Source organism: Coffea arabica, chromosome 8e (assembly GCF_036785885.1).
Source record: "Coffea arabica cultivar ET-39 chromosome 8e, Coffea Arabica ET-39 HiFi, whole genome shotgun sequence".
Taxonomy (NCBI): Eukaryota; Viridiplantae; Streptophyta; class Magnoliopsida; order Gentianales; family Rubiaceae; genus Coffea; species Coffea arabica.
In genome coordinates, this window is record NC_092324.1 from 133,863 (window position 1) to 336,366 (window position 202,504).

General features: G+C 37.9%; 24 protein-coding genes and 1 long non-coding RNA gene across 56 annotated transcripts; 13 read left to right on the plus strand and 12 right to left on the minus strand.

The window, feature by feature from the left end:
• Positions 1–4,091: 4,091 nt before the first annotated feature.
• Positions 4,092–10,209, plus strand: LOC113702858 (aspartate aminotransferase, chloroplastic-like). The gene is made up of 12 exons (XM_027224014.2): positions 4,092–4,305; positions 4,681–4,777; positions 4,916–4,987; positions 5,773–5,967; positions 6,165–6,203; positions 6,290–6,379; positions 6,490–6,598; positions 6,674–6,783; positions 7,567–7,710; positions 8,566–8,732; positions 9,245–9,509; positions 9,762–10,209. The coding sequence occupies exons 2-12, from the start codon at positions 4,709–4,711 to the stop codon at positions 9,891–9,893; spliced, it is 1,392 nt and encodes a 463-aa protein (XP_027079815.2). The 5' UTR covers positions 4,092–4,305; positions 4,681–4,708; the 3' UTR covers positions 9,894–10,209.
• A 646-nt stretch (positions 10,210–10,855) lies between these two features.
• On the minus strand, positions 10,856–14,970 carry LOC113702859 (probable receptor-like protein kinase At1g80640). Its single transcript, XM_072061318.1, has 10 exons — positions 14,634–14,970; positions 13,863–14,036; positions 13,480–13,730; positions 13,252–13,384; positions 13,098–13,161; positions 12,913–13,009; positions 12,665–12,767; positions 11,923–12,041; positions 11,749–11,838; positions 10,856–11,416 (listed from the first exon to the last, which is right to left on the minus strand). The coding sequence occupies exons 1-10, from the start codon at positions 14,821–14,823 to the stop codon at positions 11,252–11,254; spliced, it is 1,386 nt and encodes a 461-aa protein (XP_071917419.1). The 5' UTR covers positions 14,824–14,970; the 3' UTR covers positions 10,856–11,251.
• Positions 14,971–21,715: 6,745 nt separating this feature from the next.
• Positions 21,716–26,061, minus strand: LOC140012920 (uncharacterized). 6 transcript variants are annotated; one of them, XM_072061490.1, is made up of 5 exons: positions 25,801–26,061; positions 24,123–24,193; positions 23,150–23,258; positions 22,104–22,298; positions 21,716–22,017 (listed from the first exon to the last, which is right to left on the minus strand). In XM_072061490.1, exons 4-5 carry the CDS (start codon positions 22,290–22,292, stop codon positions 21,925–21,927), a joined length of 282 nt encoding a protein of 93 aa, XP_071917591.1. In that variant the 5' UTR covers positions 22,293–22,298; positions 23,150–23,258; positions 24,123–24,193; positions 25,801–26,061; the 3' UTR covers positions 21,716–21,924. The 6 variants fall into 6 exon arrangements, with proteins under 6 accessions (XP_071917591.1, XP_071917592.1, XP_071917590.1 ...); XM_072061491.1 differs by lacking the exon at positions 23,150–23,258 and having other exon boundaries at positions 22,104–22,295; XM_072061489.1 differs by lacking the exon at positions 23,150–23,258 and having other exon boundaries at positions 25,801–26,060.
• A 427-nt stretch (positions 26,062–26,488) lies between these two features.
• LOC140012616 (transmembrane 9 superfamily member 11-like) lies at positions 26,489–29,017 on the minus strand. The gene has a single exon (XM_072060891.1). It carries the CDS (start codon positions 28,710–28,712, stop codon positions 26,721–26,723), a length of 1,992 nt encoding a protein of 663 aa, XP_071916992.1. The 5' UTR covers positions 28,713–29,017; the 3' UTR covers positions 26,489–26,720.
• Positions 29,018–31,311: 2,294 nt separating this feature from the next.
• Positions 31,312–35,973, plus strand: LOC113707490 (uncharacterized). Its single transcript, XM_027229852.2, has 5 exons — positions 31,312–31,922; positions 34,552–34,614; positions 34,750–34,812; positions 34,938–35,006; positions 35,186–35,973. Exons 1-5 carry the CDS (start codon positions 31,572–31,574, stop codon positions 35,501–35,503), a joined length of 864 nt encoding a protein of 287 aa, XP_027085653.2. The 5' UTR covers positions 31,312–31,571; the 3' UTR covers positions 35,504–35,973.
• Positions 35,974–36,823: 850 nt separating this feature from the next.
• On the minus strand, positions 36,824–48,392 carry LOC140013081 (aberrant root formation protein 4-like). 6 transcript variants are annotated; one of them, XM_072062125.1, is made up of 14 exons: positions 48,259–48,392; positions 47,939–48,118; positions 47,604–47,753; positions 46,938–47,010; positions 41,133–41,308; positions 40,990–41,049; positions 40,701–40,851; positions 40,567–40,626; positions 40,180–40,451; positions 40,028–40,099; positions 39,396–39,473; positions 38,967–39,167; positions 38,623–38,674; positions 36,824–37,268 (listed from the first exon to the last, which is right to left on the minus strand). In XM_072062125.1, exons 1-14 carry the CDS (start codon positions 48,349–48,351, stop codon positions 37,069–37,071), a joined length of 1,818 nt encoding a protein of 605 aa, XP_071918226.1. In that variant the 5' UTR covers positions 48,352–48,392; the 3' UTR covers positions 36,824–37,068. The 6 variants fall into 6 exon arrangements, 4 of the variants coding, with proteins under 4 accessions (XP_071918226.1, XP_071918224.1, XP_071918225.1 ...); XM_072062123.1 differs by having other exon boundaries at positions 38,623–38,821; XM_072062124.1 differs by having other exon boundaries at positions 47,604–47,756.
• Positions 41,679–43,415, plus strand: LOC140013082 (uncharacterized). Its single transcript, XM_072062126.1, has 2 exons — positions 41,679–43,039; positions 43,375–43,415. The coding sequence occupies exons 1-2, from the start codon at positions 41,962–41,964 to the stop codon at positions 43,407–43,409; spliced, it is 1,113 nt and encodes a 370-aa protein (XP_071918227.1). The 5' UTR covers positions 41,679–41,961; the 3' UTR covers positions 43,410–43,415.
• A 600-nt stretch (positions 48,393–48,992) lies between the features above and the next one.
• On the plus strand, positions 48,993–58,284 carry LOC140013080 (trafficking protein particle complex II-specific subunit 120 homolog). The gene is made up of 10 exons (XM_072062120.1): positions 48,993–49,409; positions 49,567–49,773; positions 49,917–50,099; positions 50,671–50,780; positions 52,022–52,081; positions 53,056–53,341; positions 54,422–54,717; positions 55,285–56,162; positions 56,536–57,492; positions 57,825–58,284. Exons 1-10 carry the CDS (start codon positions 48,993–48,995, stop codon positions 58,043–58,045), a joined length of 3,615 nt encoding a protein of 1,204 aa, XP_071918221.1. The 3' UTR covers positions 58,046–58,284.
• An 826-nt stretch (positions 58,285–59,110) lies between these two features.
• LOC140004511 (H/ACA ribonucleoprotein complex subunit 3-like protein) lies at positions 59,111–61,153 on the minus strand. Its single transcript, XM_072062127.1, has 4 exons — positions 60,998–61,153; positions 60,724–60,802; positions 59,985–60,027; positions 59,111–59,353 (listed from the first exon to the last, which is right to left on the minus strand). The coding sequence occupies exons 2-4, from the start codon at positions 60,775–60,777 to the stop codon at positions 59,256–59,258; spliced, it is 195 nt and encodes a 64-aa protein (XP_071918228.1). The 5' UTR covers positions 60,778–60,802; positions 60,998–61,153; the 3' UTR covers positions 59,111–59,255.
• Positions 61,154–67,099: 5,946 nt separating this feature from the next.
• LOC140012869 (homeobox protein knotted-1-like 2) lies at positions 67,100–73,541 on the plus strand. Of its 2 annotated transcripts, none has more exons than XM_072061284.1 (6): positions 67,100–68,886; positions 70,778–70,898; positions 71,932–72,125; positions 72,318–72,449; positions 72,782–72,918; positions 73,000–73,541. In XM_072061284.1, exons 1-6 carry the CDS (start codon positions 68,329–68,331, stop codon positions 73,001–73,003), a joined length of 1,146 nt encoding a protein of 381 aa, XP_071917385.1. In that variant the 5' UTR covers positions 67,100–68,328; the 3' UTR covers positions 73,004–73,541. The 2 variants fall into 2 exon arrangements, with proteins under 2 accessions (XP_071917385.1, XP_071917384.1); XM_072061283.1 differs by having other exon boundaries at positions 68,194–68,886; positions 72,991–73,225.
• A 3,436-nt stretch (positions 73,542–76,977) lies between these two features.
• LOC113707365 (uncharacterized) lies at positions 76,978–81,652 on the plus strand. The gene is made up of 9 exons (XM_027229656.2): positions 76,978–77,126; positions 77,285–77,519; positions 77,638–77,803; positions 78,387–78,523; positions 78,753–78,856; positions 78,996–79,091; positions 79,668–79,761; positions 79,889–80,009; positions 80,116–81,652. Exons 1-9 carry the CDS (start codon positions 77,124–77,126, stop codon positions 81,110–81,112), a joined length of 1,953 nt encoding a protein of 650 aa, XP_027085457.2. The 5' UTR covers positions 76,978–77,123; the 3' UTR covers positions 81,113–81,652.
• Positions 81,653–83,192: 1,540 nt separating this feature from the next.
• On the plus strand, positions 83,193–87,681 carry LOC140003663 (hydroxyproline O-arabinosyltransferase 1-like). 2 transcript variants are annotated; one of them, XM_072061227.1, is made up of 8 exons: positions 83,193–83,837; positions 84,680–84,747; positions 84,863–85,064; positions 85,150–85,247; positions 85,318–85,387; positions 86,257–86,328; positions 86,482–86,595; positions 87,372–87,681. In XM_072061227.1, the coding sequence occupies exons 1-8, from the start codon at positions 83,364–83,366 to the stop codon at positions 87,429–87,431; spliced, it is 1,158 nt and encodes a 385-aa protein (XP_071917328.1). In that variant the 5' UTR covers positions 83,193–83,363; the 3' UTR covers positions 87,432–87,681. The 2 variants fall into 2 exon arrangements, with proteins under 2 accessions (XP_071917328.1, XP_071917329.1); XM_072061228.1 differs by lacking the exon at positions 86,257–86,328.
• Positions 87,682–88,402: 721 nt separating this feature from the next.
• Positions 88,403–88,832, minus strand: LOC140012862 (uncharacterized). Its single transcript, XR_011819829.1, has 2 exons — positions 88,695–88,832; positions 88,403–88,590 (listed from the first exon to the last, which is right to left on the minus strand). It is a non-coding gene; the product is annotated as an uncharacterized lncRNA (long non-coding RNA).
• A 380-nt stretch (positions 88,833–89,212) lies between these two features.
• On the minus strand, positions 89,213–103,686 carry LOC113707363 (uncharacterized). 4 transcript variants are annotated; one of them, XM_027229652.2, is made up of 19 exons: positions 103,043–103,686; positions 101,285–101,918; positions 101,107–101,195; positions 100,876–100,974; positions 98,848–99,538; positions 97,624–98,703; positions 97,372–97,498; positions 95,179–96,869; positions 93,993–94,134; positions 93,765–93,885; positions 93,572–93,655; positions 92,669–93,127; positions 92,328–92,423; positions 91,006–91,164; positions 90,745–90,924; positions 90,381–90,494; positions 90,127–90,309; positions 89,974–90,018; positions 89,213–89,572 (listed from the first exon to the last, which is right to left on the minus strand). In XM_027229652.2, exons 1-19 carry the CDS (start codon positions 103,133–103,135, stop codon positions 89,438–89,440), a joined length of 6,222 nt encoding a protein of 2,073 aa, XP_027085453.2. In that variant the 5' UTR covers positions 103,136–103,686; the 3' UTR covers positions 89,213–89,437. The 4 variants fall into 4 exon arrangements, with proteins under 4 accessions (XP_027085453.2, XP_027085454.2, XP_071917327.1 ...); XM_027229653.2 differs by having other exon boundaries at positions 97,372–97,492; positions 103,043–103,327; XM_072061226.1 differs by lacking the exon at positions 103,043–103,686 and having other exon boundaries at positions 101,285–101,405; positions 101,504–101,704.
• A 2,820-nt stretch (positions 103,687–106,506) lies between these two features.
• On the minus strand, positions 106,507–110,742 carry LOC140013118 (flotillin-like protein 4). Its single transcript, XM_072062217.1, has 2 exons — positions 109,553–110,742; positions 106,507–107,473 (listed from the first exon to the last, which is right to left on the minus strand). The coding sequence occupies exons 1-2, from the start codon at positions 110,477–110,479 to the stop codon at positions 106,952–106,954; spliced, it is 1,449 nt and encodes a 482-aa protein (XP_071918318.1). The 5' UTR covers positions 110,480–110,742; the 3' UTR covers positions 106,507–106,951.
• A 2,574-nt stretch (positions 110,743–113,316) lies between these two features.
• Positions 113,317–115,469, minus strand: LOC113706899 (small ribosomal subunit protein uS17). The gene is made up of 5 exons (XM_027228953.2): positions 115,320–115,469; positions 115,041–115,182; positions 113,863–114,007; positions 113,698–113,787; positions 113,317–113,609 (listed from the first exon to the last, which is right to left on the minus strand). Exons 1-5 carry the CDS (start codon positions 115,329–115,331, stop codon positions 113,519–113,521), a joined length of 480 nt encoding a protein of 159 aa, XP_027084754.2. The 5' UTR covers positions 115,332–115,469; the 3' UTR covers positions 113,317–113,518.
• A 1,649-nt stretch (positions 115,470–117,118) lies between these two features.
• On the minus strand, positions 117,119–128,944 carry LOC113702713 (ubiquitin-like domain-containing protein CIP73). Of its 4 annotated transcripts, none has more exons than XM_072062015.1 (13): positions 128,719–128,944; positions 127,580–127,724; positions 127,229–127,346; positions 126,312–126,389; positions 123,301–123,413; positions 122,022–122,093; positions 121,052–121,213; positions 120,320–120,389; positions 120,067–120,242; positions 118,927–119,091; positions 118,704–118,775; positions 118,484–118,613; positions 117,119–118,270 (listed from the first exon to the last, which is right to left on the minus strand). In XM_072062015.1, exons 2-13 carry the CDS (start codon positions 127,706–127,708, stop codon positions 117,411–117,413), a joined length of 2,145 nt encoding a protein of 714 aa, XP_071918116.1. In that variant the 5' UTR covers positions 127,709–127,724; positions 128,719–128,944; the 3' UTR covers positions 117,119–117,410. The 4 variants fall into 4 exon arrangements, with proteins under 4 accessions (XP_071918116.1, XP_071918113.1, XP_071918114.1 ...); XM_072062012.1 differs by having other exon boundaries at positions 127,580–127,730; positions 128,719–128,943; XM_072062013.1 differs by having other exon boundaries at positions 127,580–127,775; positions 128,719–128,943.
• A 7,273-nt stretch (positions 128,945–136,217) lies between these two features.
• On the plus strand, positions 136,218–141,228 carry LOC113704261 (uncharacterized). Its single transcript, XM_027226051.2, has 9 exons — positions 136,218–136,619; positions 136,742–136,962; positions 138,685–138,866; positions 138,989–139,273; positions 139,358–139,416; positions 139,545–139,581; positions 139,715–139,786; positions 140,151–140,475; positions 140,583–141,228. Exons 1-9 carry the CDS (start codon positions 136,475–136,477, stop codon positions 140,958–140,960), a joined length of 1,704 nt encoding a protein of 567 aa, XP_027081852.1. The 5' UTR covers positions 136,218–136,474; the 3' UTR covers positions 140,961–141,228.
• A 5,128-nt stretch (positions 141,229–146,356) lies between these two features.
• Positions 146,357–147,522, plus strand: LOC113703881 (uncharacterized). The gene has a single exon (XM_027225378.2). It carries the CDS (start codon positions 146,571–146,573, stop codon positions 147,216–147,218), a length of 648 nt encoding a protein of 215 aa, XP_027081179.1. The 5' UTR covers positions 146,357–146,570; the 3' UTR covers positions 147,219–147,522.
• Positions 147,523–153,270: 5,748 nt separating this feature from the next.
• LOC113704298 (calcium uptake protein, mitochondrial) lies at positions 153,271–158,105 on the plus strand. Of its 3 annotated transcripts, none has more exons than XM_027226105.2 (7): positions 153,273–153,844; positions 153,946–154,013; positions 155,117–155,340; positions 155,492–155,575; positions 156,108–156,321; positions 156,903–157,199; positions 157,522–158,105. In XM_027226105.2, the coding sequence occupies exons 1-7, from the start codon at positions 153,451–153,453 to the stop codon at positions 157,735–157,737; spliced, it is 1,497 nt and encodes a 498-aa protein (XP_027081906.1). In that variant the 5' UTR covers positions 153,273–153,450; the 3' UTR covers positions 157,738–158,105. The 3 variants fall into 3 exon arrangements, with proteins under 3 accessions (XP_071917797.1, XP_027081906.1, XP_071917798.1); XM_072061697.1 differs by having other exon boundaries at positions 153,709–153,844; positions 153,942–154,013; XM_072061696.1 differs by lacking the exon at positions 155,492–155,575 and having other exon boundaries at positions 153,271–153,844.
• A 1,419-nt stretch (positions 158,106–159,524) lies between these two features.
• Positions 159,525–165,556, plus strand: LOC113703997 (protein PHOX1). Of its 7 annotated transcripts, none has more exons than XM_072061537.1 (5): positions 159,549–159,675; positions 160,043–160,171; positions 160,575–162,673; positions 162,787–163,005; positions 165,132–165,556. In XM_072061537.1, the coding sequence occupies exons 3-4, from the start codon at positions 160,699–160,701 to the stop codon at positions 162,927–162,929; spliced, it is 2,118 nt and encodes a 705-aa protein (XP_071917638.1). In that variant the 5' UTR covers positions 159,549–159,675; positions 160,043–160,171; positions 160,575–160,698; the 3' UTR covers positions 162,930–163,005; positions 165,132–165,556. The 7 variants fall into 7 exon arrangements, with proteins under 7 accessions (XP_071917641.1, XP_071917638.1, XP_071917637.1 ...); XM_072061536.1 differs by adding an exon at positions 164,710–164,869 and having other exon boundaries at positions 159,551–160,171; XM_072061535.1 differs by adding an exon at positions 164,714–164,869 and having other exon boundaries at positions 159,551–160,171.
• A 1,424-nt stretch (positions 165,557–166,980) lies between these two features.
• LOC113704167 (uncharacterized) lies at positions 166,981–172,691 on the plus strand. 4 transcript variants are annotated; one of them, XM_072061518.1, is made up of 8 exons: positions 166,981–167,276; positions 168,229–168,313; positions 168,410–168,478; positions 168,613–168,725; positions 169,201–169,312; positions 169,387–169,530; positions 170,775–170,949; positions 171,568–172,339. In XM_072061518.1, exons 1-8 carry the CDS (start codon positions 167,225–167,227, stop codon positions 171,577–171,579), a joined length of 762 nt encoding a protein of 253 aa, XP_071917619.1. In that variant the 5' UTR covers positions 166,981–167,224; the 3' UTR covers positions 171,580–172,339. The 4 variants fall into 4 exon arrangements, with proteins under 4 accessions (XP_071917619.1, XP_071917620.1, XP_071917618.1 ...); XM_072061517.1 differs by having other exon boundaries at positions 166,983–167,276; positions 168,237–168,313; positions 172,271–172,691; XM_027225881.2 differs by having other exon boundaries at positions 166,986–167,276; positions 172,271–172,691.
• A 962-nt stretch (positions 172,692–173,653) lies between these two features.
• On the minus strand, positions 173,654–182,396 carry LOC113702973 (topless-related protein 1). Of its 2 annotated transcripts, XM_072060577.1 has the most exons (27): positions 182,291–182,396; positions 181,599–181,661; positions 181,280–181,386; positions 180,976–181,155; positions 180,772–180,885; positions 180,528–180,686; positions 180,204–180,312; positions 179,993–180,107; positions 179,841–179,908; positions 179,512–179,662; positions 179,241–179,350; positions 179,076–179,145; positions 178,906–178,982; positions 178,737–178,832; positions 178,556–178,651; positions 178,314–178,441; positions 178,008–178,242; positions 177,727–177,891; positions 177,591–177,653; positions 177,304–177,432; positions 176,354–176,461; positions 175,976–176,155; positions 175,564–175,692; positions 175,388–175,483; positions 174,703–174,891; positions 174,440–174,606; positions 173,654–173,961 (listed from the first exon to the last, which is right to left on the minus strand). In XM_072060577.1, the coding sequence occupies exons 3-27, from the start codon at positions 181,354–181,356 to the stop codon at positions 173,829–173,831; spliced, it is 3,144 nt and encodes a 1,047-aa protein (XP_071916678.1). In that variant the 5' UTR covers positions 181,357–181,386; positions 181,599–181,661; positions 182,291–182,396; the 3' UTR covers positions 173,654–173,828. The 2 variants fall into 2 exon arrangements, with proteins under 2 accessions (XP_071916678.1, XP_027079969.1); XM_027224168.2 differs by lacking the exon at positions 182,291–182,396 and having other exon boundaries at positions 181,599–182,270.
• A 10,776-nt stretch (positions 182,397–193,172) lies between these two features.
• On the minus strand, positions 193,173–195,955 carry LOC113703741 (uncharacterized). The gene is made up of 4 exons (XM_027225217.1): positions 194,658–195,955; positions 193,833–194,484; positions 193,562–193,732; positions 193,173–193,448 (listed from the first exon to the last, which is right to left on the minus strand). Exons 1-4 carry the CDS (start codon positions 195,953–195,955, stop codon positions 193,173–193,175), a joined length of 2,397 nt encoding a protein of 798 aa, XP_027081018.1.
• Positions 195,956–197,779: 1,824 nt separating this feature from the next.
• On the plus strand, positions 197,780–200,732 carry LOC113703347 (FBD-associated F-box protein At4g10400). 2 transcript variants are annotated; one of them, XM_027224683.2, is made up of 4 exons: positions 197,780–198,202; positions 198,803–199,850; positions 199,933–200,079; positions 200,180–200,732. In XM_027224683.2, exons 2-4 carry the CDS (start codon positions 198,822–198,824, stop codon positions 200,498–200,500), a joined length of 1,497 nt encoding a protein of 498 aa, XP_027080484.1. In that variant the 5' UTR covers positions 197,780–198,202; positions 198,803–198,821; the 3' UTR covers positions 200,501–200,732. The 2 variants fall into 2 exon arrangements, with proteins under 2 accessions (XP_027080484.1, XP_071917746.1); XM_072061645.1 differs by having other exon boundaries at positions 198,803–199,814.
• Positions 200,733–202,504: the final 1,772 nt, after the last annotated feature.

Genomic DNA, 202,504 nt, shown 5'->3' on the forward strand with positions numbered 1-202,504 from the left:
TTAGTATGACGTGAAATGCACGTCCTTCCTTCTTATATATATATATATATATATATATATATATATATGTATGTATATGTATATGTGTATACGTATACATGCACAGCAAGATACATATATATACACAGTGGAAGGGCTTGCAGTTAGTTAATTTTAGATCCGAGATACGGATAGGCCATATGCACCCTATACATAATATTCATACGGCCTGTCTTTATTGTTAACATTATTAAGCCATTATTAATGAACTGATCAAAGCCACAGTGAACACGAGGCATGAGAGCAGAGAACATCTGTTCTGTTCTTGTGCTGATGATCATCATCTCATCTGCAGTACGTACTACTTTGTGTATAATGTGCCATGTACAACATACTGCTTGCTTTGTGGCAATGGAATTGGATGTATAGGTTCTGATTGTTGAGCAACAATATACATGTTCCCCGGCCCTTCTCTTTTCGTCCTATATGCAATGTTTTCAGAACCGGACCGGACCGGCCGGTTCGACCGGTTGGACCGCGAACCGGCCATGTCACCGGTCCGGTCTAATGTTAAAGCCGGAAGTTCATGGAGAACCGTTGAAACCCGGACGAACCGGACGAACCGTGCGAACCGTTAAGAACCGTGAACCGGCGGTTTTTTAAATTCTTCAACAAAATATCAAGAATTGTGTAGCTAAGATTCGAACCTGGGTCTCCAAGTTTAAATATGACAATCTTACCGCTAGACTGTACTTAAGTTTGTTGAAAATTCTACTTGACTAAAAAATATATTAAAACATCAAGTTCTTCTCTTATTTTTTTTTTCAATTTTTTCTTCTTAACCATTTTTAACCCAAATATCCACAACAAGATTTTCTCAAGTTTTCACCATTATTATCAGGTTATTATCTTTAGCAGATTGTAAACAAGTTGAAAATTTCAACTTTTCTTGTTTTCCAACATTTTAGTAAGTTTAATTTTTTTCTTTTCAAGGTTTTTTTCTATATTATTGTCTTTAGTTGATTTTTTGCATTTTCTTCTTTTTCCCCTCAATTTTCATATGTTTCCCTCATTTTTGTTTTATTTTTATTCGATTAATTAAGGATGAAATTTTTGCAAAAGTAGTGCACATCCGTGTAGGAATTGGGTAGGAATTACAAATAATAACATTGGGTTGGTAAAAAATATGGTAGTTGGCACATAATTGAAGCTATTGATAATTGAATTTAAAATAATTAATGGTATAGGATCATTGAATTTAATATAACATGTTAATTAGTAATGTTTAGTAGCAATTAATTTTTTATGTGTTTAACTGTATATTTGTTTTTCAAAAATTTTTAGTTTTTTTTAGTTTGAGCAATTAGATTTATATTTTTATAATAAAATTTTAACTTTTTCAGCTTAAGTTGATGAAATTGTGAAGGTGGTGTGGTTGCTTATCATGCCACTGATAAAAGTTTGCTATTCAAATAGTTTGTCTTAACTTGAACTCTTTTATGAATTTTTTTAAGGGTTGTAAAAGAATTTCAATATTTAATTTATTTATTTTTTGTGTTTTTATTTGTGATAATTGGTGCACATTTGGATTGTATCTATTTATGTTTATAATGAATTTATGAAAACTTGTGGTGAATTATGATATTTTAATTATATTTATCATTCCATGTTTTGTGTATAACTTTTAGAAAATTTATTATTATCATAACTTAAATTAAGTTATGTTGGTAAAGTTCAAGTGTAGAATGAAACCTGCTTAGTACTTAACCCTTAAAAAAAAAAAAAAAAAAAAAAAAAAAAAAAAAAAAAAAAAAACAGTGAACCTTTGAACCGGCCGGTTGGACCGGTCGGACCGGTCGAACCGCGAACCGGCCACCTCTCCGGTTCACTGACCGGTCCGAGTTTAAAAACATTGCCTATATGTATATCCGTGGTTCTAAGCATGTTTATGCTTATTTTATACTCTTCTTATTCAAAGCCGCTCACGACTCATTTGGTTAGAAAGTCAAGGAGAGGAAAGTTAATCACACACGCATGGACAGATTAAGGAAAAAGAAAGAATGGAATTAATAATGGATATGAGGAATTTCAGAAAATGACACCATAATCTCTTGTCTTGTCTCTTGCTTCACAGCTAATATGCACGTAGACCATTAGAATTATGACGAAGCAGTCAACTAAAAAGTGGAGTACATAACAATTATATATATATATATATACTAGCAACAAATGTAAAGGTTTTTTTTTGGCTACCTTAAAAAAATTTAACACCGACAGTAATTGTCAAATAAATTAATGATTATCCTAACAATATAATTCAAAAACGAATAACATTATTTTTCTTTATTGTTTATTATTTCTTTGCTCAAGAATAAACAATTAATTGATACTAATATATATATTATGCGAGTAATAAATTTATAAATCATTACTTCAGATAAATGTGTGAGCGTAACAGATTTAAGTATAAATATAAGGTTGAATATTCAAAATCCAATATTATTTATTTTGTGGAAATTATTTCAGTTTTTAGTGAAAATAAAAGACAAAATTCGCATAATACAAAAAAAGAAAAGAAAAAAGTTGAACCTATTTTTGCAGAAAGCATATTAATTACATGCAGCGGTCTCTCATCTCATGCATCCAAACAGGAGATGGGCGAGGTGACAATATCCCGACGTGGGGTGATGAAATTGAAAGGCTCCTCCCCTCACCCCTCCCTTCCTGCAGTTACTTGACGACGACGACGACGCGGTTCAGGAGTCCCTGTCAGAGCGATCCCTACGCTTTGCTCTCAGCATGTGCACTTTGTTGTTTTCTTTTGAATATATGTATGCATGTATATAATATATCGTAACTTTGAAACTTATGCTGCTGTAGCTCTGCAAATTTTTCTATTGGACTAACATGTTTCTTAACAGAGATTGAACTGGCCTAACGCGGTTCCAGTTAGAAATAAGAAAGCTAGAGATGTAGAGGTGTTGATGTGATAAGCAGTAGATTAGGCCCTCCTTTTTCCTTAATTCTCCCGCAGTCCATGGGATTTGTCGCCACTGATCCTGTTCAACTTTTTTATTTTATGTATATATATATATATGTATGTATATGTAATTTTGGGGAATACGATTATGAAGGTGGAGGGAGATGACCAGAATCACGTACGATACCGATATTCAAGCTCGTCATTAGCTGTATATAACACGAAAGTGATGTATCAGATTTGCATGTGCATCCTTCTCATTTTCTTCTTGCCCTTATTGTGGAAGTGGAAATCATTCCCTAAAGCACAGAGGGAATCATTCCCTAAGGAATTGTAGCGGCCCTCCTCAAGAACCATTTTCCTCTATGCGGACCCAAACAAACAAGTAAATAAACACGTAATGTGTGTGTTTGGATGGTCCATTAGTAAAAAAACATGTTTTTAAATCGCACTTTGGAAACATGTTTTTAACTCATCTGCAATTGCATATATATAATACATCGCATTCAACATCGAAAAGTGCTACAGTGGGAATTGATTTCCAACTTTGCAGAATGGCCCGCATCAGCAGAAGGGTTAAACGTCAAAGGATTGAAACAGTACGTGCAAATTCTGGGCATAATAATACAAACCACTTAACAACGAAAAAGGTTTTGTTGGGCCGTCTTGTTACAATGGACAGAGGTCATCTTCTTCGGTCCATCTGATGTAGAGTAGCAGTAAAATATAGAATTCTGGCCCACATAGACATTCATGAGCTGGAAGCCCACCTAGAAATTTCGTAGTAGCGTTAGAAAACACACAGTTGGAATAGATATATCCGGGAGGAGTAGTGGTTGTCCGATCCACATGACGGTCCAATAGAGCACATGAATGGGCAGAATCAGAATGAATGGCCCACCTATAGCTCAATCTATTCTAACTCACAAGAAGCCGAAGGGAGTTAGCGGAATTGGAGTAGTCCAATCTCCAATGGCCCCCCATAGCCAACCAGTGTAGTCAACGTACTACTAACTGATAGGCTGAATAGTACAAGCAGCAGCAGCTGGTTGATGTGGTAAATCAGAAAATTGGCATTATTTATCAGCATCATAAAATAATACTACTGCTACGTACTTAATAGTAATAATAGAGCCCCTACCCCAGAAAACAAAAAAGAAATAAAACTGGTGAAGAAATCAAAAAGATGATGATTGATTAACAGCGGTACAGGTGGCCGGCGCCTCATCCCTGGTTTTCATCGTCGCCTCCCTCCCAGCTGTTTACTACCTTGATCAGCAAGCAGTGCAGCAGCTCTGCAAGAAAGAAAAAGGGTTCTTTTTTTTTTATCCTACGAACAGAAACAGGTCTCCGCCTCATTCCTTAAACTCCATTCATAACTGCTGTGCAGTCGCCAGTCAGCAGTGCTGCTTCCTCAGTCAGTTTTATTAGTAATCTTTATAATACGCTAATAAATAGAGAGTATATTGGACTGCTACGTTAATCTCGCTATTTGTGCACTTACTTGCCTGTTTGGTTCTGTGTTTTTAGATATGACATAACACAAACTAACTGTCTCCTTGAGATTTAAAAAGATTTTTAATAGTGACGCCTCCACTCTGTATAATCAAATCCGTAAAATTTTGAGCTTCCACATTCTCCAATCTATTCCCTCCTCTGTCTCTCTACTTTTTGTTGCTTGTATCGGTGAATTAATATTAATAGTTGGTGTGGGGGATCAGTGATCTAGGATTGGAGGATCATCATCACATGGCGTCAGGAATGCTGTCTCTTACTTGTCCTTCTTCATCTTCCTTATCTTTGCCCCATCAATTTAAGGTAACTCAATTATCCTCCGGTCCTTTTCATTTGAATATCAGCATTTCTTCTTTGTTCGTGGTTGTAATCTTTTGAATATTAGAATGAGGATGCATATGATGGTGCTTGTTTGTCTTTGCCCCCGTTAATCTTAAGCAGGGTGGTGCTGCTGGTAAGCCTAAGCTATTGAATCAAGCTTCTTTCTTTGGCAAGCGTTTCGTCAATGCTAAGGTATTGCTCATATATTTTTCCTCCTCTTCTAAAATTGCAGTATTATTGTCCCGCTTCTTATATCAATCTATCCCATTTCTTCTCGATTTCATTGGGGGCATTCAGTTGTTTCCTTTTCTGGTTCAAAGTTTCCAGCTTTTCTATTACTGCTACTAATGTTTGCTCTCCAATTAACGCATTCCTCCCAATACTCCACTAATGTTCATAAAAAACGTCTTTACTTTCTGCTTCAACTGGGTTTCCCTTGCTGCTGGGCTAATTTATGACTAAATGAGCATGATGTTGACCTGCGGCTTAATTTCACTCCCTAAAGGCCACCAGCCTTGCTCTTACTCAGTTCTTTTTTAGCAATTCACTCATTTGGGATGTCAATGCATTAAACTGAGGCTTTGAAGTCTTTACTACCAAGTTGAGGCATGCATATCAAACTTCTTCACATTTAAATTAACTATTGCACATTGTTACAAACCCACACCAATTTATAAATATTTCTACAGTTTCTCAATAAATTAGTGCCTCACATTCGTCATCTGTTCACATTCGTCATGTTATCGTTTACTTGGTCAGCTGATGTTATGGCCTTCTAAACTACACCACAGCTAGCTAACCAATTTATTCCGCCTCCCACTCCCCCCTTTCTGTGATAACATCCATTCATGGTTTTCCTGTTTAAAATAAATCCTGCTAGCCGATTGTACGATCAGAAGTGGTGGACAAACAGTGAAACCTATGGGATTTGATGTTTTGGGCCTTTGATCTTATTTGTGTTTTAATTTTTCTTGCAGTCTTTCACTCGGACAACCATGGCGGTTGCTCTCAATGTCTCTCGATTTGAGAGCATAACCATGGCTCCTCCTGACCCTATCCTTGGTGTATCTGAAGCATTTAGAGCAGACACAAATGAAATGAAGCTGAACCTTGGTGTAGGAGCCTATCGTACAGAAGATCTTCAACCTTATGTGCTTAATGTTGTGAAGAAGGTGATTTCCTTCTTTCTTTTTGTAGACCAAATGGCACTAGGCTGTACCTTCCCCCCCCCCCCCCCCCTCTTTTGTTCTCACTTGCTTTCCCTCTATTGCAAAAATGATGTATTCTTCCATCTTCGTTTCACCATGGCCTATCTGACATTGTTCTTTTGACATTACACCGGTTAATCAGTATTGAAACTTGCATGCAGGCAGAAAAACTAATGCTAGAGAGGGGAGAAAACAAAGAGGTAACTAATAAAATGAACCAAATATCTGAACTAACACCATCTTATTTTTATGATTTTCTTACCAACTTTTTAACAAAAATTTGTAGTATCTTCCAATCGAAGGTTTGGCTTCATTTAACAAGGTTACAGCTGAGCTGCTGCTTGGAGCCGATAACCCACTGATTCTGCAGCAGAGAGTACATTCATTTTCCTTTTATCTGCTTCTTACCAAAATCGTTTGTCAAAACATCTTTCTGTCCAATGCTCATATGTCACTGTTGGTTCCCTTTTTTTGGGAGTATTCCAGGTTGCTACTGTTCAAGGTCTTTCAGGGACGGGCTCACTTCGACTTGCTGCTGCTCTTATAGAACGATATTTTCCTGGTGCAAAAGTTCTGATATCATCACCATCCTGGGGTGTGTTTTCTAATTTCCCTGAGCTTTTCTAGAACTTCTCTTAGTACATGGAGTGTAAATCAAATGTCTCCACAGGAAATCACAAGAATATCTTCAATGATGCTAGAGTACCTTGGTCAGAATATCGGTATTATGACCCCAGTACTGTTGGCTTGGATTTTGATGGGATGATAGCTGACATAAAGGTTTGTGTAACCCATACACCTAGCTGCCAATAAAACAATTTTCCAAGCCCAATGCTTTCAACGAGTACGCCTCTTATTCGAGAAGGAATGCTTATATTCATCATATAGTTTCTCTGAGACTGTGATAGCCCATTAAACTTGTAGTAGGTTGTACAAAACCTTTTTTGCTGCTCATTATATCAGAGCTTTGCAAAGCATTGTCATTTATGACTATCTTGGCAATGCCTGCTTGAACCTGCTTTTCATTTTTTTTAGGATTGAATGTTCAGCATATATCTCATTGTTTGCCCGTTTGTATCCTTTTTCCTCTTCTTAGGCTTTTAATTTTCAAGAATACTATTGATTGGGTCTGGGCCTGTTCTCATTTGATTTTGATGTTTTCAAAAGTTGATTTTAGAAAAGCTCAAAATCAGAATCCAAAAGGCAGGTCCCTTTTAACTTTGTGATTTGGGATTTTTAAAGTTTTAAAAGTGACAAAAGCTGACTGAAAAAGCAGTTCAGAGGTTGCATTATATCCTTATGATATAGCTGGCAGAACCACAGCACTTACCATAGATAACCCTTAAAAATCTTTTGCTTCCTTCTCCTCATTGATTAGCTGCACTTTTTCCTGAAATACAGAAAGGTGCTGATTTCGCCTTCCAGCAACCACCATTTGATTCCTGCTCTCTCATTTTTATTTCTGAGTGATGAAAAGAAAATGCATGTATTGTATTAGACTTATATCTTTCATTGTCTCGTTTAAAACACTTCAGTCTAAACTATTCGTGTCCTTCTTATCAGGCAGCCCCAGAAGGATCATTTGTGTTGCTTCATGGTTGTGCCCACAATCCAACAGGCATTGATCCAACCCCTGAGCAATGGGAAATCATTGCTGATGTCATTCAGGAGAAAAACCATATTCCCTTTTTCGATGTTGCTTATCAGGTAAATCTTTCTGGTTGCTTGAGACTTTGTGTATTTTACTCTAAGCAAATGTTCAACTTTCATTTTGCTTAGTGTCCGGTGAAAAGTATGCTGAAACATTTGGAGTTTTTTAATTCCATTGACTAAAATTTATACATCTAGGTTTAATCAAACAAGAGAAAATGTAATGCTGGAAAAGGTAGCACATGAATTAAGCCCTCATTGGATTAGGCTCCATTTGTTCAAATATGAATCAGGCTTAAATTTGAGCTTAAAATTCATTGAGCTCAGGTTTTGGGTTTCAGTAGATACTATATTCTCTTATTTCGTGCTTGACTTAAGCATTTTATATTTCTCCTTGTTTTCTGAACTTTGTACTTTTGAGTTTTTTTCCCTTAAATATTTATTGGCAGACCACTATGGTTTGGTTCATTATGTTACAAGGAATCATCATGATTCGTTAAATGCAATTTGGCATATGGCATGCCTACGTATGCAAAATAAATATCTATTGGATCCTGCCTCATGAGTTATTAACCAATATGTGATGTGCTTGATTTCAGCTACAGAATTGACTAATCCAATTAATTAGGTTTGAATTTGATCAAGCTTCTCTGTAATCCAGTGAGAATTAAATTTAGTCAAACTTAAACTGAACGGTTCAAGTAGAGCTTTATTGATTGCTTTCATTGTGCATATATACTAAATGATTGGATGTATATGATCTTTCATAGATCAGTATCACAATGAGGGTTAAGAACTCATGAAATCTATAGAATGCATATTAAAGTTTCCGTGGAAATTATTAACAGGATAATATTTCAGATGACAAATTTTCTTTCGGGGTTAAATTTCAAAATCTGTGTTTGGCTGCAGGGATTTGCAAGTGGTAGCCTTGATGTAGATGCATCATCTGTGCGACTCTTTGCTGCTCGTGGCTTGGAACTTTTAGTTGCTCAGTCATACAGCAAAAACTTGGGTCTTTATGCTGAAAGGATTGGAGCAATCAATATTGTCTGCTCTTCTGCAGATGCAGCAACAAGGTACGTCAACCAAAAAGTCCTTATAGTTTTTCTATTCTGGAATCTGATTAGTTGTTTGCCCTGAAAATTATATTTACTGCACGCATTCAAATTGGGAACTAATGTCTGGTGCATGTATTCTGAGAAGCATTATTATGTTCAAAAGATACTGTAATCAACATAGACACAATTTTAGGAATTCTGGTCCAGGTCTAAATGCATAATAACTACTGGTGTAGTGACTAGTTTTAAGCCGGTAGAAACTATATTGCCATCTTGATTTCCGGCAGAACACTCTTACCCAAGTATAATTTTCCAAGCCTATCCATGCTGTGTACGAGTCCAAACCGTAGTATCTTTATTGTTCTGTCCAATTTAGGTTTATCCTTCAAGATAGGTTTCTGAAGCATGGTGGTTGTAAAAAAGCATTTCCCGGGATTTGAGATCAGTGTACTCCAAATAGGTTTTTTACCCATTGAACTGACAGAATTTGCGGAGACAAGTATACTAGTATTGAGTGATTCTGTTTACAGGGTAAAGAGCCAAATAAAAAGGCTGGCACGACCAATGTACTCAAATCCACCCGTTCATGGGGCCAGGATTGTTGCTAATGTTGTGGGCGATCCGGAGCTCTTCAATGAATGGAAAGAGGAGATGGAAGTAATGGCTGGAAGAATTAAGAGCGTGAGACAGAAACTCTATGACAGCCTCCGTGCAAAGGATAAGAGTGGAAAGGACTGGTCATTCATTCTCAGGCAGATTGGCATGTTTTCCTTCACAGGCTTGAATAAAGCACAGGTATTATCCTTTCTGTTACCTTACACTCGGATGTGGCTTCTGATAGTTTGTTTTCAGGAATAAGCTTGGAAAAAAAAAAATATTCTTCTTGTTGCAGTGCGCGCAAAAGATTTGAATTTTTGCATTTTTTCCCAGTTGACTAAGACTCGAAATATTTCGTTTTACTTTTCAAGTCAGTCATCAATCCTATATGCCCAGATACATTTAAATTTCAGGGTATCATACTGATGCTTTTAACGTCCTTCTAAGCAGAGTGACAACATGACCAACAAGTGGCATGTGTACATGACAAAGGATGGAAGAATATCCTTAGCTGGATTATCTTCAGCCAAATGCGAATATCTTGCAGATGCTATCTTTGATTCGTACCACAATGTTAGCTAGAGAAGATTGGGGAGACATTAGGTGGTGGAGTTCTGAAATTTTTGTTTTTACAGTCGTTGAAGTTCTAAACATAAAGACATGATGCAATAATTCATCATAAATTTTTGTCCGGTGGATCCCTTTCTGGTCCTCTGGAAGAGTGGTACCATTTTCAGATATATACTTTTGGCAAGCAAATGAGCACAAGAGTGATTCAGTGCAGGCACAAGTAAAAAGCTTTCTTGTTGCAGTGTAAATGTGGGTCTTGTTGTAAAAAGCATTACCCGTGGAAGTGTTTGGTCCAATTTAATAATTGTGCGAACAAGATTCCAGCTGAGGTGGGACTATTAACAAAATATGTCCACTTTTTTTTTTTTTTTGTTTTTCGCCCAAGTTTTTACTAACATTGTCGTCTATGCTGTTCTTTTAATGATACATAAGTTTCTGCCACAAAGAAATCATTCTGAAGGAGTTTTTTTTTTTTTTTTTTTTTTTTTTTCTAAAAACCCTTCGGAATGTTAACCCATTTTGCAGCACTTCAAGTGCCACATCCCAGTTGGCTGTGAACTTTTCCTTTTCCCCTTTTTTCTTGGGTTCTGTAAATGGCATTACTGTGGTTCTCCAAACATCTGTTCAATCAGGAAAGAAAGTGCCTTTACAATTGCATTATTATTGCTCTCGTGCTTTATTACGGTTTTCCTTTATTCCGATGATATAATCCTGCAGACCTTTTTTAGTAAGTGGCTTCTCTGTATCTAAAGAAGCCAAGCCAACATGTTTTCTCAAAAAGCAAAATGAAAATTTTCAATCTCTCATCATGTTCACCTCTCTTTCCTGGCATTCCAAAAGATCGAAACCACTTAAACAGTCGCCATCTCAGAATGATTGCATCCCTTGAGAATGAAGCTGGACGAGAGAGAGCTAGACAGCAACTGGGGTGACTCCTCAATCAAACAAACAAACCAAAAAAGGCAAAAAGCAAAGAGGATAACTTTGGTGGCTATCATTTATTGAGTTAAGACGAAACATGCTTAATTTGCATTTCATGTTGTGCAAGTAAAATGAATCTTCAAGTGTGTTTCCCAACTTCATTAAGATCATGTTTTTGATTTTTCGCTATTTACATCGATGTATTCCAACTGTCGTGTTAAAGAAGAAACCACATCTAAGCTGCTTCAATCTGCATCAACGATCAGAATATCCGAGTTTTGGGAAGAAACCTTTGACATAGGGAAGGGGAGCACCCTTTTACCTAAAAACTGAACGAATCATCTACCCCAAGGCGTGCATCGTGTTGGCAGACTTTAAGGAGCACCACCAAGATTTACAGTTGCATTGCATCATAATAGAAGACTGACTGCAAAATATGAAATCACTATTCAGGTAGAATCAATCAACAGAGAGGTCACAGAAGCATGTCGTTCAACTCTGAGCGTCCCGCCAAGCTCCATAGGAACAAGGGGAACAAGGGAATGCAACACATCTGTTATCAGTGGTCGATAGCTTGGTTCAGGCTGCACGCATAGCACAGCGACTGCAGCAACCTGGAAGCATGCGGTGCATTCTTTTCAGAACATAAGCACAGAAAGTTTTCCTAATTTCTATTTGTGTGAAACAAACATCAAAGAGTAGTTCTGATATGCGCTGAAGGCAGCCGATGTTAAAGCTTATATACAAGCCTGAGAAAGCCCCCTAGATCAACATGAAATGTGTACAATTTTACTAAAGTAACAATTGTTCTTGGCACACTAGTCAACCTTGGATATGGCTCTCCCAAGTTTTAGGTTATGCTAAAACGTGTCAGGCATATTAAAATGGCAGAACATGCTCTACTTCCACCAGTACCAAAACAGATGCATCCTTTCCTCCAACTTACCTGGAATAAGTGCTTTATATCCATAGCATTTCTAATCACAGGATCCACGATGTTTGGAAGCTTTGATCTATCTGTCAGCTGAGGCATAGCCTACAATAACACAAACCCTTTGTCATTGGTTTTTGTTTTAAGTAACTTCAGCACATCCATGCCAAAAAAGACATGAAAACATACCCATGTGACTATAGATTGGCATTGAGCTGGTGCCAGCTTCTCCACAGGCTTTCTTCTCAGGAGAAGCTCCAAAAGTACCACTCCAAAAGCATAAACATCACTCTTGTCAGTCAATTTACCTGTATAAGACGCAAAACACTCTTCCTGCTAAAAATTATACCGCAAACTGCAAAGTACACCTAACCTAAGAGCCTCACGTTTAGTTTAAGATGAACCATTTGTGAAGAGAGGTGCTCAGGATTAGATAAACATTCCAGTTCACATAAATTGCTTCTTACATTCTCAAAGCAATTTCACAGCAAGGATGACAACTCAACAGAAGAAATCCCATCAGCAAGATTCATTATGTCAGATCATACCCCCTTGATAAACTACTGGTAAATGAAATGCGATTAGCTTCCACCTTATAAGAATGAAGAACATTAACCGAGAGAAAACCTGAAGCAACTACAGGCTGTTCAATTATGAACCAGATGACAGAGAATCAACAAAATTAGGAAGGATGGCTTGTTTATATTGGGAAGCCTAAACCAAGAAAATGAAAAGCACATACACAGCCAATGTACTAGCGTTATAATTTCCTAAAGATAACTACAATGTAAATTGCTAATTCAACCTAAGGTACTTGAAAACTAATTTACTCCCTAATTTGGTTGTTTCCAGAAATCACACTCCCTGATACTTGGGATAAAATCTACACAAGTCTAAGAGGTAAAAATGTAAAAACTTTCCCATGGCATACCATCTAAGAGGTACTCTGGAGCTACATAGCCCAAGGTTCCAGAAAGCTTGATGTTGTTCTTATTTTGAGCCCCATCAAGAATGGCAAGACCAAAATCAGCTAGCTGAATACAAAGACAAAAAAAGAGACAAGCGTTTTGGTGAATCCCTTGCAGTCTGATTGAGGTGTACAGCAGCAATATTAATAATAACAGAGCAAAAATTTTACAGGACACATCAGAGCCTTCTTGAAATCTATATGAGTGTTACCTTAGCATTGAGATTTGAATCCAGAAGGATATTAGATGATTTCAGATCTCTATGGATCACTGCTGGGTGGCAGTGCTCATGCAAATATTCTAATCCTCTGGTCAAAGAGTTAGCAAATAAATTAGTCTCAGTACTGAAGGACTAAAATTGAAAAATGAGTGGTGTGTGCTGCCTAACAGACCCACCTAGCTACATCAAGGGCAATTTTCATCCTAAGATGCCATGTCAATGCTGATCCACCAGAAGGTCCTGGTTGCATTGAAGCCAAAGAGAACAAATTATTAGGCATAGTTGCAGTGCCTTGGATTCATGGACTATCTAAAACGATAAAATTTCTACCATGTAACTGAGCTTCCAGAGATCCATTCTGCATCAACTCGTAAACTAGAAGCCTTGTTTCACCGTGAATGCTATAACCTATCAAAGAAATTATATTTGGATGCTGAATTTGACCCAACAACTCTACCTCAGTCTGCAAGAGAAAATGATAATTCAACAACTTCAATAAGGGGCTGCGGAGACAATCCAAAAAATAAGGGAGCAGAATAAAGAGAAACAAAGATGCACCTCAAATTCTCTTATGGCATCCTGAGTTCCTCCATCTAACCTCTTCACAGCTGCAAACTGATTATCCTCCAATTGAGCCTTGTATACACATCCAAATCCTCCTTCACCCAAAATGTCACTTTGGCAGAAATTGTTTGTAGCTGTTTCTAGCGCCTTGTAGTCCATTACAGCTACAAACCTTTTTCTGCAGCTAGCTTTCAAGGAATTGTATTTTGCTAAAAAAGAACCAAATGCAAGCCCTTCCAAGCCATCTTCACACGAAACAAACAAGAAACAGAATCTCAGATAGAAACAGCAAGAAACAACTGAAGCAGCATTCAAAGAATCTCCCAAACCGTTGGCTGGATTAAATCAGGCATTACTAATTGCAAAATTAAGAGTACCTGAGCTATGTAAACTGTCGGTCTGAGATTTGCTAGTATGCTTTTTGTGATAAATCCAAAAGAATAACATCAAGAATAGGATTGCCCCAAGTGCAGTGGAAGCCGCAATGAGTGCTATCACCAATTTCCTGTTGGAATCCATCTGGTGGTGCTTTTCGGTTCCCGCTTGGACCCCTGATGATTACAATATCAGTTTATAGAAGAAATCCGAGGTAAAGTTGTGAGCTTTGATGGTGGTGGTGGTGGTGGTGGTAGTAGTAAGAGAAATGGCAAGGAAATACTGAGAATGAAGCCCAGAAGACATATCTAAAACAAGTGATCTAAGACCATCAATCAGAACCAGCAAAGAAACCAGATCAAATAGAGAGTACGAAAGGAGAGAGAGTTGTTGAGGAGTCGGAGTTAGTAAAAGCCCATGGGTAAGTACAAAGCGCTCGCATATGGGGGTCTAATGTAAGATAATATATATATATTATCTTTTCTGGGTATCATCGCATTAAATGCCATGAAAATGATGGCTCTGAGGCATTGAATATTTTAAAATTTGAAAAACTAACACTAGTAGTAACTGTTAACCAGGATGGAAGAGTCAGAGAAACCCAGGCAGCAGTAAGTAGTAGTAACAGCCAAAGTGTCAAAATCATGACATTAAATAACAATGAGGAGAAAGTACATCAAACGTGTGCTTTTCTTCGTAGGCAGTTGTGTGACAGTGAAAGAATAAGAAAACTTGGAATTCACAAAAGAATACAGCTCAAGTAGTAGCAGTACCAGGTCCTGGAGAGGAATGTGGCATAGCAGCATTAATTGGGGAAACGAGGGCAGTTTCCGGTGAAGAAAGAGGAGGGGCTGGTCGAGAATCAACAAGAACGATAACAGTAGCAGATAACTGTAGTAATATCCAAAAGGGTCCATAAAAGGAAAAAGGGCGGATCAGAAAAGCAAGAATCTTTATGTTCATGGTAGAGCTTTTTCATTTTTTTTCCTCCTTGACTGTTAAAAGGACACGGGGGATTATTGCCTCAAAAAGATACAGAGAGAAGATAACCCCACTCCCCCTACCCCATACCTTCGGCCTTTCTCTTTCCCTCTGAAGAAGGCTGCTACGAAGGTTACTGCCTGCAGCAGTCATATGATGTCTTCTTTTGGATCTTCCATTTCTATTTACTGTTTCGGTTTTCCAATGCTTTATTTATTTATTTACTTTTTTTAAAAAAAAAAAAAAAGACACACTTTCAGTAGTGTTAGTATACGGTAATGACTAACCGAGAGGAGAAATGTGAAACCCACGACTGTTGGCACCAATTTTTATTATTTTATTTTCTCAACTAATTAAAAAGATAAAGTTGCTATGCAAAAAAAAAGGAAAATAAAAGAAAATAACTGTAGGATTGGAATAGACGGTAGGGCCTATAATCCTGTCTAACCGCCATGGTAGTCTAGCATAAAACCCAGCCGATTGGCGAGGTCAGGGTAGCCTGGTATAAAGTCCGGCCGATTGACCCATGTAAGAAATGAGACCAATCGATAGTCACGAAACCTATTGGTCGCCCACCTAGAAGGGGTGAAATCTCTAGGCTGAGTACTCAGTAGCCGGTCATTGCATGTACTTGTTATGAGCTGAACTGAAAGGAGTTTTATGAACGGATATTAAATGATTTATGAACTGCTCTGGAAATGATCTATGAACGGAAATGCGATGTTTATGGGATGATTCATGAATGGATATGAAGAGACTTATGAATTGTTACAAAGTGATTTATGACATTGCGATTTCTCATGTACGGGTATCAATAAAGTGCTTTTAAATTCCTTGTCATCTTTTACTACTGATTATTTTATAAATGACGTTACTTTCAAAATTATGGATGTGAATGATTTGCAAACGATTTGGGTTGTACCTATATATATACATGTAACTATAAAACTAAGAGTGCATGATCCAATAGAGGGGTAAATATTACCTACTGAGCCATGTGTCGCTCACCCCACTTCTTAACATTTTTGCAGATTCTGAAGAGTATGAATTGGTTTTCGTAGAAGACCCTGAAGATGACTTTTATTAGTTTTGGATGAAAAGGAGTTGGCAAGCTAGCTACGTCTAGTTGTTAGTTTTATTTACTTTTATATCCGCTGTTTCAATCAGAGAATAAATGTACGAACGTCTTGAACATTTGTAGACTTTCTTTTATACGTGGTTATACCGCACGTTATCTAGTTAAATTATTTAGTACCTTTAAAGTTAAATTAGTTGATGTAGCCTTGTGTTCTTGAGTGAGACTCGGGGGTACGGCGAATGTCATGTGACGGGCACGTGCGGGCTCGGGGCGTGACAAGAAATTAGGCAGGAGGAGGAGGAGACACAAATATACAAAAGGGAGGGGAGGTTACATTATTCTTTCATCCATAATAGTAGTAAGAACGACAGCATAACATAACCCGACGGGCACGGTTTGTTGCAATTTCTGGGAGAATCGGGCTGCTCGCCATTGTCATGTGAGCATGCATTTTTCAGGAAAAAAAAAAAGAAAGAAGGGAAGGCAAAATGATAAAAATATAAACGTAACGAATCCCTGGGGATGGAGTTGGGGTTGGTGATGGATGGGCATCAACAAATTTTACTGCTTCTCGAAGTCCACTTTTACCCCCACACACAGACACAGCACAACGAATAAAAGCGGCAAAGATGACCCTTACGCTTACGCAAAGTTCATTCCCATCCAGATTTCATCTAAGAAGGTGAAAATGGTTGGTTCTTGAATCTTGATTGCTTGCTTGAGCTATGGACTGCTGCTATAAATAATGCATTCACCATCTTATTACGCCTCCAGTACTTTAGTTGGAACGAGCACATGCTTTTATCCGTCCACCCGAGGAAAGATAAAAGCACATGCCTTCGTCTCACACTGCTTATACACTTCTATGTGTCTTACCTGTAGAGCTGTAAACGAACCGAATCGAACCGAATATCTCATGTTTGAGCTCTGTTCGTTAAGCAGTTCGGACAACATTCGTGTTCGTTCGTTAATTTTCGAACTCCAAACCTGTGTTCGTGTTCAGCTCGTTAAGCAAAATTCGTGTTCGAGTTCGAGTTCGAGTTCGTGTTCGACTCGTTTAACATAAATGAGCCGTTCGCGAACATGCTCGAATCCAAATTATTTTAAACCTTAAATATGCCATGCAAATTATTAACCATTCTCAAAAATAATTAAAGTACTAAGTGACTAAATTCTATTATTCATTAACTATATAACTAACATTAACATAAAAATAACAAATAAAACAAAGCAATTTGCCCTCCAAATATAAAAGTCCAGCCATAAAATTAACCCTAAAATTTATCAAATGATAATTATGTCCATGTTCGCGAACGTTCGTTAAAACTCGCGAACATACTTGTGTTCGCCAACGTTCGTTTAGCATGTTCGCGAACGTTCGTTAAAACTCGCGAACATGCTCGTGTTCGCTCGATTATTAATCGAACAAAAAAATGCGTTCGAACTCGGTTCGTTTAAGATTTCGAACGAGCCTTTCACGAACACGAATGAGTCGAAACGAACCGAGCTACCGAACAGCTCGGTTCGTTTAACAGCTCTACTTACCTGCCTCGCAGCTGGTCAGAAGTTTCTTGAAAGGGAGCACTCAGTCTGGATTTCCCAAAAAAAAAAAAAAGAGAAAAAATCTATTACCAATGGTTCCAATTTTTGTCATCATCGAGGGAGTGGTCTACACTCTACAGACGGATATTCGAACGCTAATGTAATATAGATACATATATTTGCTGCTATCTTTGTAGAGCATGTCATCATTGGCTACTAGGATTCCCCCGGATTACCATTACTTATTTATACATAGGCATCGAAGTAGTAATTGGTTGGATACAAAAGCTTAAAATTAAGTAGTAGCATTCCTACATTATAAGTACATTATAAGGGGAAATCGATCAAAATGTGTCTCATATTTTGTAGAATGATTTTTTTCATCCCTCACTTTTAAAAGTATATTTATATGTCTCTTATAAATTCACATTGGTCAAATTAAAATTTACATAATCCGATCTATAGTCCCTTACATAATCCGATCATTTTTTAGGGATAAAAAAATTCATTTTGTGAAAAGTGAGGGACTATGGATCGGATTATGTAAATTTTAATTTGACAAATTTGTCCTTAAAAAATGATCACATGCAAGACACGTGGTAGATTCTGATAAAAAATTAGTCGGAAACCTAGATAGGGATCAAATTTAACCGATGTAAATTTGTAAGGGACGTAGAAGTACACTTTTAAAAGTGAGGGATGAAAAAAAATCATTCTGTAAAATATGAGAGACGTTTTAAACGATTTTCCCACGCCAAAGTGACTGATCAAGAGAGTAGTAAAACTTCAACCCATAAACTTCCATTATTCAAGGGCCTTCGTTGGATTAGAGCATCGCACACGTTAGTGGAACTACCTGCTCCAACTGTTGGAAAATCTTTTCTTTCAAATGCCTCAACCAATCAGAAGCTTTAATTCAATAATGTTGAATTTTGTTGGTGCAAGCTGAATGAGGTATTGAGGTTGACTCAAATGTGAGACCTTGAATTTTTTGGTTCATATATGTTTAGCTACGTACCTAAGTAGTAGTATTAGGTAAACAAGGGAAGGCCATGGAAAATAGCATGTTTTAGTAATAATTAGAAGTAATGTGCAATAAATCCGATGCGAGTAGTACGTTTTGTAGGTTGATTAAGGATTATGTAGCAGAATTAAAAGGGATGCCGAGTAGTAGTAATACAACAGACTACTAATATGCAGTAGCAAAAAGTTTTGGTACGCCCATTAATTGTCATGAGACTTTAGAACAACGGAGGATTGAAACCGAATTAGGTGGGCAGGGCTGGAATGCGTACAAATAAATACCCTGGAAGAATATGCATGTTGTGGGGATGCAAACAAAAAAGTTAGTCAGCCAGTTAGGACTTTGGAGCGCATGCATGCAGAGTCCAAACTGCATTATCCATCCTAATAATTCCTATATATGGATAAGCTAGCTCCCACCCATCAGGTCACAGCTGGGGCTACAAAAGTTTTTCTCCAAAAATAAAAGGATGGTTACACAGACAGCAGCAGTTGCATCATGCATGGTGGTGCTGGAGCTTCTAAGTTCTAACTGAAATTGGAACCGGAAGATAACTGAAATTAGCGCAGTAGGCAGGTAGATTAGATTAGATGGTCTGCCATTTCCCATTTCCCACCACCGTATCCGCTTTGGTTGTTTCTTTTGTGAGATGCATTCAATAATCATCATCATCATTCAGTGGAGGATAAAAAAGAAGTCAGTAGTCATCCTTAGAATCCAAACAAACAGATGCTCTTACCTTAAACAAAACAAATGCTCTACCTTTAAATTGGCATTACTCCAAAATGTCAAACAAAACAAATGCCAAAGTCCCCAGTCTCCAGGACTGATCGCTGATGGTTGATGGTGGGTGGGTTAGCTTTCTTTCATCACGACCAAACCAAACTGTCTGATTACTGATGGTGGGTGGGGGCCTTCAGCATCGGATTGGTTTCTGCAGAATATGTCAAAGAATTTGATGATTTATTTATTAGTCGTAGAGTAGCAGTAGGGATAGGAAAAAAATTCCAGTCGTCGTGTCATACTTTTAACTCGGTTTCAGCTGCTTGTTTTATGGCACATGCCTTCCCCGTCTAGTCTACCCGCCCCTTGCACGGCCGACTTTGATTATCCAGCACCAACTCACCCATGACCCGACCCGACCCAACTCACCCCCAGTACGTTAGTTCAAAAATAAAAAATAATCACCCTCTGATCGACTGGAATAATAAATGTCGTCGTAGATTAGAAACGTCAAACACGCGTAGAAAAGGGCAAGTCTGCGAAAACTCCATTATTGTCACCTCTCTTGCGTGGCCACGTTTACTTTTCATCCATTTATTGACGTACACGTAACAGGGTACACCGCCTTTGCTTTGCGTCCATTATTTATTTGTCAAAGCCCTCCCACCTTTTCCCACGTCATCATTTTCTTCACAGAAATCTTTCCTTCCCGTTTACTCTCTCTCTTTCTCCCCCCTCGCCGGCCGCCTACCTTGTTTCAGAAGAGGCCAGACTATTTCTTCATACCGTCCTCCTTCATTCATACCTTCGTGTAAATAACAGTCGTTCGTCTAGTTATAGTTCTTTCTTTTCTTATTTCATTTTGCTTCTGTTTAAAAAGCTATTATTTGCCTTTTTTTTTTGTTTTCATTTTACATTTTTTTTTTGGCTGGAACTGGGAAAAAAAAAACACCCATGGGAGGTGTAGCAGTTCTTCACCCACAAGACTTGTTCAACCATAATCATCGTAGCCACCAGTTCATTTCTCCGGCTATGAAATCTCACTCTACCCGCCGGAATCTTCATCCGGCTCCTAGTAGATCTTGCAATCGCCGGAAGAGAAGTCCTCAGAAAGGTACCGCCTTGCCTTCGAAGCGAAGTAATCACCCCCGTAACTCCTCCCCTTCCTCCAAGCCCACCGGTAACGGTCCCGTGATTGTGGGTCCCATTAAGATTCTGAAGCGGGGCGAAGCGCTGCCCGTCTCCACGACGCCGCCATCCTTAGATCTGACTCCTCTGCAGCAGCAGCCGCCGCCGTCACCGCCAGTTCAGAAAGCTCCTGCAAATAGTACTACTAAGAAAAAGAAGATGGGCGCCGGAGTTCCTCGCGAGTTAGCCGTCTTGAGTGCCCCCGAGCCTGAATTGAAGCAGATCCAGCGGATCTCGGATTGTTACGCCGGATCCGCGTTTATATCTTCGCCGCCGCCTAGTTCTCTCCCCGTCCCGCCCTTCTTCAGGAAGAAAAATCTCGTCTTGACGGACGATGACAACGCCGCCACTAACAGTAATAGCGATGATGACGCTACAAGCGATTTGCTGAGGCTTCTTAGGCTTGATCTGTCATGAGTTGATTGGTCGGGCCGACACTGAATGCTTGGTTTCAAAAAGAAAAAGAAAGGATTTTGATGAAGAATTTGAAGATGAGGGGATTGTTTGCTCCGATTCGCAGTAACTTCCTTTATTTTTTCAAGGGGAAGGCGAATCACCAAAGCAAATTTATCAAAGTCTTGTCCTCCTCCTCCTCCTCTGTCTCTTTCTCTCTTTCTCTTTTAATTCCCTAATCTAACTTATAGATTAGAGTTTGTCGCCTCGGCCGGAATTGGCATCTAGGTTTTCAAGGTATTTGTATAGCATTTTTACCCAAGTCTTTAGCAAGTTTACCATCTGATCTTTTCGACTCCTGTTGTGCTGTTTAGCAAGTCTTTTAAGGTTGGTTCTTTTTTACTTGTAGATGGGTATGGTATGGTGTTTCATAGGGGCTTGAAATTGAATAGTAGTGTAGTACCGAGTCTCCATTTCCATTGTTTGTACCAGTTGGTAGTTGGTATGCTTGAGCTGGGATGTAGTACGCCACCTTGTTTACATCCGTGCTTATGTAAAAGTTTGTTGGTTATGTATTTGTTTTTTTACCAATTCTATAGTAGAAGAGAGTCCTGTTGTAGTCTTTTACTGGTTGATTTCCTCTCTCCTCTTCTATATATATATATAGTCTATATGCTATACTAGTACTATACATCTTCCAGCACAGGGAGAACGGGTGTTTGGATCTACTAACGTTTCACCACTCTGATCAAGATTTCTAATGCTTGAATGCAACTCACGTTCCTGGGGTTCTATTTGTTCAAATTGCTGGCCTTTCAGAACCAGCCTATAGATAGATAGATGCGCACTGATCGAGTTTTAACTTCATATCTTGTTGAAGCTTGGAACTAGTCAGCAGTGTAATGTCTACCAAAGCTTGCACTAAATTTGGCAAAATCTGAATCTTGGCGATGGCTGCAGTAGTATATATTCCAACAACTTCATTCATCTTTATTTTCTTACATCTGTTATTCTCTGCAACACCCTGAAATCCTACAAGTGTACTGCAATGACAAACTGCCAGTTTTGAGTTACAGCAAATGACACCACTGACACTGGAAAACGTCCAAGTTAAGTGACACTACTGACACCTATTTCATTTTGACACTGAAGTGCTTAGATGGAGAAAACTTTCAACCTCCTTTACTTCTGAACTCCTTTCTGCTGCAACTTTTGACATCCCAAACATCTGATAGCACAAAATATGAGTAAGCACCAATTGCAACACAAGGGCGAAAGAGATTGCATCGCAACAAAGTAAAAGCTAGAATCAACCTTCTGGATGCCTTTCTTAAAACATGCTTTGTGGTCATCGAGTGAAGCATGGATGAAGTCATGAATGTGATCCTTCACGTCTTCAAAGAAGGTGGCATTTTCAGCCCTGTGCTTTCTACATGAAGATGTATGTGAGTCAACAGCTGTAGATACAAGTTGCTCTTCAGGCTGGCTTTTTTCAGATGCCATTAGCTACTGCATGCATTTTAGAACCAAATCAATAAACTTGCACAATTATGCAAAAGCATTTCGATATCGAAAAGCAAAGCAACTAGTAGTCTTTAAAGAGCTGAAGGGAATCCTAACGAATCAGAAAGCCTGCTCAAACATAATAACTCAGGGACAATTAGTTTGCTAAAGATGTTGGGAATATTTCAAATAGCACACAGGAGCAATCATTTGAACCATGGTTGCTCATCCGAGCAGAGTCTTAAATTTCTGCACAGAAGCAAAACTTAATTCTGAAAATAGAAGAAAATCATGACCATCATTGCTTAAAATTTAGCATCTTTCCATATCCTTCAAAGCACCAAACAATAGAACTTCTTTTACTAGTATTACAAGTATTTAATATGTGCTCAAATGAGTAACTATTGTTTCTAGAAACTATGCAGTTTAAAAGGCATTGATCTGCCTAAGATCTAACAATGCCTGTACTAAGAGGTTATTGTACACCTTCAAATAATTATAATTATCCCTTTCTAATGATCGATCACGCACCTTTTCTGTACATTTCAATAAAATTTGATCAATAAATTGAGATTGAGCAAGGTAGAGCTTATTTCATCAAATTCATAAATAACCATTTGGGGCATATGAAGCTTATGAGCTAGCCACTACACCTTGCTACAATTCAAAGGAGACACTATTTCGTTTGCTTTATGCAAACATGTCTTGATGGGCAGCTAAATCTTTACCCAAATATTGCAGCCAAGGAATAATAGAAAAAATGAAAAATATTACCGAATCTTACTCGGCAAACCAAACTAGGAAGCTTTTCCTGAATTACACATTTTAAGGGCCAAACAAATTTAATGGAGATATACCTTAAGATATTTATGTAGGTTAAAACGGTGGGCTATGATGAAGCACATGCTTGGTAGAAGAAAGTGGAAGGTGAGTACTCAGCAAAAGCCAATCCCCAGCATGCAGAATCTACAAAGAGAACATGGATCTTGGACATGTAGTGATGAGGAACTAGGATAGGAAGTTGCAAATTATTACAACCAGCTATTTAGTAGCTTAGGGGTGGAGTGTTTAGATGCGATACCACACACAATTTCTCAGCAGATGAATGACAACTTAACCAAAGTGGTAGAAGAAGAGGGAACCACGGATGCAGTTTTCTCCATGAACCAAAACAAATCCCCAGCTATTGATGGTATGAGCCCACTCTTTTTCCCAAAATTCTGGTACATTATTAAGAATGATATAATTACTGCCATCCAAACTTTCTTCCATTCTGGTCTTATGCTCAAATTTGTGAATCACACCGTGATCACTTTAATTCCTAAAGTGGAAAACCCAACTACATTTAGGCACTACAGACCTACAAGTCTTTGTAAAGTCCTGCAGTAAATCATTTCCAAAATACTCTCCAATAGACTCAAAAAGGTTTTGAATGATTGCATCAGTAGGAATCAGGCTGCTTTTGCTCCTGGTAGGCAGATTATTCATTATTCCTCGTGAATTTTTGCACCATGAAAAAAATAAAAGGCAAGGAAAGGATGGATATTTTGCTCTGAAACTAGATATGTCAGGCATATGACAGGGTGAAATGGAGATTTTCGGAAGAGATAGTGAAGAGGACGGGCTTCTTTGACCAATGGATCAAGTGGATCATGAGTTGCATCTCAATAGTGAAATACTCCTTGAACATCAATGGGGAGCTGAAATGTTTTGTCTCCATATCTCTTTTTCCGATGCTGAGAATGCTTCACTAATTTCCTTAAGAAAGCAGAGGAAGAAAAGAGAATCGCAGCGATAAGAGTATGTCGACAAGGGCCATCAATAACTCACTTGTTTTTTGTAGATGATTCTCTGATATTCAGCAAGGCAGATCCTAAGGAAGCACTTAGTTGAAGGAAATTCTGAGAATGTATGAGAAAGAATCAGGTCAAATGATAAATTCCGAAAAGTCTTCAGTGTTTTTTAGTAAAAGTGTGATACAGAGGACACGGAAGCAGATATATGTTTGTGAAACAGCAAGCAGAAAGGGGTGAGATGGAAATTGGCATCATGGCAGAAAGCAGCAACAAACAAGTGATAGCTCAATGGGCATTAAAAGAGTTTAGCTCAAGAAATAAGCTCATGGACCAAGCAGTGGCTATAAAACTTGCATTATGTAAGGCAAGAGAACAGCAATGGAGGAAGATTCAAGTAGGAATTCCACAGCAACACTTGTTGAAGATGCTTAGAACCAACAGATCCAAGGATATAAGTTTATATTCCCACCTAGAAGACATCAGTAGCTTATGCTCTATGTTTGTGGAATGCTCATTTGTTTTGTCTAGAAATGAAGATAGTGATAGAACTGACCATATTAGCAATTATGCTCTAAGCATATCTAGACAAAACACAATAGTTCATACACAATATTAATAAAATCACTTATTGTTTCAGAGAGGGAAAAAAAAAGGGTAGAGGACATGAGCAATAGTCAACACCTAAGTCCACCATTCGCTCAATAGTTGAACACTATGCTCACTTCATGATAACAAAAGGCCAAAGATGTTAATCATGAGTGTCAATTCAAGAACGAGAGGCAAAAGAGATCCTTTCTGGAATCTTTCTATCAATGTAGAAATCACTAGACAAGCTACAAGGCCATAATTTCACAGTTTAACTAATCAACACAAGATAGCAACTTCCTAATAAGAAAGATGGCAGCAGAAATCTTAAGCGTCACAATTCAACTCATGAACAAAATCATGTCAAATCTCCAGAATCGCTCAGCTCCTGGGGATAACAAACAGCGCCATAAATTCTCATGCTATCTCATAAAAATATTCAAGTTTTAGTAAATTATGCCAAACATTCTGAGGGTGTTGAAATCTAACAAGTTGAACGAGACAACACAACCTCCTCTTACAGAACACGAAAAAGTAATTGCTTTACTAATATTAGACAGTAGCTTAGAAAGAAAACTCTGCTTAATCTATATGAATCACCAATGTTTTTTTCTTTTTTTTTTTTAGGTAATAGTCATCCAATGAACCAACAAAAAATCATAATTTGCACCTACAGAAATAGGAGCTAGCAAGTTTATGAAGACATTGAGTTGGAATTTAGTTAATTGCTAGATTGGAAACCAGATAAAGCATATGGATCATCCCAAAGATATCCTAAGCCCTTGATTTATCAAGTCTATAGGAAGAAAAGTATCACATCTTTGCTAACAGAAAATCCTACTTCACCAACCCATACTCTCCCCATTCAAGCGTTTGGCTTTGAACTAAACCCACTAACTTTCACGGGAAAATAGAGAATTCAAAACCAGAAAAGCACGTAGTAAGGACTAAATACACAAAATAGACAAGTAATATACTAACAGTCGAAGTCATCAGCAAGTCAACTGATTAGCAAATGCAATTGTTAGCTGGATTGCCTTAGAATTTGAAGGGACTAGCGGTTTCTGTGAATACAATCACAAGATAAAGAGCAAAAAAAAAAAGAGGAGGAGAGGTCGTTTGCTTACCGGAAGAGACAGCCGGGACACTAATCCAGAAATAAGAATAAAATAGAAAATGCTGGAGCTGTCGAGCGATTACGGACGATGCGCCCTCTTCACCGCCTTAAGCGTTACAACGGGAACAGGGCCCCTGAAGGAAATTTGCGAGATGAGGTTACCGGGCTTCTAGCGCCGATGCAATGGGCTATGGTGAAAAGATAAAAAGGAATTGTAAAATTATCATCCTTTTTTCTTTCTTTGCCATTGCAGTGTTTGGTAACGGAAGTCAGAATTGAATGTGCATTTCTTTTACACGTTTGGTATAACCATATTGAGATGGCAAAATGGAGTGAAAAAATTATTATGTTGACTTTATTGTCCTAAATAAATATGACATAAAACATTTCTTCTTTTATTTTGTTTATATTTAAATACTCCTAATTTAGCAAGACTGAACATTGAGATATATATGCTTGCCACTTTGATAAAATTGGGATCGAAACAGCTGATAATCAATAATGGTTCATCTTCTTCCTGAAATTGTACATCCAATATCCTATTCCTACTGGTCAGAAAAACTTGAACTGACCTTTGCGAGTTTGCCCAGAACCCTCCTGTCCAACACTTTTTTGAGTGACAGTAACTAGTGAAAAGTAAACATTTTGTTATGCCAAATTCAAGAGCAGAAGCACAAAAGAAAGAAAAGACAGACAAATAACTCAAAGGCTTACGGATGGAAAAAAACATCCAATCCAATGGTTCCAATTTGATGGCAAATAGCAGCAGCAGTGATGAGCACAGCTGCCCAATAAATGACATGTGGTTTTGCATTTTCCGAACCGCATTACACAAAGCGCTTCCCTGCTCTGGAAAGCTAGCTATTGCCTCCCTAACCTAGCGAAATACAAACCGGCATATGGTGAAACGTTGGTTGTGGGCTTAATTGATCAGTCAATCTTCACCGAGGAGAAGAGACGATGCACGAATAAGAAAGAAGAGAGGAAGCCGATGGCCCCAGTTGCAAGCATTACTGCTATGGCCATCAAGAGAGAGTAGCCCAGATACAGAATTGCAGAGACTGGTCCGCTCAGGTTCTTGAGATCGAAAACAAGATAATTTACGGAGTAGAGGAAGATGTAAACTGCAACCGAACCCGATGCAAAGAACGACTTCCACCACCACCTCCAATCCTCCACACAAAGATTCATGTAGGTCAGGACCAAAGAAACTTCTGCACACACCACAACTAACAGGAAAAATACGATGAGCAAAAACCCAAATACATAGTAAACGCGGCCAAGCCAGATGCTGGACATGATAAAGAAGAGCTCGATGAAGAGGGTTCCAAATGGAAGCGTTCCTGCTCCGAAGGCTAGCAGCCAGGAAGGAAATCTTTGAGGCGGAATCTCGCGGGCAATCTGATTGGTTCGAACTGGGTATTCGAGTCTCGGAGATTTGGTGCCGATAAATCCACCCGCCAGTGTCAGGGGAACGGATATGCAGAACCAGAGCAACAACAGGACTGCAAATGTCGAAATTGGGATCGCCCCCGTGCTGTGGCTTCCCCACAAGAGAAAATTCAGGATTGTCAGTATAAGAAAAGCAATTCCGGGGAAGAAACAAGCAACCCTCCACGAAACCGAAAACCACCCAGACAATTCTCCCGACTTAAACGTCTTCAACAGCCAAACAGCCACGTAACCAGCCACAATGCCCAGGAACATGTAAAACAAAAGCATGCCCGTGAGCAGGGCTCCTCGAGAGGCAGGGGACATGAATCCCATCGCAGCAAAGAAGATTGTAACAACTGCCATTCCTAGAATTCGACACCCATCGGCAACCACTACGCATAAAAATTCTGCATTGTCCGGTGCGCGAAAAACATCACCAACAACTAGCTTCCATCCGGATAGTTCCTCGTTCAGCTGCGCCTGAGCCTCCTTGTCAAGCTCTTCGTACCGAGCAAGATCCCTCCGAATGGTTCTCAAAAAAATGACGAGAACTATTCCAGCTAGGAAAGCGATGACCATGAGGGAGTTAAGGATGGAGAACCAATGAACCCTTGCACCTTCCATCTTCAGATATGCATCCCATCTCGACGGCCACCTGATATCGCTCTCGACGAAAGAGACCTCATAGCTGAAAGTAAGCGGCTGAGCTTCCTTCACAGGCATGCTTACTTTGTCCGGTTCGCATTTAATTGGCGAAGGGTACTTAGAGTAGGTGGTTAGATTCTTGAGCAGCTTAGAATCGTGCTGAACGCTGCAGGGCACGACTTCAAATCCCACAACCATGTAACCAGGAGAGTCTGTGGTTAGATTCTGGTCATTGGTGGTGATCAATTCAGCCCCGTCTCCGGTCCCAATCACACCAGCCACGTTATTCTTCTCGTACTTGTGAATCAAAACAGTGAACTTGAGATGGTTAAACACGTAATAATCACCTTGCACCCTAGTACCAACGGGATAACCTGTCCACCTGAGAAAGTAGCCATCTTTAGTCATGTAACGAATCGCAGGAAGGTTATCGAGATTAATGTTGACCTGATACATTTCGTCAATCCTCTCCGTGAGGATCTTGAATTCGTCGCCAGATAAGGGGGCGGATTGACACAAGAAAACATCAGTCTCATTGACGCGCATCTTAAAGCGATAGGGAGAGTTCTCAATCCTGTCTCCCATGAGGAGCTCACCCAGATTCTCGGCGCTGTCCTTGACACCCTCCTTGGGTTTGCAGAAGGGCAAAGAGTAGTAGCCGTAGGGGATTTCTGTCTCAATTGAGGTCAAGGAATTAACTTTCACGGATAACTGGTCGCCCACCATATATTTGTGAGGGAAGCTGCCCGGCAGATAAAAGCCAGCAGCACATTGAAGGAACGCAACAAATACGAGCAGTTGCACCCTTTTGGTGGTATCGTATTGATCCAACAAACCCATCATGCATGTATCACCCGACTTCCGAGGATCTGAAACAAACACTACAACTACTACTACTACTACGAAGATACCCCCCAAAAAAAGAGAAAAGAACTAGATCTTGAAGGGACTGATTTATACAATATCTATCGGATGAGATTTGCAAAATGATCGATTTAGCAGCAGTACATTTCCATTATATGTTTGGCTTCAGGGAAGGATGAAGATGAGAAGGCAAAGAGGAAGAAGGTGAGATCGCCTGGAAATGTGGAGAGCGTGACTGGCATTTGAGGTTGGAGACGAAGAGAACTCCAAAGCAAAAAGAATAAGCAAATAGAGGATGCAACCACTAACTGCGAAAATCACCACCTATTTATACGCTACTCTACTACTCTTGCCGTTTTCCCTTTCATAACTCACAGTTTTTTGTATGAGTGTTTCGATAAATGGACTCTTGCCGTTTTCCGCTTGCACTCTTTCCTCTCCCTGATGTCCCCCATAACTATACTATAAGAGTGTTGGCTCCCGTAATTATTATGTAATGTGATTTTTTCTTTTTGCGTCGTTAAGCAGAAACATAAAAAGAAAAGGAAGTTATTGGCTATTATTGGAGGTGTCTACTAGTATTTACATTTTTAGTGTGAGGGTAAATAAAAAAATTACCAAAAAAAAAAAGTTTACACTACTATATCCCTTCCTCTCTCAATATATATATAGTGAGATTAGGGTTAAATTACACTGGCCACTCCTAAACTGCAATCAAGTAACACTTTGCCCTTGGAATCAAAATATCTGTATGGTTTGCCCCTCTATGGGAAAAATAAAAATAAAAAAAAATCAACCATTCTATTAAGCTTTCCATCTAAAATTTCGATAAAATGCCTTTAAATAATAGATTTGTGGATAATGGTACATTTAAGTGAGGATATGGAATGATTTATTGAATGAAAAAAAAAAAACCATACTAAGGTCACATGATATAAAGATATTCTTTTATAAATATATCACTTTTGTGTAGTTTGATTTTTGAAGTAATTAACCTTTACAGTTAAGTACCATTTCTACCAAGTTATATATATATATATATATATATTAGTTTGGTATTATAATAATATTTTTTTTCCCTATCTTATAAAGGTGCTTCCTAAAGCTGTACGATGCTTATAGCTGAAATGCATAAATCAAAGAAAGTGTGAAATACAATAACATATTTCTTGAATGGCTATATAAAACCTAAAGAAATAGTTCCCTTGGAAAAAAATTAGAGAAATTTATGATGACATGGCATTTAGATTCTTATTGAGTACATAGATAAAATATTTGCAACAAATTTTATTCAAAAGGTTAAGAGATTTAATTGCATCATCAACGATAAACTTGTTGATGTTTAATTTTCTCTCTTTTCTATTACTATGATAAGAAAATGATTTTGAATATATATATATATATTGTCGGCGTATCTATTATTGGTATTTTAAAAATAATGCTGCTAGTAGGCTACGTGGCAAATGTCTATTGGTGACTTTTTATATATTTTGGACCAATGACGAAAAAAAGAAATCAATAATTTATTGTTTATTCGTAAAAGCTGTTCTCAAGGAAAAAAACGACACTAAACATGGAAACCAACTGCCGTTATTTTAATCCGCTGTATTCTTTTTCTTTTGTCAGCACCCAATATATTAGTAGTATTGTAACGTAGTAGTAATTACCATCCAAAAAGCCTGCAAACAAACCCAGAAAGAAAGAAACCAGAGAAGTAGAATTGTCTCGGTCCATCTATTGGTCACCTCCCGACTCCGAAAGCCGAACCATAGCCCCCCACCGCCACATGACATCACTCAGCCCTTTTAGTTCCCTTCTGCGCCAATCAACAACCAAAATTTGCACAAACAACCCATGCCATGCATAATTTGCTTGGAGAATTTTATTTTTTTAAAAAATATATCATAACGTCGTAAATAGCGTAACAAATACTATAATGAAGTCTGTTCTTCAGTATACAACACACGCTTTGCGCTACTACAAGAAGAAGCATGTTTTGATTGCTATATATATATATTAAGAAAAATTTTATGTATACACTACTTATTAGTTATTATATCTTTTTTCACTTCATATAAATTACATCGTCATTATTATTATATAATATACTTTTTCGAGATTCTATAATTACATGTGCATTAGAACTGTAGACTAGATTTTATCTTAATGCTAGTATTAGGAATGTAGTGAAAAATATTGATATATGCACTCCATATTTTATTATTTATACACTTACCATTTATTATATCATATAATTTGATAAATGAAAATTATATAATAAAAATAATAATAATAATACAAGTAACGTTTTCAAATATAGAAATGAAATACTAGCACTAGTAAGTAGTGGTGCTAATTGGGAAAAAAAATGGAAGGTAATAGTAGTAATATTATACTACTGTAATAAACAAATTGCATAACACCTTTCCCGAGAAAAAATCAAAAAAAAAATTGCATAAAAAGACACACACGTAACAGGTAGTAGTAGTAAGTAACAAACACACAATTCATTTCATTCACTTTGCCCGGTTGCCCCCTCTTCCCCTCCCCCTCCCCCTCCCCGCCCCCACCCACACAAAAACAAGCCACAATCCCTTCACTCTCCTAGTAGTCGCAGGAGGAGTATATATATTCTATGCAAACCACGCCCCTCTCCTCATCCCCACATTCTCTCTCGTCTGTCTCCCTCCACCCCCGGCCACCCTCCTCTTCTTCCCTGTCCATGTAATTACTCCGTATCCGCTTTACTTAACTCTTCCTCCTCCTCTCCTGCGTCTCACCACCACTCCGGCATCCACCACCTCAGTCCCTTGGAGCTCGAAGAGTTTAGATTTTAATATGAAGGACGACTGGGTCACCGCTGCGTTATTCGATGACTCCGTCGTGGCCGAGCTTCTTTCTCGTCTCAAGCAATCTTCTTCACCTTCTTCCTCCTCCTTTTCCTGCCAGCCGCCCAAGCCGCTCTGCCTCCCGTTTGGATGGGGCCACCGCCAGCCCAGGTCCAAGCCCACCGCCACCAAGAAGGACTCCACCACCAATACTGCTCCTACTACCACCAGGTGTAGCCCCACCACGCCTCTCTCCTGGAGCGGCGGCGCTGCCTCCCCCAGCGACGGTGCCTATGACGACTGCTCCACCCGCCCCCTGCTCTCCACCTCCTCCTCCTCCTCCGATCCATCCAGATCCAAGGTTTGTATCATCTCCTTCCCTCTCCCTCTCCCTCTCTCTCCTCTGCCTGGATTCTCGTCCGAGTTTCTACGACGGCTCAGGTTTCTGGCCTGCTGGTCCTTTAACTGACCTACCCGCTTATTCCTTCTCGACAAAATATCCGTAATTGGGTCTTTTTTGGGTCATCTTCCTCTCGGACCTATTCGAGCACCGATGACTGTGTGTTTTTTGAGCTGTGTTTTCTGAAACTCTAGCTTTTCCGATCAGTAGCTCCTGTCATTGGGTTTTATTCCATCTCCTTCGTTATTCTGCTGGTACCAGTATTCAATGAGCAACCCCTGGTTCTTTTTTTTAGTTTCCCAGGTTTTGACGTCAGCTTTCCGGGAATGAGCAACCCCTATCTGGGTTAGGATCTGATGTCAGTAGTGGTTTGGGTGGACACTGGACAGGGGGGTGGTGAAAAAATTTTCACCCAGGTCACAGCGGCTGACTAAACTGCCCTTACGGAGTTATGGTTGGTTGGTTGTGTTTTTTTTTTTTTTTTTTTTTTGGGGTGTGGGTGTGGGGAGGTGGTGGGAGTCTGGGAGTTTCTTTATTTATCTTTTCTAGCTTTCAAGAAGCCGAAAGGACATTCCTTTCCCATTTTTCCCGCAATTGAAAGCCCCATTTATTTCGGCTTTTTTTTTTTTCAAAAATTCTGAGAGCCAACAAGGGGCCATTGGAATACGCTTCCTTGTGGGTTTCTTCCCAATACCGCTATGTGGGAGATTAGTAGAGTCTGAGATTGGATTAGGGAGGGACTTTTTTTTTTTTTTTTTTTTAAGGAAGGAGGGAGGGAAGGGTGGAGGGGGTTTGTTGAGTCATGGCGGTTCATCCGAGTATTTAGCGCAATCTCAATCAGCTTATCGGTCTGGGGGTCGTTGTCGATTTCTGTTTCTTTTGCTTTTATTACTATTTGATTTTTTTGGGGGGGGGGGGGGGGGTGGGGGTGGGGGTGTTAAATGAGGAAGGAGGAGGGGTAAAGTTGGTAATTAGCAGCTGAGTTGACGAGAGTGACCACCTTGTTTTTTGACCAATACCCGTGGGGGAGGGCATTTTGGTCAGATTAGGTTGTCATGGCAGAATTTGGACTGGATCTGGGAGTCCGGCGGAGTTCGCGTGTTGGGGGGGGGGGGGGAGGATTTGGTGGTGCGGTCAGTTTTAAGTGGGGGTTTGAGTGATATATATCACACTAGTACGTATTTAAGTAGGGGTAGTGGGTGTAATATATTGGTTGCTGGTATGAATTGGATGGGGACGAAAATGGTCTGGGTCTGGGGGAGGTTAAGATTCCCTCACGTGAGATAGATAACGAGGAGGAGGAGCAGCAGCAGCTTCTGAGCTTGGATTTTCTTTCTTTTATTATTATCAGCTATGAGAAACTGAAAGTGGATCCACACACACTACTCTATTATTGTTGATTCTCCAATCCGCCAATTGCCGGTTTTTTTTTATTTATTTCAATAAAATCCGGTTTGGTGTAAAAACAAAAAACTAGTAGTACCTACTTTCGACCTTTTAATGGTAGTGTATTTTTTTGCCTCTCTCTTTTCCCAGTTGAGTCTAACTTTCTCGGAAGGGGAACGACATTAGAGCATGTGGTGGGAATGAGAAATGGAGGCGTTGATGGCCGGAAGGGGAAGTCGGAGTGGTTTTTTATTTTTATTTTTGGGGGCGGATCGGGCGAGGAAGTTTCTTAAAGCGCAGGAGAGACTAGTGATGAGGGGTCCATTGGTCACAAAGATGAGTAGGAGTTTTCTACAAATGGGAGGTGTGGTGTGTCATCTTATGATGAGTAGTAGTAGTACTAAGTACCTGCTGGACGACGTCGTCCTCCTCCTCCTCCTCCTCTTCTTCTTCTGAGTTCTGCTGACTTGTGCGGTGTACTAAAATTATCTTCCTTTAGTCCCTGGGGGGGAGGGGATGATTGGTGATGACAGGGTCAGGGTGGTCCCCCACTCCGTCACGGCCATATATACATATATATATAATGAGTCTAGATTTTGACGAAGAGCAGACGCTGGCGTCGTCCAAGTACACGATGATATTAATGAAGTTGGTTTTCCATCCACTTGAAAAGAGTAATAACTAATCAGTGGAATGAAAATGAATTCTCCGGGAGGGTGACTTGTGATTAACGGATGTCTGAGAATCTTATCTGGTGTCCAAAAAGTAAACAAAAAAAGAGAGGAGTGAAACAGTCTGTTAAAGCCTGATTCCTAAGCTAATATCTAATAAGATTCTCGGATCTCTCCCCCTCTCCCTCTTTGTGTATTTCACAGTCCCAACTCCATTCCTTATCCATGTAACACAGTAGTCCAACTTTCAACTTTTCTCCCTTTCGGCTTTCCCAGATGTCGACCACCCACACTGTCGGCTCCTCTCTGTTTCTTTTCATTTTGGGATGGATTATTACACACTCTGACTCTGTATGGAGGATTGTTAACATGGGCTGGCTTCCTCCTGACGCTGCTCTGCTTAGCTTTCTTTTGTTAGATATATTCACTTCCTTCTTTTCCAATCCACGGTTGAATCGGTTGGTGATTTTTTTTCCCCACGTACTAATTGAAATGTCTCTGATCATGGTGTATGATATTTGTGTATTTTGCAGGGTGCTTTTGCCATTGACGCCGCCAACGTCTACAGCAACAACAAGAAATCAAAGAAGAAGAGGGTAATAATTCCTTCATTTTTTGGGAACCTCATAATAAGTAACTCCGATTGCATTCCCATCTACGCATCAAAACTACTTCTTTTATACCCTCGTTCATTCATTTTCTAATAGGGAACACTTTTTCCCATTTTTTAGACATTCGCGGAGCTTAAAGAGGAAGAGGATTTGCTATTGAAGGAGAGAGTGACTCTTAAGAGGGTATGTTCCCTTCCCTTACCTCCGTTATTCATGACTGCCTATCCTCCCTCCCTACTATTCTGGAGTTTTTATATGCTTACACTAATTCTACCGTTAGTCTGAACTTCTGTTATTTGTTTTACTAGGAACTGGCATCCTTGCACGTCACACTCGAGGAACAGAAAGCCAGGAGTGAGAACCTGAAGAGATTCAAGGTACGTTCTGCTCTACTTTGCTATGTTCAAGTTCATTTTTTTTTTTTTTTAAAAAAAAAAGTTGATTCTGTTTCGGCCATCCTCAATATTCTGGTGATTTTTAGGAAGATGAAATGCCATCCTACTTTTAGAAAATCTCTCTGGAGAGTTGGGTAATTCTGCATTTGCTGATTTTGCAGATTGACCTAAATCTACAAACGTCAGGTGAGATGTGCGGAACAACAGGGGGTGACGGACAGGTTGTGGATCCTATTAAGTGCAGTGAGATGGAAGTATCAACCGGTGACCACGCTCATCATCCATCCATGCCACGATTTGCAGTGCAGGATGGGTTTGTATCATCAGGTTCCAGCAGAGTAGAAACGGATGTTGATTTGCAGGAGAGTTGCTTTGTCCTACCTGATTTAAATGTGACGCCATCAGAGGAAGAGTTTGGCCCTGAAGTTTTGCATGCAATTCAATTGAAGGAAAAAAGCAAATTTCCTTTTATGTTCTGAAGCAAGGGGGCCATGCTTTTTTACCAGTGGCCGTCTTGATGAATCAAAATATATAGCTGTTTCTGAACTTTGCTGAGGCAAAGGAGGTCCCTTGTAAATTACTCTCTGAGAAAGATCTTCTCGAAGCTGATGAACGAGTGAGGAACAGAAGGTCCCAGTTTATCTTCTCTCTTACCAATTGTAGGAGGAGGCCGCTGATGAGTCATCAGCCCAGAAGGTCACACTGACTAGTTTAGAAATTTAATAGTAGTATGCTTTTAGGTATGTAGAAAATTTTGACATTTTGTAGAGGATTTCTAAGTTTTTTCATTTTTTTTTTCTTTTCCCCGGCGGGACTGACTGGGGAGGGCTGTATTTGGTTTGGTGAAACTCTTGGTGTGGACCAAATGCAGCAGTAGAAATTCTTTTTTTTTTATATAGGTAAAATGGCATGCATATATTACTTGCAGAATATAGTCGAATTTGACAGATTTGTTTGTCTAAAATCTAGTATAGTACCCATGGAATTTTTAACCGACGTCGGAGGAGCATTATTCTTTTTCTTATACTATACAATTAAACCAACCAGCGTGCATGTTCTTTATCCGCTGTTGTCCTGCGAGTCTTGCCTTTTCGTCCAACGAGCGAGGAGCGGGAGGAATTGGTCCACGCTCTAAATTGATGGTCCGGAAAGGATCGGTGCACGTACGGATGCAGCAGTCCCCCACGTACACCCGCAGATGCAGACCGCTCATAATAAATTCTCCTATTCCGTTTTCTCCATTCTTTATGCCATTCCGAGTTGGATTTGGAGCTAAATCAATAGCAGTCTATTCTTTTAGAAAGAAAGATTTGTAGATGAACGGAACCTACCACAGCAGTTTGGTTGGTGATCATAGTTCGAAAACTCGGCCGAGTAGTCACCGTCTCGGCCCTCGCCGATACGGTACTATGATGAAACGAAACCGAAATACTCAACTCGTCGAAACGTCATCGTGAAGGGTTAAAACGATCGAATCACACCGAATCATCCCGAGTCAACTCGAATTTTTATTTTTTTTACTAATTTTTTAATTATTTTTGTTTATCATATTTTTTACAATTTTTAGAATATTAAATATTTCAAAAATTCACGTCTCGCCTAAATCGCAACCTATATGTTAGGACCGATGTGGAACGGTCCAATCCGCGACCGCGACTTTAAACCATGTTGGTGATTGCAAAGCTTGCTTTCAGAAATGAGGACTCTCTCTTAAAGACGGATCTTGGAGTTGGAGACGACTTCTTCGGCACTGAACGTCTACGCTCACAGTTACAAGTGACAATAATGCAAGCCAGACACACATTAGAAGGCCTTTAACTTCGCATTTGAAGGTTTTTGAATGTACTTTTACAAGTGATAATGCAGCAGCACCCAAAAAAGCCCACAAAGAAAGAAAAAAAAAATCCCAAAAAACCAATAATGTCAGCACATTGTTCTCAAAAGCAGGGGGAAGGCATAAAGATTAACCTTAGAGAAGGTGAAAAGGATTGAGCAAAACAGGTTGGTAGGGGGAAGGGGTGGTAATCATGCTCTTCGTGACACACTACGTAAGTTCTTCAACAAGTTCGATACAACGATACAAGACAACCTCAACCGGATTCAAGCCACACAATGCTAGTTCGTCACAGCCACATTGAGCTTCAGCCATCATTCTTGTCACTAAAGTCCGGAGAGGCAGAAGCCATTCACTGTGAGCCTTCACCAAGCTGTCCCTGGAAAGCACCCCGGTATTGTTGCTTTTTCCTGTTTCAGGTATCCTTGCAGTAGTGAGATGAGGAATCAAATTGCAAGAAGTATGCAAACCAAATTCGCCATTCAGAGCACGTCAGCAAAGTTTGGATCCATAAAAGCATGCAGGTATCAAGTAACAAGATAAGAAAGATAGGAACCAAGGGTTCACCAGACTTAAATCACCAACTTACTTCCCGACCCCTCCTTACGAGACCATTCTCGGATCGAAACAAAACGAAATCTGTCACCTTTCATACCAAGAAATGGCAACTAAAGGGGAGTAATTGGGTAGAATAAGAAGCCAGACTTCACAGAGCATAGGGTTAATTACATTTAGCTCCCTTGAGGTCTGTCCATATTACCAAACAAACCACGTGATTATTACATATACCCCCCCCCCCGCCTTGTCAGTAACGGCTTCTAAACTCTTGTTAACTGATGCTACAAAATGACAAAAATGCCCTGCTTAAAAAGATTTCAGAAGCAAATGAAAGATATTAAAAAAGCATTCTTTGGCCAAAAAAACCGAAAATAAATGAAGAAAGAAAGAAAGAAAGATTACTAGAAGATGTTCATGTTTTGTTGTGTTATCAATTGAATATGGGCACTCATGTGAAATTTGATTCTAGGCATTAAAGGGTTCTTTTTCACATCCCTTTTTGAAGCTGGGATGAATTCCACCATAACAGCACAATAGTGGCTTCATTGGATTTTTTTGTTTTTTATTTTTTCCAAGGTGATTGATGCTTGTTCTTGAAATCACCTTCTCAGGTTGTGTTATATCTGACCTGGGCAACATATTTGACTTGTATTAAATGATGAGGTTGGTAGCTTCAGGCAGTGCTGGCTCGTTTGCAAAGCTTTCCTGACAGATTTCATGGCCACTTGGGGTTTTTCGTTTGGAAGGGAAGAATACAGGAAGAAGGGGACAAGGGTTAGGTTAATTACCAACGGACATTTCGGAACATTCAGTTTGAATTTTTGCTGACCAAGTTAATTTTCAGACGGCCAATGCACGTTGACGAACGAGAAGCGGCTAGTTGTTATAAATATTTTTTGAAGGGTTGTTTGGTAATATGGCCAAAACTCAGGGTCTGATATGTAATTTGGCTAAATCACAGGAAGGTAAATGTCATCAACCCCAGACCATATACAGAAATATAATTCTATAAAGAAAAGAAGGAAACCACTAAAATCGACTTCCAAGCATGTCTACAATTTGTATCTCAAATCTTCTGGCACAGCAAACAAAATAAAACAAAGATCTAATAACATGCGGCGGTAAACATCCCATGAAGACAATCTGTACTTAAATTTCCATTATCTTACCCCCAAAAAATAAAAAACTATATATATTAAAAATTACCAGTCGATTCCTTGATCAAAATGAATCTGTAGAGATTGAGAGCAGAAAGAACCTGCATGAAAGAGAAGCAAGAAAAATGTATCTGGTCAGATTTTTGACAAGTGGCATAGAAGTACTTTTGATCATGGACTTTGTGAACTGAGTTTGAAGGCAGCATAATCAACCATAATGTTGATTGGTTAGGTCTGTTCTGCAGTACCTGAAAACTTATTTTGTCACACAGCATCAGGCAAACCCATTAAGCAAAATGGTAGAAGATGAATGTTGATAACTGTCTAGAAGAGAAAATCATCTCTTTTGGACATGTAAAACAGTAGAAGGAAAGGAGGGAGGGAGCGTCTTACTGCATCACTGTGCTCTGGAAGCGATGGAGGCCCTCCCCCTGGAGGCCTCAAAACCAGCTCCACCAATTCAAGGGCACTCGAACTCCAAAAAATAGTGCCTTGAGAGCCTTCGCTTTCTGCTTTTGAGACTTTGCTTGCAGGTGGACTTTTGGTACTTTCTAGGCGCACTTCCTCCCTAACACAGTCCAGAAGCACTGCAATCTTCATCATTCAACAAGAAACATAAAATTGTTGACAGGTGCATATACATACAGGAATGTTTACATGTATTAATTTTAAGAATATGTGTGTGTGTTGATACATGCATGCATGTGTGTCGTGTAATTACAAGTACAGACTAAACAGGAAAATTAGATCCACCAGAATACTTTATAAAGATGAGTTATACTGTTATATTGCGAAAGCACATCTGAATTGTCAAGCACTTACCATGGAAGAAGAGTCGCCATCTTTTATTAATGCCCTTAAAATGTCAAATCTTAGGGAAGTTGGACAATCTGCAAGTAACTAGTAATATGAAGCAACAGATCAAAGATCAGCACGTTAAAACTACAAATTATACATAAACACTCCAGAGCAATGGGCATAAGTTCAAATTTGTGGCAATTGTATACAAGATCATGTAATTGGTGAGAGTCATGGGTGGCAGTATAAGGAGTACGCACAGTTCATGGGGGAGGTGAGCCACATATAGAAGTCAATAAACCTCCCAGTTTGTACTAATTTTGCTAGGCGCATGGAGGGAGGGACTCAGCGATAGGAGGATACTATTGGTGCGTGTAGTCATACTAAACATTGTCTACTGATACCGTTTATGATGGAAATGACATGCTATCAACAACTTCTTTTAAAGATTCATGTAAGGAAAATTTTTTTGGAACTTTTCTATCCCAAATAATTTTTTAAATATTTGCAGTTGAACAAGAAATTTTTATCCTAACCACACAGAACAAAAATCTCTAATTTCTTGGCTTTTCTTGCTGTAGAAAAATTTGGCTCGGGCATAAGATCCAAAGCTTTGCATTGGTACCACAAAAGCAAATAAAGACACAAGAACAAACCTCTTTGAATGCTGCAAAAGCATTCTTCCGTAGGATTACATCTGTTGCATACATAATTACCACTTGAATAGCCTACACTGTGCCTCAACTGTTAGCAAAGAAACACAAAAAGGACAAATAGTACACTGGAACTGTAAACACCAAATAGCTACCTGCAAAGCAGAACAAAGAGTTGGCATATAAGTTGAGTAGTCTTCATTTTCATCATTAGGCATCTGGGATAACTTTGCATGCATAATGCTTAGCAGGAAGTTAATGGCATCCTTCTTCAACTCCAATGGCAGATATAAGCACAATAGTACATGCTTTAACATGCCCACTGCATGCCATCTTTTAATCCGGCTACTTTGAAGTTCGTCCTTGAGTGCCACCAAATCTGCCCCAGCAGCCAAAGCAACCTCATTTGACTTGTAACCCCAAATTACTGTGTGAACATATCCAGAGAGAAATCAACAATGGTAGCATTTATTAACAATCCTAGCAACATAAACTAAAAGATGAGAAGCAAAAGAAAAACTCTATAGACTGCTAGATTGAACCTAAAATTGACGCGCCAAGCCAGATGTCAGAGAAACAACCCACCAAATCATCTCCACCATCTGTAGATTTACAGGTGCATTGAGTGACAAAATGAAGCACCAGATGTAGCAATAAGAGAACCTTAATTCAGTACCTCCCACAGCAAAACCCAAAAGTTTTTCAACATCTGTCCCCATTATCAAACCAAGATATGATAAACCACAACACTGAAGGAAGTGTGACAGCTTTAGCACCAAAGGAGAAGAGTGTGCAAGCCTATATTCAATGCCCATTGAAGCAAGGGCCTGCAAACATTGAGAATGACCATTATGCTATAGAGATGAAAAACTGGATCACCAAGGCCAAATCAAACATATGAAAAGTAGAAAGAAAAACTAAAAACTGCTAGAAACTTTTAAGATGTAACTAAAAGTTGAATCGACCGTGATCTGCAAGACAAATAGGCCCAATAACGCACAGAGTTTCTCATTGTCCTTGCCTTCCTGCCATACACAGTTGTACCATCAAGAAGTAATCAAGACATCGGAATAATCCAAATTATGATGAATTCAAAAGCATCACAGACCAACTCTAGACAAACTGCTTTCATAGAATCAGCAATGCAATTTGCTTTGTGGAAAATATCGCCCAGATCTGCATCCTCATCATCTGAATCTAGTACTATTGCCTTCAAAGCATTAAGAATAACGGGAACTGCAGCTTTTACTTGCTCAAATTGCCTCTTCCTTATTGAAACAAAAACTGACACCCAAAAACAAGTTTATGACCCAAATGAACAAATCATCATAGCGCCAAAAGTATTTCATAGAAAGCAAAGATGTAGTTAAAAAGTAAAAGTCAATTGAATCCAGCGGAAAGATAACAACTTGAGAATTTGAAGCCAGACATGGAAAATAAACATCGCCGAAGTAACTGAAAATCGTCAAGCTGGATCATGTGGCCATGAGACATAGAAAGTTAATTACCTAGAGACAATATTCATTCAGCTTGAAAAACAGGTTAACCAAAGGTCATGCATCAGCAGTCAGAAAAATTTTCCAGATACATAGGTATGTGTCGAAGATATTATCTCCTATGATTATGGGAGATATTATCTTCCATAATTACCTCCCATAATTATGGGATTTTATTGCTTATGATCAATCAAGTTTGATTGCTTATGATCAATCAAGTTTGAATAGATAGGATATGAGTTGATTATGTAATCCCTAAAATCATGGTTCTATTACCTTAAGTGGTGGCAGAACTATGATAGGGTTGTCCTATATATGCCTACCTTGTAAGCATATTTAGTGTGTGGGAAAATAAAGAAAAGGAGAGGTTTTTGTTCATTTTTTCCTTTTCTGTTAAAATTTACATGGTATCAGAGCTCCGGCTCTGTACCAATTCCTGTCATGAACTACCGAGCAGCCATGACTGGATCGACTGCTCACACAAGAGAAGACTCATCCTCGTCTTCAGTAGTTATCCAAACTACAGATTACTCCGCTTCAAATTCTTCTTCCCTACAAATAACCGTTCATAAATTAAATGGTTCCAATTATCTGGAATGGGCTCAATCTGTAAAGCTGGCTATCGATGGCAGAGGTAAACTCGGCCACCTTACTGGAGAAATTCAACAACCAGCTGCTGAAGATCCCAATTTGAAGAGATGGCATTCAGAGAACTCTCTAGTTATCGCTTGGTTGATAAACTCTATGGAACCAGCGATAGGAAAGCCGCACTTATTTCTGCCCACAGCCAAGGATGTGTGGGACGCTGTCCGGGATATGTATTCCGATATAGAGAATTCGTCTCAAATTTTCAATCTCAAGACGAAATTGTGGAAATCAAGACAAGAAGATAGAGATGTTACAACCTATTACAATCAGATGGTAACTTTATGGCAGGAATTGGATCTTTGTTATGAGGATGAATGGGACTGCCGTGCAGACAGTGTTCGATACAAGAAACGGGAGGAGAACGACAGAGTCTATGTCTTCTTGGCTGGACTAAATCAAGAACTCGATGAGGTGCGAGGTCGTATTTTGGGCAGGAAGCCTCTCCCCTCCATTCGTGAAGTATTTTCTGAAGTCAGAAGAGAAGAATCCAGGCGTAAGGTGATGCTGAAGTCATCACCAAAGTCCAAGGCAGAGGATGAAGTTGAGACTTCAGCATTGGTTTCTAAGGGGACAGATTTGGACGGGGATAAAAGAAGGAAGCCTTGGTGTGAACACTGTAAAAAGTCGTGGCACACAAAGGACACATGCTGGAAATTACATGGGAAACCATCGAATTTCAAGAAGAAAAATGGAGGTGATAGCAAGGTGTTGCAGACTGTGAATGAGGATTCTCAAAAGCAACAAACTGACTTTGAGACACCAGCCTTCACAAAGGAACAATTAAGCCAACTGTACAAACTCTTTAAGTCTCCACAATTTTCAGTCACTGAGCCAAAAAGCTTCACTCCTTTCTGTTCTTTTGCTAAAAATGGTAAACCTTTTACTATTGCTCTTTCATGTAAAACATCAAATGCATCTTGTCCACGGGTTATATGGGTTATTGATTCTGGGGCCACTGACCATATGACTAGTGTGTCACAATTATTTTCTACCTACAGTCCATGTGCAGGCAATAAAAGGGTCAAGGTTGCTGACGGATCATTATCCGTCATAGCTGGCATAGGTTCCGTTGTCATCTCTCCTACTCTAACACTTCATAGAGTTCTTCATGTTCCAAAGTTATCATGCAATTTGCTGTCCATAAGTAAATTAACTAGGGATCTCATGTGTCGGATTAATTTTTTCCCCTCTTTTTGTGAGTTTCAGGAACTGACCACGGGGAGGATGATTGGATGTGCTAGAGAAAATGGGGGACTTTACTTCCTTGAAGATGGATCAGATATGACAACACCAATCAAAAACACATGTTACGGGTCTGTCTCTATTACTAGTAATAAAGAGATTATGTTATGGCACTTTAGACTAGGACATCCTAGCTTTTATTACATGAAATACTTATTTCCAGATTTGTTTAAGAATAAAGATTCATCTTTTTTTCAATGTGAAATCTGCGAATTGGCTAAACATCATCGGTCTACATTTTCTATACATCCTTATCAGCCCTCAAAACCGTTTTTTCTATTACATACTGATGTTTGGGGTCCCTCTAGAATTTCAACTTCATCTGAAAAAAAATGGTTTGTTACATTCATCGATGATCACACAAGAGTTTGTTGGGTGTATTTGTTAAGAGAGAAATCAGAGGTTGCAAGTGTGTTTCAAAAATTCTACAGCATGGTTTTGACACAATTTCAAGAAAAAGTCAAAATTGTTCGGAGTGACAATGGAAAAGAATATTTCAATAAAATTTTGGGAAGTTTTTTTCTTGAAAAAGGGATTGTGCATCAAAGCTCCTGCAATGATACCCCACAACAGAATGGGGTAGCTGAAAGAAAAAATAAACATCTTTTAGAAGTGGCGAGGGCATTACTTTTTTCAAGAAATGTTCCTAAATATCTATGGGGCGAAGCAATTTTAACTGCTACATATCTCATAAACAGAATGCCCTCAAGAACCTTGAATTTCCAAACTCCTCTGAATTTTTTCAAAACCATTTATCCCATGTCTCGATTAACATATGAAGTCTCATTAAAGGTGTTTGGGTGCATATCCTTTGTTCACAATCATGAACAAGGTCGAAGTAAGTTAGACCCTCGAGCAAGAAAATGCATTTTTGTTGGATATGCACCCACGCAAAAGGGGTATAAATGCTTTGACCCCATTTCGAAAAAAATGTTTGTAACCATGGATGTAACATTTTTTGAAGATAAACCTTTCTTTGGAGATCCTCTTCAGGGGGGGACTCGGCATGTAGAAGAACTTGTAGAAGATAATGATGTTTTTCGTATTGCAAATCAAATTCCTGATCAAAATTTTGTTGATAGGAGAATTGATTTTTCTGATTTTTTAGAAGAATCTGCAGCACAATTTCCTCAACAAGAATCTTTTCAAGATAATAATTCTAAAACAACAAATGACACTCTTCAATTTGCCCGTCAAAAGGATTTTGAAAAACGTGAAAAAATTGATCAGGGATTAGAAGAGGATCTCTTGTCTTTAGTGCCAATAACAGAGTCGAATTCTCTTAGTGAAAGAGATGGGAATGTAACTGAAAAAACCTTGAAAACCTATGTCCGGAAAAATCATCGAGGAAAAGATAAAGCTCCCCCTTCTCTTCACGACAAGGAATCCGAACCTAGGACAGAATTTAATGTTTTTGAGTCATTAGATAAAGTTTCCTCTGATTCAAAGATTGCTGATTTGGATCTTCCTATTGCACTTCGAAAGGGAGTGCGTTCTTGTACCAAACACCCTATGACTAACTATGTCTCTTATGAAAAGTTATCCCCTACCTTCTTGACATTTACTTCACAACTTTCTTCTGTGGAAATTCCAAAGAATGTACAGGAAGCATTACAAGTTCCAGAGTGGAGAAAGGCTATTGAAGAAGAGATGTATGCTCTTGAGAAGAATCACACATGGGAAGTAACAAATCTGCCACAAGGGAAAAGGACAGTAGGATGTAAATGGGTCTTTACCATCAAGTATAATTCCGATGGGACATTGGAACGGTACAAAGCTCGATTGGTGGCTAAAGGGTTCACTCAAACCTACGGGATCGATTATCTTGAAACTTTTGCTCCAGTGGCAAAATTAAACACTGTTAGGGTGCTTCTCTCAATAGCAGTAAACCTTGATTGGCCGCTCCAACAACTTGATGTCAAGAATGCATTTTTAAATGGTGATCTGGAGGAAGAGGTGTACATGGAGTCTCCCCCTGGATTTGAAGGGAAGTTTCAGTCTAGAGTTTGCAAGCTAAGAAAATCGTTATATGGTCTCAAACAATCTCCTAGGGCCTGGTTTGAAAAATTTACTAGGTCGGTAAAGAATCAAGGCTATACCCAAGCTCAGAGTGATCACACCATGTTTGTTAAACACTCCAAGGACGGGAAGATAGCAGTACTCATTGTGTACGTGGATGATATCATCCTCACAGGAGATGACTTAATTGAGATGGAACGGCTGAAGAAAAGTCTTGCTTCTAGCTTTGAAATCAAAGATTTGGGAACACTACGATATTTCTTAGGGATGGAGGTAGCTCGGTCCAAGAAGGGCATTGTTGTGTCCCAACGCAAGTATGTTTTGGATCTTTTAAAGGAAACAGGGATGAGTGGATGTCGACCTGCAGACACTCCTATGGATCCGAATCACAAGTTAGCAGATATAAAAGATGGAACACCAGTTGATACTGCTCGATACCAAAAGTTAGTAGGCAAGCTAATTTACTTGGCTCACACTCGTCCTGATATAGCTTTTTCAGTGAGTGTTGTGAGCCAGTTTATGCATTCTCCATATGAAGAGCACCTTGATGCAGTATATCGAATTCTGAGGTACTTAAAAAGTACTCCAGGAAAGGGATTGTTCTTTAAAAGAGGAGATCGAAAGACCATTGAAGCTTATACAGATGCTGATTGGGCAGGATCAGTCATTGATAGAAGATCAACCTCGGGATATTGTACCTTTGTATGGGGCAATTTGGTTACTTGGAGAAGTAAGAAACAAAGTGTTGTAGCTCGTAGTAGTGCAGAGGCAGAGTACCGAGCTATGGCTCATGGTGTGTGTGAGATGTTATGGCTGAAGAGAGTTTTAGGGGAGCTGAAAAGACCTATTGAACTTCCAATGAGGCTCTATTGTGATAACCAGGCGGCAATTAGCATAGCTCATAATCCTGTGCAACATGATAGAACCAAACATATTGAGATTGACCGCCACTTCATAAAAGAGAAACTTGAAGGAGGAATTATCTGCATGCCATTCGTTCCATCAGCTCAGCAAATAGCTGACATTCTCACCAAAGGACTCCTCAGACCAAATTTTGAACTTCTTACAAGCAAGTTGGACATGATAAATATATACGCACCAACTTGAGGGGGGGTGTCGAAGATATTATCTCCTATGATTATGGGAGATATTATCTTCCATAATTACCTCCCATAATTATGGGATTTTATTGCTTATGATCAATCAAGTTTGATTGCTTATGATCAATCAAGTTTGAATAGATAGGATATGAGTTGATTATGTAATCCCTAAAATCATGGTTCTATTACCTTAAGTGGTGGCAGAACTATGATAGGGTTGTCCTATATATGCCTACCTTGTAAGCATATTTAGTGTGTGGGAAAATAAAGAAAAGGAGAGGTTTTTGTTCATTTTTTCCTTTTCTGTTAAAATTTACAGTATGAATTAAGAGATCCCAGGAAAAGGCCAGTTATATCATTGATTAGACGGCAATTAGTACAAAAGTCAAGAGCCATAGATGACTTTACCTTTTGGAAAGCCACTTAGTAGAGGAGCGAAATAACTTGGCACCGTGAACGCATCCCTAGGAGAACCTATTGCCTGTGTAATCATAAACGTTCATAAAGAAACTGCAATACAGTATATGCTGATAATTTACAAGCATCAGTGACCAAGTGGAAAAACTCAATACCACTACAAGAGTTCAAATATACTGAAGGCAACATAATCATATTTATAAAATGGGCCATCTTGGATCCCAATGTACATCCAAAAGAATGAAGATTCAATTCAGATAAAGCACTCCTACACTTGGTATTGTTTCCAACAGGAATCTTATTACAGATTTAGCTGGTGTTGCAGAAATGAAACCCTATCAAATGGTAGGCATTTCTGCCTAAGATCTGAGATAGAAATAGCATTCATCCTTAGTAGGTTGATCCAAGTTAATCCGCACATAGGAAAAAAGCACCATTTAGATACTCTATCGTTGTTAATTAGTCTAGACCTTGTCTTCCAATGATCCAATGCCCATAACAATTGGAGACGAATCATATCCAGGCACTTATCTTGTTTAACAGAAAATCTAGAACGATTGAACCAAAAAAACAAAACGAGTGAGTGAGAAAAGAAGGGTGAAACTTATGGGGCTGAGTCGGGCACGGCGAGAGTGTAGGGCATGAATATATACAAACCTCACAGAGAATGGAAAGCATATCGCGAGGACTACACTTGTCAGTAAAACAATCCACAATGGATTGAGCAACCTCCATACACCTTGGAGATACACAGGCGAACCTAGCAGCGGTCTTTGGCAACTCAAATGATAGAGCGTCAATAACAGCCTGCTGCACAATGACACTCCGTTCAATGAATAATAAGTACAAGAACACTGAAGGACAAAAAAAAAGGATAAATAGTACAAACAAAAGATTACATCTTTGCAAAGAATTACAGTTGTTAGAGCTGTACTAGTAACTTTACTCTTTTTTTTCCCTTGGAAAAAATTTGGGAAAGAAATGAAAAGCACCTGGTCCACTGAAGAAGAGGTAATGAAGAGACGAATTTCAGTGAGAATTTGAAAAGAGGCATTCTCCAAGTCTTGGTTTTCTGGTTCCCTGACAACAGAGTCGGAGATGGAGTTGAGGAAAAGAACGAGGTCCGACAAAGATTGCTCGGACTTGCGGAAATCAACGCCGGTTTGAATCAACTGCAGCAGGGGAAATTTTATTTTTTTTTCAAAAAAAGAAGAAGTTGGAAACTGAAAATTAGTAGAAGCAGCAGGAAGGAAGGAAGGAAAGAAGAAAAAGGGCAGAAGAAAAGAAGTGGAGAGTGAAGGAGTAAGCAAGCCTGGGAGCATGAGGAGAGGGACTGGCGAAGACGATCAACGACCGCTGCGGAAGATGTACATGGAGTAGGAAGGTCGGTTGTTTCTGGATCCATGCTGCTGCTGCTTTTTTTTGTCAGGATGGGAGAGGGAGAAGATTTAGAAATGGAGTATCGAGACTTTCAGAAAGAGATCGCCAGGGCGGCGCCGGCGGCTATGGCTATGGCTAATTGCTACTATTGGAGCGGAGCTGGGCGTCCTCCATTCGGGTGAGCGATTTTTTATATAGGTTACGGCGCAGAGGAGCCGATTTTATTGGGCTTTGAGGGCCGGGCCGCCCCCCCGGTCTCCAACAAAATACTATACTAGTAGTAAAAAATGAAAAATGAAATGAAACACCGGTCTCCTTCTCTTCTCCTCCTGGGTCCTGGGTCCTCAGTCCTCGCCTCTGCAACAAAAAATGTTCCATTCCTCCTCCCGGCCGCTGCTGCTATTCTATTTCTAACACAAGGGATCAAAAATTATGGAATGGGCGGAAGGCCGGACCTCTCCTCCCCGGCCTAACACAATTAAGCATCTGACTGACTAACTACTCCACCACCACTAGCAGTAGTAAAAGTACTTAATTGCTACTGAGCAGTGGCCGAGGCAGCATATCACCGACCGCAATCCAAACAACTAAGCCAGGGATTTTCCCTCCCCTCCGAAAAAACAAAAAAAAAAAGAAAGAAAGAAACAATTGTAGTAGTATCTCTCAATGGAGCCGGATGTGAGCATAGAGACTAGCTGCATGATCCGAGTAGCAGTCCTCCCCATCGGACCTATCCCCCCACACCTCTTCCGCCATTACTCCTCCCTCCTCCTCCGCCACCACACCGTCTCCCTCTCCTCTATCAGCTCCTTCTACACCCAGCATCACAAGTCCCCTTTCTCCCACCAGCCCTGGGACTCCCCCTCCGCCTCCCTCCGCTTCAAGTTCATTCTCGCCGGATCCCCTCCCAGCCCTTGGGAGGACTTCCAATCCCACCGCAAGATCCTCGCCGTGATCGGCATCTCTCACTGCCCTTCCTCCCCCGATCTCCACTCCCTTGCCCTTCACTTCGCCTCCGCCTCCAAGCCTTACTCTTCTTCTCTCGTTCACCGCTGCTTCGCCTTCTCACCCGGCGATTCTCAGGTTCCCCATTTCTCACTTACTGCTTTATTCTTCTACTACTACATGCTTCAGATATTTCTACTCTAATGCTAATCACATAACGAACTCCTCTCCGGTTTCCCTGATCAACTTCTCAAAAAAAAAATAATAATAATAATGGATGGACATTGTTTTGCAGCTCGAGGACGAGAGTCACAAGGGGACTAACCTGATTTTGTTCCCCCCTGCCGATCCACAAACTCAGGAACTCCACCTCCTGACTATGATGCAAGATCTTGCTGCTTCCTTGCTCATGGAATTTGAGAAATGGGTTCTTCGAGCCGAATCTGGCGGAACTATTTTGAAGACCCCTTTAGATTCTCAAGCCACTCTTAGCTCTGAGGAGGTTTTTACACTTTTAGGTGTCCTACTGTTGTAGTAGCAGCAGCAGCACACTAGTACTAGTACTAGCTAGCATTTCTTTCATCCGTTTTGCATTCGATTACTGCTACACCTTCCCATGTCTTTACATGATTCTTTAATTTACAGGTGATCAAGGCAAAGAAACGACGACTTGGTCGTGCTCAGAAAACCATTGGAGATTACTGTTTATTGGCTGGTTCACCTGTTGACGCCAATGCTCATTATTCCACTGCCCTGGAACTTGCTAGGTTGACTGGGGATTTTTTCTGGTATGCTGGAGCTATGGAGGGAAGTGTGTGCGCTTTGCTGGTGAGCCTACCAGTCATCTTCTCAAATGCTCATGATGGCTATCACAGTTTGCTGTGCTTCTTTTTCTTGAGAGGAGTTGCTAAAATGTTGGGCTGCTGCACGGGCTTCGAAAATTAACCAAGAAGGACAAGTTTAGGAATGTCATGTTTGTGGTACTTTTTCTTAGTGAAACAGTCGTTTCTCTACCCAAAACCAGAGATTATATTGTGGACACTAACAGTTATAGGAACTGGTTTAGAGAAAAGTCTTGTGGTCATGAGATTGATGATACTGGGAGTCTTAATCCTAAGAGTCTAGTCCTCTTTAATCCAATTCTTCAAGCTAAGAAGGCATTTAAAGTTTTAAGTATTTTTCAGTTACTGTTTTCTGGTCATAAAATGAAATGGATTCAAGTTTAGAGCTCCAAATATGTTGATTGTAAAGGTGATACATGTGCATTAGTTTCTCAACTCAACAAGTTGTAAATTCTTTTAAAAGTGTTTGTGTGTTTTCTGTTGTGTTGCAATAGTTCTTTTCACAAGGTTTTGGTCCACATGAATACAATCTTCTTTCATTTTTTTTCTTTTATTAGATAGACCGAATGGGCCAGAAGGATCCACTTCTAGAGGAGGAAGTGAAATATCGTTACAATAGTGTCATTTTGCACTACAGAAAATCGTTTATCCAAGAAAATGCTCAGAGGTATTTGTCTGTCTTTTTCTTAGTCTCTTGTCAACAATGTAGACAGCTGTTCTTCTCGTTTATCTACTATCACTTTCCTTTTCTTATGGTTTCTTTGACATGACGGTATCTTCTCTTTTTTTTCCCCCTTTAATCTGAGATATATCTTCCGTAAAATAAGGGAAATGAATTATTAGTGGCATCTTAGATGTGTATTATAAATAGAGTGATTATCGCCAAGAATTAATGGGATATGTATGGGATTGGAGACCGGACAATTTGTATTCTAGACCTAAGAGAGGCTACACATGATTCATAGTTGGAATATAATTCCTTCTGCAGCCTTTGTTGCGACTGCATATTTAATTTTAGCCAGTGGATGTATGGATACAGTTGCTTGGATATAAGAACCTCTACGTTAGTGGTTACTGTATCACGAACCAAATGACTAGGGACTAGAGTTGTACCTCATAAAGTTGTTGACCTTCATAAGGTGAGGAAGGAAGATTATATTTTGATTCAGTTTGCTGCCTTTTGAATTCGAATGATTGCCCTCCTTAATGCAAATTCCTGTGCCAACATTATACTGGCTATATGAATGATAAGCTGCTACAATGGGGAACATCAGACTGGGTAGTTTTGTCTTTCTTTGTTGTGTTTGTTTCTTTGGTGAGTGGTTAGGCATTTCCATGGTAGATTAGACCCAGATGTGAGTAGGTACTTATTGATTTTGTGTCGGATTGAATTGGGGTTAAAATTCACAAAACATGAATGACACCTTTTTGGCGAAATTGAGGTTTAATGGTTACATGAATCAATGAGAAATAGAGCGAAAATTGAGGTTTATTTGGCCAATGCAATTTGATGTCATGCAACTTTATGCTGATACTTAAAAATGTTGCTCGTTGTGCGCCTCAGCAAAACCTTACATAAAACACAATCTCTCTGTACTACCACTTTTTTTAGACCTGGACAGTTAGACAAACTCTGAAAAGTTAATCTACCTTAGCTTTTATTTGAGGAAAAGAAAATGTCTTCACAAGTTTCTGCAACGAATCGTGCTGCTGCTATGGTTAGCTCCTGATCTGCATAAAAGCCCACTTTACCTGTGATGTTACTTCAAGATGGGAACATTATGTGCTATGACTTAATCTTGCTTGCTGTCTAGAAGGCCAAAAATGTTATTCTGGAGTCTAATTGCTGTCTGATATCCATATTTTATCTGTATAAGGGAGTCATGATAATAATTTTTCTATATGCAGGGTTTCTCCCTTAAGCTTTGAACTTGAGGCTACACTGAAGCTGGCAAGATTCCTCTGCAGGTAAGTCTTATCAAATTCTAGAGTTTTGTGATAAATACTGGAGTTTCTCATGATTTATGTCATATGCATTCTTTTGGACATAAAAAAACATGAAATGCGTAAGCAGTATCATCTTTCTATGCTGTGTAGGGGAGATAATTACTCCATGATTTTTCTTGCATTTTTCCTTCTTTAGTCTTGAATTTTTTTCTTGAAACTTCAAGATTTGCTTACAAAAGATTGAAAGTGTACAACTCTTCCTTGATTAATCTATTTTCTTCCTACCCTACCAAAATAGCTCCCTGATCCGAGTAGTTAGGCCATCATTAACTACTTCTATTGAATCAGAATAAATATATAAATGGAAAAAATTAACCCATAGGTTTCATTTCCACTTTACAATGCTGTATCTTTGATTCCCTAAGAGGATAAAGGATAAGGTGATTGCTGGATTACTTTGGTAGGCTTGAATTGAGGATTGAGTAGTGAAATGTATTTTGCCCTCATGGCCCTATACTCCCACTTTTTGAATGATCTATTCAGACAATTTGGATATGCTTTTGAAGCTTGTTCACTTTGGGACCAGGGCATCTAGATTATATCCAACTGATATTCCTTGTTTATTTAGGTAGACAGCAAATCCCGTACTCTGTTCCCTGTTCGACATTTATTTGCATTTTGTATATAAGAGGTCAATTGAGTTCTCATATACCTTAACTTTCACCTCATGCTTCCACTCATCGAAAAAAATCCTCATTTTGTATTGATGACCATGACGCCTTTTGAGTCTGATCTTGTGGGCAGTCGTTCATTACTCTGAAACTGAGTCATATGAAGCAAATTTAATTATTGCTTTCTACTTTTTCCCATTGTCAAATTCAGCTACACACGTTAGGACAAGCTCAGTGTTGTCCTATTACGCCAATCAATATTTGGTGATCTCTCTGTCTGAATGAGGTTTCTTATGTAATTTCTCTTTCTTGCTCTTTGAACAGGCAGGAGCTTGCCAAGGATGTGGTGGATTTATTGACAACTGCAGCAGATGGAGGAAAATCTTTGATTGATGCTAGTGACAGACTGATACTGTATGTTGAAATAGCTCGGCTTTTTGGTGCCCTTGGTTATCACCGGAAAGCTGCCTTTTTCTCCAGGCAGGTGGCTCAGTTATATTTGCAGCAGGAAAACAGATTTGCTGCTATTAGTGCCATGCAAGTGTTGGCTATGACAACCAAAGCATACCGTGTTCAAAGTAGAGCATCCATTGAAAACACAAGTTCAAAAGTAAGTTGATAATTTCATTTTATGCTTGCAAACTGATGATGCTTAGATGTTTGAGCAACATCTTGCTTAATATGATGATTCTGGATTATACTTAAGAGTAAATAGGAACTCGGTGAAGGGCTTATGATATAATTGCTAAAACCTTTGCACTATTGATAAATTCCAGCCAGGGTGAATTATGCCTTGGAGAATGACCATAAAAATTGCACTTTTGGGAACTTTGGATCATTCTCTTACTTGAGAACGTGAAAGAAAAACATGTAGACGTTTTTGTTCCTCTTTGATCTTAGCATTGCATCTATGTCTTATATGATGATAAAATTTCCATTGGAAGATCACTAACATATTTGTTAAAGTTGAGAGAGAAAACTACCTGTTTTTTTGTGTGAAAAAATTATGAGAACATGTGGGAAAAACTCTTCAAGATTACTAACTTTAAAATCTAAAAATAACATATTTGATGCAAGCTAAATATTCTGTTGCAGTAGATGGGGATGTCAGCTACTTTGATCATCAAGCTTCTTTAGTTAGTATGCCTGAACGGTTGTGGTGTTTCTCTTCTTAATCTATTTTCTGTAAATCCAACACTTCTCATGTCCCCACTAATGATAGCTAAACTCCTTGTCTGCAATGTGATCACTCTTTGAAACCACTTAAATCTGCATTTATCATATCTATTGCATTTTATGTATGAACACAATAAGATCAATAATTTATTTTTCCCGATCTTCTTCTGGGGCTGATCAGTCCTCTGTCATCTCTTTTCCCATGCCATATTCTTGTTATCTTTCTCCAATGCTCTTTAAGCATCATGCTTTCCCCCTGAGTTCAAAAGGGGAATTTTCCGCAAAGGCCTTTAGGAGTAGTCAAAATGATTCTTCTATTCCCAGAGTAATTGAATTGTTGGACTGAATCAACATGTGATATACAGGACTTTTGAGCTACATGTACATTATTGTCTTTGTGCAGAAATATTGAAAGCAGAATTACAGTCCAGTTAATGTATTTATTAAATCTTCTCAATTGTCAAACGTGATTTCTCACCAAAACATTTGGTTTCCCCTTGTTTGCTTTTTGCAGAATGAAACGAGTCCAGCTCCCCACAATGTAGGGAAAGTACATCAGAATTGGGTAGTATCACTTTTTGAATCTCAATGGAGTACTCTTCAGATGGTTGTATTAAGAGAAATACTTTTATCAGCTGTACGAGCTGGTGATCCTCTTGCAGCATGGAGTGCAGCTGCACGTTTACTCAGATCGTATTATCCTCTTATTACACCAGCTGGTCAAAATGGTCTGGCAAGTGCACTTGCAAGTTCAGCAGAAAGGCTCCCATCTGGTACTCGATGTGCTGACCCTGCCTTACCTTTCATAAGGTATAGCTGCCAGAAACATGTTTCTCTAATTCTGCTATGATGGCCTCCGGTGAGGTCCTGGATTGAAACCTGAGGTCCTGAATATATTGCTTTTTAACCCATAAAGCATATTATGTAGGTAAAAGCTTGGTCTCTCGTTTAATATGCACAAAGCAAAGAGGTCCTGAGTTCCAAAAGGCCTAGCTTAAAGTGTAAAAGCTGTGTATAGAATCAGATGAAGTGAAGTAGGAGAGTATCTTGGCTATTGGACTTGCTTTTAGATCTGTGTATTAAGATCTGATAATTTGTTCCGACTTACATTTTGTTTCGACATTGCCCTATTTGTGTATGCTGTGCCCCTTAAAATCTGTTCTCTCTCCTTAAAATCAATCTATAAATTGGTATTCTTAGTCATGTGAGTGTCTTAGAGCTTAAGAAATGCAGCGTAAAGTTTGGACGTAATTCTTCTTAGACTAGGATCTTTTATCGTCTACAAAAGGATCAATCTTTTGCTTTTGCGTCGTAGTCCTTTTCATCTGTTAAAAGATACACTGAACTTTTTGTGCTTTTCTGCTTGAATTGTTTTAGGTTGCACTCTTTTCCTCTTCATCCTTCACAAATGGACATTGTAAAACGCAATCCTGCAAGGGAGGATTGGTGGGCAGGATCTGCTCCTTCGGGGCCTTTTATTTATACACCGTTTAGCAAAGGAGAACCAAATCAAAGTAGCAAGCAGGAGCTTGTGTGGGTTGTTGGGGAACCCGTGCAGGTGTTTGTCGAATTGGCAAATCCATGTGGTTTTGATGTGGTTGTTGACAGCATATATCTCTCAGTGCATTCCCAAAACTTTGACGCGTTCCCAATCAGTGTCAACCTCCCATCTAATTCATCAAAGGTTATAACTTTATCAGGAATTCCTACTAAAGTTGGTCCAGTGAGTATTCCTGGATGCATTGTTCATTGTTTTGGTGTTATCACTGAACATTTCTTCAAGGATGTGGATAATCTGCTCCTTGGAGCAGCACAAGGACTGGTGCTGTCTGATCCATTTCGCTGCTGTGGCTCTGCCAAGTTGAAAAATGTTGCCTTTCCAGCTGTTTCTGTGGTACCTCCACTTCCATTGCTCATTTCACATGTTGTTGGAGGCGATGGCGCCGTCACTTTATATGAAGGTGAGATTCGTGATGTATGCATTAGTTTGGCAAATGCCGGCACAGTCCCAGTTGAGCAGGCACACATCTCGTTATCTGGAAAAAACCAGGACTCTGTGATATCAATTTCTTATGAAACCTTGCAGTCTTCCCTTCCTTTGAAACCTGGTGCACAAGTTACTATACCGATAACCTTGAAAGCCTGGCAGCTAAGCTCGGTGGATACTGATCCTGCTGTTGGCAAGAATATATCTAGTGGTACTGGAAGGCAAGTGAAGGATAGGAGCAGCCCAATGTTACTCATCCATTATTCAGGTATCCTTCTATCTGTTGGTGATCCTCTATCATAAATTTCAAAGTTATCATGACCCATGTAAAGGAATGCACAAGCAGTTACCTTGAGGAAAATGTAGGGATCGATGGTGATGGAACTGTTGTGTACATAACTGTCTTGCTGAGTAGCTTTTGTAATTTAAAAAAAAAAGTTTAATCACCTTTACCTGTCAAATCATGTATGTCAGTATCTGAATCTCATCCTTGTCCTTGACCTCATAATGGTGCTTCGCTTCAGCCATTATCAGTATGGAAGCTCTTTACCTTTCCCCTCTAGAAACGCAGTCAAACTTTATGTCTCAGCCATTGCATACAAATGTTTTTAGCATTTTTAATTGTCTGTTTCTGTTGTTAGGGCCCCTGACAAATCCTGGAGAGGCACCAGAAGATGCATCTGCTCTGCCCCCTGGTAGACGGTTGGTTATCCCCTTGAACATCTGTGTATTACAGGGCATGTCCTTCATTAAGGCACGTTTGCTGTCTATGGAAATTCCGGCTCATGTTGGTGACAGCCATCCAAAAGTGGTCCAGTTGCAAAGTAACTCTACAAAGGAAGCTACAGGCTCTGAAAGAAAGGCTGATAGTTTCATGAAAATTGACCCTTTCAGGGGAAGTTGGGGGCTCCGCTTCCTTGAATTGGAGTTATCTAATCCGACTGATGTTGTTTTCGAGATTGGTGTCTCAGTCCAGCTGGAGAACTCTAACAGTAATGATAGTTCTCTTGACTCTAGTGGCACTGAATTTGATTATCCTAAAACAAGGATTGACCGGGATTACACTGCTAGAGTTCTAATACCGCTGGAACATTTCAAATTACCTGTTCTTGATGGTGCATTCCTTGTTAAGGACTCCCACGTGAATGGAAGTGCCACTAGCAGAAATTCAAGCTTCTCAGAGAAAAATACCAAGGCTGAACTTAGTGCAACAATCAAAACTTTAATTTCCAGAATCAAGGTCAGATGGCAATCTGGACGGAACAGCTCGGGAGAACTAAATATCAAGGATGCCATGCAGACTGCTCTTCAGTCATCTGTCATGGATGTGCTGTTACCTGATCCACTTACCTTTGGCTTTCGGCTTGCTAAAGATAATGTGGACCACAGAGTCAAACTTGATTCTACTGAGACATGTGATGCGCAACCGCATTCTGCTGTATGTAACAGTACTGTTGTTGCTCATGATATGACTCCAATGGAAGTGTTGGTACGCAACAATACTAAAGAAATGGTTGGAATAAGTCTTAACATTACCTGCAGAGATGTAGCTGGTCAGAACTGCTTTGAGGGCGAGAAGGCAACCGTCTTATGGACAGGTGTTGTTCTGGATCTTCATATTTTATACGTTTGTTACAATTATTGAAATATCTTATCTGGTTTATTTTTAGATGTCATGTGTATTGGGCCTTGTGAATTTCGGTTGAACGACATCAAATTGATAGGTTTTAGTATGTTTTCCCTCGAATTCCAGTGGAATAATGTCAATATGGATATCTTTCACCTTTAGCTTCTTTTTGTTTGATACTGCCTTTGCTGTGCAAACAAGGAAAGCTTCATCTAACATGCCATTAGATGGATGAAACATATTGCTGCTGAGAAAAGTTTTTTTTTTTTTTTTGGGGGGGTTCTGATTCATCTTGTTTGTCAGGTGTTTTGAGCAGCATTAATATGGAGGTTCCGCCACTTCAGGAAGTAAAGCATTCCTTCTCCCTGTATTTCCTGGTCCCTGGTGAATACACTTTGTTAGCTGCTGCTGTGATCGAGGATGCTAATGAAATCCTCAGAGCTCGAGCAAAAAGCAACACACATGACGAGCCAATTTTCTGTCGGGGGGCCCCATTTCATTTGCAAGTTAGTGGAACTGTGTAATATTTGTTTTTTCGGACTTCGCCTCCATAAATTTGAAGCATCTGGGTTACATTATGATCATTGTCATCTCTTTGCATTTTCTTGACTGATGTTGCTTCGTGTCATTATTCATATCCTGTCATGAAGCTTGTTAGGAGCTTAGGATTGTACGATGCTTGTAAAAAATTCATCTCGAGAACGCCACAGATTGCCTTGCGAAGTTGTCCATAGATGGTTTATTCCTGATTTCACGGATCAAATACATCTTTTAGTCAGCAGAGTGACAGACATCTATGGTCTCATACTGAAATAGTGAAATATATGCACGAATCAACCTGGGAGGGATAGCTGGTGGAAATTCATTTTATTTATGTTTTGGTGAATTGACCAATGCCAGGCCAATGAGGCATTGATCTAGTGGCTAATGTTGAGGCTTCCAGGGATTTAAGGTTTTGGATTCAAATCCCTTTGTTCCTCCCACATCTTAAGTTCTATTTCTTTCCTGCTGGAAAAAAAAAATTTAAAAGAATTGATCAATGCCAGCCCCAGTAAAGATATCGAAGAGATGATTGCAGGTATGTTTTTACCTACGATCGAGTCCCTATTACACCTTTTCTTTCGGAGTTTTTGGGTTTGTGGTTGATGAAGGATCGAGTTCACAATTACGATTTACGGCCTCCCCTCTAGGCGCCCACTTTGGTTTTTTAGGAGTTCCTGGATCGGGATACAAGCATTCCTTTTTTCTTTTTTTTGACGCATGTTTGCCTAATTTAGCTACCTAAAGCTAGCCCAACAAAGTACATTTGGGGGCCTCTCAATTGAGCAGAGCTTATCAGAAATGAGCTACTCCAATTGATCACTAATAAGCCAATAGATATTACCATAGAAAATATTCAGGACTTGAAAAGGCTATTAGATCAATAACACATTTGTTGGTTTGGTTGAATAAACTGCAAGAAAGCGACACGATATTAGGAACTATGGTTACTTTAATTACACATTTGTTGAGAACAGATCCCACTCAAAGGTACGAACATCAAGAGAATACAAAGTCATAGATCAATAACGAGTTCAAAGTCTTAAAGATTTAGGCAAACTCAAGACAGTTGCATTGATAACTCATCAATAAGTGTACAATACATCAAGACTAGAACTAGCTACTAATAATAGGTCATACAAGTCTCGTGATGCTACGAGAAAAAGCTCTAGCATCTTGGGAGAACAGAGAACTCTAGTATTTTGGTGGGGGCTTTTGGGTTGGCAGCAAACCAAAACGCTTCTTCAGAAGCACCCTCTGCCTTGAGTATTTATCATCCGGAGAGAAACGAGCTGCATGTTGAAATCAATTAGTTTTTTTTTTTTTTTTTTGGGGCGTGGGGGGGAGAGGAGCTATATTATGCTCCATAGATATTCAAAAAGATCATGGTAGCGCAAAAAAGTAGCATGACGAAACTCATCACAACAAAAGAAACATGTATGCTTCCATGTCGGCATCTAGAGCAAGTACCGAGAGAGAGAGAGGGAGAGAGAGAGAGATTCAATAATCTTCTTTTCCCAGATATATCAATTTGAATAGACAAATTAATGCGAAACAGGTTTAAAGTCAGCAATGCAACAAAAAGAGTATGCATCAAATAGAATCAGCATCCATTTCCATCGATAACACATCGCCACCAAAATCACACATGAAAACAATCAATGCACGACCATTTGATTTAGATGGATACTGCTCAAAACAGAGAATACAATTAACTTCGTTCTCCTAGAATGAAACTATAAAAGATTTGGGGAAAAAATGAGGTCATGCTGCAGACAAACACAGACAGTTTCATCAAGGCATCTCAAATCAATTAAGCTAAGAAAGCAATCTTTTCTGGCTCAGATTTACTAGTACAAAATAAAAAGGCAATTGCAGACATAGGTTAAAGCAACAAAAAAAAAAGTGCTGAAAGCGAATTACCAGGGTGAGCAGATAGTGTGATGGCACCTACGGGAGATTCTTTCTGCACGGAAAGCGGTCAAAGTTAACAAAAGAATAGCAAGAGACAACCGTAGAAATGAAGGAAGGCCCACATTCTTCTAGCTACAGGAAAGCAAAATGGACATGCAGTGGAGCTGGTAGCTTTGCATAAAAGCCAATTAGAAATGGGTTTACAAGGAAGGAAGGATAGAGTCGAGGATAGACGGCAAGCAGACTTGGAAGCTTTGAATGAATGCGCTAAACCATGCATGCAGCAATCGTATTGTATCAAAGAATAAAAAAAGTGTAGGTCGCACGAGGTGGATTACACTAGTACTACTTGGTTACGAGAAGAAAAAAGCAGTTGACCCTTAACCCCCCACAACAGGTCTAAAAGAATCTAGCAATGGGCCGCAGCAGCTCGCTCAACAAGGGAAAACCTTACAACAAATACTAATAAAAATGCATCGGAGCAATAGCCCGGCCGGCCGCCCATGTACATATATCGTTTCATCGGAGTAAGTTTCCCTTCGCAAGACACCCAAATAAATAAACAAATGCTAATAAAAATTCAGCTAAATCTAGTAGTGATGATAACCTAACAACAAATAAAAAGGTGTGATTTCATTAATTCATTCATTCATTCATTCATTCTGAGAGAGAGAGAGAAAGAGAGAGAGAGAGAGAGAGAGAGAGAGAGAGAGAGATGGCGAGAGGACAAAAAAAAAAAAAGAGGAACCTTTGTTGTGTAAACTTTGTCCCCATTTTCATTGATATAGAACTGCAGAAACATCTCGCTATCCCGCGTACGTAAGTACCTGCCCATTCAACAAAAACAAAAAACAAATTACGCAATTCTTAATAACATCGTTCAATTGCTGAGTCCATTAAAAAAAAAAAAAATTTACTCCTCCTAATAAAATAACGTAAACCACAAATTTAGAAAAAAAAAAAAGGAACAGAAAAGAAAATTGAGCGTGAAGAGAGGAGGGGCTACTCTTCCGAGTTTTTACCAGAGAGAGAGAGAGACGGTTGTTCTTTTCAGCACTAGCAGTATCACTCGGTTTAGGGTTTTAAGGAGGATTTTGGATACGTATTGGAGCAGAGACGGGAGAGAAGCATTTTGGATGTAACTGGGGTTTTATTTTAGTAGCACCATTATTGGGCGGGGAGCGGGGGTTACACAATAATGTCGAATTGGGCTTTTACAAATATCATAATTTTCTAAAGCCCACTCTTTCCTTTCAATGAGTTGTTCCTTTTATACCCAATTTCGCTTTTATAAAATGGACTTCTATTCTATTGACTACTTGCAACCAGTCGAAAAAGGAGTCCAAACTCCTTTCTTCTTTTCTTTATCTTTTCATAATTATTATGTCTGAGCCACAATTTTTAATTTAGCCTACTCCGACTTACTGCTCAATTTGATCATTTCATTATTAGTTCCTTTCGCCAGATATTTTTCCCCTAAACCAAACTCCACCAACACCAACCCCCTCTTCTCCTCTTATTGGGCAGTTTCAAAAGATCTTTTCTTAGTTCTATGAAACCTTGCTAGCTAGTAAAGGATTTCCACACCTTCTTGCTTGACATTTCGCTAGTTTTCAATAACAATTAATTTAATGCCTCTTTCATTTTTCAATTTTTTTTTTTGTTTTTGATTTGGTGAAGAAGTAATCAATTTTCGTGCACGTCGTCAATCATAATCGTAATATATCCACCATTTCTCCATCTAACGAGACTTTCTCTATCTAATGAGTTCATAATGGGAATCTGAGCGTTCACGAGATTATGCGGTCGAAACTCGAACTCGAATTCGATGAACTCAATCATTGCGTAACATGTCTACATTATCGCTATTCAATGAGTCCATACTCCATTACAAACAACCGCTGTGCGTAATCCCGAGCCTGAGGTGTCTTAATTTGTTCTCGTGTCGGCCAAAACTAAAAGTTCCTTATTTACCAAAGAATTATATAATTGCTGCTCACAGTCTCGTGCTTGTCGGTCACAACTCCCCCTCAACTTTTTTTTTTTAGTACTTGCTTAGAATGAAAAGATTTGACAGAAAAAAAAAAAAGAGTGACAACAAATGGAATAAAGATGACAAAATTTTTTGTCTAGTTCAAGTAATTAAAAGGTTGAGAATATATATATATATATATAAGAAAGGGTAATATCAACGAGTAATAGCTAGAATGGGATCGAATAACAATCCCCATAATCATATCCAACCGAGAGTAGTTACGTATGTATGTATACCTGCTACAAATATATGGGAAAGAAAGACAAAAGGCAGTGGAATTGTGGTCCATGAATGAAATTGAGAGTGAGAGAGAGAGGATGAGCGTATAATAAGTGCAGCTGTGGTCCATGAAGAAGACGAAGAAGAAGAAGAAAGCCTAATTTTGAGGCCGAAAGGGAAGGAAACTACGTGCAAATTGCAATCCACGGAGAGTGCAAAACAGCCGAGCGTACTTACTGTTGTAGTCTAGTGCGGCGTGCGGGCTGTAAATTCCATCCAATCCGCACCTTCGTCCTTTTTTTCTTTTTTTTACCAATCCACACACACTCACACACACAAAAGTTTACTTTTAAATTTTTTTGAATTAATCTTTCCTACACTGATAATATATACATTATCAACGTTGGAGATGAATGATAACTATGTAAAATTTGAATTTAAAATTTAATTATTGCACACATATCATGAATCAAATGGTGATGATGTATACACCGTCAGTGTATATAAGATTTACTCAATTTTCTTTTTTTTAGATTCGTTCCACTCGCCGAGTTTGAACTAATATTGGATTTTGATCAATTCGGATGAAGAACCACTCAGCTCTTAGCTCGATGACCACCACCAAAGTTGATGGGGTGGGAGGTCAGGAAATCAAACCCAGCCTCCTACCATTGGCCTAAAAAATGTGATCTCTTCCAGACGAGTGCGTACTCGTGGTTCAGTCCCCTACGACTTTCTTCTGACCTCTTCTGGTCCTCTCCTCCCCGTAACATAGAATAATTATAGATCTATCGTATCGACAAAAAAAAAAGGATCAATTCGGATGAAGTTACCTGCGCATAATTTTGCGTACTGTGGACCGGCCGCCTTCCTTGAGCTTAAAGGTTCCATTCTCCGACGGGATGGAGACATTTTTGGCCTGATGAAAAACTGAAGTACTAGTACTATTCACATTTCTGGATGGGTCGGAGACAAATTTTGTAATGCTACAGAATTTGAGGCATTTGGAGGATTTTCTCACTGAAGTTGACTTTGTGCCCTGAACTGCTACTTGTCGATGCTTGACTAGGTTAATTCAGCTTGGTTAATTAGTAGTATCAGGTACCAAAATTGACAACACAAAAATTTCACGGAGTGGTTTTAATTTTTTTTTTTTTTTGTCAACTTCAAGAAACCTGACTATTGACTTTACAAACCTAAGTCCACAGTACACCTCAAAAGCCATGGTAACTAGTGAGGGTACTGAGGAGACTTATAAACCCAACACCTAAACCCCCCCCAAGCGATGTGGGATAGAAACCCCACAGGGTGCCCCGCTGCTAAGACCTAACTAGACCCCAAGCCCCCCGTAACGGAGTTTCTGTCTTTTTTGTCAACTTCAAGAAACCTCACTATTGACTTTACAAACCTAAGTCCACAGTACACCTCAAAAGCCATGGTAAACGGAGTGGTTTTAATTAGTTATAGTAGTATGTGTTATTTAAAGTGTTTTGGTTTCAAGAGCCAGGTCAAAAAATTGATGGGAGAAGCAGTGGTGGAGGAGGAAGCGGAGAAGGGCAATCAAGATTCAAAACGGGTAAGGCTTCGGATTGGTAGTTGGTGGCAATGGTGGGCTTGGGTGGGTGGGTCGGCGTGGAGCAGCCGACGGCAGAGAAGGTGTAAATTAATAAAGCAGTTAGGAGGGGACCATTTACTTACAACAACATTATTTTGATTATTTAAAGACCCATAATAGGTAGGAGAGGGTACCGTTTTTCATATATACCTGGAGTTTATTCTTTTTCCCCTCCTCAGGCCCACGTACGTACACCATTAATTGGCAGTTGGATTATAAATCGTTAAAACCTGCCTCCTCCGCGGTGGTCGAACCGGTCAATTCGATGAATCAGTCATAAGTTTGAATTAAGTTGTTAATTAAAGTAATTAAGTAACAAATTCTTTAAATTAAGTTCTGAATCGAGTTTAATAAACTATGACCAACCCTCCTTGCTAATTAGCCTTGCTCTGAGTATTTCTCCTCCTTGTTTGTAGTTGGTAGGTGGTTATAGTTTTGACTTAGATGAGATACTCAAAATGATCCAAAATTAGTTAAATGAGCGTCGCGTAATTTGTGATGCAAATAACTATATGGGTATTTGAGGGTTGTGCCCTATCAACAATAAATTAGAAAAAAAAAATTAGCAACATTTTCGTCGGCAAAATATAAAATAAAAATACTCACAATTTATAGTGAGTGAATTGGTACAACGTATGTAGTGTGGTGTAGTGTACTACTACTAGCATTCTCAAGGGTAGTATTGTATTTTACATGGTATGGTAGTTTATAAGAAGGATTATTGGATTGAGTTGAAAGTCGCCCGTTCGTTCCCTATCCAGACAGACTCCGGACAGGCAACTGGGGGTGTCCCGGTCCCCACCCCAACACCAGAAATGCTCCTTCGGGCTTAGTCGGTCCCAACGCCGTATTATTATTACTAATAGCAAGCATTTAATATCCTGTTGTGGGTGTTGGCTTGCTTTTGCCTTTTGCCCGCCAATTCCAGTGCCACAACAGCAACAGCACCAGGCGGAGCGGACCACAGAAGTCAACATTCTTAGGTGGTCCTTCCTCCGTCCATCCCCTGCCGTTCCTCCACTTGCTACCACTTCATTGGCTATGTCGCTGCCGCGTGCTTTCAAGGTGGTCCCGCCACCGTATTAAATATCTTTACTACTCACCTTCACACTACTGCCTCTGCGTCTGCCTCTACGGCGCTCTACCTCCGCTTGCCCTCCGCTCTCCGCGTGTGTGCGCGCGCGCGCGCGTGCGTCACTGTCCTCCTCCGCGAGTGGCGGAGAAGGGGGCGACGTTATCCAGTTTCGTTTTGACAAATGTGGTCAACCCATCAGTCGCTAATTTTTTAAAACCCAGGACTTTCTAGATTTTACTGATCCCGATGAAACACGTTACTACTTTGCTTACTACACAAGATGCTTGCCTTTTTTGATGTGATAATTTTTTGAAAACATAAATAAATAGCTAAATAATGGTCAAAACTTATTTGCTTATATCACAAATACATAATTTTTAACACATATTTTTATTTTTTAATTATCTTTTTATCTCACATAAATTATATCATAAAAAAATATTATAGTCATTATTCTAAATCATATTTATTGAGTATACCTTATATACACTGACAGTGCACATATTATTATATTGTTGAATTCATTGTATATGTGCAAAAATTAAATTTTAAATTTAAATTTTGCATAGTTATCATTCATCCAGCGCTGATAGTGTATATATTATCAGTATAAAAAAAATTAATCCTTATTTCAAATATCTAGAAATTGGTCAAAATTCTGGTAAGGTATTAGAATGCTAGGGTTCATTTGGTTTGGTAATTGGTATGGAACGGTACAATAAGTTTGTGAATTTTATCAACTTATTTAACTAATTGACGATTACTCCAAAGGAATTTACATCAAATGTTATTAGAATTGCTATAACACTCCAATGGAACCCAAGTAGACAGAAGAATCAATTTGTAGAGGGCAGCTTGGTTATGAAATAAGTGGGGGGCCAAATGATCATGATAGTGAAAAGCTAAAAGATATACGCAACCTTAGATCACGTCTGAGTTTGGGAAGTTGATCAAAATGATAAGGCGTGCTATATGAAACAAAGGGGAAATAATATATTTGAATGGAGAAATTAGTCAAATTCATTAAAGGAAAAGGACAACATTAGTAAAGTAGCATGTATTGGAAACAACAAAAAAAAAAAAGAATAAAAAATGATTTGAATGGAAAATGAAGTGTTAAAGAAGAAGAAGAAAAAGATTTGAGCTCGATTACTTCTACCTAGTAGTAGTAAATGGATTGTCTTGGTTTGGAAAGAATATACATAATTTTTTAAGCTTCTCTTGAGATTTCTGACTATTTTGTTGGCTTTCCTCTAGATTTTAAAAATTACACTAATCTCTTTTGAGATTTATTATTTTGTAACATCTAGATTCAATCAACAATTAAAAAAATGATATTAGAAAAGAGAGTTCCGCCATTGTTCCTTATCTACTAAATTGTTTAATTAATCTAATACATGCCCAAACATTTTGAAAAATACTAGAATTTAATGTTTATCATCAGAAATTAAATCACATATGATATCAAAAATAGTATATCATTGGATAGATTTTACTTAATGTAAAACCTAAATTGTTCTTTTCAGTCACAAACCCATTATGAAACACGGTCACAACAAATAATCAAAAAAAATTATAACCAACATATTACAAATGGTGAACTTTAATACCATAAAAGTCCCAACAACTAACCTTAATGTATTGACAAAGATATTTATGATATTAAAGTTTGTTCTCTATAAAATTTTGGCTGTAAATTTTTTGATTATTTGTTATTGATTATGTTTGACAATAAGTATGTAACTGAAAAGAGTAATTTGAATATTGTATTAACTGAAAAATATAAAATGATATACTATTTTTTGATGCTATATGTGATTTGATCTCAAATCATAAACAATAAAATGCAGTGCTTTTCCTTAATGTGTGAGTTGATATTAAATTAATTAAATAAATAGATGAGGGCTAATGATAAAATCATATTACCTACTTTCTCCTAACATCTCTTTTTAGTCATTCATTTAATTTAAATATTACAAGATAATTAATATCAAAAGATATTAATGTAAATTTCAAAATTTAGAGAGAGACTAGTGAAATATTCAGAAATCTCAAGGGAGGTTTATGAAATTATCCCTACAAAAATTGGAGGAAGTATCGCTCCAATTTCCAATTTGGCCAATCCCCTTTCGATCATTCATTTTGGTTCATTTGCTAAGCTATTTCCACCAAAAATCAAAATACAGAGAGAGAGAGAGAGAGTCCCTACTCCCTCCACTCACAGAGTCATAGTAACCCAACATCCCCATTCCCCTCCCTCGCTGTTCAGTCTTGACTGTGCTGAGTCTTCTCCTCACGAGTCGTCACCATTTCTTATATATCAAAAAAAAAAAAAAAATTATTTCCGAGGATTCAACGACATAAGAGTAGAACACCCTCAGAAGGCAGAAGCTTTGGGTATACGTCATCTTGATTTTCTTTCTCCGCACATAGGATGCGTATACACTTGGAAGCTTGAAATATCATCTCTTTGTCTCATTCTCTTCTTCTTCCTCTGTATCAAAATTCTCCCTCGCTCCCCCTCTCTCTCTCCATCTCTCTGTTTCTGGGCGTGTACGTCTGCTGCTAACATTTTCTGCAATATTAGGGAGTAGTATTGGCAAGCAGCAGCAGCAGGGAGGCAGGCTGGGGAAGAACTCTCTGACAGAAAGAGAATCGGGGGTCAATTTTACTACTGCTAGTATAACAACTCTCTGCTAGCTCCGGCGACCTCTTCATTTCCTCCTCCTTCACAATACTACGACTACTAACTGGTCCTCCACTAGTGCCACACACACACATATATATACTATAACTACTAGTAGCACTATAATAATACACAGTTACACACTCCTAGCTAGGCAGCTATTGAAGAAGTTGTGGTCGTGTATGATGTAGGAGTATGACTTTTTAATATCCTTGAGTTGCGAAGAAGAAGATTCATTCAATTCACTACCCCACTGGGAGTAGTAGAACCAGTCGAGTCACAAACTAGAGTGTTTGTTAGTGCTAGTGATACAGACGAAAACAGATTACACTTGCCTATTGTACCAATTAATTATAAGTAGTATATACTACTCTATACATAATGATAGAGCACTTTTACTCCTAACTCCTACTGCTACTAGATTAGATTAGGTTAGATTAGACTAGATTAGATTAGATGATAGGGTAGCTAGGAGTATATCTGCAATGATGACAAGGAGGATAAGTAGTGGCCACATGAACATCAGAAATCAGAAATCAGTGGCCACATGAACATGAACTCTCATATTGCTCTGCCGCTCCTACGATTGCAGTTACAGTTACAATTAAAAAGTGAGTAGGATTGTTTGAAGAATTAGCAGTGACAGTAATATATATATATTGTTCAAAAGTGTATTTCGAGAGTTCTTCTCTAATCTAAGTAGCGACCGGAGGAGGACCTGGGATGGCCTTTCCAGACCATCATTTATCACCAGAAATGCTTAATTTACGCCATTTCTCAGACCAGCAGCAGCACTTGCCTCAATCCTCTCCGGAGACAAAGCCCCCTCCCCCACCTCCCACCTGGCTCAACAGCTCTCATTTCACCTCCGCCCCCACGCCACATGACTCCAATTTCCTCAACTTGCACTCCAACTCCGACTCCAATTCCGACTCCATCCTCACCCCCGCCCACCTCCATACTCCTCACACAAACCCCAACCCTACTCCTTCAACTACCACCACCAACACCGCACCCGTCCCAGACTTGACCCACACCACCACCACCCTCAATTGGCAGAATGCAGGCTACAAAGCTCAGATTTTGGGACATCCCCTCTACCAACAGTTGTTGTCTGCCCACATCGCCTGCTTGCGTATTGCCACCCCTGTCGATCAGTTGCCCAGAATTGATGCTCAGCTCGCTCAGTCACAGCAAGTTGTCACCAAATATTCCGCCCTTGGAGGACTTGGACATGCAAATTTAGGACCCGAAGATCACAAGGACCTTGACCAATTCATGGTAACCTCTTTAACCTCCTCCTCCTCCTCCCATGTATATTGTACATATCTGCACATATTTTTTATTTTCTCCTTTTTGTTGGAATTTTTTTCCTCTTTTTTTATTTTTAAAAAAATAATTTGTTATTTTTGTTTGTTTGACCGCTGCTGCTGCTGGAATTCAAAAGATCGCCTCTTGGTAACTATGACAACAAAAACGATAATTTTGTTGTTTCCTTTCTTGGTTTAATCACCGATACATATACTTCTCTAGTGTTTTAACTTATACGTACAGTGTGTTGCCCCCTGTTTCGAAAAAAAGTTAACATTCAGACTCTAGTAGAGCGGAAGACAACAGCAATAATGTGTTTTTCATCCTCGGCGCATCATGAAAGAAAAGTTTTTCCTTGCTAATGCAAAGTGGCTGCTCGATACTTTTCTGTAGTGTGTATCCATCATTTTAAGTGTTGTCTGCTCGGTTCTGATGAAGAAATTCTCCAACTTGAATTAATTTTGACACGGTATTCAGATACTGCTTCTATGTTCCACACGACCGTCCCTTTTCTTTTAATAATAAAAAAAAAAAATCCTTTTGCCCTCTGATTTTGTCGATAAACTACAAAATTGATGATTTTTCTTGTAATCAACTAATACGGGCACACAGGTAGCTGGCATGCAAACTTAGCTTTGCTATTCTTTCTTGACCTGTGGTCAAGTTTCATGTACATGACAGTGTATGTACACCGGCTTAAAACTGTGTTTGTCATAGTTGTCTTGTCTGTGCTTTGCGCACTGGCATAATATATGGATGACCGCTTGGTTCTTGCTCATGCTGCTTCCTGTCCATATAGATATCTGTATGATGTTTACCAGAAAGGGGTTTTCGGAAGCACAGTTCCCTTTTCTATGCAAAGTTGTGGATTACCTGGGTATGACCCAACGCAACCTCATTATCCGATTTCCTTAGTTTCCTTTTATATGCAAATTGGTGTTATTAGCGGATATCACCTGATTTATTGATGATTACAACCTCAATCTGATTTTAATAATTATCCCACCACCATTCTAGAAGATGATGTTTGATTCTTTTGAGGGTGGTGGATCACAGATACTAAGCTTGACGGAGGGAATCATAAATGTTACCTACTTAAAGTGGTTACACCCAATTATCGTCTAAGTTTCTGTACTTTTCTTTGGCACCACTGGAGAAGCTTTCGTTGTCTTGCAAGTTCGGTCACAGCAGTAAATGTTTTGCCAATGGTCAGTATGGCAAGTTGGAAACTACAGGTTCTTCCCTAAGATATGACCGAAATAGCGATCAACTTTTACCTTGGTGATCTAAAAACCTGATATCTCAGTATTTGATTGACTATAAGCTTCGTGTTTTTAGGGCATTAAGAAAATAGAGGCTAAACACAAAATAGTTTCTGATAGAACTGAATGCTGCTGGGGATGTCTATCTTTTTCTATCCTAAAAGAGATGTTGTGGAGTTTTGCCCATCTGATGAGTGCAGCATTATGGAGATACTGGAAACATAGATCCTGTTGAAGTTGGATGCTAAACTTTGGGAGAGCCCCTTCCTTGGCTCATAAGAGCTCATATGTCTACTTGCGATAAATGGAAAGAGTTATTTCTGGACAACCAAATGCAATTGGGCTACAACATAGAACAGAGATTCTTCGTGCAGAATCAACGTGTTTAGTCCTCTTTTTAGTATTTCAATGTATAGCTAATCCCACTGTCATGGCTGCTAACTCCTTTGCAACTTAAATACTGTTAAAGATGAAAAAGATGACCAGAATATGTTTTGGTATGCCCTTTTGTTCTTCAGAGTTGTGGTAAGCAGATACTATTTTCAGTCCAAACAACTTCTGGAATGACTAAACTTTTCTCTCTTCCTGCTATCATGTAGACACACTATGTCCTGTTACTTTGTTCTTTCAAAGAACAACTGCAACAACACGTGCGTATTCATGCAATGGAAGCAGTTATGGCTTGCTGGGAGATCGAACAGTCGCTGCAAAGTTTAACAGGTGAGTGTTGTAACAACCTTCCTTTAATGAGTTTTACTGGAAAATCTCTTTGATATGCTTCAAACTGTTTTTACCATATGTTCTCACATTTTGTCATTCTCTCTTGGCCGAAACATTTGGTCTCATGTGAGACCTGTCTTGTGGGCAGCCTAAATGATTTTTCCAATTCCACAGCTGTACGGCGATCATATAAAACCTTACCATTGTCGTATGGGACTGCTGATGGAGTATTGATCTTTTCTAGATTTTTCATCTTAAACCACTTCTTCTATGATTGTAATGTTTTTTTAGCTTCCTACTTCAATCTTCATTTAATTTTCCTATTTGGATTTTAATGTTGACAACAGTTACTGCATGTATGCTGTACGAATGCATTTTTATTGTGGTGAGGATCAATGAAGAATGAGGTCAAACCTACAATTGATTTACAATTGCTTGGCCTAGAAAATATTGGCAAAATTAATACTTCTTTGAATTCTGACTGAATTTACTGCTAATCATGCTACAATTCTTGACGTGTACCATGGTAGGTGATTAAGTCGAGAATCCCACTGGATCTTTCAATGATACTACATAAATCTTTTGCTACCCCATTACAGTTTCTTTTGTTGAAATTACTTCTGTGATTAATTCTAGGCATTGTTTTGCAATTATAGAGGTTAGCTTTTACAATTAAACTAGTTAACTGCTGTATGATATGATTAGCTTTTTGCATGCAAGGCTAACACCACAAAAAAAAAGACGACAACATTGTCATTGGAAAGACCCCATAACTGGTATCTAATCAGCGTAAAATTTATTAATTATTTTGGTTTTGAACAATACTTCCCAAAGACTTTCCTTGAATTTGAGTTTCTTGAGGGTGACTGTTGACTTGTCTTTTCAACCTGGGATCTCCTTTTACTCACTTTAGTCTGACATTCTTTCATGAGATTAGCTAATTATAGGCTTGCACATGTGCATAATATGTACTGCAATCTCTCCAGGAGCCTGAAATTGCTAAAGCTAATGCTTCTTTTACACGATTATACAGGAGTATCTCCAGGAGAAGGAACAGGTGCAACAATGTCAGATGACGAAGATGACCAGGTGGATAGTGATGGCAACCTGTTTGATGGAAGTTTGGATGGTCCTGATGGCATGGGTTTTGGACCTTTAATCCCCACGGAGAGTGAAAGGTCGTTGATGGAGAGGGTGAGGCAGGAGCTGAAGCATGAACTTAAACAGGTTGTTTACTGAATATCAACCACCAATAGTTTTATTAAAGAATTGGAGTCACAAATGCATGGGTTTCCAATGAAAGGGATGTGTTTTGTACAGTATTGTGAATTATATTGATGTGTCATTGTGGGTGGCATAAAATGTTACCACTTTTGGTTAGCATATTCAAACTTTTCCTTTCTTGCTTCCCCAAAACAGGGTTATAAGGAAAAAATTGTGGACATTAGGGAGGAGATTTTGCGGAAGAGAAGAGCAGGAAAACTCCCTGGTGATACCACTTCTGTTTTAAAAGATTGGTGGCAATCGCATTCCAAGTGGCCATACCCCACGGTAAGTTTAAAAGACAAATTATTGCTGCTGTATTCACTATCTTGTTTCAGAATTTCAAGTGCATGATTCTGTTTGCAAAGAATTAAACTTTTGTATGTAAAGCACTATTACTGTTGAGGTTCGCCTAATTTATCTTCCCTGTAGCTTCCCTTCTACTGAGATCATATGCAGGTGTACCATAGTGATATAACCTTCTTAAAGGGCCCAACTCTTGCCTAATATGCTCAGCCATTCTTGATGAGCACCACTGTAGTTAATGATAATAAGATAAACCTTTCAACTTCAATCTGATGTACCATCCAGAACTTAAGTGTTATTGCCAAATTTTGCAGGAAGAAGATAAGGGAAGACTGGTTCAGGAAACGGGTTTGCAATTAAAGCAGATAAATAACTGGTTCATCAACCAGAGAAAGAGAAATTGGCACAGTAATCCTTCACCTTCTACAGCCTTGAAGAGCAAAAGGAAAAGGTAATCTATGAGTTGTAAAATTTATTCCAATTACAAATTTAAAAGAACTTCCACCTAGATTGAAAAGAAAAGGTATTGCAGGTGAAACAGCAGTGGTCATTACACGTAAAAAGAAAGACATCAGTATAGTCATATGCTCCAAGTGATGGCAATTTGTGCCTCGTCTTCAAATGGTGCATCAAATGTTGGTACTATAGTTCTGTTCTGTAAGGGATGTTTTATAAGTAACATGTGAATACCGGGGGATTTGAAGCTAAATACGTTTCTTGATCCTAATGTTAAACAAGAATCAACTTTGGTGATGAAACGACAATTTTATCTGGGTTGGTTTATCTCAACCTTGATATATAAGCAAGAAGAGGCAATGGTAGACTACATCCCAAATGATAAATACGAGGTTCATTTTGGGAGTGCTTGATCAGAATTTGATGGAACGGCTTATCTGTGCTCTGCTAGCTTCATCTCATTTTTTGTTTTGTTGTATTTGTGTACAGTGTAGGTATATATGATGTGGGTGTATATTTGAATAATCTACTGGCCAGTTGTACAAGATCATGTTAGTGCCCTTCAGCATTTGAGTTTCATAGTGTCAATAAAAAGCTGTACTCCAAAGTTGACCATTATTGCACTTGAAGCTATGCAATCAACACAATGATGTAATAGACAAACCTGTTGAAAGAAAATGTTACAGACAAAATTGAAACAAGATGGTGCTTTAATCTGAACCCAAATCGAGAAACATGCATAGCTGATTAAGTAATGCACAATGATCCAAATATTTATTGTTTGTGAAAACGAAATTTGAAATATCAGCATACAGAGCCTTGGTAAGATGTTAATGATCTGAATCTTGAGCTGCCTGGAAACACGTCAAAGTTATGAAATTAAAACGGCTAGGAGCCAACCTCCGGACCCCTTAAAATAATTCAACCAAAACTTGGCGTGAGGTGGGTGTGGTTGTAGAAGCACTGGTAGTAGGAGTAGTGGAGGTCAGGATCACCTTCCCGGGCGTTGGTGGTGGGTGTGGTAAGTCAAGGCTTCTCCTCATTGGCTCCCCTACATGATCAGAGCTCCTTGATTTCCGAATTTCTTCTCCAAGGTGCTGCTGCTTCCTTGTATTATGAATTGGGGGGGACAATTCAGGAGTACCCCTTGTCCTTCCTGCAGACGTCTCCACATCCAGCTGCTGCAGGCTCTTCAGTACCTCAGCAACTGCTGCAGCCCTGGTTGTTGAGGGGGACCCGGTAATGGTGGGCTGAGGAGCCGTCCTAATCATCATCTGCGGCTGCTGCTTCATCCTTATTTGATCTCCATCTCCGGTTGCTGACCTTGGCGGCGATAATGGTAGTCTTGCGGCAAAGCTCCGCATGGGAAACTCCCCGGTCCCCTCAGAAGATTCATGATCATCGTCCTCAAAATTGAGGGAGTAGCTGAGGGGGTCGTAACTGAAATCAGCGGAAGAATGGCGACGGTGTCGACGCATACAAGACATCAAACTCCTGTACGTTCCTTTGATCTTGACGTCGGGGAGTTCATTGGTTTTGGATCGGATCCATGCGGATGGAGACATCCTTCGGCTGCTGCTGGGACTTGGGAGCACAGATGAAGAGGAGGGCGCATCCAAGGAGTCGGCGCGACGATGGCCATTGAAGCAACACCGCAGGGTGACGGAGGACTTCTTGCGCCTGGCCCTCAGAGAAGAGGTCTCGTGCTCCTCCTCCATAATGGTATATATATTCGGACTACTGCGTGCTAGTATTTGTTCTTTGTGATGGTGGTGACGATTGATTGATTAAAAGTGGAAATGCTGATCAGGAAGGAAGGGGAAAATTAATGAAATCAAATCATCAACGATGGATCGAGGAAATTAATCAACAAATTTACGGTGGTGCATATATATGTTCTTATCTAGAGATGAGAAACTTAATTAAGAAGGTGGGGGTGATGAATTAGATTTAGCTCAGCAGTTTGGTGCAAAGATCAAAAAAAGAGGAGGAGGAGGAGGAGGAGGGAGGGAAATGAAGGGGTGAGATGGAGATGGAGATGGAGATGAATCAGTCTCTCGTTACATGCATGGGAATACTCCATGCATGTCTCCCCAAATGAAAACTGCATTTTCCTTTTTTCAGGTTTTGCTGTGGCCGTTTTGATTTTAGGTGTAAGAAAAGGTCAGGTGGACTTCCGAGAAGCCCGGCGCGGAATTTCAAGTTTTCAACCCAATGATTGGCCGGCCATTGGTGAACTCTCACCCACTTTACTCACACTTGGTTTGACATTTGATCATTAGTTGCCTTCTGTAACTTTACGTGCGCCCTATGGTCCAACTCCCTGATTAGAGCCTTCTCTCTTTTTTTTTTTTTTAATTAAAAAAAAAAACCCTTTTTTTTTCCTTTCTTTCTTTTGCTAGTGAAATGAGAACTTTTGGGAACCCACTGGAACTCGAAAAGTACAATCATGCACTTGTTTTTAGCAAATTTTTTTTTTAAAAAAAAGGAGAGAGATTAGGCTAGAATTACTATAGCAACGAGCAAAAAACAAGAAAAGAAAAAAAGAAAAAACAAGCTTGAAAATTAAAAAAGAATGTGAGTTTTATTTCGTTTTCTTTAATTTTTGACAAGTCCTCCAATTTGATATGTAAATTGAGGAGGAATTATCATAAACTTCAAAGGGAGATTTATGAAATTATCCGTTCTATTTATGCCAGTGTTGGTTAGGAATGGGCGCTAAGTTTAATCATTCCAATACTTATTATTAATAAAAGTAAGAGTTTTTCTAATCACCTAAATATATATATATGCATATTAATAATTATTACTCTCACCTGTATTTATAAATTTTTTCTATTTAATCTTAAGCCTTGTTTGATAACTTAATTCAGCATTTAGATTTAATGGATTCAGATTTTAATAAGTTTAGACGCGTTTGATAACGAAAAATTGAATATTTGGATTAATTAAATGGCATTGAATTTTGTAAGCAAATTTTTCTTTCAAAATAAGTGATAAACTATTCACTTATCACTTAATGTGATATATACTCAAAAATGTATCAGATTTATAATTTAATAATTTAATAACTTAATGGATTCATACTTCATGTTTCAGTTTTCAGACTTTAATTTATCAAACACATCCTTATTTACTCTCCTTTATATTTATTTACTTTCTCTAAAATAATCATACCATCCATAAATCTAATCTATATTAGTTGTGTTTCTAAACGTTGAGTCGGCTTGTCGGACTAATCTAGGTCAAAGTGTGTTTTCCGTTGTCATTTTTTAGAAGAAAAATTGTCAAATCACATTTCACATAATTTGATTCATAATTCCTCACATTTCACAACACGAATCTTTTGTCTTTCACATTTCATAAAATGAAGATTGTCAACCCTTATTGATCATATATATGAATAGTTTTTTCTTGTTTTTAAAAATTCATATATATGTACATTTAATTTCACTATAAGAGTATATAATATATTTTTATTTGATTTCACCATTGTAGGTGAAATTAAATGGAGATATAATGCATGTTATTCGTACTGTTTAGGTGAAATCAAAATGATATATACATGAGTTAAAAAAAAAGCTATTCGTACACATGATTAACGAGGGATGAAAAAATTCATTTTGTGAAAATGTGAGTGATAAAAGAAAATTAATTTTGTGAAATGTGAGAGACTATGAATTGGATTACGTGAAATTTGATTTGACAAATTTATCCCTAAAACATGATCAAGTGCAGGACATGTGCTGGATTCTCGTCAAAAGTTGGTTGGAAACTTAGGTAGGGATCAAATTTGATCAATGTGAATTTATAAGAGACGTAAAATTATACTTTTAAAAATGAGTGACGAAAATAGTTATTTTACAAAATATGAGTTGTGTTTTGAATGATTTTTTCTTTTTTTTTTTTGGTGGTAAATTTCTCCCAAGAAAAGGAAAAAAAAAGGGGGGTAATCGTTTCCAATTCCAAACAATACCATATGTAAGTATTTTTTCTCTATATATTCATTCAGGACAGGACAGCCGCAAAAGTATAAAAGGGCCAAAGACTTAAGACTACTTGCCTCTGGTAGCAAACTCCTATGCTCGCCACTACGGCACAGTAGTACCCTCTACGTGGTACTGCAGGTGGTGGCTATTTCTCAAACTTTCTGGAAGTTCCTCCCGCCGCAACCCATCCTCCGTCACCCCCCCCCCCAAAATGGTGAATTTCATCTCTCTTCTTTCTTCTTCTCCGATATGCCTTTCTAATATTCATTTTCTTCTTCCTTTTTTTTTTGCTTTAATTTTTATTTCTAAATGTTCTATTTTGTGTTTCATTAATTTCTCTTATACTGCTAAATATACCTCTTTTGCTGCCAGGAAGTCGAAACCTCCGGTGGTGGACCCCCAGCTCAATCGGCAGCTCAACCGTCGGGGAACTCGCATTCGCCGTTACTGGATGACTGCTTAAAGCTTCTGAGAGGAGAGAGAGACGAGCAGAGACTAGCTGGTCTGCTCCTTGTCACCAAATTCTGCAACAAACAAGACCACTCCACCATCCTCCAAGTCTACCGCGCCGTCGGCCCTAAATTCCTTCTACGTCTCTTACGCACTGGTATGCCTATTTACTATTGCTACTTTTCAATTGATCCCAACCCCTCTCTCTCTGTCTTTTCCATTTGTTTAGTGTTCAATTGTATTACTCGTACAGTTCTAATTATATGACTAATCAGGTATGGGTAAAGTAGGAGGAGGAGGAGGTGGTGGTGCTGAGAATCGAGACGCCTACTTGCAGCTATCTGTAACAGTTCTTGCCGCCTTCTGCAGAGTTCCTGAAATTGCTGCTTCTCAAGACATGCTTTCCCTTATTCCTTTCTTTCAGGAGATTATTTCTACCGGGTATGCTGTCAAACTCTCTTTCTTTGGCTGATTCCATCGATTGAAAGTTTTGTTACTTCTGGCACATGCTTATTTGGTAATGAGAAGATTGTCCTTTTACCTGCACATGATATAATGTACCTTCTATGTCATGGATGTCTTTTCTCTTATATGAAGATATTCAAGTCTAATTTTCTAGATTAATGATTGTGACTGCTATAGTAGAGCTTGGCAATGTTTTTTAGCCTTTGAGAACTGCTTACCATAAAGGTTTCTTTAAATACCTCTCCAGAGTTCTCCTTGTATATAACCGCTCTTCAAACTAAGCAGGATAGTACCAAGCTTTTTCCAGTCATTCCGATGGCAATTACATGCTGTCTTTTATGATGAATCCTTTGATGCTTGATGACATATAAGTTCAATATCTTTAGAATTGCAATTAATGAAGAAAGCACATGCTAGCAGTTGATTTTGTTCTTTGACCTTTTTTCTCTGAATGTTTTCTGGCATTTTCTGTTTTTAATTCTCTGTAGGACTGGAAGGAGATCTTCATCTGTGTCATATGATAAATTGTAATCTAAAGAATGTGTATTTCCATTTGCAGTTCAGCCTCATCTGTAATTGAGGATTGCTATGAGTTTGTATATCTGGTGGCAAACACACATGAAGACGGTGTAAGGGCCTTATATGATTCTGGAGGCATGCAGCTGCTTGCTTCTCAACTATCCACTCTGCCAGATGGTAAGTGATCTATCTTCTGTTGAACTATTGATCACATTGAATGATAGGCTATCCAGATCACGCGTAGGACCATTCTCATGTCATAGAGTGTGCTTATTAGATGTTACTGCAACTTTAACAATCATATGTTGTAGTTGGTCAACCATATAGTTAGAAGATCATAATCTTGTAAATTTCAGCTGTTTGTTCCACCAACTCGGATGGCTGAAGCTTGACTGATTTCCTGCAGGGTCACCCATTGTGGAACTTGCCATGAGACTTGTTCAGCTCATAATAAGCAGGTTACCTGCTGAGAAAGTTTTCATTGAACATCCATCAGAGCTGGCAATATTGGTAGGCATATGCATGTTTATAAGATGTTGACTTCACTACTGCACTTAACTCTTGCCTAATTTCTCTTTCATCATTAGTGCCTTGATCTTTTATTGCTATGTTGGCAGCAGATTGTTGATTACTTCTAATTATCTTGCAGGTGGTTGGACTAGCACGACTATTTGCTTTGCTACAAACTGCTCTAAAGTTTGAAGCACTTCACCTCTTATCTGCAATCCTCTCCTCTCAATGTTCAGTATGCCACCTGATTTCCCTGCACTCTTTCAATTCAATTAGAATGTTATGGTTTCATACTGACATAATGATTTAGTTAGGTATCAAAATTAATGAAACCAATATGATATCTAGTTCACTTTTAGTTAGTTCTTAGTTATTGTTACAAACATTTACATAGGTCAATGGCATTTTCTAGATGTAAATTGGAAGATTAACAGTTGCCTTCTTGTTGAAACCTGAGAAGATTCCTTCTGCAATATTTACATGGTTTACATGGATAACTTTGCCTATGATGGCACATGAATCTTGTTATTACCAGGATCATAACTTTTCCAGTGAGGCAATCTTATTTTTCTGTGCTAATCATTTTATAACTTGGAAGGAGGACTATTCTTGAATGTCTCTAAATTTTAGCCAATCAACTGTAGGAAAGCCAGAACTCTTGAGATAATTTATGTTGTTGGAGTGCTTGTCCGAAACACTTCCTACCTTGAATCCTGAAATTTTTTTCAAATGTATCTGATGCACTTGGATGGAGTCTTTTTTGTCATATATTGCTTACAATCTGTCTAATACATCCTTTTGCTTGTCACAGGCACCTGTGCGTGGAGCTCTGAATTCTATGGCAAATAGTACCTGGTCAACTGACATGCGTATGGGTATTGTGGCTGTCTTGAATAATCGAGTTGGTATGTTCCATTGCTGTGAATATTTATACATTTATACATGTTAGATTGGAAGAATTCACTACGGTTCATGCTAGCTAGTTGATGACGTTAGTGATTGAAGCTCATCTTTTTCCTGTTAAATCTGCAGCCCCAGCTGAAAAGCTTCAGGCCCTGATCTTGGCTGAGTGCACCATTTCGATTGTGGGCGAGGAATGGCTTATCGGGTCTGTGAAATTACCTGATGTACAAGATCCTATTCCTGTCGACAGGTAAGCAAAAGTTTGTGTCAATGATCTACTGTATGATTACTTTGTTTCCTTAACATCCTTCTTTGCCACGAAGTTGGCATATTTACTGTCTTTTATTCTTTTTCAGGTGTATGCTACTTGTTTTGGGGACTTCCAGGGTTGAAATTGCTGTTCTCCTTAATGAGCTGGCTCGTTTGAGAGATGAAGCCTCCAAAAGTCATTCACTGAATGCTGAGGTCATTCACATGAAACAAAGAAATCTTGCCATTTGCTACTCTTTGGTTGAGAAAGTGATAAAGCTAGTTTCAAAATTTGATGGAGATGAGGACTTACATCCAGATGCCACAATAAGTGATAGCACTTTGACAATGATCATCTCTGGACTTAATGAGACAATCAGTGTTGTTCTCGACTACCTAGAAGATGTCAAGGATCATGGAGAGAACAAAGGAGACGATCTGCTAGCCTCAGTTCGGCTGATTGGGAGCTATCTTGCTGAAACACCTCATGCATGCGGAGAAAAGGTTAAGGCGCTCCTTGGCTATATGCTTTCTATTCAAGGAGAAGATGAGGCTAGCCCCTTTTACTCAATCTGCTTTTTGATTCCTATGCTTTGTCAAATAACAATGAGGACTGATGGATGTAAACTTTTGGCTTCATCTGGAGCATATAGAGCTGTTATTGAGTACCTTATTAGGTTGATTGCCCCAAACAGTTCTACCGTTGAGGATGTTGGTTCTGTATCCTTGGCATGTGATACGATTTTGAATTTTCTTATGAAGAGGGAACAAATCGCGTTTACCTTCAGTGGAGCTAGTTTTATCAAACTTTTGAGTGCATTGTCACATTGGACGGAGGATAGAGGGGACCCCAACAGTCTTATGATGGCTTCAAGCATTTGTGCACTTATACTTGATTCAATATCTGAGGAGACTCTCATACGTCATCCCGACTTCAGCAACGATGACCTAGTTAGTCTTTCGCAGCTGATGAAGAGAAGTTTGGCTATGTGTGGCAAGGGCATGATGTCCGATGAGGAATCTGATCTTTATCAGATAGTTCAAGCATGTTACTTGCGATGGGTTGATCGGTTCCCCCGCATTAAGGAGTTGATTGAGAGATGATGATCCCTTCTTTAAGTGGTTTTTGGTCCATGGATTTCTGTTGGAGTTGAGAACGACAGAAGCCAAGTAACCAGTTGAGACGCGCTCGCCTGCGGGGTGTCTGCTGAGCCTTGAGAATGAGGACGCAAATATTGTTGAAAATGAATCATCAAGCAAGTTTTTGGAACCCACCTCGCAGAGAATACCGCCTGAGGCCTGAGAAGTGCTTGTCATGCCCGACGTCTCTTGCCAAGCAGCGCATTTATACCATTTAATCCTTTCTGCTTTAATACATCTTTCTCTCTCTGTCCAGTATGTTGTACTCATCAAATAGAGCTTTATACTACGTGTGTGTTTGTGTGTCTGGCCAAACTATTACTAGTGCTAGTACTTCTACACCAGGGGCAAGTCATGTGTAGTAGAGACTTGCTGCAGTTGAGGCTCAGGACTGCCAGTCACATATGGCAAACTTGCTGTAGTTGAGGCTTAGGTTTTTTCCCACGGACAAGCTGATGAACATGGAATGGTCCGAAGAGGACAATCTCTCAAAATTTTGATGGATGCTCTCTCTTTTATAAGTTGTTTTGTTTTGGATTATCATATTTCTGTTCCTTTCGGAGGTAGAGGGCTGTTGATTTAACTGGCCAACTACGGACTGCACGTCCCGTGGTGAAGACAAAAGATGAGGGGAAGGGATTACAAAATAATCAATTACTACGGCCTTCTCCAGCCCAACCTGTATTAGACAATCATTACTTTCTGGTTTTGGATATTAGTTGGAGAATGCAGCCATGAGTTGTACCATACATGATGCGCTTGCGAACATAGTAAACAAAAAGGTGATGGTGAATATGTTTTGGATGATTGATGCACTAGTTGGCATTTTTGCTTATTACTGATCAGTACTCATTTTTTTTTTTTTTTCAAAACGATGTTAGTTATATATTGATCATCAACTGAACTTTACAATTGGAGCAAAAGCCCCTCCTTTCTATACAAAAAGTGCTTAACAGCACAGAGGATTGATCCATTCCTCATCATGTAAAATGGCTAAAGCATAGTCGCCAATTCTATTACTAACATGATTAATATTTTTAGTTATAACACAAAAGAAGCACACGTGAAACAGAGCTTTCAAGCTAAGAATATCACCGACTAGAGTATGCAGCTTGCTATTTGATGCACTTCTAGAATGCAGCTTGCTATTTGATGCACTTCTAGAATGGATTTGCTGAAGTAGTTGCTTGTTGCAGCTCTGTATGATGATTTTAGTCCAGTAATCGTACTGAGGGGAAGGGATTACACAGTCCAAAAGGATGCAATTACTACAAACCTTAAATAGCCAAAAAAAAAAAAAGGTACCTGATTTTAGTCCAGTAATCGTACACCCTTAAAATCTCTACGAGAGACAAACCAAAAAATAAGCCAGAGCTTGTGCATCATGTCATGTGGCCAAAAATACCATATACTAATACACATAAAAGTGTCATATGAGGAAACAAATCAGCAAAAGCCAGAAACTTTAGATGACATGAAAGAAAGATTAAAGCAAAATGAGCGGACCAAAGCTGGGCCTTGCTTGGATTGAAGGTTTTCGTCGGAAAATATTATCGTTTTCCGTGATCACATTTCCCTATCACCTTTTTCCCTCACATATATCAAATCGCTACAGTAATTTTTCCATGAAAAATGACGGAAAATGCAATCCAAACACAACCTTAATTTAGGAAAACTCAAACTCCCGTCCCTGTGACTGTGAGGGTCTAACCTTCAACAATAATTTACTAACTCTTTCTCTGCATAGTGATATAGGCAGTAGTCCCCCACTGAAAAACAAAATGTTGAGTAGGTAGGAAGGAACCCACCAGCCGTCACCCAGACGTCCGGCCGCCGCCACTACTACTAGTGGCACTGCTACTAGCTGGTACCGGTTAAGCAGGAGACCTACAAAAATACTTCCCAAAAAAAAAAAAAAAGAAACACTGAAAAAGAAAGTCAAATATGAAACATTTTTTATTTTCCAGGCTGATGCCAGGCCAGTCCAGTCTTGTCCCCCGGACATTCATTTTTCTATTATATTACTCCTAACTAACTCTGCATTGAGGAGGAGGAGTGGAGCAGCCAGTTCCAGTTAGTCTCCACCCACCATTTGACATCTTCCTCCCAGAGTTCCACGTACCAGTGAGCAGTACGGTATTTATTAATCCCCGAAAACAAGAAGAAGAAGAAGAAAAAGCCCACAATAACTAGAGCAGAGCAGGTATTAGCAGAAATGGGGTGTGGGAATTTGTTCTTCACACTAGTCGTCACTTTATCAGCTGCACTCATCACCTACAACATCCTCATTTCGGCCAATGCATCTCTCAACCAGCAATTCCCTGACCCTTCTCATAGTCAATCTTCTTCTTCTTCTTCTTCTGTATCAAGAAAAAATGGGCTCATCAGCAGCACCAAAATCATCTCGGTGGACCCTATCATCCAGATGCCTCACGACAAATATTTATCAGCTAACAACAACAACAACAACAAGAAGAAGAGGCTCTTCCACACCGCTGTTACATCTTCTGACTCCGTCTACAACACCTGGCAGTGCAGGATTATGTACTACTGGTTCAAGAAATTCAGGGATCAACCCGGCTCTGAGATGGGCGGCTTTACCAGGATCTTGCACTCCGGCAAATCCGACCCCTTCATGGATGAGATTCCTACTTTTGTTGCTCAGCCACTCCCTTCCGGAATGGATCAGGTTCTTCTTTCTGCATTTTCTTTTTGCAATTCTTTTTGACTCGTCTTTTGGTGGTTTCTAGTAGTAATTCTTACTTCTTATACGTATCTTGCTGAATTTTTATTTTTTTTTTGGGTGGGCTGTTTTCCTTTGGCTTCGTCTTATTAGAGTTTAAGGTTTGTGTTTATGACTCTAATTGGCAGCTGGAGTGTCGCGGAAGTAAATTTGTGTTTGGAGTTCTGATTAGAATTGTTTTAAAACCAGGGATATCCTACAAGGAGAGAATTGATTTGTAGAAAGTTCTGGTCTTTCCTAGTGTCAGAAAATAAATATTGGATAAGGGAATGGATCCTGTGGAAAATTCTTGATTTTAGCTCAGGCTTATATCAGAAAGTTAATAGCAAGATATTATCTCTTAATATTAAGATCCAGGTGATCTTTTCAGTTGACATTCCAAGCAATCTCTACCTCCTATTTAACTCAATTCACAAGCATTTCTTGGCTTCAATTCTAAGCCCTTCCAACAGCTGACCTGTCGTGGCACCTTAGGAAAAATAAGTCCTCTTGTAGCTGTTACATTGTTCCGTTGATTTCTCATATCCACAACCCATATCTCTGTGACTAATTAGATCCCCAAGAGCTCAAGGTGATTTTTCCCTTCTTTTGGCTTTACTTGTATCAATGTCTTAATTATGCATGCGGTCATCTAATCTTTAAAAATAAAAAAAAAAAATTTTGTTGAAGTTTTTCCAGATTTCCTAGCCAATTTATGATTTAAATGCGTAGTTCAGACTTTTAGCTGGAGCTATGGAGGTTTTAGGAGGTTCTTCCCCCTAACGTGTCATTTCATTGTGCAATTACAGGGGTATATAGTCCTCAACAGACCTTGGGCATTTGTGCAGTGGCTTCAGCAAGCTGACATTAAGGAAGAGTATGGGATTAGATATGCTTTCCTTTCATATTAATGAATTTAGATTGCTGTACATTTTTTTCTGCAATTCAAGAAGTTCCATTTTTTTTATGTGCGAATTTACCTTCTTATGCAGCTATATATTGATGGCAGAGCCAGATCATATCATTGTCAAACCAATTCCAAACTTATCCAGAGATGGCCTGGGAGCGGCATTCCCTTTTTTCTATATTGAACCTAAGAAATACGAGTCTCTACTTCGAAAATTCTTTCCTGATGAAAAAGGACCAATTACTAACATTGATCCAATTGGAAATTCCCCCGTCATAGTTGGGAAGGTGGGTACCTTTTCTCTTACTCATTCAAAAAATTTCCCCCTGTAATCTAATGTGTATGCTTCTAATGTTGAACAAATAATTCTAGGAAGCTCTACAAAAGATAGCTCCAACTTGGATGAACGTGTCCCTAGCAATGAAGAAGGATCCTGAAACAGATAAAGCTTTTGGTTGGGTTCTTGAGATGTAAGCCACGTAGACTGTACTGATTCCATTTCAAACTTTTCTTTTGCTTAGCTTTTTTATGTGTATGCAGGTATGCCTATGCTGTTTCCTCTGCATTACATGACGTCCATAACATTTTGTACAAGGAATTTATGATTCAGGTTGGCATTTTTTAGTTGTCACCCCATGTATTTCTTATGTTTTGAGAGGTTGAGTATGTAAAGCATACTCCTTTTTAGCAAATGATGATGTGGCTACGAGCTTCTGAAGGACGTTCTTATCTTCTCTTTTGCTGGTCATTCACAGTCAATTACTTGTTCTGGGAACATAGGAGAAAAGTACTTGTCGCAGAATTTTCTTGATCAGGGAAATTTGCATCCAATTCCCTACATAATATTAGATGTAGAGAATGGGTTCGAATTCTAGCATTTAAGACCCTGAATTCTTTAAGTTCAGAATTATTATCTGCAATTTGATGCTTTGTTTTCCTATTCCAGGACTTCTGCTTTTACCTTAACTTCTTGTGTCTGATAACATCTTTTCATATATGAAGAATTCCTTTTTTGAGTATCCTACTCTACTTATTCGCTTTTGAAAACTTTGGGTCAACTTTTAGGCAAATCATTTTTGTATTTCCCTTTCTCTTTTCAGGCTTTGTCTGCTGAACCATACCAAATTTCGAACACAAGCACGCATTGCCACAATTGAAACAGCCTAAGATGCTGGAATTGCTTTATGACACTTAAAAAAAAAAAAAATTTCACATTGGAAAGGGTTTTAAGAAGAGTTTTTCTATTTTTTCTTTTCTAATGACTATGCTTTTGTGCATATCAATTGCTGTATCCAGGAGAAACCTGTTAAGGTCATTCCTGATTATCACTTTTGGTGTTTTAAATGGATTTGGACTTGCCTGTATTGATCATCAAAGAGCAGCATCTAACACCTGATGTGTATACCAGACACACCATGAATTAGAAGTTTTGCAATAAGTCATGTATTGAATCATTTCTTTGGTTGTAACTCGTGACAGCCTCCATGGGACACAGAAATAGGCAAGGCATACATCATCCATTATACATATGGATGTGACTATGATCTAAAGGTAACTTGAAATTAAAAGATTTCTGTACATTTTTGGTGATCAATAGTCTATAAAGGTCATTTTCTCAGTTGACTGAAGCAGAACTATTTTGTTCTTCTTCATATTTTGGCGTCTTCAGGTTCTTATATTGGCATTGCTTATTTTGAATTGCAGGGTAAGTTGACATATGGTAAGATAGGAGAGTGGAGATTTGACAAAAGATCTTATGATAACAAATGGCCTCCAAGAAACCTTCCACTCCCTCCACCTGGTGTGCCAGATAGTGTGGTATGTTTTTCATCTCTGTGAATGCTCAATCTTGTCGTGTGGTCACAGTACTTTTGTGTGAAAAGTCTGACCTACCTTTTCGTTCTAATACCTCTTATTTAAACTAAGCACGAAAGAACATGCTTAGAGGGGAAAGGCGACTGCACCAGGCACAATACTGAAAGCAAAAAAGGTTGTCCTTTTAGGTAAATAACACTGACGAAAACCAACTAAATACTTAACTACAGTAGGTATAGTAGTGAATAATACCTTCATGATATGTCAAATACTTGGGACATGCTTCCTAGGAAGCTTTCCCTCTTAGATCATTTAAAATCCAGTAGACCATTCATAGCAATTTCTATAGTTCTGCAACACCTTGAAAACTTCAGACTGCAAACTGCAAAACCACACTCAGAAACCATTAAACTTCTTAACAATTTGTTCCTTGTCATTTATTCTTTTTGGTGGGGTTTGTCATAGATAAACATCTGCCAAGGATCCTTTTCTTAAAGCAGACAAAGTTACTAGATCTTGAGAAGTGACATTTTACTAGGCAGACAATGTCAGACCATTATGGCAATTCAAATCCTTGGATACCTAAACAATTGGGTTGGAGCGTCATGTTGTTGACTGTTATAGTTATCTAGACCAGTAATATTTATTGATCGTGCTGCAACTTTTTCCAATATCCAAGACTGAGCCTCTAAAGTGGGTCTTGGATTACAAGTAAACAGCCTTTACCTTCATGAGTTGAATGATTATGTTGTCATCTACAATTGCTCATGATTTGGCAGGTTACTCTGGTGAAAATGGTGAATGAAGCCACAGCTAACATTCCAAACTGGGGTTCCTAAGCTGTCAAAATGATCAAAGGTCTGGGCCAATGCAGACAGAGCTGTATAAAATTAACGTTAAAGGTACAGACGTTTATACTCCACAAAGAAAGCTACGGCAAGTTTTTGTATTTTCTTTTCTCTTCTGAGAGCCTAAAGTATTGTTGTAAGACTATGTTGCCAACCTTTTGGTTACTCCGGCTGTATATTATGCATCACCAGCTACTCACCGTATAATACATATGGAAATGAAACTGTCTCTTTTGTAAGATATGCAGATCCTATGGAAGCGCTCCCCTGATTTTTATTCGACATATTGTACAAGTCAACCCAAAAACATCATCAGCCTGCCAAATTGTAAATTTTCATTTCCTGTGGCTCTAATTTGAACTTCGGGAAAAGGGGTCTGCAAGGTTAGGGTGATCAATCTTGCACGTAATGGAGCTCTATTAGTTTTTGGTTGTGGCTGATTCTTGACCAACTAGTGGCAATATATGGAAGATGTTAGTCGATTGGCTAAAGAAAGAATCCAATTTATTACAGCTAAACAAATGACCAACAAGATAAAATCATTATACTGCAAATATATCTCTTGGAATATAATCAGGAAAATGTTTTCAAGCCTGGCGGGCAGAAGGGGGTCATGTTCTAACTCAATTTACTTGGAGGAGACTCGTTCAAGTTAGCAATCACTGCAAGAATTCATTGGGATGAACTATACACAAGCAACTAATACAAACCTTATCCGAATTGATATTTAAGGGCATCTTCAAAAGACGTAAAGATCAGGGCCAGATCACAGACATGTGCCCCCCCAACCCCCACAACAACCCAAAAAAAAAAAGAGCCTATTCTTTAGGTGCTGGCAATTTAGTACCAACAAAAGAAGCTGAAATAGTTTCGAATCTTTCCACGTTTCAGATCAGTCTTGGCTGTCTTGGGCAATAGCATGGACCCAGTATTGGCCTAAACAATTCTCTGCGGGGCTGGCCTTCTGAATTTGAAACATGAGATCGAGGATTCTATTATTCAGAGGTTCTTGACTAGAATCTCAAATTCCCGTGACAGTCATCTTGTGTATTACTCTCTCTGATATCTCCTCAACGGTGATCTCAGAAACAATCTTTTCAAAAATCTGACTTTTCAATTGTAATCTTTCTCATCAACGTTAATACTGATACTGAGGAAAAATAACAAGAGACCATGAGGCTGCCCAGATTCTTCTGGCAGAAATTAAACATTTGCTCATATTAGAAGGATTCCCCAATGGAAATGCTACCAAACCTCTCGAGTTGTTGCTCCTTGAGATTTGCCTTCTCAAGGCTGAGATCTTTCCTCAGGAGGAAGCAACTGAGCAAAAATGCCCCGATTTCCACGGAGCAGCAGCAGGATGATGACGATGACCGCCTATGAGCTACTGAACAATCTGATATTTCAACCATATAGCCCAGGATAAAGATCAAACATAAAACAGAATATTTGATGACCCAGAAACAGCACCTTTCATCTATCATTAACCAGTTCTTCCCCAGAAAAGATCTAGTTGGAAAAGATTGGGTAAGCAGCACTTCAATTTTCTTGTTGCTTCCAAATATATATAGTGCTTTTTAAGGCACTTGAGAGTCATCTTGTATTGCAATTACTGCATGATCATGCAAGTTTTCTGGGGAAAATTCAAAAACGAAGGGCTCCAAATATCACACATCATTTCTCACCACTGTTCTGGAAAATATCACACAAATTGAAGTGATTACAAGCGAAAATAATGTCTCTTTATCACCCATTTGTAACCAACAAAGGGATGACCGAGAAAATCAAAATTCCCTTCTTAGATTTGCTGGATAACACCTCTCTGTATCAAGGCAGAGCTTAAAGACATAGGTTTCCATTTTCCCAGATCTCATATCCCAAACATCAACTCCATGGATAGCATTATACAAATTACTCAACAATGCTTATATACAACCATAATCCATGTCGCAATTGTAAATCTTGTTGAAAACGAAAAAATGACATGCACCAGGATTTCAGTTTAGATATCGCCTGCAATTCTTGGAATTACAGTAACATGGAATCTTTTTACCTTCGTCTTCATAGTTAAAATGGTAGTCATACGTCACCTCTTCACCAGGATATATATCTCTTTCAGCAAAGAAGACCACCTATACAGATTTTGTAAATACATTCAGCTCAGAATAAAAAATAGGGGCTACAGACTTATATATGGTCATTACTTAGAGCAAATATTCTATTTTAAATCACTATCTCCCCTAGCTGCTTAACCCAGCATCTGTCAAAGCATCCATGTCCCTTCCAGAAACAAGCAAGCTACATGAACAACACTTGATCAACTAAAATCCATTAACTAAAGTACCATAAATCCTACAATTGGTCCAAAGACTAATTTGGTAAAGTGTAATTTGAGAAACCAGAAATGAGGAAAGAAGAAGGCGAAAAAAATCCTACCGTGCGTTATTCTTTAGTTTAGCTAGCATTGTTCAATTTCTGAAAACTAACTTGCAATTAAAGAAATTAATGAGTGAGACAAATAATGCATGGTTACCTTCTTTTCATTCCTGACAGAAATTACTTTCGCAACGCAATTTGGCTGTCAAGCAGAGAAAAGATCATGATAAAAGTAAGCCAAGTGGATATGATTCACTAGAAGCAGGACAACTAAAAACTTGAAATAGCTATTAAAACTTGAGATACTTGCCAGGCAAGAATGATTCACAAATCGAGCTATCCCACCCTTGCGGGTGGCATCAATTATATGCTCCTTGTCTATCCTGAAGAAATAGCAAGCGCTCTTGTATTGAACATTCTTTCCAGCTTGATACTCGGTTTCTCTTTTGTCAGCCACGTGGAGCCCCACTATCTCACCCACATACTCAACAACCTACAAAAACACAGGTAAGATTTCTCACTCCATGTCACTTTGTGTAAGTATAAAAAGGTTGAGGATCAAACCATGGCACCACGAAAAATAAATCGGGAAGTGTAAAGACCAAGCCCATGTATCCCTGATTTGTACACCACTAGATGCTTCCAACCTCTAGATTGTTTGAAGCGAGCATATTCTTTCTGCAAGTTAATACCAGAATTCCAATTCATAAGTATTTCTACGGCTTTACATTCCTAAAGCCCATATAAAGAGGCAAGTCCAACTCATAATTTTTAATGTACTGATCAACTGTATCTTAGTTCTAGAACTACACCAAATTAGCACCAATATATTATAACAAGATGAGCAATACAAACATCCATAGCAGCAGTAATTAAAATTCCGACAGGCACAACCAATAAAATAGAGTAATACAACAAATGTATATACCCGACAGTCATACTCAATTACTGAGTTGGGAAGCTTTAAAGGCCCACTTATGCATGTTTTCTGTCCATTGATGTGGATCCAAGCATTTAGCTGCTCTTGTGGGACAAGACATCCACTACTACCATCAGAATGGTAGGGAAGATTATGATGAAATCCGTCCCATTTGCGACCCTTGAAACCCTAGCCAATGTAACACATCATTTATAGAGGAAAACATTGGTTCTAACAATGTGATAGTGCTAAATTGTTCAGTCGACCCACCTCTGTTCGAGCACAGGTGGATTCCCTTTCTCCATGATTAGCACTGCTAGTGTGATAACTATCAGAATTAAACTGCTGATACATAGCATGAAGCATGCATCTTCCATAAAATCCAACACTCTGATTATCAATACCTTCAACCTCACTTTGCAGTAGACCCTGACACCAGAAATAACAAAAAACAAATAGCAAGTCACTGTAGAAAAACAATCATCACAGAATTACTAATATACTAAAACTTTGACCACTTGTAATTTTTTTATTTTTAAAGAGTTGCAGTTTAAAAATCACAAGCCTATGACAGAATGCATATATGAGACACATTCAAGAGAGTTTGCAAAAAGACTCAAGTCACATTCTGCAGTGGAGTCTTACTTCAAGTTTAGCGAGCATTTAATTCAGAGCTGCTCAGCACCATCATCAAACAGCAGTTGATTAGAATGTTCAAGGTTACATGGAACAGTTACATGTAAGTCTATTGATCTCCAAAGAAAGAGACGGATGAAGTTACATGTATCCTTAATATTTGCCATCTATAAGGAATGATAGTGCTGCTGAAGGCAGATTACCAGCGTCCAAAGAAAATGAGCTAAAACACAAGTTAAACTTGAAAATCTACAAAAATGAATTATAAGCTAGGTTTCTAATTTAATGCAAATCTCATCCTAATCCTTAAGGATCAGTGCCTTCCTAAACTCCTCATCCTACTTGTTTGATGGAATTCATCCCGCATCAGAAGCTGATAGGGTAAACAGCTGATACACTTCTTTAAGCAATAAACTTTCAACTGGCAGAAAATTCTTGAGATTTTACATTTTCTTGAAATGATGCACTTCAGCCTTATGTGGGATGCCAAAATATAAGCAAATGAAGTTGTTTTTTTTTTTTGGTCTATATTTTCTTTCTTCCAATTTATTGTGGTTTCATGCCTTTTCAGTCCTCAAGTCTTTCAAATTGCTATTTGCTTCAGTTAAACCTTGTAGATTTGGTAATCAAATCCATCAGCATCATAAACAGCTTTGGTGCTATATCAACAGAAACTAAGGAAGGGGACTTGCTTTATCGGATTTGATTAAGTCTGATTGTGACTTCAGTCAAGATGTACAGCTTTATAAGATCAAAATCAAGTAACAGAAGTATGAGAAATATCCTGCCATGAAGCTGAAGCCTTTCCTTTTTTATATATGGAAGAAGATTCTTCCATCATGCTAGGCTACATTTTACCAAGCGTATTAGGAGTAAGTTTCAGGAGCTTGTCTAGCACAGCATCTTTCACAGTGAAAATTGAATACTATAACATTACATGTAGAAACAATAAAAACCTTCTGATGGGCACACCACGGATGAAATTGAACATGACAATTCGCAACCCTGCATTGTATGCAAGAACCACCTGATCGTTGACATATTGAACAAACCTAAAAAAGACAAGGAAAAAAAATTAAGCTAATCCTCATGATTTCAGATAAAAAAAGCCAATAGAAAACTATAACCTTGAGAATAATGTCCTTATCATAAAAGATGTAAGATTTTTGACAAATACTTCAAAACTAAACACTACTCCAATGACAACTATAACCTTTTTGGACTTTTGCTTTCAACTTTTGTTGAGTACAGTAAGTTAACACAAACAAATGGTTTGTAAGCTTCTTAAAGTTCTTACCACATCTTGCTTAGGCCGATAAGCTCCAGACACATCAAAAGCACTCATCGTATCAACATTTGGACAACGTGTACCTGGTGTCCAGAGCCCACAAACCATATGAACCCACTGCTTGACAGTAGAGTCAAGAATTCCAGCTGTAATGCTATTGCATATAGCTGGGGTAATAGCAGAAGAGATGTCAACAGTATCCACATGCTCAGACAGATCGGTGCTTCCTTTAGCCAGAGAAGTAGAGCCAATTTCTGCAGGTCTAATGATGAGAAATGGATCACTCTCATGAACAGATTTTGTCGAAGACAAACGATGAAAGGGACTTTCCAAAGATTTAGAAAAACTAGTGTTTTCAAGATTGGATTCTGTCCCAATGCTCCAAGCTTTCAAGAGGCTCTTCACAATATTACGACTACAAAGTGCTCGAGTCATGGCTCCTCCTCCATATCCACATAGAACACAGACCTAATATCCAATGCATATAGCAGCCAATCTTAACATTTTAACAACAACAAATGCATTCCTCTGTCAAAGTTAAATTTCAAGTAAGACAAAATTATATAAGGCGTTACCAAAGCATTGACCTTATTGTACTTTACATATAACATTTAACTGATAGTTACCCTCATATGGCATCATTATCTTGTGTAAAAAACACAGAAAAACATAGTACAGCACACGTGAAATTTTTCACTTTTGGTCAGAAAAAGAGAATTTTACAACAGCCAAAAAACCAATTTAGTGGGGACAACATCATGAGACAATATTCAGAACAACACAGTTTCCCAGATAAATATATAGAGCGAGATCTCACAAGCTAACAGTCAAAACCTCTCTAATGAAGGAAAATTGGGCCTCACATGAGAAAGAGTACAAGTAACACAAGTTTGCATAATAGAACACCCTTACAATATTTTTACAATTCGTTTTGCATGGCCTACAACACCACTGAGCTTTGGGCACCTTAGAAACACCATAGCAAGCTTGATGTACCTAAATATAGAAGCCACTGGCAGCACTTATAATGGGAAAAGGCAACCAAAAAAATCAAGCGAGTAAAATTGTTAAAATGTTTATAAAGAAGAAAACTTGGATACAACACCTTAATCAAGCAACAACCGCACTCTAATAAGCAATTATTCTTGTCCTTGTTCGAACTTCCACAAACACAGCAGAAAACATCCAAAACCCGGCTAGTTTGGCATTCTTCCATTTTGGCATATCTGTAAAAGCCCATTGTGATTATCCTTGTTATCAATCTTCTACAGCTGTCTACTAAAAAATTGCAGAGCAAAAAATGGATCTCACAGGTAACATGTAGCACTCTTACTTGTTAACATTATGTATTCCACCCACAAACATTCTATCATTACCAGCATTCTCAGCAAGCTTAGACACAAATCTGCTCTTTCTTCTCTGTGAGGATCTTCCATCCTTTGTAATACAAGACTTCACACAGCTGAAATCATTTTCTGTTCAAAGAAAAAGCAAACATGAAAGAAGGAAAATTTGGAGCATTAACAAAGGACTATTCACTGCTTTTTGTTTATTCACTTTTTCTAGAATTTGCTGGAGTTAAAAACACACCCAGTAACAGTGCCATCAAGACTAACCAGAGTAGTAATTATATTGAGATAATACATTCACATTTCTAAAAACAAGAAAATACATCCCTGCATGATCTTTGTTAGATTTGCCAGCGCATCGAAAATTGCACCAAGGCCAAAAAAATGCACAAAAGTCAGTTGGATCAAGCAGGTCCGTACTGAATATGAAGAAGTATACTAAAAGAACCAGTCTCTTTATGTCTCTTCTACAACTGCAATCTTGAATATGCACCCGGGGGGGGGGGGTAGGAAATTGGCATTGATTCACAAAACCATATATTAAAGGCAGTTGATAGTCAACAGAACAACCATTGTCAGTCGCTCTCCTTTGTCCAGCAACCAATATACCAACCATTACATTAAACAAAAAAAAAATGAAGTTTAAACACAATAATTCCATGCTCTAAACTGTCATACAGTTTAACTCTGCCAAAAACAAATCAGATATAAAACCCTTGACTTCAGAGAAAAACCAATACTTCAGAGCTTAGACATATTTGTTAATGTCTTCTCAGCATCTTAGCCATCAAATTGCCAAGTCATTTAATTATTGCTTTAGAAAACAGAGTACAAGAAATAAAGATAAATATGTTTTGGATCCCAGTCATGTAACTTGATTCCATTTATTTCATGTAACATAAGTTTTAAATCATCACTGGTGGGAAATAGTTTAATGAGTTGATAAGTTTAGTGAATAAGATTAACCTTTTTATTCAAACAAGAAGGATCTCAATTAAAAGAAGTACCAAAAAATAAAGAAGAAGAAGAGATAAGAGACATGGCTGACCCTGATACATAAACATGCATTCACCAGAGTAGCATTACAAAAATGCAGAGGAAAATAGTGAATCAAGGTTCCGCGTTAACACCTTAATACACACTGCCGGGAAAGCTAGTGACCGAATATACCTTTAATTGTTAGTTCATAAACACTGCGTTTACGAACTTCTTTAGACTTTCGTCTGATCTGTGTGCTTTGGTTACTCTCTAGAATAGCATGACTTCTGTTTCCATCATGCCTTCTCTTCTTCATAATATGTGATAAGTCATAAGAATCTTTACTGCCTACAGAGTATTCTGTCTCTTTTCCTTCCATCAAATGCTGAGACTTCATCTGAACAGAAACTGCCATTCGAGCTTCATTGTTTCTCTCTTTATCAGCATCACACCTTGCCTTCTCAGATTCCTTGACTGAAATAGAATTTACCTTCTGACTTTCAGCAAAGTGACATCTTCTTGCTGCTTTAAGAACTTTCCTCAGAGACACAATTTTGGCTGATTTTGAGGAATTACCATTAGAAATAATACCATACTTCCCACATACGACAGGCCTTCTCCTACTATGACTAATATTCACTGGCTTATTAGTTTTCGTGCAATCTGATGCAGTAATCTTAGCAGTTATTTCAGAAGCAAAACAAGCAGAATCATGCATGTCATCTTGCTCCATTTGGGTAGCTCCAACAGATCTCAACCTTTTCCTCCCCACTGCTTTAGAGGCTCTAGAACAGTCAGTTTTGGCATTTAAATTTGTCTCTGAATCAGTTTCCTCCACTTCAATGTGATGAATCCAACGCAATTTTTTTTTCCTAGAAATAGTATCAAAAGAAGAGTATGCAGATCTTTTCTGCTTCAAATTTTGGCCCAAAGAACATGGACAACAAGTGAAACATGGCTTATCATCTTGAGGAAGCATCTGAATGTTCTTGAGTGTGCCAGAGCAAAGTCCAGCATCACCAGCAGATTTTGAAGCTCCATTCAGGGCAGTGGACAGGGAAGGAGCAGGAACAGAGGGATATAACCTTCTCCATTTCACTCTTCTTCTCTTCCCCTTCCCAAAGTCCCTGTCATACTTTTGAAGATCACCTTTTGCCTGAACAGCAAAGCTAGTCTTAGCGTGATTTTGCAATTTTCTTACTTTTAACGAATCTGTGAACCCAAGTTCATGAATGCGACTATGAGATGATTTACTAAAACTTGTTTTAGAAGATCTTCTGTTGACCAAGTTGACTTTGGAAGCTAAGCCACAAAATTCAGAACTTCGTTCACTGTCATCATCAGAGGACAAACATCTTTCGATTCCTGAACCTTCATCCATAACAAAATTGTCTGTATCCATACCATCAACAGTGGATGAGTCTTTGTTGTTGACGTCAATAGACACCTGAGTTACAGCAGGAGCAGAACATCCAGAGGACATATTAGACATTTCATGCTCTTTCAGTGCATTTCCTTCCTGGAAACATTTTCTAGAAGTGGCATCATTAACCACCTTCCTAGGGACATCTCTCCATTGGGAGGAGTTACAGTCAACTTTCTTCATATTTTGCACAATAGTTCTGTTTGCACCAAAAGCATTGTCCTTGTCTATATGTGTGCAATTTTCAACTAATTTTGGACCCAAAAGAGGTTCCACCAAATCAACAGCATTTCCTTCTGGTTCTCTAAAATTTCGAAGGGAAGGATTTAAATCATGTCTTCCAGCACTACAGTTTAAGTTACTAGAGCAGCTGAACTTGCTTGGGAAATATCCACAAGGTAACTCCTGATGGCAGTTTCTCACTTCATTTGATGGAGTGCTATTTTGATCACCATGAAGTCTGAAATTCATCCAAAAGACATAAAGTCATTATGCCAAGTTTCTGCAAAACAACAGAATATAGTACAAGAGTATAGTCCTTAAACCAGAATATGCACTTGTCCTCATTTTTATTCATGCACACAAATCTGCACCACATCTTAGTTTTGTGCTCTCCGTTAAATCAAGTCAATGAAACATGTACAAGCATAACAACTTAAAAATCCCAATTGGGCAGAATTCTAAAGCCAAGATGTAAAAATGATTGGAGCATCAATCTCTGTGGCTGAACATTGCAAATATGTATACAAAAGAGAGGTCCTAAGCCTCAGATCTCAAGATTCAGATTTGATGTGCTCAATTTGGATACCACAAATATGCACAACCACGTAAAATTAATGGCCTTGATAGTATAACCAAACCTTGTATTGCAACCTGATTGTTATGTGAGGTATACTTTCACCACTTAAATATATGGTTTCAGCAAGCTACTGTTAAAGTACATGAAAATTTCCAAAAGTCACCTTAAGAAGAATTGCCTTGTAGGCTGCTGATTAGAATTGAGCTGACATTGAGCTTCAGTATCTTTTCCATGGTAATATCGTCCATTTGATATTGCTGGTCCCCAAAAGTTGCACCATTTCTCTGTATCTAAATAGTTCAATTTATTATAAGCACTACATCATATCTAAATACCATGTAAGAAAAAAGGAGAAGAATACAATTTGTACAAGTCACCAGCATTGACTACAGAAAACTAAAAGAAATTCATTAACCTGTAACAGAAGGCAACGTTTCAGTATCCGTAAAGGTCAAATTAGCAGACAGAAGTGCATGCCTTGCAACTTCAGATGTATTTGGCGCATTGGTCAAGTCAAACCTGTTCTTTTGTGTGTCTGATACCGATGAGGGGACAATAATTTGTTGTTTACCACTGAAGTTCCTATAACCTTCTGGTACTGGGATGGTTTTAGAGGTACCAGCTCCAATCTTCTGATGAGAAAACACTGACATAGGATGGAATGCAGTCATCTTCACATTTTCATCGAAAAGATATGGGCATACAGTAATATTGTCTTTGTTCCATAATGGAGTTAAATTTTTCATAGAATTCAAATTTGTGGCAGAAATCCCCACAGAGGCAGCTTGAGAAGACAAAATATTGCCAAAATCCATGGGAGAACTGATGGTTCTCAGGACTTTGGATTTAGCTTTTCCACTGTGGTCAGGGTAACAGACTTGCCCAGTATAATTTAAGGTGTTCCTGGTAATAGGTTCATCAGCAAGATGAAACATGTTAGGGCCCTTATCATGGAAGACTGGATAATTCATACCATCACTGTCACCAACCACTCCACTGAAACTCCACATTCCTTCCTTTGACTTTGTACATGATCCTGTATTTATTTTAGCAGTGCTATGTAGACAATCAATATTGTGGACCACTTTGTCGACTTGTTTGAGTTTTTGACTACCCAGCACATTAGTGCCAAATTCTGTGCCTATTGCCCGACCTCTGAGTAATGGAAAACCAAATTCACCACACTTGGGAGGAGAACATTCAGAATGTGGCTTTGCAAACGTCATGTGGCTGTCATTAGTTGCATCATTAATTGATTTAAAATGATTGTTTTCTTCAAAAGGACTTTTTAAGTTTCCAAATGATTCAGAAGTTACTGAACCCCAAAATGCATCACCTTTAAGATGTTTTATTTTGAAAGCATTTGGAACGCTATAAACTCCAACTGCATGATTAACATTCTCCAACTGGTTCTGCTCTGTTCTTGTGCTGGAAGTTGAAATGATACCAGGCAAGTAATTCTGTTGCCTACAACCCTTTATTGACCCGGAACTGCCTGCGCATAAGAAGATTCAAACATAATTCATTTGGAAAAAGTGACTCAGGTAGAAAAGTAGGGAAAGAGAAGGAAGGGGTAGATGATCAGAATTAATCAATATTAGTAAATATAACATCTGTGAGTAAGAAACTTCCAACGCACTTTTATGTACATGCTGATCCAAGGCCATTGATTCTTGGAGCCGGCAATGGCTTGCAATTCGATGAGATCCAGATGCCGGCATAAATGATCTCACTGAAGTCTGACCCTGTTGAGATGGTTGCCCTAGTCTCAACTCAAAATTTGAAGAACCTGTATATGTATCAACAAGGGAACCAACACTTCTCCCAATTGCAATATCTTTACCAAGGGTTTTCAAGTTCGGCAAACATGGTGGTAGAACAGAATCACCACTCGTATAGATTTGATCTTCATAAGATGATATGGCTGGCCTAACATTGTATGGGCCTCTAACATCAAGATGATTTGGAAATGTAGGACACCCAGATCTTGAGTGCCCCATCATCGGTTCATCTGCAACAAAATGCAAAATGTTCTTTGAGGAGCTACTGGGCCCTTTGGGAAAAAGACTACTACAGTCCTTTGCACTTTGCTGTTTTTCAAAATTGACAAACTCATCAACAACTTTCTGATCAGATTGAGAATTCTTTGGGCATAAAGTAAGGCTCCATGGGTCCATAAACTGCACCGAAGCCTCCACAGAGCTACCTTGGTTACCCTGGTTAGGCTTCACAAACATGCTGGGATGCGTCCAACCATGTTCTGGCGAACCAGCAGTGACTGAAAGTCCAGGAGGCCAGTCCCATCCAAAATGATCTTCTGGAGTCCTAATCTAAAGCAGGAAAAAAAAAATCACCACCCAGTCGTCTCAGTGCTTCAAATACAGGCCAATTAGAAGTCCAGTTTCACTTCCAAAGAAAGAACATAAAACAAGAAAAGTGTGAACAAGTCAATAGAGATTAATTGATGCAAAGTCAATACAGAGATTGTCCTAATTCAGAAGATCAGTGAGTGTGACAGAGTACATTTTCAGGATTGCTATGTTTCTTAAATTCCACAAAGCAAACCAGTAAACTACTATTAGGTACCATGTCAATTGTCAAGTAACTACACTGCCACAACAAAAGACTATCCTACGTCATCAGGTTCCCTCTCTGCAGGATTTAGAAAAGGCTTGATAGAGGATCCTTGCACGCTTGTAGGAATATGGCATTCAGTAGTAATCCATGATTTCCATGCAGATATTTTGCTACTGGTTGTTGTTACATTACTCATCCTCGTGCAAATTCAAAACACAAAACTCAAATATTGTAAGAGGCCAAAATAATCAGGTTGAGAAATAATTCAAATTTAAATCATATCATAACCTTAAAAGGAAGAAGATTGCAGCTTCATTATTCATTTTTTGATTTCAGGACAGAGGCTTTTTTCCAAAAGTTAAAATGTACAAGGTGGATATATTGGATTCTCCATATTGCATAGGCTGAGAACAGAGACATATTTTTAGACATTAAAAATTTAGAAGGTAAAAGCTGTCATCATGCATAAAGGAAAATGCTTACTAAACATAAAAATGATTAACTCTTGCATATTTGGCCAAGATGAAGTGAATGAAATCTTCCTTTTCCTTAAATATTTCACTTTAAAGTTCACATCACCATCATGCCTTTGCATGAAGACATTGCACCAAAGTTTAAAACATTAATGAACTAGGAAATTAAATTTTTAGATTTAGGAAGATTTGGATTGAACAAGCTATGCACTATGCAACCTACTAGTAGCAAGAATATATTAATAGTCTATCAAAATCCATAGTTGAGCAGTTTAATGGGAAAGTGGAGTGATAATTTTCAGACAATTAAAGAACAAAAATAGAAATTCAAATTTCACATGGTATTAAATGGTTGAAACATATTAACAGAGTCACACAATGAAGTAATCAAGTTGCCTCCAATGCTTTTCCCAGTCTCATTCTATGCCTTTTAGTTTCATCCTTCACTAGTTAGGGATGGGGTACCAGGGGCAGGGTGGAATATAGTTCATGATAAGGCAAATCTACAATCCTGTACTTATTCGACATACAAGCACAAGATAAACATACGAAGTCAACAATATGGAATTAGCTTCTAGGATACTATATGGAAACTTTAAATCCTACATTGCCCTTACCCCAAATTTGTGGAAATAGCTCCGACGCCACTGAGATACACTTTCACCACTGTCGAAATGAACAGCATCCCCAGGATTACTGTTAGATAAGCCTGAATGCTGCAAAATGAATCATGCGTGAGTAAATCTCTAAGCACTGCCATGACATCAATAGTGCCTAAACATTTTCCAAAACCATGACCCTTCAATTAACAAAAGTTCGGAGCAAGATAAGCAATCAGAGGTAATTACCTCAGAGAATTTAGCTATAGACATATGCAAACCATGGCATGAGCAGAGAACTCCTAGAAGTCCAGTATTGCTGAGAAGTAAGTGCCCACCTTTTTGCAGTACAATTCAAAAATGCATTACAAATAATGTACATAGAGGCAATAAAGTATTATCAGATTACAAGTTTGTGAGCACTCACTTAGGCCAAGACAGAATACTTTGGGACAACCAGTTAACAGATTAGATGTCAGGCAGGAAACAGAAGAATCGATGCTGGAAGGAACTTTCTGTGATACCCCAAGAGTATCACCAGCATTGGTCTTCCAAACATTGCAAGAGGTTGCATCATTTACATAACTCACTTTCAGAGATGGAGAATTCTTTTGGTTCTCATTATGGTAAAGCTTTCGATGTATACCTGCCGTAGGAAGTTCCAGCTTTTGAAGACTTGGATAATTACCCTGGAAAACGTCATTGACACCACAGCTTTCACTCACCCTATCCATTGGTGAAACAACCCAACCCAGGTTCACAACAGCTTCTGCTCTCTGGCTGTCCCGATTTTGGGCCAGAAGTCCAGAAGATATATGAGAAATTGCATTCCCAGCTGCACTGCCTCCGGCATTACTTCTACGAATTGGCACTTCATTACGAATATCGCATGGAGGGACAGAAAGGAGAGACAAAAATGAACTACCCAGTTCCGTGTGGTCCAAACTGCAAGAACTTGAATTTGAAGTCCAAGGGTTCACAGCAGCTGGTGCTAGTGTGTGGATGGTTGAAGTTGGTTTTGCTCGGACAGACGAATCAAGATGAAAGCTTCCATTCAGAATCTATAAAAGATGGAATAAGAAAAACATGAACAAAGGTCTTGGTACCACAAAAACACTAGCAACATGCAAAACGAGGAAAAACATATAGTTTTAAAGTGGTACCATGTAATTTGGCTACATAATCAAGGCCCAGCCTCATGCAAAACAAGGAAAAACATATAGTTTTAAAGCGGTACAATGTAATTTGGCTACGTAATCAAGGCCCAGCCTTTGTCACAAAAGTAACTAGACAAAAATAATACCTATTTTCCAAGTTTCTTATGATTATAAATAGACAGCATAAACCATAATCCGCACCACTCCAACGATTTAAGAAAGCTAGATGGTTGCTTCCAATTCTAAGAATGAAGTCACTGTCCAATTTCCACTCAACTCTATTTCCAAGCAATAAAGTCCAAATTTTGATGCTCATGACAAGCGTGTTTCCCCATCTATAACTGCATTAGTTTTGTTTTTAATAATGCATGGTATTAAAACTATAGTAGAGAAGGACTATTAGTTGTATGAATAGAAAAGCATAGAACACATGCTTCCATGTCTTGGTTAATTTTGAGTGGTTAAGTTAATCACAATACTTGGACTTGGGTATGCGCATAGAAAGCTAGAAAGATTGATCTTTTACTAACATATATCTTAACTTGAATGAAATAGTTTAAAAGAAAGGAGAATCACAAGCCTAACGTTTCAGGTTTTTTATGTAATGTTTTCTAATTTCTACAAACATTTTCCCCTCACACTTCGGTTATGCATGGACAATTATAGCGTAATAAGATTAACATCCTGGATATGTCCCGAGTAAGTGTTTGATAACTAAGAAACACAAACACAAAATGCTATCACAAGCAAATTATAAGCATAATTGTCCATGCATCTAAATGCACCTAAAGTTGACCGGCAGAAAAATCATAAGCATAATGCATAACACAAACACAGACCTAATAGGGGAAAAAAAATCTACTACCACAAGCAAAATAAAATAGTTATCCATTGACATATTGCCAACTTATACGTAGAAAGCATGGGCAGAAAACAAGCAAGAACATGGAATAAACCAAAAACCCAAAACGAAAAAGAACTTTCTTTTTTTCGTTTCTCAAACCAAAGAAAGAAGAGGGAAAAAATACCTGATTGTGAGGAGGAAGAGGAGGATCCTGTGACGAGGAGGAGGATGGGCACAGGGAACCGCATTGGGTCTGCCATGACCAAGAGTTCTCCATACACTCCTCCCTACAATATATACTATCAATCAATAGCCCCTCAACCAAAGCCCATACCTTTTTCCATCCCAAATAGTAACTTCATACACTACTACTGAATTAAACTCCCTCTCCCTCTCACACTCGTCTGCTCTGATGGCTGCTGCTTCCACAAATATGGAGGGGCTAATGCCTTTTATGAATCACTACTCCACTAACAATTAGACTAATTTACTCGTTTACTACTAGTAAAAATTACCTCATCTCCACAAAGGGGGGAAAAATAAGGAACGAAAAAAAAAAAAGGAAAACAAAAGAAAGAAGAAAAAGTGTGAATGAGCGTGTGGGAATGGGTGTGTCGCGTTGGGCAGGGTGATCAGATGGGAAGTGAGCGGCCTCACCTACCGCTACTGACACCCTTCTCCTACCATTAGACACAATAGGGACCGTTGGATGGTCTAGTTCAATGCCTGAAAGTCCAGTCCACGGGGATTGCTGGGCCGTTGGATTAAATGGTTTATGGAAAAGTGCTGCTCCCCTCTCTCACTTATCACTTGAGAGTTGAGATGCAGAGAGTGGACTGTGCAGCCAGTGGGCATAAGGGCAGGTGATCATAATGGCGGGAAAGTGCCTCCCAGCTTTTATATATATATATATATGTGTGTGTATATATATATGTATATATACATATTAAATTAAAAGTTTCATATGTATAGGCTACAAACTATAATATTATTCTCTAATTAACTATATATTATTGAGAATAATATATATATATATATATTGGTAAGGATAATACCACCATGGTTTAGGGCACACTTGCTTGTCCTGTAATGCTTACTTGTCTATGTGATTTGGGTGTGTCAGTCTATTTTTGGGTTAAATGGATGGCTCGACTGCGATTGTAAACGAGTCGAGTATTCGTTGAGAATATGATTTTTATGTAATTTTTAACCCTTTCAAGCTTGAATTTCAACAAAAATTATGAATGATTAAGCTATCAAATCAAATTCAATATCTGTAATACATATTTGGTTTGTTATGGCTCGAATACTATTTACTAATGTTTTATTAAATTTATTTGTTAATAAGTTATATAAAAATTATACGTTTATTACTTGATACTATACATGTATCAGTGATAAATTAATATTAATAAATAAAAATAAATAAATTTTTTGAGCTCCAAGAATCAAATTCAAGTTTATTAAATATTAAATCGAACCAAATCCCGGGTTAAAATTTTTAAATCATATAAAATTTGAGTTTGAATACGGAAGTTTGAATCGAACCCGACAATTTAAACTTTCAATTCGATTTGACTCATTTACAACTTTAACCCCAACCATTTCACAATGACAACAATAAATAATGATGGGAAGTTCCGCTTAATTAGAAGAGACTTAAGCTCCATTCATTATTCATTTACAACTAAGGGTCCTTAGTTTTAAGTTCAAGTTCGTTTTACCTTATAGTGACATCTTGCTAATAGCGACACAAAGTATATTGTCGGCATTGATTAAATAACAACCAAATTAAAAACTCAATGAATACCTTATAATCGGATTAGAGTCTAGTACTTTTTACGGTCCCGATTGAACCCATTAAATGAGCTCAATTTTAACCATTCATTTCAAATTTAATATATTTTGAAATAAATGGTTCAAATCAAACCAAGCTAATGTAATTTGATCGGACATACAATCGCACAAACCCCTTAAAAACTGACAGGTAGAAGTCATAATGAATATCTTATAATCAAATTGGAGTCTAGTACTTTTTACCGTCATATGGATCATTAGATGAGCTCAATTTGAATCATTCATTTCAAATTTTAATATAACTTGAAATAAATGGTCCACATCAAAACAAGCTAATGTGATTCGATCCAACCTACAATCGCACCAACTCGTTGTCCCTCATCTAACCTTGTATGATAGAACTCTAACTCCTAAACCTAAAAAAGACTTCACTAGATAGCCTAAAGTTAAGTAGTTGCATAAACTATCACGACTACAAAACCTGTCAAAATCCAAAATCATGTTGGAAGATATCAGTGTCAATTGAGTTTCACCCAACCTAGTTTCGATGACTCGGATGGGATGGATTGAAATTGAATTTGTGAGATTAGTTATGGGAAATTGAAGCTGGTTATTAGGCATTGAATCATAGACTGCTAGTCTGCTAATTCTACCCTTCCCACCTTCCAAACTGTTAAATTTAAGATATTCTACCATTCCCATCATTCAATTGTCAAATTTAAAATTCAAACTCTCAATCTAATCATAGAGAAAATTCTAAGAATCTTTTTCCAACTACTGGACCAACCTCAGTGAGTTGAAAAACAAAACATATAAAATCTCAAACAATACAAATTATGAATTGAAAGAGTTTTTATATATTTCTATAGCTTTTAAGAATAATATATATGATGCTATTACAATCCTGTTTAACAATGTCGGGTTTGTTTGGAATTGGACCACAAGATTTAAAAAGAAAACACCAACAAAGAAAAAAAATCAACCTCGATGACTAAAATGGCAACGAATCGAGTCGAGTCGAATCAAGACTCAACTTAATTTTATCAAACTCGAATTCGACAAGCTCTCAATGTAAAATTTCAGCTGGAGCTCGATTCAAATTCGAGTCAAGTCGAGTTAAACTTGAGTCTAAAAAAATAAAAATAATAATTTTATTTTTAAAAAATAAATAAAATAATAATTTTTAAATAATAAAAATATTAGGAATATTTATACAATTTCACTATTAAAATAAAAAATTATATATATAATCGAGTCGACTCGAGAGTTTTCGAGTTCGAGTTCAACTTGATCAGTTCGAACTTGGTATTGACTAAGTTCAAGTTGATCTGCTCACAAGTGGCTCGATTAGTGTGCAAATCTATCGATGATTACCACCACCCTCCGCTATCGTTGGTAACCTCCCACTATTGCCACCCACACCATCCCATCCTATTTCTTCCCCTTTCCTCCTTCGCCATCTCTTTCTCCTCCCTCTCTCATTTTCTTCTTTTCCCACATTTTTCTTCTTTTTCCTTCCTCTTCCTTCAATCACCATCCACTCTACCACACCCTTCCCCTTCCCCTTCTCTCTCACTCACCACTCCCTCTGATCTGATCTCAAAGGAAGGGGCAAGCGAGAAGGGAGAGGGGAAAAAGAGGGGTGGCAAGGTAGTTGGTGGTTGGGAAGAAGATGGGGACGGAAAAGAAGGGAAAGGTGGGGGAAGAAAAGGAGGAAGAGGTCGTAAAAGAGGAAGGAGGGTGAAAAATGAAGAAAAGAAAAGGATGAGAAAGGTGGGAATTTGAAGATGATGGCTAAATGCGAAACTAACTCGCAGCACAAACTTAGTGACTCATTAATGCTCAATCATATTGAAATAAAAACCCAAACGGCAGAAAAATTTTAAGATGCTTCAAGCGGAGCAATTCTGCACACATACGGCAGAAAAGAAAATTTTACAACGGTTGCATACAAGTTACAATTCTCCGCACTTGAGTACAAACTAGAAAGGACAATTCTTTACATAACATTAACAAATATAGCACTCTTGGAACATATATGGGAATAAACAAAATTCAAGAACTTTTCATCCTGATCATGACTAACCAAGTTCAACATTCCATTGCACGGAAAGGCCAACTTGAATTTGATAGGGATCCATCATCCCGGGAGGGACTAATTCATTTGTGGTTCTCCTCTTTTGATCAGTGACAAGTTCCATTAATTAATTTATATATGCACTCTTCAAATACAAGTGGTCTGTGCTGGTTTGTGCACGTCCATCCTGGAATTATTACATCCTTAATTAATTTGACCTCATTTTGAGTCACGAGGAGTAGGGAAAGTGCCCATCCAAGCTGGCGGTGACATTCCAGTTTGGTCATGGACAGTCTGAAATAATGGTGGCAGCATCTTGTAAACTTGGGCTACTTCTTTCACAGCACTAGTAGTACCATCTCCACCGGCAGCTTCGCAAGTAGCGCTATTGTTGGTCCAAATGCTGATTTTGGGTTGCAATCCCTGAACTGCCTGGGCGTTTATCTTGGCCAACTCTTGGAACACTCCGCCGTTGATCATCAAATAATCCCTTAGAGCTCCATAGTTACCGCCCAGCGAGTCAAGAAGAGTGCGTAGGTATACGCCCTGAGCTTCTGCCAAGGCCTTGAGCCCTTCGGCTTCCTTCTTCTTGGCATGCAAATCTCCCTCGATTTGTTGTTGGCGTGCGTACAAAGCTGCGCTGGCCGTTGCTTTTTCAGCCTCTGCTTGTTTGGTTTTTTCGTACAAGTATGCTTCTGCTACCTTCTGCCTTTGATACAGTTCCGAGTTCGCAGCTTGTACCTTTCATCAATTTAATTTGGCAATAAGTGATTATGGTCGAATGAATATTAATTAGTGAGATGATCTATCGAGTTGTCCCTCTGATATTGCTCATAAACAGGATCCGTTGCAGTCTAGTGAAGGCAAATATATGAAGCATTTTCCTCCACAACGACTGAGTTTCTTCTCCCAACTTCATTCCAATTATGATGGAACTTTACTCCAGCCTTGCCCCCATAATTGTTCAATAGTGGCAAATTTAGATATTCTAACTATTAATTAGAAAATTTCATTTGGCACAATTCTCTCATTAATTAAACGAGGGGAGGGCTTCAAGTATATGAATATGAGAATATCTTACCCTATGAGTAATCACATTATATGATCACTAAGAAAATTATATATAAAGGACTCCTAAAAGCAATCCTTCTCTAAAGAAAAAGGGGAAAAAAACTCCAATGCACATCACAGATCCAAGGTAACACCAAAGGACACAAAATGGACAAATTTTAAGACAGCAGTATTATTCAACTTGCTTTGACACTTTGCTTGCTTAATTCATAGAGTTTACACTAGTATTTTGCTGCAAATAAAGTGTACAAGCAGTGCACTTTAGGAGGTGCCAAAAAATTCTCAACCATGTAACTTTTGAATGGTAGTATTTAAGTCAATCAACTAAACAAGAGTAAGGATCAAATATTAACTTTTCTGCCCTTCTTTTCCATCTTAACATAGATGAAAGGTCTGCTAGCTGGAAGCGTCCTGCACTTCTAATTTGAAAAGATTGAAATGTGGCGGATTAATTTTAAATAAGGGACAATATTAGAAACCTCCCCGAGATTTCTCTTAATATCACCTAACATCCCTAAAGTTTTAAAAATATCACTTACCTCCCTTACTTTTGTTATTTGTGCAACAAAATTTTTAAAAATCCTAAAATACCCTTTTACTTGCTAAATGAAAATATTCCTGAACCAACACCCAGAAAACAATCTCTAGTAATACAAGCACATCATAAAGCTATAGCCCATAAAATTTTAAATTTTAAAAATAAAAAAAGATAGTTGCAAAGCAATACACTTGCACCAATTTAACTCTATATGCTCAAAATCAATTTCTCATGAACTTTATATTTTTTTCTAGCTTATTCTCAACTCGTGCTTGAACTTTTAAATTGTACTCATCATTATAAAAATTAACTCAAAATAAGCAAATAAATCATACTCCACTCTGTCACAATCATAAAAAGTAAAAGATAAACAAAATTCAATTTATTATAATTTACAAATGAAATATTGCATAGTCATCCAAAAAAATGAGTAAGAGAGAATGTTAGAGAAAAAGGAAAGTAAAGAAAGTGACTTTCATTTCTCTTTTTTTTAAAAAAAAAAATTTAATCTCCATTTATTTAATATGTAAATTATGTATCAAGTGAGGGTTAATAATTAGGGGAGGTAAGTGATATTTTTAAAACTTTAGAGGTGCCAAGTGATATTAGGAGAACCCTCAAGGGAGGTTTCTGATATTATCCCTTTAAATAATCAAATTTCAGAGAAGCAAATTGAAGTGTGCTATAGCTATCGATTTGGAGTGTTAATAAAAAAACAAGAAGAATTGCAGTCTAGTGAAAGAAAATAGTACTCCTCCTATGAAAGCAAATATTCCTTTAACAAATTGCTTGATTAATTAATATGCACTTCACTACTAGTATCATTCTATGTAGCGAGTGTTACTAGAACAATGCATGCAGTTTTGAATGTCCCTCAAATACAAACCATATGTAAATTTTGAATAATGGGGGTGGTATTTTAGTCAATCACCAGTACCAAAAAAGTTAGGACGATGTTCTGCCCTTCTTTTCCATCTTAACAATAAAATGAAAGTTCTGTTAGCTGGGAAGGTCCTGCTGCTAATTGGAAAAAAGATTGATAGACTGAAGTCTGCTACACATAGCTGCTACTGGAGTATTAATATGGAGGATTGAAATATTTTCTCTTTAAAAGCATACTGGAACTCATGTGTGAAGGCAATCCAATCCATAAGAAGAGCTTGAAAAGTGCAAAATGCAAACTTAAAGGAGGAAAGACAACTTTTACGTACTTTGGTCTCATATTCAACGCTGGCTTTGCTCAACAGGTCGGCCTTCAGCTTCTCCGTCCGCGTCAACGCATTCATGGTCTCCACCTCCTTCTGCAACTCCGCATCCCGAAGAGCCACTGCTTTCGTGGCCTCCACCTCCGCCATCTGCGCCTCCTTGGACCACCAAGCCTTCTTCTTCGCCAGCTCCGCGTTCGCCTCCGCCACCTCTGCCTCCCTTTGGTTCTCAAATACCTTAACCTCCGTCTTCACCCTCACTTCTTCTTTCTTCCCCTCTCCCTGCCTCTGGGTCGAGATGACCTTCGTCTCCGCGTCAATCTTCGCGGCGTTCTGAAGGGTCTGCCCTTCTCGGAGTTTGGAGCCGATCTCCCCCTTCATCTTGGCCTCCGCCACGTCAACCTTGGCCTGGTTGGCGGCTTCCATCTGCGTCTTCTGACCCAAGTAAGAGAAGTACTCGTGTCCGGGGACATCCACCAGCTGCTTCACGTTGGCGTTGTAAATCAGCAGCCCGAACTGGTTGAGCTCCAGCTGAACCTTCTCGAACACTTCTTGCTTGAACTCTTTAGTCCCTCTGAAGATCTCCTCCATGGTCATGGAGGCCGCGAGGACTCGAGTCTCCCCCTCGATGATCCCCTGGACCAGCTCTTTGACGTGGTGGGAGAGCTTGTCGTGGGGGGAGATGAGCTTGGCGTACTTCAGGAGGCTGCCTTCGTCGTCCACGCGGGGGCCGATGGTGAAGACAGCAGGCAGGACGAAAGGGAGCTTCTCGGCGCTCATGGCCTGCACCTCGAACGTGTAGTTCACAGGTGAAATGTCGCAGATGGTGCACGACTGTCCCGGAAGAACCCATGCTTTCTTGGCGATCTTAATGTCGGTGATTCCAACGCCGGTGATCACCAAGTACTCCGACGCCCTCGCAACTCTGTACATTACGATTAGATTATGACTGTAGAGTAACTTCACTACTGATACTTACGGACGGGGTAATGACTAACGAGGGTTAACAGTAAACTTAAAAAGCTGTAATTAATTAATAGTGGACGCAGGAGCTTTGATCTTTTGTAAGTTTATACGAGCTAGCTAGGTGTATCGATGCTGCATATATAGTGCAGAATAGATGCTGCAGAAGCTGCTTATTATCAACTGATGGAATATCTTGGAGTGGATAAGATTAGGAAGACTGGTTCTTCTGAATGTGGGGCTTGAGTTGCTGGGAAATATCTTGGAGTTGGAGAAGGAAGTACCTAAAAATTTAGGAGGTGTTTGTTTAGCATTTCCAACCTGGAATTGTAAACCCAAAATATATGTGGTTTTTTTTTTTTTTCTGGAACACAATATAAATGGTTATGATCAGCTTACACGTCCAGTTTGAAAAAAGATTATTAATTTTCATTTTCTAATGAGATAATTAATCTAAAACAAAAATCATAAGTCAAAAGGTAGAGATGTATCGGTGAAATCATACTAACCCTTTTGTTCTCGTCGAACAGTCTATCTACTGAAAAAACTAAAAGCGGGTATAGCTGTCATAAACTTTGATAATCATTCATGTTCATGCTCAACCCTTTTTTTTTTTTTTTTTTTCGGATATGGTAAATCTACACGTACTCACTCTATCTATACTACTAATTACTAAACGAGGGAGACAGGCCTTAACTTAATCAAGAGGGTTGACTTTCACGGTTTGTTGCCTCAATCAAGGGGGTTGACTTTGACGGTTTGTTCAAGTTATTGGTACAACCTCGTGAATGTTTCGGAACTTGGAACGAACGCAAGGTACCACAAAGAAATTACCATACTTCTTACCTACAATTATTTGTTACGTAGAGTAATTGTGTGCAGCAAGGGGGATTGAGTTCCCACTACAATTATTTATTGCGTTAATCATTGAATCGGACTGAAAGCATGACTGAATCACGGTTCGATCGATTGACACGATCCTGTTTTCAAAAATATTGCTCTTCATCAAGAATTTGGTGGAAGGAGAGTCTCTAAAAATCACTTGCGTGACTGGATATATAATGCAGTTATTAATGGTTACAAAGGGACAATTTGTGAGGTACCTAGGTTTGATAATTCTTCAGATAGGACCATTCAAGTTAATTCTTTCTTGTATACTTAATACATCGATCGAAGGAATTATTGCAAACAACACATCCATTTTATATAATACTTAGTCTAGTAAGGATGAAGATGCGCAAGAGTTGCATGAGAATTTACAATGTAGTTGCGCGTTAGTTTGAAGTTTGAACAAACAACCGTAGAGTTCAGACCAAGTCCAGGCAGAAGCAGAAGTAATGGACCCAAATCAATACTACTGAGAGACAGCACTTGCAACTCCTTAATTAACACCAATTGTTGATCACGTCTTCAACTGACTTAAAAATGCCAGATTATTCAAAGCTAAGATATAATAATAATTTTCAGGGAAATTTTGCTCTTGGTTGAGGTGCATGGATGCTTTCTAAGCTTGTCGTGGACGGCTGGCGCGGGCCTTGATTTACAAGGAGATGTCTTCGGTTGTTCCATGGAGAGAAAGCCAGCTATGTAGATAGGTGTGGACCTTACCCCGTTGTAGCTTCGTTGGCAACAATCACAAAATCCATCCGATACAACCTCATACGCTACAGCCCTAACAACTCGAAGGTATATATATATTTGATTGGGTCGACTAGGCAAGATCATGAGCGAATAGAAAATCGAAAATGTACATACCTGTTCCAGCTAAAATACTTTGGAAGAATTCTACCGCTTCTACTCTTTTTTTTCCGAAACCGAAGAAACTCACACACACACACGCATAATTAGATTAGAAAAACTCGAAAGTTACGCCCATTAAACCTAAGCAGGACCCACAGAAAACCCACGTCCAGCCAATTGGTTATATCGCTTCTACTCGAAGTAGCCTTTTTAGTGCAAGCTGAACCTGAATGTAAAGTTATGGCTTTTGTGCAACTTCGATGGCGATGGGGTCCTGATGCAGTAGGTGAGGTGAGGCCGGCAGCATCTCACTAATTTGGTATCATGCAAATTCCATTGACGTTATTCGCCCTCAGCCAGCTTCAGTAATACACGATCACAATTCCAGGATTTTTTGGTGGCAAGTAATACTTATGATGCGATCGAATCTCGCTATCGAAGTCAAATCCATTCGAATTTTATCCTTCCAAAAAGAAAAAGAATTTGTTCATTATCTGAAATCCTTGTCCTATAATCAAGGGCAAATATGTTCGACATTTCACCCAAAGATCAACGAGGCTGCTTGCTGCATGGCACATCTGACAGGGTCCATTCACCTTTCAGTCAATTTCAGGAAGCACTGAATTTCTCGAAAACTAGCCATATTTATTAATCTTAAAGAGTCTGGTGAAATTCCTAAATGCCTAGTAAATAGAAACCCAATGGCAAACGTACATTCAAGCATTTCAGCCACTTAATCGAGCCTAAATCACACTACTATCATCGAGCAAGTTCCAACCATTTTCAAACTGCTTTCAGTTTGAATGCGCAAATGAAGTCTCAATAGCAACAACGGAATCCATCCTCAAACAATTCGCCGTCCAAACACAGAAACACTCAACAATATTGCGTCAAAACACAGAAAAACTGACAAAAAGTCATTATTGTTGCAGTTAAGGCAACATAGCACAATACTTGGAGACGAATGAAAGCAAATTACCATTCTAGGTTATCTGCAAAATCATCATGCACCATAGCCTCGAAGGTCTAAGACCTTATCAAGCCAGTTGCCAATTGTTCTCACGCCATTTAAAGAAAAATCATTCCAATACCATTTTTATGAATAAGACTGACGATTACTAACCAAGACTAGAAATCCAAAAACTGCACCATGGGAGTATCAAAAATTTAAGCCTTAAAGAGGCAAATTAATACACAAGTTTTAACTAATAACACCAAGTCTTGACAACATCTCTCAAGAACTTTAACATGAGATGGAAAGCACTAAACTCAAAGCCCTGTAAATGCCTTCTTTCCACCCCCGGAGGCGCCTGCCGGAACCACCTTCAGCACATTAAACCTCACAGTTTTTGACAGTGGCCTTCAAGGTAGAGAATGTCGATCATATTAGTAAAATACAAGAAACAAGCAAAACCCATCTGAAAAGGAAATAAAGCCTAGGCCTTCACCTGCACTGGCCAATTATGACATGGTCACCCTCTTTCACACGGAAGCATGGAGATATATGAGCTGGAATGTTCGAGTGTCTCTTCTCATATCTAAAGAACAATAGAGGACCATGCTTATTGTAGCTAATACGGGAGAAGACAATTCATTCTAATGAATAGTCATACCTCTGATACTTCTTCACAAAATGCAGGTAGTTGCGTCTGACAATAATTGTCTTATCCATCTTGGCACTGTGGCAAGTTCCAGCAATTATACGGCCTCTAATAGAAACAGTGCCAGTGAATGGGCACTTCTTGTCAATGTATGTACCTGGAAAAAGTGTTTAAACACACATGATCAACATGTATCTCACTGCAACTCCTCCAACTTAACTCCGAGCAAAACAGTTAATATATTCAAATCCTCTGCATGTGCCACTTACACTTCAATGCAGAAGAAAAACATTGCTCCACAGCATCATTCGAGATTGTCCACAAAATTTCAGTCCATAGTTAATTATTGATACAAAAATCATGAACTGAGATAAGCATCTAATAGACATTAATCTAAGCTTGATATCATTTGGATGATAATCACCATAATAACTTTGTAACCAACGAAGGTAGAAACACAATGTGCAATGATTTTCCAGTTTTTCCATTGGATATGAAAGCTCCAAGATGTTGCAACAAGATGCTAAGTATCCAAATCTCGAAAGAAGAAGAAATAGAGCCTTCGGGCCATATAGAAGATTGTGCCCAAGTAGATTACAAAGCAACAACATGGCCAGCATTGTTAGACTGAGTTCTAGCTCCTTTGCAATCAACTTAGCATATTCATTCACGATATGCAAATCTTTGGGTTGCTATCACCCTTGGACAGATGAACAACCAGTATGCTCGTACAAAATTATGAACAATAATAAAAAAAAGTTCGAAACTTCGTTTACGCTATCAACAGTAAACCTATCCAAAGAAGTTGAAATTCAAATTAATTCATCATATCAGAAGGGCAAGCCATGTAAAATTAAATTCCATTCGGTCAATTAGTCAGAAGTGCCTAAAAAGGACACGATCTAAAATGCAATGACAGTCTGGGTTTTTAAGAACAAAAAACGCTAAGCTGCATGACTATATCTACAAGTGTAGCCTGTGATCGAACCAAAGAACAAAATTATGGATTTGTACTATCACTGATGGCGAAAAGCTTTAAGAAATATATAACGTAGATCTATTTCATTAGAATGAAAAAAATAATACTCGTAATCATCTCCAGGAAAAAAGAATAGCGGTGGGGGTGTCGGTGCCGAAAACAATCGAAGGAAAATCTAAAATGAGAAGAAAGAAAAGAAGGGAAGAGCAACCTTCAATAGCTTCACGAGGAGTCTTGAAGCCAAGACCAATGCTCTTCCAATAGCGATTTCCACCCTTTCCTGGCCTCTTCCCCTTCCCAGTCTTCTTCGAGGAAAGGAACACCTTTGGCTGCTTCAAGAAAGCCTTCTCCGTCTGCAATAACCAATCAGAAGATTCACTAGTCAATTGGTTGATATTTTAAGGAGTTAATGCCTCTCTGCGTGAGTGCCTGACAGAGATAGAGAAAGACATCGCGGCTGAGAAAGCTATCTCCGGCGGAGACAAGATACCTGTTCGGCCATGACTGCGGCTGAGAGCTACACCCTAAAACCCTAGCAGTAGAAACCGCTGTCAGCTGCAGAAACCAAGCTTGGGATATGGTTTGCGATCGGAATATCGGGTGTTCTCCCATATGAATTTATATACTATAACCCTAAAAATATAACCCTAAAAATGATGATGGGAGTGGCCCGCTCCAGCTCCAGCCTAAATTGATTCCTTTAACCCACTCCAGCCCACTAGGCCCCCTCTACGCTTTTCTCCCTTCACAGGAGCCAGCAGCCCAGCCCACTTTCAAAAACTAGTTACAGAATATCCTTGGACCATACAAATTCTACTAATTTAAAGAGGTATTAATTAATCAATAAATTAATAAATTGTTAATTTATCGAATGTGCTCACAAATTCATTTAACCAACTAAAGTTTTATTTTATTTTATAAAAATATGAATTTCTCTATTAATAAAAGGGGCTAAATGTCTACATAAGATAAATTAATCCATATCTACTTCATTTGCAAGTATAATACCTTTTTTTTTTATTAATGTACGTAAGTGATATCATCTTTTTAATTATCAAGAGGTCAAAAAAATTTTAAATTACAAAATGATAGATGTCCACTTCTATTTAATTAAATGCGTACAGAATCATATTATCAAATTAACAATGTTGTGTACGTAAACTAATCCATATCTACTTGATTTGCAAGTATAATTTTTTCTCGTAATGTACATAACTAATATCACTTTTTTATTATCAAGAGGTAAAAAAAAAGGCTTAAAAATACTAAACGATAGATGTCTATTTCCATTTTGTAAAATGCAAACAATGAATCAAATTATCAAATTAACAATATGTTATGTATATAAATGACAAGAAAGTTATCTTATGATAAACAAACACAACAGTTTTCTTAGATATCACATTTTTAAATTATAGCTTCTTGGTGTTCAATAGCGGAAGAAATGGCTAGGCCTCTTTTTATCTTGGAAGAATGGTTATATATGTATGCGTACATATGTATAGGTGTGTGTCTCTATATATATATATATATCTATAGGATGGACTAGGACTCATTTAGCCCACTAGCCCTCCCACCCGTTTTTCCCTTCACAGGAGGCAGATGGTAATCCCATTAACTACTAGTCGTAAAGTAGGGTTTTTTTTATAATTTTTTCCAGCAGTGGAGGGTTTTTTTTTAAAAAAAAAAAAATTGAAAAAGGGTAGGATTTAAGAACCAGAAAAGGGGTAGGGGGATTTGAGCCCAGAAACTCAGCTAATTTCTTGAGATTCAACCTAAGCTACTAGACCACCTAAAGGCCTCCTCAGCAAAAAAGTTGGAATTTGTTTTCCGTGCACTAGAAAAATATAAATAATACCAGTAATTATTTTGTAAATTTTCTGTTTATCTCAAGACATGCAAATTACTAATTGTGCTAGGACACATTTTTTGTTCATGCAGGTTTATAGGGAAGCCTTGTACAACTCAACACTCTGTGCATAGCGGATGCTTAACGCCTCTTAAAATCATCTTACCATTTGATCTTTTTCTTCTTTAATTTCCCAATTTGTTTGCCTTTACCCCCCCCAATTCAGTTCTGACAAAAGTCCGATCATGAAACCCAATTTGCAGGTCCTTTCTAGCATTCCTATTATTGCAAAAGAGTCGTACTAGTGCTAATTACATTAATCTTGCATGTTTTTTTCCAATTACTTGTTCACTTCAGATGTTAAAACAGCTTCAGAGTTCATTCATTTGAAACTAAATTGTGTCAAATGTAAAACAATATCAAGCATGCAGTCATTATGATTGAGATCAAATTATAGTACATTTCACAGCAAATCTAAATTTTTAGTTAGTCAATAGTGCCTGCATTGAAACGCCAATTAAGGACTTTCGGGAACATACATCAGAGAAGAAAATACATCTTCATAATGGAAAAGAACACCTTTGAAAACTGATCCAGCCCAAAAAAAAGTGCTATCTATATACGTATACAGCTGAAAAGTTCATTTGCAGATATTTCATCTTCATCTTCAACCACAAAGGCATAAACCAAGTCCTTTCTGGAATCAAATAATAAAACAATCTTCAACAAAAATCAATCCCGCTTTTGCCGTTTTGGATCTGGCTGCTCAGCAGCCGGAGGGTCTTCCTGCCGACGAGAGGAGGATGCACGATTCCCATTCTCTTCACCCTGTGTCGATGACCCTTGTGTGTTCCTCTCTTCAGTAGTTTGTCCACCTGAAGACGAGTCATTAGAACCAGATCCTCCTCCGTTTTCATATATAATGGGCATAATCTGACGCAATACGTTGGACAGAAAGGTTCCCTCGTCACTTGCTGCTGCTTCTGCTGCATCAGGACGATTGCCATTTTCAGCAGCTCCAACATGCCTGGTAACACCATCCGCATCTCTAACCTGGGAATTACCACTGTCATCCTGTAGATGATCACCAGAAAACACTCCCCTCAGCAACTGTTCAAGTCGACTCATAAACTGGGAAGGATATCCTGGACCCTCCGCCGCTTCACCAACTGAACTACTGTCACCATCTACGCCAACCATATGAACGTTTTCATGCTGAAGTGCTGAATTAGGGATGGATTGGCTTCCCTGGTCAACAGGATGGGTATGAGGTTGATCAGATGCTAGATCACCTCTAGCACCACCTGAAATTCCAGAAGTAACACGCTGAACTCTAGCAAAAATGGGAAGTATCATCCCCATTGTACCACGTGACGGATCAGAAGTTGCTCGTCCACCAGAAGCAGGAACAGCAGCAACTACAGTCCTAATGGGAACTACCCGCACTTCAGGATCTCTAGTAGCAGGGCTTCCAGATCCTCTTCCAGTTCCTTGTTGAGCAGAATTTCCAGTATTAATAGCTGCAGGAACAGTCGATCCATGATTCTGTGCACCATTTGACTCTCTTCGATTTGCACTTGCTGGCACAGCAACTAAACACAAGCAACACAAAAATCGTCACCAAATAATGTAACAGATGGAAAGGCAATCAAGAATCTCTTTAGCCACTAGAGGAAAGCAGATTCTCCATGAGAATATTTAATTCAGATCAAAGAACCCATTCACAAGCCAACAGGGCAAATATTTTGAATGCCATTCAGAAGTTGAATTTCAAGATACAAACAGGACTAGATGTGGCAGAGTACCTGTTCGGATTCTGATATCAATATTCCTTGGAAAGACGCCAGAACCACCAGATCCAGCAGGAATTCCAGAGCTCTGTTGGACAGTTCCACCAGTCCCACCAAACCCTGTTCCCAGTTGAAAAGAAAGTGGCTACATGTAGTTCAAAGAAAAAGCATTAGTATACAACTCAAACATGCTACACAAATGGAAATAAATACATTTGTTGGACTTTATTATCACCTGAACCATTATAGGATTGGGACCACTTGGCGATAAGAACACAGCAGGCCCTGCATTTACGATAGCTTCGGCCTGAGTAAGAGACGGGGGTTATTACCATGGTTGGCAGATAAAACAAAATTATTCCCAAGGTTTTTGAATTTGCCATCTAAAACTACGAGTACGGGAACAGATGTAATTTTATTTCAGCTAATTCCGACATTCACAACGTAGTTAAACATACCGGTGTTTGCCCCATCCGCAACGTCATTGTTGTCCGAGCAAGCTCAAGTAGCACGGCCCCCAAGTTTTGAAGAAGAATTCCCGATCTTAGAGCACTAGATTGAATTCTCACTCGTTCTGAAGCATCAGTCACATTTGCGTGATCCTCCAGCTGTCTTGCAAGTAGCTAAATAAAAAGAAATCAAGAAAACAAGAAGGTTCATTAACCATACTCTTATAACAAGATTGTTAAATATAATCATAACAGTAATGATGTCCTATCATATAGACAAAAGCAGTAAGAAAAAAGAAATCTATCAGTTTATCATGCCTGCCTTCCGCAGTTTTTGGCCGAGACAAACCCTGGAAAGCTAGTGAATCAGCCAGCCAGACCTTTGGGGTTGGTATAAAGAATACTCTTCAACTAACCACACCAATTCTATCTCATAGTTTACATCTAACTTTTATTGGATTATTGTTTCTTTTTGCAATGTCAGAATGGAGAATGGCAACATTCTACCTGAATGCCCCGCATTAGCTAAGACCACAAGCAAGCTTCCACATTAGCAAAAAGTGAAGGCCAGCAAGAAAAGTACAAGCTGAAAACAAGCATAAAGTCAGTTTGTCCAACAAGCTTACAAGAAACATGACAAGTTTGGGCATCCCAGGTTAGTGTATCAAGACCAATTTTTGCCATATCCGGATCCATGTCCCTCTTCTTTTTGTGTTCTTTTCTCGTCCTTTTGGGGCAGCTGTTCTTGCTTATGATCTCCCTGACCGGACCTTTAATGTATTTTATTGCAGATCTGGGGAATGGAAGCAACACTTTCCACACTCAGGGCACCAAGAAAATTTATACGCCCAGGGGCAAGTTAATCTTTCCTTCCACATCTTCTGATCCCCAATGATATTTCTCACTTTACAACCAAAAAAAAGGGACTGAAACTCACCAAAAGAACTTTTATTAAACAAAATTCAGTTAAAGATTTTTTAATCTCAGCTTAAGATAGCAGCATTGTTACTTTTGTCAGAACTGAAACCATATGACTTCTCAAATCCATAAGCTTTATTTGCAGCCTACTTTCTTGTCTCTCACACAACACCATAAGATCAGAATCTCAAGATATTTTCACTAACAAAAGTCATAAAAGCAATCACATACCAATAAGCACTCTTCTACTTGTTCATTGAGAATCTGTCTTGCAGTCAGCATCACATCTGCCAAGGATGCCGGTGTTGGAAGTCCTCTTTGGACAGTAGAAACTGATGCTGCATCTGAATTTTGTCCATCCCTCCCACGAATGCCAACAGCCTGACTTAAGTTGGTCTGTTCTTGAACTGCAAACACCATAAGGGAATCTCTCAGAGAAATGGAGACACAAACTAAGATTTCAAGAGCAGAAAAGCTTCCTGACCATTGGCAACAAATTCCTGCCTCAAACGATTTAAGTTCTGGGACAAAGTTGCTAAAGAATCAGGGATAATCTGCAAGAAAAATCAAACTCAATACAATTGTTAACTAGCCTTGCTACGCAGACTGAGATTGATGCAGGAGCATGTTAGCGTTATATAAGTTCTCGTTCAATATTCTGGTAGGTATGCCTTATTTCTAAGTCTAATAGTAGTTTTAGAAACGCACTCTTCATTAATCCTAGTAATCTAGTCCTGCTATCTAAAGTTTCCTTTAGTTTTCTGTGCCAGAGAGTTTGAAAGAGATGGTGCAGGGGAGCACCAAATTGTAGTATCAGATCCTCAAATAAGTTGCTTGTTTAGGAAGATGTGAATCACATCCAATATTGCTTTCTTAGTTCCTCTGAAAATAAGAACAGGAAGCAGAAGACCAAAAGCTAATCCTCTAATCACCAAAAGAAGAATATTCTCCTGAAGGACAAACTACTAGGATTCTTGACTCTTGTCACTCCCTAAAGCACCCATGTTTTGCAAAATAAGTGCTTCCAGACATGGAGAAAGTTGAGAACAGAAAAAATACCAAGACCATAATCAATATATTGTTAAATTCTTCAAAAAAAAGGTATTAAGAATTCAACATATTACTGTATTGTAATTTGTTCTTGATTCCATGACAATAAGAGAATGCTTCCTGCATGAAAAATATAAGAATGATAATAATAACACAAGAAACTTACAGGCGGCTGGAGGGACTCCACAGAATCAGCAGTTGGAACAGAGAAACTACCAGAATCATTTATTGCTTGTCCCCTTGAATCAGCTTGGTCTGTCTGTGGCCTGCTAGAATTTCTTAGACCACCAAGACTAGGGCCGTTTAGAATCCTTTCTAGTGGATGCTCCTGGAAATCATAGTACGCAAAAAGGAAAAAAAAAGAAAAGAAAAGTTGAGACAAATAAAATTAATACATATTCAGTCATATTTCATGATTATTGAGCTCGAACACCCTTCACACAAAGGCTCCACCTAAAATCTGGAAAATTCTTAAAGAAAAGTCAGGAAGAGCAAAGCAGACATGTCTAAATGGCGAAAAGAAAAGAAAAGAAAAGAAATCTTTTTAGCATGCTTGTTAAATGGCGAAAATTAGAGTGAAAGTTGGTTTCTGCCAAGTCATGTCTAACCAAACATTGAAGAAAGAAAACATAAGATCCTTGCTAGCACTATCAGTTATTTTTCAGTTCAATGGAACAGTACCTTAAGGAAACAATACAGTGCCTAAGGCACAAGAAGTATATAAAGCTGCACATAAAGCATGCAGATTTACACTAAGCAGGTCAACCAAGTATAACTGTAACAAGTGAAGTCATAAGAGCTCTGCTTGTGTAATATCAGCAATTAATGTCATGATTCATGGATATACAACTCCTTTACAAATGTCTAGCAAGTCCAAAGAAAACTCATAACCTGAATGCAAAATCTATGACCCTGCCAAAGCAGGACTCCATGGTTTAAATGCCATTTCATGAATACATCACAAGTTTACTGTCAATTAAAACAGGTAAACAGCCATTCATTGAAGATAAGTCTAAAAACATGAAACTTTATCATTGCCAACAGTAGAATTAGCACGTATTAAATTTGTAGAAATTACAACAAAATGCCCCAAAAGAGTATGCGAGGTTGATAGTGGAAAATCTTCAAAAACTTACATTAAGATCAATCCCTTCACTGCCACTTCCAGCACCTGCTATTCCAAAAGAACCAAGCAGAGCAGAAAAAACCTAGAATATGCAAAGGAAAGATAGTAGAATGAAAAAGGGGGGTAAGAAATAAGTCATTCTGACACCATTTAAGTATAACAGGAGCTTTTAATCTAAGGCCCTGTTTGGCAAACAAGTTTTTCTCCTACAAGTTTTTTAACAACTTTAGCTACAGTAACCTCAAAAAACTCCCCAAAATTTTAAAAATCCACACCTTACAATACCCAAAAACACACAAATCCCTTCTTTCTATTCTTCTTCTTCCTCCCCCAACCTCAACCAACCCACCACCAGAACCACCGCCCGGCAACTCCGGCGGTGCCCCACCAGCCACTATTTTTTTCTTTTCTTTCTCTCCTCCCCTCCCCTCTCCCCGCCACCTTGTTCCGCTTCTCCCTCCCCCTGACAGGTTCCTCCTCAACCGACCACTCAATCTTTTCCTCGGTAAGGTTCAATAATTCCTCATCCGCATCATCATGGAGAACCAAATGCTTACCAGAGATTTCATCGAAAAGTTTGATGCAGCCATGGTACCACGATTGGTCCAACGGCTAGTAAATCCTAATTCTTTCATTGACAACCTCAGGTCGGTAGGATTTCATGGGAGAAGCCAAAGCAGAAGGTGAGGAAGGTCGGATGACTAGTAAGGGTTTCTTTGGTCTGGTTTCCAGAGCTGAAGGAGTGAGCAGGCTGGAGCTGGGGGAGGAGGGTGGCGAGGGGAGGGAAACGGGGGAGAAGGTGGCGGGGAGAGTGGGGAAAGGGGGAGGAGGAGAAGAGGGGAGGGGAGGAGAGGGGAAGAATGTGACGAGAAAGAAGGGAGAAGAGGGGAAGAGGGAAGGAAGGGAGGGAGGTAGGAGGAGAAGGGGAGGACAGGAGAGGGGAGGGAGGGAGAGAGAAAAAAAAAAGAGAGAGAGAAGGCTGACAGCGCCACCGTCGTCGACGCTGGAGAAGAAGAGCAGTGGGGTGGGAGAGAAGGAGAGGAGAAGAAAGAAAAGGAAAAAGAAAGAGAGAGAGAAAGAAATGGAAAAAGAAAAGGGAAAAAAAGGATAGATTCTTTTTTTTGTTAAAAAGGAAAGTTTTATTACAACTCAAAAAGTTTTCCTACAAATTCTACAGTAAGTTACAGTAAAGTTTTAGACAAACACCCAAAAAACTCATTTGCCAAACGGGGCCTAAAATCTATTTTCCAAAAGAAAAGAGTACTAGCGGCCAAAACAGCAACACTCACACGACTTAAATCAGGAAAACTTCCATCTTGTTCAGAGATATTAAAGCTTCCAACTACAACACCAGGACCTCGGCTTCCTTGACTACGCCCACCAGTGGATGCAGGATCAGTAGCTGCAAACATGTTGTGCTTAATCATCAAATTTTTCTGACAAAATTTGCAAAAACAACAGAGGCAGACACAAGGAAGATACTTGACAAAGAATAACCAAACACAATTGGATTAAAGGCAGGTGCATAAAGAGAGGAAAACTATAGAAGAGCAGGAACTAAAAAAGGGGTTTCATGGTACATCCCCCAGCACTTAAATTTTTGAGGAATTAGCACCTATTGAAACAGTCAAGTTCAAATACACGCAATAATAGCCACATCTACCTGTTCACCCATAGATTAAATAGAAGACGCATCCATGCAGCACCTCTAACATGAAATCTTACTTCGACTGGGTCATTGGGTAGACCAAGACCCAAAATGTGGGTCCCAAATGTGTGCCAAGGCCTACAATTCTAATATGTCATTGTCCAACAGTAGACCCAGTCTACTTCATCAAACTCCACTGATTACCTTCCCTTCTTTTCCTAACTACCATCCAACGATTAGATCAACTGAAATGCTAGCTTTGCCTCCACAATGGCTAATCCTGTCTCACCAACTTTATTTACCAGCATGATCCTGTTTACCACTGCTAGGTCTGTGAAGAGCTAGGTATACACAGCCTTACCACCAAGCAAGGAGTCGGTCTCTGTCAACCAACCCCTTGACCTCCAGTGTCACAATGCAAAGTCAAATGGACGTAGAGGGAGTGAGTCTCTCTTTCTTCACTTATTATCCAAATTAGCTCTTCCGACCTTGGCCATGGACTAAGGCGCAAGGCTCACTGCTTCACCAGCAGACAAAAGGTTCTAGACTATCCAATAAAACTAAAGGACATGTTTCAGGACAACTGAAACAGATAGGCACGCTTTGTACCTGCTAGCGAAATAATTTCTCAATTTATCTCATCCATCTGCTATGTTCATAATCAGCTATATAAATCTACAAGAATCTGCCATTATCCCACCAACTCCGTGAAATAATCCTCAAACAATTAGATAGATTTCAGAAATTCCAAACTTCTTGCGTTCTACAGGAATTGATAATCACAAACTCTGAGACCATAATAGTTTTTTTCTTTTTCTCTTTTCCCATTTCCCCTTCAAGAAGTACATCATCAAGACATAGATTAGGTAACAGAATAATAGCATAAATGCTTTTCCACTTTATGCATTGTCGTACTGATTATCAGTTTTTAAAACTAGAGGTAGAGAAGACCACAATAACATAATTTGAAGGTCTAAAAAGGATAATACTGCTCTAGCCATAAGCGAAGACAAGGCCCTATTAGAATGGACAAACATTTACTAGCTCACTGACGCAAGGGGGGGCAGGGAGGGACAGCCGCCGCCCCAAGATTTTATAAATTCTTTTATGTACCTTCTAAAATTTTGAAATTTTCACATATATCCTTGTAAAATTTAGATCTCCCCCCCCCCCACCGGGCGGAAAAAACAAAAAATTTTAGAAATTCCTTTATATGCTCTTAAAACAGTTAATATTTTCACTTCTACCTTTGACCAAGTTAGCTTTGCCCCCTAAGCTTTTTGCAAAAATTGCAAGACAACTACTTTGAAATATACAATTTTACAGTCTAACCCCACCAATGCTAAGTTCCTAGTTCCACCAGTGTACTAGTTGACCACACAGAATATGAACAGGGACCAGTTTAGGGGTTACATGGAATGCCAAATGGTTTCTCAATAGAAAATGAAAAAAAAGTACGTTGAATAACATGAGTGCATTCAGCTTCCAATGACAACTTAAGGGCAACCGATGAGTTCACCATTTCATTGTACACCATTCAAAGGTCAAAGAAATAAGAAACTATAACATGAGTATTTAACCAACAGGAATCCAGTATTACAACATCTTTATTGGTAGAGCTTATGAAGATTATAACCAGAACATCTTCCTCTGTGTCACCATAAACAAACGGCAAAACGAATAAAATACCAGACAAACATATCAACAATAGGCCTTTTAGCATATCAACAGAATACCGAACTTAGCCCTGGATCTAACAGTGTATTACATAACTGAAAGTAAACCACAGCAGTGAGTTTCTCATGAAATCAGTCATAAACAACACTAGTCAACTTTCACATTGATGCCATATATGTCATAGGATTATGCTGCAAACCCTGAACTGCATTCCATATTAGTTTTATTGCAGGATTATTCTGCTACCCATCTCTCACGTAACTATCTACAGAGATAAAGTGGAAATAAGACAGCTATCCCCTAATTTGAACGACAATGTACATATTCTTCTGGACCAACTTACTAAATAACTTACATACCCAGAACAAACACTGAAACTTTTCAAGTTTCAGATAAGTTTCAGAGCCATTGCAAGAAATAACGCCTTACAGTCTGCCTAAGATCAAATGATAACAACCTTGCAGAAGCATCCATTTCTGATATATCACTAAATCAAAGGATGGAGTATGTGCAGGGAAAGGTGAATAGATAATCAAGATCCATAAACATCACCATGACCACAAAGTTTCTTTGCTACTAACTTCAGTCAGTAAACGATTCAATTTCAGGATGTCATTCAGACTCAAATCTCCTAGACAGTAGTAAATTGAACAATTCTTCAGTTGCTTGAAAGCCAAAGATCCGAGTGACTATCATGACTATGAAAGGAACATTCTGATGACTGTAGGTTCTCATTTGAGAAGATTGATTCTCAAAATTAGCACTTCCACAAAATATTGAAAGCAGCAAGGATGGCATGACAATAATATAGTCAGTGCACTGTTTAATATAGAAAAGGCCAAGAAGATCTTGTATTTAGAAAGAAGGTGCATCTTTCCATGCTCCTATATTAACTTCAAACCCAGCTTTTCACACCAGTCATCGAAAGGAATCAGATTCACAATGAAATTTGTCTGCAGATACAATATGTCCTACCTGAATTCGGAGAGCCCTCTGATGATGGAACAACGGGTTGTCTCACAACCAAGTGCAATGTATGTCCATCTTCCACATCTAATAAATATTTAGTCAAGGAACTCAGCTATCCATACAGCAAACTTCTATATCAGACATACCAAAAGCTAGAATTTTTTTCTAGCTGGAAGACACCGCTTGATTATAGCAGGTAGTCTCCAATGTCAAAGGTCAACCAATATTTAATACTCAATGACAGAAGTAGTAAAAATGACAATGATCATAAAAAACACAAACAGGAATACGCACTATTAACTTCCCATTTAATAGAGCTGAGCATACACTGCCATGGTTTTTTTTTTTTTCCTTCCAAGGTAATTATGCAGTCAAACACAAATGAAAACAATATATATGCAGTTTGCTAATTAGTCCTTCATAGGGCCTCTGCAATAACTGAAACAGAAAAAGATTAATTTCAAGCTGTCAAGATCCATCTTTTATCGAATAATTCCCAAGTATGTAAAAGTCTGGAACAGATATTTTGAAACTGTAAGTAATCATTATCAGCATATAGACTTAACAGAGTTTTTATTGCTCGTGGATGTACAAATAAATTCTTCTGAAGACTGGTATTGTTATTTCCACTAAATCTGGTAATCATGAATTGCGATAGGTTATTGGGAGACACAAATGTAGAGAGTAATTTATAATTCATTCTCACATAGCCTATTACTCTTTAACTTTGTTTCATAAGCGAAAAAAAAATGTTAAATCTGGTTATAAGGGTGTAAATTCCCTATAGTTAAGATTCTATTGGACGAAAAGAAAACCACAATAGAACATACAATAGTAAGAAGATGATTGTACCCTGCTATAAGCAACACCAATGGAATTAGAGTAACTAACTAAGAAGCTAATGACATATGGAAAAAGGATACGATAAGCGGAAAGGAGTTGATCATCCTTCAAAACTTTTCCCCGACATATAAGCCGCTGCTGTTCTGACAACACACCAGTAACTACAGCAATTTGTTCCTTCAGTGCAGGGACAGGCACCTGCAACAAGAATTGGAAGATTAAAACTGTTAGAAAAAAGGACTGACACCTGCAATACTTCTTTAATAATGCATAAGCAAGGTAACAGCAAATGATCCAACAATTTATTGGAAATGAGGAAATTAGAACAATATCCAAGCATCAAACTAGGTACAATACTGAGAGGAGGTGCCCTAGAACAATGTGCCGGCAATTATTCACGGGAAGAACAATAGGGATCCAAAAGTACATACACATTTATCCACTCGTAATGTGTAAGTCTGAGAATCCAATGTCTTTATCTTTATCTCAACAGTGGTCTCTGAACAATTTGCCTCATCTTTTCCTGAAACCACCCTGTTGTCATCACCATTGCCGGCCATTCCCTTAAAACTGTCTCTGATCCTTGAAAGTTTAGGATCAAAATTTCAGTTTGTTCCAAAGGCAAGCCTGTAGGATAGCTAAATCATGCAAAGAGAACAAAATCTTGATCCAGAACATCATTTCCATTAATGCAAGCTCATAGGCATGGGTACCATGAAACCATAGCCTACGTATAAGCATGCAGACAGGGAGGGGACATGAAAATGCGAAAATATGTGTAACTTTTTTGCGGTCACACCAAGACCAACAGGTATGACACTTAAACCGTTACTAATAAGTATGGCACCTTTGTTTGTCAAGTTTTTAACATTATTGCATTCAACAAACAATGTGATCACATCCCATAATTATTAGACATCAGTTTTTGTCACGTGCACTTGCAACACATCCCAGCAATAGCAAGAAGTATAGGTTCAGAACCACGATTGGGAATCATCGTGCAGGGTCAAAACCAACCTCGTCTGGAATCACACATCACAATTACACTGGTTACAGGGAATGGTGAAGGAAAAGGGATCAGGATTTCATTGACACTTGGCGTCTTCTTTTGCCCTGAAGCAGAAAGAACATCTACCCAACTGTTCAACCAACCCAACTTCTTTTGCTATTTGACAAGTAATCAAAACACACTAATCTTAGCTAAACAAAGCTCAAATTCGAAGCTCCAAAACCTCAGTGTTGGAACACCGTTACAGCTAATTATCTACATGACCAAGGGATATTAACCCTAAAAAACAAGAAAAAGAAAAGGAAGCCGTCAGGACCCTATGAGGAACAATATCTAGGCCAAAAAATCAATCTTTCTTTTACTACCGAATGAATTGAATAAGCACAAGAGAAACAGAACTAAAGGGGTGGTGTATTGGAGCTGGAACAAGTAGGAATAACCCTAGGATCCTAAGCAAAAGGCAGGCGCTGTATCTATTCTTGAATTCTTGATGATGAGACAAGCGATGCAAGATGAATCATATAAAATAAAACAAACAAAATAACAGAAGACGAACAAAACCTTGTGGATATGGGATCTCCCAGAGAGAGAGAGAGTCTGGGTGGGTGCTGCTGGAGGTTTAAACTGCAGTCAGCAAATGAGCAGCAGCAGAGAAAGAGGAGATGAGGTGTCAAATGCGGATGCGCAGACAAAGCCGGAGAGTCTCCCCTCTCAATACTACAGAGTTCTCAATTCGCTAATGCCCGCAAGTATTTACCTTTTAGAGAGTCTTGGATAATTGTTACACAAAGGGAATTCTAATGCAGATAAGACCGCATGAGTTCCTTCACGTATTTTCCTTGCGAAAATGCCTCGTCTCAAATGAATTATCAATTTTAAAATAATAACTATATACTTCTCATGAAATCAAATAGATAAAATTTGTTAAAATAATAATTTTACCTCCATTACAAGATCATCGATAAAATTTGGTGCCAACCAGAGTTTTAATCACTTTTTACACTGAATCCATGACGTAATCTACATATAGTCATTTTTTAGAGTTAAAAGGTTAATTCCCTTTTATAATCAAACAAATAATCGATCCATATTCATTTTTACTCCTAAAAAGAGTAGGATCAAATCTAATCCATATTTGTTTTTGCCATCTTTTTGATATCTGACCTTTTTATACATAAAAAATGACTACATATAGGTCATGTGGTGATTAATTCAATCTAAAAAAATGGCTAAAAACTTAAGTTAAGATCAAAATTAACTTGAATTTGTAAGTGACGTAAAGTTAACATTTTAGAAGTGAATGATAAAAAAATTCATTTGACAATAAATGAGTGACGCTTTAAATATTTTTCTTTTTTTCCCCTTTTTTCAAACAGCTTGATTTAGCTCTGAGTTGAATTAGCGTATATAATACCCGGTTTGAAAGTTCGTGAAGCTTAATTGATCTTAATAAGACATATATTTGTTTTCTTTTTAATGTTTATTACAGGAAAAACATCCATGTGCTTATCATTTATTTTTATTCAAGTTTGATTTGGCTAAAACTTGCGCCCAATGTTCAACCTAACTTATCTAATCTAAACGAAATTAAATTTGAAGTTATTCACAATAATTGCAAAAACAAAACCAAAAAATTTTGACAATTCAAGAAAATAACATAGGAATTTAAATTTGATTTTCTATGTTAATTTAAGATTGTGCATACAACTTTAAAAGCACACCCAAAGATTCTTTCTTTGATTAATCTTACCGTCCTAGTTCATTATAAAGCAATCGCGTAATATTTTTTCTTTTTTCAGTAATAAATACTACTCTATACATGACAGCGCAGCAGGTTTTTGTTTTTATAGAAAAGGGGGTTAAATGCACGTGGAAAGGAAAGAAAGGAAAAAAGTGCAGGAGGGAACTAATGGCTTCAAATCCTCTGTCCCCAAAGTTGTCTGTGTCCCTAATTTGTACAGCTGCCACGTGTCTCTAATCTTTTGTTAATCCAAACTCAAATAAATCGATAATAATTGATTTACAAGTTTTGTTAATTCAAATTCAAACAAAATAAAGAAAAGTTTTAGTTGATTTCTATGTTTATGATCAATAAGACTCTTTTTTGGTTAAAAATAAAATAAAATAAAAAGTTTTGAGTTATCTGTTTTAATTGATTTTAAGTAAACTTGTCAACCGATTATTATCAAAAGGCTAACTTGAGTAACAAAAGCCTAGAGACACGTGGCAGCTGTACAAATAAGGGACAGAGACTACTTTGGGGACAGAGGATTTGAAGCCGGGAACTAATACTAATCTATATTTGGCGGGTAATGATTTTGCGGTGATTGTACATCGAATAAATAAGAAATAAGTGCTATTCATTTTTTAAATGAAACTTCAATTTAATATCAACTATTCAGTTCGCTCTTTATCTCTTTGATATTAACAAGGCGATAACCCCTATTTATAGAGGGATTTAAAATATAATCAATTGACTTGTAATAAAATGTTCTCGTAAGTTGTTTGTGATAGTTTTACCATTTCGGGAGAAAGTGATAAGATCTTTTCGTGCTAATTTCATCACCTCGAAACAGAGTCTCCAGTGATGGTTCCATCTAGAGAGTGGTAATAATTTTAGCACCTCAAAAGTCTCCAGTAAATTTAGCACTTCAAAAAAGATCATGAAAAGTTTGTCATCATGTGGCGGGGATGAGCTGAACATGATCGACATCAAGATTTGTTAAATTGAAAATTCTCACCTGCCCTCACGCCATATGTGATTACAGATAGTTGGGCCTTTCCGATCTAAAACGTGAAACAACTAAGCCTACGCCCGGAGTTTGTTGGGCACGTTGATTCCGGTTTTGATGGGCCATGGGGCATGCAAATCATCTAAGTTCATATGATTTGCATATTGGCCCAGGTGAACAATGTGCAATGCGGGAACGGTTTTAGTGTCTAATAAATAGTAAGTAGCTTCTGTAATACTATTTTGGAACAATTTGCATAGGTTTTGTACATAAAAAGAAACCTTCCTGTTCAAATAGCGTATTTGTTTTAGATAATATGAACAGTTAAGGGTAATATATTGCTCCCTCCGTCTTATTGAAAGTGTCATACTTTCCTTTTTTGACTGTTCCAAAATATTTGTCATGTTTGACATTTCTAATTACTTTATACTCTAAAATTTCCTTTATGCTATTCATTAATGACATATAAAGACAAATATGATGGGATTGCTTTCTACTTTTTACTTTAATTAGTATATGATTAATGACAAAAGTGAAACAAAAAGAAAAACTTTTTGATGAAGTGTACCATGCATAAAAAGTATAAATCTCCAAACATGACTAAACTTCTTTTTTTTTTTTCAACACAGGGGTGTCCGGGTCAATTCTTACGAGACTCGACTAATTCCCTGCGACCCGGGAGAGGAGGCCCCACTCCACTCCGGATACGATAACTCCAGGCAGACTCGAACCTTGATTGCCCAAGACCGGACAACGTCCCTAAAGAGGAGAGCGTGACCGACTAAACATATGGGACGGAGGGAGGGAGTACATTTTATCACTCAGGAAGGAAAAAAAAAAAAAGGCTCCCAATCCCCAACAATCCAACACCTCCCACCCCCAACCCCCCAAAAAAAAAAAAAGAAAGAAATATTAACCATATTGGTTATTGTGAACAAAATCAATAATCCATGCCACATAGCCGTGTATTATGTAATTCGCCTTCATCTACGCAGAGTCTTAAAGGGGAAAAGGAGGATGACGTTTCTTGTACCCTATTTGATAGTTGGAAAAAACAAAAAAAGGAAGAACTGATTTTCAGCAGGAACCAAAAGGAATTCCTTAAATAGGCCGAAAAATCCGTTGTTACTGTCACTGAAATTGGGGGGGCAGCAGGCCAAGCTACCAGGAATAAGATGTGGCTGCGTTTAGATCAGATCACGACATTTAGTAGTAGTATAAATATAAAACACAGCTCTTCAAGATTCTTACCAATCCTCTCGAGTTTTAAACACATCATCTCATATATTTTTTACCCCCAAAAAGAAAAAAAAAGGAGAGAAAATGCATTGCATTTTATGAGTGATAGATACTATATTGCAGCAGCAGTGGGTGTGGATTAATCAATGCACAGCATCCTGAAGACATACATGTATGATCATCATTTGACAAGTCCCGACAATTTGGAAATCTCTGCCTTGCCTCCCAACGTAATTATTTACGGTATCCCTCCCCCCCAATTAGCCTTTTCTGCATTTATGTTTTCTGCTTCTGCTGATTGATTGATCTTTATTGCTCCTTGTTCCTAAATAATAATAGGACTTTAATTGCGGTGGGTAAAGGCGGCCTCACCATGGTCAAAATGATCGCTGGATTGACAACAACTAAATTTGTTTTCTCCATGCATGCATGGCTGCCTGCATTTAGGAACCGATTTCCACTAATCAAAAACCTCACCATATTCTCTAGTACAGAATTCTCTGATGCACCGTCCGGGCAAAGAGCAGCTGAGTTGTCGATGATCGCTCGATCGCATCATATTCTCTTTCTTAAAAAAAAAAAAAAAATTCTCCAGCTGTACCACCAGGGCGCCCTCTCATTAGTGGAGTGTAAATAAGGTTGTGTTTGGATTATAATTTTTTTTAAAAATTTTGTTTAGAAAATAAACTATAACGAATTAATATATGTATGATAAAAAATTAATTAAAAATATATTTTTAAAAAAAAATGTAGAGATTTTTGGCAAGTAAGGGAAATCTCCACATCCGCCTCACAGGTCAGCCAGCCACCTGCCATATGGCAATTATTAGATGCTACAAGTTACACGGACCTACTTATTACCATTCCTAATTCAGGATTTGCTCCAGGAGTTGGCCGCCTACTTATTCAGGATTTGCGTATATTCCGTGGCGTATAAGTCTTTATCTAACAACAACAATTGATTTGTTTTCTGTAATTTATTTTTTCTTTCTTTAGGGTACAAATGTCGGGTTGGAAAAGCGTATGTCTCAAGTATCGCCCACATCGCTTACACACGTAGCTTCTCCTGCTTTAGTTTACACTTCAACGGACCTTGTGCAGCAGGTACGTTTTCATTTTCATAAATATATTACTATTGTATATGATCAAATTCCGAACAAACGTTTACTACCACTTACATGCGAATACCAACAAGTTTCTATCTTTTTTCACCGACTTCGGATTTTTTTAATATTCTAATCAGGGGTGCTCTGGAACGCTCGATAATATATAATTAAATCATCATACTTAGCTGACCTTATTACGTGAACTTACACATTCATATTTAATGCATACTCCGTATTTAGATTAGGGTTGCAAACGAATCGAACCGCTCGCAAGCGGCTCGAGTCAAACTCGACTCGAACTCGATCAATATCGAGCTACTCGACTTCAAAATATTAAGTTCGTTAGCTCGCGAGCTCGAGTGTATATATATATATATATATTATTTTAAATATATATATTTTTTAAATTTTAAAATTTTAAGTATATATATTTTTTATATTTTTAAATTTTTATAATAAAATTACATATATATCCTTAATATTGTATTATTTATTAAGAAAAAAAATTATTTTATTTATTTTTTAAAAATAAAATAATTATTTTTTATTTTTTTCGAGCTCGAGTTTGAAATTGTCAGCTCGTTGAGCTCGAACTCGAGTTCGAGTTCAATGAAATTATGTCGATACTCGACTCGATTAGGCCAAAGTTCGACTCGACTCGGCTCGTTTGCAGTCCTAATTTAGATATTTTGTCTAAATCAATTTCATTTTTATTAAAAAATTTGACATCTGAGACCCCCTCTTAACTTGTTAGCTGCATCTTCTTTCACGCAGTATAGAGATTACGAAAATCTAATATAGAGGATTCAACGTGTTCTTTGGTACTCGTGAAATAAGTGGATTTTATGTTATGCTACTAAACTATTTGGCAAAAGACTACTTAATTAAGCAAGACAACTAATCTTCCATTGCGATTTTGTCCTTAAAAAAAAGAGACTTTATATGAAATGTATGGAAGAGAAGAAAGGCTATTGGAAGACATGTTTGAAAAATACAATAAAATGTTCTTCTAAATCAAAATGCCTTTCCAGATGGGCTAATAATTGTCTCGACATAATGTGTTGCCCGTATTCATGATAATGACTCGATATCGTATGAGGTTTCACACATATTCAGGGATTTTGTCGATGAAAAGCGACTCCTAAGCCAAAGACGGTGACAGAGACTATTAGGCCAGCCGATCGTCTCGTCCCTTCCCTTCCCTTCCCTTCCTCTTTCTTAAAGGTAGCGACTGAGAGGCTGCCAGATAGCAGACAGGATGATCAATTAGGATCATGAACAATGTCCAGTCCTTATCGGCGTCTTTTTTTTTTTTTAAGATTCAAAAAAAAATTATATATATATCGTATGTGTATAGCACCCGTACTGAACAGAAACAAAAAAAAAGTAACGTGGATGAGTTTCCTTAATTTCTAGGAGAAGGAGCCGCTAAATAAATATTTTAAATCATTTGTTCGGAAATTACCTTCTGTCTCGTATGTGTATATAACTTATACGTGTATTGATGGATTGATAACACAAGTAAATTGATAACGATTGCTTGATCAGTCCAATCAACAAAATTCAAATCTTTCTAATTCCTCTCCTATCAGTAAATTTGTACGCGCAAATTCTGGACGGACGTACTTTTAGGCAAAGACTAGTAGAAGTACTACACTATATTTCAAAACCAACCCAAAAAGATGTACTAGTAGAAGTAGTAATATGTGCTGAAGAACAAGTGCAAAGTATTTTTTTGGTCCCTGCAGTTTATGACTAAATTTTTTTTTTCTTTTTTTGGGCTTTGGTTGTTGCACTTATTTGCATCTTCCAAATTGAGATTCTTGCATGTAAATCTTCTTCTACTTGCAAAACGATGCCGACCATTTCGTCTTTTTCTTTCATTTTCAATCACTCCCAGTCTATTATACACTCAATAATAATCGTGTAGATGAAGAGCGTAAAGGTAATCATTTTGCAGTAGAAAGATGGAAAAGGCAAAAGAAGAAGACATCTTTGCCTGTTTGGTGCCAGGTAAAATTGATGCTATATCCTATTTGTAGCAAGGCAAGAGATTGCTGTCCTATGCGATCAAATTGTGGGTTTAAGTGGTAAGCTAATCATTAACCAAAATCCTTAGTCAAATCCCACTGAAGACTAGAACCTGTTAAAATGGTAGGAGCAGTCAAATCCCATTATTGATTATCCCACACTACAGCTTCGGTCCGTCTGATATTCAATCTTCATTATTAATTGGTGGTTTGGCCTTTACGTGAGAGATTTATCGAAGAGAAAAATGCACACAGTCTACTATGACCCCGTGTACTTCTCCTCCTTGTTTATTTATGTATAGGTCTTAAAGGGGCAATTATGTCACTTCAAGCTTGTTTGGATTATGAGTTTTTGACAACAAAAAAAAATTCTAAAAATGTTCTTTTTTTGAAGCTTAATTTTGTTAGGCATAAGCTTTTTGGAAACCTTTTCTAAAAATATTCCTTTAACATATTTTTTAAATTATTTTTTTATTTCATATATACATAATTATAGTGTGTATTTTGCTATAAAAACTCTCATAGACTCCAATCTACGTAGACTTCTCGTTTGGATTGATATTTTTAAGAGCTTTTGTAAAAAAAATATGCTATAGCAATTTGATGTACCAGAGATAAAATAATAATTAAGAAATATGTACACGAAAAATATTAAATTTTCCTGCAAAAAATTACAATCCAAACGAGTTTAAGTATTATATTTGTAAGGAGAGTGAGTGAGAGAATATATTAACTTTAATTTGAGTTAAGTAATGTATAGTTGTTAGTAAGTGCTTAATAAATTATTAGTAGCGGTCCAAAGTTTCAACAGACAAATAAAACCGCACCACCGGTCTCAGTCTCTACTCTCTTCTGGTCTCTCCCTGCCATCTGTCATGTGTCAATCGTCACCAAACTTGCCACATGTCTTGTGCTTAATTTAATAAATTTCCCGATCTCAACTTTTAACCATTGCCTCTTTTGTCCCATTTTGATTCATTCATGACTAATCCTAACCAGGCACCACACCTTGCTTGATACAGTTAAAATAGTTCAATATCACAGCAGCGTTGAGCAACGTGAGCAGTAGTACATTTTCTTGAGGATTTTGATCTAAAAGATCTATTTCTAACACACACGTACCGTTGATACACGTTGTTGCAGCAGGGACTTACGGAAACATCGCCGTTAAGAAAGCAAAAAGCTATTCATTTGATTACTACTCGCTGCAATGTCATGCCTTAGCATCTCCAGGAGGGGGTCTCAGCTATTCTCCCTTGTCCCCATTTTTCTCTTCCTCTCTTCCGCTTCCGTTTCCTTCTCATCTGGAGAAGATGCTCCACTGTTTCCTACATCCCACAGGATGCCCACTTCAGGTAATAATTCTTTCTGTTAGCAGCATTTCTTTCATAAAAACACACTGTCTTTTTCCTTGTCTATTTTTTCCCCCCAAGATGCTCAATTCATCTGCGATGGGGACTTTTTATTGAAATTTCAGGGGCATTTCTCGAAAGAAATTATGGGGTGGTGGTGTCTTGGAGAGCAAAAAGGTTTCTTGCTGAGAACTCTAGTACTACTACTGGAAGTAGCGGTGACGAAGAGCCTCCCTTGAACTCTTCCCTTGTTTTGGCTGCAAAGAGGACTTACAGAAAAGATCCTCTGGATGACTTCAACAAGTATTCTGGTGGATGGAACATCAGGAATAAACATTACTGGGCTGTAAGTCGCTAAAAATATATGTATCAATTTTTATTAAAATCTCTTCTTCTTCTCTCTCTCTCTTTCTCCCCCCCCCCCCCCCCCCCCCCCCCCCGGCCCTTTTTAAATGGTGGAATTAAAGAAAGCATTTTTTTACAGGGTATTATGGAATTTAATTTAGTTAGGGATCCTCTTCTGTATTCATTCGCCTTCTGGTCTTAATATATGGATGAAAGCTCTGAGATGGTTTCAGGAATTACTTTGGACAGAGTGGTTGGTAAAAATTCCCTGCCTTATTGGAAAGGGAAAAGGTCTCTTGCTACAGAGATAGTAGTAGAGTGTTATCTTTCTTTCTTTTTTTTCCTTTGAAAAAAAGGGTGGCTTTTTCTCCGGTTTTGAATTTTTTTGATGGAAAATGTTTGTTCAGGTGCCTGTTTGGGCGCGGCGTAACTTTAAGCTGAGAAAATGTCCCGTGGGAAATTATGAAATCTAACTTTGAAAGTTGGGGCTAATTTTGTGCGAATCGAGTGATTTACAGTACTTTATGTGGAGCTGGCCAGCACTTCCCCGAGTGGAGTGTAGGTTAAAGTCAAAAAGGTTAACTGAAGGATAAAGATTCTTGACAGAAAGGACGTGTAGATACATTATTGGATCTAGTATGAGCATTATATTATTCTGCTAATCAGCTTTCTAAACCCAACCTGGAATCTGAATAATTGTGGGTCCATTAGAGTGGCAAACGCTCTGCAGCTCCATTTTGGCGCCATATTTCTTCGTATCCTGATGTGCTGGATATGATTACTGCTAATTCCAAAGTTAAAACATTATTATTGTGCTTTTCTGTTGAATGCGACTAACCATAGCCACAAGATTTTAGATACGCTTTCAGGCACTAGCAGAACTCAGAATTGTTCTTGCTTTTCCAATTTCTGCTTTATGAACTGTAGGTTGTAGCATTTTAAATTATCTGCAATGCGGCAAGTTCCTTGGACTGCTTCTTCTTGTATTCTCGTGCACTGGAAGTTTGACTATGACTCAAGTGGCAAATGTTTTGCATTGCAATGATGAAATATTGAGCACCAATGCTGATAGCATTTTAAGTTTGGTCGCAACACCTCCTAGTCAACTTGAACTATTGAAACTCCCAAGATTACCTTCTTGATTAATGTTTTAGTTCTATATCAGGTGATACTCCATTGCGTTTCATAGACTAGCATTACTGTAGGAGGATTGCTATTGAAGGTGCTGCTATTAGTCTAGGAGGATTTGTATTCGACAGTTTGTACTGAACTTAATACAACATTCAGATAATCAACTACCATTTGATGTAAAAAAATGTATTGTAGCGATTTGATGTATGTGAGATAAAAAAATGATTGGAAAATGTGTTCACAGTAAACGTAAAAATTTTTCTGTGGAAGATCACAATCCAAACAACGCATCTTCACCAGATACAAAATATGTGGGGCTGCCAGAATGCAGTCCTTCTAATGATTAAGAAGGGAGAGAAAATTCTGCCCTTCACCTCCTTTGACACCGCAGGTGCATTGTTTTTCATGTAGTGTTGGTTCTACGTGGCAATCCTGTTTTTGCATTTAGCTGTCTTGGAAAATCAAAATTTGCCCTCTTTGCTATCAATTGCTTGTTGTAGATACTCTATCTGCATTTTAAATTTCTTGTCATTAATGTATAAATATTTCTTTCCTCAAGTAAATTTTGACCCAGTCAATTGTTCATGTGCAGTCTGTGGCTTATACAGCTGTTCCTTTTTTTGTTGTTGCGGGAATCTGGTTCCTCGTGTTTGGGCTAAGCTTATTCCTCATGTGTCTCTACTTCTGTTGCTGTAGAAGGGCGCCCTATGGATATTCTCGAGCAGCTTATGCCCTCTCACTGATCTTGCTTATACTCTTTACTGTCGTGGCAATGTAAGAACCACCCCTCTCACATTGACACACTTGCTCGTGCTTGGACATATTTTTCAATCTCTCTATTTTCAGTTCATTGTGATCTTTCATTCGGGAACTGATATGATATTTTGCATTTTCAGTGTAGGATGTATTGTCTTGTATGTTGGCCAGGGAAAATTTCACAGCAGCACATCAAATACTTTGCAATATGTTGTGAATCAGGCTGACACGACTGTGGGGAATCTTAGGAATGTGTCAGGATATCTTTCTGCAGCTAAGCAGGTTCAGGTTGCTCAGGTGCTCCTGCCTGGAAATGTCCAAACCGACATCGATCAGATTCTAACCAAGATAGACTCTTCTGCTAACACCCTTTCTGAGCGAGCAGATAAAAATTCAAAGGATATAAGAGATGCCATAGCTGCGGTGTAAGTCAATAGATTAAAAATATGTGCCTTATCCTGTATGGCCTGGTGTTCCAGATTATAATGCAATGGATAATGCTCATGCAGGAGGTTGGCTCTCATCATTCTCTCAGCTGTTATGCTTCTCATGACATTCCTTGGATTTGGTAAAATTTTGCAATTATCTCAATCCTGATATCAATGTTCTTGTAGAATGTGCCTGTTCCATATTTTCTTTAATCTTCTGATTGCTACTTCTTTTGTACTCACTCGGACTTTTTTCCCATTCTTCCAGTATTTTCGATATTCGGCTTGCAGTTTCTTGTTTACATGTGAGTCCAATAGTTATTGTCAAGTGCAGATCTTGTTTCGTCTCCCCTTGGTTATATGTATAGTCATTCTTCTCGTTCTTGCGATTCATTACCTAATTTTAAAAATACTAATGCCAATTATTCGTTCTTGCAGTCTTGTAATCACTGGATGGATAATGGTCACAGGAACTTTTATATTGTGTGGCATATTTCTTGTTCTCCACAAGTAAGTTTTTAGGAGCATTACTTTGTTTTGTATACTTCTTTTTAACGCTTTCAGTTTCATTCCCGCATCACAGAATATTTTATAAACTCAGGCCATGCTAAAGATGGAATATGGTAAAGTCACTAAGTCCATTTCCTAGAAGCACGCTTGGACACCTGTTCTCCTGGTTGGCTTCTTCTAGCATTACTTTCCTATTTGTGCCTTTTGGATAATTTTAACCGCAGAAAGCTGTAAGGACATTATCGGGGGTGGTATATGAGATGTGCACCTCAGTCTTAGGGTTGATGCCTTTTTTTTAAAAAAAATATAGGACTGGTTTGGCATCTGGTGTGTTAGTCTCATTTTCTTTTTTCTCTCAATGCAGCGTTACCACAGATACCTGTGTGGCAATGAATCAGTGGGTCCAAAACCCAACTGCTCATACGTCTCTAGATGATATTCTTCCTTGCGTGGACAATGCCACTGCACAAGAGACTTTGTCCAGAAGTAAGGAAGTAACTTCTCAATTAGTGGATGTGCTTAACCAGGTCATCACCAATGTTTCCAACATCAATTTCTCCCCCAACTTTGCACCTTTGTACTACAATCAATCTGGGCCACTGTTGCCACTCCTTTGCAATTCTTTTAATCCTGATTTGAGCAATAGGACATGTACTGCTGGCGAGGTGGACTTGGACAATGCGACACAGGTATAGTTATCATAGGATCAGTAACACAACCTCTTTGCTTGTGTATCCAGCTCCCTCCATTCTTTGCTGTAGTCAAGAATATTAACTATTTTAACTCAATGACACAGGTGTGGGGTACCCATGTCTGTCAAGTTTCACCAAATGGCGTTTGTGTGACAACAGGCCGGCTGACTCCATCTCTCTATGGCCAAATGGCTGCTGGTATAAATGTGAGCTTCGGGTTATATCACTACGGCCCTTACCTGGTTAGCCTACAAGACTGCTCTTTCGTGAGACAGACGTTCAGCGACATATACACGACATATTGCCCTGATCTGCAACGGTACAGCAAATGGGTGTACATTGGGCTAGTAATGGTTGCCGTTGCAGTTTTGCTCTCTCTGCTGTTCTGGGTTATATATGGAAGAGAAAGACGGCATCGTGTTTACACCAAAGAGCACATGCCCAAGCCAATTGAAGACTATGAAAGAGATAAACCTACCTAGAGAAAAGGTGGAGTTTGTTTTGTAAGCCAATTTGTTGTGTTGAGCAAATTATCTGTGTGTCAGTGTTTTGAATTTTGAGGTTATGTAAATTAGTTTGGCGATATGTAGAGCTTTTGCTGCTGTTTTGTGCTGTAGGGAGTTTGGCAATTAGCAGGGCTGAACCCATGCACGCAGCCATGTGTTTCAACTCTACTCACTTCCGGTCCCTTGCTCTTCCAGTTCCACTTAACAACATGATATATGATTAGATGCTTCATTTTGAATCAAATTGTCAGATTTCATTTGTTCATGAGTGACTGCGAGATACATTATGGTATTTGATGAATAGAAATGCCAGACCAGAAGAGGAAACGGGGAGTACTTTGGTACAGTATGCGAGTTGCAGGGCTCCAAATCCTGTTTTCCCATGTTAAAACCTTGGAACAAGAAGCTCTGGTAGTCCTAATGAAGTAACTCGTTGATTATTCAATGATTCGATAATTTAACCAAAGAACCAATAAACCGGCCAGTTTTTGACCAATCCAACAGGCACTGAAGGCCTGCTACTCCATAGTTTCAGACCCAGGACCTCCAGCAAAGAATTGTAAAGCTTCCACTATCAGGCCACTGGACTTGTTGATGCTACTATCGAAGTGCCTTTAATTTTTTATAAACTTTCATAATGTCTAAACTTTGATGTTCCCTACTTTCTGCCTTTGGAAAATCTTTTCTTTTTATGTAATACTCCCTTCAAATACTTATTGAAGACTTTAGTTAAGCTAATTACCTACTCTATGTAATTAATAAATGAATTACTGAAGTGATACATTACTATCATGCATTCACAAGACAAAAATTACTCGCATTAAAATATTACATTTAATAGCTTAAATTAACTAAAAAATAAAATTTTACACTTCAAATTTGAGAGGATTGCCAATTAAATTTTTTTTGTACATCTTCCTAAAGTAATTAATAGCTCATTGAAAATTGAGTAAAAATTTGTCAAAATACATTTTTTTAATGTTAATACTTTATATCTTGTATTAAAAATAGTGAAATATTAATATCTAATTTTATTAAAAAAACTATTTTAATGACCCACTAGTTCAACCGCTTACCCGCTGGTTGAATCAGTAGCCCTTCACTTGGTTTAATAACTACGGTTTCATTGGAGCTGCTAAAGAAAAGAAAACCCCTCAGCGGGATCATTGGTGGTGAGACTAATGCAACATGACGCGGTTGCTGGCCAACAACTGCTGCAACTGTTATAGGGATAGGGGTGGGATGGAATCAGCAGAATGTAGAAAGTTGCTAAAACAATCGTTCCTTTTCTTCCTCCTTTCTGTCCCCTCCCTCACCACCACCAAACAGGAAAAAGGAAAAAAAAAAATCCCCTCTTCACAAAATCTAGCGACCAAGAAATCTTTAGTTTAACATAAGCATTTTGTTTATCCTGAATGTTGACATGTTAAATTTAATTAGTTCACAATTGCCACAATCTGCTGGCTGGCCTAGAGCAATACACTAGTGAAAGTGATGCTCATTCCTGGCTGGCCAAGACGATCATCAAGAGCTGAGCAAATACACCTGCTTTGCTTATAAATAGGCTAATGACGTCCACTTTGAATTATCATTGATTAGCATCTTTCTTGTTCTTTTAACAAAAATGTCGACACAAGGATTGAAGGTGTTGACATTCTTTTCTTTTTGAAAAAAAAAAGGAGGAGCATAGAATGAGATTCTTAAGAATCAGAGGCTACAGAAGTCAATAGTAATTGTTAACAAAAGTTAGACAGGGAGCATCTCATTCTTTCAGGTTTGCAGCTTCCAGCCACAGACACATTCCGCTTTGTCAATTTCTTCTGCTACACATTTTCAAACCCCAAATATCAATCATGCGTATCAATATTCATTCATTATGCTGAATTTGTTTTGGGACGAGAGGCTAAGAGGATGATCAGGTTAATTGCGTTCCTAATTAGCATGCAAGTTCGTTCACAAGATGAGGGAATGAATAGTTTAGTTAAATATTATTATACTACTGATTCAACGAAGGGAAGGAGAATTCCAGGAGTCAGCTACGTACTATATATCTGGCTATTTTGTGGTGCCAAAGGCCATTAATCCTCCTAATTAAACATTTATAAGTCGTCATTACCAATAATCTAAGTTGCAGCACTGTACGTGGGTAGCCATGCACGGTAGCTGACAGCAACCGGCCGGCTGTCAAAGATGTCGAGGAGGCAGCTCCTCACATGGGACGGGTCTGGAATCAAATAATGCATTCTGGAGGATCAAATCTAAACAAAGGGCAGGGCTTCCAATTTTTTACAATACAAGACTTTAATTGATTCTTTGAAGTCCAATTAGTTCAGCAACTGCGCTTCATGATAAAAATTTATGCAGTAATTGTGGATAGGATAAAAAAAGAACTTTACTGCGTATTGGGGAAGAAATGTAACAAAAACAACAACAAATTTAGGTGTGTGAGGAGAATGAGTGATTAAATAACTTGTAATTGCACGTATCCACCTCAATATGTACGAAAGAATTATTCGTATCTCTTTTCTCATCTCACAATAGCTGCTTAATTCTTCCCCTTATTTAGCTAGCAAAATGGAGTATTACACACTCGTGCTAAAGGCATATGTGATGTGTGTATAATTCATAATTCTTTTTTTTAAAAAAGAATTAATTTAAAATAAAATTTACATTACTAAAGCAAATTGCAGCATTTTAACCTTCTTTTCCCAAAAAATGATGGTTGTTTTGGCAGTGACAGTAATGCTTATAACTAGACATATATTTCATTAAGATGTGTTTAGATAATTATAGTAAGATACAGTTATCTTAACAATTCATGTGCAGATAGTAAAGTAATAAGTGATTTTCACAAGAACAAATTTTTTTTTTTCTGGAGACGACAACTGTTGTATAACCTATCTATCCTAGACTACCGGGAAGGAGGAGCCTACAGAGACTTTGTATCAGGGGCTAGTAGGTACACAAACCTTACTAGATAAAAGGAGTGCGATGGTATAACCCTTGGATTTTTTTTTTAACTGTAGATGGAATTTGAACCCCTACCTACAGCCCATGCAGGATCTTAAGACCCGTCTCGGTGGCGGCCGCTGAGCTAGTGGCCAAGAAGCACAGTGGTTTCATAAGAACAAATTTGAGAGTATACTACAATAAAGTGGCAAAAATTGTTTACTCCAAACCATCAATTCTCTCTTTGTATGCAATAGTATAGATGTTAATGCAAATTTCAGAAGTGGCAGCTTGAATCACTTGACAACCAATCAAGTGAGTACCTTGCCAAATCGTGGACTGTACTCCATTCCTCAACAAGAAGTCCGACCAAATGAAATAGATAGATATCATTCTGACATAAGATTATTGTTTGCTTTATAGATATCGGTCCAAACTTTAGCTTAGAGCAACCGGCATCCAGAATTCAGCGCGGCTATAATTAGTGGTGTTGGACATTATATATTGTAATTAGCTACGCACAATTTGAGCTTGGCGTTTATAGAATCGTATATGTATATATGTATGTATAGGTTCATTTCTTTTGTACAGATGCGTGCGCAGATCAAAGTCACAAAGATTAGCATTAATTAATTGTGTCGTGGCATCTGAAAAGTATTAATATATTGCACGGTTTGCGGCTCGATGTATGGTGACATTTGATAAGCGTCTGATTTTAGTTCGAGCTTTTTCACAAATATTCATGAATCCTATAATCTCCCCGAATTTTTTATCCCAACATTAGAGTAGTTTTATGAGCCTTTTTAAAAAAAAAAATTTATAAAAAAAAACAAATTTCCTTAATAGATTGTTGAAAATCGTTCATCACCATTTGATTTACATAACTGTCATTAAACATGCACTACAATTACGGATTTGTAATTTAACAGATACAATAAATCTTACAAAACAAACCGTAATTTGGCAAGAAAAAGAAATCCTTCCTAGATTCTTCAACCTAACAAACCATAATTTGGCACTTTTAATTTCGTCTCACAACTGCAATTGGGCCAAGGATTTGACTAAATCGTTCACGTTATCGCTTGATGCATTTGTTAGCAACCACAACTAAGCGCAAGCTTATCTCATCGATGTTATCATAAAGATGCCCTTCAGTGAAAATGAAGTTTACGTTCTAACATATAATATGTAATCTTCTTTGCTTTGCCTTGCAAACTCGATAAAATTCATGTTGTGCCCAGAAGCAAGCGTATTGTTCTTCTATTTGTTGGCTCATCATCCCTACTTCCCGAAGGCCGGGGAGGGAATTTAAAAAAATATTTTTTACAAAAAAAAAAAAAAGAAAAATCTTATCCTGCATCTTGTCTAACTGGAAAAGTTAATGCCTGTTTTTTTTTTGTCAAAATAAATCGGCTCTAGAATTCGGCAAGGTTAGCTAGCAAGCTTCAAGGACCATAATATAATAGCTAGGGAGGGAGATAGAAGAAAGTTTATTCTGTGCTGAATAGTGTCAATGTGTAGTTTAGATTGGTGCAGTACATATGGCGACACAAAGCAGTAGTTTATCATCCCTGCCTAAGGTATGGTATGGTAAATTCATGTTCGGATTGCATTTTTCTGAATTTTTTATAGAAAAAAAATTACTGTAGTAATTTGATATATGTGAAATAAAAAGACGATTTAAATATTGTATTCATAGAAAACGAAGCAAATTTTCTTTCCAAACAAGGCACAAGCGACAAAGATTAGGTCACTATTTTGTTATATACACTAAATTGTGGGGACGTTAGTCATATGGTATAGAAGGTAAAATGTCATGAGGTCTAGGGTTCGAAATTCATGGGAATGAAAAGAATAACGTTGGGAGAGCTTTCCCCTGCAACGGACCCGATCCGCTTCGAACAGGATTAGTCGCAGATCATAAAACGAATGTGAACATTTGTGAGTTATACCTAAAAAAAAGAGAGCAAAATGCAAGAGCCTCAAACAAGTTAAAGTTAAGCACTTAGCAGCAAAGCAATTACGGTAACCACCAAAGCGACAGCTTACCCAAAAAATGAATCCCACCCCACTCCACCCCATGGCCCAATCCAAATTTAGAAGAAAAAAAAAAAGAAATTCTGCAGATTCTATCCACTATTTTACGTGGCAACTTTTACACATGTCGCCCCGTAACAAATTTGTCATCCCAAACGCCTCTCAAATTCGTCGTTTAGCAAAACAACCCACCGAAAATTCATTTCCAGCCCTCCGATCGATATTCCACCCAAAATCCCTAACCCACCCTCTGCTTATTACTAAACCCCATCTTTAACCACTCTAGCTATCTTGTATATTCCCAATACTACCCCCCAACTTGTAATTCATTTACCACAAACCCCAATCCCCTCCCGCTCCCAGTCCCATCCTATAAAGCTTGCCTTTGACAACAGCTAGGTTTGCCAAACTGAGGAGCCTTAGGGCCCTTCCAAGGAAATACAACAAATCTTCCCTCTCTCTCTCCATTTCTTTCCTTTTCCTTTCATTTCCTCTCTCCCTCTAGAGTCAAGGGGAAAAAAAAAAAAGAAAGATAAAAATTGCGGTCTCCCTCTAGAGCGCTGGCAGTCTGGTCTAGTGGTAGACCGGTAGTAGTTCCAAATGCCGACATCTTCTAGAAGGTCCAGCGGGCCGGTGTTGCCTATAGCGTTGGCGTTTCAGCGCTCCGTGTCTCCGTCTGGCCGGTTTTATTCCCCGCCCACCGCCTCCGACATGTCATCCTTTTCTTCATCCACCTCGTCCAGCTTTTGCTCCTCCACTTCATCCAGCTTCTTCCACCGATCGGCGTCTCCCACGCGCGTTAACCTCCACGGACTGGCTCCGATTTCTCCGACGCCGTCGGTACGGATGTCCATCGACAGATCCATCTCGCCTCGCCGGTCCGTGGCGATGTCGTCACCTCGGGACCACCACCACCACCAGGTGGTTCGCAAGCAGAGCAGCTGCAAGAGAACCTGCTTGTGTTCTCCCACCAGCCACCCAGGTTCCTTCAGGTGTAGTTTGCACAAGAACTTAAACAAGGCGCCGCCGCCGCAGCAGCAGTCGCCGTCCTACTCGTTGAAGAATCTGACCATTCAGAGATCGGCGATGAAGAATTCGCTCGTCCGGATCGGGACAGTTGAAGGCGATTTGGTAAAGCGAGCTTTAGCGGCTCTGATTAGGCCTTCGTCGCATCAGATTCGCCGCCGCAGCGATTTCCAGAGAAGGCCGAGCCGGCTCTCAGCCATGTCCAAAGCCGGAGATCCGTAGACACAGGTTGGTCTGACAATTTTTGATATTATCCGATAATTTTTGTCTGCCAGCGTTTTCCGGCGAAGATGTCGGTGCCGATCAAGATAGACGAGAAACCGGCGGTCGTTTTCTGTACTCCGGCGATTCGAAGTACCAAAGGAAACAGATAGTAGCAGAGTTTTGAAACAGGGAGGGGACCCCAAGTGAAAGTGAAATCTATCACTTCCTTGTACATAGTGAATTGCTTGGAGCTCTATGATTGCTAGTATTGCAATTGTTTGGAGGACATTTTCGGACAAAAGATTGAACACATTACATTGAATTGGCCAACTAATGCTAAAATATTACTCTGACAATAACAATAATAATTATAATAATGGGTAAAAAAAAAAGGGCTGGTGAAGTTGTATCGTTCGTCATTTGAACTCAAATCAATTCGTCCGGATGAACTGTGTGTGCGTATGTTGTTGTCCATGAACTGTGCGTTCTCGGCGCCGGGATCTCCGTTCAGTTCACCGTTACGTGTTCATATTTTCCGTTCCGTTCAGCCGTGCAAGGTACGTTCGTTCAGCATTACGTATTTTTTTTTATCTACTCCTATTTTGTACGTACTAGTACTTATTATTTATTTTTGTTATACTAGTACTGCTATGCTGTTTTTGTTGGTTGTGTATTTGACAGGCGTATGGCATCATGAGCTCATCCTAGGTGGGGAACGGACTTCAAAACACTTTTTTGGACTAATAGATAGTAATAGAAGATAACGTCTTGACATTGGATGCTGGCTGGCAATATGAAATTTTGGACCTTGAAACTAGCACTTACCCCACCTAGGGATCGTTGCTTGGAGCTTATTCCTATGGACATTTTTTTAAAAGAAAAAAGGAAAAGAGAAATATAAGTAGAATTTAAAATGAAAAAAAAGGCATATAATTGGTGAAGAAACTTTATATATATATATATATATATATATATATATATATGAATGAGGATAAAATCTCTCTCTTGTTATGAAAAATCATATAAAAAATAATTGAAGTATTTATTGTCAAAGACAAAAATGGTGGAGTGATATTAAATTAATATTCTTTTAGAAAGGGAAAAAAAGACTTGGTATGGTAGGAAGAATGAGGAGCGGAAGGTGGTGAGTGTGGAGCACCCCAGCCTTGGAAAGATGGTCCCAGAAACAGAAGAAGAAGAAGATAGATTTTGGAACCAGGCTGGCCACTTATAGCACATGGCCCAGGTGTTATAGGTTGGGGGACAAGACTTTTTCGTAGCTTTGGGTCGGAAAATTTGTTCTTTCCCTTAATATAATAACGTATGGACCCAGGTTCGATGGCAGCTGGCAAGGTGTGAATCTGGATACTACTACTAATTTTTGTTTTTGTTTTTTTTTTTTTTAAAGTGTAGCAATCAAGTGGAATGGAGCCCAAAAAAAAAAAAGAAACGAAAGGTTTTACTAGTAGCAGTTAATTTGTTGGGGAAGGTGGGAAAATGTTGGGTCTTTATGCAGTGAACTATCTGGCCAAAAGGAAGCGTGGATTGTAGCAGTACAAAGTCAATAAACAGAGAATAATATCCCTCAAGAAATCTGTAACGGAATGGTGAGAGTCATGGCCTTTGTTTGAAATACAAATGCAAATACAATACAAGTAGGCTACCAATTGTTTGGGGGGGGTGGGGTTTGAATTATCTCACAAGTCGCTGATTTCGTGACGCCAAGTTAGGAATCTTTCAAGTTCAACCTCTTATATTTTTGGGTCATTTCATTGCTTAATAAGATGGGTCCCCGTGGACAATGGACTCCCAATCACGAAGCCTCCAAAGTTTGTCAAAATACACTACAAATTTTTTAGTGCCTCTCCACCCACAGGCCACACCCACTTTGAATGCATGATATTGATATATAGAGAATTTTTTTGGTTGCCCAACTTTGAACGCCAGCTCTTTTCCATTTTTCACACTGGCATCATATTACCGTATATACACATTCACCAGTCAATCATAACCATTTTCATACTAATAATTGCTCTGTTTGGATCTCCTATTTTTAGAGTGTTTTTTAAAAATTAGTTTTTCAAATACAATAAAAGTTACAATAAACTACTCTAAAAGATAATCTAAAAATTAGTTTAAATTTTTTTAAAATTTTACCAAATATCTCATAATAAAGTGCCAATAAAAAATAAAAAATCCTAAAAATAGCTAATCCAAACAGACTCTACAACTATAATAGAGCATCAATAGAACTGTTCTTGTGTCTTGGTGTAGACTCTTCTCACCAAAAAAAAAAAAAGGAGGAGGAGGAGGGGGATAAAGAAACAGAGTGCAGATGTAGACCCTGAGAAACTTCAACTTTTCTTATCTTTTGGCGGTTGGGCAGTTGGATATTACCTGTCAATTGGCATCTTTGGTTTTTCAGACCTTTTGGGTCTCTCCCGCGTGGGCCTCTCTCACTCTCACGGGAGAATTTTAATACAGCGTGATAACAACCGGACAGAAGACACAAGAATCATCTATCTAGATTCTAGATGGAGTTGTACACAATGCACACAAACAGATTAAAAAAATATATAGTATATGATTTTGTTTAATTACATAATAGCCCTTGGAATATGTGCCACTTTTTCTATATACGGAGCTTTTTGATTTTGTTTAATTTTTTTTAAGTTTCATTAGAAGCATTGAACACTAATTTTTAAGGTTGGTGCTATATATTACTTCCACATTAATCGTTGCCACTGTCTAAAAAAATGGATACGCAATACTTAAAAAAGATTGTGAAAATGGTGGAAACGAATTCCTAACTCATAAAAAATTCACAAATTTTTAGTAATTTACAAGTAAGAGCATTCACAGAGACTTATACACAAAAATACATATTGCCCTACAAATTTTGTTAATAGTAAAACAGTCAATGTACAGATAGGACTGTAAACAAGTTTAATCAAATCGAATACTTTAGTATTCAAAATTTCTGTTTATTTTAATGAAATTAAAATTATGTTCAAAATTTACTAACTTATTTATTGATCGGAACTCGAGTAACTCTATTTTTTTTTTGCCTATCACTATTAAAATTTTTTTACTAATTGAGCCATGTGCGAGTCGAACTTGAAATTTTTTACCAAACTCAAATGAGTTTTTATTGAATCGAGCTTAATTTGAATATCAAATAGTTGGATTTATCTTTCATTTCTATATAGAAAACCTTTGGAATAAATATCCATTATGCTTCTTTCTTCATAAGTTGCCTTCAAGTATCTTTTTTCCAAAAAAAAAAAAAACTACTATATGTAAATTGGAAAAAAAGTATGGCAACCGGATGACAAGGAGTGACAAATTCTTTAAAGTATGAAAACGGTAACCTTTGAATAATAAAAAAAAAAAGCAACCTCTATTTTTGGAAATTACTTCGTATTGACATGGACCATGTATGTTTAAAGCATCTTAAATAAGGGAGACAAGTGTTATGTTTAAAAATTCGAGAGCATCTACGTGCAATTGTCAAAAATTTCATGGGAGGTATGCGAAATGATCCCCTTAATTGAATCATGAAGTAACGACCATTTCAAAGGTAGTACTGAGTTTCCTCCAAATTGGGGGGTTCAATTTCCCTCCAAATAAGCAGTGAACCGTTGGCTAGCTCGGCTCAGGTCAATGGAAATTGGAACTTCTGAAGCAGGAGAGAAAAGGGTAAGGTGGTTCTCGGGTTCTTTCTTTTATTGGCTGATGACTTATTCTATTATTATTGTTAGGAGAGTAATAAGAAATTTCTTCCACCATGCAAATGGAAGATGTACAAAGTGTTTCCAATTTCCCTTGAAAATTCTCGGTCATGCAACGATCTATGCTCCTAATGCTGGTAGAGAAATTCTTGAAAGTACCTATTATTAACATTCCTCATAGACTTGTTCCTAACTTTATACCAAAGATACACGACCAAGTTGTCTGCCACAAAGTTCCAAGTCTCAAAGGAAATATGTGCGCAGACTTCCTCGCAAAGGAAAGCCTGAAGACAAGAGTAGGAGTCACTTGGATTGAAAGTCCATTACAGAGCTTAAGACGAATTCTAGCAGCTGATATCATGGGAGTTAGCAACCCCCAAACTAGTTTCTGTGTAACAGGCCATGGCCTTCCAAAGCACCCAAAAAAAAAAGCGGTTCAAGTCTCACGTGATCCTATCCATAATTCCATGGACACATTAACAACGTTAGTGAAAATTAAGAAATTATACCGAGTATTTTCTCCCACTATATTCAGCTTATTGTTCCTTCAATTTATTTGGGTAAATTGTGAATTTATAATGTTGCTTAATGGTGATTTGCTTGTTTCGATGCTAGGTCAGGTCAGGTCAATGGAAAAGCAATTACTGGGAGCTGGAGAAGGACTGGAAATGGGAGGAGTTGCAGAATAATCTGCCAGGCAACATACACAATCATCTCCCTGACTGAAGGAGAAATGAATCAGGACACACTCTGCTGGAAACCAGATAACAGAGGAGTCTTCATGACAAGCTCTGCATACGGCTTAGTTTGGGAGAATAAAGAGAGACTGTCACGCCCCTAACCCGCACGCGCCAGTTACGTGATATCCGCTGTATCCTCAAGTCCCGCTCAAGAATACAAGACACCCCATTGCATACGGCTTAGCTTGGGAGAATGAAGAGAAACACCCCATCAACATAGGGTGGAATAAGATTTGGAAGCTGAGAGGACCCTAGTAATGGCAGAACTTAATCTGGAAGATCAGACATAACAGATTGATAACACAGGAGAAAAAGCAAGGACGATCACTCACTACAAATGCAACCTGTCCTATATGCATAGGGGTGTCAATGGATCGGGTTCGAGTCGAAATTGAAAATTTCGGATCTGAATTCGCTTTGTATGTAGTAGACTAACATTCGACCCGCATATCCGACAGGTCTTGATCTCAGAGTTTCGGAATTGGGTCCGGGTCAGATTCGGGTCTAAAAGGTCCAAATTTAAATATTTCAAAATTAAATCCAAAATCAATCACAAATTCAATCTCCAAACTTAAACAAATCAAATTACAAAACTAAATCACAAATAACTCGCAATAGTCAATCTAAAACTAACCACCAATCAATCTACAAAGTCATTATTAAATTGTTAATTTGATAAAAGAATGTATTTAAAAATTTTATATTTTATAACTATTAATATACTGTTCGGATCCGAGTGAAATACGGGTCAAAATTCTATATTTTCGTATCTGACCCTTTTTTTTGTTAGAGTAAACAGGTTTGGATCCAGATTCAGGTATCAAAATTATTTTTCAACCCAAATCCGAAAAAAATTTATCGGATTTGGGTCGGGTCTGGATCAATTACAGTGAACATCAATGTCATAAGTAGCAACAAGAGTTCCCATCCTACATTTTCAGATTTGGATGCAAAGTGCTGATAAAAAAAGTCCATGTTTGAGCCTTTATTTTTTTTACAGAAACAAATGAAATTTGCAAATAACATCAGCATACATTAAATACAGCTCTTAAGCTTTACCACCAACTAAAAAATCTACTGATCAAGCAAAAATCTATTACATAACATGCTACCTTTCTTGAAACTGATTCACCAGAACGCTTCACTATAGTAGTGTTGCATTGAAAATGAAAATTCGTACCTTTATTTCTGCTTTTAATAACCTCACTTCCAAGCTGATGAAGAACAATTTCACTTATCGTCCATTGTCTTCTTCTTTTTCCTTTGTGTTTTTTTTTCTTCTCTATATCTTCCCTTCTAGCTATATGGCTACAAAGTAAGATGTATTTGTTCAATCATTCTTGTCAAATCGGCCCAACCACAAAAATGGCACCAACTTTCTTCTTCTATTGGCGCCATTTCTAATGGGCTTTTAATCACCTAAATAGAAGTTAAATTAATGGGCATTTCATCCCCAAATTAATGTCAGTCATCGTTCCAACTTCAAAGGACAAACTGGTAATTTCGGCACTCATGATGTCAGCAACGGCCCCAATTCTCTGACAGGGGAGCTCAGTGAAATTTTTAAAATCTTGATGGGTGTCAGTGCAAGTGTCAGAAAGCTCAGGGAGGTTTGCAGCGAACCGAACTCAACATTGATTTGACTTCCGCGGGTGCATGCCCCCCCTGCCCGCCGCGCCCAGCCAATGTATAACTAAAATCGCTAAACCAACCAATGCGCACTCCGCCAACTTTGGTGGTTGGGAATTTTTACTGCCACTCGCTTTTGGCAGATAAAAAATGTCGGTTTGGTCTACTCTCCGGCGATCATCTCAACCCTTAATCGACCATCATCGCCGATACATAATCCAATCGCTCCCGAACCGCTACTTCTCCTCCTTACCGCCGCTATTGCCGCCGGCGACAGCATCCCATTTGGGTCGTTGTACTACCAGTAGGCCATTCCTGAGATGGGTCGTCCCTGGAATAATCGCAAGCTCTACCATTGCTCTCGCTCTCTATTCTCGTACTACTAGTAGTCCTCCTGCAAATTTCCCATCTTTATCATTTGCTGATGATGGCTCTGTAAGTGTAAATTCTCCATCCTTATCACTACCAACCCCACCTGATGATTGTGATGCTGATTATGATAATGATGATGGTCGACCCAATCAATCCAAGTTTCTGTTTGGAGGTAACTTCTTTTTCCTACTAGTATTAGAACTAACATCTACTTTTCTATCTGGATTTATAGAAACTTGAACTTTGTTTTTTTTTTTTTTTTGGGGAAGACAGATGCATATAGGAGGAAAGTGTTTTTTAATTATGAGAAGCGCATACGGATGCGAAGTCCTCCTGAGAAGGTAGATATCTTACTGATTGAATTCACAATTACATATATGTTGTTGGTACAATACGGATTCTGTTTTATTCTTCTTGTTAACAGAAGAAACTACTTAGCTTATCCCTATTTGCCATTGGACTTGTTTTGTGTGGAAAATATATGTTATTTGTCTTTAATAAACTGTCACCACAGTTGTTCACAATCTTGAACTACATCATCTCATCTCAAAATATATAGCTCTCCCTGCAGCCAAAATATATAGCTCGAGGACCTAAACCAGATTTAAACTTCAAACTTTTAGCCTTCGAAACAAGAAAAGAAAGGACAAAAGAAAAAAGCTTGCAACTCCATCCATGTACCCTACCCTTTTAGCTCCACATTTGCACGTATTACCTAGTATCTGCGGCAAGTTCTTTAGGTCCTGACTGAAGAAGTGTTTCAGACAAGTTTGGATTACATTTGCTTATTGAAATGAAGAAGGCTGCTTTTTTTTCCCCTCTCTCGAGGCTACTTCCTGCTAAATCTCTCCAGTCACCTTGAACGCCCACAGTTGTTTCCCAAAGTAGTCACCATTGTTAACTCTAGATGTCCATTAATCACTGTCCACTTTGTGAACATTGCTCTGGTGGCTACCATTACCCAAGTTCCAAATAAAAACCTGGGATCACCCAGTATAAAGATGAAAATTTCATGTGTTGTACATGAGAAATTCTCCTGCAGGGAATTTTTTTTCTTTTCAATCCTATGCAATGGGATTGGGGCAATGTACCAACAGAAGCTGAATGCTTTAGCCCATAAAAGTAAAGGAAACTTCTTGTGTCCATGTGTCTAGGTTGACAACCCAAATTGAAGTTGAGGGTGGTTAAGCAATTCTTCCATGTCTTTTGGCCTGTTTTCAATTTTATTCCTTTGTACTTTTGTGTTAGTTGCATGGGGCTTTAGTTTCAATTTCATTCCTAAAGATGTACTGACTTCTAAGTAGAAAATGATGTTAAAAATTCTTTAATTGTCAACTCTTTCTTAGAACAACTGATTTTCCCTTGTTTTAGAGAGCCTTCCATCTTGACTAATGCTTGAAATGGTTATGGACCATTGACAAGAACTTGCTCTCTTTTTCTGAAGGTATTTGAGTACTTTGCTTCTCACTGTGCTGATAATGGAGAAATATTTATGACTCCAGCAGACTTGATGCGAGCAGTTGTTCCTGTTTTTCCTCCATCTGAATCAAACCTTGTACGAGATGGATATCTCCAAGGAGAAAGGACTCCTGGTGAATTGCGTTGTGCCCCTTCACAGTTCTTTATGCTTTTTGATACGGACAATGATGGTCTGATATCTTTTAAGGAGTGAGTTTTGCCTTCTTCCTTGTGAAGACAATTGTTTGACGTCTTGTACCTACAATTTGCTCGCTTGATTCTACCTTTTCTTCCTTCATTGTATGCCCAAGAACTGCAGTTCCCCAGTTGACTGAAGGCAGTTTATATTTTACTGTGACAGGTATATATTCTTTGTCACACTACTCAGCATTCCGGAATCCAGTTTTTCGGTGGCTTTTAAGATGTTTGACCTTGACTGTAATAGGTGGGAAATTCATGCAACTTTTACGCAAGTAGCCAACTCAGTCAATTTGTTTTTTATTTTTCTGTTGGTTTGGAACAAAAATTAGTTTCTTGTTGCTTTGGTTATACATATAGGTTATAGTCTCTGCAGGAACAAAAGGAAAAGACTAGAAATTATAATTTTTTTCATACATATGTTTCTGCTAAATTTTAGGAAAAAGAAAATATCTACTATGAATAGGAGACTGTAAAGAATGCGTCACCTGTAGCTTCTTTGATGGAGTTGCATCAGCGAAAGTGGACTCAAAGGTTGATTAATACCTGGTGTTTGTAGGAATACTGCTTAAATAGGTAGTTCATATGATGCATTTCACTAAAGACTGTTTAATTTTAAACTTTCTACTGAACAAATTCATGCTTCTTTTTACCATTTTCCTTTTCCCCTTCTGGTTCTTTATCTTTGGTTTACTTTGTTTGAAGTACTCTCGGGGGCTCAAAAACCATATGCCTTTTCATCCTTCTGCTTATAATTTAATGCTCATTTCTGATGGTAGGGAAATACACAGAGAGGAATTCAAGAAAGTAATGGCTTTAATGCGAGCTCACAACAGGCAAGGGGCTTTACATAGGGATGGACTTCGAGCAGGGCATAATCTTGGGGGTTCAGTAGAAAACGGAGGCCTAGTGGCATACTTCTTTGGTGAAGATGGGAAGAGGTGCCTTCACCATGATAAATTCGTACAATTTCTGAGAGATCTTCATGATGAAGTATAATTTTCTCTTCCACTTTATCCAGCGTCATTTAGAGAAGAGAATGGATAAAATTATTTTGGGGTTCTCTATTTTGTCTTAGACACCAACTTCAATTTGTCCCTATCATTATTATTATTATTTTAAATTACATAGCCATATACCTATGTTTCTTGTCCCAGTTCCATGCTCTGATTCCACATTCCTGGTTCCAACAAGATTTGTAAATGATATCTTGTGATTAGTTTGCTGGAATAATTGTTTTACTGCTCAGGAATTTTACTGTAAGAAGTAACTTTGGATTTGGATGGATTTTTGGTTGAAGGTGTCATCATTTCTTGATTAATTTGGAATGTGCTGTACTAGGTTTTCTCAGTCGAGGTTCATCTGATGTCTTTATGTTTCTTTACTAATATATTGGCCTTCACTGGGGTATCCAATTGATTGAGAAAGAATGAGTACTAGAAAGTTCACTTTTTGTAATCTCTCTTTTTCTCTCTTAGTTCTATAGAAAGTTTTGTGATTTCAACTGCTGCAAAGTAATTTCGTGCTTGGCCTTGATGCTCAGTTATTTTGCTTAATGAAAATGGTTTTTTCAGATGCTGAAGTTGGAGTTTTCCCACTATGATTACAAGTGCCGAGGGACCATATCCGCCAAAGACTTTGCGTTGTCAATGGTAGCTGCTGCTGATCTGAAGCATTTAGGCAAGTTGCATGATCGTGTTGATGACTTGGACAAAATGCCACATATCAGCAATGTCCGTATTACACTTGAGGAATTCAAGAGTTTTGCAGAGCTTCGTAAAAAGTTGCAGCCATTCTCGCTTGCAATTTTCAGTTTTGGAGAAGTGAATGGTCTCTTGACAAAAGGGGATTTCAAACGAGCTGCTTCTCAAGTAGGATCTCCATATCTTCTAATCATTTTCCAATTGTGAATTAGTATATATTCTCCTGAACTCAGAAATGGTGTTCTCTTCATTTTCCAAAATAATCAATTTTTCTTGTTTTTATGAGCCCTGGAGATATGGTTCCTGTCAGGTTACATTTCTCCATATCCATGTTACAATTCCGCTTTTGCATGCACATATTCTTGTAAATAATCTGCCCTAGCTTGCTCATTGAATCTTCGGGTTTAAAAAGATAACCTTTTAGCGGTAGTTGTGTTGAGATGTTGCTATTGTCGTGTTTTGTTCTGATGAAATCAATCATCTGTTGCAGGTATGTGACGTCTCTCTCACTGACAATGTGATCGAAATAATTTTCCATGTTTTTGATGCAAATCGAGACGGAAGTTTAAGCTCTGACGAGTTCATAAGAGTATTGCAGAAGCGGGAGAAAGACATTGCTCAACCAACAGAAGCAGGGATCTTCAACTTTTTATCTTGTTGTTGGAACTGCAGAAGCAAATACTCCATATCTCGTCTGCTTTCATAATCAACTTCCACTTGATATTCTGACGTTCAGTGCTGTGCATACTGACTGGTTCAGACGACGTGATAAGGCGACAATGATTAGCATTTTGCTGAATGAATATTTTGTAAATCACGGGATTAACCATGCATGGCACCCGTACCGTTTCTAACATGATGCTGTGTGTCATGGCCAGGACTGGGAGTTTTAACTGAAGCATGGATGTGAGATGGTTTATGGGCTTATTATAGTCCATGATTTGGAGTTTTCTTCGTCTTCGCCTTGAAGTTACATGCTGTATGAAGTTATATGCTGTATATAGTGGGAACTCAAATGATTTATTGAGCTAGATTCGTTTCTTTTAGATGCAGTAAATGTATTCCCTTTCATAACTCACAGTTTTTTGTATGAGTGTTTCGATAAATGGACTCTGCGAAGACACTTCAAAAGCCGGCAACTTTTGAAGTGCTCCGCAGCACTTAACTACTAAACCCCCCAAACCCCCCCAAGCGATGTGGGAACTTAACCCCACAGGGTGTCCCGCTGCTAAGAGATAAAGACCCCCCAGACTCCTCGAGACAGGTTTTTCCCCCGCTGCAGTAAATGTATTCGCCTTGAAGGATTGTTTAATTTGAGCTGGAACAATAATGGTAAACGAGTGCTATTACTTGTCTCCGTACTTGATGTGATGCCATGAAATGGTAGTAGTATGCAAAGTCTGCGTATGTAGTCAGACAAAAGAATTCTGCATGCGGGTCTTCCACGGCGGGGTGAATGCGACTGACTACTACTGGCCTATGTGTGAGATTCGCCCGCGGGTCTTCCGTCGAACCAGTCTAGGTCTAGGATGGATGGTATTAAATATTAATACCAGCAGCATACTAGTCAAAGCAAACAAAGCAGCACTGGAGTCTAGAGTAGAAAACAGCATCATCTTAGTGGAACTGGAAGGGCGCCGCCACCTCCTTGTGTCTGCCAGAGGTCCGGACAGGAATGTTCTTTTCTCTCTGGGGCATATCTTCTTTATTACACTAGTGTTCTCAGCAAAGCGGGGGCCCTCCAAGGTATCATGTGTACAAAATTTGACAAATGATTTTGAGACAACTTACAACTACCATACTATGCTACCTCTGGTTTTATGATTCAGCCATTGCCGCCCCCACCCACATTCATGTCTACCTCTGGTTTTATTTTTTGGGTATGTAAATTCTCTTATGTCAATGGAACAAAATTTGAGTCATCTCGGATGGTGTCTAGGTAGCCTCTTTAGGTGTCGAGATCGCGTGTTTAAATCACTTTTTTATTGCTTGTGTATTTTTTGGAGCGGGGTGCACAAGCGTAGGGAGATTAGTCCGACAAAGTTGGAAACTCCCTGTGTTGACAAAAAAAAAAAAAATGGAACAAAAATTGAGCCTGTGATGCACGTGTACTCTTCTAAAGATTTGTAGTCCTTTCTTGATCCCAAAACTCCTTGTTTGGAAAGTAATTTTTCAAAGAAAAATTGTTGCGTTTTTTCGTGAGTACATTTTTCAATCACTTTTTTACCTTATATATATTAAGTCGCTACAGTAATTTTTCTAAAAAAAAATTCAGAAAAATACAATCCAAACGTAATTTAGCTGATAGGTACATTAATCAAATGACAGTGTGAGATTCTTTGTTTTACCATGAAACTCAAAAGTTCACATTGAACGGAGAAAAAGAAAAATAGATTAATAATCTTTTTGTGCATCAAAATCTTCTTTTCTCGTGTAACTAATAGACTAATATACTACTGCCTGCTACCGGTAGTGGTTTCAGGTCCTTAATACGTAGTACTGTTGAAATAGAAACCACCAAGTGGCGCGCAATTCATTATTCATTATTGGTAGGAGGGAGTGGGGACTTTGGCGGTCCGCAGCAGGGCAGGCGGCGGGAAACCTGGCCCGTTGACGTCCCGCTCCCAAACAAAGCCAGGATTGAGTACGAATTCCAATTCATGAAAACCAACAAACACTATACAGGCATATGCACAGTTCTCTGTTCCAATTATTCATGTATTATTATTATTGTTCAGTAATAATTCTTAATAAGCACTCATCATTCATTCATTCTCAGCTGAGCTAATTCACATCATAATAGTACGAACTGAGACTGCTTTCATTTTGCATTTAGAATAATCCCATATTCCATGCATAAACAGAGGCCAAAGTTACAAAACATTCTCTTGACCTTTTCATCATTTCCCCATAAACACCAATTCCACCTTTTTCTTTTGCAAAGCCTTAATCATATTACTACTCTATTTGCCTCCCATTAGTCATCTCATTTCCCTTTGATATAATCACAGATTTAAAAAAGAAGAAAAGGCGGATTATTGCCTCTTTCCTTTTTCCTTTTCTTCTCAATCTCCCCGTTGGCAATTTTGATTAATTTCTTGACTCACCAACAGGGGAGATAATCAGAGGATCTTTAGCAGGTAACTCGTTAGTCTTTTTCCCCCCTCCCCATTCCAATAAATTCCCCTTTCTTTGTGGGTTAATATTTCTTCAAAGTTTCTGTCTTTTTGGGTTCCTTTTGATTTGAAGTTGTAGAAAGACTCTCTGCCTTTAACTGATTTGTGGTTGCCAAAATAGTTACGACGTGGCTTTTGTTTCAAAGGGATTCTATAGCTTTTCATGTTTTGCTTCTGTGTCTTCCGTTTCCATTTTGTAGGCCTTGAGATTAATCAAAAAGCTCTCCTCTTTCTACTTCTTCTTCTGGCCTCCCATTTTGATGGGCTTTATGTGTAATTGACTGAATATTTGTCGTCCATTCTTGATTGACCTTTTCTTATTTAAATTTCTGAGCGTTTATTTTGCTTTCTTTTGGTTTGTATGAAGGTTGGAGATTCTTCCGGGAGTGTTCTTTATTCTACATCTGAAGTGGGATTGAATAAAAAGGTACCAAAAAGTCAGACGAGGTTTTTCAGCATTTTTTTTACTGGGCCGCTGTTGGATTAGGAGAATGGGAAAACCAACCGGGAAGAAGAAAGGTCCTGTGGGCTTAAATCGCAGTGATTCAAATGCTGCTAAGGTTGGCAAAGCTCCAGATCGTACCTCTAAAGCATTTGATGAAGACACAGCTGTCTTCATTAATATGTCCCAAGAATTGAAGGAAGAAGGGAACAAACTTTTTCAGAAACGTGACCATGAGGGAGCTATGTTGAAGTATGAAAAAGCTCTCAAATTGCTCCCCAGAAACCATATTGACGTTGCTTACTTGCGCAGCAACATGGCTGCCTGCTATATGCAAATGGGGCTTGGTGAGTACCCCAGAGCGATAAATGAATGCAATCTTGCACTTGAAGTTGCTCCTAAATATAGTAAAGCTTTGCTGAAGAGGGCTAGGTGTTATGAGGCTTTGAACAGGCTTGATTTGGCCTTAAGGGATGTTAACAATGTTTTGAGTATGGAACCTAATAATCTAACTGCTTTAGAAATTGCTGAGAAGGTGAAGAAGGCAGTTGAGGTAAAGGGGGTCGAGGATAAAGAAATTGTTCTGCCCCCTGAATATGTTGAGCCTCCCCTTCCATCCATATCGAGCAAGAGTACGAAAGAGAAGTTGAAAAAGAAGAAAAGTAATAGATTTGAGAAGAGGAAGGTTTCGGAAGTTGAGCAAAAGAGAGATGAGGAACCTGCAGATAAGAAGGCTGAGGATAAGGTTGTTGTGGAGGAGAAGCTTAGCGTTAAGGAAGAAAAAGTGGCCACCAAGACTGTGAAATTGATTCTCGGAGAGGATATAAGATGGGCCCAGTTACCAGTTAATTGCAATATTAGACTGGTGAGGGATGTTGTTTTGGATCGCTTTCCAAGTCTGCATGCTGTGCTTATCAAGTATAAGGACCAAGAGGGTGACTTGGTTACAATCACCACGACTGAGGAGCTGAGGTTGGCCGAGACATCAGGCGATCTTCAGGGCTTTTTGAGACTATATGTTTCAGAAGTTAGTCCTGAGAAAGAACCATTTTATGGGAGCAATGAAGTTGAAGATTTTAACAGCACCAGCAAATTGTCTACTGTTGCGGAGAATGGGAATTTGGAGAAAGGCTTGGAACTGGACAAAGGTCAAACCTGTGTTGAGGACTGGATTATCCAGTTTGCACGCATATTCAAGAATCATGTTGGGTTTGAGTGTGACTCATACTTGGATCTTCATGAGATAGGGATGAAGTTATACTCAGAAGCTATGGAGGATACGATCACAAGTCAAGATGCACAACAGCTTTTTGAAATTGCTGCACTGAAGTTCCAAGAGATGGCTGCTTTAGCCATGTTTAATTGGGGAAATGTTCACATGTCAAGGGCAAGGAAGCGAGTGTTTTTCAAAGAAGAGGGTGGTTCTAAGGAATCTGCAATGGCAGACATCAAATCCGCTTATGAATGGGCACAAAGGGAATATGTTAAGGCGGGAATGAGGTATGAAGAAGCTCTTAGAATCAAGCCAGACTTCTATGAAGGTCTTCTTGCTCTTGGCCAACAGCGATTTGAACATGCAAAACTCTCATGGTATTATGCTATTGGAAGCAAGGCCGATTTAGAGATGGGAGCCTCTCCACAAGTTTTGGAGCTGTACAACAAGGCTGAGGATAGCATGGAAAGAGGCGTGCAGATGTGGGAAGAGATGGAGGAGGAGCGACTAAATGGCCTCTCGAAATCAGATAAGCATAAAACTGAGCTGCAAAAATTGGGATTAGATGGGTTATTTAAAGACGCATCCCCTGAAGAAGCTGCAGAGCAGGCTGCAAATATGAGATCTCAGATACACCTTCTCTGGGGGACGTTGCTGTACGAACGCTCGGTTGTGGAATTTAAGCTGAGTTTACCGACTTGGGAAGAATGCTTGGAGGTTGCAATTGAAAAGTTTGAACTTGCTGGAGCATCTCCTACAGACATAGCAGTAATGGTGAAGAACCATTGTTCCAATGAGACTGCTCTGGAAGGTAAATTAATTATTCATTGCAATCTCTTCATGATAATGCTTGATGCATCTTTTCTTCCTTGAAATGCATTAAAATGTGATTGTACTAATTAGTTTGCTTTGCTGCAATTCTAGGCTTTGAAGTTGATGAGATAGTACAGGCATGGAATGAGATGTATGATGCTAATAGGTGGCAGTCTGGTGTCTCAACATTCCGGCTAGAACCTCTTTTCCGTCGTCGGGCTCCAAAACTTCATTCTATGCTACAGACTTTTTAAGGTTTCATGTTCGTGATTGGCGATTTTGCATAATACTATTATTTCTTCATTGTCCAATGGCTTGCATACTACGAAGGTAAAGTGATGCTCAGAAATTGGTTTTCTTTCTAGCTGCCTGCTGACTTTCCACAAAGAAAAACTAGCAAATTTGCTGTCTGTCTTTCATTGCTTCTAAGGACATTGGTTTAACAGGGGAAATTTTTCAAGTTTTGTCTAACTATGAGCCTAGTTATTATGGTTTATATTAACTACAAAGCTTTTCTCAACCTTGCCTCCAACTGCCACCCATTAGTGCAGAAACAGATAAGGTGACAATTTCTAGACATTGATGTACAGTTTATTGCCTGACACTCAAATTTATAAATGCACATGACTCGTTCCTTATGGAGATGTTTTCACTATGTTCTTGGAGTTGTCCTTGGTTGATGTTAATTAATCAGTAGTTATCTCAGTGTTTCTTTCAGGCTTAAAAGGAGTCAATAATATAACTAAGAGAACAGCACTTTGGTTAAGATAATTCCAGATTATGCGCAGAAAGATTGATGGAGGGCTGAGAATGACCAGAAACCACTTTTTGCTGTTTGCCTACTAGCTTTATTATGTCCCTTACCTGGGGAAGTATTGATCTTCCAAATTCTAGTTGTTGCATTAAGAACTCGTGGCCTCATTTGTTTGTTATAGTGTTGAATAAAATTGAGAATCAAACTACCTGAATGAAAATGGCAAGTTCTCCTTTTCTCGGTTTATCATATTGGCTTTCGAGCGTCAAACTATCAGATAAAACCTGACTGAAAATGGCAAGTTCTCCTTTTCTTGGTTTATCATGTTGGGCTTTCTCCAGTGTTCTGTTCTGCCCTGGCAAAACAGACTATCCAAAGCTAATGTTGAAGATTGAAAGAGTCATAGTTTCAGAAAATGGACAAGCAAAATCCGAAATTCTAAGCCTGACATGAGTGAAACTGTACGTCACACAGTAAAGCTGCATCCTAAAAGCAAGAATAGGAGGAAAAAAAAGATGAAATTTTAGCTTAGTAGATGGCATGAACATATTGAGGGGAAAGTGAAGTGTTGCTTTATGTTTGGCAAGACTGGCATTAGTGGAAAATTCGATACTCAAAAATGGGGAGAGTTGTGTCCTACAATCATCCAAAATTTTCTATTACAGTTTTTAGTAAATAGTTCTAAGCAACTTAAGATTACAAGGGATAAAAGCATATTCAGCATTCTGAAAGATTAGTATGAAAGTATATGTATTTTCTTTCGACCTGGAAACTGAAACAGCATGAGCTAGTTGTGTGGTGATATGAAAGGGGCTAATCAAGTGTGTGAACACCCCACTAGTACTGTGACTGAAAGGGTTGACGCATGCTTCTTGCTCCTACAGGTGTATAAAAGAGTTAGTTTAGGTAAAGGACATGATTCACAAATATAGAACTTATGACACGAGGATTTGTTACTCTCTAGTGTACAACAGTTTACAGTCCAATCAGGATTTGATCTAAAATTGGGCTCAGTGCAAGGAAACTAGTGGTAACCACTGCATGTGGAAGAAGCCCTGCGTTGTTTTTGTTAAGAGGTTTTTATGTAACTATTTATTCTGGTCATCTTACCAATCCTATCAGCTTTGGTCTTAGGGAGACATCAGAGCCTTTTATGTCCAGTTGCATACGTCATAAAATTCTAATTGTATGCTCATTTATGGTGCAATGATGACATGCTTGTTGATCTTCTTGTTTAAAGATTCCTGTTTGAGATTTTGGCTTTTCTTGGTGTCACGGAGGCAGGCAAAGGAGTGTTGGACATGTGTCTGAGAGTAGTAGAGCTGGTGTCTAATGAGAGTGGAGAGCTATCTTCTGAGTGTCCTGGTCCTTTACCAATTGAAACTGATCTTAGGCATCTTCAGTTTTTCCTGTCCCAACTTTTCTGGACAATAGGGCTATGTAAGCTTAAGCCTTTTGCTTTTTCAATTGGATTTGTCAGTAATACTACTTCCAGAATCAAGATTCGGGCTTGTTCTTTTGCAGTGTAATCACTAAAAGATAAGAAAATAAATGATCTTCGAATCAGTGCAAAAATGGTGTCACATGCTTGTTTGGTAAAAGCTTACAATCATGATTTGCTCAAGAGTATATCATTGTGTGTTTGTAGCATTGCCCTGGTTTTGGTAATCATGAATTTACATGTTTTTCCACATTCTTGCAGGTTGCTGGATTCTTGACGACTTGCTTTTTGATTTGCTTCTGGAAGCCAACACAAAAAAAAAAAAAAAAGAAAAAAAGTTCACCATTGAGTGATGATTTTGCAAACTAGGTAGCTTTCACGGGATACAAAAAAATTTCTTCAATCTTTCACAAAAATTTTTTTCCCCCTTGAGCGAAATTTGGGGAGTAGTCTCGGTTTCTTAAAAGGTCAGTTGTAGACAAATATGTCTCGAGTGTATACTTGCTTATATTCATCATGTTGTAAAAGTCTTGCGGGGATAGCCTGCAGTAGTGTGATCTTGTTTGTTTTATTTTGATACATACCACAGCTCATTCTAGCTTTTTTGCTAAAAGAGACGAGAATATTTATTATTGTGTTGCTTCTCCTCAGCGGAAATGGTTGGAATACGAATATTATTATTATAATTATTGTTTTTTTTTATATATAGTTTTTCCTGTAGTCCCTCGGTGACAACAAATTTCTGGGCACTGATTTTTGTCATTTATTTGGATCAGACAGCAAGGTACAGTAAAACAGACACTAGTTTATCTCAGCACTACTCTGATTTTTGTAACATTCTCCCCTGAGGTTCGGTGACAACAAAATTTTTGGGCACAGATTCCAATGAGAGAAAATTTATTACTACTATATGTTTTTTCATCTTATCCACTTTAGGGTCTGTATCTATTCTATTATATTAGTGTCCAAATTGTAGCCTCGTGATCTATATATATATATATATATTTGTCACGTTAGTGTCTATATCTATTATATTAGTGTCTACATTATAAAATATATATATATATATATATATATATATATATATATTGGCTTCAGGTAGGATTGCAAGAAGTCTCTGTCCAAAATTCACTTCTTTGCCCCTCATGGGAAGCGTCACCTCCAATCTCACCCCTAAAAAAAAAGGATAGAAGAAATCAAAAGGAGGAGTTTTTTTTTTTTTCTAAATTGAAAAATAATACACATTTTCTAAACTCAATAATATTATTGAGTTCACTCAGGGTAATTAAATTAATATAAAAATGTATCTCAAGTTTCAACATATTTGACCATTTAGCTTCGGTATAGTCTTGTATGCATAAATAGTATATATGCGGAGTAGTACATAAAGATGTAAACTAAAATTCAATTTGAGATTAGGTGGTATGCATCCACTGTTACTAGCGTATACACTGTATATACAAGATTAATCGCCTCCCTTTTAATCACTTGTGCATAATTGGTAAACAAAATATTGACAGAGTTTGATATGTGCATTACTTATGTAATGTAATGTTTCTATTTTCATACTATAATGTAATCGTAAAATTGTGAGTTTGCTTAGGTCCAAAGGGATCCAGACATGATATATATATTCTCTCTTGAGGGACCACGGGCAGGAACGGTTGCCGTTCCTAGCGATTTTGTGCATTTTGCACACCGTGTAATTTTATTTGCACATAACATAATTTTGTTTGCACAACGTGTAACTTTAAAACAAATTTTTATGGCCCCACACATATTGTTAAAAAAGAGGTACAAGAAGTGATCTGGATCGTACATTTTTTTTGAATCAAATCTTAGCCGTGAATAGCTCAGAAACGGTTCTTCTGATGACCGCTCCCGCCCCTCATCCAGACAAAAGAAGGGAACAAGTTTTTTTTTTTTTTTATTTAAAACGGAGGAATATTTTCGGATAGAAAACACAAAAATATGATTGATGCGGTCCCAGTCACGCTCCCAGATCCTATGGCGAGGAACGGGAAGTGCAGCAAGAAAGGATGCACCGGAGATTAGCTAACCAGAACCCTCTAGAGAATAATAATAAATAAATAATATTCCAGTCTCCAGTCCAGCAGCAGTAAGAGAAAGAGAGGCGTGGGAGAATAATCCACTGACTAGTGACTCTGCCACGCAGCATTTTCTGTTCCCGACACGCTGCTCTTCAGCTATCTCTACCCATTCGCCTTTTTGCTTTTTTGTTTTCCCCTTTTCGTTTCTGTTATTAGAGCTGCGAACTGATTGGAACCAATTTGTTACTGATTTGGGAATAAATAAAATAGATTAGAAGAGTAAGATTACTAGATTGAGTAGGAATGGAGAGAATCAGGAGAGCATCGCATGCTGGTTCTTGGTACACCGATAATCGTAAGTCTTCCCTCCAGTTTCTGACGGCATCTGATATCCCATTCCGCTCAAGTTTCAATTTTTATTTATTACTATAGCTTCATAGTTATAAAGATTTGTTTTTTATTTGTTTTTGTTGTTTTATTAGTAGGAATCATGTTTGGGCTCGTTAGTGCCTTTACTAATTTTGCTACCTCTTCAATGAATTCTTCTTGATATGCTGCTACCTGTTCGTGCTAATTTTTCCCCAAAACCTCTGGACTTGGGGTGGCAAATTTGCCTTGTTTGCAGTTCCTATAAACTGGGCTGCATTGAATTCTTTAGTTGTTGTGCTACTTCTCTGCTCTGTCTGATTACGACTTGTATATTTGCTTGTGGGAAATTGAGGAAACTGGTTTTACTGTGCTTAAACAGGTAAGCTCCTGATTGTGCCCTGCCCAACAATTTTGGGATAAAACAGTGTGTTTTTATTTATTTTTATTTTTAAAGGATAGAAATTAGTGCCGAGTATCTGTTTGTTGGTGCGTGTTGGTCTCGCTCAAGTTGGAGGATGAAGGGATGTGTGGTAGCAGTTTGGGATTATGGGGAGCTACTATATTGGCTGAGGATTGCGTGTCATCACTCTTTCTCCAACCTCTTGCCTGTTCGTTGATATTGTGTGATGGTCAATTGATTTGCTGGTTTCTTGGAAAAAAGCCTGGAGTTGGCCATTCTGCATCTATATTATCCGAGATTGATTTTTGATCGCTTCACTCAATGCTGCCTGATATCCTGTGCTTTTGTTTATCTTTCTTAGTGCCTATGCATATCTTGTCTGTGATGATTGATGGCGATGATGCATTTGTGTAAACTAGGCTTAGCCTATTGAGTTTCCTTGTGACCTGTAAAGTGTTTTTTTCCTTTTACAGATGGCCATGCTATTATTGTGCATTCCAGTGGCAAGTTTAACACTTTGCTATGTTTTCTCTGTCAGCAACACAGTTAGCTGGGGAGCTTGATGGGTGGCTCAAAGCAGCTGGATTGACGAAGTCTTCTGATGTACGAGGTGTGATTGCACCGTAAGTCATTCATGAACCCCATTAAAAGCTAACCTCCACTAGCCATGTCACCTGTACCAGTGACACTATTAATCTTAACTGCATGAAATCCACCAGTCATGCAGGTTATTCATATTCTGGTCGCGCAGCAGCCTTTGCATTTGGTAACATTGACCCTGAGAAAATGTGCGTTATTTCTCCCTTATCTACATTCTCTGTCTGTTCATTTCCAGTAAACTGGAGATCCATCGGTACGTCTTTCCACGTAAATATGCTGTTCGATCAGGTGAACTTTTTAATCAGGCCTTTACGTTTTGCAGTTCTCGCGTGTTTCTTCTTGGTCCATCTCACCACTATTATACTCCAAGATGTGCTCTTTCAAGGGCCACTGTTTACAAAACACCAGTAGGTGACTTACCCATTGATCTTGAAGGTATTTTCATCTACATCTCATGGTCCACACTTTTTGTCTTTCTAGAGATATCTGCAGTATGAGCAGTGTGAACTTTCTAGGTAACATATAAGTCAAATGTTGGACTTCCTTTTTGTTCCAATAGCGAATATGCATGAAAGATTCTGCAAGGACTCCATGTGACAAAAACCAAATTACATGTTAATTTTTGGGCTTTAACTTCACTTTATTAAGTTGCCTCAGGCAGTAAGAGAATCTATGCATCTATTGTGTGCATGTATGTGATATTTAAAAGAAAAGGACAAATAATTGTAGGAACTTGGCATGAAAACAGATCTCAAACCATGGTCAACTCCGTGTGGGATAGATCAAACTTGCACCGAAAGACACCTGGTTGGCATTGTTAGTGGGGCATAATATTGAAGCCTATTTGTCTGTTGCAATGTTTTTCATAATTACTTTTTCTGAAAATAACTAAAGTAAGGTTTTCTACCAGTCATTGAAGAGCTGAAAGCTACTGGGAAATTTGAAATGATGGATCTTCGAGTTGACGAAGCAGAGCACAGCATGGAAATGCACCTGCCATATCTTGCTAAAGTATTTGAAGGGTAGGATTGTAGTGGATTAGTTCAATAATAGTTTAATCTCTGTAGAGGACAATTTATTGAGGATGTCAATGCAGATACTCAGTCAAGATTGTGCCCATTTTGGTTGGTGCTCTTAGTGCTGAAAATGAAGCTATTTATGGACAGTTGCTAGCAAAATATGTAGATGATCCTAGTAATTTCTTCTCTGTGTCTTCAGATTTTTGCCATTGGGGTTCACGGTATGTTCTATATACCAGTTTTCGTTACATCTATCATCCTTAAGCAATTCTGCTCTAAGTGCACAAGCAGTAGTGTTGTTTGTTAAGATTTTGACACTGTGTTCGTCCTTTTGGTTGTGTTTTGAATGGCAATCATGCATTATATCTGCTTGCTGGATAGCCCTCATATAATCATTAAATTTCTTCTTGGAAGAGAGATTTCCCATTGATGCCCTTCCTCCTAATGCAGACCACTTATTTTACAGACTTCAGTTTGCACACTAAGGCCTTGTTTGATAATCCAATTCAGCACTTACACTTAATGGATTCAGATCTTAACATATTCAGACCGTTTGATAACCAAAAATTGAACATCTGAATTAATTAAGTAACACTGAATTTTCTAGGCAAAACTTGCTCCCAAAATTAAGTGATAAGTTATTCACTTATCACTGAATGTGATATGCACTTAAATGTATTAAATTTAGTACTTAACAATTCAATAATTTAATAAATTCAGACTTCAGTTTTATCAAAAGCACCCTAAGTGCTACTTAAGTTGGGATGAAAGGACTTTATCAGCTAATAATGTGGAACAGGTGCTGGTTTTCTTTGCTCTGATTGGAAAATATGATTGTATATGGCTCTAGAGAAATAGTCAGGATGAGGAAAACAAATTATCTTTGGGTGGGTAGCCTAGGGAAAAATGGAAGGGAAACTTGAAGTGAAAAAACTATGAGCTAAAATGATCTAGTAATAGTAGGCATGGAAGAGAGGTGAAGTCTTCAAGGATCTGTTTATTTCTCCATATGCATTGAAATGTACTAGTGTAAAGAAACTTGTATCCCACAAAGAATGGAGATACTAGACCATGGAGCCTGTATTTAGTTGATCTAGATATGTCAAAAGGTATTCGTTGGTGGTTACCAATTATACTTGGAAAATTTGAATAAGAGGTTTTGCTTCGGCATTGTGATCAAAACTTTTAGTGGCTTCAAATCTTTGCACGTTTCCATGGATAAGAAAATCAAACTGAAAGTCTAAAGCTTGTATATCACAAGGTTGAACACCGGAAGTCTAAGGGTTTGCTGCAAGGGAGGTCCAGTTTTTGTTTCTCAATGAAGATTTAGCTTAAAAAATGGAAAAATTCTTATTTCCTAATGAATCAGCTGGGGATTGTGAAGTAGGAAGTTGTTGTTTCTGTTTGTTTTCATGTTTTCTATTTGACTACTAAAAATGTGGTTTTCCATTGTTCTTATTGTCAGGTTCAACTACATGCATTATGACAAGAAACATGGAGCAATATACAGGTCTATTGAAGCATTGGATAGAATGGGCATGGATATCATAGAAACAGGAGACCCAGATGCATTTAAAGAGTATCTGTTGGAGACTGACAACACAATATGCGGGCGACATCCAATTAGTGTTTTTCTCCATGTAAAGTCCTCACCTTTCTGATCTGATGAGTTTTCTCAAAAAGAATTTTTTTTTTCAAAACTATATTTATATTACTGGTAGAAATTGTCAAAGATGAGTTTGGAAGAAAAGCTTCAAGCTACTAAATTATATGTATAACATACACTGGATATTATGGTGATGCTTTTGGAAATCCTAGACCTACTCCACTTGAAAAATTTGGGAAGTGGGGGTGCTAAACTAGATTGGAAAATTGGGGACACTGTATAAAGCTTATGCACTTTTAGTTTTAGACTTCTTTTTGGTCGTTTGGCATATAGTGAGGAAAGCAATTTGTTTGAGCTGGAAGAAGTGGCGGATTGTTAAATGTGCAGTAGTTTGTTTTGTGAATTTAAACCTTTTCCTAAACTTGAATGTGTGGTTAGCCGTATGGAAATTCAAACAAAACATGCATGCACCATGAGAAGATGTAATAACGTGGACGCGCTTGGCATATAGTAGAATAAGGTTACAACTAGCTTCGTGTGGGTTTTCTTCTTTCCCTTTTTCTTTCCGGATATCCTTTTTATAGTCTTTCTTCTTCATTCATGATATGGAAGTGGGTAGCTTACATTTTCTTGTATGTTGATTCTGCTGCAGGAGGTTGTATAAACTTCACATACTTTGAGGCCCCTAAATGTTTTGGCAGGAGAAAATTGGAATAAATCACATGTTTCTCCATTTACCTGGAACTGTTAATAACTGCTCACTGCATGTTGATCTGCTAAGATATATGGTTGAACCTAAGTTTTGAGATTAGCTGGCAAATGCCAGGCACAATTCAGAAAGGGATGAACTGTTGGCCAAGGTTGTCTGGGGCCAACCAGCCTAGTTAAGATATATTTTTGGAGTAAGCAAAAATCGATATTGATAAAAAATATTTTCAATGACTTGTATGAATTCATGACCTCTCTAGGTTAATGCAAGAAAAACTAATTTTTGTGGCATTCTTTGATTATCGTTTTGTGAAATTATGAAAAGGAGTGGTACTTCTTTTCTTTAAAGTTTTCTTCTTTTGATTGGTCGACTTATGATGCCGAATGTCGACGTAAATGTGAAAAGCATATGCATTCTGTAAGTAGACCTGGGCATGTGATTGAACCTCTTGTGTGTAATTGTGTCGGCATAGATATTCCTTCTTACTTTTAATATCTTTCTATCCAATGTATTTACGTTACTCATATGCTTCTTTGTTAGTAATTCAGTTGTTCCTCAACTTTCTTCAATTACTTTGCATGCTCATTCTTCAGTTTTTTAATTAATCTAATGAAATTTTTGTGGTTGTGCATTCTGAATTGACTAGATGGCGAAGAACTGCTCAACAAAGATAAAGATCAAATTTCTTCGTTATGAACAATCGAGTCAGTGCAAATCGACGAGAGACAGCAGTGTAAGTTATGCATCTGCTGCAGCAAGAGTAGACGCCTGAGTGTGTGAATATCAATGCCACATTTCGATAGTTAAGATCTAAGCGCAGAAAAATGCATTAGCATCAGGACAATGCCATATTGATGAGATTAGCCGATTGCGGGCTGCATCTGTTAAATCAGCCCCTAGCAGAGGACTAACCATCATGTAAACTCGGGGACCATCTAAGTCCTGTTGACAAACACTGGCTTCCATTTTTTTTTTCTCCTAATTGCCTTGATGACTCAAATCTTTGTTGCATTACAATTTCCACGTCTTCACGTGAAACTGGAATAAGTAAGGATCATTTTTGCTGATGGTGTGGGATAAGACACAGATTACTTATTTACTGTGGTATAAAATTAAGGCCCTCAATCATTCTGGGCTCCAATTCCAGGTCCTGGTCAAATTCGTTTGCTCTCTTCATTCCACTCAATAAAGAAAAAAGGAATTTGATTGAATTGACCGCTTGTTGGCTTTGCTTCACAAAGAAGACGTAACAACTATCAGGCATGATTGTAAGGGAGATGGATGCAACTAGCTTACATAGAGTTAAACGTGCAAACAAGCGTTCATCATCTATCAGCATCCACATATTCCTCGATGGTTACAGAAAAGGTTCAAGTCTGCGAGAGAAATTGTTTATTTAGGATACGGGACACAAACGGTTGCAGGTGCAACCGTTTGTGCCGGTTGTCCTCATTTTACACTGTGCGTAACATTGATTAAACACGATGTAACTTTTTTTTCACATGATGTATTTTCAGAACAGATAGTGGTGGGCCCATACTTGGCGCGGAAATCGAGTTACATGGTGTAATCTCAGCCGCACAAAATTTTGAGGCCAAATCTTGGCCCTTAACCGTGCAGGGACGGTCATACTGATGACCGTCCCTGCCCCAAATCCGTTTATTGTTGAGGGATGCAGAACTTTCTTAAATAACATAACTAGTGCATTTGATAAAATTGGAATCCGAAAACTTAAATTTGAAGTTTGATTCTATTAAGTTATTGAATTGGTAAGTAATATATCAGATATATTTAAGTGCGTATCACATTAATTGATAAGTGAATAACTCATTATTTATTTTTAGAACAAGTTTTGTCTAGAAAATTCAATACCACTTAATTAATTTATATGTTCAATTTTTTGTTATCAAATATATATAAACATGTTAAGATCTGAATTCATTAAGTTTAAGTGTTGAATCGAGTTATCAAACAGGACCCAAGACTAACAACAAGATGGTGAAACAAGCTGCTCATTCTACCCGTCGGATAACAAACAAAACGAACAAATATTATTCAGCCAAATAGGTATCTACTATCACTTAATATTGAGCTACATAATTGGAGTTCCCGCAAACATCAAAACTTCTGAAAAAAAACATCGTTTAAAAGTATCCACTGGATCCAACCTATGATCATTCTATTACTAATTTGCAGATACATTGTCAACTGAATGAAGTCCATGTCCTTTTAGGTTCAGGAGGGTCAATGACGACAACTCCACCATCTGTTAGTCCCAGTGCAAATTGGTTTGGCTTTTGTGGATGAGCGGCAACAACAGTTGGATGCACACAACAACTGCATCCACAAATTAGATTGGAGAAGTATTAAGTTGTTGTACAATATTGAGACTTGAAGGTGGAGACTTTTAGCACCACATGCACAGGAATTTAAATGCATTGTCATATTCATGTCATTTGATGAATACAAAATATATGCAAACTACGTAAAGGAATCATGAAAACTCGGTTTACAGGATTCCTAGGATGATTAAAGTGATAGATGCAGCCATGTCTTGGATATCTAATTACACCATGCACTATTGCAGCTTTCTTGAGCATTCACATGGTAACTGGTGCTAGCGATGAATTGAATTAGTATTCATTAAAGCAATGAAAATTGATAGATGGCAAAGTTAGCTTAACCTGTAAACTCTGACAAACTTAAAGCAGTGAATACTTGAGATTTGAGCAATGAGCAAAAGAAGTAATGCAGTCAAAGTAATCTCAATGAGAAAGCTGTGATCTAGTTAGTTGTTCAATTCAGCTATAGGTACCTGAGCGTAGGTGGAAGGTAAACAGAGGGATCAAGCTCAAATCTTGGACTGAGGTCGGAAGCTGCCAGTATCATAACAATTCCATCTCTCATGACCACATATACAAGCTGGTCATCACATGACAGTGTTGCATATGAAATCCGTGCACAAAAATCACCAATCATCCACTGTAGCATATAATGAGAAATCATATTAACAAGTTAAAACAAGAAAAGAATCATTAGTATTTAATTTTTCCACTTGGCAGGGGGAGGGTGAAATGCCTGGTTCACACGTCGCAGACTTGTTGTTTCGTAGATTGCAAGTTGTGTCTCATGGACAGCAAGAAAGTGTTTTTGATCCTGGTGAAATTGGACAGCAGTCTCTGAAGTTTTTGATGGCGACCACCCATTAGAAATCTGCAGTGATGTGCTTTGTTTTTTCTCCCATGTATTAAAATCCCATACAATGATCTGGAAGAACAAGGTAAGGATACGCAAATATGAGTTGATGTGTAAAGGAACTTTGCAGAACAATTGCTTCGGGAAATTATCATCAATGAGAGGTAGATTACAGCTTTAAAGAAGTGAGCAGACTAAGGTACTCAGTTTATTATCCTCATGCCAGCCTATCCTACCTTTTGATTCTTGACTCAATTGTAATTCTGACACCAGATACCCTGGAAGATACCAGATTTATTTTCAGAAGCAAGGAAGTCTCTTTGCTCTGTTCTTTCAAGTGATCATGTATGAGAGCAGCATTATTTGAGCTAATTACATTGAACACTTCTTAGATGCTTGTGCATCTCAATAGAGGGTTGCTGGCTTAAGAGAATAAAATCCAGATGGATTAATAGGAAAATCTTGAGCTTAAAGGAGTGGATAATTTGTATAAATTGGCTATTAAAGAGATCTATCACATAAATATTTCACAGGATGTGGGGTGACATCTCAGTTATGTCAAACTGACCTGGGTATCTACTCCAGAAGAGACCAGTACTTTCAATGTAGTGGAGAAGGCTAACCCAGTAATCCTTTTAGAGTGTCCATTAAGCTTGTTTATGGCCTGCAAAGGGAAAAACAATTTGACCACATATACTAATTTTCAGTTGAAAAATCTTCCCATGGATGAACTGAATGATATACCTCATTCCGACGCAAATTGTAGATCACTATGGTTGAATCATCCATGCCAATAGCTGCTATGTTGTTATCTGGCGGATAGAAAGCCATACAGGAAGCCGCAGGTGGAGACCGCAGGCAACTTCTCATTCTCTGCAATTATATTTAGAAAAATTCAGACTAAGATGTTGTAATCATTAGAAATGGTGCAATAGCCAATAGCCAATAGCCAAAAGTATACTGGAATTCCTCCAAGGATTTATTTCTGCAAACAATCAAGAATGTGGCATCATTCAAATTTATTTATAGCTGCCATTTAGACCCTAGATTATTGATAAAGAAGCTCTCATATTTTCTCGAGTTATTAGTAATTAGTCTAGAGTTTAAACTACAAAAATCTTGAGCATTTCCTAAAGCAGCTAAGTTCAATGGTTACCTTAAATGTCATTGTGTTGAACAAAGACACCATTTTTCCTGATGCTGATAGGAGATAAGAGTCATTCTTGGATAATGCAAAGCAGGGTGATATCGATTCAAAGTTATTGTCAGCAAGGTCATTGATCATTAGGAATGCTTTCCTTGGTTGCAATGATTGAGGGGCATGATTTGTGGTTGCCTGAAGCAATGAACACATTTCTTAATAAAAGAACATGTAACAGTTGATCTTTGGCAAATTTTATTCCTCACTGTCTTAAGGGTAAGCAAGGGTAGTATCATGACCTCAAAGCAAGCAATTATAATTTCTTGTGGAGTTAAGTAAGAATCAGATAGAGATGCTGAATATAAAGAAGCCATTACGCATCTAATTACCTACCTGGAAGAAGTTAAATTCATTTTCCAACCATCTCCAGAGAAGATGAATGCCATCTGCTGCTAAAGCCAATATTCCATTACATGCATTTGTATATGCTAACCTGCATATCTGCAAGTGTTGTATGGGAAGCTAATCGTTAACTTTTGGGGCTTCGACTCTTCAAGAAGAAAAAGGAAAACAGGAAATGCAAAAATCCTAAATTTAAAGGAATTATACCAAGGGAAAATACTGTGGTGAATAAAACCAAATACACATAATATTTGTGTAGATAATAATTCCCATTTTTACACATTGTCAAATCATACGGGAGCCACAATGCAGCAGTGCTGCATGTTTTGCAGTTGAAATTGACTCAATTCAGTTATATCTCATCATAGCTCCATGTAGTGAATCTGCCAGAGCACAATTCAAAGTCTGAATTGGAAAAGAACAAATTTAAGATTGTACAAAATTTTGACCTTTCAATTATCTGTGGAATAAAAGTAATCAAGGAAGGCAAGATTTTTTTTGATGCACGAACTTCTAAAACTACAAATTTTATGGGACATTGGATGCACCGTTTCAGTTAGCACTAAGGGTGGAGCGGAGCGGAGTAATGCATATTCTGGAATAAGTATTGATTTTGAATGACACTCGCAAAACTTCTTTCTGATTTTGCCATGTCATAATGATTACAGAAGGCATTGCCCAGTATGGCACTCTTGAACCTGAGAATGTTAACCAATTGTCAACATGGAAACCATGCCAATCCTGTCATGAAGTTTGTAAAATTTGAGACAGGAAGATTCAGAAGCAAAGACAGAACCAGAAGTAGAAGCCTAAAGAAAGAGTTATTTAGAAATTAAAGAAAACCAATCAATCTTATATCAAATCATGATGGTGAGGCTGTTCATGCTATTTCTTATTCTAGACAATTCTTCAAGGAAGACTAGTACATGACATAAACATACCTTGTTTGTCTTGACTTCAGAAGGAAGCCTCAAGGATTTGCAGAATGAAACTTGAAGAATTTTTGAACATTTTTGACTGTTCAGGGCCTTACTCAGCTCCAAAGGTACTTGAGGTTTCATTTTTGCTTCCTGTTGCAAATCATTCAACTCTTGTTATCAGCTTGGGTGGAGTACTTAATTCTATCATATGCTAGGTGCTTCGCAAAAGAAAGATAAATTTGAGTTTCCTTCATCAGAAGACTTGATGCAGAATGAACATTTAAAGAAACATTCACAGGCGTACACACCATTGGGACGCTTTTATCCTGAACTGTAACTCCTGGAGAAGTTGGACTGGGCCCAATGCCGAGCTGCACAGTATTACAACCAATAAGCAGAATGTACTTTTCTTGCAAAATGTAGAAACAAATTTTAATTTCTGACCTTTTGCAATGATTCAGATAGATACCCAGTAGAATCAAAAGATTTAAACTTTGATTTCTGGAGCAATTGACAGCCAACATCATTTGCCAAGATTTTGATCTTATTTTCGTCAGCAAAAGTGGCCAGGAGACTGCCTTGCTTGTTGAAGCAAACATAAGGGGTTTCCTTAAAAATAGAGAAGCAGCCAGAAAAGTAAATCAAAGCTCCTACATATCAATGATATCTGAAAAATAAAAACACAATTAACTACATAAGACTCCAAACATGAATAAAGCTCATACTGGTAACCCTCCATCTGCATCGACAACGTTTAAAACTTGAGCATTGTCCATGTCCCAAACTTTGATTAGGTGTTCATCACCTGCCACCAAAAACTGGTTTCTGCTTGTGCTGAATTGGACTACACCGGCCGAAGGTTTGCTGAGTCCATGGTAGAACCTAGTTATATAACCTTCAGTCTCGTTCCATTCTACCATGAATGATTCTCCATCCTTATTTGTCCCACATGAAAAGAGCCTGAGACGGTTTCAAAAATACAGTCAGGTGAACAATTTGACTAAAAACAGTGTATGGTTCAAGGAGGTTACCTTTTACCATCAGCACCATAAGCCATTCTCATGCAAGAATTACCAGGTGCATCATATGCTACTCTTGCTCCCATATTTTCAAATAACCATGCTTTAATCTCACCATTTGTTGATGTGGAAAGTAGGAGCTGTTGCATGTTAAGCAACACAAAATTAACTAAATCAACAGAAAAGATAAGTAAAATTTGATAACAAAGGGAGAAATAAAGCGAGTCTTGACATTATAAGGTGGAACCCCATACATGGATATCCTCTTTGACATGGGGGCATATTGAGTAAACCGGAGCACTATGGCCTTCAAATGTATAGTGTTTGGATCCACTCTTAGTATCCCATACCTTGAATTAACAATCATAACCAATTTGTTATAAATCATGCATGGTACAATTTTAACAATTAACTACTTATGGAGAGTATATCTACCCGAATGGACATGTCATCCCCACAGGTTATGACAAGAAGTTGATGATGAGGCAAAGAGAATGCGAGATCATTTACAGCACCCACATGAGCATCAATCTGGCAAGTCAAAGTCATTATCAGAAGCCAAATTACATTAAAGCTTTTAGCTGAATATATAAGAGACATCTACCTCCAGTTGTTTCTCAGCGTAATTAGCATTAACATGATAGGAATACAACTGCACGATGTTTTTGGAGTACGCAACACCTGTTTATGGAGTCATTCAAATTCAGGAATTCAATAGAACACTGGACTCAAAATGGGCAGATATAGAAATTAGTTCCTATCCTGTCCACTTACCAAAGACTGATCCATCTGGGCTCCATAATACACGATTAACTGACATATGTGGATCTTTATCTAGATCATTCTAGTGATGAAAGAACAAGATTCCGGATCAGAATCTTAAGCTCACACCAAAATGAATGATAATATGTGCAAATAATGATCTTAGGGTCATTTTACCAGTAACAACATTGAGATGGCCTCTCTGTTCCAAATCATAAACGCATTTCCAAACAACTTTACTTCAGAAGAGATATCCCACACTTCCACATCCCCAATACAATTTCCAACTGGGAAACAAAGCAGTACATATAAGTTCTGGTGGAACAGATGCATCAGAGCAGAGAAAACACTTTCAATAATAAAAGTTTATATGTACGAATGAACCTAATAGAGTAGAATCTTTAGCAGGATGAAAGTCCATGCTAAAAGTTTATATGTACGAATGAACCTAATAGAGTAGAATCTTTAGCAGGATGAAAGTCCATGCTGCTTGGGGAGGAATTCATGTCCATGCAACGCTCAACAGTATTGGGGAAGTCAGCAGGAAGCCTAAATTTTAAATGTTGCCTTTGCATGGGAATACTTCTCTGTGGCACCATCTGTATTAGCGCAAATACAAAAAAGGAAAAAAATCGTGATGACTAAATGTATAATGATAGCAAAGATGGCAAAGAAAGTATATCATATTCCAAGTTCTCGAAAGTTTGATGGAAGGAGGTGTCCAGCAATATTTATTGATGACAATGATAGCCAGAATACTCTAAAAAAATTAATCACCTTATGTAGCAACGTGCTGCGACTTATTTGGGATGCATTACCAGAACCTTTAACACCTTCCATTGTCACTGAGAGAAGATAACAATTGTCAAGCAGAAAATTGTCTAAGTATCTGGAACCAATTAAACTGAGACAATGAACGTAAAGCATACCTGGGTTTGTATGATGTCCAAGGCTGTGAGTTCCCACATATATTCTAGATTCAGATGGGCAAACAATGGACTTTCCAGATAATGTTGTTAGTGATGCTGACAGCGCTTGAGAGGGCTGAAAGGGGAAAAAACAGACCATAACACATGAAGCTTACAAGAAGTGACCACAGAATATGATGAATGCAATTTCAGTCTTCAAATGGAGAGTTACCAATGGGTTTTGCCCCTTGGGTTCACCAGAACACTTATGGTCAAAAAAGAGGGTTTGAATTTGAGGTTCTGACTGAGGATACGTACATTGTATATGCTGCCAGTTCAAGCTGTATGTTTAAATGAAATTGCATCATTCAATAAATCAAAGCACATAAAAGAATTGAATAGATATTTCAAAATACTGAAAACAGAATCAATTCAGATGTGCTTTTCGAAAACTGGACACGGTAAATAACTGCTAACACAAAAGAAGGGCATAGAAAGCAAAACCACAAATGCAACAGCCAAGTATCAAAGGAACACCGAACAAGAAGGTGATCACCTCTGGTTGATTAGGCGGCGAAGTCTTGAATTCTCAATTTGGGGACTCTCTAGCTTTCTGTGAAAATGGGGATTTGCTTCAACAAGAAGTCTAATTTCATCCATTATTTGCCTTCTAGCAGAGATGGCATCCCCATATGAGGAAAGGGAGTGATGGTTCCTGGTGTTTTCAGAGGTGGTTAGTGCTTATCACAGATATTTTACCACAGGCACAAGTCAGAATACCATCAAAATCAAGTCCAAACCTGAAGTCATCCATCGTCAGCAGCAAAGTCATTTCCTTGTACAACTCTGCATTTGATGGGGCGAAGATTTTCAGATCTTTCAAGAGGATGTCTACAGCCAGGGCTACGTCATCCCTGTAAAGCCAATACATGTATTTGTACCAATGACATCAATTATACTCTGCATAAACAGTTTAGACAAAATTTCAGAAATGATGACCATACTTATCCAGCGCCTCAAAGAACTTCTGCTTTCTAATTTCAAAATACATCTTTACTGAATACTGGTTATCTTCGACTGCAGTGAAACCTGATATATATGTCTCTGCTTCATCCCATTTACCATTTATCACCAGCTCTTCTAGATAATTCATATCAAAGAAAAAACCAGTCTCCTGCTCCAGCCTATTCAATGTATATATTTACAAAATAAAGAACTTGAACAGAAATTGAATAGTTGAATTCCGTAATCGTAATGTAATTTAGAAACTGAGATTCGATGCTAAAATTGAAACTCCAGAAAACTCACATGTGAGCAGTTTTCTGGAGTTTTTCTTCATGACAAAACTGTCGGATCAAAAAGAGAAGGTCTTTACTGAGGGACATTGCCAACTTCCCTGAATTCTCCTTCAAAACCTTGCAGTTAAAAAAAAAAATTCACACACACACAAACAGACAGCAGGCTCTGTAAAAAAGCTGTAGATGTAGGTAAGCAAATGCAAAAGTGGACACACTCACCAGAAGTAATGAACAAAAGAAGGAATTCACAGAAATGGAGCAATCATACAAATGGAGATTAGGATTGCTAAACTTCTACCAAAATTGTTAAGAATCATAAGGGGAATTACTTTGTTGGAGAGATATCAAAAGGCAAAGAAGAATTGGCCGCCTTCCTCCAATCCAGAGCGGTCCTATGTACAAACCGAACTTCACATCTACTTCAATACTATCAATGGAAAAGCATTGACGCAGAGGAACTTATGCATTGAGTTTGCGTACAGCATTTGAAGAAATTAGTAAAATGGGACAAAAAGGAGCAAAAATAAATCAATGCAATCCAACAAAGAAAAGGTCTAAAAGTTCAGTAGATTACAAAATCAGGCATTAAATACAGAAACCCGTATACTGCTACAATAAACAAGTAACCACCTTGGATTCTCAAAATTCCGGAAAGCGAAAATGGAAAAAGAAATTGAATTCTAGCAACTGAAATCAATGCAGTGGTGGTGGAATACATATTAATGAGACTAATATTAAAGAATCAACGAAAGATTTGGTGTCAATGGAAAAAGATTATTGATCAAAGCCAGAAAAATTTGTCTAATTTGGTATCAAAATTTCTCGATTAGCCCCGAATTAGGATGTCCGTTGCAATGAAAGGTAAAGTAGCAGCAAAAGGCACTTTAAAAAAACTCAGGTGATGAATGCGCAAAGAAAACTCGATAATTGAGAAGGACCCCATCCTCGATCCAAGAAAATGAACTCCACAAAATTACCATATAACTTGGTATAAAAAAGAAAATAAAAATGTGAATTGTACATGTACATTCTGGACTTCTACTCGTCACTTGTGAGAGCATTCGCTGTAGTGTAAAATCGACAGAGGCATGAAATGAAAGCGACTTGTCCGAGGATAGACAGGCATATCTTCCTTTGACTTATCAGGTGTTTTTTTAGTGTATAAGTGCGAGGCCTTATCATGCCACGTAGATCTTTTAAGGCCACGCGTTGACCACTCTCATTCTCCTTGATGTCGGTGAGTTTGTCCAATTAAATAAGTGCATTCACCTTTTGGTTGACAGTGGTATAAATTTAATGCGTTGCTGATTCCGACGAGAAGATTATTAGCAGTATTTTTACTGAATTTTTAAATTTTAAGGCCAATTTCAGCGAAAACTCTTACGTTCAATTTCGTTTGAGACAAATTTCAAATTTAAGTCTTTTGATTTAAACTTGAGCCTGAAACTTCAAAAGCCCAAAAACTCTATTTATTTTGTGAGTTAAGCCCAAAAACCCAAAAAATAAATTAATAATTATCCTAACATTATAATTCAAAATGAATAACATTTTTCTTTATTGTTTATTATTTCTTTCCTCAAGAATAAACAATTAATTGAGAAGTATTTGATACTAATATATATTATGCGAGTAATAAATTTATAAATCATTACTTCAGATAAATGTGCGAGCGTAACAGATTTAAGTATAAATATAATGTTGAATATTCAAAATCCAATATTATTTATTTTGTATAGATTTTTGAAATTATTTCAGTTTTTAGTGAAAATAAAATACAAAATTTGATATTTTTTAATGAGAGTGGAAGCATCACAAGGATCAGTATAAACATAAGGAGTGAATTTTTACATTTATAAGTTTGAACGTTGACTTTTGTAGGGAAAAATTTATATGAAATGACATCAACTATGAGCTATTTATATGGTGTAGGCCTAGGTTTGTTTGGACAGCAATTTATTTGGCCAAATATATTTGCTTACATCATCATTACAATTTTCAATATACCTTTTTACCTTCCCAATTATCTTTTTATCTTACATACATCACATCACAAAAAATGCTACAGTAAAAATATCTCAAATAATTTACAATCCAAACAGAAAACATGGTTATTATGTACACGACTATAATTTCTTACATAACGACATAACGTTGTGTGCTTACAATATGAGATTTTACAAATACAATAAGGTTCTAAGGATGAGGTTGAGTGTTACATACCTATCAGGATTATCAATGAATTGGGTGGGATAAGAATATGTGTAGTAGCGGAATCAGGATCTATATTTAGCAGGGGCATCATTATACACCTAAAATGATGTTATTATGTAAAGAAAATTTTGATTAAAAATAAATTTTATATTATGAGTTTTCTGCATTTCGAAAGGAACCAGGCTACTCTTTAATAGCTTTTGAAAAATTCGTATGGTAGGAGAGATGTCCAAAAAAAAAAATGATTATTTAAGGAGGTAATATAAAAAGAATGGAAATTTCTTATAACATAGGGGGCAATATAAAGGGAAAAAGATATTTTCTAAAATTGAAGAGGCGCAATTATAATCAAAACATAAAAATGTGTAAAAGTTTCAAGACTGTTCTTTCAATTTTACAAAGTTAAGGGGGTACAATTACCCACCTACACAAGGGTATTATTTGAAATATTATTTGAAATAAGTACTGTAGCACTTTTTGTGATGTGATGTATGTGAGATAAAAAGGTAATTGGGAAGATAAAAAGCTGTATTGAAAATTGTAATGATGATGTCAGCAAATATATTTGACCAAATGATCTGCTGTCCAAACAAAAATGTGTTAATTTTTGAGGATGTTTATTAATTGCTAACTTGTGTATTTTGTTAGTAAAATACTATTGAACCATTCAATGATTTAAATTTTTGTATCAGATTGTATGCACAGCCAACTCCTGCTAGTTATACATATATGATTTAGTTACTAGATCTATCTGAATATCGAATTAAAAGTATTTCGAAACATGGTACATTTCCGATGGACTATGAGCAAAAGCAATAAATTCAATTTGTGATACACAAATGTCAAGATTGGTGGCAATCAATTCATTTTGAACTTTTATTTTTTGTTATATGATAACATGATAATCAACTTGTTATAAGTGGATATCGTATTAAAATTATTTTTCAATTATTGAGTCGATATCAAACCAAAGATTAATAATGCCGACAACAAGTTCAAGATAATTAAATAAGTACTAGTAACTGAAATAAAAAACAATTAATTCTTTTACTTTATATATCCAAGGAGTAAAATATGTTAGGAAACATGAATAATGCACGTACAGATTTTCATCTATATTATTTTGAAAATTTAATGAATTGTCAATTTGATATAGATGACTGTTTTATCCTTTTTGTACTTACCAAGGAGTAAACCAAAGAGTAAGAATGTCTTGGTGTTATTTGATCTAAGGATGAAATTAAATGTATGTAGAAAACAACATTCTTAAAAAAGAAAAAGAAAGAAAATTCTAAAAGGTCCTAAAGTCCACTAGTTCCTCCCAAGTACCAACCCAGAGAAAATTCATCGCGTAAACTAGAATTTTATCACAATCCAAATCAACTATTTGACAAGTTCAGTAGTTGGTCTTCGACCAATAAATATAATCCAAATAAAATTGTTTTTTTTTTAGGGTTTCCCGCAGGGAATGGACCCCGCAGACCAATCCCCTGTCCCTCGCAATTTGCTGGCAGCGAGACTCGAATCAGGGACAACACCCCATCTTCAGCAGCCCATGCCACCAGACCAAGCCCCGGGGGCTCCAAATAAAATTGTTGAACCCACTAATTTGACATTAAATTACAATCTAAATAAGATTGTGGCCATTATTTGTTCAATTGACAATATTATTTCATTGGCCAAAGACTAACCACTAGATTTGCATAGTAGACCCTGTTTGGCAAATAAGTTTTTTAGATGTTTGTCTAAAACTTTACTGTAACTTATTGTAGAAGTTGTAGAAAAATTTTTAAAGTGTGTCAATTTTTGGATATTTTAAAGTGTATAGTTTAAAAATTTTGAAATTTTTTTTAAGATTACTGTAACTAAAGTTATTAAAAAACTTATAGTAGACAAATTTGGCTAAAACTTGCTTGCCAAACAAGGCCGTAGTTGGTCTAGACCCTAATAAAACTTTTCGAATAAAACAAGATGACTTTTCCAAAAAGTTGACTTCCATGAAAGCCCATTGATATCTTTCAGAAATTCTTGAATGTTGGGCTTAGACCTTCACAGAACCAATAGAATGGAATATCAAACATCCACTTAGGCCTAGTTTGAGAGTTTAGGAGGGAAGAGAAATAAAAGAAAGGATAGGCTATGAAATAAAAGAAATGATTAGGGATGGCAACGGGGCGGGATTGGGGCGGGGGACCCCTCCCCCATCCCCGCCCCGCTGCCTACAAACTCCCCCCGCCCCCGCCCCGTCCCCTGCCTCCCACTCCCCCCGCCCTGCCCCAGCCCCGCCCCCGCCCCGCCCCGCTTCCCCACGGGGGCACCCGCGGGGTTAATAAAATTTTATTATAGTTAAATTTTAATAAATAATCAAGTACTAAAATATCAACACATCATCAAATTATTATTCATTTTAATTTTACAATTGAAACTCATAAATACAATCAAACAAAAATTATTTGAATACAATCCAACATGATGAAATAAATACAACTAAAATAGTTAAGTTTTCACTTTTGGTACAAATACAATCACTAATTCATTATTGTGTTTGTGCTTTTTTTTTTTAGAAAAAAGTGTTATTTTATTAAGTGTAATTAGAAATTTAAGTATAAATGTATTAGTAAATTTAGTATAACTAATTAATAAATTCTATTAGTAGAAATGTCTAATTATTCGTATAATTGATAATATCAATTATATTACATATACTAATATACATTATATAATACATCTAACTAATACTATCATTATCATAAGTTTATAACTAATTAAATTACATATTATATATAATTATATATATATATTTTTTGCGGGTGGCGGGGCGGGGGATGGGGCGGGGGTATACTCCCCCGCCCCCCGCCCCGTTTCTAAACTGGGGGGAAAAATTCCCCCCCGCCCCCGCCCCAACCCCCGCCCCCGAGGGCCCTCCGCGGGCACCCGCCCCCATTGCCATCCCTAGAAATGATGTTGATTGGGAAATTAGGGGGTAAAAAGGAATTTTCTAACTCATTGCTAATTATGATGTTATTATTTAATATTTCATAGGTAAAGTTGGCATTTTAAGAAAGTTCATAAAGCTTAGTTGAAGTTTCCTTCCATTTTCTTCAATTTTGAAGAGAAAATTTTTGTAACTGGTCTATCTTCCATTTTATTTTATTTTCTTCCTACTTAAAACTAGTAGTCGCAATTCCTAAAATGACACGTAAACACAAATTACACAACATTGAAAAAATCTAAATGAAACACGGTACGATACGAAATAATTTATGCCAAGAATGGATCGACACAAACACGACACAGTAATCAGAATAGGTTGTAATGGATCAACCCGTGGGTTGACACGATTAACCTATTTTTCACATGTTAATAATTTTGAAGAAATGCTATTTGCTTCCTTCCTAATATTACACCAAAAATAAATTATTTTATGTTAAATTTTAAAGTGTAAGAACTAAAATAATATAATTAACTTCTTATACAAATAAATAAACAACAAGTAAATTCAGACTCTACAAATTCACATATGCAACTTTTATAATTTTAATTTTTCACCTCATTCGTTCATTATTCTTATTTTCTCAAATTGATGAACATAGATAGCCTCTATGATTTTAATTTTTCACTTTCGGCCTTCATTCTTCATTGCTCAAATAGATCAATACTTGCATTTGGATCAAATATTGCTTATATTTTCCTCTTTTCTTTGTGATTAAATATCTTTTATAGGTAAACTTTAACACTACACCACAAATTTTCTATTGTATTTGTCAAATTTTTTTTTGAATTTTCTTGTTTATATTACTCTTCTATTGCATTGTTTTTGCTATCTTTTTCTTTCTAAAGTTTTTCTTTTTTTGTGAAAAAAACAAAATAGACTTTTTTTTGGATATTGTTAATGAGATAATAATACATTCAAAACTTATATCAGTAAAATTCAATGAAAAGTTATAATCAAAAGAGATTAAGAGAACACCGCATAATTTCTTGAAAGAGAACCATGTTTTATTTTTTGACGATATTTTATCTATAATTTTCATATAAAAAGTTAAATAGATCAAGAATTAATCTTTCCTACACTGACAGTGTATACACTATCAGCGTTGGATGAATGACAACTATGTAAAATTTGAATTTGAAATTTATTTTTTGCACACATGTCATGAATCGAACGGTGATAGTGTATCCACTGTCAGTGTATATAAAGATTTACTCATAGATCAATTGGGTTAAAATACGACACGACACGATATGCCAATGAATAAGTTATACTACGAACACGACACAAAAGCCAAATGTGTCACACATGAATTTGGACTCATTAACACGAGTACAAATATGACATGACACGACATGTTGGTTGATAGTCTTAATCAAAACTCCCAAAAAAGATAAAAAATAAATAAAAAATTTAAGCTTCGCTTCTTTTCACCGTAAATCTCGACTTTCAAAGTAAGACTTAAGAGTCCAGATATACAGGGAACACAACTTCAAGGCATTTGCCAAAACGTGGATGTGCAAGGAGAAAGGAGAAGAGGAGGCTTTGATTGCTGGATTTAAGGATTTCATAAGCACCTGATTAGTTTCTGTACCATCTTAAAAATAATAGCATTTGTATTTCATTTATACAAAGATCTATTGCTATATCTACAATGTATAGTACTAGAACCAAAGAAAACGTACTTTAATGTCATGGATCAAAATCCATTAATCCTTGCAAGCTTTAATTGTCCAGAATTGTGTACATTGTTGCACATAAAATGTTTACACTCAAACTGCAAAAATGTTATTTAAACGTTATCCCAAAATTAAATGGTGATCAGTTACTAGATCTAAACCCGTGCATGAATAAAAGAAGACTTTGTTTACTACAGTAATTTATTATACATCCGTTTATACCATCCAACAAAATTGTTTATGTTAAAAATGTAAATTTTCTTTTTTTTTTTTTTGGTCATCTGGCAAAATCTAAATTACTCCTAAGCTAACTTATACTAGAGAGGGTCCAATTGGATCAATGGGAAGTTAAAGGGAGAGGAGCTCACCTCTAAGCCAATAGGTATATTATTACACTCGTTAGAGACTTAATTGCAAGTACCAGAGTCTGAATCCTTGAGTTGTAATCTATAGTTAGGATTGTATCTTTATGATGTGACTAGTGAGCGATCAATGAACTATAATTATGATTTCTTTATCAGTTAATTAAGAAATAAAAATTATTCAATTAGAATGAATCAATCATAACACTTTTTTGTCAATTTATTATACCACTTGTGAAAACAACCTATGACACGTAAGAAGAAAAGTCAATTGATTTCTCTTTGTATATAAAGCACGAGCATGAAGTTAAAAATAATAAAAAAAAATTTTTGTTGCTTTATGGTTACTGGTTAAGTTAGGAGGAAAATCATTCAAAATGTTTTTCACACTTTGCAGTATGATTTTTTCGTCTCACTTTTAAAAGTGCAATTTTACATCCATTACAAATTCACATTGATTAAATTTGATCCCTATCAAAGTTTTCGATGAATTTTTTGTCGAAATCCACGATGTGCCTTGCACGTGATCAGTTTTAAAGGGAAAAATTATCAAATTATATTTCATATAATCCGATTCATATTCTCTCACACTTTACAAAATGAATTTTTCATCATTTATATTTCACAAAATGAATTTTTTCATCCATTATTGATCATATGTATGAATACCTTTTTTTTAAACCTATATAAATGTTTATTTGATTTCGCCTGAACAGTACGAATAGTATGTAATATGTCTCTATTTGATTTTACGTACAACTACAACTAGTTTATTCAGATGAAGAGATATATTACATGCTAATTGTACTATTCTGGTGAAATTAAATATAAATATACATGAGTTTTTAAAAACAAGGAAAAACTATTCATACACATGATCAACAAGTGATGAAAAAATCATTTTGTGAAATGTGAGAGACTATAAATCAGATTATATGAAATATGATTTGATAAATTTGCCTCTATAAAATGATCACCTGCAAGACATGTTATGGATTTCAGCAAAAAACTAGTCGAAAACCTAGGTATAAACTAAATTTGATCCACGTAAATTTATAAAGAATGTAAAATTACACTTTTAAAAGTAAGGAATAAAAAATCATTTTACAAAATGTGAGAGACGTTGAATGATTTTCTTAGGCTATTTTGCCACCTGCGCAATGAATGAATTAAACTACCACAACCCATGCATACTTATCGAAAACTACCACTTTCAAAATCGTAACTACCAATAATTTCTATGTATCTCTTTTTTATTTATCCATTTTTCCTTGAATATGCATGTAAATTATGTGTCTTTTCCACCTGTCTTTGCCTTTTTTTTTTTAAAAAAAAGCGTGGGTATCATTTAATGTTATAAATAATGTTATTTTTTGAATTATCATTTTTATCCTTACTATTAAAATCATAACATTCACAATTCATTTAAAAAAATTGATATCCCACGATTAATACGGTTGCTTTTTTTTTTTTCTTCTTCATCAATACCTCCACGTTTATCTTACAGTATTTCAAACCATCCGAAAACTAAGGAATGTCAATTAAAAGGTTGAGTTGTAAATATCAATAAAAAGTTGGTTGAGTTGTAAATACTAATTAAATGTTTTATGTTTTAGACTAGTACCTTCCTCGTGGAGCACACCAGTTGTTTTCAACTATCACTTAAAAGGTTGAATGCATTAAGCCTCTTTGAATTTTGCCCCCAGTTGTTATTTACCCCTCTAAACTTATTAAATAACCACTTTATCCCTCAATTGATGTTTTAGGATAAAAGTATTCTTCAATGCTATTTTTTTTTGTATTTTTTCCTTGTCTCTTTATCCCATTTCTTTTTATTTTTTATTTTTCATCCTTTCTCTAAAGTCACAAAATACTTTTTTTTTCTTTACTATTACTATCCATACAACACTTTCTATCTTTTTTTTTTTAGCACGAAAGATGTGTGATTTTAAGAAGTGGAGGGAGAAAGGGAGATTTGTATCTAGAATCTCTAATTATAATATTTGTATCATCTTATACTTATTATTTGTTTACTTGTATCTTTTTAACTTTTTATTATCAGAACGTAATAATGACCACAAAATCTATGCTATAACATAGTAATATAGTATACATTAGTTATGCGCATAGAACATTTCATATAGTATTTAAATAAATACATCTAGTGTTTAGAATTAATTCAATATTAATAGCAGAAATAACAAGTAAACAGATCGTAATAAGGTCCATTTCTCCCTTCTCCTCCCCATTTCTTAAATCCCACTCCTCCTTTGCTCATAAGAAAATTTTAACAAGACAAAAGTAGATCGCAATAACACAATGTGTAATCAACTATACATAATAAAAAAATAAATACAATACCAGTTACTTTGTTTGCTTGGTATACATTCTTAAAGATTAAGTAATTCAAAATTTTTAGTTTGCTAACATATGTTTAAATAGTTAAATTGCTAACTATATATCCTTTGATTATGACAGATATATAGTATTTTTTCATACTATATAATTTATCATGGATTTCCTAATAGTGTAAATAAATAAATAAACTAAAACAAGGATGAAATTATAAGTAAAAGAAAACCACAATTTCATAATAAGCACAAAACTAGTAATATTAATAGGAAAGTAAATGCAGAATGACATGAGAAAAGTGAAAAAGAGGAAAAGGAAGTTGTAGAAAAGAAAAAAAAGAAATGAATAAACAGCAAAAAAAAAAAAATCGAGGGCAGTTCTACCTTAAAATATTAAGTGGGGGTAAAGTGCCTCTTTAATAAGTTGAAGTGGTCAAGTACAATTAGTAATACAATTCAAGAGGGATTAGTGTATAGTATTTAATCCTCAAGTGGGGTAGCTCAGTGGAAATACAAGAAGAGGAATAAGTATAAACGTGCGCATGCACACGGTAAGTAATGTTGTAAAATTGTGGTTAGGGGTGGACGCGGATCAGGTATCGCCCCGCTGTCATGAACTCAAGTTCAATTGCTGAAGTCTGAGTACTGACTGAGATGAAATTTGGGGATGAGAGGAGAAGAGATGAAGAAGTAGAGGATCAGAGGTAAGAGGGGGGAAAGGGAGAGAATTTGAGAGGGAGAAAATGAAGATGAAATGTTATTACTGGAATTCTGTTTTCTTCACATAGGTGGGCCTCACTTTATAACCAATCCTAACAACCTGCAATTGGCTAATTAACCGACTTAACTAACTACTAATGCAATATCCCAAAACGACATCGTTTTGGCCTCAATTGAATTATACCCAATTTGAACATTTACTACAACTAATTCATGTCCTGACAATTCCCTTCTCTTAAGACAAACTTGTCCTCAAGTCTGGAACGTGGGAAACTGATGTTCAATAAAGGATTTGTCCTCCCATGATGCTTCTTCATAGTCCAGTTGGTGCCATTTGATCAAAAATTGTACAACAGTTTGCCCTTCTCGCATAATGACCATCCTCTTCAAGATGATTTCTGGTTGCAGAGGACATTGGTCCTGAGTGTCTAATTCTGGCAACTTGGTTGAGCTATTCTGAAATGGCCTCAACTTCTTCTTGAGCAATGACACATGAAACACATGATGTAATTTGGTACCTGCGAGTAGCCTTAGCTTATAAGCTACTGAGCCAATCTTCTCTTCTACTTGGAATGGACCAAAATACTTGGCAGACAACTTGAGGCACTTCCTGATTGCAAAAGTTTGTTGTCTGTATGGCTGTAGCTTAAAAAACACCCAATCTCTCACAGTAAATTCCCTTTCAGTTCTATGCTGATCAGCAAAATACTTCATCCTTTGTTGATCATTGACTAAGTTGTCCCTTATACAATTGGTAATCCTGTTCCTCCCTTGAATCATGTTAGCTGCTGCAAGCACCACTGATTCTAAATAGGGTCCTAGGGATAGGGGTACTGGTTTGTATCCAAACAATGCCTCAAAGGGAGTCATATTAAAACTGGAGTGATAGGTAGAGTTGTACCACCACTCAGCCATTGCTAGCCATTTGCTCCACTGAGAAGGCATTTCTCTAGTCATGCACCTTAGATAATTTTCCACATACTGGCTGAGTCGTTCACTCTGTCCATTAGATTGGGGGTGGTAGGAAGAGGAATAATGTAGTTCTGTTCCAATCACCTTGAACAACTCCCTCCAGAATCCATTAGTAAAAATCCTATCTCTATTAGTAATGATAGATTCTGGCAATCCATGCATTATGTATATGTTGTCCAAGAAGGCTTGAGGTACTGTCTTGGCTGTGAAAGGATGAGTAAGCATAATAAAATGGCCAAACTTAGTGAACCTGTCAATGACTACCAATATGGTATCATAATCCTGTGATTTGGGCAATTTTTCAATAAAATTCATAGTTATGTGAGATCAAGCTTGGTGATTGGCAATTTCTCAATTTCTCAATAACCCTGTGAATGGTGATTGGTTGTAACAGTCCAGGGTAGGGAACATTCTCAGATTTATTCCTCTGACATATGTCACAGTTCTGTATGAATGACACCACCTCCTGTTTCATACCTGGCCAGTAGAACAGGCTCTTAACCTTTTGCCAACAATTCCTCTGTCCAGAGTGCCCTTCTATTGCTGAAGGATATAGGACCTAAATGACCTGATTCCTAATGTTATTAGCATTTCCCACATAGATCTTCCCTTGGTGTCAGAGTACTCCATCTACCCAAGTATAATCAGAATGAGACTTAGGATTCAGTGACAACTGAGCTATTATATCTTGGCAAAGTGTATCAGTTTCATAGCTTTTCTGTAGTTCTTCAATCCATCTAGGTCTAACAGCAGTGATGGCTAGGCAGGAATGAAGTGGAAGGGTGGGGTCACCCTCAAGTCTTCTTGACAATGCATCTGCCACTTGATTCTCAGTCTCTTTCTTGTACTGTATCTCATAGTCCAACCCCATCAGCTTGGTCATCCATTTGTGCTGAAGAGCAGTGTTCAACTTTTGATCTAGCAGATACTTCAATGATTGGTGGTCAGTTTTCATAATGAAGTGATTACCAACTAAGTAGTGTTTTTATTTGGTGACCCCATTACCAGAGCAAGCAACTCCTTTTCATAAACTGATAGGCCTAGGTTCTTTGCTGACAGTGCCTTGCTCAGAAAGGCTATAGGGTGTCCTTCCTGCATTAAGACTACCCCAATGCCTCCCCCACTGACATCTGTCTCTATCACAAAGGCCTTCTTCTGACAGCTTAAGAACAGGAGCTGAGCACATGAATTTCTTTAAAAGATCAAATGCAGTTTGTGCCTGCATGTTTCACTTAAAGCTGTCCTTTCTGAATAGTTCAGTTAGTGGTTTGCATACAAGTCCATACTGCTTTATGAACCTTCTATAGTAACCAGTGAGTCCCAAAAATTCGCTCAATTTCTTGACAGATTTTGGGACTGGCCATTGTAAGATACTATGGGCCTTAGAGTCATCCATACTGACCCTCTTATCAGTAATAGTGTGTCCCAGGTAATCAACTTGCTTCTGAGCAAATGCATATTTAGACCTCTTCACATATAGTTGATGATCCCTCAACAGTTCCAATACAGTTTTTAGATGTTGAACATGATCTTCCAGTGTATGGCTATATATCAGAATGTCATCAAAGAAAACTAGAACAAACTTCCTCAGGTAAGGTTGGAACACCTGGTTCATCAATGATTGAAATGTTGCAGGGGCATTTGTGAGCCCAAAGGGCATCACCAAGAATTCAAAACGGACACAATGAGTCTGAAATGTTATTTTAAAGGTGTCCTGTGATTTCATTCTGATTTGATGATACCCTGCAGTCAAATCTAGCTTGGTTTTAAACACAGATCTTGATAACTCATCCAACAGTTCACCTACATTAGGTATAGGAAATTTGTCCTTAACAGTGATTTCATTCAACTTTCTGTAATCCACACAAAACCTCCAGGTGACTTCCTTCTTCTTGACAAGCAACACAGGGGAAGCAAAGAGGCTGTTACTGTGCTTAACAATACCCTTCTACATCATTTTAGCAACCTGTCTCTCTATTTCCTCCTTGTGGCAATGAGGGTACCTGTAAGGCTTAAGCTTGAATGGTTAAGCCTCTGGTTTAAGAGGTATCTCATGGTTTACACTTCTACTTGGAGGTAATGAGTTAGGAGTCTGGAATACATCCTTTTTTCTTGTAGCAGTGCCTCCACTTCCTGTGGTGTAGGTTTTAACTTCCCTTCTTGATCCTGTTGAGAGCTCATAGCCATGCACATCTGCCTCGTGTATTCTATAAATGTCCTCAAGTTCTTGCCTCTGATCAAATCCATATCACAGTTGTCTGCTTGGCCGTGTAGGTGGATTTCATCTCCTTCATAGTGCAATGATATTTTGAGTTGTTGAAAATCAAATGTGATGGGACTGAAATGTGTCATCCAATCTACTCCCAAGATTATGTCCCAACCTCCAAGTTCCATGACCTTGAGGTTATATCTAAAGTTGTGTTGGTTAATCCTCCAGTGCACACTATTGCATATAGCATTGTTGGTGACACAGGTTTCATTCCCCATGATAACAGAGAAAGGTTGATCCACCCACTGGTAGCTTATGTCCATCCCAATTACTAGCTCACTGCTGATGTAGCTGTCTGAGCTTTCAGTGTCTACCAATATTAGCACTTTCTCCCCATCTAGAGTACCTGTAAGTGTAATAGTTTTCCTCTTTAAAGCCTCAGATAAGGCATGCAGTGACATATCCATGGCCTGCCCAGGATTCCCAGTCTGTTCATCTTGTTCTCCAAATGCATCCTCAAATGCAGCATTATCTTTCTCTTCCAATGTCATGCAATTTGAGTACCCTACTTTACACTGGTGTCCTATTCCATATTTCTCCCCGCATTTGAAACACAATCCATTATTCCTCCTATACTGCATTTCTTGCAAAGAAATCTTTTTAGGCTCTCTTGTGTCCCCTGGTGAGTTCCTGAGCTTAGGATGCTTAAAAGTGTTATTGGCAGGGACCTTGTATGAATTTGTTCCAATAGAGGTGGTAGTACTCCTTGTTATACCAAATCTGTTTTCTCCCAATGACTCGGTGTGTTCCTTAGAGCTCTTGTTCTGGATCCTTATGGATTGCTCTTGCCATTGAGACAATTCAAAGGCTTCAGACAATGTAGCAGGCTTTAGCAACCTGACCACAGGCTTAATTTCTTTCTTAAGTCCACTTATGAAACTAGAAATGAAATAGTTCTCATATAGATTTCGATTTTTTATCATCATCAGAGGCTTCAATTCCTCAAATCTCTCTTGGTAATCATCAATACTGCCTACTTGCTGCAGTTTGTTGAATTCTTCCACTATATCCTTGCAAGTTCTATCATTAAACCTCCTACATAACAGTTCCCCAAACTCCTCCCAATTCAACCTAGGTTTCTCAATTTTTACACCTTGAAACCATTTGCCAGCTTTGCCTTCCAGATACATTTCAATTATTTCAATTTTATGTTCATCTGGAACTTGATAGTTCAAGAAGTATTTATTACATTTTCGCAACCAATCTCTAGGATTTTCTCTAGAAAACAATTGTAAATCAATCTTAGGAGGATTTGGAATCTGAAACTTACTCCAATCCTTCTTAAGGAGTTTTTGAGCTTCTCCTTCCACTGGTAATCAGTGATGAGCTGGTGGAGTTGGTAAAAGTGGTGTCTGATCTATCAACACCCTGCTATCTCCTTTGGTTGTTTTCTCTTTCACAGGAGGCATTCTTAATAGAAGGTTGCTCAATTTCTGCTCCATTCCTGTTAGCAAGCCTTCCATTCGTTTGCTTTTTTCTTCTATTTCCAATTTCAAATCATTCTTGATCTGTTGCTGCTCAGACTGTGATGCATGGAGAGATTCTATCAATTCTTGCAGCTTGATTTCTTGTTTCCTTACTTGCTCCTCCAATGTCCGGAATCTAGTGCCTTCTGCCATTGCTAATAGTAAATGTTCCTAGGATCTTCTAGCTCTGGTACCAATTTGTCATGAACTCAAGTTCAATTGCTGAAGTCTGAGTACTGACTGAGATGAAATTTGGGAATGAGAGGAGAAGAGATGAAGAAGTAGAGGATCAGAGGTAAGAGAGAGGAAAAGGAGAGAATTTGAGAGGGAGAAAATGAAGATGAAATGTTATTACTGGAATTCTGTTTTCTTCACATGGGTGGGCCCCACTTTATAACCAATCCTAACAACCTGCAATTGGTTAATTAATCGACTTAACTAACTACTAATGCAATATCCCAAAACGACATCGTTTTGGCCTCAATTGAATTATACCCAATTTGAACATTTATTACAACTAATTCATGTCCTGACACCGACCCACCATTTGACTGACCTGACTGATACCTTACGGGTCAGCCATTTTCTGACTCTTACTTGTCCCGCATCTCAACAGATACCCGATTATAGGGTAATTGCTGAAATAGAGTCGTGTCAATGGGTACTCATCCTGCCCCACTTATTATTTAATTTTTAAAAAAATAATTTATATTAATTTAATTTTGTATTTTAAACATTCATTATGATTTAATAAAGATTTTTCTCAAAAAAAGTTTCCTACCAAGAAACAACCATGCAAAAAGAATACAAGAAAAGGTAAAAAATTAAAAGAATTCAAAATCAATAAATGTTTGAAATGAGTAATACATTTTTTTAAATATATGTTCCACATTAATTTAACTCTTTTTTGTAAAATATAAGATTATAACTTCTAACTTCTACAAATGAATCATGTAAATAAACTATAGTCTCTCATATTTATAATGCAATTTGTTTAATGAAATTTCTTATTTAGTTCTAAAAATATTATTTTATAGTATGTGTATAAAAAAAATTAAAAATATATACATGCGGAGCAGGTCGGGTACCCACAGGCTTTTAATTATGTGATTCTAACCCACTCCGCATCTTAACGGGTATAGGACCCTCTTTTGATCTGATCAAATAATATATATCGCGTATCCTAATTTTCGAATCAGATATGATGGATTTTCGAGTTAGCGAATAATTTTGTCCATCCCTAATTGTGGTGCATCGAGAAAAAAATCAAAAAATATAACACAAATTGGACAGTCTCATGCTACATATTTACCTCCCTTACCTTAGTTAAGAAACACACACACACCGGATATAAACTAAACCCACGACCCAACCCAAAAGGCATGCTGACTTTTGGGTTGGAGCCGAGGAGCTTATGTCCAACACACACAGCTACATATTTACCTCAGTCTACTATATTCTCGCTCGTTCACAATAAACGACCCACAACTGTGCCGTTTCTATCGATTAGGCTTCCAATCTCTTCATTTTCACACTGATTTGTTTGACGTTTGCCATATTGCCTTGCATTGATTTCTATTTATACCTGTGGGTTGATTGATATTCATAATCAAATTTATTATGATCAATTTATTCTAATCTTGGGACGTGTCCAGATATATGTAGCTTCCAGCCTCTTCACTTTCACACTCTAGAAAACTTTTTACTCTAGAAAACGGTGGAAACAACAGAGTCTGTGGGGCTTCTTTCTTTCACCTTAGGTGGGGGTTAGCTGGAGAAGGGTGAGCGGTGAAAGTTTTTACGGCCTTTTTGAAGCGACCAAGAAATTCCAGCGCCAAAGCACACAATCCAAGCAGGCAATCCTGACAGGGATGTCTTTTTCCCTGGTTATTACGCAGTAGCTCGTCCGTTGTAAGTTGCAAATCAAGAGCGGAGTTTCATTTCCTTCGTAGTGACGAGTAGTTAGTGACTTGGAGTTTAGAATAGTCAATAGTTGAATCTTTCACTTTTTGCCATATGCATGTAATGTTTTCTTCTTCAATAGATGATAATGATGATGTTTGATGGTGCAAAAGCAAAACTTTTTCTTGTTTTAAGTAAAAAGGTTCTTGCTTTTCTTGAAATGATAATCAAACAGAAGGGGAAGGATCGGAAAGAAGAAGCAGGGATCCGATGCGAGGAGAGGGTATGGAGTTGACCAGAATCCAAATCCTTTTGGTTACTAAGGCTATGTAGCCTTTTTTTTTTTTTTATTCCTGTTTTTCGTTTAGAGTGCTGATTTAAGAAATAGTGCTGGGTGATATTAGAATAAAAGATGAGCATCCCCTTGTTTTGTTGGTTTTATATGATAAAGTCGATTGGTTGTCTTTTTTCTGTTTAAAAAGAACTAATTTGTCCGGGAAAAGTACTAATCTTTGAGTGGTGATGCTTGTCTCATCTGACTCTACTTTTAATTGTCTATATTATAATACTAATTTGCTGGGTTGTTGCTGCTGGTGTACCACTTAATAGTGCATATGCCATTGACCTGATGGACTCGATTTTGCCGAGGGGACAATCTAAGAATCAGAAGATTCTTAAGGGAGCAGATGTCTCCAGCTGCAGCAATGTACCAGACAGAATCAGCACTTTACCTGATGCAGTTCTTGGTCAAATACTCTCTTTTCTTCCAACCAGATTCGCAGCGCAGACAGGGGTTTTGTCAAAAAGATGGAAGAAGCTTTGGATTTCGGTACCCACTCTTGATTTTGACATAAAACTGCAAGACAGAGGTAACATGGCTAAGTTTGATGGCTTTGCAAAGAGTGATGATATTCAGAGTTTTACCAACTTTGTTGATCGCCTTTTGTTCGTCCGTGACCACTCGAGCATTCGAGAGTTCAGATTCTCATTTGATGATAGATTTGACCCTAGACGCTTTTATGCTTGGATGTGGATTGTGATAATGTCTAACATTGAAGTGCTTGACCTTGACATGAGATCTCTTGTTGGTATTAGGGAGTTGCCATGGAGTCTTTTTTCGTCTAAATCTTTGGTAGTTTTGAAACTCAGTGGGCGGTTCCTGCTCGCCATCCCATGTACCGCTTCTTTTCCAAGACTCAGGACCCTTTGTCTTAAATATGTCATGTACGTGAGCGATGCATCAATAGAAGAGCTGCTTTCTGCTTGCCCTGTCCTTGAGGACTTGCAAATAACTAGGGAAAGATGGGACAATGCTGTGAATATTGTCATCGCACAGCCTTCACTGAAGAGGTTGACTTTCGAATCGTATGGTGACACGAGCATGCAATCATCGAATAGAGCTGGTGGCAGAATCAAGTACAAACTACTTGTCAAGGCACCGAATGTGGAGTACATGAAACTGGTGGATTTTGCATCAGATGATATGGCGGTTGAACACATGCCCTGTGTAAATGAAGCAAATATCAACGTCAACAACTTGGGAGAAGAGGTGGGTTGGACGAATATACAAAGACGCAATTATGGAAAAAAGATATGCGGAATACTTGGAAGTCTCTGCAAGGTGAAGCATTTATCACTAGGTGGAGAGACTTTGAAGGCAAGACGTCTTCATTTGCAACTATCCTTATTAGACTTTTCTTTGCTGAAATTAACTTGTGATTGCTCTATTATGTTTCCAGGCCCTACGTGCAGCTTCTGAGAGCAGAGTCCTATTATTTCACAACTTGGTCCACCTGGTGCTGGGTTTCGATTATTTGCATGGCCCGATACTGCTTCCAGGTTTTCTTGGACTCTGTCCTAATCTGGAAAGCCTCGTCTTTCCTGACGTAAGTTGTATGTGTGTGATTTGTTTGAGGAACATATGCTATCTACAGGATTCGTGGTTTATGCTGATTCAGAGCTTTTTGAATTATCCTCTTTGCTCAGGGGATGACATGTACCTGCCTGGACGTGGGGGTTGAAAATAGAGGGCACGTCCCATACTTTTGGGAGCCTCCAGAAGTTGTGCCTGGATGTTTGCTGCATACGCTAAAGAGCATTGAAATTGAGTCCTTTTGCGGGGAAGAACCAGAAGAATTGAAGTTGGTGAAATTTTTGCTGGAAAATGCAATGGTTCTGAAGGAGATGACGCTCGTTTGTCATGCGGATTGCGTTGACATGTACTCCTTTAGAGATGAGTTGATGGCATATAAAAGGGGCTCTGCTGCTTGTCAAGTTTGCATACTCCCTGAGGCTGGGGACGAATAAATGGACTCACTCTTCTGATCTCGGAGGAGGATCAAGATACTTTTTGTTTTTGGTTTTTTGTTGGAGGTTAGCACTATACTGTTCTGCCCACCTCGGGTTCTTTTGGTCATGGAACCACAAAATATTACACTGCCAAGAAAAACGAAAAACGAGAATACCCGCTCCTTTTGGAAGACTCTGTAGTGCTGCTCTTTACTGATTAGTACGACTGCCATGATTTTTGTTGGGCAAACTCTCTGTAATGATCGACTCACATGATTTTTGTTGGGCAAATATAATCGTTAATAGTTGGAGGAGCCCTTTGTAGTGTTTGGTTTGTGCTTTCACAGACAGAGATTTAAACTTTCATGAGTCGATTATCGCAGACGAGAGCAATGAATGGTGCTGCAGTAAGAGGAGTTGGGGGGGATGAGTCAATCCGAACTTGCCCCCCTTATCTCCAGACTGGGCAAAATCTTGACTGTGTCCTACTAAGGATCCTTTTTATCAGTTAATTTTTGACACATTACGCTATTGCATGGCATTCTAGATTTCCATCAATTCAAAGGTCCCAACTCAAATTGAAGAGGGGTCATTCTCACGGCCATGAAAAGCTTTAATACATCGGCAGGGCAGATATCAATCACCTTCAACTGAACAGTCCCCCCTCCCTCCCTGCGTCATGCGGGTTTCAAGGTTAAGTTAGGTCTCTTTCAATTCTTGATGTCCTTCCAGAAAAAAAAAAGATGTTTAAGGGCTTGTTTAATAATCCCAATGCTGATTTCTATTTGCATGTTTTGAATTTCATAAACTAGTTTGAACACTTCTAGGGGCAAAACATCAATTTGCTTCACAATCCAACGAGCCAAACTCAATAATCGAAGTTTCTTTGATGCTAAATAATGCAATATTTATAATCAAAATTCACAAAAACTAAAAAAAGAAAAAGAAAAGGGAAATTGCCAAATAAGGCAGGCAATGCCTGCTAAAGTTCAACTTTAATCGTACTAATGATAATAATGTTTCTAGTTCTTTATGTTATACTCCTGTTCCCTGTTATATATAGTAGCGGTTTGCAATCTTATGTGTAAAGAACTAATTGCTGTTGGTTCCTCAATGATAGTAGTATCAATCTCTATTGTCATTGAAATGCAATAAGACTCGAAAGAATTCGAGGGTCTCTTTTTTTTTTTTTTTTTGGGTACATTGTAGGGTTACAGGGCCATTGCAAATTTATAAGAATTCGAGTTTCTTCTTTGACTACACGATTTGATTGGATAAAATTCTTTTACTCGTGTAAATCATTTAAGATGTACATTTACCTTGATCGACAAGATTGTGTGCATGATCAAGTACATCATATACATTTTCTTTTTCTTTTTCAACGGGTGAATTAATGCAACATTTTATTCCAGATAATAAATTGTAGAAAAGTCATAGCAACCTTAACCCACCAAGAACCCACCAAGAAGAGAGCCAATTTTACTCACTCCTCTCGTTGTAGCACTTTCAAAAGCTTGGTCATGTTTGGGAACCATCGCTGATTTGAATTGCTATTTTCTGAAATTTTCGTAAAAAAAAAAACATATTGTAACGATGCAATTTTATGTATGTAGAGTAAAAAAGTAATCGAAAAATGTGATCACAGAAAAAGTAAAAAAATTTCCTTGAAAAATTGCAATCCAAACAAGAAACTCTTCTCCATATAGTAGTATTTGGCCATCCACATCAATTATTATCTAAAGAATTTATTCAAAAAAACTAAATTGATGAAGTTTTACTGCAAAAAGAGTTTCATTGACCAAGGTGACAATACATTTATTTATGGGACGAAAGGAGTCGGAGGATGTTTTCTACCATAACCTCATCAAACGCAGAGTAACTTAAAAGCGCTTCTATGATTCATATTCACGTAAAATAAAATTCATTTTTAAGAGTTCATCATCATAAGATACCGTGGAGTGACCTTTTTAATACTGCCAACATAAACCCTTTTTCATATTGCATGTTCAAAAGGAAAATTTT

Coding starts and splice junctions, on each gene's coding strand:
- LOC113702858 (XM_027224014.2), top strand. CDS start 4,709: ATGGCGTCAGGAATGCTGTCTCTTACTTGTCCTTCTTCATCTTCCTTA. Junction 6,599..6,673: donor GATATCATCACCATCCTGGG/GTGTGTTTTCTA, acceptor ATGTCTCCACAG/GAAATCACAAGAATATCTTC. Junction 7,711..8,565: donor TTTTCGATGTTGCTTATCAG/GTAAATCTTTCT, acceptor GTTTGGCTGCAG/GGATTTGCAAGTGGTAGCCT.
- LOC113702859 (XM_072061318.1), bottom strand. CDS start 14,823: ATGAACATAAAGATTCTTGCTTTTCTGATCCGCCCTTTTTCCTTTTAT. Junction 14,037..14,633: donor ACATTCCTCTCCAGGACCTG/GTACTGCTACTA, acceptor TGTAATCATCAG/GGGTCCAAGCGGGAACCGAA. Junction 13,385..13,479: donor ATGCCATAAGAGAATTTGAG/GTGCATCTTTGT, acceptor TTTCTCTTGCAG/ACTGAGGTAGAGTTGTTGGG.
- LOC140012920 (XM_072061493.1), bottom strand. CDS start 22,292: ATGGCATCTGAAAAAAGCCAGCCTGAAGAGCAACTTGTATCTACAGCT. Junction 22,018..22,103: donor TTAAGAAAGGCATCCAGAAG/GTTGATTCTAGC, acceptor TTGTGCTATCAG/ATGTTTGGGATGTCAAAAGT.
- LOC140012616 (XM_072060891.1), bottom strand. CDS start 28,712: ATGATGGGTTTGTTGGATCAATACGATACCACCAAAAGGGTGCAACTG.
- LOC113707490 (XM_027229852.2), top strand. CDS start 31,572: ATGAAGGACGACTGGGTCACCGCTGCGTTATTCGATGACTCCGTCGTG. Junction 34,813..34,937: donor AGAGAGTGACTCTTAAGAGG/GTATGTTCCCTT, acceptor TTGTTTTACTAG/GAACTGGCATCCTTGCACGT. Junction 35,007..35,185: donor AGAACCTGAAGAGATTCAAG/GTACGTTCTGCT, acceptor CTGATTTTGCAG/ATTGACCTAAATCTACAAAC.
- LOC140013082 (XM_072062126.1), top strand. CDS start 41,962: ATGAACTACCGAGCAGCCATGACTGGATCGACTGCTCACACAAGAGAA. Junction 43,040..43,374: donor CTGTTCTTTTGCTAAAAATG/GTAAACCTTTTA, acceptor TGTGAGTTTCAG/GAACTGACCACGGGGAGGAT.
- LOC140013081 (XM_072062121.1), bottom strand. CDS start 48,351: ATGGATCCAGAAACAACCGACCTTCCTACTCCATGTACATCTTCCGCA. Junction 40,452..40,566: donor GCTTGGCGCGTCAATTTTAG/GTTCAATCTAGC, acceptor ATGTTCACACAG/TAATTTGGGGTTACAAGTCA. Junction 39,168..39,395: donor ATGGCGACTCTTCTTCCATG/GTAAGTGCTTGA, acceptor TGAATGATGAAG/ATTGCAGTGCTTCTGGACTG.
- LOC140013080 (XM_072062120.1), top strand. CDS start 48,993: ATGGAGCCGGATGTGAGCATAGAGACTAGCTGCATGATCCGAGTAGCA. Junction 49,410..49,566: donor TCTCACCCGGCGATTCTCAG/GTTCCCCATTTC, acceptor ATTGTTTTGCAG/CTCGAGGACGAGAGTCACAA. Junction 52,082..53,055: donor CTGGCAAGATTCCTCTGCAG/GTAAGTCTTATC, acceptor CTCTTTGAACAG/GCAGGAGCTTGCCAAGGATG.
- LOC140004511 (XM_072062127.1), bottom strand. CDS start 60,777: ATGTTTCTGCAGTTCTATATCAATGAAAATGGGGACAAAGTTTACACA. Junction 60,028..60,723: donor ACAAAGTTTACACAACAAAG/GTTCCTCTTTTT, acceptor CTTTCCGTGCAG/AAAGAATCTCCCGTAGGTGC. Junction 59,354..59,984: donor CACACTATCTGCTCACCCTG/GTAATTCGCTTT, acceptor TTCAACATGCAG/CTCGTTTCTCTCCGGATGAT.
- LOC140012869 (XM_072061283.1), top strand. CDS start 68,329: ATGGCCTTTCCAGACCATCATTTATCACCAGAAATGCTTAATTTACGC. Junction 72,126..72,317: donor TGAAGCATGAACTTAAACAG/GTTGTTTACTGA, acceptor TCCCCAAAACAG/GGTTATAAGGAAAAAATTGT. Junction 72,450..72,781: donor CCAAGTGGCCATACCCCACG/GTAAGTTTAAAA, acceptor CAAATTTTGCAG/GAAGAAGATAAGGGAAGACT.
- LOC113707365 (XM_027229656.2), top strand. Junction 77,804..78,386: donor CAGGAGATTATTTCTACCGG/GTATGCTGTCAA, acceptor TTCCATTTGCAG/TTCAGCCTCATCTGTAATTG. Junction 79,762..79,888: donor TGTCTTGAATAATCGAGTTG/GTATGTTCCATT, acceptor TTAAATCTGCAG/CCCCAGCTGAAAAGCTTCAG.
- LOC140003663 (XM_072061227.1), top strand. CDS start 83,364: ATGGGGTGTGGGAATTTGTTCTTCACACTAGTCGTCACTTTATCAGCT. Junction 85,065..85,149: donor CCCCCGTCATAGTTGGGAAG/GTGGGTACCTTT, acceptor AAATAATTCTAG/GAAGCTCTACAAAAGATAGC. Junction 86,329..86,481: donor GATGTGACTATGATCTAAAG/GTAACTTGAAAT, acceptor TTTGAATTGCAG/GGTAAGTTGACATATGGTAA.
- LOC113707363 (XM_027229652.2), bottom strand. CDS start 103,135: ATGGAGAACTCTTGGTCATGGCAGACCCAATGCGGTTCCCTGTGCCCA. Junction 96,870..97,371: donor ACAAGGCAATTCTTCTTAAG/GTGACTTTTGGA, acceptor GATGAATTTCAG/ACTTCATGGTGATCAAAATA. Junction 92,424..92,668: donor ATCGGCCTAAGCAAGATGTG/GTAAGAACTTTA, acceptor TGTCTTTTTTAG/GTTTGTTCAATATGTCAACG.
- LOC140013118 (XM_072062217.1), bottom strand. CDS start 110,479: ATGTACAGAGTTGCGAGGGCGTCGGAGTACTTGGTGATCACCGGCGTT. Junction 107,474..109,552: donor GCGTTGAATATGAGACCAAA/GTACGTAAAAGT, acceptor AATTGATGAAAG/GTACAAGCTGCGAACTCGGA.
- LOC113706899 (XM_027228953.2), bottom strand. Junction 114,008..115,040: donor TCCTCGTGAAGCTATTGAAG/GTTGCTCTTCCC, acceptor CACTTTTTCCAG/GTACATACATTGACAAGAAG. Junction 113,788..113,862: donor TTTGTGAAGAAGTATCAGAG/GTATGACTATTC, acceptor ATTGTTCTTTAG/ATATGAGAAGAGACACTCGA.
- LOC113702713 (XM_072062015.1), bottom strand. CDS start 127,708: ATGGCCGGCAATGGTGATGACAACAGGGTGGTTTCAGGAAAAGATGAG. Junction 123,414..126,311: donor AGAGGGCTCTCCGAATTCAG/GTAGGACATATT, acceptor ACATGTTTGCAG/CTACTGATCCTGCATCCACT. Junction 118,271..118,483: donor TGATATCAGAATCCGAACAG/GTACTCTGCCAC, acceptor GCTTGTGTTTAG/TTGCTGTGCCAGCAAGTGCA.
- LOC113704261 (XM_027226051.2), top strand. CDS start 136,475: ATGTCATGCCTTAGCATCTCCAGGAGGGGGTCTCAGCTATTCTCCCTT. Junction 139,274..139,357: donor AGAGATGCCATAGCTGCGGT/GTAAGTCAATAG, acceptor ATGCTCATGCAG/GAGGTTGGCTCTCATCATTC. Junction 139,417..139,544: donor CATGACATTCCTTGGATTTG/GTAAAATTTTGC, acceptor CCATTCTTCCAG/TATTTTCGATATTCGGCTTG.
- LOC113703881 (XM_027225378.2), top strand. CDS start 146,571: ATGCCGACATCTTCTAGAAGGTCCAGCGGGCCGGTGTTGCCTATAGCG.
- LOC113704298 (XM_027226105.2), top strand. CDS start 153,451: ATGTCGGTTTGGTCTACTCTCCGGCGATCATCTCAACCCTTAATCGAC. Junction 153,845..153,945: donor ATCCAAGTTTCTGTTTGGAG/GTAACTTCTTTT, acceptor TGGGGAAGACAG/ATGCATATAGGAGGAAAGTG. Junction 155,576..156,107: donor TTTGACCTTGACTGTAATAG/GTGGGAAATTCA, acceptor TTCTGATGGTAG/GGAAATACACAGAGAGGAAT.
- LOC113703997 (XM_072061540.1), top strand. CDS start 160,699: ATGGGAAAACCAACCGGGAAGAAGAAAGGTCCTGTGGGCTTAAATCGC. Junction 162,674..162,786: donor CAATGAGACTGCTCTGGAAG/GTAAATTAATTA, acceptor CTGCAATTCTAG/GCTTTGAAGTTGATGAGATA.
- LOC113704167 (XM_027225881.2), top strand. CDS start 167,225: ATGGAGAGAATCAGGAGAGCATCGCATGCTGGTTCTTGGTACACCGAT. Junction 167,277..168,228: donor TTCTTGGTACACCGATAATC/GTAAGTCTTCCC, acceptor TTTCTCTGTCAG/CAACACAGTTAGCTGGGGAG. Junction 170,950..172,270: donor CAATTAGTGTTTTTCTCCAT/GTAAAGTCCTCA, acceptor TGAATTGACTAG/ATGGCGAAGAACTGCTCAAC.
- LOC113702973 (XM_072060577.1), bottom strand. CDS start 181,356: ATGTCCCTCAGTAAAGACCTTCTCTTTTTGATCCGACAGTTTTGTCAT. Junction 180,313..180,527: donor CGCCGCCTAATCAACCAGAG/GTGATCACCTTC, acceptor TTAAACATACAG/CTTGAACTGGCAGCATATAC. Junction 177,433..177,590: donor AGGATAAAAGCGTCCCAATG/GTGTGTACGCCT, acceptor GATTTGCAACAG/GAAGCAAAAATGAAACCTCA.
- LOC113703741 (XM_027225217.1), bottom strand. CDS start 195,955: ATGTATCTGGAAGGCAAAGCTGGCAAATGGTTTCAAGGTGTAAAAATT. Junction 194,485..194,657: donor CTGCTACAAGAAAAAAGGAT/GTATTCCAGACT, acceptor TGTTAAGCACAG/TAACAGCCTCTTTGCTTCCC. Junction 193,733..193,832: donor TCATAAAGCAGTATGGACTT/GTATGCAAACCA, acceptor TCATGTGCTCAG/CTCCTGTTCTTAAGCTGTCA.
- LOC113703347 (XM_027224683.2), top strand. CDS start 198,822: ATGGACTCGATTTTGCCGAGGGGACAATCTAAGAATCAGAAGATTCTT. Junction 199,851..199,932: donor TAGGTGGAGAGACTTTGAAG/GCAAGACGTCTT, acceptor TTATGTTTCCAG/GCCCTACGTGCAGCTTCTGA. Junction 200,080..200,179: donor AAAGCCTCGTCTTTCCTGAC/GTAAGTTGTATG, acceptor CTCTTTGCTCAG/GGGATGACATGTACCTGCCT.